Source organism: Anolis carolinensis, chromosome 2 (genome assembly GCF_035594765.1).
Source record: "Anolis carolinensis isolate JA03-04 chromosome 2, rAnoCar3.1.pri, whole genome shotgun sequence".
Classification (NCBI taxonomy): domain Eukaryota; kingdom Metazoa; phylum Chordata; class Lepidosauria; order Squamata; family Dactyloidae; genus Anolis; species Anolis carolinensis.
The window spans coordinates 206,608,804-206,897,161 of NC_085842.1; the positions used below are offsets into that span (position 1 = coordinate 206,608,804).

Here is a 288,358-nt window from a genome sequence, read left to right on the forward strand (position 1 = left end):
TGCGCCAGATGTAAGCTCAGCTAACAGATCTGGCCATAAAAGAAGGAGCATTGTCCCTTTCTGTTGCTCTGGCCGTCCTTGATGAGAAGCCATAGAAGGAAGAGCTGGAAGGGCTTGCAGTGATTGCTAAAAGTCATCTCCTCCAGTGATCTGTCCATGTGGAAATCTTCACATTTACACTTGTGCTTCTCTTTGCGCGTACACCTATCTTTCTGCCACTCTGGGAGAGCCACTTACAGATACTGACTGACCTATCATAAGATCTACCTTGATACTGTTCTATCACAAGATCTAACTAGTTGGCTGTGAATTACAACCAGCTTTATTTATATGTTCAGTTTTTTATTGTAAGATGCCCTCTGAAGCGCAGACCCCCAACATTTCACCAATGAAAACGAAGGCATATATGGCCAAGATGGCCAAAGTGATAAATTAAGAATACAGAAGCCAAGAGAGATGGCAGTAATTTGCTTTTTCCTGAGCCTCTATGGAAGGTCATTTTGGCAAGACATGATCTTTTTAGAAATCATAACCTTTTGGAAAACCAAAATCTCCATAGCCATTTGAAAGCATTTTTGGAGATCAGTTGGCATTCACACTATTTGGAATACAGTAATCATAACCTTTTTGTAAAGTACGATCTTCCCGAGAAGAGTTAAAAACTCGCTTGAGTCAATCTTCTCCTTAGTGGTAAATATTCATGCAAAGCAATTTAGGTTTCTCAGTTGTTAGACTGATATCCCTGATGCATTCTTTTTCAGTCTCTTCTTTGTTGCATACTAACACTTTCTTCAGATGCATACTGTACTCAATTAACTTCTAATGCATACTGACTGACTTCTGCAGCATATATACTGTACTGACTGACTGATGCATACTGACTAATATACGATACTCAACTAACTTCTAAAGCATACTGTCATGCCACGAGAAGGCAGAACACATACTGACTACTATACTATGCTCAACGGTACTGTACTGTACTGACTGATGCATACTGACTACTATACTCAACTGTACTAACTTATAAAATAGAGTCTCAGTCTGAATAGTCTCAGATCTGGTCACATGGTCTATGGTCCCTCCCACAATCTCAAGCAACATAGAATTAAACGGAAAACTGCATACCAAAATCTACATACAATATAGTAAGCAATCTCAATTGTATACATAACAAATAGCTAGTATAGGAGGCTTGTAGAAAGTTATTATTCTTCCCACTCTCCTTTTCTCCTCTCTTCCCTGCACTTTGAGCCCAGTTTGCAGCAATTAAAGCAAACCAAGGACAAAGGGAAAAATTGGAGAGTGGGCAGAGAAACTGGAATATTTTTAAAAAGCAGCTAAGAAAAATGAGACTAATGAATTTGGACTCTCAAATGCAACAGTTGGAGGGTGCAGGAGTGCCATGCCAGCCTACAATTCATTCTCCTTGCCTCCTTTATACTCTCACACATTCAAACCACCAAACTATACAGATGTAACCTGATCCCCCTCCCCAAAAGGCTTAAGCTGCTAGTCTAGGAAAATCTCAGGGCAGCAATCTATAATATTTGATTGATAGGTGAGAAAACGGGGAGGGGATTAAACTTCCCATCAAGTCCAAAACTGTCTCCTCTCCCCTGCTGACTTAAGCACTGCAAGTCGAATATGACATGTCCAATTAACCTCAGACTTTCCCCCAAATATTTCCTCTGGCCTAATGGGCAGGCATGAGAAATGTCTGACAGAAAGGATCCTTGTCAGAGAAAGCAAACGTTTGAAAGTAAAGCGTCTCCGGGTCTCAAAGGACCAGGCCACTCCCACCGCTCTGCAAATAAACCACTCTGAGCCACTTGATTCTCCAAGAAATCCTGTTCCAATACAGCTTTGGCTGCAGGATGGAATGTGCTCATGGAGCAACACTATGCCCTCACTTTTGAGCAAGGACCATGAAATGAGGAAATCAAAAGGAGAAATAACACATCTCCTTCTCCGGTACTTGTTGGTGGAACCAAAGTTTCCACTTTCTCCTACTTTATTGCTCCATGAATCTAGCTAAGAACTGATGTGTTTGTTCAAATCAGGTAATCAGTCAAAAATATAGTCCATAGACGGCATCTTGTATACATTAAGCTTTGGCTTTTTTAGTTGCCACATGACACTGTTGGCTCATGAATAACTTGTTGTCCATGAGGACTCCAAGATCTTTTTCACACGTACTGTTGTCGAGCCAGGCGTCCCCCATTCTGTATTTTTGTATTCTCTGTAGCCATGTTGCTTTGCAGAGAACAAGCTAATGGGCCTGATTTGTTGCAGTTTTATAGCCAAATGCATAGGGCAATGAAGAATACAGTACTGTATTTCATAAGCAAAATAATTAATTTTCAGACGCATAAGATGAAGAACAACTACTCCTGCATCACCATTCCATGTACACAGGGTCTCATACAGAAATAAAACCAACTTAATCTTCCTTGCAAAAAATATATTTCTTTAGTAAAAACATGTAAAGTAAATTTACTTACAAATACTAAAGACTGCAAACATCTTCTATATGTCCTGTAATATGTGCTCTTCAGATACAGAGGAAAGAGACAATTCCAAGAGGAGGCATGGAACTCAGACTAACTGCAGACTAACTGATGCAGGAAGAGAGAGGATGCAGTTTTTTGTGTGTCAGGAGCGACTTGAGAAACTGCAAGTTGCTTCTGGTGTGAGAGAATTGGCTGTCTGCAAGGACATTGCTGAGGGTCACCCAGATGTTTAATGTTTTATCATCCTGTGGGAGGCTTCTCTCATGTCCCCGTATGGGGAGCTAGAGTTGACAGATGGGAGTTCACCCCGCTCTGCGCTCCCCAGATTCGAACAGCTGACCTTTCGATCAGCAGTCCTGCCAGCACAAGAGTTTAACCCATTGCACTACCGGGGGCTCCTAGAGAATCCAGTCAATCCTCCCAATTTCTGGTTTACACTTTGCATGTTCGATTATTCACTGATTTAATTAAAATGTTTTCTCTCGAAATCTTTAGGTCTTGCAGGGTGACGCTATGATCAGATTCTGGTAGTTCTCTCAGGTACCATTTTCCCCTGCAATTTTCCCACTTTCAGAGGAGTGGGTCCTACACTCCTAACTCCAACAAAAGTGGAACATCTATTTTAATAGTCTTTGGTAGTCATACCCCTCCATAAATGTATTTAATTCTGTTTCAAAAGTTACCTAAGTTGTTGGCCATCACAAATTGTTGTGGCTTAGAGACTCTTCTATCTTTTAACTATGTGTCAGAGCCTTCAGTGGCACAGTGGGTTAAACCCTTGTGCCAGCAGGACTGATGACTTGAAGGTTGGGTTGCTGACCTGAAGATTGCCGGTTCGAATCCAACCCGGGGAGAGCGTGGATGAACTCCCTCTGTCAGCTCCAGCTCCCCATGTGGGGATATGAGAGAAGCCTCCCACAAGGATAGTAAAACATCAAAACATCCCCTGGGTAATGTCCTTGCAGACAGCCAATTCTCTCACACCAGAAGCAACTTGCAGTTTCTCAAGTCACTCCTGACATAAACAAAAAAACCCCCCATGTGTCCATTTATATACATAGCTGTGCAGGAGGGAATTTTGCTGTGAGTCACATTTTGAAGCTCTCCTTGTGAAAATCTATGTGGACGTCTCAATTTTCCATGAGCATCAGGTATTCCCCTTTTTCCCAACACTCTTCTTGCTGCCTTCTTCTGTCCTGCAGTTTTCATGTCAGGAGCGACTTGAGAAACTGCAAGTTGCTTTTGGAGTGAGAGAATTGGCCGTCTGCAAGGATGTTGCCCAGGGGACACCTGGATGTTTTGATGTTTTTACTGTTCTTGTGGGAGGCTTCTCTCATGTCCCCTCATGGAGCTGGAGCTGATAGAAGGAGCTCATCTGCACTCTCCCCGAGTTGGATTCGAACCGGCAACCTTCAGGTCAGCTATCCAACCTTCATGTCATCAGTCCTGCCGGCACATGGGTTTAACCTACTGCGCCATGGGGGCTCCTGCAGTAAAGCTTCATACTGTACCAAAATATATTTCATCCTTTGTCAGTTGCATTGGTGGATGCCTAGTGGCAAGAAGCAGTAAAGGTCACATAATTATGATGTGATGGAGCAGTTTTGCATTAATCTATAAACTCCAGCTTGGAGCAGAAATCATCAGGGGAAATTGGTGTTTGCTCTCTTTCTCTTTTCTTTCAGATTTATCAGGGGGCAGCAGGGTTTGGGATTGTCTTGCCTGGATTTGTCTATGCCAGAGTTTCTCAAACTGTGCTCCTCCAGATGTTTTGGACTTCAGCTTCCACAATTCCTAACACCTGGTAAGATGGCTGGGATTTCTGGGAGCTGAAGTCCAAAACACCTAGATGAGCACAGTTTGAGAAACACTGGTCTATGCCATGCAAGTCAAGCTTTCCCTTGCAAGTGAAGACCTTAGTGTATTGGGATGTCCTGCTTTGGAGGTAGCTATGAGAGCTTTTAGTTGCAGTAGTTGCCATCTGCTTATGTATTTGAACAAGGACCCTCTGGAGGTTAAGGCACAAGACTTTGTATTACAAACTGGGCAGCAGAAATAGCCACATTGTCATTCAGTTCCCCAACACCAGCAACAGGATTATTTGCAGGACAAATAAGACTTTGCCAGTTTTAGGACATAATCCACAAAATACGGCATGCATTGGCACCCTTTCCGCACACAAAAAAACCTGAACCAAAATGACCTCTGAATGTTATGTCAGGAAAATAAAACAATTCCATAAATTCTGAAGACATTTCCATTATTCATCTGATCTTCCCTCATTGTTCTCTTCTCTGGTCTTTAACTCTGATGCATAATATATTTATTTATCCTCGAAAAATCCTGATAAATCCCCTGTCCACTATTTTGGCTGCTTTTAAAATATCCCAGTTTCTCTTCCCCCTGACACTTTGTCCCTTTGTCCTTAGCTTACTGCAGTTGCTGCAGCTGAATTCAAAGTGCAAAAGTAGTTTGTACTCATTAAAATCCTCATTTCTTCTTCTGCAGAGCATATGCTCTTACATTAAGCACTACATATATGATTTTAAGCCTATCTGCGCTCCATGCAGTCATGCCGGCTACATGACCTTGGAAACGTCTACAGACAACGCCGGCTCCTTGGCTTAGAAATGGAGATGAGCACCAACCCCCAGAGTCGGACATGACTAGACTTCATGTCAGGGGAAAACCTTTACCTTTGCTTTACCTTTACAACAATAAGATCTGTTTCTTACTTAATCCCCACTGTCTCCACTGCAAAAGCTAATGTTCTCAGCAGATGGGGTTTATATTCAGTGCATTTGGTCCTCCATGTCCGTGGATTCTGCATCCATGAATTTAATCACCCACATCTGGAAAATATTTTTTTCTAATCCAAAAGACAAACCTTGATTTTGCCATTTTATATAAGGGACACAATTTCATGCATAATTGTATATACGGAGAGTTGAGTATCCAAAGATTTTGATTTCTATGAGGGTTCTGGAACCAAACCCCATCGGATACCCACTACACTATATTTTTACTTCTCTTGCAATTGCACAAGATTGTAAAATGTTTGTGGGTCCAAGCTTAGTGAGAGTTGTTATTTAAGGCCTCCTTGATAAGTACAGATCAAAGGCAGCCTTTTGCATATCAACTCACAGAAATGCTTCTGGGGACCTATGAGACAGCAGAATGTCATTTTATGCCAAGGCAGTGATGCGGTGTTTTGTTCACTGAAGAAAGGTCGGTCTTGTTCAATGCTCGCAGTGTATTTTTTCCCCCATGCTGCTTTGGATGTACTTTCCATATATGTCTCACATTTGGAAGAGGGCCATAGTTTTCAAAAATGGCTCTTTATTCTCAAATCTTTCCTGAGTCTGAAAGGCCCTTCAGAGAAAGGTTGCATCGCTGTCAGAGCAAAAGGATGAACTATTCAAGCTCTTGACGGGGACAGGGAGACACACACTCTCTCTTTCTTTCTTTTTTCTTTTTCTCTCACTTTCTCTCTGAATGCTTATATAGATGGATTCCCCCTCCCCCTTCCCAGTTTTTGCATGAACATACAAATATTAACTTCAAGAGCCTTTCAGCAATATAGATTCAGAGGATGCTCAAGCCAAGTTTATGCAAGTGCAGAGAAGCAAATTTACTTGAGTTTACTCCTTTCTTCAGTTTCCATCCATTGTTGCCTACATTCCTAACCATCACACAGATAATTATTTTCTCTGCTGTGGTGCCGCAATGAGTTAAACCCTTGTGCTGCTGAATTGCTGACAATGTTGGCAGTTTGAGTCTATGGGACAGGGTGAGCTCCCGCTGCTAGCCCTAACTCCTGCCAACCTAACAGTTCAAAAACATGCAAATGTGAGTAGATCAATAAGTTCCGCTTCAGCGGGGAAAGGCAAAAAGATGCTCCAAGCGGTCATGCCAACCACACGACCAGGGGATGTCTACGGGCAACGCATGCTTCTCGGCTTGGAAATGAAGAGGACCTCCCCAGCCCGGGAGATAAGCACCGCCTCCAGAGCCAGAAATGAAAGGAGAAACCTTTACCCTTGCCGGTGTATTTTTGTCTCATTGTATTTCATTGTAATAAAGCATTGAATGTTTGTCTGTGTCTGTTTATATGTTGTAATCCACTCTGAGTCCCCTCGGGGAGAAGGGCAGAATATAAATAAAGTGTTGTTGGTATTATTATTATTATTATTATTATTATTATTACTATCTCCGTATTATTATTTTTAATCAGGGAAAACAATATCGAAAGCCAAGATTACTATGGACTTCATTCCATTTGGGAGAGAAAGCATTATGCCAGTGTAATTAATAAACCACTTTGCCATGATCCCCTCTTGCAAGGCTTTGCTTCCCTCCATTAGACCAGTGTTACGTTAAAAGCTAGCAAGAGCACAATTTCTGAAACAATTCAAAATGGTTGAATCTGTTAGATTCCATCCCATGTGTTTTTCGGAATTAGCACTGGTTCTGCTGCGCGCCAGGGGCTCAGAACATGAATTTTCCCTTGTGTTCCTTTCAGCATGCTTCTGCTCCATTTAAGGATGAAAGGCAATGGATGATGCCTGGAAGTAGGCAAACATCATCTGATGGACTCTATGCAACTTCGTCCTTGAAATGGATTAAAAGTGTCTTTGGATGGCGAGACATGATGAGGTCCTTACTCTCAATCAAACACTGTGGTAGTTCGTGGCTTCCTTATAACTGAGATTGGTGAATCTCTTCCAGATTTTAGTCTGATATAGCCTAAGAAGCTATCTATCATCATTTATCTATCATTTATAATCCTTCTCTCTACATATATTAAGCCTTTCTAGTTATCTGGTTTATTTTCCATCTTTCTCCCAAATGAGACTCAAAGTGGCTTACAATATATGTTAAAATAAAATAGTACAAAATGTGTAGTATAAACATTTGAAAAGCATTAAGCGATCAGTCCAATTAAAACGTATTACTGGACAACATTTGTTGTTATATGCATTTGAATAATTTCCAACTAATGGAGCCTCTAAGATGAACCTATCCAGGGGTGTTCTTGGCAAAATTTGTCCAAAGAGGGTTTTTACTGCCTTTCTGTGAGGCTTAGAAAGTGTGACTTATCCATGGATATCCACTGGGTTTCCAAGATCCAGCAGGAATTTGATACGTTGCTAGCATCCTACAAACCACTATACCATGCTTGCTATTAAAACACGACCTTACTTTTAAAAAACCTACTTAAAATGTATACTGTATTACATATTAAAAACAGCACATTTAATTACATATTATTCTACCCTGATTGGTAAAGACAGAAGTTCTGCTTAAACAAGAAAGTATTTTTTCTGCATGACAAAACAGCAGAGATGGGGCAACGAGGGTTGAGGAAAGAGAGAAAAAGCCATCTCTTTAGGATGGTAAGACCTGGGCAGACCCAGATGGGGCGATACAGGCTTCATATCTAGTTTTCACTCCACCTTTCTATACTGCAGGGCAATCCAGGTCACTAAGAAAAATTAGCATATCAGTACATTATAAAACAAACACCCAGAAAGCCAGCCTTGGCTTGGCCACTTGAAAAACTAGGTCTGGATGGACCTTTTGTCCAATCCAGCAGGGTACTTGTTGTTTGCCATGTTGCTTCAACATTTTTGGTGTGCTTCACTGAATCTTGGCCCTCTATAACATTGGCATCCTACAGTTGTTCCTTGTACAAATGAGACTGGGGTTGGAGGGGCTGGTTCAGGAAAGGACATTTTTATGTTTAATGTGTACTTTAACGCAATGCTTCCTTTAGCATAATTTCAGCATATTTTCTCCTTCAGTCAATTTCACTTCCTATAGGTTGGGGGGCTGGTGTTTATGTGTATAGGTGGGATATGAAAAGTCAACTTTGTGGGAAAGGTAGCTGCGAACAAAGAGGACCATTGAATTTACAGGATGGAGTTCAGAAAGACAGGCCTAAACAGCTGGCATTTCCCTCCCCTCCGCTCCACACACACACATATATACACCAACCATACATTTTTCCCAAACCAACCCCAACCAGAGGCAATGTTGTTCAGTCCGAAAATAACCTGGACATTTCACAGAGCTTGAATGAATCAACAGTGTTGAATGCCTGGTCTCTTTCCATCACACCACCAGCACCTTTTCACTGTCTCAGTTTCCTTTCTCTTACCTGATTGGCTCTTGCCACAATTAATTTGTGTTTTATTACATTTTAGTAACCTAGTATAGGTTGAGCACTCCTTATCTGGAATTCCAAAATCCAAAACACTCTAAAATCCTACACAGTCTGCATGGGTGGCCGAGATAGTGACAATATTAAAATATTTATATAAAATTATTTTGGGTTATGAATATAAGGGTCCCATCTCCCAGATATCTCATTTCTTACATATATGCAAATGCAAGTATTGCAACATCTGGAAAAATCCAAAATCCAAAGCATAAGGGATAGTCAACCTGTAAATTAAAAAATTTGGCTTCATTGTCCTTTTCCTAACAAGCAGACGTAAGATCTAAGCTAATAACAAAATGCAAAAATTGGAAGTACCAGTCTAAAGGTTTTTTAAAAATGATGCTAGAGATACTCAGTGTGTTCTCTGGCTTTTAATGAAGCTGCTGTTCTATTACACTAGAGATTAAGAATACTTGCAAAAATACAGGGCACTCTTTGGCATGCTACAATATTTGAGATACGGAATTCTTCAGGACATCAATTCTGCAAAGATAAAGTACTTCACTGGAGCCACCATGGCACAAAGGATTAAACACTTGTGCCGGCTGAACTGCTGACCTGAAGGCTGGGTTTCTGACATGAAGGTTGCAGGTTTAAATCCATGAGACGGGGTGAGTTTCCGTCTGTTAGCTTTAGCATGCAGAGACATGAGAGAAGCTTCCCCGCAGGATGATAACACATCTGGGCGTTTCCTGGGCAACATCTCTGCAGACTCAATTCGCTTCTGACATGATTAAAAAAAAATCACTGGTCTTAAAATTATAGAGAAGGCAGAAAGTCCAGATGGTGTATTTTAAACACTCTGTGTTCTCTACTATGTGTTGTAAAGGCAAACTCAGAGTATCGACATTTCAGTATTAGTGTCAAGGCTAAATCATTAATGAAAATTAATTTGCGAATGTTAAAATGTTTATGAGAAAATTGAGTGTGGCTAATTCATTTGTTCATTTGTTAAACAGTAAAATTAATGAAAACCGTGTAAATAAGTCAAAACCAAATCAAACCAACAAGGAAAGATAAGCCATCACTCAGAAATTACTTCTTTGGCAAGCGATAACAGAAGCAATTAACTGAAGAAAAAAAAGAAGCAATTAACTGAAAAACTGTTTTTGAGCTTTTAAAAAAAATAAAGAAAAATGAATTCGAGAGTAAATTTGTCAGGCTCTTTTCTGATTTAGTTTCCGACCTGGGCAGACCATAGCTGCTCATTCAGTTAACTGGCTTGTTTATATTATTGTTGTGTTCTGGCCTCCATGGTGAATAGCCAATTCTTTTTTGTTTTCTCAAAAAACATCTGCCCTTGCGCATTGCTACTCTGCTGCTGAATATGCATGTCCAGTGTGGACTACATTTCACCAAGTTAAAACAGTGGATGTGGCTCTTAATGAGACATACCACGTTATTACAGGATGCCTACGCCCTACACCACTGCAGAACTTATAATGTTTAGCTGGCATTGCACCACCGGACATCCATCAGGAAGTAGCAGCCTGTAATGAAAGGATCAGCCAGCAAGCCAATGCCTTAAATCAAGAAATAGCTTTCTAAGATTTACAGAGACACTCACAGGAACATCTTAGCGAGCGAGAGTCCAAAAGTGGCAGGCTAAAGCCCGGAATGTCAATCAGTGGCTGATACCAGATGAGAAACTCCCCCCTGGGCACACAGAAAACTGAGCGACTTGGAAGGCACTGAAAAGACTGCACTCAGGGACCACGAGATACAGAGCCAAACTTAAAAATGGGGCTACAAAGTGGAGTCCACGACATGCAAGTGTGGAGAAAAGCAAACCACAGACCACTTGTTACAATGCAGCCTGAGCCCTGCCACATGCACAATGGAGGACCTTCTGACAGCGACACCAGAGGCACTCCAAGTGGCCAGCTTCTGGTCAAAGGAAATTTAGTAAAATGCCAAGTTTTTAACTTTGTGATTTTTCTATAAATTATAATTGTATTCTCAATTTGTTTCTGACATGATCAAAAAATCTTAACATAGATTAGTTCACAATCAAAGTAATATATATTCAAAAAGGAGAGAGAAAAGAGAAAAGAGAAACAAAAAAACATATAATAAAAACTAATACAGAATATTAATCCATTGGGTAATCTTGGGGATGTCACATGCCTTCAGCCTCAATGGAAGGCTGTAATAAATGCGCTCTGAACAGGACCATAGCCAGAAAAAAAATTGGAGGCTGTTTGAAACTTTTTTTAGCGAATCATGAAAAATCCATAATGCAAAATAATTTAGAAATCAGGCTCCATTGAAAAACTTCAGTGGACAGTCAAGACCAGGGGTCCCCAAACTAAGGCCCGTGGGCCGGATGCGGCCCTCCAAGGTCATTTACCTGGCCCCCGCCCTCAGTTTTATAATAGCATATTTTTATATCAGTTTTAATAATATAATATTGTATATACATATAATATTGATGGTAATATTATAATGTAATACAATATAATACTAATAATAATGCCATATAATAATATTAATTATATATTATATATTACATGTAATATTACTAATAATATTACAATATAGTGGTATAGTTCAATATAGTAATATATAATGCTAATATTGTTCTATGCTGATAATATAATATATTGCATGTACATATAAATTGTAAGCCGCTCTGAGTCCCCTTTGGGGTGAGAAGGGCAGGATATAAATGTAGTAAATAAATAAATAATAAATAAATTTTTGACTTAGACTCGCCGAAAATCTGAAATGACTTGAAGGCACACAACAACAACAATGCTAATTAACTTGACTATCTCGTTGGCCAGAAGCAGGTCCACACTTCCCATTGAAATCCTGATCGGTTTTTGTTGGTTAAAATTATTTTCATTTTTAAATATTGTATTTTTCTTTCGTTGTTGTTGTTATTGTTGTTTTTGCACTACAAATTAGACATATGCAGTATGTATAGGAATTCGTTTGTATTTTTTTTCAAATGATAATCCGGCCCCTCAACAGTATGAACGATTGTTGACCGGCCCTCTGCTTTAAAAGTTTGAGGACCCCTGCTCAAGACAGATAAACTGAAATTGACACTCATGGGGATTTGGTTAATCAGTTAAAATTAATGAGTAAACCAAATTTTTTAAAAACCTGAAAAATTTGGGAGGGTGAGTTGAACCCCTAACCCTACTCCCTTGGCTACAGCCGTGACTCCGAAGAAATCTTGGTAAGAGAATATCATTATAGAATCCCTATAAGTCAGAAATATCTTGAAGGTGAACAACAAAGCTAAAACTAACTAAAACACAATAGAGCTCTAACCTATCTTAACTGCAGAAAAGCAAAAAGAAAAGAAAAAATTTATATTATTCTACCATTACAGATCCAACTAAATTATCATATATATGTGTGAGTGTGTGTGTCAAATTATTGTTTTTATTGGTATGTATGTTTGTACCACAAAAGATCCTACATGCCTTGATGGCTCTGGACCAGACTTGTCACACATATCTGTCATTATCGAACTTCAAATAATTATGGGGTTTCAAATACAAAATCCACCCCATTTTGGGTTAAAACATTAAAAACTGGCAGTACACAGATAGAAAGGATTAGCTACTGGCCTATAGGTATACATGTATGCAGTACTCACATGTAACCACAGGAGGGCAATATGTAGATCACAAGGTGTATGAGGGAAACAGGGAAGGAAATAAAGAGCCACAAGGGAAATGCAATCCCAGACATTTTATATGCTAGTTAGTTACTAATGGCCATAACCACAGAGCATTGCAGATTTCGTATTTCTCAAATAGTCCACAAACAGTTTCAGAAAATCTTCAGTTGGTTTACCATTTAAAAACCATGTTAATTTGCCAATTTGGATGTAGTGGATAATCTATCCTAACGTGGTTAGTTATTTTGAACAAAATAAAATATATTCACGTGTAACATTATTGCAGAACAAGGAGGGGAAAAAGAGGAGACGCGGCACCCATCATGCATCAGTGTCAACATTTCAAATTCCTCTGTGGATCTGTTCTTTGATTCTGTCACTCACCAAAAATCCTGCTGAAGTCAATTGCAGTTTTGTTTGAAATTGCAGAATCGGGATCATATCCTTTAAAAATGTTTATGCCAGCAGAGTAATATAAACACCTCCTAAACAGACTGTCCTTCATGAATAGTTTTTCATGCATCTCCAACGGCAACAGAAGCAGAAGCCAGGTGCCTGGCTCCTCTACCTGGACAGGAAAAAATGAACAAGACGGACTCAGACAAGCCAAAATCTTCATACCTGGACATTTAAGGTGAAATTGGGGAAGCTTAGTTTGCCATAAAATTGAAGCTGTAGCTGAAAATGCTGCTTCTTTCTGAAGTAACACGTGTAAGAATAGTACAAATGTGTAGGACTCTGAAGCACAAGAAACATAGAAAGTCAACAATTTTGATTTCTTGTCTGTTTAGAAATCTGGCCTATGAAAATCAATTTAGTGCATCAAATTGTGAAAAGAGTCCACCAAAAATGAACACTGAACAAAATGCAGGTATCAATTTTATTCCACAAAATCCATTAATAGCACATTTGGTGATAACAATGCAATCAAAACACAACCAACAGCACAGATCCCAAAGGAACATTATCGTATCATCACAAAAAGAGGAGTCCCCAGTGGCACAGTGGATTAAACCCATGTGCCAGCAGGACTGATGACTTGAAGGTTGGGTTGCTGACCTGAAGGTTGCCGGTTCGAATCCAACCTGGGGAGAGCGAGGATGAGCTCCTTCATCAGCTCCAGCTCCATGCAGGGACATGAGAGAAGCCTCCCACAAGGATGATAAAAACATCCGGGCGTCCCCTGGGCAACGTCCCTGCAGGCAGTCAATTCTCTCACACCAGAAGTTACTTGCAGTTTCTCAAGTCCCTCCTGACACGAAAAAAAATTGCAAAAAAGAAATGGCCTTGCCATTTTTCGACAGGCCTCCAGAATGATCCTAGCCTGCCGTTCTTTTATATCTCAGTAAATATTCTTCATTTAATATGGAGACAACAGGCCCTGTTTCAATGCTGGTTTATCTACTACTACATTTTTCAAGCTCAGAACCCACCTTAAATTCCACTGTAAGTATAAATCTGTACTACATGGAATCTATGTTAAATTTTGTTTTTAAATGCACACAACCATTTTCTTTTCCATGGGCCATCAGCATCTAGTGGCTTCCATGTTCTATGCCTGAACTTTTAAAAAGCTATCCAAGGTACTGAATGTATTTTACAAATACAGTTAATCACCACAGATAGCACTTTTGATCTTGTCTTAGGAGTTTCTTATTCATAGAGTCAACACAAATAAAAAATGACTTGGTGGCACATAACTATAAAGAACAAAACCTTGGAGATATTCTTCAAGGTTACAATTAAAAGCCAGTATGAATTCAATGCCCTGTTGTCACTTTTATAGATTACTACAAAGGGACCACTTTGACCAGGGATCACTTTCCAACATTAGTACCAAACGGATTATGAATGAGTTTTTGGTCAACTTTAGATTCGGTTTGGTAATTTGGGGTGCTGATTCAGAAAATTGCATTGGATAAACCACATCAGCTCTAGTTTCTGATACAGAACACATGCCATCCAGTAGTCGCCATCTGCTCACCCACAGAAAACCATATTTAATCATCTAGAGCTGATATGGTCTATCCAATGAAATGTTTTGAATCAGCACCCCAAATAACCCCAGGAACAGGCTTTAAAAAGAAGACACCAAGGCACCCCCACTTTCAGGCGCCACATGCAACGGCTCCCCCAAGGGAGGGAGGAGGAGGAGAAGCAGCAGTCAGGAGGCTTGTTGTTGCACCTTTTGTGGGTAGTCAGCCTCTCTCCTCCCAACATCCCTATTGTCTTGGCACTATAAGAGAGTTTCACGAGACCAATCGCTCTTGTTGCAATGGTATAGCAATGGTGAGGGGGCAGACCATATTTTACATAGGTTGGGAATCACTGCTGTAGTCCAAACCCTCGCTATTCAGGAATCTATTATTAAGAAATTCTTGCAAGATGGCCATCCAATTTCTGTTCAAATACCTTTCTGTTCAAAGATGATGAATCTATCACCTTCCCAGGAAGTCCATTCCATTGTCAAACAGCTCTTGCAGGAAATAAGGTCTTTCTAATATTTATGTGAAATCTCTTTTCTTGTGATTTGAAACCATTCATTCATGTTGTAGCCTCTGGAGCAGTTGAAGAAAAGTTTGCTCCAGCTTCTGCATAACATCCCTCCAGATAATTAAAGATGGCTCTAATGCCACCTCTCAGTCTTCTCTGTTTCAAGATAAACATATCCAACTCCCTAAGTTGTTTCTCATAAGGTTTGGTTACCATGGAATATATCAAGTCAAACTCAATAAAGCTTATTTCTGAATAGACAAAGGCAGATATATGGCAGAACATGGACTTTACATGACCTGTATGAAGACTTATTGAGGATTCTGGACATGCTTAAAATTTTATATAATGTGATTTTATTTTGTAATGGTATCTGTTTTATATGAATTGTTGTTTTGTAGATGGTTTTATATGAATTGTTGTTTTTACATTGTTTTTAGGCATTGAATTTTTGCCTATTTATTGTAAGCCGCTTTGAGTCCCCTTGGGGAGAAAGGCGGGTAAAAGTGATGTAAAATAAATAAATAAATATAGGATAACATTGTTGGCAAAATAATGAATGGAAAATGGTTTAAATAATAATAATAATAATAATAATAATAATAATAATAATAATAATAATAATAATAATAAATTTATTCTTATATCCCGCCCCATCTCCCCGAGGGGACTCGGGGCGGCTCACAACAATAATAAAAACAGTGACAAATTACACATTGTAAAATCAAACTTGAAAAGCAGTCATACAATCAATACATACATCACATGTTAAAAACAAGGAGATAAAACAGTTCTAGGCCAAAATAGAGGGCTTCTGTAGCTTCGTGGCAGAAGTATTCAGCAAGGTATCAATAATCATGGCAGAACACTCTCTAATTAAATTAAATGGGCAGACAAATCAACCCCCAAAAATTAGTCGTCGAAGGCCCTCTGGAAAAGCCAGGTTTTAAGGCTTTTTCGAAAGGCAAGGAGGGTGGGGGCCTGTCTAATCTCCCTTGGGAGTGAGTTCCAGAGGCGGGGGGCCACAGCAGAGAAGGCCCTCTCTCTCGTCCCCACCAGCCGCAACTGCGAAGATGGTGGGAGCGAGAGGAGGGCCTCCCTCGAAGAGCGAAGAGATCGTGCAGGTTCATAGGGGGAGATGCGGTCTCTAAGGTAGGTGGGTCCCAAACTGTTTAGGGCTTTGTGTGGAGGTAACAGGTAGAAATAAGCAAGTGGTACTCATTGTTTTGTAAGAACAAAACCTGTTTCCAACTCCCAGTAAGTGCAAACTACATATACAATGGAGAAGCATTGAACATGTATTTTTAAATGTCAGAGAACTGAACAATATAGTATTAATATCATGCCAGGACTTTAGATACAGTAGCTGTTCCACAATGTAGTCTTTTCCACATACACTCATTACTTAGGATTGGTTGGCCAATTTATCAAAATGGGCTGAATTTTAGTAGTACAGGGGGAAAAATTGCATCAGTTGCCACAATAAAAATGTGACAACTGATAGCAATTACCAGGAAATACACTAAGACAAAATAAAACTGGTATGGAACTTCAAAATAAACATGGGGAGTGCAACAATGAAAAGTGGCACATTCTGACATAATTTGCCAGTTGGGCTAAGCCCACAGTTGATGTCAAGCAAATTAGAATTGGGGGAGTGGATTCCATAAGGAAGGTGCCACAATCAAAAGGCCAGTCTCTGGTCACCACCACAGGTATAAATTAGGTTTTTCTGATTGATTGCCTGTCTCTTATGCTCCCAGACTGCTAGCTCTGCAAGTACATTCCTGTAACATCATCATAAATCTCTGTAATTACTGAAAAACTGCCTTTGGCCTCAAAGCAATGCCAAAGTGTCATGTGAGTGTAGCTCTGTCTGCAGCTGAACAGACGGAGCTGCTTGCAAATTTTTCACTTTAGGCCAAGTAGAAAAGGACGATAGGGTCTTAAGACAGTTCAGGTTCATTAGTCATAGCCTAAGCTGTCTGCAAGACAAGACACCACACCATCCAGACACACAAAGGAAAAAGGATATAGAATTGTTACGAATTTGCAAACCAAACTATACATCTACAAAGGAAAAGGGATGTGGAATTATTATGAATTTGGAAACCAAACTATGAAAAAAGAATTGCTGTGTTTTCAAATCAACAATCCCATTAATACTGAAAAGAGAAGTGTGAAATGAAGATTCCTTTTGTGGGTACCTACTCTGGTTAACTTAATAGTAGCAGCCCATGCCTACTAAGTGTTGGGGAAGAGCTAAATTGTCTTCAAGACCTAGTCAAGCAGGTGTAGTTTTCTGTTTAGCCATCCTCCAAAGAGCCAACATAGTACATGGTTTGAGTGTTGAACTAAGGCTCTAAGAGACTAGGGTTTCCCTTCCAGCTGACTTCGGCAAAAGCCAACTATTGTCGCCTTTTTTGCTTGTGTTCTACCTTATTAACATCTGACAACATGTGATGTTGCTTGGTCACACAGGTCCTGGCTTTTGTCTGTAAAATGCTGGAGTAAATTTGTTATTACACTACTTTCAAAGGACCCTCTAGAATAGTTTGGAGTGTGACAGGAGTTGGAAACATCTCAACAGAAATCCACTCGTGCAATATTGGATCTCACCCATGGAGTCCTATAAATTATGGCAAATGGAGGAGAGGAAAGGAAAGGATGAGAAGACCCAGGAAGGAATGTATGGAGTGACCAGTCTTCTGGGTTGCTGTCTCACAACCCTAGACATTGAAAAAGTTGAAGACCAATCAGGTAAAATAATGTTTGTGGTTCCCAGACATCAAGGGAGAAGAAACAAGTGACAGTTTTCATTTCTTCACTCAACTGTTCCTCTGAAACCCAACTGAATGGAAAGACAGATGGACGGGTCCAAAGGTTTGGTCTTCACAGTGCCTCAGCTCCTTTGGGTTGGCCATAGTCCGTATTCTGGATCAGGTTTTCATTTTACATGTCTAATTGCTTTTCCATCCAGTTGCTTTTGGTACTGGAAGGGATTTTGTTTAATAGATCAGTTTGTGTTTGTGGAGCCATTTGTAGATGAAAATATAGGAAACCTTGTCCTTATTATTTTATTTAACTGAGGAAGCAAAAATAAACATCAAATAGTTCTGCGTTCTAGTCAATATGTGAACAGTAATTAAACTGTCAACAGACAATGTGGTGCCATTGATGACTGTGGCTCCTGAATTGTCATAACTTGGCTTGGTTGAGTTCCTCTATACTCAAAGATTTGGCCACATTGGTCTGCATGCCCTTTATACACTTCTTCTGATTGTAACTTTATGTTTCGATCCTTTTGCATTCCCCTCTCCTTTCCTTTCCCACTATCTGGGACACTTATTAAAGCTGTCCTAGTCAGTTCCCCAAATGTCTTTAGTTGGATTTTTACAGGCTTCTTTCCCATGCCTGTTGCTTGATATATCCCTATATGAAGATATCTGGGACATTGTGGAGCACCCATGTATCAGTATAACGTTGTATATGGATGTTTCACAGTGGCCTAAGTCCAATTGTTAGCTCCAAATGGAACAGACCTCTTCGGTCAATGAAGCATACATAAACGTGCATTGAGTTAATATGATGCCATTGATTCAATGGATCTGCTTCATTTGGGACCAACAATTTTGAGGCCTGAATGTTTATATATTATGGGATCTCCATGCTGACAAACTATTCCATTTTAATATATTACTTATTGAATTTATATCCCACCTCTTTCCCAAGATGGACAGAGAGAGTTTCAACCTGAGGCAAAAGATAGTCATTGGGTCTGTGATGTCACAGTCTTTCTGTCTGCAATTGGTTAAGTAGATATATGCTGTCATAATTGGGCTCAATGACCATGGTTTAGATAGCTGGATACCAAGAGGTGCATTAACAAGTAGTGCCTTTGTAATCTGACTATTTTTTTCTCATGTAGAAGTTCATCTCAGAGGTAAGCTACATATGGCAATTAAAAAGCAATAGTTTCATATCTAAGGACTTCATCACACACGATGAATTATAATCCCAGATATGACAGTATAGTGCCATTTCATTTTAAATTGTAATTTTTATTTCAGTGAGTTCAGGGCACATTATAAGTTTTTCTATTGTTTACTGACAGGACAACCTTATGAGATGGCTTAGAGGAAGGTCATCCAATGAGTTTCACAGATGAGTGGGATTTGAATCTGGACTACTGTGATCCTAGTGTAGCCACTACACCTTAGGGATAACTAGTTGGGCTGAATCAGACCTGATCCAGCTGTCCACATGGCAAAAGAATCCAAGATCACCACAATTTCTAGGAAACATCAGAGTTTTGCCTGGTTTTGCTTAGCTCAGAGCAAAGTCAGTTGAAGACCAAAAGAAAAAAGAAAAGAAGCAGAAACTACATCATCTGGACTGCCAGCTTTGGGTGAATCCATTTTTTTCTTGCTGATATGGACATGGCCTGAGTTCAAGTGGAAAAGTAATTTCTACTTTGTTAATTCAGCAGAGAGAAGAAGGAAGGAGGAGTGGTGTCTTACCCTTCTCAGAAGGCTTAGACAAAAGCAATCTGCTGCACTCTTTCCGAGTTTATGTATTTTTCTTCAATAATATCTTTTGCCATCTTGATTATATTCTGATGTTACTTGGCCATATATATCTTGGTTTTCATTGGAGGAGACTATGGTGTTCATGCTATGAATGGTTACATGACTATGGATGGGTACATCAGCCCATGTGGCTCTCCTACCACAAAATGATGGTAAGCTGAAAGGGACTCATTCAAAGAACAGCCAAAAACTCCTGTTTCCTCCACTGATGAATCTGGAAGATCACACCATGGAGAGCATGAACATACAGTTTATTTTCAAATCTCAAGTATATTTTTCTTCGAATGCCTTAATTATCTTGACTGAAAATAACAGAAGGTGTGAAAGGTCCTCTTTCGGAACATGGCAGTCTCACCTGGCTTCTTTCACTGGAACAGGCAGAAGTCTGGAGACAATTGTCCAAGGTTCCATTATCAATGGGATGGTGGGCAATTTGTCTATTTCATCCTCTGTGCCAGTAATGTTAACAACTCACAACTCACTTGGCCTCCTAAGCTATAATTCACAAGTGGCCTGTGCTTTGCCCCTCTAGAGAATGCTGTCTTTGTGTCCTTGGAGGACAGGTGGGGTTGTGTGGGTTTGTTAACTTAGCTATAGATTCCAAAATAGACAGTTTAGAAAAGCAAACTCCTGTAGAAAGTGTGGGGTGAGAGGGCAAAGTAAAGATTTTTAGCTGCAGAAAAAATAAGCCAAAGCCTGACATTCTTGTTTATTTGTTTGTTTACTTTATGATGGTTCTATGGGTCATTTATGGCTCATAGCCGTTTGGTGCTTAAAAACCCAGCAATACCTATGAGCTCATTCCTGCATCTTCACCTCAGTCTCCTCCAATTCCAAGCATTTTGGTTTGAGATGTTGTGTATGCAGGCAACTCCTTACATAGTTTCCACAGAAGTTTTACAGTATAAATCCTTCAGATCAGAGTAGTTAATACATTGCTGTTCATTAAAAACCCAGCACTTTGCCTGGATAACGCTTAGAATCATAGAATCATAGAATCATAGAATAGTAGAGTTGGAAGAGACCTCGTGGGCCATCCAGTCCAACCCCCCGCTAAGAAGCAGGAAATCACATTCAAAGCACTCCCGACAGATGGCCATCCAGCCTCTGCTTAAAAGCCTGCAAAGGAGCCTCCACCACAGCCCGGGGGAGAGAGTTCCACTGTCGAACAGCTCAGTGAGGAAGTTCTTCCTGATGTTCAGGTGGAATCTCCTTTCCTGTAGTTTGAAGCCATTGTTCTGTGTCCTAGTTTGTAGGGCAGCAGAAAACAAGGTTGCTCCCTCCTCCCTATGACTTCCCCTCACATATTTGTACATGGCTATCATGTCTCCTCTCAGCCTTCTCTTTTGCAGGCTAAACATGCCCAGCTCTTTAAGCCACTCCTCATAGGGCTTGTTCTCCAGACCCTTAATCATTTTAGTCGCCCTCCTCTGGACGCTTTCCAGCTTGTCAACATCTCCCTTCAACTGTGGTGCCCAAAATTGGACACAGTATTCCAGGTGTGGTCTGACCAAGGCAGAATAGAGGGGGAGCATGACTTCCCTGGATCTAGACGCTATACCCCTATTGATGCAGGCCAGAATCCCGTTGGCTTTTTTAGCTGCCGCATCACATTGTTGGCTCATGTTTAACTTTTTGTCCACGACGACTTCAAAGTCTTTTTCGCACACACTGCTGTCAAGCCAGGCATCCCCCATTCTGTATCTTTGCATTCCATTTTTTCTGCTGAAGTGAAGTATCTTGCATTTGTCACTGTTGAACTTCATTTTGTTAGTTTCAGCCCATCTCTCTAGTCTGTCAAGATCGTTTTGAATTCTGCTCCTGTCTTCTGGAGTGTTAGCTATCCCTCCCAGTTTGGTGTCGTCTGCAAACTTGATGATCGTGCCTTCTAACCCTTCGTCTAAGTCGTTAATAAAGATGTTGAACAGAACCGGGCCCAGGACGGAGCCCTGCTTAAATGATTTCCTGCATGAATCCCACTTTCATTCTCTTCACTCGGTTAATGCACTGAGCATGATAAGAAGGAAATTCTATCATCCAATGAAGGTCTTTTCCATTTATATATTTATTTCATTGGGGACATATAGTATTTACAGAGCCGGTCCAACAATGAGGCGAATTAAGCAGTCGCTTCGGGCGCAAAACATACAGGGGCGCAGCCGAGACTGCTTTTTCTGTTGATTTGTTGTAAAACATGATGTTTTGGTGCTTAATTTGTAAAATCTTAATGTAATTTGATGTTTAATAGGCTTTCCCTTAATCCCTGCTTATTATCCAACATTTTCGCTTATCCAACGCTTTTATTTTTCAGTGATTGGTTGGGGGGGGGGGGGGGACAAAATTCTGTTCACCTACACTTGAAAAATACCTAGGGCCGGCTCTGGGTATTTATGATGTGATACATACAACTTAACGTAATACAGGAAAGAGCAACGTATGGACCATCAGATGTTGTTCAACTGCAGTTCCTATCAGCCACTGCCAACACAAACAATCTTCAAGTCTGATAGTCTAACAACAACTAGAGGTTCACAACTTGCCTACTTCTTATGTGAAGTACAGATGTGACAAAATATTAAAAACGTCAAATAACATGTTTGCCAAATGTTTGTTCCTCTTTTCTATATGCCAGAGAAGTGGGGAGTAAGATGGGCAATTGGTGTTCTGGGAAAGGAAAGAGACCAGAGTGGTGGTTAAAGGACCAGAAGGCAGTACCTGAGCTGTGTAGACTCAGAGCTGAAGAGGAAGCTTAGTCAACTAACTCAGGTCATCTAAACAACAATAATCTCTGAATAACATAAAGCAGGAGATAAATGAGATGTTTTGAGGAGAGGTACAGGAGTTTTGAGGAGAGAGACACCAGATTATCAAGGAGAGAGAAGCAGCTTCTGTTATCTGCAGAACCTGTTTGATGTTTGTCTGTTTGCTGGAAGATGTGGCAAACTACATCTGAAGCAAGTGCAAACAGGTTTCTTTGTTGGAAGAGAAGATCGAGCAACTGGAGGCCCAAATTGCTACACTTAAGGGCATTAGGGAGCTTGGGTTGTACTTGGACACAGATCAACAGACCATCCTAGCTATGCAATGCACATCTAAAGAACCCAAAGGGAATGGCTATGAGGAGGTCACTTCAAATGTGGAGGAAGTCAATGCTTGGCAGAATGTGGCACATAGAAAGAGGGCGACTAGGCATCGTTCTGTGAATCTGGAGTTACACAGTTGAATTGAAGTTATCTCCCCAGTCAGAGATGGTGAGGAACTAAAACATATTAAGGAGGATGAGAGATTCTTGGGTACAATTGAATGGACTGTCAATGATGGATGCACACAGAATGTCTCTGAGGATGAGGTCAGTTCACAAACACAGAATCTGGAGTCACAGAATCAACTAGAAGCTAACTCCCCAATCATAGAGGATGTAGAACAAGAACATGCTGGGGATGATAAGGGGTTCTTTGACACAGCTGAGTAGATTGCCCAAGATGAATCCATGGGGGGTGTCTGAGGAGGGGGCCAGTTTAGAGCTATAGAATTCAATCAGAAAAAAATGAAATGTACAGATACAGTATAGGTGACGCCTGGCTCAACAAGAGTCCATGTGAAAAAGATCTTGGAGTCTCAGTGGACATGGACAACAAGTTGAACATGACCCTACAATGTGATGCTGCTGCTGCTCAATCACACAGTCGTTTCCAACTCTTTGTGACCTCCTGGACCAGTCCACGCCAGAGCTCCCTGTCAGCTGTCGCTGTGCCCAGTTCCTTCAAGTTCATGCCAGTCACTTCAAGGATACCATCCCTCCACCTTGCCCTTGGTCGGCCTCTCTTCCTTTTTCCTTCCACTTTTCCCAGCATCATGATCTTTTCCAAGCTTTCCCGTCTTCTCATGATGTGGCCAAAATACTTCATCTTTGCCTCCAGTATCCTTCCCTCCAGTGAGCAGTTGGGCATTATTTCCTGGAGGATGGACTGGTTGGATCTTCTTGCGGTCCAAGGCACTCTCAGGATTTTCCTCCAGTACCAAAGTTCAAAAGCATCTATCTTCCTTCGCTCAGCCTTCCTTATGGTCCAGCTCTCACATCCATAGATTACTATGGGGAATACCATTGCTTTGATTATGCAGACCTTCGTTGCTGGTATGATGTCTCTGCTCTTCACTATTTTTTAAATTTATTTATTTATTTATTTATTTCTCACATTTATATCCCGCCCTTCTCACCCGAAGGGACTCAGGGCGGCTTACAACAGTGGCAACAATTAGATGCCCATAAAAACCAATATAAAACAGCACATAAAACAGTCAAAACTATTAAAAGGTAAAGGTTTCCCCTGACGTTAAGTCCAGTCATGTCTGACTCTGGGGGTTGGTGCTCATCTCCATTTCTAAGCTGAAGAGCTGGCATTGTCTGTAGACACCTCCAAGGTCATGTGGCCGGCATGACTGCATGGAGCGCTGTTACCTTCCTGCCGGAGCGGTACCTATTGATCTACTCACATTGGCATGTTTTCGAACTGCTAGGTTGGCAGGAGCTGGAGCTAACAGCGGCCGCTCACGCCGCTCCCGAGGTTTGAACCTGAGACCTTTCAGTCTCCAGCTCAGTGCTTTAATGCACTTTGCCACCGGGGCTCCTTAAAACTATTAAAATACATTATGAATTAAAAATATACATTTCAAACATTTTATCAAGGTTGGCCATTGCTCTCCTCCCAGTAGATGTCTTCTGATTTCCTGGCTGCAGTCTGCATCTGCAGCTGATCTTTGCACCTAGAAATATAAATTCTGTCACTGCCTCCACGTTTTCTCCTTCTATTTGCTAATGTGATGCAGCAGCTAAAAAAGCCAATGGGATTTTGGCCTGCATCAAAAGGAGTTCAGATCAAGGGAAGTCATCGTGCCGCTCTATTCTGCTTTGGTCAAATCTCACCTGGAATACTGTGTTTTCTGTTATCCTGGAGACTAGGACTCACCTGAACATTAGGAAGAACTTCCTGACCATCCGAGCTGTCCAGCTCTAGAACTCACTGCTTCAGAGTGTGGTGGAAGCTTCTGGGGGATACTTTGGATGTACTTTTCCTGCAAGACACGTGTGGTCTCCACCACCTCAATAATTCTATGATATATGAGACTGTGCATCTTAGTTTGATTTAATCACAAAATAATTTAAAGGGGGAAGTATACAAGAAATACGGGAGATTTCTGAATGCGGAATCTATTCTTCACTTGAAACTTCCTCATTCACAATTTTTCCAGGGTGTCTAGACATCGTAATCTTCTACATGTGATCACCAAGAGAAAAGTCAAAGGCCCAGACAATATTTTGGATTGGATGGTCAATGGTAGCATTAGGAGATGTCTGTCTGGAAATACCTTGAATTTCCCCCTACCTCACCACAACAAGCAGAGGATTAAAAAGTCATCTCCATTCCCTTAACACCAAAGGCTGGACAAATCATGTTCCTCAGGGTCTTGATTTTAACCATCCAATTCTGTCCTTATGGTAACTAAATATAGAACCATAGAGCTAGAAAAGGAGGTCAAGCAGGTCAACCACAAATCATCTTACATTTCCCTTCTTATTTCATCGTATTTTCCTGGTGAAGCCTCACTCAATTTCTTTATCAGGCCCCAAAATTGTTCCTCTTCCAACATCACTATATTAATGTGTACCAAGTCCTGCACATTGTTAGAGTTATGCCTTCAAGGATAAGTTAGGTTAGGTTGGATAGGTTATTTCTGTCATTTAACTGTCTGAGGACTAGAAATACTGTTAGGTTCTTGTTGATAAATGTTCTAGGCTTCAGCAATCACAAATACCCAGCATGAGCCAAAGGTCTTACCATTTCACACAGGAGGTGAAAATTAATGCTCTTGTCATGAGACATGTAGGCGCAAAGTCTTTGTATATAACACTGCCACTTTTTCCTTCCAAATTATCAACCCTTCTGAAGAATTCTTTGGGGCCGTGTGATGGGATATCTTATATATATAAAAACCAAGGTATCAGTGGTCACCTCGATCCTCCCAGGAAAATCTCCTATACGTATCAGGCCCTAGGGAGGTACACCTGGAAGCTACAAGGCGTAGAGCCTTTTCGATCTATGCTCCAATTCTGTGGAACTCATTGCCTCCATATGTTAGAGCAATATCGGAGTTGCGACCTTTTGGAAAAGCGCTCAAGACTTGGCTGTTTGGTTGTGCATTTAAGTAAATCAGATCTAATTTGCCAAATAGTCACTGTTGAATGTTTTTATGTTGAATGTTTTTATGTTGAATGTTTTTATGTTGAATGTTTTTATGTTGAATGTTTTTATATTGTGGAATGATATTTTAAATTGTAAGTCGCTCGGAGCACTCTGGTGGAGAGCAACTAATTAAGAAATAAAGTGAAGTGAAGTGAAGTGAAGTGAAGTATTATGTATTGCATATGTATACTGGTTGGTTGGTTCCACCAAGACTCATACATGGCTTGATGGAGCTGGACCCAAACTTGGCACACATTCCCTTCAGTAACCTTTGTCTTTGGCTAACTTCAATTGCTGCAAACTGAGTTCAAGTTGTAAAAAATACTTTGCATCAATTAGCTCAGTAGGGGGAGAGGAGAAGGAGTGGAAATGTTCCCTTCCCTGTAGGCTCAGTTAAGAGCTGAAGGTTCTTCCTCATTCATAACTTTTGCAATCTTGATCCCATACTGATATTGCTTACACTCCCACATTTGCCCCAGTTTTTATCTGTGAAATGTGAGAGTATATGGGGCTACAAGTCATCCAGAGAGGGCTAGAGCAGTCTTCCCATGCCACAAAGTCTCCTATCTCTCCAGGAGCTGAGGGTAGACATTTACAGTCTTAAAATTCAAGCAGCATTGGTATGGTAATGGGGATTTTGCACGTGCAGAACATTTCTGGGATAGAGGCCCAGGACGATGAAATTTCCACCCCAACACAGAGATCAAGGGAGGCGAGCTGGTTACCTATGTGCGGTTTCTCTCATTCATGCCTTTGGCTTTATTTAGCATCATGGGATGTATCTGGGTCTCACTCGTGCCAACGCTACACTGCTGTAACTCCATTTCTCTCTGTTTGCTCTGGTGTTCACATTGGGGATTGCAGAATCATGCAGCATATATTGGTATCAAAGGCAATGCTAGCAGACAAGGGATGCCTGTGTCTGCAAGGAAATATAAATAGAAAACATTTAGTGCTGCGTTCTGCTGGGGGATGAAGCAAAGCCACCTCTGAGGTTAAATAAATGATTCGTAACTGGTAACAGAGCATCTATTCATGTCTCTGTTTTAACGCCTGTGTCTATAGAGGTGTAATGTCATAAATGGAGAGCTTGGAAAGTAGGCATTTGGCTTAAGGAAAAGGCTACCATTTAGCTATCGATCATAAACCCAACAATTCACATGTGCACAGTTCTGACCTATGGCACCTCAATTTCCACCATTCAAAAAGCCCCATAGCAGAAGAGAAGTTGCTTTTGCTGGTGATGTATTTTTAAGCATGCCCAGTTGTGTTTCATTGATGTCTTTAAGAACAGAAGTGTGGGCATTCAACAACTCTGGATATATGCTTGTCAACTAAGGAAGAAGTACCAGTCTTGAAAGATGAGAGAAATTTATTTCACAAGCTCCAAAGATCCCTACTTTCATATGTCTCTTCTTGGAAGCTGATATTTATCCCTGGCAAGTTACTGAAACTGTTTTGTACTTCTTTTTGCCTTTCACAAACCTTAGTTTCTAAGGAAATCTGACCCATAGTCTTCCACAATATGAATGACGAGAAAATTGACATTTAGGACACTACAGTGCTAAAAAGATATGCTGGAGGTATCTGCTGTCTATTCTGAATTCACTTCAAATGTCACTTCTATGACTGCTGGCACATTAAACTGACAGTCGTGCTTGATCTGCCCTCATGCAAAACTGAGTTGATTTCCCAGCATTGCACACCCCAACAGTTTACATGCCGGATTAGAAGTAGCAGTGCCAACCATACTGACATTCCCCCTTCATTAATGGGGTGGGACTGCCTCTTTCAATATTATTTTGTTTGAGCTTCCTACCACTCTGTGGTACAACCCATAGCTTTCTCTCTTCACTTGCTATTTACGGTCCCTATAATATTAACAGTAATTCACTGGCCTCTGTTTGTGCTGTGTGTTCTTTTCTGTGCAGCAGGGGAAGGAATTAGCTGACTCTTTTCATAGCCTTCCAGCTACAGATCCTGTGTGTTTACCTTCATCTCTAGGGACTCATATGTTTTGTTCTTGAGATCAAGGGGCAGCCAACGACTTCTAACAGGCAGGCAGGCAGGCGTCGGGGACTATGATGCCATCAACATTTTGATACAGTCAAGATAGGAAGCCAGTCTTAGAGCAGGTGCCTCAGTACTTCATTGCTTCAGGTGGAAACCACTATTGATATAACATTTTCAGAGGAAGACCTTGTAATTATTACAGAAATATGAACAGAATGTTTCTAGTTTAGTGGAGAACAGTATATGTGTGGATAGTGTCCTTATGTGATTTGATGCATAATTGTATCAAAGTAAGCCTATTAAACTTTCTTAAACTTTTCCTCACGGGACCCTTTTTGGCCTGATAAATTTGTACACGATCCTGGGTATATAGGTATGTGAAATAGATATAAAAACCAAATCTTTGCTGATAACAAATCAGCATTTGCAAGGCTTGACAAAACAGGCTGGTTTTTCTTTTTCAAAGTACAGCTGAAGCATCTTCTGCAGAGTTCACTACAAACACAGCACAACAGATTTGTGTAAATATCTAAAATAGACACTAGGTGACATTCAGAAAACTTTTACTGTGGCCAATTTTTTGTGATCCCAACTTTGAACTAAGGGGACCCTATCTGGGGCCTGGACCCACAGTTTAGGAAGCGGTGTATTATCCTTTGCAAAAACCCCAGGTTTAATAATAATAATAATAATAATAATAATAATACAGTAGAGTCTCACTTATCCAACGTAAACGGGCCGGCAAAACGTTGGATAAGTGAATATGTTGGATAATAAGGAGAGATTAAGGAAAAGCCTATTAAACATTAAATTAGGTTATGATTTTACAAATTAAGCACCAAAACATCATGTTATACAACAAATTTGACAGAAAAAGTAGTTCAATACACAGTAATGCTATGTAGTAATTACTGTATTTACGAATTTAGCACCAAAATATCATGATGTATTGAAAACACTGACTACAAAAATGTGTTGGATAATCCAGAACGTTCGATAAGCGAGTGTTGGATAAGTGAGACTCTACTGTAATAATAGTGCGGTTTTCTGGCATTGTATATTTCTGCCGCTTCTGTGACTGTTCATTTGTATTTTGATTCCGTAGCCCACTTGTCAATGGATGTTGAGACTCAGCAGCATCCACCGCGGTCCTTTTTATCCTGGGCAACGACCGAGCCAGTATAGACTTTGTTTTGGTTTGATTTTCCATAATGCTAATGGGTTAGGTGCTCTTAGTTCTACTCCTCAGCTGAGACCTCTCTGGCTTGGTTGGACCTGCCGGTAGTTACATTACCGCCGGCACAGCTCTCAGCATCATTAGAGCAGTCAAGCCACCCCACAACGACAAAGTGGCATTTGTTCTTGCAGCCGAGGAGCAAGCCACAAATGCAATTAAGGCCAAGACCGAAAAATCAGCTGATGACCCAAAATGCAGACTGTGCAAGGAAGCTGACGAAACCATTGATCATATCCTCAGCTGCTGTAAGAAAATTGCACAGACAGACTACAAACAGAAGCACAACTATGTTGCCCAAATGATTCATTGGAACTTATGCCTCAAGTACCACCTCCCAGCAGTAAAGAACTGGTGGGATCACAAACCTGCAAAAGTATTGGAAAATGAACACGCAAAGATACTGCGGGACTTCCGAATCCAGACTGACAAAGTTCTGGAACACAACACACCAGACATCACAGTTGTGGAAAAGAAAAAGGTTTGGATCATTGATGTTGCCATCCCAGGTGACAGTCGCATTGACGAAAAACAACAGGAAAAACCCAGCCGCTATCAGGACCTCAAGATTCAACTTCAAAGACTCTGGCAGAAACCAGTCCAGTTGGTCCAGGTGGTGATCGTGCCAAAAGATCTCAGCCGGCATTTGGAAACAATAGACATTGACAAAATTACAATCTGCCAACTGCAAAAGGCCACCCTATTGGGATCTGCGCCCAAGGGATTATGCAAACAGGGTCACAGGGAGGTGGCTGCCTTCATTTATAGTTTGATAATATAGGAAATATTTTATAAACTACATATAAGAAATGGATACAGTACACAATGAGAAAGATACAAGTCATGCAAAAATCATAAATTGATACAATTTATTAAATGGTTAGATATGATAGAGTTTAAAGGGTACAGCTGTTGCTAGGTCCATTCCCAATCTTCTAAATCTTTAGAACTTCACAATTCTGGACCTCTGGTGTTTTTAATAAAAGGAAAAATCACATATATTTATTTGTAGTCTCTTATTGAACCATAACTCTTTTTGGGGGGGGGGGGCATGGCTTGACAACAAGCTTAAGCCTTTGCAGTTGCAATAAATCTACATGCCACAGGCTAATGGTTAAAGGAGTAAAATAACCAAGTACTAGCAAAATCAAGACTAGTAAAATCTATGAAAAAACCATAATTATTGCTTGATGTAGTGCTCAACTGTCTTCTTTGTAAGATCTTATAAATGTCAATATATTCAAACTTCTTCTTTGGGGAAATTTGATAAGGTGTGTTACTTCTCTCTCAAGTTAGCCTTTGCCTTAAGGTTAGATTCCAGACCCCTCTGAAAGAGTGACTTTCCCAAAAGAAATGGGTGTGCCATGTAAAAATCCAGAAAGCTGTCAGTTGGAAATGTCCCAACCCCACTGGCCAGGGTGCCCCAATATGACTTCCTTGCAGGCTAAGGGAGTGACCTCACACAAAGCCGCCTTCTATCTTTGCCCAGCAGGATGAAAGAATGCTGAAAAATGCAAGCTAGAGGGTCCCGTGGCTTCAACGGTGACTGGGCTGACTGGAAGAAAAGGAGCAAAGAGGTTGGATGACACAACCGGATTCCAGCCTGAGCAAAAGTATGGCTAGAGGCAAAGGGAGGGAGGGCGGGAATGAGGGTGGAAGAGAGAAGGGGGGCAGGATGTGTTCTTTGGCATCAGGCAAATCTGGAATGCATTCCTCTGTCTCAGGTGGCCTAAGGTCTTCTGGCGAAGACGGGACAGAGTGAGTTCAGTTGCTCTCTGTGTGTCCAAGGGGGGCTAAACACTGGGTGGACAGCCAAGTTGATTTTCTATGGGGTTTTCCAGGACTTGTCTTTTCAGAGGTTTGGTTATTGGTCGTGCAAAATGTCTCAGAGGATCCAGAGTGAGAGACAGAAACAAAGTTGGACTGGCTTTTGTCCCAAGGCAACTCATCACCTCCGTTTGGCTTGCCTGCTGCTGTCAGGTAGAAAGAATGAATGGAAGGCTTTCACTCCACGTATGACACACATACATGCACACACATACTCACCATCCTGTTACCAAGCTGGATCTGACATTTTGTTTAGGACCTCTTCTTAAATATAAAAAAGAAGATAACTAGTGGGGGAATGGTAGTACAACAGAAGAGAGATGATGAGAAGGAAGACAATAATAGCCAGTCCTCCACATTTTCTGGGGCTAGGGGTATGGAAGCCCTCTCAAAATGAAACATTTCAGATAAAGGAATTCCTTTTTTTAAAACAGAAAATTCCTGTCTAGGAATTTCTAAGTCTTCCACCACAACTCTGTGGTCAATTTTTGCTGGAAGCTGACCATAGAATCACATTGGAGCACCTAAGGATTTTTAGAAATACAGTAGAGTCTCACTTATCCAAGCTAAACAGGCCGGCAGAACCTTGGATAAGTGAACATCTTGGAAAATAAGGAGGCATTAAGGAAAAGCCTAGGTTATGATTTTACAAATGAAGCACCAAAACATCATGTTAGACAACAAATTTGGCAGAAAAAGTAGTTCAATATGAAATAATGCTATGTAGTAATTACTGTATTTATGAATTTAGCACCAAAATATCACTATATATTGAAAACATTGACTACAAAAATGCGTTGGATAATCCAGAATGTTGGATAAGCGAGTGTTGGATAAGTGAGACTCTACTGTAACATTTTTAGGACCTCATCACATTAAGAATGGGATTCGTCACTCTTTGTGGCGAATCCAGCAGGCCCCGGTGTGGGATGTGGGGAACCCATCTCCCCACATCCCACATCTCCCACCTTGCCACTCATCCCATCCCATGGGAGGTAGCTTCTGCCACCTGGTTTTCCTCCATTATTGCCTATGCAACACAGGAAATCTCCCATGTTGCGCCGTGGCGGCTTACCATGCTTTCACTTCACTTGTGTCATGAAGCCTCACTGGAAGTTGATTGACATTGTGGGTTGGAAGGGATGACTGTACAGTACAAATGTGTAGGGATGATTGTACAGTACAATCACCATATCCACAAGGGATACATTCCAAGAACCCCCATGGATGCCTGACACCACAGATAGTGAACACTGTACTTTGGCTATACTTCAGGCAGAAGCATAACAGAATTGTACTGGAGGACCTAAGGATGCCCACAAAGACCTGTGTCTTGGGAGTGTGGGTAAGTGAAACCATATCAAATCTACAGATAAAGGAAGGGGTCATACTATATATAGTTTTGTTTTGTTTTTACTCCCCCGCCCTTTTATTACTTAACAGTAGATATCAGGAGCAGTTTAGAGTTAACAGTAAGTCCCAAGTTAAAGATTAAGGACCTTGGAACATGTGCCACTGAAATCAGGCAGTATTGCCATGTTCCCGCAGCGTGCATCCAAGGGGCATGGGGACCTGTCATCCCATGTGCTGCACTGTCCCAGCTTCCCCTTTGCCTCATCACATGAGGGAAAGCCTCCTTGACCCGGCTTGACCCATCTTTCCTTATGGAAGGACAGGGAGCCTCCTGTTGTTTGCTACTAGCAATTTTTCTGCAGCAGCAGCAGGGTTTTTTTTCTAGTTCGGCAATAATAATAATAATAATAATAATAATAATAATAATAATAATAATAATAATAGGTTTGGATCATTGATGTCGCCATCCGAGATGACATTCGCATTGACGAAAAACAACAGGAAAAACTCAGCCGCTATCAGGACCTCAAGATTGAACTTCAAAGACTCTGGCAAAAACCAGTGCAGGCGGTCCCGATGGTGATCGGCACATTGGGTGCCGTGCCAAAAGATCTCAGCCAGCATTTGGAAACAATAGACATTTACAAAATTACGATCTGCCAACTGCAAAAGGCCACCCTACTGGGATCTGCGTGCATCATCCGAAAATACATCACACAGTCCTAGACACTTGGGAAGTGTTCGACTTGTGATTTTGTGATACGAAATCCAGCATATCTATCTAGTTTGCTGTGTCATACAATGTTGTTGTGTCAATAATAATAATAATAATAATAACAACAACAACAACAACAACAACTTTATTTTTATACCCCGCCACCATCTCCCCGAAGGGACTCAGGGCGGCTTACATGGGGTCATGACCAGGTAAAAACAATAACGAAGTAAAACACATCAAATGAAAAAAGGTGCAGTTATAAAATTTTAAACATTAACATATAAAGATAAAATAGTAAAATAGTAACTTAATAAAACATGATTGAAACACAATTTTTTTAAAGTGCACCATATAAATTTGTAGACATGAGGTAGCTGATAAAGTGCTGTAGATTCGTGAGAGAGCAACTTGGGATGGGAATAAGCCCTATGGATATCAAATTGACAAGGCCAGAAAAGTGCAATTGATAGGGAAATGGTCACAGATGCAAGATTTATCATGGAGATGGGCAATCCTTAGCCAAAGGCCTGTGTGAAGAGCCAGGTTTTCAAGCTCTTCCTGAATGCTGCCAAGGTAGGGGCCTGGACCCACTCTGGAAATACTTTTCCGGAGTGCAATAGGAGCCATTGGGCTACATGGCTGAACTGAAAAGAAACCATTGCCACCCCCAAAATCAAGCTCGTGTGAAGAGGTCAAAGGGCTAAGTTTGGGAAATTTACTTTTGGGGCTCCCAGAATCCCCCACCCACATGCCCCAGTCAGCATGTCCCCTTTCCTGCATGCTGACGGGAAAAATTAAAGCTATTGGACACCCAAAAAGAACATTTACAGGGTCTGGAATAAAGATGCTTCAGAAAGTTACCAGTCAAAAGGCTTTGTGTAAGTAGCCAGCAACTGATTGCTCTATGTTGTTGTTGCTTTTAATACAAATACATACATTATGTATGGAAAATAGCGGCACCTGGATTGTGGATTGTGTCTTAGCCAGAGTGAATGCAGGATAGTCACAGTCTAGTTTTGCACCTGAACAAACAAATAAAACACACTCTTGCAGCAGATGTGTCAGACTGTCAGGAGATGCTAAGGAATATCAGAAATTTCCCCACTCAGGTGAGCCAGGGAACTACAGCTTCCTCTTCAACTGGTGAGACTTCTTGATTGGGGAATATTGGGTTATAGCTTTTTTGTCTCGCCAGGCACTGATCCACAGGCATTCGGAGGCCAGTATCGGTTACTTGCTTAATGGGTCTTGGTATCCGCGGTGTGGGTTTCTGTTATCCACAGTCTGGATCTCACTATCCGCGACTGCCTTAAATTGCTCGATTTCATTATGAAAATATTTGCTGCAGTTTTTACATGGATTCTCTTAGTTTCTTCTCTGCTTTCAGAGCTCAGCACAGTCCAAGGAGCATTTGACTCTAATGATTCTTAATTGGTTTCCTCTTGGCTTTCTTCTTATATTTCATAACCTTCTAATCTCAGCTGCAGTCTTCTTCTCAAGCAGCTGGGCATTGAAGATCTCACCTCTGCCAAAGGCCCAGAGCTCCTCAAAATCTGTAGGATATTTTCCAAAAGCCCACTTCACAAATGCAATGTGAGTTTGGACTAATTAGCTCACCCTGTTAACTATGGGAACTCCTTATTATCTGAACATTTCAAACCGTCTTCCCTCCCCCTAAACAAACCAGTGAAGCAGGAAAATATCCTTTCTTCTATCAGAGAGAAGAACCAAGCTTGAAATTGAAATAATGAAGTTTTAAAAGCAGTGCACATTCCAGGAAAGAAGCTGTTTTAGGCCAATTGCTACAGTAGGCAACCTGGGTTCTAGCTTGTGTAGATTTGCTCAGCAAAAATAACACTGCACTTTGTACAGTGTTCAGATGAGCATTAAGAGTGTTTAGGGTCTCTTTAGGTGTTTTTAGGAGCCCCTGGTGGTGCAGCGGATTAAACTGCTGAGCTGATGAATTTGCTGACTGAAGGGTCGGCAATTCAAATCCGGGGAGCGGGGTGAGCTCCTGCTGTTAGCCCCAGCTTCTGCCAACCTAGCAGTTTGAAAGCATGCAAATGTGAGTAGATCAGTAGGTACTGCTCTGGTGGGAAAGTAACAGCGCTCCATGCAGGCATGCCGGCCACATGACCTTGGAGGCATCTACAGACAACGCCGGCTCTTTGGCTTAGAAATGGAGATGAGCACCAACCCCCCGGAGTCGGACATGACTAGACTTAATGTCAAAGGGAAACCTGTTTTTGGGTGTTGGGCACCAGTTTAGGGGGGTTTCGTGCCTTTTTGATGATTTAAGCACCTCTTTATAGGTGTTTAAGGCCTGTTACGGCTATTTAGCTTCTGTATCAAAATGGGGTTGATTTGAAATTTGGAGTGTGGACAGCAATACAATTTCCGTGCAATGTGTCACAGGTAGCTATGGTACTTATAGGGGTAAATTCTGGGAAGTTCTGTGACGAAATAATCTGAATTACAACTGAGTTATTTTTGTAGTGTAATGCCCCCAGCAGACGGGCAGGGGGGAAAGTGGGGGAAAGCAGTCGTTCCCTATCGTCTTTCCCCATTTTCTGGGATAGCCTGCCATCCCATGTCCTTTCTCCTTCTTCTGCCCATCTTTCCCTGTTTTACCACTTCATCACATAACTTAAATTCCACTGAGTTCTACACTTAAAATCTGGTATTCCACTGGGTTCACTACATTTGTTTTGGTTAAAGTGCAGTTTTTGAGTCTTTTAAACATGGAGGGCAGCATTTTTTCCCAACGTATCAGAAAGAGGTGAGGAAATGGATTTTTCTCAAAACTCCGGATGTTTTGCCAAATTTCAAATGAAGTAGCACTCATTGCTCTCAGGTTAGTATCATCCAATTTGTGGGAGGGGAAATTGGGGGAGAAGTCAAAATAAACTTTTTGGGGCAATTTCCGCCATTTCCTTTTGCTCCCCAAGCAGGAAGGTTTGATTGTAAGCTACCACATAATGCTTCTACTTCGCAAAAAAATAAAATAACCTTTTAGGGTACCTTTTTCCTTCCTTCCATGATTTGTCTGTGACCTGTGTTGGGAGGGACAGTGCTGTTGCCATTCCAAATGGGTTTTCCATTCCTTTTCTCTCTCTCCCTCTCTGCTGTTGGGAATTGTGGGAGTTGAAGTACCAAAAAGCACCGAGAGGAATGGTGGGCAGGGCGAAATGTCTGCAGTGTGGAATTCTCTTCAATGAAAAATACGCAAGACAACTTAGTGCTCTAAACTGTGTGATTGTAAGGTAGGAAAAAAACTCATTTTTATTACAGAATGGAGTTAGACTGAACTCTCTTCTCCTGAACACTTCCCAGTGTAATCTGATGAAGTCCTTAAACCATTTGGAGTCAAATATTACCCAACTCCTGAAGACGGCTTTAGAGCTCCATTTCTATGCACTGCAGAAACGGAGCCCCACAGAGTCCCTCCAGAAGTGACCTTATGTCATGTGATGGCCTCCATGGGACTTCTGTGGGGCTCTGTTTCAACAGTGCATGGAAACAGAGCTCTAAAGCCCTCTGCTGAGGTTATAAGCAAGTTGCTACTCATGATCTAAGAGGAAATTGTAATGAAATACCTACACAGCTATTATCAGTCAATCAATTGGGGCCACTCTTCAGAGAAAGCAATTTGCCAAGAACCAAAGTACTGGCTGAATTACCTATGGAAAGAAGACAACGGGCAGGTGGGGATGAATTTCCAAAGATCAAGGAAGAATCCTGATCCTATAGGAGACCATTTTAAAACTTCATACTTCAACCTATGCTGTTTTCTTAAGTGTATTCTCAACTGGCTGACTTGGTGCTACTTGGAGGGCAAGACCACTCAAGCCACTTTGGAGGAAACGTATCAAACTTTGTGTCCCAAATGCAAAGGGAATTGTATGATACTGTACTAATCAAATGGGCTCATGAGTGAAGGACATGGTAAGTTCTCAAGACCAAATGGATTTCCATTCTTCCTCAATGTGAGAGAGCTTAGGAAAGCTGGGGGGGGGGGGGGGGGGAGGTCCTTCACAATTTACCGTATATACTCGAGTATAAGCCGACCCGAATATAAGCCGAGTCACCTAATTTTACCACAAAAAAACTGGGAAAATATTGAGTCCAGTATAAGTCGAGGGTGGTAAATTTCAGAAATAAAAATAGATACCAATAAAATTACATTAATTGAGGGTAGGTTAAATGTTTCTGAATATTTACATAAAGCTCAAATTTAAGATAAGACTGTCCAACTCTGATCAAATCATTATTCTCATCTTCTTCAATGTAAATGTGCTTATGTATCCTTTTAATAACACAGTAGAGTCTCACTTATCCAACATAAATGGGCTGGCAGAATGTTGGATAAGCGAATATGTTGGATAATAGGGAGAGATTAAAGAAAAGCCTATTAAACATCAAATTAGGTTATGCTTTTACAAATTAAGAACCAAAACATCATGTTATACCACAAATTTGACAGAAAAAGTAGTTCAATACACAGTAATGCTATGTAGAAATTACTGTATTTACGAACTTGGCACCAAAATATCACGATGTATTGAAAACATTGACTACAAAAAAGCGTTGGATAATCCAGAACATTGGATAAGTGAGTGTTGGATAAGTGAGACTCTACTGTAATAGAGTAAAATAATACATGTAATAATAATAATAATAATAAATACAGGAAAATAATACATGTAATAATAGAGTAAAATAATAAATGCAATAATAATAATAAGATCAGAGTGAAATAATAAATGTATTATTAATAATAAAAATAGAGTAAAATAAATGTAATAGTAGCAACAATAATAGAGAAAAATAATAAATGTAATAATACCAATAATAATAGAGAAAAATAATAAATGTACCATATATTCTCGAGTATATGCTGACCCAAATATAAGCCAACCAGGACCCTCACCCGAGTATAAGCCAAGGTTTTTTTTTTTCATTCTTAAAAAAAGGGCTGAAAAATTAGGCTTATACTCGAGTATATACTAGGCTTGATCGATCCATGAAAAATTTGATTCTAAACTCGTTTCAAAACTAGAGGGGGCAGTTTTTCGTTTTTGTTGCTAATAACGAATTTGGCCCCCAAAATTTTTCGAAATTAATGAAAATTCGTTATTTTCGAAATTAATTCGTTAATGGCGGACGCGCATGCGCGGTGGCCCAAAAACAGCCCGAAGGGGGGGGGACTTAGGGGGCTCTCCCGCCCTCATTTTTTGAGTGATCTTCTTCAAACTTGGTACAGTGGTAGAACACATTTAACACTGATAGCTCACCAAAATGTGGAACGTTTCCCTTATCCTCTGATTTTTGGCAAATTTTCATAGCTTTTATAATGAACCATTTTTTAATAATTGCAGAAATCTGTTCCTGGTTTGAAAGTCTTATTTCCTGTTAAATTGGGTTGTCTTTACTGTGAAAGTCATTGCTCTACTTTAGAAACTTTGTTTTTGTGGCTGAAACTTTGTTAAATTGGTGTAGTCCCTGCATGTGTGTGTGTGTAAAGGTATCCCTTGACGTTAAGTTCAGTCATGTCTGACTCTGGGGGTTGTGCTCACCTCCATTTCTAACCCCAAGAGCCAGTGTTGTCCATAGACACCTCCAAGGTCATGTGGTCGGCATGACTACATGGAGTGCCATTACCTTCCCGCCACAGCGGTACCTATTCATCTACTCACATTGGCATGTTTTCAAGCTGCTAGGTTGGCAGAAGCTGGAGCTAACAGCGGGCGCTCACTCTGCTCCCGGGATTTGAACCTGGGACCTTTCAGTCTGCAAGTTCAGCAGCTCAATGGTCTTTGCCTTGGCTGCCTTCCAGATCAGGCTTATAACCAGCCTATTATGGGCCACAAATTAAAGAAAATTCAATCCCATTTAAGCACAACATGAACAGTTTTGATGCCAAAACCATAAACTCTGTTTATTAAACTCTACGATCCAAACTTTAGAACAACTTGCAAACAATTGAAGGTTAGACCACAGTAATAATAACCAATTCTATTCCTTTCCAAAATTTAAACATAAAATAGTATCTTTCTTTCCAATAGCATATAAACTTTTCCTTTCTTTACAAAACAAAATTCTAGACAGTAGCCATTTAGAAGATATTTCTATATTTTCCCTGCAAAGGATAGGGCTGCATCCCTCTGGAGACACACATGATAACCCGGACATGATATAAGGCACTTATATACGTTAAATAAACATGATGTCATTGCATATATAAAAGAAGCATGATATTAGGCAATTATAGTTGCAAATAATATAATTAAACATGTAAAAATTATACATCCATACATAAAAGAAACATGTAAAGTAACTGCATATATAAAACACAATATAAAATATGATATAAGGCAATTACAGATGTCAAAGGAACGTGATATTACATATGTAAAAAACATGATTATATGTATAAAAAAGCATGATACAAGGTGTCAGGATCTAGGCTGCTGGGCACCAATAACCATACACTGAGGCCAGATTCTATCTAATATCTTTATTAAAGGAATATATAAAGTCAATAAAAACAAGTGTAGAATAAAGTTCAGAAGCAGACCTTTCAAATGAGGCCAAATATAGTCCAGCAGATTATTGTCCAATATGAAATATTAGAGTCCAAAGATTATAATCCAATAACCGCAACACACGCTTTGCCAAGCAAAGCGTTGGGAAAACAGAAAAAGTCTTGAATCCAATGAAGCTTGACACAAGGCTGAAAGTTACTTGGAACGTGGCTGGAGCTGTGGCTAAAGGCAAAGCAACTTGAAGCATGGAACAAGATCTGTGGTAAATCCGTGAGACGAGGACAAGGCTTGGAACTAGATTCAGGAGGCAAGGAACAGGATTCGAAGTCCACACACACATGACCTCTCTCCAGGAGCTGACGAATTGACTCCGCAAGGAATCCTTCGCGCAATTTCCCTATATTGGGTCTCGTTTCCCCAAACAACAATCACTTTCCCTAGAGAACAGGGAGCGAAGGAAACCAGCTTGCAGGTGCAAGACTCCCCGTATTTTCTCAGGGGAAATACTTCTAATCAGTGGCATATTTGGCAGCAAGGCGAGCAGTACTTCTAAATTTTTCTCTCGATCCTCTATCAGTCGTGTAAGCCTGTTTTCTCCCATAAGGGGGAGAGTTCCCACCAAGGTCAGGTTTAATTGGTTCTTGGACTAGAACTTCAGGCAGCTGCCAAGGCTCTGACTCCGACCGGAAATCTGGGGAAAACTCCATATTTTCCTCCTCATCTGCCACAATACTGTCAGGAATAGGACTGCAGGGCCCATGAATCATCACACTAGGCAACTGACACATCTAAAAGAAACACAATATAATTAACCTAGGTACAACAAATGTGAAAGAAGGCAACAATATACATAAAAAAACATTTCTGGACTCACAAATGTAGTCTAAGAGAATTGGGCTTCCATTCTCCAAACCTGAAACAAAGTGGGAGGAAATGTAAAGAGTGTTAATGATGCTCGAAATCAAATGTTGTTCTTTTACAAAGTCAAACTAAAACTAAGAATAAATGCTTCGGTCTTCTCCTGATCTTCTTATCTCCTCACCTTGCGTCCAGCCGAGTTACGTCCGCACTTGCGATACAGCGACCTCTTCCCTTGGCTCAGTGGGCAGTATTTTAAAGTATGGGCCTTTTCGCCCGTGGCACCGCAGAGCGGACAGGTGTATTTGCGCAAGATGGGGCACTCCACGGTGCCGTCCATCCCCTTCAGCCGGTGGGACGAATAGACCTGCTTGGATTCCCCGTTGTGTTTGCAGAAATTGCAAATCTCCTTGTTTTGGGAAGCCTGGCCATTGGCACTACCTTTGGAGCTCTTGCTGCTGGAACTGCTTCCATTAACCCATTGTGATGCTGTTTCAAAGTTGTCCTCGTTGAGGACTAGCTGCATGTCGTACTCCATTGTGTCCAAACTCTGAGATGGAAATGGGACCTTCTTGCGTTCCGCGATGATCTCCGTAACCACTTTCGCAAGGCTCAGATAGCCCTTCCATCTGTCAAAAGGGTTCTGTGCAAGATTGCACCAAGGGGTAAAGAACGACAGCCGCGAGAGAAGACAGAGGCGGTGCATCGTGGGAAACACGTCGACCACATAGGCCGACAAGGCCCACACGTTGAAATACTAGGCGTGCCACCGTTGGCCGGCACGCTTCCCTGTGAGGAAGAAAGAGGGGCCGCCGCCCCAAAGGAGGCTTCTGTGCAAAATCGCATAAAGGGGTAAAGAACGACAGCCGGCGAGAGAAGAGAGAGGCGGTGCATCGTGGGAAACCCGACCACGTAGGCCGAGAGGCAGCAAAAAGAAAAGAAAAGAAAAGAAAAGTAAGAAAAAAGCCACAGGCGACAAGGCCCATACATTAAGCCGGGCCGGCCACTGTTTGCCGGCACGCATCCCTGAGAGAGAGAGAGAGAGAGAAAAAAAACCAGAGGACACCGCCCCAAAGGAGGCTTCTGTGCAAAATAGCATAAAGGGCTAAAGAACGACAGCCGGCGAGAGAAGAGAGAGGCGGTACATCGGGGAAACTCGGCCACGTAGGCCCGGCCGAGAGGCAGCAAAGACCAAAGAAAAGACAGAAAAAGCCACCGCCAAAAAGGCCCACACTATAAAATACTAGGCCGGCCACCGTTGGCCCGCACGATTCCCAGACAGGAAGAAAGAGGGGCCGTCGCCCCAAAGGAGGCTTCGGTGCAAACTCGCATAAAGGGCTAAAGAACGACAGCCGAGAGAGAAGAGAGAGGCGGTGCATCGGGGGAAACTCGGCCACGTAGGCCGAGAGGCAGCAAAAAGAAAAGAAAAGAAAAGAAAAGAAAGAAAAAAGCCACAGGCGACAAGGCCCATACATTAAGCCGGGCCGGCCAATGTTTGCCGGCACGCATCCCTGAGAGAGAGAGAGAGAGAGAAAAAAAACCAGAGGACACCGCCCCAAAGGAGGCTTCTGTGCAAAATAGCATAAAGGGCTAAAGAACGACAGCCGGCGAGAGAAGAGAGAGGCGGTACATCGGGGAAACTCGGCCACGTAGGCCGAGAGGCAGCAAAGACCAAAGAAAAGACAGAAAAAGCCACCGCCAAAAAGGCCCACACTATAAAATACTAGGCCGGCCACCGTTGGCCCGCACGATTCCCAGACAGGAAGAAAGAGGGGCCGTCGCCCCAAAGGAGGCTTCGGTGCAAACTCGCATAAAGGGCTAAAGAACGACAGCCGAGAGAGAAGAGAGAGGCGGTGCATCGGGGGAAACTCGGCCACGTAGGCCGAGAGGCAGCAAAAAGAAAAGAAAAGAAAAGAAAAGAAAGAAAAAAGCCACAGGCGACAAGGCCCATACATTAAGCCGGGCCGGCCAATGTTTGCCGGCACGCATCCCTGAGAGAGAGAGAGAGAAAGAAAAAAAACCAGAGGACACCGCCCCAAAGGAGGCTTCTGTGCAAAATAGCATAAAGGGCTAAAGAACGACAGCCGGCGAGAGAAGAGAGAGGCGGTACATCGGGGAAACTCGGCCACGTAGGCCCGGCCGAGAGGCAGCAAAGACCAAAGAAAAGACAGAAAAAGCCACCGCCAAAAAGGCCCACACTATAAAATACTAGGCCGGCCACCGTTGGCCCGCACGATTCCCAGACAGGAAGAAAGAGGGGCCGTCGCCCCAAAGGAGGCTTCGGTGCAAACTCGCATAAAGGGCTAAAGAACGACAGCCGAGAGAGAAGAGAGAGGCGGTGCATCGGGGGAAACTCGGCCACGTAGGCCGAGAGGCAGCAAAGACCAAAGAAAAGACAGAAAAAGCCACCGCCAAAAAGGCCCACACTATAAAATACTAGGCCGGCCACCGTTGGCCCGCACGATTCCCAGACAGGAAGAAAGAGGGGCCGTCGCCCCAAAGGAGGCTTCGGTGCAAACTCGCATAAAGGGCTAAAGAACGACAGCCGAGAGAGAAGAGAGAGGCGGTGCATCGGGGAAACTCGGCCACGTAGGCCGAGAGGCAGCAAAGACCAAAGAAAAGACAGAAAAAGCCACCGCCAAAAAGGCCCACACTTTAAAATACTAGGCCGGCCACCGTTGGCCGGCACCCTTCCCAGAGAAAGAGAGAGAAGACCAAAAAAAAGGAAATGTGGGCCCAAGCCCCTCAGACCCGGGGGGCCGGCCACCGTTGGCCGGCCCCACGCCCACACGCCGCAACCCACGGGGAAGGGCAGGCTTTCTTCACGTCTGCTTGCAAAATGTGGGCCCAAGCCCCTCAGACCCGGGGGGCCGGCCACCGTTGGCCGGCCCCACGCCCACACGCCGCAACCCACGGGGAAGGGCAGGCTTTCTTCACGTCTGCTTGCAAAATGTGGGCCCAAGCCCCTCAGACCCGGGGGGCCGGCCACCGTTGGCCGGCCCCACGCCCACACGCCGCAACCCACGGGGAAGGGCAGGCTTTCTTCACGTCTGCTTGCAAAATGTGGGCCCAAGCCCCTCAGACCCGGGGGGCCGGCCACCGTTGGCCGGCCCCACGCCCACACGCCGCAACCCACGGGGAAGGGCAGGCTTTCTTCACGTCTGCTTGCAAAATGTGGGCCCAAGCCCATCAGACCCGGGGGGCCGGCCACCGTTGGCCGGCCCCACGCCCACACGCCGCAACCCACGGGGAAGGGCAGGCTTTCTTCACGTCTGATTGCAAAATGTGGCCCCAAGCCCCTCAGACCCGGGGGGCCGGCCACCGTTGGCCGGCCCCACGCCCACACCGCTGGACCCACAGGGGGAAGGGCATGCTTTCTTCACGTCTGCTTGCAAAATGTGGGCCCAAGCCCCTCAGACCCGGGGGGCCGGCCACCGTTGGCCGGCCCCACGCCCACACGCCGCAACCCACGGGGAAGGGCAGGCTTTCTTCACGTCTGATTGCAAAATGTGGGCCCAAGCCCCTCAGACCCGGGGGGCCGGACACCGTTGGCCGGCCCCACGCCCACACCGCTGAACCCAGAGGGGGAAGGGCATGCTTTCTTCACGTCTGCTTTCAAAACGTGGGCCCAAGCCCATCAGACCCGGGGGGCCGGCCACCGTTGGCCGGCCCCACGCCCACACCGCTGAACCCAGAGGGGGAAGGGCATGCTTTCTTCACGTCTGCTTTCAAAATGTGGGCCCAAGCCCATCAGACCCGGGGGGCCGGCCACCGTTGGCCGGCACCACGCCCACACACCACAACCCATGACACAAAGATACACTCCATAACAGCAAACCGTCTAGCCTCTGGAAAAATCTAGCCATTTCTGTAGTCAATGATTCCATTATATTGTGATATTTTGAAGCTAAATTCATAAAGTAAGCAATAGCAACATATCATTTCAGCATATAGAACGACTTCTTATGTCTCCTTGGTTGTATAACATGCATTTATGGTGCTTTATTTGGATAATAATAACCTGATATGATGTGTTATATGCTTTTCTTCAACAAGTCCAATCCAAGAAATCTGCTTATTTCAGCAGTGGTAGGCCCGTTTGGCTTTGATCAGTGAGACTCTTCTGTGTTCATGTTGGGTCAATAAGACATAAGATATAACTGAAGTCACAGTCAGCATACAGCATTACCAGCTTAAAAAACAGTGGTGTAAAAACACGGCTCGAGTCCGAGGACTGAAGAGGAGGTAGTTTGACAGTTAAAAAACTATACAGTGCGAAATACTATTGGCCTGTCAAGCTATTCTTAAATAGGCTACAAACGACCACACAGACCTATAATGCTTTTTGGAGGGGGAAGGTTTTAAGGCTCTGATGTTAGACACATGTTTCCATGCAGTTCCACTGCAGGTAAGACTAGTGTGTTCTTCAGGGGTTATTAAAGTTCTCCTGCAGATGACCTGGATAGAGGGAAATGACTTCAGTTGGTTGGTATACATACAGTTTAAGTAAACTTGAGGAAGTACAATTATGAAAGATATAGTGTGTAATGTAGTAGAAAGTAATTCAAAGTAGAAACAAAGCAGAAATGTGGATTCCAAAGGAAACATGAAGGCATTATTAAGTAATTGTTTTTAATAGCATAAGAGATTCTGAGTGGATTGATTCTCTACTTCCTACTCTGCGTAAGATTATCATCACATGCTCTCGACTACACCCGCACAAGGCAATGGTACAGTAAAAGAAGACAATTTTGAGAAGTGGTAAAGGCCAAGGTGTCCCACTTCTTTCAGTGATTCCGCGTGCGCGGCCAGAGGGCGAGGGGAACAGCAAGAAACAGTTTCCACGAGACGGAACTTGCGCCCACTCCTTGAAAGCAGCCGCAAAGGCACACGCCCTGACGGGCAATCGGCAACGTCCGTGTGCGCGGACAGTGGGCAAGGGGAACCAAAGGCGGCCGTTCTGCCGCCACATCGTTGAGTACACTTCCTTTTAAGGTGAATGGGACACTGTCCCACAGTCTGTGATCACTCCACCCTCGTTATTACCAACAGACCAGCAAGAAACAGTTTCCACGAGACGGAACTTGCGCCCACTCCTTGAAAGCAGCCGCAAAGGCACACGCCCTGACGGGCAATCGGCAACGTCCGTGTGCGCGGACAGTGGGCAAGGGGAACCAAAGGCGGCCTTTCCGCAGCAACAGCGTCAATCACAACCTCTCAGGGTGATGGGAGACTGTAACACTGTCTTTGATCATTCCACCCTCTTCTATTGTTTTACCCACAGGCCAGCAAAAAACATTTACCACTCGGCGAAACGTTCTGCCAACACCTTGAAAGCAGCCGCAAAGGCACACGCCCTGACGGGCAATCGGCAACGTCCGTGTGCGCGGACAGTGGGCAAGGGGAACCAAAGGCGGCCGTTCCGCAGCAATAGCGTCAATCACAGCCTCTCAGGGTGATGGGAGACTGTAACACTGTCTTTGATCATTCCACCCTCTTCTATCGTTTTACCCAAAGGCCAGCAAAAGGCAGTTCCCACTCTGGGTAACCTGCGCCCACACATTGCAAGCAGCCGCAAAGGAACACGCCCTGAAGGGGGAAGGGCATATACCTCTAGAGTCTGGCGTCACGTAGTCCGAGAGGCAGCAAAAAGAAAAGAAAAGTAAGGGAAAAAAACAAAGGGCAGCAAAGACCCCACCCTGTGCCAGCCGGCCACAGTTGGCCGGCATGCATCCCGGAGAATTCGGCACGGCCCTCCCACAAAGTTTTTTTTTTTTCCGACTTAAGCCTCTACCCACAGCAACACTCCACCACCCCAGGGGAAGGCCGTGTACCTCTTCTATCGTCCTGCCAACAAGCCAGCAAAAGGCAGTTCCCACTCTGGGTAACCTGCGCCCACACATTGCAAGCAGCCGCAAAGGAACACGCCCTGAAGGGGGAAGGGCATATACCTCTAGAGTCTGGCGTCACGTAGTCCGAGAGGCAGCAAAAAGAAAAGAAAAGTAAGGGAAAAAAACAAAGGGCAGCAAAGACCCCACCCTGATCCAGCCGGCCACAGTTGACCGGCATGCATCCCGGAGAATTCGGCACGGCCCTCCCACAAAGTTTTTTTTTTTTGTGACTTAAACCTCTACCCACAGCAACACTCCACCACCCCAGGGGAAGGCCGTGTACCTCTTCTATCGTCCTGCCAACAAGCCAGCAAAAGGCAGTTCCCACTCTGGGTAACCTGCGCCCACACATTGCAAGCAGCCGCAAAGGAACACGCCCTGAAGGGGGAAGGGCATATACCTCTAGAGTCTGGCGTCACGTAGTCCGAGAGGCAGCAAAAAGAAAAGAAAAGTAAGGGAAAAAAACAAAGGGCAGCAAAGACCCCACCCTGATCCAGCCGGCCACAGTTGACCGGCATGCATCCCGGAGAATTCGGCACGGCCCTCCCACAAAGTTTTTTTTTTTTGTGACTTAAACCTCTACCCACAGCAACACTCCACCACCCCAGGGGAAGGCCGTGTACCTCTTCTATCGTCCTGCCAACAAGCCAGCAAAAGGCTGTTCCCACTCTGGGTAACCTGCGCCCACACATTGCAAGCAGCCGCAAAGGAACACGCCCTGAAGGGGGAAGGGCATATACCTCTAGAGTCTGGCGTCACGTAGTCCGAGAGGCAGCAAAAAGAAAAGAAAAGTAAGGGAAAAAAACAAAGGGCAGCAAAGACCCCACCCTGTGCCAGCCGGCCACAGTTGGCCGGCATGCATCCCGGAGAATTCGGCACGGCCCTCCCACAAAGTTTTTTTTTTTTCCGACTTAAGCCTCTACCCACAGCAACACTCCACCACCCCAGGGGAAGGCCGTGTACCTCTTCTATCGTCCTGCCAACAAGCCAGCAAAAGGCAGTTCCCACTCTGGGTAACCTGCGCCCACACATTGCAAGCAGCCGCAAAGGAACACGCCCTGAAGGGGGAAGGGCATATACCTCTAGAGTCTGGCGTCACGTAGTCCGAGAGGCAGCAAAAAGAAAAGAAAAGTAAGGGAAAAAAACAAAGGGCAGCAAAGACCCCACCCTGATCCAGCCGGCCACAGTTGACCGGCATGCATCCCGGAGAATTCGGCACGGCCCTCCCACAAAGTTTTTTTTTTTGTGACTTAAACCTCTACCCACAGCAACACTCCACCACCCCAGGGGAAGGCCGTGTACCTCTTCTATCGTCCTGCCAACAAGCCAGCAAAAGGCAGTTCCCACTCTGGGTAACCTGCGCCCACACATTGCAAGCAGCCGCAAAGGAACACGCCCTGAAGGGGGAAGGGCATATACCTCTAGAGTCTGGCGTCACGTAGTCTGAGAGGCAGCAAAAAGAAAAGAAAAGTAAGGGGAAAAAACAAAGGGCAGCAAAGACCCCACCCTGAGCCAGCCGGCCACAGTTGGCCGGCATGCATCCCGGAGAATTCGGCACGGCCCTCCCACAAAGTTTTTTGTTTTTGCGATTTAAGCCTCTACCCACAGCAACACTCCACCACCCCAGGGGAAGGCCGTGTACCTCTTCTATCGTCCTGCCAACAAGCCAGCAAAAGGCTGTTCCCACTCTGGGTAACCTGCGCCCACACATTGCAAGCAGCCGCAAAGGAACACGCCCTGAAGGGGGAAGGGCATATACCTCTAGAGTCTGGCGTCACGTAGTCCGAGAGGCAGCAAAAAGAAAAGAAAAGTAAGGGAAAAAAACAAAGGGCAGCAAAGACCCCACCCTGAGCCAGCCGGCCACAGTTGGCCGGCATGCATCCCGGAGAATTCGGCACGGCCCTCCCACAAAGTTTTTTGTTTTTGCGATTTAAGCCTCTACCCACAGCAACACCCCACCACCCAAGGGGAAGGCCGTGTACCTCTTCTATCGTTTTCCCAACAAGCCAGCAAAAGGCAATTTCCACTCGGCGTAACCTGCGCCCAAACTTCTAAAGCAGCCGCAAGGCACACGTCCTGAAGGGGGAACGGCACCCTCTGCGTGCCAGGTCAAAGGGGGAGGGGACCCAAAAGCGGCCGTTTAACGACCACAGCGTAGACCACGGCATATAAAGGAGAAGGGACACTAGACAACCATTTGGAGAAATGCTGGCAAAGGCGGAGGAGTACCACTGTCTTTGATGATTCCCCCCTCCGAGTTATAAAGGCACCCTCCGCGTAAGCGGGCAGAGGGCTAGGGGACCCAAAGGCGGCCGTCCCATGACCACTGCGGCAACCACACCCGCTCTAGACAATGGGACACTGAAAGATGACAATTTAGAGAAGTTCTGTCCCAAGTCGAGGTGTATTAATTCCAGTGGATAAAGACATCCTCAAAGGTTCAGATGGACAGATAGTATACCTCTGTAAAGTGAGAGTCTGGCGTATTCCTACACCTGAAATGATTATCTGAAGTATCCACATCAAATATAACAGTGCTCTTTCTGTACAGGAGCTGCGAGGATCTGTAGAAGACCAAACAGTCATGGCTCGTGATGGTAATATTTCCCCCCCCCCCCAAATAAAAAGGGAATTGAATGAAATCCGAACAGAACACAAAGAGGAAGCATTATCTACCTTGGCTTTTATGGTCTAATTTTCCACAGAATATCCTTCAACCTCTACAGAGCCAGTATTACATGAGAGAAAACGTTTTGTAACTTCCGAATACAGAGATGGGCCAAAAGTATATTAAGTTCAACAGGGACAAATGAAAGATAGTACTTCTCTCCGCGATGGTTGTTCGGGAGTGGAACTGTCTCCCCCGGACTGTGTTGTAGGCCCCTTCTTTTGAAGCTTTTAAGCATAGGCTCGATGGCCATCTGTCGGGGATGCTTTGAATGATACTTCCTGCGTCTTTCTTGGGGGAGAACTTGATGGCCCATGAGTTCTATTCCAACTCTACTTTTCTATGATTCCATGATTACATGATTCGTGAAACGGCCCCTTGAGATGGATGAACCCAAAAACGTCAGTGGGGCAACGTCGAGTGATGAAAAAGAGGAGAAAGGAAGGGAAAAGAGAGAGGAAAGCATTGTAGGATAGAGGAGAGAGTTGTTGGACAGAGTCCAAAGGGGCCACCCCCCCGCCCGGACGCCCAAAAAAATTGGCCAAAGTTACTCTGAAGCAGAGTTGGTTAAAGGAGGAGAACTGTTGCTCTAGGAGCAGTCGGTCTCAAAATCCAAATCTGGGAAATTCAACACAGGAAGGTTGGCCTTCAGGAAAACAAGTTTCTCCACTGTTTGAGGGTCCAGCAAGCTGCGGTGGGGCGTGACTACATCTCCCGCTATGCTGAAGACCCTTTCGCTCTGGACGCTGGTGGGAGGACAGCTGAGGAACTGGCGGGCTACGTGCGACAGATCCGGCCACATGTGTTCGCGTGAAGCCCAGTAGGACAATGGATCACAAGAAATTATCTCCGGAGGCTCCTCAAAGTACCTGTTGACCGAGCATTCGGCCGAGTCTACCTTTTGAGCAGAAGCCAGCAAAGAGGATTCTTCAGAGCAGGCAAGTATGGCCACCGTCTCTGCAAAGAAAACGTTTCCTGTTCGCGGCTGGAGATCCGTATCCCTACGGCAACCCCCTACCGGCTCCGCGGGACTTTCCGTCTCGCCACTAGCGCTAGTGCTTGGGGTGACAGGCAGTTCTGGAAGAGGGGCCGCTGTGCCCGTCTCCTCCACCCTGGCAGCAAAGACCTCCCTCACAAGGTCAACAAGTTGGGCCTTCCACATGGTAAAGTCTTTTGGGCAGACGTTGTACTTTAGCCGTGGATCACACAAGGCCGCCAGCATATGGACCTTGCTGGAAAGAAGTGGCTCTAGCCGTTTCCGTACAGCAAAGGACAACCTCCTCACCACCTCCTGGACCGGTGGTGTCAGCGGTCCAGCCAGGGAGTCAATTGTTCGACCGGCCCCAAGCCTTTCTAGGTGCCTCCTTAGCCTCAAGACCATGGGCACTGCCTGGCTCAGAAGAGCTTTTGATTCCGAAAGTGTCTCAGTGGCATGTTTGAATGGCTTTAGTACGTCTACTAGCTGGGAGATGGTGTCCCACTCTTGCTTAGTTGGAACAAGCTTGCTAACAGGCGCAACCAAAGTGAGGGAGATGCCGTGTACCGCCTTCTGCTGCTCGACCATGCGTTCGAGCATTTTTAAGGTTGAATTCCACCGAGTCGAGACGTCCTGGAGCAGCTTGTGCTGCGGGAGGCCTTCAAGGCTCTGCCTGTCTCTCAGCTGCCGGGCTGCCTTGATGCTCCGGTGGAAGTAGCCCGCGATCTTTCTACAGCGCTCGATCAGCAGGGAGATGTTTGTGTTGCTGCCCGACTGCTCTTCCTGGCTCTTTAAACCTTCCTTGACGGTATTGTGAAGCAAGTGGGCCATGCAGGACACATTCTGAAACCCGGCACTTTCAACCGCTTTGATCATATTTTTCCCTGCGTCCGTCACCATAAAGCCCCTCCTCATTTCTTCCGGCCTACACTGCATCCATTCCCCCATCATGTTTTCCAGATAGTTGCAGATGGTCTCTGCCTTGTGATCACGATCAACTACCTCCAATGCGAGGAGTGCCCAACGATGGGATGTATCCATAGTGCCTTCCTTCTCCCACCAATGTGCCGTGAGAGAGAGGTAGGAGTGGCCTCCTCCCAAGCTTGACCAAATATCAGAGGTAAAATGGATGTGTCCTCCCATGGCGCTACGCAACATCTGGATAATGCGTTCCTTACAGCCCTCGTACAAGCCGGGGATTACTTTTCTGGAAAAGGTGTGACGGGAGGGGATTTTGTAGCGGGGTCACAGTCGTTTCATAAGGCGTACAAAGCCTTCTTGTTCTACCAGGCGGAAGGGATGGTGATCTAGGGCAATCATCTCTCCCACAGTTTGGGTTATCTGCTGGGGTGTGAGCAATGTTTCCCCCGTTTTCTTTCTGGGTAATGGAATGGCCCAATCCTCCATGGTGGACTGTGTCCGCCTTCCACTATCTTCACCTGGTGAACTTTGCGTGCTAAGGCTGCCACTGGAAGGGCTTGCAGTTCCCCCTCCCAGCGAAATGGAGGGATGGTGTCGCTTCATGTGAGAGCTCAACCCCGAGGTCGCAAGATGTCTCGTGTCTCTGCCTCTGCTGATATTTGCCCCACAGTGTCTACAAACTGCCAAAGTAGAACTCTGAGAGTGGACATGGAAATGGTCCCAAATAAATGACCTTGGCCTCCCCACAGCCACTGTGGCGACGCCCTCAGAGATGGGAGTCGTGGGCACCCTTTCAGCAGCATGAGGAAGTCTACGTTTTGATGGTAGTACCTCCTCTACCTCCTCCTCACTGTCAGTAGCGGGTGGAGGGGTGGGGTTATCTATATCCTCACTATCCACCACCTGTAGTTCCAGGACGGCAACACCTGTATGTTCCAATGATCGTCCAGTTGTCTCAGCTCCATGCGACAGCCGGCTCCGGGTGGATGCCTGTGAACTGTCTGCATTAGAACAGCCTGGTTCTTCATCAAGTCCACCCACTCCCATAGTTCGGCGTTCCAGACGTATGGGACCCACCTTAACTTTTTTGGCCCCCCACAGTGTCCTGGCCGTGGCTTGACCACTACTAGGACTTGCTCCCCCAGACCCGCGTACAGCTGAGCGCTTCATGTCAAGGGGAGTGTTTTCAGGTAACAGAAGGGATGATGGTTAGGTGTTGTGTTACTGGTGGGAAATATTTGTTGAATCTTGATTGGCAACGTGTTATATTCTGGCCAATTTACTGTTGCAAAAGCGTAGTCTATAACATTTAGTTAGTTTTATTTATTTACAAGGGGATACCTGTACTTTCCAGTTCTACAGGAAAGTATGGGATATGCAACTCTTTCCCAAAGTTGTCTTGGGAAAATCAGGAAGCGTCCCTGGCAGACACACACACAAGGCAAGGCAGAAAGGCAAGCTTTTCTTTCCCCAAAAGGAGTTGTATTTTGAAGTGGATGGGATATGCAACTCTTTTTCAAAGCGTCCCTGCAGACACACACACACAAGGCAAGCCACAAAGGCAGGCTTTCCTTTCCCCAAAAGGAGTTGTATTTTGAAGTGGATGGGATATGCAACTCTTTTTCAAAGCGTCCCTGCAGACACACACACCAGGCAAGGCAGAAAGGCAGGCTTTCCTTTCCCCAAAAGGAGTTGTATTTTGAAGTGGATGGGATATGCAACTCTTTTTCAAAGCGTCCCTGCAGACACACACACACAAGGCAAGGCAGAAAGGCAGGCTTTCCTTTCCCCAAAAGGAGTTGTATTTTGAAGTGGATGGGATATGCAACTCTTTTTCAAAGCGTCCCTGCAGACACACACACAAGGCAAGGCAGAAAGGCAGGCTTTCCTTTCCCCAAAAGGAGTTGTATTTTGAAGTGGATGGGATATGCAACTCTTTTTCAAAGCGTCCCTGCAGACACACACACAAGGCAAGGCAGAAAGGCAGGCTTTCCTTTCCCCAAAAGGAGTTGTATTTTGAAGTGGATGGGATATGCAACTCTTTTTCAAAGCGTCCCTGCAGACACACACACACAAGGCAAGGCAGAAAGGCAGGCTTTCCTTTCCCCAAAAGGAGTTGTATTTTGAAGTGGATGGGATATGCAACTCTTTTTCAAAGCGTCCCTGCAGACACACACACAAGGCAAGCCACAAAGGCAGGCTTTCCTTTCCCCAAAAGGAGTTGTATTTTGAAGTGGATGGGATATGCAACTCTTTTTCAAAGCGTCCCTGCAGACACACACACAAGGCAAGGCAGAAAGGCAGGCTTTCCTTTCCCCAAAAGGAGTTGTATTTTGAAGTGGATGGGATATGCAACTCTTTTTCAAAGCGTCCCTGCAGACACACACACAAGGCAAGGCAGAAAGGCAGGCTTTCCTTTCCCCAAAAGGAGTTGTATTTTGAAGTGGATGGGATATGCAACTCTTTTTCAAAGCGTCCCTGCAGACACACACACACAAGGCAAGGCAGAAAGGCAGGCTTTCCTTTCCCCAAAAGGAGTTGTATTTTGAAGTGGATGGGATATGCAACTCTTTTTCAAAGCGTCCCTGCAGACACACACACAAGGCAAGGCAGAAAGGCAGGCTTTCCTTTCCCCAAAAGGAGTTGTATTTTGAAGTGGATGGGATATGCAACTCTTTTTCAAAGCGTCCCTGCAGACACACACACACAAGGCAAGGCAGAAAGGCAGGCTTTCCTTTCCCCAAAAGGAGTTGTATTTTGAAGTGAATGGGATATGCAACTCTTTTTCAAAGCGTCCCTGCAGACACACACACAAGGCAAGGCAGAAAGGCAGGCTTTCCTTTCCCCAAAAGGAGTTGTATTTTGAAGTGGATGGGATATGCAACTCTTTTTCAAAGCGTCCCTGCAGACACACACACAAGGCAAGGCAGAAAGGCAGGCTTTCCTTTCCCCAAAAGGAGTTGTATTTTGAAGTGGATGGGATATGCAACTCTTTTTCAAAGCGTCCCTGCAGACACACACACAAGGCAAGCCACAAAGGCAGGCTTTCCTTTCCCCAAAAGGAGTTGTATTTTGAAGTGGATGGGATATGCAACTCTTTTTCAAAGCGTCCCTGCAGACACACACACACAAGGCAAGCCACAAAGGCAGGCTTTCCTTTCCCCAAAAGGAGTTGTATTTTGAAGTGGATGGGATATGCAACTCTTTTTCAAAGCGTCCCTGCAGACACACACACAAGGCAAGCCACAAAGGCAGGCTTTCCTTTCCCCAAAAGGAGTTGTATTTTGAAGTGGATGGGATATGCAACTCTTTTTCAAAGCGTCCCTGCAGACACACACACAAGGCAAGCCACAAAGGCAGGCTTTCCTTTCCCCAAAAGGAGTTGTATTTTGAAGTGGATGGGATATGCAACTCTTTTTCAAAGCGTCCCTGCAGACACACACACAAGGCAAGCCACAAAGGCAGGCTTTCCTTTCCCCAAAAGGAGTTGTATTTTGAAGTGGATGGGATATGCAACTCTTTTTCAAAGCGTCCCTGCAGACACACACACAAGGCAAGGCAGAAAGGCAGGCTTTCCTTTCCCCAAAAGGAGTTGTATTTTGAAGTGGATGGGATATGCAACTCTTTTTCAAAGCGTCCCTGCAGACACACACACAAGGCAAGCCACAAAGGCAGGCTTTCCTTTCCCCAAAAGGAGTTGTATTTTGAAGTGGATGGGATATGCAACTCTTTTTCAAAGCGTCCCTGCAGACACACACACAAGGCAAGGCAGAAAGGCAGGCTTTCCTTTCCCCAAAAGGAGTTGTATTTTGAAGTGGATGGGATATGCAACTCTTTTTCAAAGCGTCCCTGCAGACACACACACAAGGCAAGGCAGAAAGGCAGGCTTTCCTTTCCCCAAAAGGAGTTGTATTTTGAAGTGGATGGGATATGCAACTCTTTTTCAAAGCGTCCCTGCAGACACACACACAAGGCAAGCCACAAAGGCAGGCTTTCCTTTCCCCAAAAGGAGTTGTATTTTGAAGTGGATGGGATATGCAACTCTTTTTCAAAGCGTCCCTGCAGACACACACACACAAGGCAAGGCAGAAAGGCAGGCTTTCCTTTCCCCAAAAGGAGTTGTATTTTGAAGTGGATGGGATATGCAACTCTTTTTCAAAGCGTCCCTGCAGACACACACACAAGGCAAGCCACAAAGGCAGGCTTTCCTTTCCCCAAAAGGAGTTGTATTTTGAAGTGGATGGGATATGCAACTCTTTTTCAAAGCGTCCCTGCAGACACACACACAAGGCAAGCCACAAAGGCAGGCTTTCCTTTCCCCAAAAGGAGTTGTATTTTGAAGTGGATGGGATATGCAACTCTTTTTCAAAGCGTCCCTGCAGACACACACACAAGGCAAGCCACAAAGGCAGGCTTTCCTTTCCCCAAAAGGAGTTGTATTTTGAAGTGGATGGGATATGCAACTCTTTTTCAAAGCGTCCCTGCAGACACACACACAAGGCAAGGCAGAAAGGCAGGCTTTCCTTTCCCCAAAAGGAGTTGTATTTTGAAGTGGATGGGATATGCAACTCTTTTTCAAAGCGTCCCTGCAGACACACACACAAGGCAAGCCACAAAGGCAGGCTTTCCTTTCCCCAAAAGGAGTTGTATTTTGAAGTGGATGGGATATGCAACTCTTTTTCAAAGCGTCCCTGCAGACACACACACAAGGCAAGCCACAAAGGCAGGCTTTCCTTTCCCCAAAAGGAGTTGTATTTTGAAGTGGATGGGATATGCAACTCTTTTTCAAAGCGTCCCTGCAGACACACACACAAGGCAAGCCACAAAGGCAGGCTTTTCTTTCCCCAAAAGGAGTTGTATTTTGAAGTGGATGGGATATGCAACTCTTTTTCAAAGCGTCCCTGCAGACACACACACAAGGCAAGCCACAAAGGCAGGCTTTCCTTTCCCCAAAAGGAGTTGTATTTTGAAGTGGATGGGATATGCAACTCTTTTTCAAAGCGTCCCTGCAGACACACACACAAGGCAAGGCAGAAAGGCAGGCTTTCCTTTCCCCAAAAGGAGTTGTATTTTGAAGTGGATGGGATATGCAACTCTTTTTCAAAGCGTCCCTGCAGACACACACACAAGGCAAGCCACAAAGGCAGGCTTTCCTTTCCCCAAAAGGAGTTGTATTTTGAAGTGGATGGGATATGCAACTCTTTTTCAAAGCGTCCCTGCAGACACACACACAAGGCAAGCCACAAAGGCAGGCTTTCCTTTCCCCAAAAGGAGTTGTATTTTGAAGTGGATGGGATATGCAACTCTTTTTCAAAGCGTCCCTGCAGACACACACACAAGGCAAGCCACAAAGGCAGGCTTTTCTTTCCCCAAAAGGAGTTGTATTTTGAAGTGGATGGGATATGCAACTCTTTTTCAAAGCGTCCCTGCAGACACACACACACAAGGCAAGCCACAAAGGCAGGCTTTCCTTTCCCCAAAAGGAGTTGTATTTTGAAGTGGATGGGATATGCAACTCTTTTTCAAAGCGTCCCTGCAGACACACACACCAGGCAAGGCAGAAAGGCAGGCTTTCCTTTCCCCAAAAGGAGTTGTATTTTGAAGTGGATGGGATATGCAACTCTTTTTCAAAGCGTCCCTGCAGACACACACACACAAGGCAAGGCAGAAAGGCAGGCTTTCCTTTCCCCAAAAGGAGTTGTATTTTGAAGTGGATGGGATATGCAACTCTTTTTCAAAGCGTCCCTGCAGACACACACACACAAGGCAAGGCAGAAAGGCAGGCTTTCCTTTCCCCAAAAGGAGTTGTATTTTGAAGTGGATGGGATATGCAACTCTTTTTCAAAGCGTCCCTGCAGACACACACACAAGGCAAGGCAGAAAGGCAGGCTTTCCTTTCCCCAAAAGGAGTTGTATTTTGAAGTGGATGGGATATGCAACTCTTTTTCAAAGCGTCCCTGCAGACACACACACACAAGGCAAGGCAGAAAGGCAGGCTTTCCTTTCCCCAAAAGGAGTTGTATTTTGAAGTGGATGGGATATGCAACTCTTTTTCAAAGCGTCCCTGCAGACACACACACAAGGCAAGCCACAAAGGCAGGCTTTCCTTTCCCCAAAAGGAGTTGTATTTTGAAGTGGATGGGATATGCAACTCTTTTTCAAAGCGTCCCTGCAGACACACACACAAGGCAAGGCAGAAAGGCAGGCTTTCCTTTCCCCAAAAGGAGTTGTATTTTGAAGTGGATGGGATATGCAACTCTTTTTCAAAGCGTCCCTGCAGACACACACACAAGGCAAGGCAGAAAGGCAGGCTTTCCTTTCCCCAAAAGGAGTTGTATTTTGAAGTGGATGGGATATGCAACTCTTTTTCAAAGCGTCCCTGCAGACACACACACACAAGGCAAGGCAGAAAGGCAGGCTTTCCTTTCCCCAAAAGGAGTTGTATTTTGAAGTGGATGGGATATGCAACTCTTTTTCAAAGCGTCCCTGCAGACACACACACAAGGCAAGCCACAAAGGCAGGCTTTCCTTTCCCCAAAAGGAGTTGTATTTTGAAGTGGATGGGATATGCAACTCTTTTTCAAAGCGTCCCTGCAGACACACACACACAAGGCAAGGCAGAAAGGCAGGCTTTCCTTTCCCCAAAAGGAGTTGTATTTTGAAGTGAATGGGATATGCAACTCTTTTTCAAAGCGTCCCTGCAGACACACACACAAGGCAAGGCAGAAAGGCAGGCTTTCCTTTCCCCAAAAGGAGTTGTATTTTGAAGTGGATGGGATATGCAACTCTTTTTCAAAGCGTCCCTGCAGACACACACACAAGGCAAGGCAGAAAGGCAGGCTTTCCTTTCCCCAAAAGGAGTTGTATTTTGAAGTGGATGGGATATGCAACTCTTTTTCAAAGCGTCCCTGCAGACACACACACAAGGCAAGCCACAAAGGCAGGCTTTCCTTTCCCCAAAAGGAGTTGTATTTTGAAGTGGATGGGATATGCAACTCTTTTTCAAAGCGTCCCTGCAGACACACACACACAAGGCAAGCCACAAAGGCAGGCTTTCCTTTCCCCAAAAGGAGTTGTATTTTGAAGTGGATGGGATATGCAACTCTTTTTCAAAGCGTCCCTGCAGACACACACACAAGGCAAGCCACAAAGGCAGGCTTTCCTTTCCCCAAAAGGAGTTGTATTTTGAAGTGGATGGGATATGCAACTCTTTTTCAAAGCGTCCCTGCAGACACACACACAAGGCAAGCCACAAAGGCAGGCTTTCCTTTCCCCAAAAGGAGTTGTATTTTGAAGTGGATGGGATATGCAACTCTTTTTCAAAGCGTCCCTGCAGACACACACACAAGGCAAGCCACAAAGGCAGGCTTTCCTTTCCCCAAAAGGAGTTGTATTTTGAAGTGGATGGGATATGCAACTCTTTTTCAAAGCGTCCCTGCAGACACACACACAAGGCAAGGCAGAAAGGCAGGCTTTCCTTTCCCCAAAAGGAGTTGTATTTTGAAGTGGATGGGATATGCAACTCTTTTTCAAAGCGTCCCTGCAGACACACACACAAGGCAAGCCACAAAGGCAGGCTTTCCTTTCCCCAAAAGGAGTTGTATTTTGAAGTGGATGGGATATGCAACTCTTTTTCAAAGCGTCCCTGCAGACACACACACACAAGGCAAGCCACAAAGGCAGGCTTTCCTTTCCCCAAAAGGAGTTGTATTTTGAAGTGGATGGGATATGCAACTCTTTTTCAAAGCGTCCCTGCAGACACACACACAAGGCAAGCCACAAAGGCAGGCTTTCCTTTCCCCAAAAGTAGTTGTATTTTGAAGTGGATGGGATATGCAACTCTTTTTCAAAGCGTCCCTGCAGACACACACACACAAGGCAAGGCAGAAAGGCAGGCTTTCCTTTCCCCAAAAGGAGTTGTATTTTGAAGTGGATGGGATATGCAACTCTTTTTCAAAGCGTCCCTGCAGACACACACACAAGGCAAGGCAGAAAGGCAGGCTTTCCTTTCCCCAAAAGGAGTTGTATTTTGAACTGGATGGGATATGCAACTCTTTTTCAAAGCGTCCCTGCAGACACACACACACAAGGCAAGGCAGAAAGGCAGGCTTTCCTTTCCCCAAAAGGAGTTGTATTTTGAAGTGGATGGGATATGCAACTCTTTTTCAAAGCGTCCCTGCAGACACACACACAAGGCAAGCCACAAAGGCAGGCTTTCCTTTCCCCAAAAGGAGTTGTATTTTGAAGTGGATGGGATATGCAACTCTTTTTCAAAGCGTCCCTGCAGACACACACACACAAGGCAAGGCAGAAAGGCAGGCTTTCCTTTCCCCAAAAGGAGTTGTATTTTGAAGTGAATGGGATATGCAACTCTTTTTCAAAGCGTCCCTGCAGACACACACACAAGGCAAGGCAGAAAGGCAGGCTTTCCTTTCCCCAAAAGGAGTTGTATTTTGAAGTGGATGGGATATGCAACTCTTTTTCAAAGCGTCCCTGCAGACACACACACAAGGCAAGGCAGAAAGGCAGGCTTTCCTTTCCCCAAAAGGAGTTGTATTTTGAAGTGGATGGGATATGCAACTCTTTTTCAAAGCGTCCCTGCAGACACACACACAAGGCAAGCCACAAAGGCAGGCTTTCCTTTCCCCAAAAGGAGTTGTATTTTGAAGTGGATGGGATATGCAACTCTTTTTCAAAGCGTCCCTGCAGACACACACACACAAGGCAAGGCAGAAAGGCAGGCTTTCCTTTCCCCAAAAGGAGTTGTATTTTGAAGTGGATGGGATATGCAACTCTTTTTCAAAGCGTCCCTGCAGACACACACACAAGGCAAGCCACAAAGGCAGGCTTTCCTTTCCCCAAAAGGAGTTGTATTTTGAAGTGGATGGGATATGCAACTCTTTTTCAAAGCGTCCCTGCAGACACACACACAAGGCAAGCCACAAAGGCAGGCTTTCCTTTCCCCAAAAGGAGTTGTATTTTGAAGTGGATGGGATATGCAACTCTTTTTCAAAGCGTCCCTGCAGACACACACACAAGGCAAGCCACAAAGGCAGGCTTTCCTTTCCCCAAAAGGAGTTGTATTTTGAAGTGGATGGGATATGCAACTCTTTTTCAAAGCGTCCCTGCAGACACACACACAAGGCAAGGCAGAAAGGCAGGCTTTCCTTTCCCCAAAAGGAGTTGTATTTTGAAGTGGATGGGATATGCAACTCTTTTTCAAAGCGTCCCTGCAGACACACACACAAGGCAAGCCACAAAGGCAGGCTTTCCTTTCCCCAAAAGGAGTTGTATTTTGAAGTGGATGGGATATGCAACTCTTTTTCAAAGCGTCCCTGCAGACACACACACAAGGCAAGCCACAAAGGCAGGCTTTTCTTTCCCCAAAAGGAGTTGTATTTTGAAGTGGATGGGATATGCAACTCTTTTTCAAAGCGTCCCTGCAGACACACACACAAGGCAAGCCACAAAGGCAGGCTTTCCTTTCCCCAAAAGGAGTTGTATTTTGAAGTGGATGGGATATGCAACTCTTTTTCAAAGCGTCCCTGCAGACACACACACAAGGCAAGGCAGAAAGGCAGGCTTTCCTTTCCCCAAAAGGAGTTGTATTTTGAAGTGGATGGGATATGCAACTCTTTTTCAAAGCGTCCCTGCAGACACACACACAAGGCAAGCCACAAAGGCAGGCTTTCCTTTCCCCAAAAGGAGTTGTATTTTGAAGTGGATGGGATATGCAACTCTTTTTCAAAGCGTCCCTGCAGACACACACACAAGGCAAGCCACAAAGGCAGGCTTTCCTTTCCCCAAAAGGAGTTGTATTTTGAAGTGGATGGGATATGCAACTCTTTTTCAAAGCGTCCCTGCAGACACACACACAAGGCAAGCCACAAAGGCAGGCTTTCCTTTCCCCAAAAGGAGTTGTATTTTGAAGTGGATGGGATATGCAACTCTTTTTCAAAGCGTCCCTGCAGACACACACACAAGGCAAGGCAGAAAGGCAGGCTTTCCTTTCCCCAAAAGGAGTTGTATTTTGAAGTGGATGGGATATGCAACTCTTTTTCAAAGCGTCCCTGCAGACACACACACACAAGGCAAGCCACAAAGGCAGGCTTTCCTTTCCCCAAAAGGAGTTGTATTTTGAAGTGGATGGGATATGCAACTCTTTTTCAAAGCGTCCCTGCAGACACACACACACAAGGCAAGCCACAAAGGCAGGCTTTCCTTTCCCCAAAAGGAGTTGTATTTTGAAGTGGATGGGATATGCAACTCTTTTTCAAAGCGTCCCTGCAGACACACACACACAAGGCAAGCCACAAAGGCAGGCTTTCCTTTCCCCAAAAGGAGTTGTATTTTGAAGTGGATGGGATATGCAACTCTTTTTCAAAGCGTCCCTGCAGACACACACACACAAGGCAAGCCACAAAGGCAGGCTTTCCTTTCCCCAAAAGGAGTTGTATTTTGAAGTGGATGGGATATGCAACTCTTTTTCAAAGCGTCCCTGCAGACACACACACAAGGCAAGGCAGAAAGGCAGGCTTTCCTTTCCCCAAAAGGAGTTGTATTTTGAAGTGGATGGGATATGCAACTCTTTTTCAAAGCGTCCCTGCAGACACACACACAAGGCAAGGCAGAAAGGCAGGCTTTCCTTTCCCCAAAAGGAGTTGTATTTTGAAGTGGATGGGATATGCAACTCTTTTTCAAAGCGTCCCTGCAGACACACACACAAGGCAAGCCACAAAGGCAGGCTTTCCTTTCCCCAAAAGGAGTTGTATTTTGAAGTGGATGGGATATGCAACTCTTTTTCAAAGCGTCCCTGCAGACACACACACACAAGGCAAGCCACAAAGGCAGGCTTTCCTTTCCCCAAAAGGAGTTGTATTTTGAAGTGGATGGGATATGCAACTCTTTTTCAAAGCGTCCCTGCAGACACACACACAAGGCAAGCCACAAAGGCAGGCTTTCCTTTCCCCAAAAGGAGTTGTATTTTGAAGTGGATGGGATATGCAACTCTTTTTCAAAGCGTCCCTGCAGACACACACACAAGGCAAGCCACAAAGGCAGGCTTTCCTTTCCCCAAAAGGAGTTGTATTTTGAAGTGGATGGGATATGCAACTCTTTTTCAAAGCGTCCCTGCAGACACACACACAAGGCAAGCCACAAAGGCAGGCTTTCCTTTCCCCAAAAGGAGTTGTATTTTGAAGTGGATGGGATATGCAACTCTTTTTCAAAGCGTCCCTGCAGACACACACACAAGGCAAGGCAGAAAGGCAGGCTTTCCTTTCCCCAAAAGGAGTTGTATTTTGAAGTGGATGGGATATGCAACTCTTTTTCAAAGCGTCCCTGCAGACACACACACAAGGCAAGCCACAAAGGCAGGCTTTCCTTTCCCCAAAAGGAGTTGTATTTTGAAGTGGATGGGATATGCAACTCTTTTTCAAAGCGTCCCTGCAGACACACACACACAAGGCAAGCCACAAAGGCAGGCTTTCCTTTCCCCAAAAGGAGTTGTATTTTGAAGTGGATGGGATATGCAACTCTTTTTCAAAGCGTCCCTGCAGACACACACACAAGGCAAGCCACAAAGGCAGGCTTTCCTTTCCCCAAAAGGAGTTGTATTTTGAAGTGGATGGGATATGCAACTCTTTTTCAAAGCGTCCCTGCAGACACACACACACAAGGCAAGGCAGAAAGGCAGGCTTTCCTTTCCCCAAAAGGAGTTGTATTTTGAAGTGGATGGGATATGCAACTCTTTTTCAAAGCGTCCCTGCAGACACACACACAAGGCAAGGCAGAAAGGCAGGCTTTCCTTTCCCCAAAAGGAGTTGTATTTTGAACTGGATGGGATATGCAACTCTTTTTCAAAGCGTCCCTGCAGACACACACACACAAGGCAAGGCAGAAAGGCAGGCTTTCCTTTCCCCAAAAGGAGTTGTATTTTGAAGTGGATGGGATATGCAACTCTTTTTCAAAGCGTCCCTGCAGACACACACACACAAGGCAAGGCAGAAAGGCAGGCTTTCCTTTCCCCAAAAGGAGTTGTATTTTGAAGTGGATGGGATATGCAACTCTTTTTCAAAGCGTCCCTGCAGACACACACACAAGGCAAGGCAGAAAGGCAGGCTTTCCTTTCCCCAAAAGGAGTTGTATTTTGAAGTGGATGGGATATGCAACTCTTTTTCAAAGCGTCCCTGCAGACACACACACACAAGGCAAGGCAGAAAGGCAGGCTTTCCTTTCCCCAAAAGGAGTTGTATTTTGAAGTGAATGGGATATGCAACTCTTTTTCAAAGCGTCCCTGCAGACACACACACAAGGCAAGGCAGAAAGGCAGGCTTTCCTTTCCCCAAAAGGAGTTGTATTTTGAAGTGGATGGGATATGCAACTCTTTTTCAAAGCGTCCCTGCAGACACACACACAAGGCAAGGCAGAAAGGCAGGCTTTCCTTTCCCCAAAAGGAGTTGTATTTTGAAGTGGATGGGATATGCAACTCTTTTTCAAAGCGTCCCTGCAGACACACACACAAGGCAAGGCAGAAAGGCAGGCTTTCCTTTCCCCAAAAGGAGTTGTATTTTGAAGTGAATGGGATATGCAACTCTTTTTCAAAGCGTCCCTGCAGACACACACACAAGGCAAGCCACAAAGGCAGGCTTTCCTTTCCCCAAAAGGAGTTGTATTTTGAAGTGGATGGGATATGCAACTCTTTTTCAAAGCGTCCCTGCAGACACACACACAAGGCAAGCCACAAAGGCAGGCTTTCCTTTCCCCAAAAGGAGTTGTATTTTGAAGTGGATGGGATATGCAACTCTTTTTCAAAGCGTCCCTGCAGACACACACACAAGGCAAGCCACAAAGGCAGGCTTTCCTTTCCCCAAAAGGAGTTGTATTTTGAAGTGGATGGGATATGCAACTCTTTTTCAAAGCGTCCCTGCAGACACACACACAAGGCAAGCCACAAAGGCAGGCTTTCCTTTCCCCAAAAGGAGTTGTATTTTGAAGTGGATGGGATATGCAACTCTTTTTCAAAGCGTCCCTGCAGACACACACACACAAGGCAAGGCAGAAAGGCAGGCTTTCCTTTCCCCAAAAGGAGTTGTATTTTGAAGTGGATGGGATATGCAACTCTTTTTCAAAGCGTCCCTGCAGACACACACACACAAGGCAAGCCACAAAGGCAGGCTTTCCTTTCCCCAAAAGGAGTTGTATTTTGAAGTGGATGGGATATGCAACTCTTTTTCAAAGCGTCCCTGCAGACACACACACAAGGCAAGGCAGAAAGGCAGGCTTTCCTTTCCCCAAAAGGAGTTGTATTTTGAAGTGGATGGGATATGCAACTCTTTTTCAAAGCGTCCCTGCAGACACACACACAAGGCAAGGCAGAAAGGCAGGCTTTCCTTTCCCCAAAAGGAGTTGTATTTTGAAGTGGATGGGATATGCAACTCTTTTTCAAAGCGTCCCTGCAGACACACACACAAGGCAAGCCACAAAGGCAGGCTTTCCTTTCCCCAAAAGGAGTTGTATTTTGAAGTGGATGGGATATGCAACTCTTTTTCAAAGCGTCCCTGCAGACACACACACACAAGGCAAGCCACAAAGGCAGGCTTTCCTTTCCCCAAAAGGAGTTGTATTTTGAAGTGGATGGGATATGCAACTCTTTTTCAAAGCGTCCCTGCAGACACACACACAAGGCAAGCCACAAAGGCAGGCTTTCCTTTCCCCAAAAGGAGTTGTATTTTGAAGTGGATGGGATATGCAACTCTTTTTCAAAGCGTCCCTGCAGACACACACACAAGGCAAGCCACAAAGGCAGGCTTTCCTTTCCCCAAAAGGAGTTGTATTTTGAAGTGGATGGGATATGCAACTCTTTTTCAAAGCGTCCCTGCAGACACACACACAAGGCAAGCCACAAAGGCAGGCTTTCCTTTCCCCAAAAGGAGTTGTATTTTGAAGTGGATGGGATATGCAACTCTTTTTCAAAGCGTCCCTGCAGACACACACACAAGGCAAGGCAGAAAGGCAGGCTTTCCTTTCCCCAAAAGGAGTTGTATTTTGAAGTGGATGGGATATGCAACTCTTTTTCAAAGCGTCCCTGCAGACACACACACAAGGCAAGCCACAAAGGCAGGCTTTCCTTTCCCCAAAAGGAGTTGTATTTTGAAGTGGATGGGATATGCAACTCTTTTTCAAAGCGTCCCTGCAGACACACACACACAAGGCAAGCCACAAAGGCAGGCTTTCCTTTCCCCAAAAGGAGTTGTATTTTGAAGTGGATGGGATATGCAACTCTTTTTCAAAGCGTCCCTGCAGACACACACACAAGGCAAGCCACAAAGGCAGGCTTTCCTTTCCCCAAAAGGAGTTGTATTTTGAAGTGGATGGGATATGCAACTCTTTTTCAAAGCGTCCCTGCAGACACACACACACAAGGCAAGGCAGAAAGGCAGGCTTTCCTTTCCCCAAAAGGAGTTGTATTTTGAAGTGGATGGGATATGCAACTCTTTTTCAAAGCGTCCCTGCAGACACACACACAAGGCAAGGCAGAAAGGCAGGCTTTCCTTTCCCCAAAAGGAGTTGTATTTTGAACTGGATGGGATATGCAACTCTTTTTCAAAGCGTCCCTGCAGACACACACACACAAGGCAAGGCAGAAAGGCAGGCTTTCCTTTCCCCAAAAGGAGTTGTATTTTGAAGTGGATGGGATATGCAACTCTTTTTCAAAGCGTCCCTGCAGACACACACACACAAGGCAAGGCAGAAAGGCAGGCTTTCCTTTCCCCAAAAGGAGTTGTATTTTGAAGTGGATGGGATATGCAACTCTTTTTCAAAGCGTCCCTGCAGACACACACACAAGGCAAGGCAGAAAGGCAGGCTTTCCTTTCCCCAAAAGGAGTTGTATTTTGAAGTGGATGGGATATGCAACTCTTTTTCAAAGCGTCCCTGCAGACACACACACACAAGGCAAGGCAGAAAGGCAGGCTTTCCTTTCCCCAAAAGGAGTTGTATTTTGAAGTGAATGGGATATGCAACTCTTTTTCAAAGCGTCCCTGCAGACACACACACAAGGCAAGGCAGAAAGGCAGGCTTTCCTTTCCCCAAAAGGAGTTGTATTTTGAAGTGGATGGGATATGCAACTCTTTTTCAAAGCGTCCCTGCAGACACACACACAAGGCAAGGCAGAAAGGCAGGCTTTCCTTTCCCCAAAAGGAGTTGTATTTTGAAGTGGATGGGATATGCAACTCTTTTTCAAAGCGTCCCTGCAGACACACACACAAGGCAAGCCACAAAGGCAGGCTTTCCTTTCCCCAAAAGGAGTTGTATTTTGAAGTGGATGGGATATGCAACTCTTTTTCAAAGCGTCCCTGCAGACACACACACACAAGGCAAGGCAGAAAGGCAGGCTTTCCTTTCCCCAAAAGGAGTTGTATTTTGAAGTGGATGGGATATGCAACTCTTTTTCAAAGCGTCCCTGCAGACACACACACAAGGCAAGCCACAAAGGCAGGCTTTCCTTTCCCCAAAAGGAGTTGTATTTTGAAGTGGATGGGATATGCAACTCTTTTTCAAAGCGTCCCTGCAGACACACACACAAGGCAAGCCACAAAGGCAGGCTTTCCTTTCCCCAAAAGGAGTTGTATTTTGAAGTGGATGGGATATGCAACTCTTTTTCAAAGCGTCCCTGCAGACACACACACAAGGCAAGCCACAAAGGCAGGCTTTCCTTTCCCCAAAAGGAGTTGTATTTTGAAGTGGATGGGATATGCAACTCTTTTTCAAAGCGTCCCTGCAGACACACACACAAGGCAAGGCAGAAAGGCAGGCTTTCCTTTCCCCAAAAGGAGTTGTATTTTGAAGTGGATGGGATATGCAACTCTTTTTCAAAGCGTCCCTGCAGACACACACACAAGGCAAGCCACAAAGGCAGGCTTTCCTTTCCCCAAAAGGAGTTGTATTTTGAAGTGGATGGGATATGCAACTCTTTTTCAAAGCGTCCCTGCAGACACACACACAAGGCAAGCCACAAAGGCAGGCTTTCCTTTCCCCAAAAGGAGTTGTATTTTGAAGTGGATGGGATATGCAACTCTTTTTCAAAGCGTCCCTGCAGACACACACACAAGGCAAGCCACAAAGGCAGGCTTTCCTTTCCCCAAAAGGAGTTGTATTTTGAAGTGGATGGGATATGCAACTCTTTTTCAAAGCGTCCCTGCAGACACACACACAAGGCAAGCCACAAAGGCAGGCTTTTCTTTCCCCAAAAGGAGTTGTATTTTGAAGTGGATGGGATATGCAACTCTTTTTCAAAGCGTCCCTGCAGACACACACACAAGGCAAGCCACAAAGGCAGGCTTTCCTTTCCCCAAAAGGAGTTGTATTTTGAAGTGGATGGGATATGCAACTCTTTTTCAAAGCGTCCCTGCAGACACACACACAAGGCAAGGCAGAAAGGCAGGCTTTCCTTTCCCCAAAAGGAGTTGTATTTTGAAGTGGATGGGATATGCAACTCTTTTTCAAAGCGTCCCTGCAGACACACACACACAAGGCAAGCCACAAAGGCAGGCTTTCCTTTCCCCAAAAGGAGTTGTATTTTGAAGTGGATGGGATATGCAACTCTTTTTCAAAGCGTCCCTGCAGACACACACACAAGGCAAGGCAGAAAGGCAGGCTTTCCTTTCCCCAAAAGGAGTTGTATTTTGAACTGGATGGGATATGCAACTCTTTTTCAAAGCGTCCCTGCAGACACACACACACAAGGCAAGGCAGAAAGGCAGGCTTTCCTTTCCCCAAAAGGAGTTGTATTTTGAACTGGATGGGATATGCAACTCTTTTTCAAAGCAGACACACACACAAGGAAGGCAAGGCACAAAGGCAAGCTTTTCTTTACCCAAAAGGAGTTGTATTTTGAACAGGAAAAACACCCACAGGACAGCCCTTTGCAAGTTTGCAACAACAAAACAAATAGAAAGACCTAAGACCCACACCACCAAACTCAGCCACAGACCACCCCACCTTTTCTCCTGTCCTGGTCTTCACACAGCCATGCTGTGACGCAGCAATGTTTCCTGCCTGCCTACACCAATGAATCTCTACCCTTCCACCCTCTCCCAAAGTCCCAGTGCGACTGAGCCACGAGGCGTGTGCACGCTGTTTTCATTAAGCACGTCCTACCAGCCCCTCCCCCTGGTTAAACGTGCTCTCTGATTGGCTACAAGGGGCAAACAACACTCTAGATTGCCCCAGTGGACTTAAAAAAGTTTGGATGATTTGACAAAGCATTTTTTAAAAACGAAAAAAAAGGCGCCATTACGGAAAACGGCCAATCGCGGTTCGAAACCGCGATATCCAGGCGTGTGGACAGCCAAGATTCAATATTGATTCAAAAAATCCGAAAAAAACGAATCAATAACGGTAAACGGGGAAAACGAATTATTTGAGCAAGCCTAGTATATACAGTATCAATGCAGCATTTTGGTGGCCCGTAGGATACATTATAAAACTGCAGGAGAAGCTGAGATGCAGGGAAGTCAGATGGTGCGTGTATGTGTGTGTGTGTGTGTGTGTATCTCTCTGTGTATGTGTGTGTGCTTTTAGGTCACCGTGAATTGAAACACAGGGACATTTCTTTGGGGGAAAATGAGGCATTCTATCCCGGGAGCTGAATGACCTCTTGAGCATTACAAGAGCATGACTTAGTAAGGACAACTATTTTTGGACAAACCTGAATTCCTGGCATTCCCACCACTGGACAGGCAAATTCCTGCCCAAAAGGCGGGCAGAAGCAGGCAGGCTGATGTGTTTCTGCCTCAATATCACTCAACCAAGTAAGTTGGTGGCAGGGCCGTTGCTAAGGAACAGGCCTCCCCTTTGCACAAAGATCCCAGTGTCTTTGGTCTCCTGTAAGCAGACACACCGCAAATGAAAACCCCAAAAAGTCAGCGAAAGAGGGAGGGAGAACAAAATGAGGCTCATTCTAAAACCTATTTAGTATCATCTCAGGCTGGGGTGAGGTGAGCAGAGATACCCACTTGGGGGGGGGGGGGTCAGATCCAAGGAACAGTGCCATTAAGAATCATTTAATTGAAAGTTTAATTGTTGTCTTATAAACAGTGGCTCTACTATGGTTTCAAAAGATCCTGAATAGCGTTAGGCTGGAAGATTCTTAAACGTTTCTGACACAAGGCACCATGGAATTTATTTTGGCAGGCATTTCAAAACTTGATTTTTGTTAACATGATTTAGATGGCTACCTTATCATGACCACTCAGGACATGACCATAGGCAAAAATTATGATTCCACCCAAATATTACTAAGTCCAGTGCCACTTAATAATAATAATAATAATAATAATAATAATAATAATAATAATAATATACTTTATTTATATTCCGCTCTATCTCCCCAAGGGGACTCAGAGCAGATTACAGGTACAGTAGAGTCTCACTTATCCAAGCCTTGCTTATCCAAGCCTCTGGATTATCCAAGCCATTTTTGTAGTCAATGTTTTCAATATATCATGATATTTTAGTGCTAAATTCGTAAATACATAATTACAACATAACATTACTGCATATTGAACTACTTTTTCTGTCAAATTTGTTGTATAACATGATGTTTTGGTGCTTAATTTGTAAAATCATAACCTAATTTGATGTTTAATAGGCTTTTCCTTAATCCCTCCTTATTATCCAAGATATTCGCTTATCCAAGCTTCTGCCAGCCTGTTTAGCTTGGATAAGTGAGACTCTACTGTACATATATGGCGAACAGTACATAAACAGAGCCAAGGCTTCCCTCTTTTTCCATCTCCAGCATCTGGAGTCTGTGCTCGACTCTGCCATGGGGAGGTGCTGTTGTTTCATTTTTCTACGCCAAGGAGCCTGTTGTCCAGGGACACCTTCTTGATCAATTGCCAGCATGATTTCAGGGGTGCCTTTTACCTCCCCGACAAAGCGATACCTATTTACTTACATTACTGTTTTCGAACTGCTAGGTTAGCAGAAGCTGAGGCTGATGGCAGGAGCTCATCCTGACCTGTGGCTTGAACCTTCCGGTCGACAAGATCTTCTGTAGCTGGTGGTTTAATCCGCTGTGCTAGGTGCAGCCCCAGTAATGGCAGGAGTATATAACAACACAGCCATATGTATCTTTTACATTTGTATTCTGTGGATTCTAAGATGCATTTTTTCCTATATACACACCTCTAAAATGTGGTGTGTCTTAGAATCACAGGTATATCATATATTTTTTTGTCAATGTAAGGTTTGTGTAAGGTGAATGTTTAAATGTAATTTGTGCTGTGCCTGGGATTGCAAAGTGATTGCGTCATCTGAAGTGTATGGAAGTTGAAAGAGTTAATCAGTAATGAACTGTGATGACCCTGTGAGTGTCTGGAAGGAGGGAGGATCCAGATATAAGAGTGAGTTCCTTCCTCTTGCACCAGCTACCAGCCACCAGCCACCAGTTATCAGTCATCAGTCATCGCTGTTAGTTGTCTGTCTGCCTAGTCTGTATGTGCTGTATTTGATGTCTCCCAGTGTCCGTTCTTCTACGCTCCAGAGCTTCCAAGCTCCAAAAGCTTCTTCACAATGCTGACATTTTTGTTGTTGTTGGTGGTGGTGGTCCTGAAATTAGGGTGTGTCTTACAATCAATGGCATCTTACAATCGAAGAAATACGATATACAGTAGAGTCTCACTTATCCAACATAAACGGGCCGGCAGAACGTTGGATAAGCGAATATGTTGGATAATAAGGAGAGATTAAGAAAAAGACTATTAAACATCAAAATAGGTTATGATTTTACAGATTAAGCATCAAAACATCATGTTATACAACAAATTTGACAGAAAAAGTAGTTAATTACACATTAATGCTAAGTAGTAATTACTGTATTTACGAATTTGGCACCAAAATATCACGATATATTGAAAACATTGACTACAAAAATGCGTTGGATAATCCAGAATGTTGGATAAGTGAGACTCTACTGTATTACCTGTGCAAGGCAACAGATCATTTCGTTATAAATCCAGGGTCAGACCATGTTATTATGATGTTTGAGATAGTCCAAATGGCACCCACTAGAATATTAAATATAATAGAGATCATAGTGCCGCTGGTGGGGACGAGAGATAGGGCCTCTTCAGTGGTGGCCCCCCATCTGTGGAACACCCTCCCAAATGAGATCAGATAGGCTCCCTCTCTCCTATTCTGCAAAAAAGTTAAAACTTGACTGTGGGACCAGGCATTTGAACGATAGAAGTAGCAGCAATTACAATTACAATGAACTATGATATAGTGACAGACTTGGATTGGACTCGAAATGCACCTTGTATGTATATTCATATGAATGTTTTAGTCTAATTAATTTTAAATTGTAATTGATTATAACTATAATTGTTTTATACATGTGCTTATATTTGTAAGCCACCCCGAGTCCCCCCCTTCTACACTGCCATATGATCCAGATTATCAAATCAGATAATTCACATTATCTGCTTTGAACTGGATGAGTCTATGCTATATAATCCAGTTCAAAACGGATAATCTGGATTTGATATGGCAGTGTAGAATGGGCCCCAGTCATCTTGAAATAGTACCCTCCACTTTCCCTGATTGCAGCAAGCTAGATCCTGTTTGATTTGGAAGCTTAGCGGGATCAGCCCTAGTTAGTATCTGGATGGTAGGTTGCCAATGAATACCAGGTTCTGTTGGCTATATTACATAGTAAGACAACTGGAAAAAACACATTTGAGTAGTACTTGCTTAGGAAAATTATAAAATTCATGGGACCAACTTGAATGCATAGTAAAAAAAGGTAAAGGTTTTCCCCTGACGTTAAATCCAGTCATGTCTGACTCTGGGGATTGGTGCTCATCTCCATTTCTAAGCCGAAGACACCTCCAAGGTCATGTGGCTGGCATGACTGCATGGAGCGCCGTTACCTTCCCACTGGAGCGGTACCTATTGATCTACTCACATTGCCATGTTTTCGAACTGCTAGGTTGGCAGGAGCTGGAGCTAACAGCGGCCGCTCACACTGCTCCTGGGGTTTGAACCTGGGACCTTTTGGTCTCCAGCTCAGTGTTTTAATGCACTTCGCCACCGGGGCTCCTTAACCCTAACCTTTACCTATGTCCATGGGGTGCACATAACTCAGTCCTGCAAGAGTGAGCAATGGCCAGGATGCACAAAAAGAATTGAGAGGGGAGGGGTTATGACTACTGCTCCCTCCACACTCTGCCATTTCCACTACCTTGGCAGCCACCTCCTCTACAAAAGTCAACATTGACACTGAAATACAACACTGCCTGAGCTCTGCGAGTGCAGCATTTTTCCGAATGAAGCAGAGAGTGCTCAAGGACTGGGATATCTGTAGGGAAGCCAAGGTGCTTTATAAAACTATTTTCCTCCCTACCCTGTTATACGCCTGCAAAACGTGGACTGTCTACAGATGTCACATGCAACTCCTGGAATAATTCTATCAGCGTTGCTTCTGAAAAATCCTGCAAATCTCTTGGGAAGACAGGTAGACAAATGTCAGTGTTCTGGAAGAAGCAAAGACCACCAGCATTGAAGTGATGATCCTCCGCCATTAACTCCGCTGGACTAGCCACGTTGTCCGAATGCCCAATCACTGTCTCCCAAAGCAATTACTGTACTCCCAACTCAGGAACAGAAAACGGAACGTTGGTGGGTAGGAAAAGAGATTTAAAGATGGGCTTAAAGCTAACCTTGAAAACTATGGCATAAGACACAAAGAGAGAACTGGAAAGTCCTGACCCTTGAGTGCTCTAACTGGAGGTCAGCTGTGACCAGCAGTGCTGTGGAATTTGAAGAAGCACGAATGGAGAGCGAAAAGGAGAAATGTGTCAAAAGGAAGGCATGTCAAGCCAGCCCTGACCAGAACCGCCTTCCACCTGGAAACTGATGCCCTCCATAGTCACCTATGTACCCACCGCCAATACACTACACTTGGAGAGCCATAATACTCGAACAACGAGGTATCACCTAAGTAAAGTATGGTCACTGTTCCCTTTACACTCTGCCATTTGAGTTCTCTTCTACTGTTCAATGATGGTGTACAATACTTAAGTAACATCTTGTTGTGTGCCTTCCAAGGCCCTAAAGCAAATTTATCACAGGGTTTTCTGGGGCTGAGAGTGTGTGAATCACCCAAGGTCACCCGGTGGTTTTCTGCGGCCAGATGGGGAATTGAATTGAACCCTGGTCTCCAGAACCATAGTCTAATGCTCAAACCACTACACCATGGTGGCTTTATAAGGAATATAGCATGCCAGAATAACTGAGAGAACAAATACCTTCTTCACTTGCTGCCCTGTTTCTGTTTACAATGCACAATTATGGAACAGAAAGTGGGCGGGTGTATACACAGCGTATGTCTCTCCTTTGATGCTATGAATCTACAATTTGAGCTTTATAAAGACGTTCACGAATTATTGAGTTAGAGCAAATAACAAAAATTGTGGGCACGAAGCTTATTTGAAAATGTTGCCTAACAACTCAAATGCCAATAATAACCCACAATTCCCACGTTGCACCACAGAGAGGCACATATTTGGAAATGGACTTTGTTTTTTAAACTTGTCACTTACCAGAGAGGGCCAGATTTACATTGCTAAAGCTGAAGCATGGAACCTATGCTTAATAGCAGGGACAAAGAGAAGAATATATTTAGGTATCTCACCCAGAGGTGGGCAAAGCTACCTTTTTTTTGGGTGACAACTCCCATAATTCACTGATGGGCAGAGGATTCGGGGAGTTGTGGCTCTGTTAGATGTTAAATTAGACACATTACTCTCCCAAAAAAACGGGATGCATAAACTTTTGTCTTTAGGAGACTTTGTTTCTACTAAAAATAAAACAAGAAGCAGTGTATAGCTTTTTAAAAAATGTACCACACATGATTGTAACAAAAATAGTGCAAATCAGCAGCAACAAGTCAGTCAGAAGAGATTTTTTTAAAAGGTTGTGAATTAGAGTCAGCTCTGAATCCCCCCTCTGTGAGTATTTATGAAAAAAATATTCTCCAAACATTCTCTAGCTATCTGGTATCAGGATTTAAAGGAATTCCATGTATAAGGAAGCATTATCTCTCTCCATAGGAGCTCATTTTTTGCAGCAGGTCAAAAAGGACAGGATTGGGAGCTCAGGAATCTAAGGCCAAGGTCCAATAGCAGCATGCAATCTCCATCTTTACACTTCTGCTTGGACGTCATCCATTTGTCCTCATGAACTTGATGGCATCAAAGATAGAGCCATCATCTCCAATCTTTCCAGAGCAAAGATGAGATCTGTTTCTCCATTCTGAGGTGTTCAGTGCTGGGAGACTGGGGATTCCAGCCTCCGTGGCAAATCCACAGGGCAGCAGGGCAATCCTGGCACCCCGCTCTTCACCTCATCCCACAAGGGGAAGCGTTGCTGCTCGGCTTCCCCCGTTGTTTTCTGTTACATGGGAAGCCACTGCTTTCTGCAACACTTCGACTCTTATGGTATGGAGTAGATCAACATCATGTGATGGGATCCAGTGGGCTCTGTGCCCGAAAAGTCCAAGTACAGTGTTCAGTTGTCCATCTGATGAAGTTGTCAGACAGTATATCGGCACAGTCCTGAAACTCATCATTGGTTGCAGGCAGAAGTTACTGCTAGGACCTTCCTGCTATCCTCACACATCTGTTGCACAGGTATTGTGTCAGGTGGTACAGGATCACTTCTTCTGCAGTGTCTTTAGAAAGTGTCTGGCATAATAACACTTTATACCAACACGAGAGAGGCACCATGGCATGGTGTAGTGGTTTAAGCATTGGACTATCACTCTGGAGGATCCCCACTCAAGTATAAATGTTAATGTAAGATTAATGTAATGTGAATGTTTAAATGTAATTTTGTGCAATGCTTGTGAATGTAATCTGATCGCATCAGCAGAGTGTATTGACACTGAAAGGGTTAATCAGTCAAGCCTTTAATGAACTGTGACGATGTGACTCTGAGTGTGCCTGGAACGCATAGGGAGGATTCAGAGACAAGATTTCGTTTGTTCCTCTTACTTCAGTGTCTTTTGTCTTGTTTCTGTCTGTTAGATTGGATGTCAATGCTTGTGTGTGCTGTATATTTTCTCTACTCAGTAAAGTTATATGTTTGCTTTTACTGGTCTCAAAGTGTCCATTCTTCTGTGCTCCAAAGCTTCAAAGCTTCTGTCACACTCTGACAATAAAAACCCACTGGGTGACCTTGGGCAAGTCCCACTCTTCCAGCCTTAGAGGAAGGCAGAGTCAAATCCCCTCTTAACAAATCTTGCCAATAAAATTCAATAATGAGCTCACTTTAGGGTCATCATGGATCGGAACAACTTGAAGGCAAATAATGACCGCATAACCCACCTGCAAGGCTCTGGCCATTGAGTAAATGTCCAAAACCGGTCAGAACACATAACAGCATGCATTTACATTGACACAGAGAGCTCATCAAAGGAGCATCAAAGGAGGAAGCAGCTATTGGATTCCAAAGATCAAGACATCCCGAGACTGACACCTACAGGAGCAGATGAGATTTCTTTATATTTCACCTTGGTGTGTCTAGCTTCATGCCAATTGCATGGCAATGGCTTTCCAGGGAATTCAGAGAGTATTCTTTCCTTGAAGTGGTGTGGATTCAGGACCTTTCTGCCTAAACTCTGGAGAAGTTACTTTGTAGGCCGTTGTTGTATGACTTTAAATCATATACAATTTACGATGACCTTAGGTACTGTTGTCGACCGCGTTTTAGGGGGATCGGGCCCCTTAAGGAGAGAGCCGATCCGGTCCTGAGAGAACGGACCTTGGCGGAGCCAATAGGAGAATATGAGCCGCAATACAACCTGAAGCCGAAATGAAGAAGGTCCGCCAAAGTTGAAGGAAAATCCGCCAAGGAGTCTTTATTGAGCGATTCAGCTGAAAAGGACACTAGTAGCGATCATTCAGTCTACTAGCGTATCATATATTCTAAATAAAGCCATATTTATACAATGCTTCGGTCTGACAGCCCCTTGAATTTCCCGCCCCGCTCCCCCGCCCATCTGATCGCGGATAGGCTAGAAGGTTGAACGAGGCGGGCTTTCGTTTCCCGCCTTGCTCTGCTGGCCCAATGGAGAGCCGCTTTTTTGTCCCCACTCGGGCCAATCAGAGAGGAGAAGGCGGGAGTTATTGAAACAATGAAATGACTGAGCAGGAAGGATCGGATTAGTTCTTGTCCGGCCGAATTCTAAAGGGATTAATGACAGTCATCAGGGGTTCCTGTCATGTACACTGATTTCAGATATGCCTTGAGGTGTCAAGGGGGGGAGTAAGGATGGGTGGCAATGGGCTCAGCAGGGCGTCTTCCTGAGACGTCCTGGTTTTCCCTTTGGAGGAGATATGACAATGTTTGCCTTGAGGGCGAATCACCTTTTATTCGGCGACTCAAGTCCTATATTGTCCATGCAATCTGATTCTGATTAGGTTATGTGGCAGCGGATTAACCTTTTGTTTTGGGGAAGGTAAACCTGGGTCATAGAAGCTGGGGTTCATGTTGGGGTCAAAATATTTCCCATTTGATTTCATGAATTGACAGTTATATGAAATAAAATGAAAAATAAAATAAAGTTGGAGCGTAAACCCAGCTGGGAAAAACACATATTTTCCGGGGATCCCAAAGAGTACAAATACATATAGGCAGATGGATAGATTTCAAGGAAGTAAGGGAGAATCCATAGAGGTGGGTTACATTGCATAAAGGGGAATCATGGATGATATAAACAATTGAAAACATTTGATAAGAACGAGGTTTACAACATCTGGGGAACCCAATATGGAAAGTCATAGAAGTGGAGTTCTAGCAGCATGATTTCACAATTCATGAAGTTAGCCCAACGATTAGAAATTCATACAACAGTGGGTCATGAGGGTGTCCAGGTACATACATGAGGAAAAGAGTTCATCTGTTGGTGGAAGGAATTCGTAGAGATGGCATGGGGAAGAGGCACATGTGGGTTGCAGTCTTTGGAAGTATAAGATTTCATAAGTTCAGGGGTAGGTCTGGGGAAGAGTGTTCTTCTCCTTCATAAAATTATGAAGGTATGAATGAAACGTGGAGGGGCACCCGTCCAGGCACCCTCCTGGCAGCTGTAGAGAGGGTGAGGGTCCTTGGAGAACTATGTTTCCCCAGTGGGAGAGCGATCCCCCATCCCCAGTTCACAGAAAGGGGGCCAGGGATCTCCTAAAACCATTCCGCGGGTCGCGGGGAGAGGAAAGTCCGGGATAAGGCAGCAGTCTGGCTTGAAAGGAGCAGTCGGTCCCGTTTGACAGTCAGCTGTTGAGGTGCCGAGAACTGGACCGATTTCGGTTCCGCTGGTGGTCTTTGAGTCAGGGGCCTTAGAAAGGGTTAGGACTAAAAGATGAGTGTGCTAGGGGTAATTTTGATAAAGATATGAGCCAATTTGTACCGTCCGCCGTATTAATCTATGGCGGAGAAGCCTCCGCCAGGGTTTTAAAGATCAGACGGTTTAGTGAGAGGGAGAGAGAGAGAGAAATTGCATGCAAAGGAAGGAGTCAGAGAATGACACAAAATAACCAGATAGAGAGTGTTACTGTTAAAATAAATGCTACTTTTATTGGGGGATTTGTTACATAGTTCAGGGAAGGGGAAAGTGAAGAAAAAAAGATCTTTTAATAATAGTCTGCTGCGGTCCCGCTCCGTTCCTTTGGTGATGGATCTGCGGAACCCTCCGCTGCGGGTTCAAATTAATTTGAAAGCCGGGGTTTCGGTCATCAGTACCTCATTACACTAGAGTTTGGATCCACTTTAAATCCATTTTAGGGAGGGGCCTTTACACAGGTCAGCCAGACAGGTCTTGGGTCTCACCAAACTACAAACCCCAGAATTCTGCAGGAGGCAGAAACCAGATTTAAAGTTGATCCATGCTCTAGTGTGATGAGGCATAAGGGCAACCTTATAACGGGATTTTCTTAGCAAGCTTTGTTCAGAGGGGATTTGGCTTTGTATTCTTCTTAGAGTGAGGGACTGAGACTTGCACAAGGTCATCCAGTGGGTTTACCTGGCCAAGCAAACTCAATTCTCCATGAATCCCTTTTTGCTCATCTGCACAAGTTTCATCAAAAGGGAAGACACAAGGTGGAGACAAATAGGACTTTGAAAATGGAATAGCTGCAGGCCCTGCTCTGCAGGAGACAGCCCTTTGTTTGGAGGATGGAGTCAGTTCTCTTTGTCTAAGGTATCCTACATGTAAAGAGTAGACAAGTCAAGTCAAAATCAAATATTAAAAACCCCAAGAAAAGAAAGGGGATTAGGATGATCATACTTATACCACTAGGAATGAAAACTGAAAAATGAAAACTGAGAAAGCAGGCACACAGGTCACCAACTAGCCTTCCTCACTTCAGTCAGAAGTGTTGCATCTCCCATTACAATAATAGTTTCTAAATTTGCATCTTTCTGCCTGTCCATCCATCTGTCCATCTATCTGCCTATCTGGCTGCTCATTTCTCTCTCTATTGAATAAATATATTAGCAAAAAGATTTTTCTGCAAATCTGTAACTTCAATTTTATGAGTAAAAATGGCTACCCTAGTTGAAACATCTGTGCCCAGTAGTAGAGCACACACTTGACATGCATAGGGTCCCATAGTATTTATTGTTACTGTTGTTATTTACCGCCACCACTTAACTTAGTCTTTCTAGACAACTAAATGAGGAAGAATAGTACCTCTGCAAGGCATCATGAGTGAATTATATTAGATGATACCACTCTAGGAAGATCAATGGCCTAATTTAATGTTATGTCCTTTAGTCCTGCCAGAACTTTGTGCAGAGCAAGGACCGTGTTTATCTAATAAATTGTAAATAAAACTAGAGGTTTCAGGCTGTGTCCCTTCAGTTGGGCATACATTTAGGAGCTTTTCATACAGGCACTATATTCATAGAGTTGCCAGGAAAGAGACCTTGGCGGTGGCATCTGGCTACTTCTGTATTTAAGCACACCTTGTCAAGGTCAATATTGGATCCATTTGGAGACAGGTGGCAAAGCTGGATTCTGCTTTGGGGAAAATGGAGGCACGAGAAGACAGTCACGAAGTCCCTTGCCTTCTGAAACCGCTTTATTCAAGAAGAGGAAATACAGTCAGAGTTGTTTAAATTCTGCCCCCCCCCCCCAAAAAAAAAATAACTTTCCTCCCAGAGCTGAAGCATGTGATTCGAACCAAATTGTGCAGGGCTGGACCTGCTTTGACTGCCTTATTTTGAATCTGATTCTTTGACAGATTGATTTGGTTGAATTGCAGTTAATGTTAGCATGTAGAAATCCAGCATCAATGAAAGCAGAATTAGCCATTTTCACTGCTTTTGAAAACATTTCTCTAGGCAGTATCCTGCTCGGGAAAGTAGTTATACTATATATCTTCTACTGTAAATCAGACTTCTTTTTTCTTTACTACAAGGAAAACTATGACAAACTGCAACTGGGTTTTCCAGTTTCCCCATTGCTAATCATGGGTCTAAGCTATTCTGTTAAGGACACTCAGACTCAACATTAAACTATCTCCTTGTTAACATCAACATTAAATTATTATAGTTTAGTGGTTGGATTGACAACTATGTATGATAGATATATCTTGTACGTGATGCACATGCTCCGGTGGGAAGGTAACGGTGCTCCATGCAGTCATGCCGGCCACATGACCTTGGAGGTGTCTACGGACAACGCCGGCTCTTCGGCTTAGAAATGGAGATGAGCACTAACCCCCAGAGTCAGACATGACTGGACTTACCGTCAGGGGAAACCTTTACCTTTTTTTTAGTGGTTGGATTGACAACTATGTATGATAGATATATCTTGTATGTGATGCACATGCCTTATTATGTGTTGCACTTTCATCTTGCTCTGCCATCCCAGGAGGTCAAGACAGAATAAACATATTCATTCACTTCCCAATATTACTGTTGAGGCAGGACAAGCTAAAAGCTGGTTACTGTCTCCAAGTCATCTAGGTTTTATGGCCCATTGATTTTGAGTTTGAGACTCCCAAGTCACAGTCAGATATTCCTGTGTAAACACTGCATTGCATTTGCCATGACTGCAAAATATTTGTGGCTTGGGGAGACAGTTCTTTCATAGCCAAGATCCTGAACCTGGCCATATTAATGTAAATGGAGCTGTTTGGTTTGCTTAGAAAGCTCGAGTTTTGGATACTCCTTTCAATACAGAATGTACAATTCAAGGTAGCTGAACCAAACATATAAAGAACAGTTTCTGTCCCATGGCCGAGGTGCACGTAGTCATAATCAGGACGTTTCTGAACCCAAATAAAAATAAGAATGTGGGTTATTATTTTTAGGTTTTTGGCTGCTGAAATTAGAAATGCCTGCTCTGAATTCCTTTCTCACAAATCAGTAAAAACACTGAGGCTGTTGTGTGTTTAGATGAGATCGTCTTTAGCTCAAATGAGGAGAAAGGTTTGTTTTGAATTGCATTCTGCCTCACTGACTGTTATCTAGGGCTGATAGGATAGTATTTAAACATCTGGAGGGCCAGACATTCCTGACTTACCATATCTTACAGGTTCATGATGCTTATAACTTGAGTATTGGACTAGGACTTCCTGGGGGTTGAATCGCTGATCAGCCACAGAACTCCACTGTGTGATCTTGGGCAAACCACATTCTCTCAACTTCAGAGGAAAATAAAGGCAAAACCCTCTGAACCAGTCTTGCCAAGAAAAAAACCCATTATTGGATCATCTTAGGGTCATTGTAAGTCAGAAATGACCTGAAGGCACAAAGCAGTAGGACCCTGATCAACATCAGACCTAGATTCAAATCTCAAGGGCAGAGCTACATGGCAGGCAAAAAACATTCAATTAAGTTATGTCCGGACCACTGTAGAGAGTCTAAAGGGCCCATCTGTTTAAACAGGGGATAAATAGCTCCCATCGTCTTTGAGAAAAAAGTGGGGAGAAGCAGTAGCAAGGAATAAACGGATCACTGTCTGTTCAACTGAAGGTACACTTACAGAAGTTGCTTGTTCATGTGTGTATGTAGAGAGAGATTAAAGATGCTAATGACTGGTTGCTTTGAAATGTTGGGTAAAGCCTTGCTCCTGTCTGCACAGAGTAGGCTGCAAGGAGGAGACAGTCAACATGACCTGAAAATCCCTAGTCAGGGAGAGACTGGATAATACTCACTTAAATGAACAAGGATAAAGTAAAGGTTGCACGTATAAGTATCCAGGGTACTTCATCATGGTTTTAAATCTCTTGAATACCCATTATTGTATTTTGTATTTTAATGATGTTCTGGTTTGTTCTATCTCTGCATTCCATAATAGGCTCTCAGGAGAACCTAGCACCTATCTACCAAATTCACATTCCAAAACTTTTGTGGCCACAATCCTAATCCCTTTCATGTCCATATCATAAGCATCTCAGTGTACCTCTCAATACCAGTTGACAGACCACAAATGCAGGACGGTTCCTTTGCATTCTGGTTCTGTTTGTGGGCTCTAGGTTAGCCACTATGGAAGCAGAATGCTGGACTATTAGAAAGGCCTTGAGTCTGAGAATGGCTCCTCTTATGTTCCTATGGGCTCCTTCAAGCATTTTCTTGAGAAATATCAAGTATCTGGAAAAAAACTCAATGTGCTACTGCCCCCTACCAGCTGCAGTAGATATTATCTGTGAACCTGGAGCAAGCTGTGTCCAAGTGGAATTTATTTTGCAAACTGAAAAGAAATTTTTGAGCAAATGTTCTTTTAAAGTTTTCAATGTTTGAATGGATACATGGCTACAGCATGAGGTTGCCACTAAGAAGCAGAGGTTTCCTCCTCCATAGTTCATTTAGACCTTGATCCAATAGTTTCTTTCCCCAACCCCACCAGCCAGAGCAGCATTTCCATGGACTGCAGCCAGAAATGTCCATCTGAATGAGTATAAGGGAACTGTACTACATGTCACAAAGCAAGAAACAATAAAGGTAATATGTGAAATGGGCCCGTTTCAGCACTGTGGTTCTGAATATGTATAGTTGTACCCTTGGATTTTAGTAAACAAAAAGGATGTGTGAGAAGATAATGTAGTATACCAGAATGAATCTTTTAACATTTTTAATAGCTGAGTTTATTTAATAACACATTACAAAAAATAATACAGATTTTAGGATTTTTTCAAATCATTACTTGCAGAAAAACATAGAAAAAGGTGAACAAAGAGACTGGTATAAAAACACAATAGATCAAAAAAGGTACAAACTTGTCTAGGAAGAGCATGTTTTAGGAAGGGTATGCAATGGGAGATTTGTACAAAACTATTGTTTACAATTACAGAATATATATATAAACTGTTCCCTATTTGATGGCAAAAATACAAGAACTCTTTAATTATTAAGCATTAAAAGAAAGGTACCTTGGGAAGTATGTTTATCATGGGAACTTGGTAACAGTCCAAAGTCTTTCAGGCCTAAATTTTGATTGCATCCCACTATTCTTGACTGATAGCCTAGGGATAACCAAAGTAGCTGCTGAGAAATGTCCATCCATATAGGCGGTTGTGGCGGGCTCCCACTAAACAAATTGTAGGGTTGTGGACGAATTGTACAGTTCGACATAGGCTATATTTCATCTTAGCCCAAAGGCCTAGAAGTCACTCGTGCCCTAGTTTACAGCTCAATGCTCCAGTTTGAGAGATAGCTCTTAATTAAAAGTGGATGTTACAATAGGAGACATTCCACTGGGGAACCTAATTCTTCAGAGTCATCACAATATCAATTAAATATTATTTTAATGAGTGATGAGTCTCTAAGGAGCTTTTTACTCCATAAGCCTTTTAGCTTTCAGTAAATATAAAGATGTAGTTGGCATTTTCTCTTCAATTTGTTTCATGTATCAGTTGAATAGCCTCTATAGTAAGGTTCCCCAATCCATAGTGAACTAGATCTGATCATATTGGTTGAGGCTGATAAGAGCTGAAGTCTAAACTCTTTGGGGGCATCAAATTACAGAAGGCTATGCTATGCTGTTTTCTTCTTGCATCAATATACACATCTGGTAAAAAAACAACAACAGAATTTGGGGAAAAATTGCCATCTGGGACATCCTTTATCCCAACATTAATGGCTATTAATCGTAGAAACAGAGGGGCTGCATTGTGAGAGAAAGAAAATGAGGTCAGGCTTTCAATTCTGCAGTAAGAGTCAAAGTGGAACACACAAAAGAGCTGCAAAACCTAACATGTTTGTTCACTGTTGCATCGTTTAGAAAGGCTTATAAATATATATATGTGTGTGTGTAATATAAAAACAGTTTACCAACAATGCAAAGAAAGCTTTAAATGCCATATTGTACCTAAAATCTACAAAGAGCTAAATGAGCAAAAATTGCTCCATCCTGTCAGATGAGCTTCCATTTAAATATATAGCTGCCCTATTTGCTTACAAATCCTGTTTTGTATCACGTATGCAGCAGAAAATTATTTTCTATTTTCTCCTTAAATGTAAGGATTACTTACATTCTGGCAAAAGGACAAGAATATAGGAAGGGGGGGCTGCTGGTTTTTATAGAGTGCCCCCAGTTCTTTGGACAAAAGGAACTGGGCCTCAAAGTACCCTGCATCCTATTGCTCCATTTTATTTCTGTTATCAGAATCCATACACAGAATTCACACAGAGAAGAGGAAATTACAGAAGAGGAACCCAAAAGAACTTGACACAGAAGGACTGTGTGGTTGAATGCCTTATCTTTCCAGTGCAGGGCTGGAGGACATCTAGCCCTTCATAGGCAGTTGAATTATTAGCTACTGGAAGTTTTCCAAACATCTGAAGAGATATACATTCTCCATCCCTGCTCCACTGGATAAGCACCTGCTCCTGAATGTATAGTTAAGAGAAAGTTAATGACAGATTCACTGCAGGAAATTCATGCTTAATGTTCAAAAGACCCTTTCCTTTGAACATGAGTGAACCAATATTGTTCAACTTTATTCGCCACCTCCTGCTAAAAGACTGAAAAGTTGCAACCATGGAGTAAAATTCACAAGCTGCTTCTTGCACACTAGTAACTCTTCCATTTAGCAAGATATTAATGGAGAGGGGTAAGTATTATGACTGCTGGGTTGTCTGCATCAGGTGTTTAAATAAACATGTATACATAGACATCCATATGGAAAATGAGGTCCAACTGGATTTCCCCAAATAGGTATACATGTTTTACTTTTATACTTGAAACATTAGTTGTGGAAGACCTACAGCAATTGCGTTGCAATGCATCTGAGTTTTGATGTTACTATTTTTTTTAAAAAAACAATTGTCCAGGGAATGACATACATGGCATATTATGCATTTATCCCTCCATCTACAGTTGAATCCTGGAAGATCTCAAGTTGTTGCTCATGTCAGCATTTAGAAAAGGGGGGTTTTTTTTTTAAAAAAGTGGAACTTCTCAAAGATAAAAAATGTACTACTTAGTGCTTTACAAGTCACAGTAAAAAAAGGGGAGTGTTCAAAATACCCCCCCCCCCCAAAAAAAAAGAAAAGAAAAGAAAAGAAAGAGTGCTTTGGAAAGGCTGCACATCACAATACTCCATAAAATAATTAACTTTGAAAAGGGTCATTCCATGCAAAGTGGTCTAAACCTTCCCACCATCATGTTCTCCAATTTTGTTCAAATTTTAGCTGTAGCACGAGTCAGGTGTTAAAATAAGTTTCCCAAAATTTGAGGATTCTAACTGCAATAGTTGCTGTTCTAGACCCCATTTATCTGAAGGGTAGTCAGTCAGCCAGCACACAACATTTAACAAAATGCCTTTTTTTGGGTTCTAATATATATAATAATATATAAAATATATAAGAATGGCTAGTAAATTGAAATCCTGTACAGTTTTTTCTGCTGATTCCAATGAAATTAATTTTAACATTACGGATGCAAACTCCAGTCAAACAAGTTTCAATTTTATTAGATTCCAAAAATGGTATTTTGTTAAATGCCCTGCGCAGGCTGACTGACTATCCTTCAAATAAGAGGGTCTAGAACAGCAACTATTGCAGTTAGACACCTCAAATTTGGGGAAACTTAATTTAACACCTGTCTTGTGCTACAACTAAAATTTGAACAAAACTGGAGAACATGATGGTGGGAACTTTTTTAAATTTTAGTCCTCTCGGCATGGGATGTCCCAAAAGTCATGCAACACAATGTACAGATTCTTGTAGCTTCAATGGGAAACCCATGCAGTCCACAATGGAGATGGTGGAGAATGGCCAAGGCCTGACTCGCAGTCTCTGAAGGGTCTGACGCTCAGCAGGACATCACAGCAGCTTCCGATGGAGGATCTCCCAGACCATTCGTTTTCGGAAATAAGGCATGTGTTGCTTTAAAGACAACAGAAAGAAACAGATATCAATGCTCCTACAAATATATAAAGCAGTAGTTAAATTCCAAGCCTTTGTGCTCTATCACATAGTCAAGATCATCTGTTTTATGTAAGGAGAGAGGACTACTAGATGAATATATAATCTATAGTAATGAGTAAGCTTCACAACCTTCCTTTTTAAAAACTTAGAACAAAAGATTTTGGAGACCGTACAAACCCCTTTACAGATGAAATACTTCCGATGTGGAAGAAATGGCAGGTAAAACGTATTTCTATATTCCCCTCATCATCTTGTTCTACCCCTGGTTTTAGGATAATGTCAATGTTTCACATTTTAATGCATAAAAGCAAACAGGTTTTCTTTATGATGAAAGATTTACAGAAGTTACACAAAAAAACTGGAACACATTTACAGCTATCGAAAACAGTGAAAGTAATCCAGATCCTCCTTTTTGCTCAATGCATGAACAATCCGTTTGCTAAATAATTAAAATCCTGAAAACATAATACTCCAAAAAATCTGAAAACTTTTAACAGTTTTGAAAGCAATTACTGGAATGATTCCTATTCCAATAAGTGCTAGTTCTACAGCACAAATAAAAGACAAACTACTTTCTGGTTTTATAGATGGCCTTTACCCTGATTACGTCTTTAGTGATATACAAAATTCTGCACCACCAGATGGCTAGAGTATGCAAAACAGTGTTTACTTGTTTGTGTGGTGTGAATGTGGCTGAATCTATATGTTACAGAAAGGGGGGGGGGTTGAAAATGAAGTGATATAACAGAAAACAGAAATAATAGATGGCTCTACATTTGCCTATAACTATTTACAATGGCCATAGTGAACAAACCCCATCAACAAATCCAGGTTTCAACAATTTCCTGGAAATAAAGGGGCCATTACTGACCATGAGGGCAGGCATACGTGTAAAAGAAAAACTGAACAGGCAGATAAGAGCTGAAAGAGTCAGACAGGTTATTTGAAAACAGTTTTTGACACTGTGTATAAACAGAGAATCCCATATGGAGGGTAAGATTAAAAAGAAAAACTTTAGATAGATATTGGGCTTCAACTGCCTACTCACAGCCTTTGATCTTGCAACTCATATCCAAAATTCTCAACTTTGTTTCCCTCCAATGGAGGCAATGCTTACAAACAATTTATAAAGACACACACAGAGGTAAATGGAATCAACCAGTTCAGCAAAGCACTAAGTTGTGGATGGCAAAATAAGAAATACATCTTAAATTGATAATCAAAAACTCTGAGATAACAAATGAAGGCAGTTTCAATATATTGTGACAGACATGTATGCAAGAGGCTATTGGCAAAATATACAGAAGTCAACAAAGAAATTTAAAGTAGCCTTTCTGCTATAAAATTAGTTACTGGACTTCAGAATATCATGTACTTAGAAATATATTATTTGTAGAATAATAATAAACCAGTAAACTTTATTTATATCCCGCCACCATCTCTTGGAAGGGATTTGGGACAGCTTACAAAAGAACTCTGGAGTGCAGCATATAACATAAAACAGTACATAAGTATAAAAACAATAAAATTATAGCAACAACCACTGCTAACACATATAACATTGCATAAAATAAAATTGATCAATTTAAAAATGCAGAACACCTGTAGGTAAAAACTGACTGCCATCAATTAACAAAAGAAAGTGGCAGAGTAAACAGTCAAACCTCATATGGACCCATTTCAGCCTACTCAAGGTCAAAGACCCGTTTAAAAAGCTATGTTTTTAGACAGGATCCGAAAGGACTGAAAGGTGGGGACTAACCTAATCTCTCTTGGGAGAGTATTCCAGAGCCAGGGAGCCACCACCTAGAAGGCCCTCTCTCTCATCTTCACCAACCGTGTTAGAGATAGTGGTGGGACTGAGAGAAGGGCCTCCCTGGCAGATCTCATAGAAAGAGATCTGGTTCATAGAAAGAGATGCGGTCCTGAGGATAGGTGGGACCCAAAGCGTATAGGGCTTCATATGTGATAACCTGCACCTTGAATTGGGCACGGAAACTTGTCAGAAGCCAGTGCAGCAGCTTTAGTAGGGGTGTGGTATGCTCCTTATAGCTAGCACCATTTAGTAATCTGGCAGACAACCTTTGCACTAGCTGCAATTTCCAAACTGTCTTTAAAGGCAGCCCCACGTAGAATGCATTACACATAGTCCATTTTGGATGTAACTAAGGCGTGGACTACCGTGGCCAAGTCAAGCTTTTTGCCTGACACAAAGTTTGCTCATCAGTACCATGGCTCTACCCAAGTATCCAAACTTAAAGATTCTGTACTTTAAGGCAGTTGTAACCCCCTTCTATTATAACACAATATAATAGAAGGATCTTACTCAGATCTTACTTCTTTGCTCAGACTTCCCTTTTAAAACTCCAAATCTTGGAATTTACTACCTAAGTAATTATGCACATTTATCAGGAATCTATTCCTCCAGCAAATACTAGTTTAGCTTGCTTTTCACACAATCCTAATTAAGACTAGAAAACACTATTGTGCTCATACAGCCCGATAGTGACATTATAGCGCACTCTCATCTGAAGGATGAACTTACCTGAGTAAAATTAATTGGTTTGTCTTTGGAAATACAGTCAGCATATTTACAGGCAAACATCCCACAGTCACTGCCATTCATCTGCTGAGGAATCTCCTTTAAAAGATAAACTCATCCCTTTTTATTTGCATAACCAGAAACCTTTATAAAACTTTAGGCTAGCAAAAACTTCAAAAATTTTAAGAAATACTTTTTTTTAGGAGGAACAGACGTAATGGGAACAAACAAACAGGCACCATTTCAGTAGTGATGGAGAAAAATATATCAAGATCAGGAACATTCCTCTTTCACTAACCAAGAAAAAATGGAGACATTGCTACAACATTTTCTATAAGTTTCTGAAATTAGAAGATGCCCCTTTCTGCTACCTTCTCTCCATCTTGGAAAAGACATAATTGATGCACTTGTCCTTCATTTTTAAATTTGGTAAAAGGGAAGGTTGTCTTCAGTACCATATTTACTCGAGTCTAACACTCACTTTTTTGGGTTATATTACATTGCTAAAATTGAGGTACGCATTATATTCAATAGTGCATTAGAATCATGCAACTAAACCTGTCTGCACTGTTGGGCAGGAGATCCCAGTTGGAGACAGAAGAGGGAGAGGCAGTGAAAAGGCTGGTGGGAAGGCCAGACGGAAGGCTTCCCATCGACCTTCTCGTGGCCACCATGATAGCAAATCCTCTTTTTGTAATGCACACCTTCTAGCTATGGTAGGAACTACATTTGATGACACATTGGACTCAAGAAAATATGTATATTATATTTTTCAATAATGGAATACTATTACTGACTGTAAAGATTCCTTTCTAAAGAAATGGAAAAGGAATCCTTCAAGCTGGGTCTGGCTTCTCATGTGCGCTTCACAGATAGGGCATGTCATCTGTCAATTACCAAGCCAACTCTACCTACCCAGGGAAGGAATGACAAGTCTTTGGACAAACAATGCAAAACACCACCATAAAGCATACAAACTCATCAACTAGGATGGATCCCCAGAAACTGCTGAAAAGGAACCTTCTCAGTAATTCCTAATATTCTGTTTTCCAGCAGTGTGCGGAAGCAGTCCTTTAAGCTGGGACCTACACAAGTGATGACAACACTCCTAGGCTTGGCATCAACCCATTAACTAAGAAGACATTGTGCTGCAGAAGATGCCTACCAAAATACATATCTGCTGGGGTAAACTTGTCAACCCAGTGTCTACAAAAAGTGGTGGGAGAACTATGGTATGCAAATCTCTAACAATCAAGCCCAAATGACTGATGTGGCGCCACTTCAACTGGAATGTGTCTGAATCCCATCCGGAACCAGCTTGTAAACCTGTAAATAAAGCTAATTCAAATACACTGTTGCAATTAATGAGACAATGTATATGAAGATATTTGTTGACCCTTACTGAGGCCAAAAAACACTCTTGCCCATTAATAATGAGGGAAGAAGGGAAACAGGAGTGTCGTAAATTGCCCTTTCAGCATAAGCTGTTCAGCAAGGCTACAGGCCACATCATCCTCAGCAGCCGCACTCTAAGTGCACAGACACAACTGGATGGTTCATATCGTCTGTATGCCAAGAAGGTGCCCGCTCCACAAATCTTTGTACCAACTCCTTGTGAAAGGAAAGGTCAGAACTGTGTGTATTAGCCATTTCCCTCCATGGATTCTTCCTCATTGGGGTGGTAAGCAATTAAAGGCAAAGGATCCTATCTACCAGGATCCTGGACAGACCTAGAGCATTACTGCTGCATAACTGCATTTCTAGATCCACTGAACAAGTCAGTAAAACTTGTGGTTCTCAACCCTTGGTTCTCCAGATGTTTCGGACTTCAACTCCCACAATTCTGGAAAGTTGAAGTCCAAAACACCTGGGGAATAAAAGGTTGAGAGCAAATGCAGTAAATTAAGATGATTTAGCCAGAGCACTAAAGACTTGTTCTGAATTAAGCAAAGTCAGACCAGAATTATGTAGGTGGGACTGGCTCTCCCCAGTGATAATTCACAAAACATATGCCCTGCCTGTGAAGCATACGGGAGAAGCAACCTGAAGGATTGCGCCTTACACTGCTGGAAAACTTTTCCTCTGGTTCTTCTAATGCAGCTTAGTGCTATAAGGAGAAGATGACAGTCAGGAGACTTGCATTCGTATCTCACTAGAGAAATATTGTTGGGCACATAGGAAACAGTGATGGCTTTTTGCATAGCATACGACAAGAAGAGCAGGCCAGGAATTCTCCATCACATGGTGCCTGTAGCAGCTGTGGGAAAGACAGCTGCTACAGACCTTTGTACGCACAGAAGCCCCCCAAAGCACCTGTGCAAATCACATTTAGGCTTTTCTAATTATACATACAGATATCCTTATGTTCTCCCACTGGCCTGAGAGAAAGCAAACTTTCTCCATGTAAAACCACTCCTTAGACTACAGTAGAGCATCTAGGGCATGATTCACTATATGAATGTTTGAAACACTTGTATGGCCAGTCATCTACAGGTAACGTACCTGACTCCTTTTACTCAGTAGCATCCAGCCATTTGTATCAAAATCTTTCCGCTTTTTATCCAAACTTTCTTGCTTCAAATACTGCCTGCAGAGGTTAGGAAACAAGGACAGGGAAACATTTAGAAAGCAAGCAAAACAAAACAACTGTGAGAATTAAGCGGAATTTTAGAAAGCAACATTAAAACTGGCTGATTTCAAGCAAACCATTAATTTGACATTAAAGTAGCTAACTTGTTGGCATTCTGCTACATTTCCAACACACTCTCAGGGGTTATTCATTCACAGTAGTATATTTTAATTTTACCCCACACATTACTTACTGTAGTTGCAAATAGGTGAAGCCTATATCTCAAGCAAAAGAATCTACTGTGGATAACTTCAATCCTGTAACATGGGGTCAAACATAATCAATGACCACAAGATAACAAGCCACACAAGCATGCATGTTTTAAATATTACATTTCAGGAATTCTGTTTTCCATTTGCTACTATCCACTTGCTACTATCTTGTCTGTCTTGGAGTAACTCTTTCCTGCCACTTCAAGGCCCAACTTGAATGGTAATTACATTAGGATGCACTAATAATGTCTTCAGCCTGTACCTCTTTCAGGTACCAATAGACAAGTTAATTGATTTCTTGACAGCCTGTTCTATACACTATTCAGTTTGTACATTATATATATTGTAAGTAGGTTGAATATATACAATATTTTGCAGGATTTTGCTTTCCTTGCGCTTTCTCTTGTTGAAATATGTGGACAAAACCCCCCACCCCTTCTTATTCCACATGGATGTAGCCAAACTATTTTGATATGTTTTTTTGGACAACAAAAAAACGGATCTGAGATAACAATACATTATATAGCTTTCCCAGTCATGCCTGTAACCTAGTCTCTGCAAACCCTGCATATGGAATAGTGTTCCCTCACTTATTGCGGGAGTTAGGTTCCAGGACCACCCACAATAAGTGAAAATTCGCGAAGTAGGAACGCTATATATTTATACATTATTTTAGTAGTTATACCCTATTTTAAGTTTTTATCAACCAATCGTGTGTTGATAAATTGCCTCCTTCTCCTCCCGTTGCCACTTGGGCTCCATTCTTCTCCCCTTCTGTTTCTCCTTTCTCCCTTCCTTTGGCTGTAAATTATATTTTTATGATTTATAATATTCTTTTAGAGTTTATTGGAAACCCGCAAAACAGCGAATCCGCAAAAAGCGAACCACGTAGTGTGGGAGCACTATATTTCTAATCAAAACTGTCACAAGTGAAATGCCTATTTTCTTTTCTTCTGTTGTTCTTTGTCTTAAAACAATATACTAGCACACTCAGTTATGGTATCATATTATAAGTATGTATTTAATTGCTCACTAGAACCATTTGACAAAGCCTTTGTATGCCAAGGGCTCTACCTCTTGAGTAAACATACCATGTTATATAGGAAACCACTTCTGAATCAGAGAGAAGTATCAAAAGAAGCCGGTGATGTGGCAGAGGAGCCTTCCGTTCAAAAGAAAACATTCCACTAAATCTGAACAAGCCACTTGGTACCTCTTTGCGACCTAGTCAATGTTTCTACTCAGTAAAAGCAAGAATCTTGCTGAATGAATATAAAAGAGTGCTGGAGGAAAATAAATTTTATTTGATATTGACTTGATAATCTTTAAGATGTCAGAGACTCAGTTCTCAGATTGAATCCCCAAGTTCTCTAGAGTAGCTCATTGTCTTAGAAAGAAAAAAATGGGAAATTATTATAATCTGTAAACTTCTATGGAAACCCTAGTCAAAGCAAAATATTATAACATCATGCGCCTGCTTGCAAATACCTAGAACTCCTATGTAAGACAGTTTTTGATGAACACAGATAACATGGTAGCCAACATAGATTTAAAAAGATGGCAAAGATGTTAAATTGCCTGCTAAAGCAACTAAGAAGCTTTCTGAAAAGCAGGTTCTGCATCACAACTATACACTATCTTCCTTAGTATGTTAGGAAGAACATGAAAACATAGGCTTGCTTATAGTTAATCACTTATTGGTTTCAGAAAAAAGCTGTGATCCTCCTAAATTTGAACTTCCTGGAACAAGAGCACAATATTTCTACAAGTTAATGCATATTCATATGGGACATGGCAATACTATGGTTATCACCAGGAAATTCTTCCATAAGAGGTGGAAGATATGCAAGCACATACATTCAATTTGCAAAAAACTGCTTTCTGAGTTACAACATCCCATCAACATCTGCGTCACACAATCATTAATATCATGCATTGAAGCATATCCAGCATTTTGTCTGGAAAAAAATCCTGAACAAACATTCGCCAGACTTGTCTTGTTTGTGATTCTTATATCCAGACAGACTGATCCTGCTATCTATTCGAACAATGTCTACCTAAAACTCAGTATCTACCTAAAGCGCTTTTGAACAATGGCCACCTATAACTCTTTAAATGACTACAATTACAGTATTTCCATTCTGACTCTTTAGATGGATTTTCACTGTTTTTTAAAGTTGAATATAAAGATAATAATAATAATAATAAAACTTTAATTTTAACCTGACCCCTTTCCCCAAGGACAAGATAAAATGAAACAAACAACAAGATAAAATGAAACAAACAAGCAATTAAAATAAACAGTTAAAATACACAAAGAAAACAACCTTGGCTCAAATAAGTAATCAATCACGCCTCATAAAAACACATTAAGCAGTTAAAATCTGTATAAAAATATAAAAATGTGGCTCTCCAATAAGTTAAGGCAATCATTGACAGCATCGTCAAACTAAGTAGAATCAATAATGAACTAATCATCTTCCTCTCCATAAGTTAATGTGCAAAAATAGGTTTTTATTGTTTCCTAAAGATGAGTGAAGAAGCTGTTCTAATTTCTGTGGGGAGGGAGTTCCAGAGGGAAAGGGTGACCACAGAGAAGCCCCCCTCTCTCTTTCCCACCAACCGCACTTGAGACGGGGATGGGACCGAGAGGAGGGTTCTTTCCAATGATCGTTATGTCTGAGCAGGTTTGTAAGCAGGGTTGTGGTGTGTCAAATTGTCTGGGCCCAAACAATTTAGGGCTTTATAGGTAATAACCAGCACTTTGTATTTAGCTCAGAAATGGATCGGCAGCCAATGGAGCTGCCTTAACATGGGAGTTGTAAGTTCCATGAACGTTGCTCCAGTTGAAGCTTCTGAACTATCTTCAAAGGCAGTCCCATATATACTGAACAGGATTAAATAAGTAAGTCAGAGTCATAGGAGATTTATGACTTTTCATAAATCTCTCCCTTTTGTTAAAAAAGGGGGATAGGGGCAAAAATCATAACAAAAACTCACCAAAACCCAGGAAGCTCTAAAGATTGAAAGCATGAAAGGGTCACTAACCATGAATAGGACCTCCGTCCTCTCTTCCCAGTGTGATCCTCCCACTGCATTCAACCAATTAAAGCCTCCTGAAAGGAAATAGAAAGGGAAAAGCGATTACAGGAAGGGCAGCAATCAGCAGTAAGCTGAGTCCCTATCCCATGATCCTACCTGTGCCACGAGTCACCTGGCACAAACTTCTGGGATTCTGCTCTATTCTGCCTCTCAGAGACAGGAAATGATAGCATGAGATGGGGTCTGAGTCTATTTCTGTCTTCCCATATAATCCCAGAATACAGATAATCTATATTTGGTTCACAGATTAATTTAGGAAGCTGCTGAAAGAATATCCTCCAGTTTTTAGTCACTAGCTATTTGTTAAGCTCCTTACTATTTGTTTAATAGGAAAAAGAACCTCTACTAGAGTGAGTTTAAGGATTGCTCCAGACAAAACTTGTTTCTGAATAACTTACAGTACAAAGCCCCAACCTCAGGGATAAGATCTAGGACTTTGTATTGATATCCCAAACTGTGGATAATAGCAACTCTAGATTTTCATGCTCAACATCAAAATTGCTCCCTTCTTTGCTCACCTGCTGACCCACAGAGGGGAGAACAGCCAAAGGGAATACTCACATGTAGGGTGCAGCCTGTTCCCCTCAAGCACCAGTGCCAAGTAGAGGTCAAAGAACCATACAGTGAATGCCCAGGGCTCTAATGGCATGGCTACCTCCACCAGCTGAGATACTTCTTCCAGGCTGCTGGCTCCCACAGAGTCACTGTGACAAAGTCAAGGGCAACAGGGGACAGGCTACCCAGGCTTGCTTTGTCCGGCAAAGGGCCACCATTCCTTTATTTCGCTGAGACAGATGTGGGCAGCTTGCCTTTTCAGCAGGAAGAAAGGGATAGAGGCTTTTTGCTCAGCTAAGACAAATATGGGCAGCCTGACTACCTCTCTCCTGACAGAGTGAAGGGACGAAAAAGGAAAGGAAAAACCTTGGCCATGGAGCAGACATAGCTAAATGAACTTCAGATAGCAATATGGGGTTCATATTCTAAGTCTTTTGGTTTCATATCTAAAGTAAATGTGGTGGACTTCCAGCAGAATAAAAGACCACAGCACCACTTCTGGGCACACAAATGCTCTGTTCAAAATCTGTTTAAATTCCCTTTCCACGGCTAAAGAACACACTCTCCAGTAGAACCTATTTGATGCCACTATCAGAAGCATGCACTTCTCTAGGCAAACCTATAAACTGTGAATTTACATTTAAAAATATGCTTGCTTACTGTGAAATTTCAGTTCTGGTGTAATGCTGTGCAATTCTAAATATGCTCATTTGAAAGTAAATCCATGCAATTATATGCAAAGTACTGCTTTCCAGCAATGCAATTCTGGGGGCAAGATAAGGTGGAAAGAGGAACCATCACTCCCCTGAGGGTAGAGAAAGGAACTTTACTTGTCTTTCTTCTCTAAATATAATTCTTTCCTCATTAAGAGAGAAACAAGAGCAAAGAAATTAACTAATCTGCATAGCTACAATCATTCCTGGCCCTTGTATGAGCATAAATGGAGGACTTAACAGCTATAGGGCCCTGTGACTCCATGAGCTCATCCAATGTCCTGGTCTCATCCTAGTCCTATTGCTGAAGTAAGCAATAAAGCTTTCCACTATTGCACAGGGGAGAGCTGCACCACACATCTTAATGGTGAATGCAAATCAGTAGCTTTCTTAGTCTGCAGTTCCAGCCATTTGAACTCAAAGGCTAGGTCTCTAATATTTTCAATATATCAATATTATTTGTACAGAACATAATCATCTTATTGTACAAGCCTAATTTCTCTATTGCATTGCTATGTTCTGTAAAAAAATATCCTTACAAAATTAATCTTCTAGTATGACTAAACTGGGATGACAGAAGGGCAGCCCTGTGCCTCCCAAATCCTTCCCCATTCCAAAACACCCCTAAAATATTTCTGCCAATATTTTTCAGGCACAACACATACACATTACAATGTTTATTTGCTCATATAACCTCCCAAGACGCCAAAACACTGAGAATTGTCCCACTCCACCCCAAGATTAGCTGAAACCAAAACTGGAAGTTATGTGACATTTCTAATTGCAGCAGGCATGCCAGTGAAGCCACCTAAGGGAGTCTCTCCATTTCCTGGCCTAATTGCCCATCCAGTCTAAACCTTATGTCAACATATCATGTCATATAGTTCATGTTTAAGGCACGAAGACCTCTTTTCTAAGTGGTGGCATACTTGAGACTTACAGCACTTTTATCAGTCACTAGTAAAAATATATAAATGCATTTATGTGTCCATATCATGAACCCATAAGAAAACATGATTTCAAATATTTCGTATTTGAATTGTCCATGCATATCTGATTGATTCTTCTGAATGGGCAAAAAAGGGCATAGTGTGACACACAACTGATATTCCAAAGGAGTTGAAGTACTTGGTGAAAGCAGAGGAGGCAAGATGAGATGTCATACCAGATAAATTTCTCCTAATATATATATCTCCTGCAGAAAATAATATCTTAAATATCCAGTGTTGCAGATAAGAAATTTTAAAGTGACTGAATATGGAGCTAAGGAAGCGCCAGAGAGACATGAAGGAAAATACTCCCCTAACAGCCACTTCTCAGCTTTAGTTCAAAATGACAATGAAAGTGAGGAAGATAAGGTGGCCAAACGACCTCCTGGAAATATAAATAATATACAAGAGTCAAACACTAGAAAAAACAAGGAAATGGTGGGAAGGCCACCAAGCTGTCAGATCAGCTAGACTCCTCCAACACACTAGAACTAATTGCTATAACAGCTAAGCATATTTACAAGGAGCTAAGGATACTCAACTGCAAAATGGATTCCATCATCAAGGAACAGTAAGAGAAAAGGCTATTGAAACAGACTATCTGCAAAACAGTCTTGGGTAAAGCTCCCTTTAAGAAGCCTACCCTGTTATTCCATGAAATGGGAAATTCCTAAAAATAGGTGCTTAATCCTAATAAAGTCAGTATGCAACTATAAAGGAACACCATATAACTTGCTAAGAAGCACCTGCAAATCTTGCTAAAGGTTTAAACAATTAGATCTTGATACAGTAAAATGCTGACTTCTGGAAGTTGGCAAACAAGAGTTATATTAAGTTTCTATTCAGACTGTATACTTTTAATGTTTCTGAGCATGAGAGCCAAACTAGCAACAACATGCATCTTTCCAAACTGTGTGTTCTATAATGATGTTACAATTCCTTTAGTCTCAAGAGTAAAACATCCTCAGCTGAGCTTAAGAAGTTTAAAGGAGTATACTACAGAAACACAAAACCTGATTTTGGAACATAATCTCAAAGGCTCTTTTCCAGCTCTCACTAAACTAAACAATTGGAAATTATTAAAGGACTGGAACTGCTACTGAACCGTAATTTGATTCTGAGTAAAAGAAGTCAGTTTGCGATCCCAGAGCCTACACAGGGCTTAAGTGATTCACTGGATACAAAAAATCTATCCAACCCACACCCACTGACACCCAAAAGACCCAAGGACATGGAAGGGGCCTCTCAGACATCATGCCAAGTGCAAAACAACAAGTTACCCTGTGAAAGAGAGCTGGACCTGCATTCTACCAGAGTCTTACCTTATGAATTACACAGTGAAGGGGTTAGGAAATCATGGACCGAGGAGCTGGCCAAGTTAGTCCAAAGCACAGACCCAACTCCTGCAAAGGTACTGAATAGCTGTGCCCCATATCGGGTAGAACGGAGTGCAACTGATATTCCTACCTAACTCTATGGAGAAAGGGCTTTAATTAATGAGCTGTACTGTTCTTCTTTCAATGCTTTTGGATGGATATGTTTTAATTGTTTTTAATTTTATCTGTAATTTAATTATATCTTAACTTTTGCATGTTTTTTCCAGATAAACTTTCGCCTGTATTTGTTTTAATTTTTGGAAACCACTCAGATTGCCAGGACTTTTAAAAAGGCTGAATACAATTAGCAGTAGCACTCAACTATGTGTCTGGATATTTTGTGGATGATAATATATTTTTGTTGAAATATCCAGGATTTGAATAAAGAATTAGGCCAAGCAATTTCTGGTTGCAATTTTAAACATTATGGGGGAGTAAATATCATCTGATCACAACAGATCTTATTTTCATATCAAATGTTTATACATTTATTTGAGACATATATATGTGACCTTATGTAATATGACCATGGGGCAGCTTACAAAGCAAATTCAAAACAAAATGAATAAGGATGGTTGTTCTATGTGTCTTTGCAGCTTTGTACTTTTCACATCATATATAATGCATTCTTAGTATTGATATAAATTTCTCCCCTGTCTCTGTTCAAAGAAAGCTTTACATTTTGCCATCAGTTGGAAGTTTTCAGGTGTTTGATTAACATGACCTTTAAATCTCTGTCATAACAATCTTGTCAACATCAGAAAACTCAGCAGTGTTCATTCCAACTGGAAAAAAGCCATGAAATATTGGACTGTCTTGTTTTTATTGATCTGGAAACTGCTCTTTCCAAGCCCTTCCAGGTGAATAGTAGGATAAAAAAGTTTTTAACAACATCTAACTTCCATCCATCACTCAGAGAAGTGGAGCCAAATTTGTGGCCCTCCAGGTGTTTTGGACTTCAGCTCACACAATTCCTGGTCATTGGACAAGCTGGCTAGGGTTTCTGGGAATTGGAGTCTGAAACACCTGGTGGGCGTTTGACACTTCTGATTTAGAGAATGCTATGCTCCAAATTTCAATTTGTAATTTCCTGTTAAGACACTGGAGACTGGGTGCACATTTACTTGAAATATAGTCTCACGTTATTTACGTTCAAGTAATTTTTCTAGTTTATTACGTGAAGTCCTTGTTTTTGAGGCTAATTGTATTTTTATCTTCTTGATGTTGGTTTGCTCTTACTCATATCTGCCCTCTTACATACTGTTTTAGTGGAAAAGCTGGATATATATGTACATATACATATGTGCAATCTAAGTCCTAGTGGAACAGTAGGATGTACCATACTATACCACAATCTTTCTTGTAAAGGTCAAGTGGTTGTACTTCAACAATTCTGTCAATTCTTAGATGAAGCCAAAACAATTTACAAATCACTTAAGTTAATCTAACCTCAGAAAATGGATGTTGCAACTATAAAAATCAAGAGAAGCCTGAAAGGAAGCATGCTCCAAAAGATGGAGAAATTGAGATAACATATGTCTTTTGGATGTTAGAGCATGCTTCCTTTCAGTTTTCCTTTGAAAAAAGCCTTTCAAATTCAGCTATTTCTACATGTTGTAAAATTAGTACCTAACCGACATCTCTTTTTGTTGGCTCTGAATTCTCAGTTCCTCTTTACCCTTGAATTGGAAATATGTGACTATATTGAGATACTTACAACAGTATCCGGCAAGCTTCACTGTTGCTTCCACCCATTGAGTCAAAGTAGGTGATGTTTTTTTTCCTGAAGTCAATAACCTAAATAAGACAGAAGTTGTAATTAAATGACTGAGAGCCATCAACTTTTTAGGAAACAGACAGTATCCTGTCATTTATATTGGGAATCTGTTATCAGAGAAAGAAGACTTCACTCTAAAATAGAAATGAATGGCACATTGGGGACTTAGCATGAAGGTCCACTCTTACCCTCCAGAAATGGTTTAACTGCTTCCGTAACTCAAGTAAGATGAGGGATTGTATCATTTAAATTAAGGTGGGTTTTTTTTTCAAAGCACCCTATGAAAGCCAGAGACAAAACCAAAAAAGGGAAAGAAAGATATTGCAATCTTTGACTCTTTATACATATACTAGCTGTGCCCGGCCACGCGTTGCTGTGGCGAAGTATGGTGGTACGGGAAATAAAGTATTGAGGAATTGGTGGTAGTTAAGGTCAAGGGTAAAGGTTTTCCCCAGACATTAAGTCCAGTCGTGTCTTACTCTGGAGGTTGGTGCTCATCTCCATTTCTAAGCCGAAGAGCCGGCGTTGTCCGTAGACTCCTCCAAGGTCATGTGGGATGACTACATGGAGCGGCGTTACCTTCCCGCCGGAGCAGTACCTATTGATGCACTCACATTTGCATGTTTTCGAACATCTGGGTTGGCAGAAGCTGGAGCTAACAGTTGGGGCTCTCTCCGCTCCCCAATTCAAACCTGTGGCCTTTCAGTCCAGAAGTTCAGCAGCTCAGCGCTTTAACACGCTGCGCCATCAGGGGATATTATTTCCTAAAGGTTGTGAATATACAATATTTCTGATTGGTTTTTTTGTTTGTTGGAGGCAAGTATGAATGCTGCAATTAGGAAAAATGATTAGGATGTAATGGCCTTGCAGCTTTAAAGCCTGGTTGTTTCCTCCCTGAGTGAATTTTTTGTTGAGAGGTGTTAGCTGGCCCTGATTGTTTCCTATCTGGAATTCCCTTGTTTTCAGAGTGGTGTTGTTTGCGATATTTTATGTGCTTCTACTGTCTGTGGCCCTGAGAAAACAGAGGATTTTCCAGACTTTGATGATGGGAATACTTTGTTGGGAGGTGTTAGCTGGCCCTGATTGTTTCCTGTGTGGAATTCCCCTGTTTATGTACTATCCTGGTTTTAGAGATTATATTGTTCTGCATTATTCTATCCCAGTAATTATTTCATATTAAAGAAGAATCTCACTTATCCAACATTCGCTTATACAATGTTCTGGATTATCCAACGCAGTCTGCCTTTTCATAATCAATGTTTTTGTAGTCAGTGTTTTAAATTCATTGTGATATTTTAGTGGTAAATTTGTAAATACAGTACAGTAGAGTCTCACTTATCCAACATAAACGGGCCGGCAGAACGTTGGATAAGCAAATATGTTGGATAATGAGGAATTAAGGATAACCCTATTAAACATCAAATTAAGTTATGATTTTACAAATTAAGCACCAAAACATCATGTTAGACAACAAATTTGTCAGAAAAAGTAGTTCAGTGCACAGTAATGCCATATAGTAATTACTGTATTTATGAATTTAGCACCAAAATATCACGATATATTGAAAGCATTGACTACAAAAATGCGTTGGATAATCCAGAGTGTTGGATAAGTGAGACTCTACGGTAAATACTACATAGCATTACTGCGCATGGAACTACTTTTTCTGTCAAATTTGTTGTATAATATGATGTTTTGGTGCTTAATTTGTATAACAATTACCTAATTTGATGTTTAATTGGCTTTTCCTGAATCCCTTCTTATTATCCAACATATTCACTTATCCTGCCGGCCTGTTTACGTTGGATAAGTGAGACTCTACTGTATATTTCCAATCTTATATTATCTGCTCAGAACTGGATTATCTGAGGCCCCTTCTTCACAGCTGTATAAAATGCACACTGAAGTGGATTATATGGTAGTGTGGAGTCAAGATAATCCAGTGCAAAGCAGATAATATAAGATTATAAATGGGTTATATAGCTGTGTGGAAGGGCCTTGAGTCTACACTGCCATATAATCCAGTGCAAATTCGATAATCTGTGGAAGAAGTCTAAGTGAGGCCTAAATCTGCCTGTCCCCTAACTGAAACCTGGCTGTCCCTTGGTTGCTAGGCAACCAAGTGGGCAGAGATTAGCCCTCTAAACTGGCAGCAATTGGATAAAAAAAATTATTGCTCTCCCTCTAATTAGGACTTTATTTTTCTTTTCTTTTTGTTGTATCAACCTTGAGGCGTGGATGATGGGTTGTGTTGTCAAATTTTGAGGTTGGGGGGCCTGTACTTTTGTTGTTTTGTGAATTGCCGTGATGCCATCACTCTTTTATATATATAGATACAGACACAGAGATATGCAAAAAAACAAAAAAAACAGTAATAAATAGGGGAGGTGCGTATATTACAAAACCCATTATATACATATTAAACTTTTGAAAGAAATCCAGGCTGTTTTTATAAATACGTGTGAGTTGGATATCTCCTTCTTGGCAAGAATGGACCTAAATGTTAGATTTCTCAATGTACCATTTTCTGCCACCAGTGAAGGCACCATCCAGAAATTGGACCTAGTGAAATCTGTTCCTGTGTTGGAAGGGAGAAAGGTGGCAAGGAAAATGACATAAGAGTATACCCTGTATACTAATGTATAAGTCTAGAAATTTTAGTGAATCAGCTCAAAACCTCCTGGCCAACCTATCTATGGATCAAATGTGGTACAATACTCTTCTTTTAAAAGTATCAGCCCCTTCACTGAGTAGAGCAGCAAAAGCTTAGACCATTCTGGGAGAAGCTAAATAAAGTGCAGAACTCCTTGACTCCCTCTGTTGTAATGCCATTTCTGGCCTTTCTAAATGCCTGGGTGAGGAAATGGACTGGGGTTCTTTCTCCTCTTTGTGGAATGACCCTCAACATATCCAAAGGCCATATCAAAATCCATAACTTGGGCTCCAAAAACTGCCCTTGACTTATACATGAGTTGACTTATGCACAAGTATATACAGCAATTAAACTGGGTCCTAACGGCAGCCATGGAAGAGGGGCAAATTAAGGAACGAACCTCATTACATTTCCTGGGAGAGGAAGGAAAAAGAGTTAGGACTACAGAAAATGTGAGGCATCTCCAAAGACCAAAGACCTGGAAACCTTCTGCATCTCAAATAATGCACAAAGGAGGATGTGAAAGAAAAAATATCCTGCAGTTTAAAATGGGAATTGCAGAAAAATGGGGAGAAGACTGGGAAAAAAATCCAAAGAAAGGACACTGTGGCTCAAGAACAGAGAGGAAGAGAGAGTGATCAAGAAAAATAAAGGTGAGCAATCAAAGAAAAGCAGAGGAGCTATGACACAACCTGTTCTGAGTGAAGGTAAGACTAAAGAACTGAAAGGAGCTAGGAATGCTGTGGAAATTTAGATATCATCATTTCCTACATAATCTGGGCAAAAGAAGAATTCTCTGCTGTCAGATAATTGCCTGTTTTAGTCACACTGGGGCATGGCTATATTTGTGTAGCTGGCTGCAGTCCAAACCATGGTCAACCTGTTCAAACTTTTAAATCATAGGTCAGGAAATCTCTTTTCCCATTAACTATGAAAACGTTTATTTATGAAAGCACATGACAGAAGAGGGCCTGTTTTCAAAACCGTATTTCATTGCATAAGAAAGGTAAAAGTTTCCCCTTGACATTAAGTCTTGTTGAGTCCGACTCTGGGAGTTGGTGCTCATCTCCATTTCTAAGCTGAATAACCGGAGTTGTCCGTAGACAGAAGAGGGCCTGTTTTCAAAACCGTATTTCATTGCATAAGAAAGGTAAAAGTTTCCCCTTGACATTAAGTCTTGTTGAGTCCGACTCTGGGAGTTGGTGCTCATCTCCATTTCTAAGCTGAATAACTGGAGTTGTCCGTAGACACCTCCTAGGTCATCTGGACAGCATGACTATATGGAGCATCGTTAGCATCCCACTGAAGCAATACCTATTGATCTACTCACATTTGCATCTTTTTGAATGGCTAGGTTGGCAGAAGGTGGGGCTTGCAATAGGAGCTCACTCCATCCTGCAGATTCGAACAGCCAACCTTCCAGTCAGCAAGTTCTGCAGCTTAGCAGTTTAACCCACTGCGCCACTGCACTGCATAATAGTTACACTGATTATCCCTTTTGTTTGATCAATGAAAAAAATCTGCCTTGGATTCTGTGGTTTCTGGGTTGTTTTTTAAATAAATAAATTGTCTTACTTTGGAAAGAGGAGGGGGGATTATTCCCTCTTCCTTCCTTTTTTCTCCAAAGGCAAGGCAGTTTACAAAATCTGAAATCGAGCTCTTTGGAGAAAGGAGGGAAAATCCAAGTTCCACAGACCTCCCTTTCATAGTTTTTAAACTGTCTTGCTTTCAGAGAACAGTTGCAGAGCCATTTGGGGCTGATTCCCCCGATCAGCCCCAAACAGCTCTGTGACTGTTATGTGAGGAAACACAAAAATACCAGTTTTGCCACCCAAAAATGGGGGTGCAACTATTACACAGTGGTGACTATTAGGTGATGAAATACAGTAATTTTTCAGACTGATGAGGGAGAATTTGAGAACAGTGAACTGTTTGATCAAAATTTGTCTCTCTGTCAAATGCACACAGACTCAAATTAAAGAATATACTCACTGCTAGGCACCAGTGGACACCAAGATGAATAGGCACCAAAAGAATGTCCACAGAAAATATATCCACTTTCTTAGTCCAACGCTTCACGGCTGTGTACCCAGCAGTTTTTAACTTCGTGAAGAAGAAAGTATTAAATGCATGAACAGTTGGAAACCCCTTCTGTTTACTTCTTTCCATCAGCATATTCATGTAGAAGTTGATTATCTGAAAGGAAGATAGATGTAAGAAATGTATTAATATAGTGCTTTTATACAGTAAAGAGATAGAGAGCATTTTGTGAGTTCTTTTTCTATTCACAACAGAACATTCATTAAAAATGGTGGTATTCAACCTTGATCACACTGAGCCACTGCTATAAAAAAGACTGGAATGCTCAACACATTCAGTACAAACTTTTCAGTCCTATAAATATGATGCTAGACCTTTCTCAACTTATATAAACTAGTTATTACAGCTTCATTAAGTGGTTTAATATAATAACCAAAAATGCATGCTAAGAATGAAGAGTACATTACCTCATCATTTAGCCAATTGAGATTGTTGAGGGTCTGAATGTCTTTCCTAGTTATAGTTAACCGGAAGGCTTCACTCAACACCTCGTCTTGGTTGCCACTTCTTAAGACACTCTTTATTTCCCTATCCATCTCCTAAAAGAAATAAAGGGTGAGTGATCAAAACAAACACTGACTTTTGCAATGCAACAGTTTCCCCTCAATTTAACTATTAAGTAACTTTGATTCACAGAAGTTATGGGTGGAAAAGGTTATTTCCACATTGGAGACAAATTACAATTGTGAATCTGGAATCAAAGCCATAATAATTTTAAGTTTGTTTGGCAAACAAGAAGTAGGTTCTACTAAAGGACCCTGGAGGGCAACTGGCAAGAGGCTGTACAAACAAATACCAATACATTTTTAGCAAAAGTTGCACAAGCTGCTATTTCCATTTCACCGAGATAAGTGGTTGCTATGAAGTCCCAGCACAAGGAGGGGGGACCTGCAGGAAAAAAGAGAGTGCCACATACTGAAAATGCAGGTCAGTTTAAGAGAGGCTGAAAAAACAGAAAAAATATACTTGAAATTGGGGTTTATAAAACCTGACTTCCCTCTCCTTGAAATGGGAAACAGAAAAAGCAATAGGACAAGCACTCAGTCAACAACATACCATAAGGCTTCTAAACAACTGAAAATGGACGAACTCTTAGGGGAGGGAACTGTGAGTATATCTGACTTAAACACACTGTTTGAAATTACTACTGACAACAACACTACTCTCTTAATTCTTCATGAGGAAGCTAATGAGCCTCTATCAGTAGAGTTTGACAACAACTTGGCTGTATATCATGAAAGAATGTCCTTGGAGTCAAATGAAGCAGACTTGTAGAAGATAATTCCCTCATTACCGAGATAAAACAACATACAGGGCAAACAATTATCCTGGACCTTGTGATAAATCACTGTCTTCTTACACTCCACACTGTTGTTTATATCTTTGAATGGCTAGAAATAATTGTCAGATAGTTGGAGCTTCTTAAATTTGCTGTTGACCATTTCACTCAGAAAAATATACCTTTAAAAGAAAGCTCAGCTAAAGATAAGCGCACATGGGCCAGAAAAGAGGAGAATATGGTGTCCAAAAATGATTCTAGGGACTTCTCAATAATACCTACTGAGGAGTTACAAAAATGTAACGGCAATAGGAATTTACAAGCAAATCAAACAATGTTGCAAAATGCCCAGATTGGAATAAATAAGGGCAAATGAAATTTAGAGCTATCAAAACTTCTTTGAGCCAACAAGCCTGAACAGAGTTCAGGTAAGTAACTGTTCCATATTTACAATTCCTACAGGAGTAACTCCCAAGTATGCAATAAAAAGGTCATGATAATCAAATGTTGTAAGAAACAACAATAATTTAACACAGAGAAATATTGAAGAAATAATTGACTAGAATGTTCTCCATGAAATCTCATTCAGTTCAAGGATGGCTTTATCACATGATCTTCTATTTCTGTAAACTTGCTCAAAGTGTTCTGCATTTGCAAAGCTTTTCAGCAGCAATATAAAAAAGCTTGCCTCTGTGATTTCAGGAAAGTTTTCTTCAACACCTGTGGTCCTATTATCTTCCGGTACGACTGTAACCGGAATCTCCTTCTCGAGAGGCACACGCAGATGTAGGTCTACTGAGTCAGGTAGGAAAAACCCCTGCTTCTGCAATCTCTAGAAGACAAATCCTTCAGATAGCAGTGTCTCATTTTACAGCTTCTCAATTTTCAGATAATACACAAAATGTTTACATTTGATACATTTTTATTTTTTAAAAATGAGAAATGAAATCTTGTAATTTGCTTTACTTAGGTTTCAATCCGATATTGGCTTCCAGCTTGATCATCAGCTTTTAGACTAACTGGTTTTTATGTTTACATGAGCTACTGTGCATATATTACCCTTAGTTGCATCAGACATTACTAATCTATCATGGGATGACCAAAAAATTAAAAAAATGAGAGAAATGGAAATAAGGCATAAAAAGTAAAAAGAAATAGATATAATAAGAAAACAAAAAAATGAACAAATTGATAAATACACAAAAATAAAATAGCTAATAAAAAAATATAACATTCTTCCTCAGACTACCTAGGCCAGGCCTTCACAATCTGCAGCAGGGGTTTGGGCCACCAGCTCCCAGAAGCTTTAGTCCTAGTTTGTCCAAAGTAAGTCTGGGAGTTGAAGTCCAAAATACCTGGAGAGGATACTGTGGGATTTGGTATTTTTTTTTATTAAAAAATGGGGTAGAAGAGCTTGTGGTGTGTGATTTTCTCTCCAACATCCCCTGAAGTTAGCAATGCAGCCTCCTAATCCCTGAAAATTGGCCCTTTCTCTTTTAGGAAGAGCAAGCTATCAGGAGAAATCAGGGAGGCTTCCCATGTCATATTAAATCCCAATATTCAGTTTTAAAAAGCATTTTCATTTTTACCTGGTTCTGCAACTGCAATGCTAAAGCTTTTTGTTCCTCTATATGTCGCAATCTCTCACGGGCTCGAGAGTCGTATACACTGGTCCTGGAAAGATTTTTGCATTCAGCAGACAGATTATTTAGTGTATGCAGCAATGAAAGTACACATCTTCATTGTTTTAAACTATATGAAGTCTTATTTGTTTAGGCTCATGATTACTGTTTATAGCTAACCCACCTGAGACAGAGGAAGGAAATCGCGGCCAAATGCAAAAAAGGAGATCACCAACAAGTTCTATTACTACCTTATGTCTCTAAATCAACTGAGGATTGGGGAATTGGTGAGAAATAATGTATTTGGAATCCATCAAAATACAAGTCATATGAATTGTCATTCCCCAGTCTAAATGTTTTACTACATATACCTTACATATACCTTCACTTTTATTTAATTCCTTGCCTGTAGGTAGTTTATTAGTGGATATTTCAGAAAATAAAAAAGGGTCTGCCCACTCATACATGTGAGACGAAGTCAGAAAACATGATCTAGGACTTACTGAAGGATTTTGTTCTCTTTCTTTCAAGACAGCTATGGCAAGGTATTGATTACTGATATGAGAAACGGGTTGAACACACAGAAGATGAAAACTCTTCAAGTCACTAACTGAAAACCAGATTATGCATGCATCATAAGTCAAGAGCTTTTGTCTCTGTCACCCCATGCATCTTAACAACCTCTGTGAAAACAGGCTGCAGGCAAAAAAATTTGGGAGAGCTCCAGCTTCTCTTCTAGGAATGGCTGATAATGTTTAGAGGTTTCAAGTCATTGCAGAAAAAGAATTACAAGTTTTTGCTCTAATAGCAGGAGGAAGAAAGTTGTAATTTACTTTGACAGCTGTTTCTTAAAAGAATACTGGTTTCCCAATGTCCTTCAGCTGTATTTACCCCTAAGAAGGAAAATTCATTCTTGTAGGAGTTGCAAGAAAATTATCTCTCCACTGAAACTGTTCTGACTTACATACAAATTCAACTGAAGAACAAAGCTACAGAATCTGTCTTGTCTGTAACTTGGAGACTGCCTGTATTCACTTCACTACCAGGGATATTTTTTGATGTACAATTGTTTTATCATCAGCATTAGTCTGCTCTTACACTGGTGATGTGTTGACCTACACTGTACTTGTTAAAGCTGCAGTGGCTATTGCAATACTGATGCAAATAAAATTTGATTTGATTTTTATTTGAACCATACTTATTTAACCCAATTTGGAAAAGTATTGGTAACAGCCTGGATGCAGTGTGTATAAGAAGGCTAACTCTTGAGTAATAGGTGCACATTGAATCTATAAACTATCAGCATAACATATGATGTATAAAAACACTTACAATTCTTTTATCCACAATTCAGCCTCAAAGAAAGGTGTGCTGAAAGAAGAAACAAGATGAAAAGATATGAATGTTTCTTCTATGAGGAAAACAAATTATTATAAGCCTAAACGCCAAAAAAGCAATGACAGCTATGAAAGAAAACGAAACAAAAATAAAAGGTAACAAGGTAGCCCAACTGCATAGTATGTAGCCAATCTGAAGTAAAATGTAGGTTAAAAACTGTGTGGCAGTTAAACGATGGGCAAAAGCCATGGTGCTTGAATGAATGTTACACAGAGATGCAGTGCTAACAATCTCTCACTAGAAGGCACTGCAAACTCACTTCAGAAAGTTAAGTGGCAGAAATGAAAACCAAGGAAGTGGCAAGCAGAAACCAGAGGAAAATATCTGGTTGACATGCAAACACAGACACATGATCTCCACCCCCAAGTTCAGTGGCCTGGAAGGAAAAACAATAAGCACCTGTTGATGTGAAGTTACAGTCTGAAAAGAAAAGTTTTATGAAAAAAAATCCACATACAACAATAACCCTTGCCCTGTCCCTTTCTTTGTAGGCAGGAATGAATATGCCTTTTAGGCAGGGCATGTGACAACTTTGTGTTGTGGTCTATTTCTTCATTTAAAATAGGTATTACTGTCTTTCTTTCTCTCTTTTCTTTCTTTCAGTTTCTTCTTTTCTTTTTTTAAAAACAGATTAAAGAAGGTTGGTGGCATAAAAACGGCCTGCCTACCAGAGGGAATAACAATGAAAATAAAGCAGAGGATGGTAACAGGTAATCCTGACAGGTAAATAACAGTTTACACCCCAAGTAACCTCTGTCATCACTAAAACCATTTTGTGGGGAGACTTGGAAGTCCCCCCAAAAGGCTTCTTCGATCCTACCTATGGAGAAGGGCAGAACAATCTATATTTGGGATATGCCTCCCTTAAAGGTAGGGAATTTTAACGCTGCAGAACACAAAAAAAATATCTGTCAGGATTTTTTGGCTAAATGAGGTCATGGATTTCTACTCTAAAAGGAGCAGGAGCTGATTGAGATAGGATCAGAACAGCCAGACACCTGATCCCATGTGACCTTGGAAGCTAAGCAGCCAGACATATTAAGTATTTGGATGAGGGAAGACCAAGGAATACCAGCAATGAGCAAACCATCCCTCATTATTCCTTGCCTAACAGAACACAATGGAATCCATGGGGTCACTCTTAAGTCAACAGGTGACTTAATAGTACAGATACACATAGAGGCACAACTGATGTTCAATTATACATGGGAATCTGAGCTAAACATCTAAATCAGAGCTTTCCAAACTGTCATGACACGTTACTGTGTTGGCTGGCTGCAGCGTGTAGGTGTGTTACACAAATGTAATGAAAAACCTCTGACTCTATTTTAAACAAGCAATAAATCACACACACACACACACACACACACACACACACACACACACACATATATACTAACTGTAACTAGCCGCACGTTGCTGTGGCCTATCGTAATATTTTTTCCCTTTTTTCACCTTTCTTCTCTTAGTAATAATGATGATGATGTGTTTTCCTTTCCTTTCCTCTCCCTTTCTTTCCTTCATTTCTCTCTATCTTTTCCCCCTTCTTTCCCATTCTCCTTTCCTTCATTTCTTTCTTTCCTTTCCCTTCAGTTGTTCCTTCCTTCCTTTCTTCCTTCCCTCTCTCCCCCTTCCCATCGTAATCTTCCCTTTCTCCTTCCCTTCACTCCTTTCCCTTTCTAGTTAAAGCACTGGCTGCTGGCTCCATGCTGGGAAAAGCACCTTGTGTTCTCTTCCCCCTGTCTCCCCCCCCCCCCCCACCTCCCATTCTTCTGCCTTTTCTTTCCTCCCTCGGAGGAAAGGGCAAAGGAAACCAGGTCCCCGGGGCCTAGACCTGCTTTGCTCGCATTTTGTGCCTCGTGGATTCCCCTGGCTCCCTCATTGGCTACCTTTGGGGGCAGCCTCGGGTGAAGAGATCCTGTGGGTGAGGATCCACAGGGCTGGGCTGAGATACTGGGAAATACCTATCCGCAGCCTGGAGACAGCACTATGCTCCCAGCTCCCCTATTCCTCCTGTGTGCACGCGCACTGGTAGCTGAATGCATGTACGCTCATTCCCTCCCTTCCTTCCAGAGATGGACGGTCATATGCCTTTCTGAGGGGGGATGTGTGCAGCTCTTCTGAATTCCCTCACACTGCAGCCTCACTTTGAGAGGGATAAACGTGCCATCTTATCTAGGCTGTTTTATTTATTTTTTCTCTTGTGCAAGAGGGGGTGGGACCAGGGGAGTCATTTTAGTGTATGTGCTGTAATATCTTATAGGTTTTTTTGGGCTTTTACGTCCTTGCCGCCATTTTTTGTGTTTTTAGGAGTGATGGTCACTCATTGGTATGTTAGGTGTATTGTGTCTAAATTTCATGTCAATCCGTCCAGTGGTTTTTGAGTTACGTTGGTCCCACAAACATTACATTTTTATTTATATAGATAGATATGGCAGAAAGGTTTTCATAAGATATGCTGTACCCCCATACATTACATTAATACAATTTATCCATGTGTAATCCCTCAGAAAGGGCTAGTTTACTCTGATTTGCTAGTAAAACCAAATTACTGTGTTGCAAAATGATCTATGTCCAAAAGTATGCCACCAACATGAAATGTTTGGAAAGCTCTGATTGAAACCAATACAAACTGAAATATTCAAAGACATATATGTACTACAAAACAGACAGAAGGAAAGAAAACCAAGCAATCAGAAAAAAATACTTGCCTTGGAGCTGAGGATTGTATGTCTTTGCCATTGAGCATTATGACAGAGTCAGAACCTGTATGAAGTAGATACATAGCAAGATTAAAATTCATCCTTGAAAACAAACTTTTCCAGAAATGTCAGGTCAGATTCTTCATGATCTTCCTGCTAAGAGTTACTCCACAGATATCATAATAGCTACATATCCAGGATACTGTTGCATATCCAGACTGTTAAAAATCAGATTAGAATTCCAGTTCCTTTTCAGATGTTAATTTAGAAGCTGATTGCAACTATCAGCCATAGAGTACAAATGGAAAACATCCCTAAGTAAACAAATCAGGATTTGACTGCAAGTTTCATATTTCAAGTATCAGAATGGCCATCGGCCAATTTCTATTTACGAGTGTTGTAGGTTAGGCATGGAGCTCATGCAAGTTCGACTACAAGTTCCAACATTCCTCACTACTGGCTACACTGCCAGGAACTGCTGGGATATGTAGTCCAACAGCACCTGGAGAAGGGGTCATATGATTCCCACCCTTAATTTAGAGAAAGCACTAACTAAAGAATAATGGAAGAAAAATCTACCAATCAGCTTATATCTAGCATTTACCTTCGGCCTGCGTGTTCAATGCTATTTGGCTGTTTTGCTGTCTCGGTGTACTGGCATCCTTGGGTTCAAAGCTAACATGTGAGGAGAAACTAGGGGTCAAGTGTGGTTGTGGTTTGTGAGGATGCTGCTCCTGAATCCTGAGATTGGCAGGTGACTGGTTGCTTGCAGGGGTGCCACAGACTTCTAAAGGGCTTCGATTCGTATTTTCAGCTTCTTTTATAAGGTTCCCATTGGAACCTGTGCATCTGGCCCTGAAAGCAAAAACAAATTACAAGAACTTGCAAAAAAAAACAAACAAACCCAAGCCTAACTCAGTTTTTACATTTCAGAGACTCACAAGTGGAGGGAGAAAAGTGAAGCAGTCTTGGAGGCTGAATTTTTCTTCCCTGTAACCATTTGGATCAACTGCCGGTAGATTTCTTTCTCTTCCTCTCGAACAGTCTATGGAGAAATTATCACATACACTGAAAGGAGATATAAGTAATTCTGCTTTGGCTCTCTGTAAACATTTTACAGTGTAATAGGAATCTACAAGTTTATCTGTTTCAAGAGAGAAAAATGTTTTAACAATGGGAAATAATAATTTCAGTTTCTGTAAAAACAGCAAGCAAATTAGGAAAGGCAACTTTGATCCATAAGTCTCAGCACTGAGGATAGAATACAAAGAGTTGACCTGAATAAGATTGGGAGTGTTCGTATATGCTTTAAATGCCCAGAGAAAGGAGCCCCAATGAGTAACAATGTCTCTATACAGCAGTTTTTTTGTTTTGTTTTGTTTTTTGTGTGTCAGGAGCGACATGAAAAACTGCAAGTCACTTCTGGTGTGAGAGAATTGGCCGTCTGCAAAGACGTTGCCCAGGGAATGCCCGGGTGTTTTTGATGTTTTTATCATCCTTGTGGGAGGCTTCTCTCATGTCCCTGCATGGAGCTGAAGATGAAGCTCATCCACTCTCTCCCCAGGTTGGATTAGAACCAGCAAACCCAACCTTCAAGTCATGAGTCCTGCCAGCACTCACTGCGCCACCGGTGGCTCACTTAGCCAGCAGTGAAAGGTCTAACCCATGAAATGAGCTGACTGACCAAAATCTACCTAAGGGGAACAAAATTAAAAGCATAAGATTTGTTTTATTTAGTTCTATTCAATACTCTACTTTTTCCTTTCACCTACCTCTTCTGCAGTACTGACGAATCTCCTCTGGGATTTCTTGGGGCTTAGCAAGCTTCGACGGCATGGAGCATTCCATGATGTACTGGTAACTGACTTAACTGGAAAGGATTTTTCATAGGCAGAAACATGGCTAAGGTGGTTTGATTTCCCCGCATAGGAATTAGATGTCCCACTGCAGAAAAAGGTCCATATTTGCATAATTAGCCAGTGTAAAACAGATTTATAAGGCTTTAAGTTTTTATACTACATAAACTCAACCTGAAAACAACACACTTCCTTCTCATTTCTGCATAGCCCAAAAGAAACAAGTGTTACCTCCATCCTCTAAAATAGTATTACTGTTTCAAATTTACTAAGTAGCACTTTAAAATATTTTTTCTGTTGTAGCTACATATTGTTTTTGCTGATGTTCACTTAGGCCTTGTGGATGTGAAAAAGAAAACAAAGTATCTTGATGAGTACAGCCGAGTCTAGAAGAGGTGGGATGACAAGGAATTAAGTTGAAAGCTGTCCAATCTTCCTTGGATTCTTTTTCTTGCATCATAACAAAAAAAGAAAACAGAACAGTGGTATGCTGTTATGTACAGCCGTTTGGCGAGTGCCACAGGTTCTTAAGCAGCAAGCATTTTACTCTTTTGCACAACAATGCCCTATACCTATTTTTAGAATGGGAAATGATACAAATTATTTATGATACAACTACCTTAATGTTTTGCTACTAGCATTATAAAGAGAGACAATTCAATCAATACACACTAATCTTATCGAAGTATGCTATTAGATACAACTTGTAACATTTTGAAGATTAGTCAAGGAGTAAAATCAAGAAAGCACAGCCTGCGTATCTAGAATTTTCACTATACTATAGAATCATAAGAAATCTCTACTTGTGCCTTATTCAACACATGCTTCTCTGAATCAGCCATGTGATTCCCAAAGTTTTTTTGGCCAAATTACTGCAGCTTGAGAGTAACAGGCTGGACTTGCTTTGTAAAACATCTATAGAGACTTTAGCCTACTTGCCTAGAGTAGCCTTAGGGGCTTTTAATTCCATGGAAGCAAAATGAAAGGAAAACAGTTTGTCTAAACTGGAAGACTTTGTAAGCTAAAAAAGACAGAGATACTCCAAGAAACAGCTTCAATCTGTGGAAAAGTAAGGATGAATTTGGGGGGGGGGGGGGGGGGGGGTTGAGCCAATGACCACACCGTATGTGATCCTTCTCTTCCTGGGCAGTAAGGGGAGTTATAAGAAGATATGTGATTCACGATGGACATCAAGATGGCTCCCAATAGAAGACTCCAAGGGGGTAAGATAAGGCGCAAAATGAACAATGAAGCCCTTCAAGAGCCCTCAAAACAATTCCTTTCTCCAAACAACACTTAAGGATCATCTACTCACTGAACACCCTGAAAATGTTGAGGAAAATTGGAATAAACTGAAGACCTCTATAATTACAGCCTGTGAAAAAACTATTGAATACCAAACTAAGAAAAATCAAGACTGGTTTGATGAGAATGATACTGAGATCCAACATATAATCACTAAGAAAAGGAAAGCCTTCCAAATTTGGCAAAGTGATATCAACTGTGCTGCTAAGAAAAAGAACTACACTGGTGCAAAGCTGAGGTCCAAAGAAGGACCAGAGAACTCAAAAACATCTGGTGGGCAAAAAAGACACAAGAAATCCAATACTTTGCAGATATCCATGATGCACAGGGATTCTTTAAAGCCACAAAGGTAATTTATAGCCCAACAAATCATGGCAAAAAAAACAAACCATCTGCATTCATCGGATGAAACCAAACATCTAAAGGACAAAAATCCATTATACAGTAGAGTCTCACTTATCCAAGCTAAACAGGCCGGCAGAACCTTGGATAAGCGAACATCTTGGAAAATAAGGAGGGGTTAAGGAAAAGCCTATTAAACATCAAATTAGGTTATGATTTTACAAATTAAGCACCAAAACATCATGTTATACAACAAATTTGACAGAAAAAGTAATTCAATACGCAGTAATGTTATGTTGTAATTACTGTATTTACAAATTTAGCACCAAAATATCATGATATATTGAAAACATTGACTACAAAAATGCCTTGGATAATCCAGAACCTTGGATAAGCGAGTCTTGGATAAGTGAGACTCTACTGTACTATGTTGGAAAGATCATTAACAGAACCCCCTTAACTGCAGTTCCAACATAGCCAAAGAGGGTTTCTCATAAATCCCGCAATAACAAACCAGAGATGAACTTAGTTTGGAAGAAATCCGCAAAGCCATCTATCAACTTTAAAAAAATAACAAAGACAGCTAGCCTGATGGAATCCCTGCTGAAATGTTTAAAGAGGGCAAGTCTGAGCTGACAAAACTCCATGAGCTTACTGAAAAAGTGTGTGTGATCGAGGTGCCAGAGGACTTCAAGGATGTCATTATCATCACTCTTTTTCATCATTCCAATCTTAGTATATGTGCTGCCAAAGCAAGCACTATCATTGCTCTTTTCAAAAAGGGAAAAAGAACAGACTGTGGAAAAATCCTCACAAGAATCCTCACAAAACTGCCTATTTTAGAAGACATCCTCCCTGAATCCCAGAATGTATTCCACCCCTCCAGAGGATCAGTGGATATGATCTTCACTACATGACAGCTCCAAGAAAAATGCAGGGAACAAAATCAACCTTTGTTCATGTCATCAACCTTTCAAAAGCCTTAGACACTGTGATCTGTAATGTTCTCTGGACCAATGTCCTGAAAATCAGATGCCCTAATGAATTTGTGAACATCCTGTGGCTTTTCCATGACATGGTGGCAACAGTATTGAACAGCAATGGCTCCCAAAGTGACTCATTTAAGGTGGGATCTGGTGTTACACACCTTGTTAAAGGAAAGCTTCCTATTAGTGTGAAAATCGCATATTGAACAGATGGCAAGCTCTTTAACCTCTCAGGTTGAAAGCCAAAAGTAAGATCACAATAATTTCTGTTATTGAACTCCAATATGGTGACAATAATGTAGTGTGTGCTCTTTCAGAGGAAGACCTACAAACCACTTTAAATATTTTCGCAGAAGCATATGGAAAGTGTGACCTCTCAGTGAACATTGAGAAAACTAAAGTGCTTTACCAGCAGGCACCAGCCAATCCTTCTGCAATATCAGCAATAAAGTTTAAATGTTGACCACCTCTCCACAAATGTCAACATCAACAGTGCAATGCAACACCATCTGAGCTCTGCAAGTGAAGCATTTTTTCAAATGAAGAAGCGAGTGTTTGAGGATCAGGACATTCGTAGGGATACCAAGATGCTTGTTTATAAAGCTATTGTCCTTCCAACTCTATTGTACACCTGTGAAATTTGGATCATCTACAAATGTCACTCTCTACTTAGAACAATCAGCATTGCCATTGAAAAATCCTGTAGACCTCTTGGAAAGACAAGAGGACAAATGTCAGAGTTCTGGAAGAAGCAAAACACCAGCATTGAAGAGAGGAGATCAATTTCCGACATCAACTTCGCTGGACTGGCTATATTGTCCAAATGCCTGATCACAGTCTCCCAAAGCAGTTAGTTTATTCCTAACTTAAGAACAGAAAACGGAATGTTGGTGGACAATAAAAGAGATTTAAATATGGGCTTAAAGCTAACCTTAAAATGTGATGTAAACACTAAAAACTGGGAAGCTCTGGGCCTCGAGCATTGTAGCTGGAAGCCAGCTGTTACCAACAGTGCAATGGATTTTGAATAGGATGAAATAGAGGGCAAAAGGGAGAAATGTGCCAAGAGGAAGGTGCACCTAGAAAATCCTTGTCGTGACCGTTTTCCATCTAGAGATCTATGTCCTCAATGTGATCCAGAACAGGTCTCTACAGTCATGTACAGTCCCACCATCAAGATTCTACCCTTGAAAGACAATCATACTCAGCCATGAGTGATTGCTTACATACATAAAATCTGATAATATACAACATTAGTCGTGCTTCAATTAAACCAATGAGTGTCACATCTAGTTTAAGTCCCATTGATTTCAATGGGCCTACCTTTGAATTGTTGTATTTATTGCTATATATTTTCAAATGCTTTTGGCACAATCGGTATATAAACAAATACTTTATACCCTGATATTGACATACTTCAGAAGAATCTTGGTAAATGTCACTGCTATTGTTTTTAGTACACTGTTACTATATATGCTCTTTACTTTTTTAAACCCTCTTCCAAACTAAAACTGGTAGATCAAAATGACAATCCAACAGAAACAAACAAACCTCAGGTTTTTGCGTGTCTCAAAGAATACGCTGCGATTTGGTCTAAGTTTCTGCGAAATAGGACCAAGTGTAGTACCACAACTTCTCCACTGTCCATTGGCGCTTGCTCCAAGTGTTCTTAGCCCACCAGAGGTTTGATAGGTCCCAGAGGATGGAGGTTCTGCCAGGATAGAAGCACTGAATAGTAAATGAAAAGCCAGCAATCTCACATCAGACTTATTACCAAACAATTTCATTGCATCAAATATCATTTGCCTTGAACGTGGTTTGAAGCATCTACCATCTTCCTTAGCCAGTATCACTGAAAGGAAAGAAACTACAGGAGATTAAAATAAAATTCCAAAATGTAGTTTTGCAGGTGTTGTCATAACTTGCTTCAAATTTAAGCAATTTATGTGTTCTATGTATTAACTGTGATCTGTATTTTACAATCTGATGAATTTCAATTAGTACATCTACTGCAGTTAAAACAGCCTGTCTTACCTGGCAAATAACTGAAGTTACAGGAGGAATTTACAGTAGGACAAGTGAAAGGTCTCTCCAAACCATCAAACTTGTTTGCTAAAAACTGAATAAGATGGAAATAAAAACCAAATGATATTAAAAAAGAGAAAGATCACATTCAGAAGGAAAATAAACATACTTTTCTATACAGATAATGAGCTACAGCAGTACACAGGAAGAAAGAGCTGCATTTTGCAGCATGAAATCGTGCTCAAAACTGATTGCAAAATGCAAGGAAGTGACACATTTAGATGATAAGCAACACTTTACACATGAAAAGTAATATTACTTTAAGATATCCTTTACAACTGAATAAAACAGGCCCTCTAAGAGGTAGGGACAGAATCCCAAGTAGAGAAAAGTTGTCAGGAGGACTTAGGAAGTGAAAAAATGATTTGTAAGTTGCCCATACTGCTTGTCACAGAAAGCATTACTATACTAAACATCAAAATGGTATGCAGGAACATAGGCCTTATAATTTGCAGACAATTACCGGTAGTATTCTGTTATTTTTACATCAATGTTCTGCTATCACATAACCTCAGGAACCCCAAATATAATTTTATCTTGAAGGAGACAAACTTTTCAACAGCTGGAAAAGCAACATATGCTTCCAGTTCCAATGAATTTATACTGTGTAAGTCAAGCAAATCAAGTAAAAGTTGTAATGCAAAGAGCATAAATAAACAATTACAGTCATATTGGAATGTTAGACAATTTGGAAGAAAGCTATATCACAAAATTACCATACACATAAGAATGCAAAATATAGCTAGTTTTCTAACCTTGTTGTCAGACACAGGAAGCTGATCTCCCGAGAGAGCATCCTGCTGTAGAGGAAGAGTCTTGAACACAGATGTGTGATTAGATAACACAGAGTCTCCAGCATCCATCTTCATACTATCAGCAGTTTCATCTGTAAATATGAAAGCTGCTAACAGTTAGATTCTCAGCAAGAATCTAAGAGAAATATTCATGGTAAAAGTCTTCTTAAGAATTGTAGACTTTTCTTTTGTTGACTGAAGAGTAAAAATAGGAAATACTAAAATAGCATTTGATTGGAAAGCCGAAGAAAAACCATTAGAAACATTTTTAAAAGGCAATGTCCAATTCTCACACACATCTACAATTTTTTTGGGGAGAGTGAGAATTTTGTGAAACATTTAATTTTAGAAATACTACATGCAATCATACAAATTACAGCTTGTAAAAGGGTACCAGCGTGGTTTCAGTGACATTTGGTTTAAAAAAGTACACTCTGCATTATCAAAAAAAGCTTCAATTGAATATATTTCTCTTCAACTAAAATAAACTGCAAAAGAGCAGTGAGCATAAAAGCAAGGCACACTGCTCACTAATACCAATTCTAATGATTGACTTAGTAGACATAGCAGCCCAAGCAAAAATTGTGTCACTAAAGATAAAATCCACCCATGCATCTGTCAAGCAATGGAGAAGCAAATGGCCATCTCCTACATGCCAAAAGTTTCCATCTGCTCATTTCCTATAGAAAGCAGATCTTGGATGTAAAGCAAGTTTGCTTTTAACTCCTCTTTACTTATCCCAGAGCAATGTGATATTCTTTTTCTTTCTGATTACTTCAGGAATAGCTCCTCATGGCTGTTGAAGTCACTGACTGCAGGATAAAAGTCAATTCCAAACTCTGGAACAGAAGGCACTAAACTCTAAACTTAGATACTCACAAGGGCGTTTGGGACTCTGCTATTAGATAGGTTGACCATGTCAACGTGTACATGAAGTTACAATACTCTATTAAAAATGCCTTTAAGCTTTTATAAAAATAAAAAACCCTGTAAATAAAGTGGTTAGATATAATTCACACTCACCCATTTCTACACCATTCACATAACTGATTCAGAGGAAGAAAACTTCAAGTACCTGATAAGAAAGAAAAAGGTATAATGGAGAACAATTCTGTATTACATTTAAAAAAGAAGAATTCAGGTGAGCCTTTGTGCTTAGTAGAAAATCATTATTTTCTCAGTAAAAGATTGAAATAAACATATAGTTATCTAAAGACTTTTCTACTTCTAGAAAAACTGATAATGAGAGAAGCAAGCCTTTGGTAGTGGCATAAGAAGTACTAGGGTGGGGTAGAGATAGCCCTCCATCTGAGAGAGGGCTATCTCACATTGTAAGGGTCCAATTATGCTCTGTTATAAAGCCTGCTCATTTGCCAAGGAAACTTGAGGATTGTTTCTTCCTTCCATGCCAACTTGGAACTGGCATAAGTAATTCTATGAAACTAGTAGAGGAAATTCAAAGAAACAAGGATGTGTGTGATGGTAAAAAAAGTAATTCACCTACTCACAATGCCTGCCAGGATAAGTGTAAACCAGCAGATATTAAAGGAAATCATACAAATCACAGCTGATTTGCACTATTTCAATATATTTTAGAATTGTAATGAAAGCACTGTATGAAAAATGAGAGGTGAATTACTTTTGCAATGTAAGAGAAAGAACATAGTGCCCTTCATAAATTCAAAATCAAATGCAGTGTTTCAGTCACTAATTCTAACAAGGATACATCTATAATAGAAAATGAATAACCCCACCTAGTATACGCCACATTGTACTGTAGATTTAGATCATGGAAGATATAGAATGGTAGAAGACTGTATCAGTGATTAGGTATGTAAAAGGAATGCAAACTATATGATGTAAAAAATGTACGCTTCATCTATTACAAAGTTTTATATTCTTGATTCTAACAATACTAAAGGACAGTGAGGAAAGTGATAATACACCTGAAATTGTTGATGAAAGTTGTGAAAGAATGATATCACACTTTCACTGTTTTTTTTTAAATTCCGCTCCCCAAAATACAGTAAAATCAGATAAAAAATGAAAAACATATTTTCATTTCAATAGCCTGTGATAATAGAACGCCATCCTGAAGTTTCTCCTTTATGGAGGCCACAGTGATGCTCTGAATAATCTTCTCCCTAAGAGGCAGCAGCCTGTTTCCCTCCAAAAAAGAAAATCTTCCCCAGAAGCTTCCACAAACAGAATGCTACACACCTACCGTACATTGTTTTATGGCAGGCTTTCTAAAACTACCTTCAAACAGATATAGGACTTTTTCTCCTTGTCTCTTACCCTTCATCCTCCATTAATACTGATGTACTGAATAATAAGATTATGTGTAGCAACAACATGCAAGTATTCCCGAAGGAATGTGATACAGAACAGAGCTTTCTTCCACCACAAGCTAAAATAAACAAGTGGTCTGTTACTACCACTTTGCAAACTAAAACAAAAACAAAAACATTATATTGGCCTATACCACAAGCCTTCTGACTTTATAAAAGTCTAACCAAGTGACCAAGGATACATACAGTTTTGTGAGGGGCAATGCCTCTGAAATACAATCTGATTATTCTCACATCATCTTTACAAAATTAGATGAATACACATTCTGCACTCTTCTCCTCCATGATCTCTGATGTAACTAAGAGCTAAACCTTAGAACTAGTTTTTCAGGATGTAATCACTCAATCTAATTGTTCTGCATTAATAAGATCTTGCAAAAAAAATAGATTGTTTTTTGCTTTGAGAGACACAAGTTGTTTGTCAGGATAAAAAAAATGCTTCTGGAGTGAGAGAATTGGCCGTCTGCAAGGACGTTGACCAGGGGACGCCCGGATGTTTTGATGTTTTACCATCCTTATGGGAGGCTTCTCTCATGTCCCCACATGGAGCTGGAGCTGATAGAGGGAGCTCATCCACACTCTCCCCGGGTGGGATTCGAACCTGGCAGCTTTCAGGTCAGCAACCCAACCTTCAAGTCATGAGGCTTTTATCCCCTAGGCCACCGGCGGCTCCAGAAGCAACTTTGGTTGCTCCTGACACGGGAAAAAAAAAAGATTAAAAAAATTAGTGAAGATCAGTTGGGCATATTACGTTCATCTTCCAACCTAATTTTCCTATTTTTATTATTACTAGAATATACAGTACCTAGCATTCCCCAAGTATCTCCCATATTCTCTTTCTTTCCTTCCTTCCCCTCACACCTATTCCCCTTTCCTTTCTCTTCCCTCCTTTTTCTTTCTTTTCTTCTCCCCTGCTTTTCGTTTTCTTTCCCTTTCCCCCTCTCACCTCTCTCTTTCTTCCCCTTTCTCCCTTCTCCAGCTCTGAGAGGGCTTACCTCCCAATGTTTTCATGGCAACACAACTCTTTGTGTCTTCTTCCTCCTTCCCCTCATACACATTTCACCCCACCCACCCAGTGCCATCACAGAGAGCCACTTCATATAGCAACAGCCTTTGTGGTAAAGACAGATTTTTGACTTTTATAAAAGCTGGATCTACACTGCCATATAAACAAAATGTGGATCAACTACATTGGACTGGATTTTATCTGTCTACACTGCCATATAATCCAATTCAGTGCAGTTAATCCACATTCTGAAATTGCATTATATGGCAGTGTAGATCCAGCCATAGATAGATAAACAGACAGATACAGATAATGGCGTAATATTAGTAAAATAACAGATTTTGGGCATTTTCACAAAGAAATATTAGAATAGTTTTCAAGCCTATGCTAATTTCATTCTAAATACCGCAGTCTCTATATATCCATGTTCACCATGCGCTGGAAGTGTGTGGGGGAAACCTAAGTATGCACATAATGACAAGGCAGATGATAGACAGACACAAGCCATGTTTTGTCTGTTATAGTAGACTAAATGGGAGCAGCGGGTGTTATTGAGAGGGATGGGTATAATCACGGTGTGTGAAAGCAACCAGTGAAACAGGCAAGAGAGGGAACTATAAAGTGGAAATTCCAGTTAGAAAGTTGAAGAGATGCCAGGAGGAAGTGACACAGCCCATTAGCATCAGAGCAAATAGCAATGAAACCCCAGTCTGCTAGAATAGTATAAGAAAAGATATAATAAACAAAACAGAGATGTTGTTGTTGACCAGCACTGATCAATGACTTAAAAAAGTAAAAGAACAAAGTGCCATTAGAACAGTTTTACAGCCATGTCTTCCAAATAACTAGGCTTTAGTATGAACATAAAACAAAATATATCAAGAAACACCCTTTTGGTGTTAAAGAATGGAAATATAGTGGGATCACGCACTTACTTTATATTAAATGGATGGCAAACTTAGCCCCTTTAACCTCTGCCCCTGGAAAGACACCCCTAGAGAGAACAGACAAGACCTTTGAAGTCAATATTTGGTGGGAATTGTATATATAGACTGAAGATAACAGAGCAGGATATAAATATGAAAGAGGAGAAAAAGTAGAATGCAAAACATGCTGACATGGTTAGGTGATTAAAAATATAATTTTAATGGTCCTTATAAAAGTGTAGTTAAGAGAACAAAGAAGATTTTATTTATTTATTTATTTACAGTATTTATATTCCGCCCTTCTCACCCCGAAGGGGACTCAGGGCGGATCACATTATAACACACATAGGGCAAACATTCAATGCCCATAAACACATCAAACAGAGACTGAGAGACACACGCAGAGGCAAGTTAACGTTCTTCTGAGGGGATGTTCGATTCTGGCCACAGGGGGGAGCAGCTGCTTCATCATCCACACTGACGGCACTTCCTCATTCCAGGTCGTAAATTAGTTAATCTTGCCTCCCCACTTTATAAGTGGTACCTTATCTCCTACTTGATAGATGCAACTATCTTTCGGGTTGCTAGGTCAGCAACGAGCAGGGGCTATTTTTTATTTTTAATTGACGGGTGCTCACCCCGCCACGGGCTGGCCTCGAACTCATGACCTCATGGTCAGAGTGATTTAAGGCAGCTGCTCAACAGCTGCGCCACAGCCCGGCCCAAGATGAAACATTTTACATCGTCTCCAAAAGCCTGCTTACAGAGCAAACTTTCTAAAAGTCAACAAGGACGGAGCCAATCTAATTTCCTTGGGAGGAGCATTCCAGAACCGGGGAGCTACCTATCTATTTATCTAGATGGCCCATGTGGTCTAGTCCAACTCTATTATTCTACAGTTTGACACTATTTTTACTGCCATGATATCTTGAGCCTTCTCTGCCAAAAAAGCTGCTGGTGCCCCGCCACGCAACAACTCCCATGATTCCATGGCTTTGAACAATGGACGTTCAAGTGGTGTCACGGCGCATTCATTCTACACAGAATACTTGTGTCTAGCTCAGTGGTTCTCAAACTGTGGGTCCCCAGGTGTTTTAGACTACAACTCTCAGAAATCCCAGCCAGTTTACCAATCAAGGAACATGAAAGACACTGCAAACTAGCTCAACCAGAGAAGTCAGATATAGCAGAGCACTTGATGAACCAACCCGGACACAGCATATTATTTGAGAACACAGAAATGCTGGACCACTCCAACAATCACCATGCCAGACTATACAGATACACCACTGAAATCCACCAGCATGGAAACAATTTCAACAGAAAGGAGGAAACCATGAAATTGTACAAAATCTGGCTTCCAGAATTTTTTAAAAAACCCCTCTAAAATCAGTAAATAAAGAACAACACCCAGAAAACAAGGAATTCCAGACAAGAAAGAATCAGGGTCAGTTAACACCTCTCAACAAAGGATTTCCCCCAGGCAGGAAACAGCCAGGATTTGAAGCTGCTGGGCCATTCAAGCTGGCCAACTGAAACATTCACATTTGCCTCAGATATGAGTTCTTTCTCCCACCCTGAACATTCCACAGATATATAAACCCCACTTGCCTGCTTTCCAATATACCTTACAACCTTTGAGGCCTCTTCCACACAGCCCTATATCTTAGAATATCAAGGCAGAAAATCTCACAATATCTGCTTTAAACTGGGTTATCTGAGTCCCCACTCAGATAATGTGGGGTTTTCTGCCTTGTTATTCTGGGATACAGGACTGTGTGGAAGGGCCCTGAGAGTGGGGCAAAACGTCAGAAGAGAATGATTCTGAACCATGGCCATACCAGTTTACCTGCTGTTAGGATTTCTGTGAGTTGAAGGCCAAAACACCTGGGGACCCACAGGTTGAGAACCACTGGTCTAACTAAAGCAGGCATGAGCAAACTTCGGCCCTCCAGCTGTTTTTGGACTTCAACTCCCAAAATTCCTACCTGGAGTGCGGGAGTTTGCTCATGCCTGCTTTAGTTAGACCAGTGGTTCTCAACCACTGAATGCCTGAAGAAAAGTGACAACTTCTTTTCCTCAACAAATTCTCAGGGCCCTGCCATACAACCCCTATATCCCAGAATATCATGGCAAAAAATCTGACAACTTCTGCATTGAACTGGGTTATCTGAGTCCACGCTGCCATATACTCCAGTTCAAAGCAGATGTGGGATTTTATTCAGCTCTATGGAAGGGGCCTCAAAGGTGCCACACAAACTTGCTTTCCCAACGAGAAAGGCTTTCTGTGTTCTTACAATATGCCTAAAGTATGCACTGAGTTAGCTTCTAGTTTCGAACTGTGTTAGTTCCACGCTTTTCTTGTCAGTCAGACTTTCCTCGTGAGGCACTCTTTCTTCTGAAGTTCGACTCCTTCCATGGAGACAACACTGAAAAAGCCATATACGCCGAAGACCCAAACCCTATCAGAGTTCACTCCTCAGGGGAACTTTTTCTCGCTCATGGTCATTCAGCCGGTCTGTCACCATGTTGCCCTCGCAAAGGCGGAAAGAGGAGAAAAGAGGCAGGTGTAGCTTAGTGGAGGGGCATATAAGGTAAAGGGTGGGAGGAGCTGTTTCCATGACGACCCATTCCCAAAACCTACCGGAAGAGTAGGCCGCGAACCAAAAAGGAAAGGAACTACCTCAAAGGCTTGGTTCTCGCGACACGCTCACGCTCTCTCTCTCTCTCTGCCGCCAAACTCCTCCTGCGGCGGCTTAGGGGCTTGAATTCCTCCGTCCTCTCTTACTCCTCTCCTTTCTTTCTTTCTTTTCCCCTCACCGGATTCGAAGAGGCGGGAATGTCAGGGGAACCGGAAGTAACTTCCCGGCGCTCTCGCTGATTTTTATCCCGCCCCTTTCCTATTCCGTCATTTCCGGTTTCCTAAGAAAGGGGGGGGGGGTCAACAGAACGCCAAAACAAAAAGAGATGGCAGTGGTGGGAATATATTAGCCAGAGCTCGGAGAACTTAGGCAGCGCATGCGTACTCGTGGAAGGGCAGTCGCGTGCGTTCTTTGTTTTGCCCTGCCGGCCACGTGCTTCTGACTGTGCTAGAGATTGAGGGAGTGAGCGTCCCTGATCCGAAATGCTTGGGCCCAGGAGCGGCGTGGATTGCGGCATATTTATTTGCGCCTGCCTCATGAGATAGCTTGGAGATCGGACCCAAGTCTAAACACGACATTCATTTATGTTTCATATGCATCTTATACACATACCCTGAAGGTAATTTTATACACGATCTTTTGAATGATTATGTGCATGGAACGGAGTCGGTGCATAATGTGCTGTCCAAGGCTTTCATGGCCGGAATCACTGGGTTGCTGGGAACTTTCCGGGTTGTATGGGCCGTCTTCCAGTAGCATTCTCTCCTGACGTTTCGCCTGCATCTGTGGCAGGCATCCTCAGAGGTTTGGTCTGAGATCTGTTGGAAATGAGGCAAGTGGGATGTCCAGGGTGGGAGAAAGAACCTTTTGTCTATTTGAAGCATGTGAATGTTGCAATTAAACAGCTTGATTAGTATTAAATAGCCTTGCAGCTGCAAAGCCTGGCGGTGGTTGCAGGGAGGACATCCTTCTGAGGGGGGAACTCCACTACAGACATCAGAAGAGCCGCAAGACCAAATATGTTGCAACATCAGGATTTTAAAGCAGGCAGCCTCACATTTCTACCATCTACAGAATTCTGGGAAATGTAGTTTGGGAAGGCAGGGACCTCTGGTTGAGAGTTCAAAATGCCCTGCCTTAAACTATATTTCCCAGAATTCTGCAGTTGGCAGAAATGTGGGGCTGCCCCATTTAAAGCCCTGGTGTGATAACTTCACAAGAACAAGCCGTGAGAGCAAAGACAAAGATCCACCTAGAGCAGGGGTCCCCAAACTAAGGCCCGGGGGCCGGATACGGCCCTCCAAGGTCATTTACCTGGCCCCTGTCCTAAAACTTCAGACTTAGGGTTGACTTAAGTCTACCTGGTCTTTGGAGGTCTCTTTGCTTACTTATGGCCTTATGAGATCGTCTAGATGGTCTTTGAAGGTCTCTTTGCTTAGCTACGGCCTTATGAGACCATCTAGATGGCTTTTGGAGGTCATTTTCCTTACCTATGGTCTTATGAGACCATCTGGATGGCTTTTGAGGGTCCCTTTCCTTATCTATAGTTTTATGAGATTGTCTAGATGGTCTTTGAGGGTCCCTTTCCTTACCGATGGTCTTTGAGGGTCCCTTTCCTTATCTATGGTCTTCTGATGGCTTTATGAGATCATCTAGATGGCGTTTGAAGGTCCCTTTCCTTACCGATGGTCTTTGGTGGTCTCTTTGCTTACCAATGGTCTTATGAGATCATCTAGATCAGGGGTCCCCAAACTAAGGCCCATGGGCCAGATGCAGCCCTCCAAGGTCACTCTGTCCTAAACTTTAGACTTAGGGTTGACCTAAGTCTGAAATGACTTGAAGGCACACAACAACAACAATCCTAATTTTGGACTATTTCATCATAGTCTGGCCCCCCAGTAGTCTGAGGGGCTGTGAATCGGCCCTCCACTTAAAAAGTTTGAGGACCCCTGACCTAGAGAAAAAGGGTTCTTACCATACATCAAAAGAACCACTAATTGCATAGGGCAGTGCTTCTCAACTTGTGGATCCCCAGATGTTTTGGCCTTCAACTCCCAGAAATCCTAACAGTTGGTAACCTGGCTGGGATTTCTGGGAGTTATAGGCCAAAACACTAAGGACCCACAGGTTGAGAACCACTGGCATAGGAAACGGATGGAGAAACACAACCTCCAAACAATATACTAACCCACCAAGAAAATTCAACAAATGCTACATTCAGCAAAGGACAAGAGGGTTCCTCTCACTCTGCAGGAGTCTACCATATACCATGCAGCTGTGGACAAGTCTACATAGGGACCACCCTATACAGCGCCCCAATGCAACGTGCAGACATGAATCAAAGAACATGAAAGGCACTTCGGACTAATCCAACCAGAGAAGTCAGCCATAGCAGAGTACTTGATGAACCAACCTGGACACAGAATATTATTTGAGAACACAGAAATGCTGGTCCACTCCAGTAACCACCATGTCAGACTATGCAGAGAAGCCATTGAAATCCACAAGCATGTGGACAATTTCAACAGAAAGGAGGAAACTATGAAAATGAGCAACATCTGGTTACCAGTATTAAAAAACACCAGAATCAAGACAGCAAATAAGGAACACCACTCAGAAAACAGAGGAATTCCAGACATGGATTAATCAGGACCAGCTAACACCTCCCAACAAAGGATCCCTCCAGGCAGTAAGCACCTAGACCTTGAAGCTGAAAGGCTATTAAATGCTAATCAAGGTGGCCAATTGCAACATTCACACTTGCCTTAAACAGACAAGAGTTCTTTCTCCCATACTGAACATTCCACAGATAGACAAACCCCACTTGACTCATTCCAACAGACCTCTGAACAAACCTCTAATGCAGGCAACACGTCAAGAGAAAATGCTACTGGAACATGGCTATACAGCCTGAAAAGCTCACAACCACCTGGCGTCTGTAGGTATTGAACCGTCAGAAAGCAAAGGTGCCACTTTTTCAGGCCCCTCTACACTGCCATATGAAATCCAGATTATCTGCTTTGAGCTGTATTATATGGCAGTGTAGAAGGAGCCTCAGCCACCCTTTTTGGTCTGTTTTAGCAAAATTCTGTTGAAGGAGTACTCAACCTGTACTAATTTGTGGTTTAGTTATACGGAAATACTGTCTGCCCCAAGATTGTGCTTCTGGATTAATTTCTAATTAATTAAGGTCTGATTTCTGATGCAAAGTGATGTTGCTTCCATCATGCATACAAATTTCTGCACTCGGGATGGATCTATACTGCCATATAACTCAGTTCAAGGCAGATAATCTTGATTCAGAAACTAGATTACATGGCAGTGTAGATGGGGCCCCAGAAACCCTAATTAAGGGTAAGTACTCAAGAAGGCTAGCCTAACTGGTTCCCTCCGGAGGCCCCATCTACACTGTCAATATAGTCCAGTTTCTGAGTCCAGATTGGCATGAATGAGGGTAGCAGCATCACTTTGTGGGAGAAATTAGACCTTTTTCCTGACTAGCAAAAAGTGTCCAATCGACACAGTAACAACAGGATATCCTCATAAAAAATCAACATATGAAAATGGGGAAACCAGAAAACTGCATTTTCTTATATGTGACTCAAAACCTGTATCATTTTGTATAGGATTGAGTGTGTTCTTGGTTATGCTTAGTAATGCTTGCTCTTCCAGATAATCTTTCCATTAGCTTTATGTGTCACCCAGAAAGGAACCAGACATTAAGGTGTTTCCAGTTGTATTCAGTCTATCCTATGGCTGGATCTAATCATGATGGATTTAAGCACTTTACATGTTTTAAGCTTTGTATACTGTTTTTATTGAGTAATGTCCAATTGCTTTAAATGTGCTATGTTCTATTTTATTGCATTGTAAATGCTGTAAATAAATAAATCTACAGTGCTCTATATCCCAGGATCTGATACCAGATTATCTGATTATCCCAGATTGTCTGGCAGTGTAGACTCATATAATCCAGTTCAAATAAGATAATATGGGATCAGATCCTGGTATATAGGACAGTATAAATCCAGCCTTAATTAATTAGCATTCCTGATCACTAATTCTGCGAAGACATGGCTCTTTAAGCTGCCAAGATTAGATCTATACCACATTGATTTTATTTCCACAGACCACTTGTTTCTGTTTATAAGGGAGAGTTACGTTTCTGTGATTTCACTTCCTACCAGAGTCATGTAATATCTTACACCAATGGTGCAAAAGGAATTCGTCTCAATATAATAAGAGAAGTAATAATAAATGGGCATCTTCAGCATAACTTGCCATTCCAGGCCAAGATTCTTTGGACATTTCAGTGGAAGGTCATGACTTTTATATCCACCAATAAGAGAGAGGTACAGTGGAGGCAGCTGTTTGAGGCCCAGCGTAACATCTATAAATATCGCCCAGGAAGGCACATGTTTTCTGGTTATGTGGGCTCCGCTGGACCTCTCTGTGGTAGGGTCCAGTCTTTTCATTTCAGTGTCCCTTACGTTTGCAGCTGTTATCTTCTTCTTGACCTTTTACTCATTCTCTGAAGAAAAAGAGGAACAATCAGGTTAGTGCAGAGTCATGTTTAAGACTTTTTTAATTTATTGAATTAAGAATCTTGGTGCCCTCAGGTGCTAAGTCCAGGGGTTAATCTCTCAACAGAAGAGCCAGAAATACATTCAAGTGTCAGTTCAATCAAAGGCTCATACCCAATTAACTGCTCTGCTCTCATTTGGTAAGATAGTTTCCATTATGAGGATGGGAGACAGTAACTTCCCCTTTAGCCATTCTGCTGCCTTCAGAGTTCATTCCGTGTGTTTTGTGTCCATTTAGACTTGAGAGCAGCTGACAGTAGGATGGAAAATGGAGAAAGTCCTGTTGTATGCATGGATTTTTTTTTTTTTTTGCAATGTTGGATTTCACCCAGAGAGAACGCTATCTGGCTTCAGGCCAATAGTTGTCTTTAATTATAGCCTAATTTGTACTTCACAAGTGAACAGGAGGCTAGTGGGGAAGAAAAACATGGGAATATAGCTCACGCTAGTAGTAATGTTGTTATGTGCCTTCAAGCGGTGTCTGACTTTGAGCAACCTTAAGGCAGACCTGTCAAAGGGTTTTCTTGGCAAAGTTCATTCAGAAATGAACTTTATTGAAGTTTCCCATGTTGAAGTTTTCTGCACTCTGGCCCAGATCCATGTTTTTAGCCTTCCCGTTTTTAATCATTTTATGCTGTATGCCGACTTTTATGACTGTTTACTGATGTTGATGTTTTATTGATGCAACATTTGTTTTATTGTCGATATTTGTTTTATTGTTTTATTCTGCTGTTGTATTGTTGTCGGGCATGGCCCCATTTAAGCCGCTCCGAGTCCCTCCAGGGAGATGGGGCGGGGTATAATAATAATAATAATTATTATTATTATTATTATTATTATTATTATTATTATTATTATTATTATTATTCCTCTGCAGCTGAGAGAGTGTGTCTTGTCCTCCTACACTGCTATATAATTTAATGTCTTTCCAATATGCGGGCTTTTTATTGCTTGAGGGGAGAGAGTATGCAATATGATGCGATTGCAATACTACATTTTAGAATACTGTATCATAAGTCTTTAGCACATGTGAGATGATTGCTGAAGGTTAGATCTTGCAATGATACACATGAAATTCCTTTGTAGATACTTCATTCTCTATCTTTTTAAGAATCAAATATCGAATCACATATGGAGAAAACAGGGCTGCAGCTCAGTTTATGTGAGTAGTGCTTCGTGGATCATTGGGGCAGGCAGGGAATGCCCAAAGGGTTTGTGACTCACAATTTAGTTTCAAGGGTTTTGATCCCCAGAAAATCTAGAGCAGGCATGGGCAAACTTCGGCCCTCCATGTGTTTTGGAATTCGACTCCTACAATTCCTAACACCTGGAGGGCTGAAGTTTGCCCATGCATGATCTAGAGCGTTATCGTAGACTCTGCTCCATTCCCTGCATTCTCATTGACCTGTTCTTTTTTTCTGATGTACTGGAAAGTATCATCAGATCCCTGGGTGGCAGTGGGTTAAATCATTTAGCTGCTAAACTTGCTGACCGAAAGAGTGGCGGTTTCAAATCCAAGGAACGGGGTGAGCTCCTGCTGTTAGCCCCAGCTATTGTCAACCTAGCAGTTCAAAAACATTCAAATGTGAGTAGATTAATAAGTACCACTGCAGTGGGAAGGTAACAGCGCTCCATGCAGTCATGTCAGCCACATGACCTTGGAGGCGTCTACGGACAACACCGGCTCTTTGACAGAAAGGAAGATGAACACCACCCCGCAGAGTCAGGCTCAACTAGACTTAACGCCAAGGAGAAACCTTTACCTTTTATCATCAGATCCTTCTTCACACCCATTCTAACCTACTAACTGGAGCAAATTACAGGGAGTGGTCAACCCCCCTGTATAAGAAGCTCCATTGGCTTCTGTTCATCTTCCAGGCCCAATTCAAGGTTCAGGTGATCACCTACAAAGCCCTGAACGGTTCGGTCCCCACCAACCTTCGTGACCGCATTTTCCCCTGCGAACTTGCACAATCTCTTTGTTCATTGGGGTAGGCCCTTCTCTTGCTTCCACCTCCGTCACAAGTGCGGTTGGTGGGGACAAGAGAGAGGGCCTTCTCTGTGGTGGCTCCCCAGCTCTGGAACCCACTCCCCAGGGAGATTAGGCAAGCCACCACCCTGCTAGCATTCAGGAAGAGCTTAAAAACATGGGTCTTCCAACAAGCTTTTGGAGAATGAATTCCCCATCCCCATGATAGATCCCGTACCTACGACCATTTCCATATCTGCAGCACTTTATATTGCTCCATCAGTCTGATATAGCCGTAGGATTCACCCCATCCCAAGCTACTCTCTCATTGATTGTAGCACCTTAGCCATCTACCTCATGTTTACAAAACTCACTCGGTGCACTTTATCCAGTTCATTTTTATGACCTCTATTCAGGTGTCTAACTCATGTTTTATGGTAATTACTTTAATTTTATTATATCAATGTGTAAAATTTTATCTTTGTGTCTGTATTTCTTTTGATGTGTTTTATCTTGTTTGCTGTTTTTATTTGGGCTTAGCCTCATGTAAACTGCCCCGAGTCTCTTCAGGGGGATGGAGGTGGGGTATAAAAATAAAGTTACAGTAGAGTTCCGGTTATCGGACTTAAACGGACAGGCCTAATGTCGGATATCCGGATCTGTCGAATAACCGGATCTGTTGGCAAGCGCCCTGGTTTAGGGATGCGCGGGGCATGTTGCTGCTTAGCAACACACTCCGGGCTTCTCGAAAGGTCTGCTCCCTTACCGGAGGCAAGAGTTTCCTCTTCCATGGCTGTCTCTACCGCTGTGTCTGTCTCCCCCTCTTCCGCTGCCTCCTTCTTCACATCCTCCTGGGGCAGCCCGAGGGAGAGGGAGAGAAAAGGCCTCCTCCCTCTCCCTCTCTTGAGCTCCCGCCGGCTCCCTTCCTTGGGCTGCCCCAGGAGGATGTGAAGGAGGAGGAGGTGGCGGCGGAGGAGGGGGAGGCAGACTCAGTGTCAGTCATGAGCAGTGGCAGCAGCAGCTTCCTCCAGCGCCTCTTTGCAGCTCCGCACCCTTTTCCGTATGGAGCCCGCCCCGATGTCCGCCGGCTCGGTGCAGCTGGTAGTAGCCTCTGAGCTCCCAAAGGTGAGTAAGCAAGGCGCAGGGAAAATACGACAGGCCGCCAAGTCCCTGGCGGCACATCGGATAATACGGAGTGTCAGATAAGCGGAAGTCGGATAACCGGAACTCTACTGCATTATTATTATTATTATTATTCTCCACATCATCCAAATGTGTTTGGGCTAAAGCTTGTGTCACTCCCAACCAAGTAAGCTGTTAGCTGAGGATGATGGGAATCCCAGCATAAAGGAAAGCATCACTCCTATTGCTTCCTGAACTGCTTAGAATTTAAGAAAACAAGGAGACATCCTTGTAGTTTGTCAGATCACTGTCCCATCTAGCTCAGCACCCTGAATTCTGGTTCAAAATGTTAATGTTAGAGAATGTTCCAAAGTTATAACTTTGGGCACTATAGTGGGCCCTTAATATCTTCTGGGATTTAACCTCAGGAAACACACAGCACCACTCCATGGGCACCTAAACCATTGGATACTTAAATTCTGTTACAGTAGAGTCTCACTTATCCAACATAAACGGGCCGGCAGAATGTTGGATAAGCGAATATGTTGGATAATAAGGAGGCATTAAGGAAAAGCCTATTAAATATCAAATTAGGTTATGATTTTACAAATGAAGCACCAAAACATCATGTTAGACAACAAATTTGGCAGAAAAAGTAGTTCAATACACAGTAATGCTATGTAGTAATTACTGTATTTATGAATTTAGCACCAAAATATCACGATATATTGAAAACATTGACTACAAAAATGCGTTGGATAATCCAGAACGTTGGATAAGCGAGTGTTGGATAAGTGAGACTCTACTGTATATACAAAAGTGTAGTAAAATGGTATCCTTTTTATAAAATGGCAAGCAAGTCGAATGAGAGTTGGAGAGAGCTTGAGGATATCTGAAATGTTAGGAGGCTGTAGCAAGGCATGGCTACACATCAGTGTAATGTTCAGTGCTTGGCAAATCAAAGTGCTTTTTGTGAGGTATTTTCCAATATTTTTGAGCCATGATAGATTGAATCCATGGATGCAGACTCTGTAGATATGTGGTGATGAATGAATAAGTGATTAGTGCCACCACTAAACTAAATCTTCCATTCAGTGTTGAAGAATTCTTATACCTGGTAGTTCTATAGCAGAAGTGGATTTTTTAAATTCCAAATATTTTTAGCATACAATTCTCATTAGCCCTGGGCAATAGGGTCAGTAGTACATTATTGTGTGAGTTGTAGACCAAACATATTTGGCAGCCAAAGCTTCCACAGCGTTGCTGTACAGAAAAGACCAAAGTTTCCAAGAAATGTGCCATTTCAATCACCATCCTAGATCTCCTAATTTTTTTAAAAAAATAATCTTTATTGAGTTTTTTCTATACAGTTTAAGGTTTAAAATTTGAAGAGATATATAAAATGATAGATAAGTGGGGGGAAAGAAAAAGAAAAGAGGGGGAAGAAAGAAAGTAAAGAAGAAGAAGAAAAGAAAAAAGTATACTAAAATACATAATAAAGATTTAGAAAATTTTAAAAACAAATTTTCTTTGTTTGATTTTGACTTCCAAACAACATCATCAAAGATTCTACCTTTTCCTTCTTCCTTATTATCTCTTGATTTTCTTCTCCCCTTCTTCTTTTCCAGTTTCTGCTCTGGTAAATAGATCTCCTAAAAATTGAATATATACAAAGATGAGGTGTGTTTGTAATTGGACAGGCATCAGGATTGCGTTGAATACCTCCCATCCTATCACTAAAAGTTTCAAGTAGCAGCTGAAACATGCCCAGCCCACAATTTTGGGCAAGTTGTGGAACAAGCTTAATGAAGAGTTTATACAGCTCTAGGTGAAATACATGCCAACAGTGTGTCATTGTGAAGTGTTCACAAGAACCCGTGCTATTGAATAGAAATGTCAGGTTATATTTGGTAGGAAGTATGAAGGCTGATTCAGCAGTTGCACTGTGCCTGCTGCCGAACTGTACATCAACAACATCCAGAATAGCCTGCTGCAATCTAGTGTCTTCCCAATGTTTTAGATTGCAACTTCCATTTTCCCAAATGGCTTTTCCCCCCTGTGAATAGTGAGAGTTGTAGTCCAGTACATTGGGAGGGCATCACATTGGGGAAGTTTGAGTGCAGAAGGATGAGCTAGAAGGTCATTGATTTGTGCCAGGTATGCATATAATTCTTGGATAAAACTGATAAGAGAGTGATGCTGAATAAGGATTAAAGGAGAAGAAAGTCACTAGCTATTATGGCAAGGTAACCCTTGTTTCCTCTTTAGCTGTGAAAACAACCAAAGTTTTTTAAATTGACTAACACATACGCAAAACACCACAGGTATCTTGGGGGTTTCACCTTGGGGGTTGCCAGAAGCAAGAAATGATTTGAAGGCACACACAACAACAATAGCTAAAAGGAAGCTGTAAACAGTTTGATGGTTCTTGACAGGTCATCAATAAGCTTTTCTGCATTTTTGCTTGTGACAACACACACAAACTACTATGTGCTGTATTAGTGGACTGACTATGCATACTCAACTGAGAAAAGCCAAACTATTCCTGGGTTCCCCCTCCACCTGCCTCAACCCCAAATTTCCTTTCCAGGCTCTTCTGTGCGGCACAAAAATAAAAAAAAGAAATCATTCTCCTTTTGAGAAATGAGGAAGGCAGCGGCAAATCACCTGAGTATTATTTACCTAGGAAAATCTATGAAATCCATGGGGTCCCCATAAGTCAACAGGCAACTCAAAGATGCATGTGAACAAAGAAAACTCCACTGTTATACCATTTATCTTTACAGCTGACATGTTGGCATGTAGTGCTCACAGGTGAGTCTCTTGGGCATGCAGCCTGTGAAACCATCTATAGCAGGGGCCCTCAAACTGCAGCTTGCAGCCCGCACTTGGCCCACTAAGGTCTTTTACACAACCCCACCCTAAACTTTAGACTTGCCACTACCACCGTTCATGCTCCGCCACTACCAGCACTGTTTTCTTTCTTCTTAACTCTCCTTTCCTCTTTCTATTTCTATTGAGACCTGTGAAGCTTCTGAGGATGAGCTCAAGGATTTTCTGCTTGAGCCTGGTGTTTCTGTGAGGGAAAGCGAAAGTGTTTTTCGAGACGAGTGGAATGTTTTGGTTAGAGCTTTTGTTGGAGAAACAGACAATGATTCTTATGAGGATCGGCCAGAGATTGACTCTGAAAGGAATGTGGAGGAGACAAGAGGCTTATAGATAACCCAGTGAGTATAGATAACCCAGTGTTTACAGATCCGGTGGGATAGTGCGAAACAGAGACAAATTCGGTGTTCCCAGATACTGAAAGATAAACAAAGGGAACACAGGTGTGAGAAACAGTGATGTCATGGGCAAGAGGGAGTATTTTTAAGGAACTGAAATTGTGATGGCACACCCGAGCCTTTGGGAAAACGATGGTGTCTGGCTTTACTCAGGGGTTATCTGTATACCTTCTATTAAGATCAAGACCCTTATCATATAGAGGCACTTTAGGCAAGATGAAAGTTAACCAAAACAAATTTACTGAAAACAGGGAGAACAAATGACTGACTCCACCTGGGACTACTGTAAAATAGCTTAAAACAATACATTAGAAAAGGAGATTTTGCTGCTCACAGTCATCTCTCTGGAATCCTTGAAAGTCTTTTGCCTCTGATGTAAAGCGATGGACTTGATCTTCTACTTTGTGAAACTTGGGCTGACCACAAGCTTCTGTTGTCACTGGGACTGATGGTATATGAAGAGTTTATTAGTGCTAAGGATGCCTGTTTTGGATTGCTAAGGCCTAGAATTTCCAGACAATATCCAGGCCTCTAAACTCTGTAGCTCTTTTGCAGAAAGAAAGGAGGGCCCAGCAAGAAAGCTCTGTGCAGGCAAAAGGACTAAACCAACTAAGGCTGGCCTATAGGGGTTTTTTAAAGCTACACGCAAAAACTAATATAAATGGAGCATCTCCACTATTGGGAAACCTAAACAGAGGAAACGGAAGCAAAGGAGAAGAAAGGCAGAGCAAAGGCTTCACAAAAAGTCAATGAGATCAACATTGGATTTTCATGTGAAAAGTTACCTGTCTGGGGGGCTTCGAGTTGGGAGTTCTGTTTTAGATCTGTATGTTGTTGTTTAAATTCCATGTCTCCTATTTGGATTATAAATCTTGTTTCAAGTTTCAAACCTTTGGGATTATGATCATGATTTTAAGCCTTTGGATATAATTCTAGTTTAAGCGCAATAACCCTTGGGTTACAGTGTCTTACTTTTGCCTTAAGTGATTTTGGGATTCCTATTCAGAGTTGGTCCTTGCTTTTGGTTACGCTTCTGGAAATCTAGCTTATGGGTGTATTTTGAAACTATTTTTAGATTAGATACTCTTTTCTTAATAAATTTATTATTCTTGTGCATCTGTGTGGTGTTTGGGTGAAAAAGAGATCAAGTAGGCGATTGGGATGCAACAATCTTCCTCCAAAATTGAGGAATCCTCCATAATTCTCCTTTCCTTTCCTCTGTTTCTCCTCAAAATTGAGGAAATCCTCTTCACCCGATTCTTGCCCCCCCTCCCCAAAAAAAAAAACAGAGGGAGGAAGGAGGGGAGAAAGAAAGAAAGAAAGAAAGAAAGAAAGAAAGAAAGAAAGAAAGAAAGAAAGAAAGAAAGAAAAGAAGGTAAGAAAAAGAGATGGAAGGAGAAATGGAAGAAAGAAATATAGGTAGGAAACAGAGAGGGAAAGAATTCAGAAAACATGGTGTAGTGGTTTGAACCTTGGACTGTTTTTTTTTAAAATACAGATTTTTGATTTTTTAAAACACAAAAAATACATACCGTAGACATACAAAACATTTACAATTCCCACCACCAACACGAGGATTGTATTCTTTTTACATATTCATTTCTATGTGAGACAATCTTTCTATCTTTATCTTTATCCATTTCCATCCTATATACTAAATAACATTTGTATCTTATTTCTTATGGCTTGATCTCCAGATTGATTCATGATATAGTTCTTTACCCTTGTCCATCTTTCTTCCATTTCTCTTGTTCTATTTTCATTAGTTTTTACAACATTTAGTTTCACATTCATAATTTCAAATTCCATTTGATCCACCATATATTGGTACCATTTACTTACTGACCATTTGGATTTATCTTTCCACCCTATTGAACCTTGGACTGTGACTCTGAATCCACTGGGCGACTTTAGGCAAGTCACACTCTCTTAGCCTCAGATTTTTTTTTTGATTTTTTTTTTCATGTCAGGAGCAACCGGAGTTGCTTCTGGAGTGAGAGAATTGGCTGTCTGCAAGGACGTTGCCCAGGGGACGGCCGGATGTTTTGATGTTTTACCATCCTTGTGGGAGGCTTCTCTCATGTCCCCGCATGGAGCTGGAGCTGATAGAGGGAGCTCATCCGCACTCTCCCCGGGTGGGATTCGAACCTGGCAGCCTTCAGGTCAGCAACCCAACTCTCAAGTCACAAGGCTTTTATCCCCTAGGCCACCTCAGATGAAAACAAAGACAAATCCCCTTTGAACAAATCTTGACAAGAAAACTCTGTAATAGAGTTGCCTTGGGTCACCCTGAGCCTGAAATGACTTGAAGGCACACAACAAGAACAACAAACTATAGTCTGCATCCACTCAACAGCCTGAGGGACCCTTTGTTTAAAAAGTTGGAGGATCCCTGAGCTATTGGGATCCATCCTCATCAGTCTTGTGGTTGTGACCTGAAAAGTAACAATTAGGTCACTTGGTTTCCTAGCAATGTCACGGTGAACATTCCATGCCAAGTGTGCCTCCCCTCCACTCCCATCCCATAAGTTAGACAGATAAAAAAGTAGTAGTTGCAGTCATGAAGTCTGCCTCCGACACTGACATACTTTATTTGAGAGAGGCTACATCAGGGATATGGGAAGCACGATGGAATGTGCTAGGTAATAGAATGAGCAGAGATGGGGATGCAGAAGAAAGTTTTAGTATGGGCAACAGAAGCCCTATGGTACTGAGAATGTTTGGTCCTATTGAAGCCCCATCAGCCCTGGCAGTATCGCCAATGGTAGGGGATGATGGGAAAATTTTCTTCCACCACCAACCCTCCAACTCACTTGTCTACATCTTTCCTTTAAGACTTCAGCTAGTCTCCAGAAAGGTTTGTACACACTGACTGCATGCATTTTTATTTGTGGGAATAAATACATATAAAGGACTTTCCTCAGAGTTGCAACCAGACAGAATCCCAACCATGCACGGTTGTGAAAAAGGATGACCAGCAAAGATTAAAACTGCAATTTTTTGACACAAGCAGATTCACTGCTGTAAACAGGTTTCTAATTTGTTAGAGATCTTCACATATGGAGAGAAAATTCAAACCAACTACGAAGTGAACTGCGTCCTCAGTAGTCATTGTTTCCTGTCATTGAATATGCAGAAGAAAACATTCCTAAAAGAATTTAAGTATCTCCAAAATATTTAAGCTTTTATATTGTAAAGAAATAATGAATAGTTAGACTTCCTGATCTCAGGATAATTATGTTAAAACGGGAAAGGGAGACTGCACACATACTTTTCATGCTTATTTTCCTTAAGCAAGTCTAGTTTTCAAAAAGATCAAGCCAAGTGTTTACATTGGCTACATAAACAGTCTTATTATTTTGACTTGGTTTCTAAGAAAAGGAGACAAGTTATAATATTAGATTGTAATTTTATGCCTAATAATTATGTAATGTTACATACATTTAGCAGAGCATTCCTCTGAAATCAGCAGGGCCTATCTCTAAGTGTACAAATAGAGGACTATTCTGTTAAATTTACAATATTACATAAATACTCAGGCTATTGCTCTTTGTGGCAGTTAAAGCGAAGTACGTAAGCCACACCTATACATTTGTGCCATATATATAGTATAGTGGATGCTTGGTATCTGCTGGGATTTGGTTCTTGGACCAACCCTGGATACCAAAATCTGTGGAAATTCAAGTCCCATTATATACAATGATATAGTCAAATGGTATCGCTTTTATGAAACTGAAAAAAATCAAGTTTTCCTGTTTGGAATTGTATTTTAAATATTTTTAGGCTATGGATGGTGGAATCAATGGATGCAGGATCTGCAGATACAGATTCCTCTGTTGAAGAAGATGGGATTATTCCTCATCTGAAATTTTGGTCCCTAGACGTAGCAACAGGTTTCTTGGGTCTATTGAACTTGTGGATGCAGAGGACCAACTTATTTAAACACTTTTACAGACCCAAAGTACAAATTTTACAAACAGACGACATACAGGATAAAAGACCCTGAACAATTTAGGATCCAAATATCTGAAGAAGCATTCCTTACTACTGTGTTTCTCCGAAAATAAGACAGTGTCTTATATTAATTTTTGCTCCCAAAGATGTGCTAGGTCTTATTTTCAGGTGATGTCTTATTTTTCCATGAAGAAGAATTCACATTTATTGTTGAACAAAAAAAATGAACATTTATTATATACTGTACAGTAGTTGTCATCACAAACCAGCATAACCAAACAAACTGTGAATCTTATCAAGAATTTCTTGTTACTACCATTATTTACATGTACAACAATCTATGGTACATACATTTACCGATCGTGCATGCTCTGGTGTTCTGTTTGGCGGGCATGCTTCCAAACAAAAACTTTGCTAGGTGTTACTTTTGGGGGAGGTCTTATATTTAGCAATTCAGCAAAACTCTACTAGGTCATATTTTCTGGGGCTGTCTTATTTTCGGGGAAACAGGGTATATTAGCATGTCTGGGTTTCAAGCTCTCTAGGAAAAGGCATCATTCATCAGTCAAGGAGACAACTTTCTCCAATGAGGTGCCTACTTTCTAGGGCCCCTCCTCATCATAGAGATGTACCTCCTGCTATCATTTTCTTCCTGAAATGTCCATTATGAAGGAGGTAACAGATCAATGGGAACTATACATTTAATAAAGAGTTGTCCAGAAAAGTAACTGACCAGGTTCTGATCTCAGGACTTCTCCTAAGATGTTTTTTAACAAGAACTGAGTGAATTGAGTCCCTGCTTTAAGATAGCAAATGAAAATCTATTTATTTTGACAGTGCCATGGCAGTTTAAATTATCGATGTGCTCTATTCATTTTATGTATGATGTATTTTGTTGCTGCTGTTGGCGTTTTATTCTTTTAATCGTTTGTTGTGCTGTAATCTTTTGATACCATAACCATGCAAAAATATGTTAGATACTCGTACATAGACAATCTTCTCATTGTGATTTAAGAATTGGAAAGCATTATATGGCATCAGTCCTTTCTCACTGCCAATGCTGCAGTGATTATTTGTATAGTATTTGCAAAACCAAAGTTGTTGAACTGTGGCACTTTGGTCGCTTGTATTGTTCTTGAAAAACCATTAGGGTTATATCTAAGTGTGTTGATACACCTGGAACAGAGTCTCCATCCCTCCCAGAGTCATCTCTGTTCGGCAAAAGAAACCCACTGGGTGACCACTGGGGAAGTCACACATTCTCAGCCTCAGGGAGAGGCAAAGGGAACCCTCTGAATAAACCAAGAAGGCCCAGAAAGGTCAGCAGTTCGAATCCGGGGAGAGCGGGGTGAACTCCCCTCTGTCAGCTCTATCTCCCCATGTGGAGACATGAAAGAGGCCTGCCACAGGATGGTAAAACATCAAACATCTGGGCATCCCCTGGGCAACGTCCTTGCAGACGGCCAATTCTCACACATCAGAAGCGACTTGCGGTTTCTCAAGTCATTCACGAAAAAAAAACCCTGAAGGCACATAAAACTACAGCAGTTGCTGTGACTCTGGCCCCTTTCACATTGCCCCTATATCCCAGGATCTGATTCCATATTATCTTTTTTATCCCAGGTTATTTGGCAGTGGAGGCTCATATAATCCAGTTTAAAGCAGATAATCTGGAATCAGATCCTGGAATATAGGGCAGTGTAGAAGGGGCTTCAGTCGGGAAAATGAAAGGAAGTACTCCCTTCTGGCAACAAATTCTAACTTTTGTTTAAAGACTCTTTTGCTTCTTTCTCAGAAGAAGCACCAATTTCAATCATTGAGTAACTGAACTGAGATGTTGGTGAATTAAAATGAGATGGCCATTGGTTTATTAAATTTATTTGCAGTCCTGGTTGAATGAAGTCATGATTATTGTACGACTAATTAATACATGATAAATTACTATTGATAAAGTGCTAATCTTTCTTTGGTTTTTAAATGGATGGATATACTATAGCAGAAGTCAGTGTCTTATGGCTGTCAAAGTGTTTTGAACTGCAACTCCCTCCATGTTGGGGCTGGTGGAAATTGTAAGCCAAACTCTTCTCCCTGCCCTGTAGAAACAGATGTGGTTCCCTAACATAGAAGCATCAGGAAACATCATAGGAGATGAACAGCAACATGGAACATATTGTCATGCACACTTTTGGACTACAGTACCCATAATCCCTTAACATTCTGGGAGTTGGGAATCCAAAACATCTAGTAAGTCCAAGTTGTTTGTCTATGAAATGGTCTTTTAACACGACGTGTTGCATTGACTGTTAAGCAGGAATCCAGCCTCCTAAATTCAGATGCTGAGATTTACCATTCATCAATATATCAATCTGTGCTGGTCTGAACCAGATATGGGCACTAATGAGTTAAAATTTTGCGATTTTAAACATAAGCTATTTATGTATACATATGTTATCTATCTATCTATCTATCTATATATATATATATATATAATGGTAATGGAATCCCGGCACCGAGCAAAACAACAAAACTAAACACCCCCCTAACCTAGCAATTTAACCACACAATACAACATCCATGCCTTAAGGTTGAAACAATGAAAGATCATGTCATGCACCTCCATACTGACAGAAAATCACACAAACCCACAACGCACCATCTGCGCATGCGCAAAAATGACCAATTCGCGCTTCCCACCATTCCCGCCACTCACCCAACCCCTTTGACTATGGACTGCCATCTCCGCAACCGCAAAAAAGACCTCGCTCTCCACCCAGATCACCCAGAAATAAAATTCTTCTCTCCAGAATACTCCTCTTTCACCTCCTTTCTCCAGCCCCCCAAACCTCAAAGGAAAAAAAATCTCTTCAGAACACAATGCCTTTCAAAAACAAGGTATGGGGGACCCAGGGAACCAATCTAAAATAACAACATCAAAAAAACAAACAAGGAATACAAACACCCAACGACCCTCACCTCAACTTTACTATAACAGACTTCAACAACTACTACTAATTGTGAGTATAAAAGAGGTAGGGGGTCACAGCAAAAATAAAACCTAATGTAGATTGACCAACACCACTAAAAAAAGCCACAGCAATGCATGGCCGGGCACAGCTAGTATGTTATGTATTTGTAAACTGTTATGATTGGTTGTCATTGGAATTTCAGTATTAACAAAATTCCAAAATTAAGTTATTAAAGAATGAATGGACAGTGCTGGAAAACTTTACATTTTCCACTTATATCTATACCCAAATAAATCCTGGCTCTGTTCAATTTGTGCAAAATTATTGTTAGGCCTTTAAAGTTGAGAGCTTTTAATGTTAGGTTACAAGGACCAAATCATTAATTTAGCTTCTGGTTATATACCGTAGAACCTCTGTACACACAGAATTTGTATTCTCGGATTCAATGACACATCACTTGAAAATATTCAAAGAAAAATTCCAGAATGCAAACTCGTATTTGGGACACAAGTTTGTTAGCCATTGTGTATAATGGGACTTGAACATCCACAAATCTTGCTATCCACAGAGAGGTATTGGAACCAAACCTCTGAGGATACCAAGGCCACTGTGGATTTTAAATATAAGGTCAAAAGATTTTAAACTAAAAAATAGCAAGAGCATCTTGGAAGGAAGTGACCTTCTCTACATCCAGAAGATTGTCCTATACTCTGTGCCAGAGACTGCATTAGAACATATCTCTCCTAGGAAACTGAATTTTGAATTTATTTTAATCCTGAGACTTTTGCTAGGATCTTTTTGGAAGTCTGTAAGCTAAAGAACATTGGGGTGTAAAATGAGATTATAAGGGGAAAAGAGAAAGAAAGTGAGAGATGTATTTTGGATGGCGCAAATGAGATTTGGGATTTTTAAAACTGCCTCTGTTTCATTCTCCAGCACAATGATGAATCATGGGTGGCATTTTTCATCTTCAGTCATATAACTTAAATTTTAATGACAGTTTAATGTAATCATTTTTCCTTTTGGGAGTAAATGCAATTGACTGAAATGTAATTGGATCAATAAAACACATTAACCTTTCTCTATTAATTTTTATTTCTATAGTTGGGACTAGGCTGTCTTTAGGCTGCTGTCTTGAGCATTGCAGTTGTGTTTATTCAGGCACAAGTCCCATTGGGTTCAGTGGGACTGACAGAGTGTCGGGTTGCAACCTTAGCTTCTTTTTAAAATGTTACCTAGATTTTCTCCAATCCTACCATGTGGTCATAAGCCTTTAGTGGTTCTTCTGAATGGCATAAGGGCTTGATTTTGCAACAACTGACCTGAAATCTCAAACTACTCGTGATAGCTGGCTTTGTGCCCCTTGTAGGATTAGGTGTGTGGCTGACGCTGCATCCAAGATCACTTACAGGTGACATTTCCATGCTTGTCATTTATGGAGGAGGAGCTGGGGTGCTAACTTTGAAAGGCAACAGCAGAAGGCTACAAGGAACACTCCGGGTCTCGCAGGCGGAGCAGCCTGTGTGGAGGGCAACCAGGAGGCAACAAAGAACAAAACACCAGCTTCTCCACCAGCTTCACTTAAGACATTTTGTTTGTCTCTTGATTTTTCCAGCTCAAAGGATGGCGCACGTTCCGGGAAAACATGAACATGCTGACACTATGGGGATCGGCAAGGCTATTGCCGTGTTGACATCTGGAGGAGATGCCCAGGGTAAGTTGAGATGGTTGCCTTCCTAAAGATTTCCATTGCTTTGGGACGTTTGTCTGTTGGTCTGAAATTCTGGTGGAGAAAGCCATAGAGACCTATTGAATGAGAACACCATCAAAAAGATTTTGATTTTCCGATACCAACATTTCCCTAGAAGCATTAATGTGGCTTAAGATAACTTTCACTTACAATCTATGCTGAAATTATATTATGCAATTAGGATGCCCAGTGTTCCTATGTAAAGACATACATATATAGGCACACAAACAAGACCTTCTGTTCTCTTTAGGGCTTTCCAACACTAAAATCTTAACCCTTCTGTTTTCAAACTTCCTGTCTTTTATTAATAAAAAGGGTGGGAATTAAATGTCAGATTTACACCAGGCGGATATTTTTAAAATACTCACAAATCAGAAGGGATTCAACACTTTTTACTATATTGGAGTTGTAGGAGGAAGTTGGGTTGTGTAGACTAATTGTAGGTTCTTTCCTCCAACTGCTTTCACTTATTTTGCATTTCTCTCCTGCCTACTCTCTGTTGTCATCTTCATTTTCTCTACCGCTGTTCTCTGTTCTCATATTGGCTTTTTTCCTTTTCTTATTTTCCTTGCTTATCAACATGGTTACAGCTCCAATGACCTAGGTCCCTTCTACACTGCCATATAATCCAGTTCAAAGCAGATAATCTAGATTTTATATGGCAGTGGAGAAGGGGCCTTAGTCTTTGAGGTGCCAATAAATGCAGTGAAACACTTTGGTGGTGGGTTGCTCAGTCTTTTGTTGTCTGATTTCATCACAGTTTTCTTTCACTTACACAAAAAGTTTCTTTTACTCATCTGTGCAATGTTCTGAAACCATATTTTTGTTGTTGGTACCCACATAGAATAATGAATACAGGCCTTTGCAGAACATTACAGAAAAAATCGGAAAGGCTTTTGTCTTATAATCTCAATTGCTTGTTCAAATGGGGGGAGGGGGTTTGGCAGCTGAGACCATTACCAAGAATATGTGTCTAGGTTATGAATTAGTAATATGCACTTCTCCCAGTTTGTTTGGCAATTCCAATAATCCTTCACCATTGGCAATACTGGTTGTAGATGATGGAAGTTGCAGTCCAGCCACACCTGGAAAACCACACATTGTCTTTTGATGAGAAGTTTCTGTGTAAGATCTTCTGTGATTCTGAACAGTGAACAGGGCTGCTCCAGGAGCTACATAGCAAAAGGAGGGGAGGCAAAATGGAGTCATTGTCTCCCCAGTAAGGATCCTGCCACCCCCAATGAAATTATACTGCATGCCCCAAATTTCTAACATTGCAAAGAGAGTGGTAATGAAAATTATTCATACCAAGAACTCTTCTACGTGACTTCCTTTGAACATTTTGCTCCCTTTTTATTGGATCCCTAAACTGATTTTCCTAAATGTTCATCTGGAGTTTTAGGTGACTATGGTGCTTGGAGGTGGTGAGCTACAGTTATTTGTTTAAAGGCTAAATAGCCATCCAGTATGGATGCCATTATTTCAGGACTCTTGTATTGATCAGAAGCAGGGTTGATGAGATGATTGTCAAGAACGGTGACATTGTATATATTTCATATATAATTTCTGCACATGAAAAAATACAGCATTACCAGGGATGATGAGAGCTGCAGATCAACAACACTGAGAGAACCACAGGGTTCTGCTCCCTCCCAACATGCATGCTAGACCCCTTTCTCACCATCAACCATAACCAATCAGTTCCATTCCTACCACAGAAACCCAGCCAAATTTTAACCCCTTTCTCTCCTTTCCATTTCTTCCCCTCAATCCTTCTGTAGCTAGATTTTAAATCCTCTCCAACCAATCCATCTCCTCACCTTACTCCTCCTTCTGACTGTCCATTAGCACTATCCCCTCACTACACTGACTACCTTCCCACCACAAAGATTCAACCCAAAAATGCAAAAGTGGGAAGCTGATGGTACCTTCAAGAGAATACAGTCCCTAGAGAAATTGAATTCTCCATTCTTGTCCAATTTCATCTATGTATGGATTGCCTTTCTATTCTTTCTTTTCTCCAGTGAGTTCAGAGTGGTATTTATGAATTTTCACCTTTCACTTTATCCTCACAACAATCCTATGAGGTCTGTTAGACTCACAGTGCAAGGGAGAGGAACTATAGGTCCTTTGTCCCTTAGTAGCTAAAAGAGACCCTTAGTAGCTAAAAAAGACTCTTCTTTTTCCTGAGACACTGGAGAGCTGCTGTCAGTCAGAATAGCCGGTACTAGCATAAGTGTCTTGTTTGATATTTGTTTGTTAGCAACTAATTTCGTTCGGATTCTCCCTTTCCTCTGATGATCTCAGGGTATCATGAATGGATCCTCTTCCTGCTTCAGGTTGAGAGAGTGACTGTGATGCTGGAAATTTGAGGTTTCCCTAGGATTTTCAGATACTGAAGGATACTGGCGAGCTTTGCTAACCACCAATGTTTCGAGTCAGGAATCAGGAATCCCACCAGTTTGAAGGCAAACAACAGAAGTTTTATTCAATCTGCAGAGGGACACTTGTACAACAGCAGGTGCTCGAAGGGTACAAGTGTAAAACACAAGGAAAAAACAGGCATCTTTATACATAAGAGCTTTCATTACCTTTGCTATAGTTCAAAATTCCCTCCCATCTCCCTGATTGGCCAGTGCCAGAAAGCAGGCTGGCATTTCCCAGGCCTCTGATTTCGGGAGGCGAGTCTTAGCTGGTGTGAGCCCTGAGTGGTAGGGGCGGCGATGACGCTTAGGGGGTGCCCTCCCTGCTGGGCAGGGAAGCCCTGGGACCTCCAGTGGACCAATGGAGATGGCTCCTGTGGCGGAGAGATCTCCAGGGGGTTGTGTCCATCCCTGGGTGTGTCGCAATGGACTGCTAAAGACAATGAGAGTCTGGAAAAATGAATGATGGGGTTGTGTAGGTGCTGGGTCCTAGCTGCGAGGACATGGTATCTACACAACACCAGACATCTTCTCATGCTAAGACAAAGAAAAGGTCCCAGAAATGTCTACTGGAGATGAGAATGCCATCAGAGTTTCTTCCTGAGTCTATATCCAGCAGATAGCTGAAATCCCCAAAAGGGAAGTTCAGGGTGGCAAGTGGATGACCTCCTCTGGCTGGCAGTCAGGAAGACGCTTTGTCCAACAGATTATGTCTTGCCCCTGTTTCCCACACAGGGTGTGGAAGGAGTTTCTAGAATGTCTGAGATTGCTCAAGAAGTTATTATGCTGATCTGCCTTCTAATTGATATAATTCAATAAAATTAAGTATTAAAATATGAAAAATAGAGTTCATGTAATGCTTCAATACAAGTTCTTAGGTGGAAAGAAGGGTGAAGGGAGAGGGGTCTCATCTTGGCTGCATGCAAGGCAGGAAAGGTAATTTGCTTTATTTATTTTAATTCATTCCTCTGCGCTCATGCGCACATTTGCGTAAGGGGGGAAAAAAGAGAAAAATAGAGAAAGATACTTTGTATACCCGAAAAGCGAGGAGGAGCTGAGGAGCCTTATCACCAAGGTGAAAGAAGAAAGTGCAAAAGCTGGGTTGCAGTTAAACATCAAGAAAACCAAGATCATGGCAACTACACCTATTGATAACTGGCAAATAGAAGGAGAAAACGTGGAGGCAGTGACAGACTTTATATTTCTAGGCGCGAAGATCACTGCAGATGCAGACTGCAGCCAGGAAATCAGAAGACGTTTACTTCTTGGGAAGAGAGCAATGGCCAACCTTGACAAAATAGTGAAGAGCAGAGACATCACACTGGCAACGAAGGTCCACATAGTCAAAACAATGGTATTCCCCATAGTAACCTATGGATGCAAGAGCTGGACCATAAGGAAGGCTGAGCGAAGGAAGATAGACGCTTTTGAACTCGGTGCTGGAGGAAAATCCTGAGAGTGCCTTGAACCACAAGAATATCCAGCCAGTCCATCCTTCAGGAAATAATGCCCGGCTGCTCACAGGAGGGAAGGATACTAGAGGCAAAGATGAAGTATTTTGGCCACATCGTGAGGAGATAGGAAAGCTTGGAAAAGATCATGATGCTGGGGAAAATGGAAGGAAAAAGGCCGACCAAGGGCAAGATGGATGGACGGTATCCTTGAAGTGACTGGGTTGACCTTGAAGGAACTGGGGGCGGTGACAGCCGACAGGGAGCTCTGGCGTGGACTGGTTCATGAGGTCACGAAGAGTCGGAGATGATTAAACGACTGAGCAGCAGCACTTTGTATATGAGAGATTGTAGCAATGGAGGTGTAGGATACACTGTATTATTATTATTTATTTATTTCCAGCATTTATAACCCGCCCTTCTCACCCGGGGGGACTCAGGGCGGCTTACAACAGTTGGCAACATTTAATGCCAAAAACATAATAATAAAACAAAAACAGTACATATAATCAATTAAAACTATAAAAATATATCATTAAAATACATTATAACAATTAAAACATATGTAAATTAGATCCATTTGTCTAAAAATCTCATGCCCATGAGGTCTCTTCCAACTCTATGATTCTATGATTCTTGGTTACTCTTTTCACTTTCCCATTCAAATGTTTTCCTGACATTACAAAAATTGAAAGGTGGCACTCTTGGTTTCATTTGTCAGCATCTGTAGCTATCTGTCCTGTAACTTTGTTACAGTAAGAGTGAATGGGGTCATGAGACAATTTCCAGTGGAGTTCTGGATGATCGCTGATGCGGACCAGCTCAAGCTGAACAGCTGAGCCGGGGTGTGTGTGACTGTGGGGAGCTGGGGTTTATGGTGTTGGGAGGTTTGCTCCTACTAGTTTGGAGGGTGGTTGAGGGACGGAGGTCAACATGGTCCCTTCTGACCTTGCATCCTTGGGAAAACTATCATTTCCCCTAGCGATAAAACTACAGTTCTCTTTTTATTAGGGGTGGTAGATTCTCAAGTTGCTCCTGACACACAAAAAAAGGGAGTGGGGGTGGCCGTGTTCGATAACAACTGGGCATCAGTTGTATAGCTGAGTGGGGAATTGAACCTGAATCTCCAAAGTGCTAATCTGGCTCCCTAATCACTACACCACTTTGGATCTCTGCACCAAAAGAAAAAGTCCAGTGGTTTTTTTATTGCAAGTGGATTTTGGGTTGGACTTCCAGCTTCTCTGCTAGAGACACTTAAAAGGGATTAGTGATAATGTCTTTCTCTGTCCATTTAGATGTTAAAGAGTAAGGGGATGTAATTCTCTTGGCTCTGTGATATTTAAATGTGATACTGCAAAGGCATTTTAAAAACACAGGGAAAATTGCTGTTTTGGAAAATGGCTCCCAGAATTGTGGCTGTTCTGGACAAAAACTTCTGCGAGGTCTTTTTTTGTAATCCAAAAGGTACATTGTCCCCTTCTCAGCTTTCCCATAGCCCTTGTTTTCCAATAGAACAGAAAAATCCACCACCATCATGTTATCTCCTTGTAGGCAGGAACACGATGGGGGGATTTTTCTGGGCAGAGAGAGGTGTTTGATTACACCCCTCTCTTCCAGTGCAGAGTATTTTGGAGTCAGTGAGTCCAGCCGCCCATCCTAGGATACCCCTGGCACTGACATTAAATGTCAGCCTTTCAAAAATAAAATGTGCAAATCATCTGAGGGTGAGATCGGACATTGGAGTCTTGTGTGTGCCTGGGTGCGTTCCAACTTGGAGCAGGGAAACATTACTGCCTCTTGAAAGAGCCTGTTAAGAAAACAGGGGCTGAGGAAAACCAAGGAAAGAGGAATCTAAGATGAGCCTACTGCCTTTGTAGATGCCGCATGCTGCATGTCACAAGTCCCCAGTAAGGTTGGATTTAGGGCTTTAACAAAAATCAGCATTTCTATTTATTTTTCAGGTTGTTTTTCGTATTTCAATCAAGTTAGCACAGCCTAATAGTGGGAGAGCAAACCAGAAGTGGTAGGGCCAATGCCAATTTCAAGTGGCCTGCTGTGTATCATATTCTTCCTAGGTTGCATCTACACAGTACTATTAATAAGATTTGATACCACTTTAATTGCCATGCCTCAGTTCTGTGGAATTCTGGGAGTTGTAGTTCGATGAGGCACCAGTCCTCTTTGACAGAGAAGATTAAAAACCTTGTAAAACTACAACTCAATTAAAGTGGTGTCCAACTGCAATACTGCTACAGTGTAGGTGCGTTCTGAGCTAGCCTAGGGCTGTCCAATGGCCAAAGGTGACGTAAATTTGGAACATCCAAAACTTAAGATGCAGCTCGTTAGATACATCTGCAGCATTTCTTCATAACTGCTGTCATGTTCATTTTCGATATCATTGCTTTAAGGTGAAGGTAAAGGTTTTTCCCTGACATTAAGTCTAGTCATGTCCGACTCTGGGAGTTGGTGCTCATCTCCATTTCTAAGCCAAATTGCCGGCATTCTCCGTAGACATCTCCAAGATCATGTGGCTGGCATGACTGTATGAAGCACCATTACCTTCCACCGGAGGTACCTGTTGATCCACTCACATTTGCATGTTTTCAAACTACTAGGTTGACAGAAGCTGGGCCTAACAGCGGGAGCTCACCCCACTCCCCAAATTCAAACTCCCGACCTTTCAGTCAGCAAGTTCAGCAGCCCAGTGGTTTAATTCAGTGTTACAAGACACAGGTGTTTATGTTGGAGTTATCTTGCCTCACAAAGAGACTTTTAAGAGGAGTAGAATGACGTCATCTTTCATTTATAGCTGCCTGTATTTCCCTCGTGTTTATTCTATACCTTTCTTATTCCTGTCGAGGAGAGGAAAATAAAACAAATTATAAAGACATAAGATTTCTGGAAAATCTGAAACTATGGGAGGAAACTACTTCCCCATTTTTTCCAAAAAATAGCCAAGAAAATTAAAAAAATACAGTACTGAAAATAGTCAATTCAGAATGTAATCACAAATGGAACCTACTTTTTGTTCCAAATTAAGCTACATGGCCATGTACTATAAGGGAGGTCACTTTGTACGGCATGCAACTTCCACACACAAAAAAGGTGGGCGTGGGGAGGAGAGAATCAATTTAAGTTTATTTCCACTATCAGTCCATATATTAAACAGAAAAGAAACACTCATATCCACCAGAAGAACTGAAATAAGGAAACCAAAGCCAGAAATTGCAATGTTCAGATATTATACATTGTGCTACATCAAAGTCTTTCTCTTACAAATTTTTAGAACAAATTCTGTTCTAATTTTTGTTCTGGCTTTGGAGCAGTAAATATGTAAATGGCTTGTCAAGCATTTCAAATAGAATGTTTTTATTTAAAATAACATTTGTTTGTTTCTCTGTTTGCTTAATATTTCCACTGCCGTTGGAACTAAGCCCTACTACTTCCTTGTATACAAATATTCTTTCAAGTCACTTGTTGACCTATTGCTGCCCTATGAATGCCCATATGCTTTTTTAAAACAAAGACTAAACCAGTGGTTCCCAAGTTGTGGGCTATGGCCCAGCAGTGGGCTACAAGAATGAAATAACAGTCCACAAACCTCCTTCCTCTTTATTTATTTATTTTATTTTATTAATTTATTTTATTAATTTTATTTTTGCTCCTTTCCGCAGAGCCACCCAGTAGTCACCACCTGCTCACCCAAACAAAACCATATTCAATAATCTAGAGCCGATGTGGTCTATCCAATGCAACAATTGCATTGGATAGACCACATCAGCTCTAAATTATTAAATATGGTTTTCTGTGGGCAAGCAGGTGGCGACTACTGGATGGCATATATTCTATATCACAAACTAGATCTGATGTATATCCAATGCAGTTTTCTGAATCAGCACTCCAGATAACCAAACTGAATCTAAAGTTGACCAAAAATGATTAGTAACCCTTTTAGCACTAATGTTGGAGAATGGCCCCTGGTCAAAGTGGTCCCTGGTCAAAAAAAGGATGGAAACCACAGAGGTGGTTTTGCCAGTTCATTCCCATGGAATATTGTCCACAGCACATTATATTTCTTGGTAATTTCCCATCCAAAAACTAACTAGGGCTGAGCTTACTTAGCCTCCAAGATCAGATAGCATCTGGTGCCTTTAGGATATTTAAATCCCTCTCACAAGATGACTAGGAAGTTAAACAGGAGAAGAGCTTAAAACTGCACCATACTTACTCAAGTGTATGGTGTGATTTAACTATGATATGTCTGCTTTTTTTTAAGACTGCATTTGGGGGGTGGGTGTAATTTTGTGGGTAATCTGGAAAGGCTCCCATTCTTGGTTTCCTCTTCTTCAAGAAGACTAGACTCAAACTGTTGTACCTTGGCCATATCATGAGAAGACATGGCTCACTAGAAAAGGCAATAATGTTTGAAAGGTAGAAGACAGCAGGGAAAGAGGAAGACTATGTTATAAAAGGGTAGACGCAATCAGGGAAACCATGAATACTCTGAATCTGCATGACATCTGCAGGGCTGTTGAGGATAGGGGTACTTAAAGGTCTCTCATTCGTGGGGTCACCTCAAATCAACATAAGTTTGATGGCAGTTCACAACAACAAGTGAGTGTTTGGACTGAGGAGGAGCAAATCTCTCATCCCCTCCCCAGTCCTTCATTTCTGTTCTGTGTTAGCTACTGAAGATAATAGGAAGGTAATTGGCGTGGTCTGAAACAAAAATATCATTTTGGTAACACATTCATCTTCATTGCTACAATTCATCCTAGTAGTTTGGGCCATATCTGTCATTGATGGGGCTCCGAGTGCTGTGGATGCAGGATGAACTACAACTCTCATGTAGGTGGGTCAGTTCCCCAAACCCCTTTAGTATGGTCTGTTGTTCATGGGGGTTTTGTGTTCCAAGTTTGGTCCAGGCCCATCATTCATGGGGGTAGTCGTGGTCTGTGGAAATGGGTGAAGGTACTGCAAATCCCATTGTCTCTGGTCCATCCTTACCAAACCCTCACCAGGACATAAAGTGTGTCATAGGAGGTCTGTGTACCAGATTTGGTCCAGGCCTAGCATTCATGGGGGTCACAGTGGTTGGTGGAAGTGAGTGAAGATACTGCAATTCTCATTGTCCCTGGTCCATCCTTCTCCAACCTTCAGCAGGATGTAGTGGGTCATAAGGGGTCTTTGTGCCAAGTTTGGTCCAGGTCTGTCATTGGTGGGGGCCGCAGTGGTCTCTGGAAGTGAGTGAAGGTACTTCAAGTCCCATAATCTGTGGCAAGTTTGGTCCAGATCCATCGTTGGTTGGGTTCACAGTACTCTCGTTATGTAGGCAAACTACAACTTCTATAAATCATGGTGAATTCTCCCCAAACTTCTTGTTCAGTTGTTGATCAATTCCTCTGTTTGCTGTGTGCCATAGGAAAGGATAGGAAATGGTTAAGGGAGATGCGGTGAGTGGGGTTGTGCAAATTCCACAGCAAAGATAGAGCAAAGAACCCCTGGGATGTCCATTCTGGAGGAAAACAGGAAATCCAGGATGAAATAGTCCCCATATGAAAGCCTTCACTTGGGTGAGGTATGGTGTTTGTGGAGGACATTGGCAGGGCTCTTGGACAGGTTCATAGCACTTGCTATAACCTGCAATGTCAGTGTGCTTTGGTGCCTCCCCAGCACTGTGGGTTAAAGCTTTTTGTGTAGGCCGGAGGCTATCTGTGTTACGTTGAGGAGTATTGAAAAATACAGATCCCGTACAGATGTCTCAGTGTGAAGGTGTTTTGTTTCATCCATTGGTGACTCTATCACACATAGAGAAGCATGAAGCCCAACTATCAGGAATGTGTGATCTTCCCAGGTATTTCCGTTCCCTTGGATCCATTAGGTTTCATGCAGATCTCTCCCTGGGCAACATTTCTAAAAGGCATGTGCATATTCCCTGTTTTGCATTAGTATTCCCTGTGTGTTAACTAATCCAAGGAACTTTTGAGGCTCTCCTGATTAATTGCCCCTTCCTAGCCTTTATATGCTTAGTTGTCACTTAAGTGATGGATTAGGGAAGGACCAATATTAATTGTACAATAGAGACAGCACATGCAGAAAAAAAATTGCTCGTCTGAATTACAAACCAGGTGTTGTTGTTCATGACATACCATTTCCAAGTGAACGAGGTGCAGTATTGTAAACGAGGTGTCTACTAGTATTGAGGTAGACTGGCCCCCAATCTGTCCTTATGTCACCTTGTGCTCTGCAAATGACAGCCTTCAATTGGGAAGCCAGAGTTTGAGACTGTATGTCACTGTCACGAGCTATTCTGTTTCTGTATGAGTTTGGTCTGTTTACATTGCAGTTGACCTAGAATGGATGATATGTAGTCATGGTAGTCTAATACATAGATAATCAATATGAGCCCCATCCAGGTGAGGTTTAGACTAGATGCCTGCATTTTTGGATTAAATAACAAAGAGACTCTTTCAGCAATATGAGTCTATGAAGTAACCCCTTAGAAGTCTTGTTAATCAACCTATGTGTTTTTTGTGATTTAATACAAGCTAGATCTGACTGTGCTTCCAGACAGAGGGCTTCAAGTGCTAAGAATCAAAATACATTGTGCGGCTAGCTAGTCCGTCCTTTCCTTCTAAATATGTTTTCTCTGGTAAGAAAAAAAAAAAGAGATGGAGTCCCAAGAAATCAGAAATACGGGAAGAAGACAAGGAGAAGGAAAAGCTAAGAGATTGATACGGAAGATGGAAAAGGAACAAAATCTCACAGATGATGTCATGGGAAGTCAACACAAAATAAAATCAGACCTTTTCACTACTTTTACTTCTTAAATTTAACTACCCTATCTTCTATCTTTACTATATCTGTGCACATTTTAATTTCTTTCCCCCTTTTTTCCGATTTCAAGCTTTCATATACAACTTTCAAGCTTTGGCTTTCTCTCTTTTCTTCTCGTTTCAACTCTTTTGATTTTAAATCTATCTGATTTTAGCTATTGTAATAAAAAAAACTTCAGTAAAGATTATTATTTAAAAAAGAAAAAAGAAAAAAGAGAGAGATGGAAGAAGCCTCCGAAAAACACGGGAGGGTTGTGAATGAAATGAAATGCTATTTAGAGATCTTGTAAATGGTTCCATGTTTGAGGTAAGAAGGTTGGAAAATGAAAGCCTTGTCTAGAATCATCTCGTGTCTCCATTGAAGTACAGCAAAGAAAAGCTTCCTAGAGATTCATTCATTCCTCAGATCACTCCTCAAAGAGGTGGCTCATTGATTGGGGGCATCAGTGTAATTTCTCTTCTCCTCCAATTCTAAACAGGCATGAATGCTGCTGTCCGGGCTGTAGTCCGAGTGGGTATATACACTGGTGCCAAAGTGTTCTTCGTTCATGAGGTAAGTGTGTGTGATTGTTCCCTTTGCTGAGGTTGGGAATGGCATCTCAGGCCGGAGAACGATTGGCCCTCCAAATGTTTTAGAGTAGAACTCCTAAATCCCTTCCATTGACAAAGCATACTGAGGATACTGGAAGAGGGCTTTGAAATTGAAAACAGCTGAAGTATGAAAGGTTCTCCTATAGAAGTCTTCCTTTTCACATCCCCCAAATGAGGTGATTGTATCCTGAAGTGGGAGAGTTAAACTGTTCCACTTCAAGTTATGAATTTAGAAAGGTGGCTATGATGTACCAGTCTCAGTTGCTCTTTAAACAAAGGCAGATTCTTTAACTGTAGATGTCTACTAAGAAAATGTGGCGTCCTGCTTTCAATTTGGAATAGTGTGCCTGGTTAATGACTTAATTTCTACCTTCGCCTACTGTACATATGAACACAGCCTTATAATTGGAAGTTATAATCTAGAATCCTGTGCTAAAATAGTGCTGTTTTCCTCCTATATCTGTTTCAGTACCAGAGAAGAGCTACTTGCATTATATAGAATAAGTTATGTCTATCTTTTGTTTTTGTTGTGTGCCTTCAAATCTTTACTGACCTATGATCACCCTAAGATAACCCTATCAAAAGAGTTTTTCTGACAGATTTTTTTCCTAGACATGGTTTGTCATTGCCTTCCTCTGGGTCTGAAAAGAATGTGACTTGCCTAAGGTCACCCAGTGGGTTTCACGATTCACGCCCTAGTCCCCATAGTTGTCCAACACTCAAACCACTTCACTATGTGGGCTCCCTCTCCCTGTATATTTCTGTTGCACCATCTGGGTTCTTTGAATGTTCTGAAATTGGCTAGATAGATTTGGGGGAAAGAGCATCAAAGTATAGATTAGAAAACATGGGTTTAGCAGGCTGCAACCCAGTGCATTGTACTATTGGTCTGTTGTAGAAAATGCCTGGTTCAATCCTTGCTATCTCTAGGGCAGTTTGCATTTTCCTTAGGTGCAGTCCTTTCTGCATTTGGCTTAGCAATAGGGCCCTAGAAAACACTGTGGTCGCAGAACAACTTGTAAAGTTGTTTGTCCCTCAGCATCATGTTGCTCCTAGAAAAAAATAGATAGAACCAAGTTGCAATGAGTTGCATAGTGATGGTAGTATCAAGACAGCTGCTATTGCACCAATACTCCATACTAAGGGTTCTTTTTGTTAAAGTACTTCCTGTTCCATGTCCTGGGATGTGAAGAGGGCTGGAAGTTTCCAGAGAATTCTCTATCCAAGCCAAATGTATCCCCAACATGGAACTGTCCTCTGCTGTATTTTGGCAGCATCTTATTTTGAGCATTGTTCTGCAGGTACAATAAGCAATTGAGTGACAGATAAAACTCTATACAGTCATTTCTCTACATTTGCTGGGATTAGGACCCTTGTGAAAGTAAAAAAAACTGCAGATAAAGAAATTGTTATTTTTTTTACATGAGATAATACTTCTCTAGGAAAGTCTAGGTCTTCCAGTGCAACTCTATGGTGAACCTATGGAAGCTGACTATAGGATCACATTGGAAGATCCAGAGAATCCCAGAGAGAACATATTAAACTCAATTTGTGAATAATCCAATTCACAAAATAAAAATGTTGAGAGAAGATTGTGTATTCTCTGTTTAATTGCTTTTGGGCATAGAAGACTTTAAAGCTCATCTATATCTCCTTTGTAGGGCTACCAAGGTCTTGTGGATGGTGGTGACAATATTAGGGAAGCAACATGGGAGAGTGTTTCTATGATGCTGCAACTGGTAAGTCACTTGTTTATATTTAATCGGTTAAAGGAATTTCTCCAGTCCTGTGCAATCCATAACTGAGATTGCATAGCTTCATTTCATAAGCAACAGATATGACAAACAAAGTTGAAGTTAAGTGTAATAATGATTTACCTAACTAGAGCGAAAAACATAGGATTACTCCAAGTACTTTAAAGGGAGACAAACCAATTTAATGTCAAAAGAAAACCCCAGGAAAGAGGTCTTCAGAACTCATTTTCATTCCCTTTTTTCCTTTGAGGTTTTCAGGAAAAAAATAGACAAGCTCTATTGGAGTATTTTATGTTTGTCTTCCCCAACTTGCCACTCTCCAATGCAGTGGTTCTCAATCCTCTGAAAGATATCATAAACTTTGAATATGTTTTAATGGTTTATAACTGAGAATTTTAAAAAAGTGTTTATATTTAATCCTGTTTTATTGTTTGCATATTTATATATATTAAATTGTAAGCTGATGCTTTTTAGGTTTGAGCCTCCTTCAGGATAGATAAAGCAGGATATTATAATAATAATAATAATAATAATAATAATAATAATAATAATAATAATAATAACAACAACAACAACAACAGCAACAATAACAACAACAGCAACAACAACAACAGAAAACAAAATAACACTTACTTACTTATTAAAGCTTACTTATTATTTACTTAATAAAAACGCCACAGATGTCATATTCAGTTTTTAATTTTTTCCCCCTTGAAAGTTGTTTTTCTTTGTAAAGTTCATATAGTCCATTGGCTGTCTGAAGGAGGAATTCCTATCAGGGGAAACATTATTGTATCATCTTGACCTTTTCATCATTTGGAATCACTGGGTCATGTGTCTTAAGTGTAATGATATGGCTGTTGCTTGGGGTCACAGTGAATGTCTTGAAACCCAAAATAATTTGAAATAGGAGCTGACCTTTCCCTGCAGCCATGTCTGCATTGAGGCTTTGAATAGGAGCTGCTTGAATTTCATAACAAGAATTGCAAAGGATTCTGGTGCAGTCAAACAGCTCACCAGTCCATAATTCTTTGATACAAGTACTATCATTTATATGCAGCCTTTCCCGTAAGACAGAGTTTCTCAAACTGTGCTCCTCAAGACATTTTGGACTTCAGCTCCCACAATTTCTAACAGCTGGTACACTGGTTGGGATTTCTGAGAGCTGAAGTCCAAAATACCCGGAAGAGCATAGTTTGAGAAACACTGCTGTATAGAACTCAAGTCAACAATGAATAGGGCTTTCCTCCTTTCCATTTTGATTGATCTAAGGTTACTAAGTGATTTAATGGCCCAGTGGAAACTAGAATCTGGATATTCAAAATGCTAGTCCCACACTGTGACTACTACATGACAGTGAAACTTGTGCTGCATAAGCATATAATCTGTTCATGTAGAAACAACCTAAGCTGGTTCTGGTAAGACCAACAGTGGTTCTATTAGAACCTGTTGGAATGGAATAAGTACATAAATACTAACCAACGAATCAAGCCTGAAGGTACTAGGCATTAAGTGGGCAAGAGGTAAGAAAAACTTATACAGTCAGTCCCTGGGTTACGGACAACATAGATTGTGTAGATTTGTTCTTAAGTTGAATTTGCATGTACATTGGAACAGGTACATTTTAAAGTGTAACTCCCACGATTTTTTTTTTAGTTTTGCATAGCACAAGAAAGGATTAAGACCCCTGTAACATTTGTTTTGCAATCTGTGCCCTTGTTTGGAAGATTTCACTTCACTTTCTGTCCCTTTTAAAAAAAATGGCTTGTTGTGGAAACAAGGACTAGTGAAAAATGCTTCAGTGGAGACCCCTTTCCCCCATGATAACTTTTTTAGTTCTTAAGTAGGCATCAGATGGAAGTTGGGTGTCTGTGCCTGTCATGTTGGGTACCTGCTGACTGGCATAATTTACTGGTACTTTGATCAGAAGCCTCCAGGTTTAGTTCCCAGTACAGTATATCCAAGAAAGGCTGGCAAACATTCTTGCCTAATAATCTGGAGAGAGGTGCCAGCAGTTCTTGTAAACAACATTGAGCTAGATGGACCAGTGATATGATTTGGTATAAGGCGCTTTCCCAGTCAGACTAAAGAATAGTCTCATTCTTCCTCCATGCCAACAAATTCATTGATTTTTATTGATTTGGCATCTCTGTATTCCATCTAGGATTTGTGTGATCCATAAGATGTTATATAGTTTATTTGCTTTGCAAAATAGCATGCATGGCTATTTAATATAAGGCAGAGCCCTATATCTGCATATCACAAATGGGTACCTGGTTGCAAAAATATGTTGTCTTAATTCCAGGGATTTTGCTTTCCTTTGGGACATTTATTGGGTTGTAATTATAAGATATACTTGCCACTTTCAATATACAATGGAGCAAAACCAAAACCTCCTGTCCCTTGTGTTAGAAACCCTGCTTGCTCTTCTGGAAAAATGTCCTCAATGCTCCATGTGGATAGGTTTTCCAGTGATGGGTTAGCAATATGAGTACAGTGGAATTTTCTTCCTCTTTCTCTGTTGCTGAAAGGAGCAACTGGGCTAGGTAACAATAACACTGACTTTGTATTTCTGCTCCCCGCTTATTCTTCTGGTGTGTCCCTAACCAGGGTGGCACAGTGATCGGGAGTGCCAGGTGCAAGGATTTCCGCGATCGTGAAGGACGATTGAAAGCTGCACGCAATCTAGTAAAAAGAGGAATCACAAACCTGTGTGTGATTGGAGGCGATGGCAGTTTGACCGGAGCAGACACCTTCCGAGCAGAATGGAGTGGTTTGCTGCAGGATCTGGTTAAGACAGGTATTATGTTTGTGTCCATCAAAGTCTAGGAAGTTGAGCTAAAAGCAAAATTAGGAAATCTTTTGAAATCTGGTGGTAGTTCCTCCCATCACCATGAAGTAGTTGGCTTGTGTGATTGTAAGGCTAGGGACCATTTGGTCATTGTCTGAGTAATTTACAGGCCTTCTTGAAACATGGTGAGGCTCTAACGTTGACTGCAAAGGCCAAAGAGCTGTCTTGGCTTCATGCTGTAATACTGGTAACTGCTTAGAGTCCAAAGATCCTTTTATAAAGGAAATTTAAATAAGCTTCCATCATTAAGCTCCTGCCCTATGTATTGTTTCCCTATTATGTCTTGACTCTGAGTTCTAGTGCTGAGAGAGTTATCCAAAATGCAGCTGCTGCTCTAAGGCAAAAAAGGGAAATTGGGAGCTCTTGATAAATCTTATTTGTTAGAGGCTGAGAAGAATTTGACTCCCATTTCACTTTCCGCCACATATGGCCCTCAAACCCCACAGACAGTGCCCTTAAACCTCATTATTGCTTTCTGCAGTGATAATTGCCTGAAAACAGTATCAAAAGACCACAAAAGTGTGTCAAAAACAAAAGCCTCTTCCTATCTCCTGCACAAAATAATCACTTTTCAATCTTCTATCACTTCCAGACATTTTGACTGATACATAGATGAAGTAAGAGAAATTTGGGGGATGTAGATGGGTGGACACCAGTATGTATTACAGTTTGAGCATTGGACTGGGACTTTAAGAAACCAGGGCTCAAATGCCCCTCAAATCAAAGAACCCCAAACAGATCACCTTCAGCAAGTCACACTCCTTCAGCAGCATCAGAAAGCAATGACAAATCTCTGCTGAATAATTTTTGCCCCGATTTTTTAAAATTGTGTCAGAAGTAAACTGAGAATATACTGCAAGTGAGAGAATCAGCTGTTTACCAGGACATTGCCCAGGGGACGCCCGGATGTGATACCATCCTGTGGGATACCTATCTTTAAAAAGAAGAGAATCTTTTTCCTATGAAATGTTTTGGATTTCAAATCTCAGATGCTGCAATGGAAGGGGTTCAATTAGATGGCCCATGTGGTCTCTTCCACTTCTACTACTCTATTATTCTTTTATTCAATGTAATTCAAGTACACAACAAAACCAGCAACCCTCTCGCATCCTATTCCTCAAAAGCCTAAACTACAAAATAAAATAAAAATGTTTTCTGCCCCTCCCTCATTACCAATTTCAGTTGTAAATGCAACCTTGCAACAGTGTTGTCACCTGCTGGTTTTCCAATGCGTTTTTTGCCTGATTTTCTTTCAGGTGGTATCACAGCAGAAGAAGCAAAGAACTCCAGTCACCTGAACATTGTTGGAATGGTTGGCTCTATTGATAATGACTTTTGTGGTACTGACATGACCATTGGCACAGACTCAGCCCTCCATAGGATAATGGAGATAGTAGATGCTATCACCACCACTGCTCAAAGGTAAACCTTCTGCAAAGCTGAGAGTGGTTTCTCTTTTGGGGCTATGGCTTCCGAAATTCACACATTGCTTAGGGAGTGTAGTGGAGGCTCCTCCTTTGGAGGCTTTTAAATACAGGCTAGATGACCATCTGTCAGAGGTACTTTGAATATGCTTTTCCTGCATGGCAGAATGGGGTTGGACTGGTCTCTTCCAACTCTGTAATTCTTTGAACCTTGAGAGTTGTAGTTGTCAGAAATATTAAAAATTAACTAGGTATTTTTAATTACAAAAATGTGAGTCAAGCACTGAAAGGGTTAAATAAGCTAGCATCATCCTGCAGAGAGAGAGTAGGCTGAAGCCCGCTAGAGTTAATGGGCCAAAGCTAGCGTTGTCCTGAGGAGTGTGAGACTGCCTCGGTATGAAGGCCTAGTGTGAGGAAGCCTCAGTGTGAGAAAGACCTCATGTGTGGGAAGGCCTGGTGTAAAGCTTCATTTGTGAAGCCCCAGTGTGAAGGTTGCTGTGCACAAAGCTACTGTGCGAAGCTTCTGTGTAAGTTTGGTGTGAGAGGAAGCTCTGTGAGAGTGAAGCTGTTTATCTGCATGAGAAAGAAGCCCAGCGTGGTAGCAAAGAAGGAATTATAAAGAACTTTATTTATGTTATGGAAACCTTGCTTTTGTAAATAGTGCAACCGTATTATTTTGCTGTAAAGAAAAGCCTCCTAAAGAAGAGATAATATTGGTCTCTTTGTTTTGTTGATTGATCAAATTTAGCTACTGGTGCTGGGTCACGCTACTGCTAATAAGTTATTCTGCTATACATTTATAGAGAGGGTCTTTTGTTAATAAGCCCACTTGCCCACAAAGGTTGTGGGCTCAGTATGACCCAGTATAGCCCAGTACTGACCAGTACAGACCATATTGAGGCTGAAGAAATATGGCAATGGCATTTCAAGCAAGTGGATTGTTTTTTGAAAGGTTGAATGCCAGCAATTATGCCACATCGTCATTTGAAAGGAATTTTTTTTGTTAAGAGACAATTTGTGGGAAGTAGTGAAGAATCTCCCAGATAAAGGAGAAGAAGACAATGACAAATTGAAAGCAGATCAGCGTACAACTGCTTCTATCATACTGGCATATGTAAAAAGTGCCTAAACAGCTGCTGAGTGTTGGCAAAGCCTAAAGGAGCCAGTCAGCACTATGGCTCCCGAAATTCACATGTTGCTTAGGGAGTGTAGTAGAGGCTCCTTCTTTGGAAGCTTTTAAACAGAGGCTGGGTGGTTATCTGTCAGGGGTACTTCGAATATGCTTTTCCTGCATGGCAGAATGGGGTTGGACTGGATGGCCCATGCAGTCTCTTCCAACTCTGTAATTCTGTGAATACTGAGAGTTGTAGTCTCTGATAAAAAACTCCAACTTTCAAGTATCATTACAGGAATATAATTATTGTTCCTAGTATTCTTCGAGATCCTTCGCCTTAATTTTTTAAAATTAATTTTAAAAAAAACTCCTCTAAACTCTTACGATGAGATCTGAAAATGTATGCTCAATAGCTGACAAAGTCTTGGGAACTCTTTTGCCCTTCCTCATGTAAGAACAAACTAAATGAACCAAATACATGCCAACAGTGGCTTATTTGGTTTTATTTATGGACCTAACACAATTTGGACTTGCTTATTTTCCAAGACCTAGGACTACAGAATTTATTGAGCTTATAATTGGACTGTTTCATTTGTAGACTTTTTATCATTAGTTCTGGAAAAGGTGAATCCTGATCCTTAGTCTTTTCTTTCTCCCTCAGTTGCTTCTAAAATGAAATCTCCCTGAAAAAAGGTGGAGCTTTTGGATATTTACGTATCATGAATGTGAACTGAAATCCTATTTCTTTTACCAGCCTATCCATCCTCCCATTTATAACAAGCTTGTTGAAAAGAGCACATGCTTTATTACAGATAATATGTTAAGGGAAATTAATGGGGCTGTGATTATGCATGTATAAAGATACTTTAATCGGTAGTTGTGCCTGGATTAAATCTAAAGTTTGGTTTGCCAATTGGGACATATCAGAGTGAGTGAGAAGAAATGTGAAGAATTGAAACTAATAATATGTATTAAAAATGGAACAAACAAACAAAAAACTCACTAAGAATTGAGCAGTATTACAGGCTGAGCACTAATTTGGAAGCTATTTGGCAAACTTTTAAGCCTTTGAGACCTGAAGAGTGAAGGAATGTGTGCCTTTGTAAAATATTAGTCATATCTCTGCTTTTTTGGAGTATACTGTTGGTCTTAAAAAGGGAAAACAGCTGATTAGATGGTGATGAGGGGGACCTCCAAATAGATACATTTATCTGAAAAATGGCAAAGAATCTTTAGTCTAAAGAAAGAAGAGTATCAGCAGAGTTTAAGCCAAGGCCATGGGATAATGTATGTTTATGCAAACAAGAGTCAATCAGTTGGTACTAATTTCCCTGCTCTGAAGAAAGTTATCTAAGGGCAGGATACCAGAGTGTTATACATAAATAACCTCATTTGTTTTCTTTTTCACTGTCGATGTTTACTTTACAGCCATCAGAGGACCTTTGTGCTGGAGGTGATGGGTCGTCACTGTGGGTAGGAAACAATGCTATTTTCTTAATTAGAATATTAGCTGCATTTGGATATAACATGAAATCATGGCTTAGCATTATGTATGTAGTCTCTTCAAGTGCTTATTTCTCCCCAATACTTCTGCTTTCATTCTAGATGAATCACCTTTTACTGTGTTGTCCAAACCCAAATGTCTCATATTTTAATTATATAGTTATTTGAAAGAAATCAACTTCATAAACCTTTGGAAAATGGCACTCACAACCATTTGGAGAAGTTTGATCTTTCAGAGAAGAGCCAAAAAAACAATTTGAATAGAATCTTCTCATATGGTATACAACAGAATGTAATATGCAAGGCAATGTCTTCAGCTGTTAGACTGAACCTATTGTCTCTGATCTGTTAGGAAAACAGAGAATATGCCACTGCATAAAAACAGCAGAGTTTCTGAAGTGTTTTTCAGTACCCAAAAATATATTTACTCTTCCATATATCATGCACTCAATAGACAAAAATGAAGTAGGCTTTGGTAAAATAACATACTTGATTTACTCACAACGTTCATGTGTTCTGCATAACACAGGTACATAGCTTGTCAGTCCAGTTTCAGATATGTTTGAGATAATCTCCATGCAGATGGCACAGGGCATCCCTCCAGCAATCAACAGCAAGTATTTGCTCTTAGCAGTCCAAAGTCAAAGATGAATCTGAAATAGAATCTGAGATCTGAACATCCTCAGATCAGATCATGTGGTTTCCAGCCCCTCCCACAGCTTCTCAGGAAACATAGAGCAAAAAAAGCTGCATAGTAGAACATATATACAAAACTGTAAGCAAACAGAATTATAGATAAACAAATCACTAGAGGAGGCTTGAACAAGGTTGTAATTTCTAACATAAACAAATGATGTTGTTAACTTGCTTTCACTAAGTATGGATATGGCATTGCCCTGCTATTATTGTAATCCATTTTATGAGTTTTTACTCCATGCTTTAGTCAGCTGTTGAGATGAAGAAAGCACCTCTCAGTCCTTAAAAAGTCTGAATGCAGACTACTGTCAGTTTCCCCCACAAGGAATGAATGATGTGAAGTACTGTTCTTATACTGTTGGAACTTGCAAAGCCACATTCCTTACAGTTTAGTCAAACTTAACCATAAATAACCATTGATACGGATTTTGAATTTTCAGTACAGATTTTTAAGATCTAAGTTTTGGACTGGATCAGTAATCTCCTCCACCTGATCTCTCTTCCTGTAGTTATCTAGCCCTTGTAACAGCTTTGGCAAGTGGAGCAGACTGGGTTTTCATTCCAGAATCTCCACCAGAGGATGATTGGGAGGAACACTTATGCAGGAGGTTAACAGAGGTAAGCAAACTCATAGGCCATATTTGAGGGTTTACTACCTAGTACCTAGTCCTTAAGCCATTGATGGGGCACAACCCATTGTCCAGCTGCTGGAGGACTGCAGTGTTCATTATTTCTAGCCAGCTATGGCCAGTGGCCAGCTGGCCACAGATTTTGAGCCCAACGACATGGGTAAGGGCTCTGGTTAATTGTTTTCTCCTAGTTCGTTACCATTGTTAACATACCTACTACTTTTCCTGAGTTTGTTTTTAAATAAAGAAAATAAAGTTGTGCATATTGGTAGCATCTGTCACTCAGAATTCCCAGATGCCGCAACACTACTTTTCATATAGATGTTAAATAGCCTTTAGAAAAGTAGAGAGACTTGCAAGATGCCAGTCCTGTGTTCCAAAACATCAAGCAGTGATCCTTCAGCAGCACCTTCTGAAATTGGCCATCCAGGGAGGAGAACTCGGCCATTGAAAAGAGAGACTCTAGCAGCTAACTCGAGCCCCTTCTGATCCCAGGTTATTTGCTTTGAACTGGATTATATGAGTCTCCACTGCCAGAGGAGATTAGCATGGCCCCTGTGCAAGGATGACACACAAATTTGTGAAGCGTTCCATATTTTTTTCTGTCTGTCTTTGTCAATTGCATAACGGCATTGAATGTTTGCCATATATATGCCTATAATCCTCTCTGAGTCCCCTCGGGGAGATAGAGCAGAATATAAATAAAGTATTTATTATTATTATTATTATTATTATTATTATTATTATTATTATTATTAAATAATCTGGTATCTTGGAGATTCAATAAGGAGCCCTAGTGAGTTGGTAGTACTTCACTAGGCAACGCACGACATAATTTTGTAATTGCAGCCTTGCAGGCTAGAAACAGACCTTTTCATAATGGAAGTGGAAGCATCCACTTCAATTCAAGTGGACTGCACAATGCAGTTATGGCACTCTTGAGGCATAGAAAAGCTTTTTTTCTAGCATTCTTTGTCCTCTAAGGTGATGAATGCAATTTCTCTTCCAAAACTAGTTGTGGATTTTTCCTTCTCTTTTCTAACAGACAAGAAATCGAGGTTCACGACTGAACATCATCATTGTAGCTGAAGGAGCCATCGACAAGCATGGCAAGCCCATCACTTCAGAGGACATTAAGAGTGTGAGTGGCAGCAGTCCTGTTTCTGTTTAGATCCTTGGTCCAGGACTGTGATGAAATGGAGCTCATGGTTGGGAGGCTGAAATTCCCCATTGACATTTCTGGGCAGTTATTTTTCTTAGTGTTTATACAGTACAGCATTTATTTATACCCTGCTTTGTCTGTCTACAAAAGAGACTCAAATCGGCGTACAGTAAAACCAAATGCAGTGCAATTTGAAACCTAAAAATATACAGACATTAACATTGAATTTAATATTAACAGTATTAAAAATAAACAGTTAAAATCCTAAAAAAACGAATTTGAAACATATTCAAAGCTATATTCAAAGTTAAAGGTGGCTGAGTTGTGTATAGCTGGAAGAAATGAGGAATAATAGAAAATTAACTTTTGAACAACTCACAGAAATGTGTAGTCTGAGAAGTAATGTACTGTGCATTCTAGTTTATATTAAATATAGGCTATTTTGGAGGGTTGTGAGGCACAAGGGATTGAATGATTCCCCCCACACACACACACATACACACATACACACAAGTTCGCCCCTTTGAACGGGATTACTACTGTACCAGGGGATATTCTAACCCACCTGTCTCTGATAGACATAGAGAGAGCAGGCATTGGCTAGACTACAATCATAGATTTAGAAGGAACCACAAGGATCATACAGTCCAACACCCTTTCACATAGGAACACAGAATCAAAGCACCCCCTACAGATAGCCATCCAACCTCTGGCTACCAGTATTAAAAAAAACTCTAAAATCAGGACAGTAAACAAAGAACAACACTCAAAAACAGAGGGATTCCAGACAAGAAACAATCAGGGCCAGCTAATCACCTCCCCACAAAGGATTCCCCCAGGTAGGAAGCAACCAAGCTTTGAAACTGCAGGGCTAGTCTGCAAAGCGTGGCTACTTCCTGCCTGGGGAAATCCTTTGTTGGGAGGTGTTAGCTGGCCCTGATAGTAGTCCATCTCTGTTGGAACATCTTTGCCGGCTGGATATTCTGAATGACTAAAGAAAAGAAATTCCATTAAATATTAGGAAGAAAATCTTTATTGTAAGAACAATGGCACAGTGGAATAGACTGCCTTGGAAAAGACCTCCTTCTTTGGAGGTCTTTAAACAGAAGATGGATTGGCATCGTTAGGGGTTATTTAGTCATGCAGTCATTTTTAATTAATTTTTATTCAGAAATAAATACCTTAATGTTTAATGCTTTAATGCTTTATGGTATGTTTGATGATTTATATAGCCCTAATGAGCTAATTTATGGTTATATGTATTGCTTTTAGACTTGTAATGTTTCTTTTATATGGTTGTGAGGCATTGAATCTTTGCCATTTACTATATTGTGAACCGCTTTGAGTCCCCCTAGGGGTGAGAAAAGTCGTATATAAATGAAGCAAATAAATAAATAAATCAGAAATAACAAGAACAATGTAAAAAAGCAAATTTTCAAAATATATAAGACCAAAATTACTCCATCTAACTCAACTAAAAATCACCCTAACCTAAAACATAACTATACTAATAGACACTCAATTACAGGAAATATTCTACAAATCCTGCACTCATTGTTGACTTTTACTCCCTTTATATTTTTAGTTATGTATTCCTGCGTGATGGGAGTTGGGCAAGAGATTCTTTGCTGCCTCTTTCAACTCTACGATTCTATCATTTTAAAATTGGAAGGGATCATTCATTGTTAGGATTTTCTGTATGAGTTAGGAAAAACTACCCAAAAACAGCAGAGCATCCAAAATATGCAAAAACCAGTATACTTATAGTTGAGCATTCAGCTCACAGCAAGCAGAGCGTGAAGTGCCATGTGGCTGTAAAGAATTTAGAGCTTAGGAGGCAAAGATCCAGAGTTCAATCTTTAAATGACAAAATGTTTATTTACAAAAACAATATCTACATTTCTAGATAGCAAAGAACTGTGTCCTAGCTATTCTATCTAACCCCATCTCTTCTAGGGTTCAAAGAAAGGAAAAAAATCACCAAACACACATCTCTCCTGACACCCACAAGCAGAGAGAGATCTCAACACACACATCACATACCAAGATGTAAAAGTAGAAGTCAATGACAAAAGGCATGCATATGCAAAGTATCCATTACACACAAACAGAATGAGAGCAGAAACAGAGAGGAGAGAAGAAATAGATACATTGCAATTGTCATTCGGGAGTCAGGGAAGCAGGGATTTCCCTCAGCCTATTCTAATCTAACTACTCCTCATTGATGACTGCAGACTTGGGCAGTGTAGGGTTGAATTCCAACAATCGTATCATTTTGTTGTCTTCTTTCCTCTACAGCTGGTTGTGAAACGCCTGGGCTATGACACAAGAGTCACCATCCTTGGACATGTGCAGCGCGGTGGGACCCCCTCTGCCTTTGATCGTATCCTGGTAAAAACAACGCAATACAATTCTGCTCCAAATATTTTGTATGTGTGCCTAAATATTGGGTTGGGAGGCAGGAGAGCAAACTTCTCAGTATGGAGCTCCACAGTCTGAAGCAGTGTTAGTTGTTGGAAAACCATTGGAAAGTGTTCCTTTTACATAAGGTTGTCATTAATGGGTTGTTTGTGTTAGTAAAAAAAAATACTTTCTAGGCTGTTTCCAATCTGAAATTAATCAGATCTCAGAACAGTTACTCTTTTTGTGTGTAATTGTGTATTGGATAGCAGTTCCCTAGAATTTCCACACTGCATAGCCATTGGCTATCTTGTCATGGAGATTTTACAGCCTAAATGAATTGATATCAGATTGGGGTTTTAATGTATTGTTGTTTAATTATGTTGTGCTAGTTCCTAATTATGTCACATTAGGTTTTCATAATTGTTTATTTTATTAGACATGTTTCTTTATGATGGTGGTGTTCATTTTATTGTATGTCATGTCTTACCCCTCTTGCACGCCATTCGTGTTGCTATGCATGTTTTTCACGCGCGCAGGAAGAGGAGTAGGAAGATAGGCGAGTATGTTGTTCGCTTTGAGTCCCGACTCGGGAGAAAAGTGGGATGGAAATAAATAAATAAAATTAGCTATGGAATTAATTGTCTGGGAGGGAAAAATACATTTTTCAGTATTATCTACGAGTCTTGTGGCACCATGAAGACTAACATACTAGCCACGGTGATCATTCATTTATCAGAGAGATAGAATCATGTGTGCCACAAGATTACTTTTTGTACTACAAATCCCAGGATTCCTCACCTTGGGCATATGGTGGTTAGGTCTGCTAGAATTGTAGTCCAACCACATCTTGGAGGCTCCAGGATTATTATTAAGAAGAACAAACAGATCAGTACACCCCATTCTGTCATTGTGGGTACATAGTCATAGTGTCTCCAATCGGATTAAAAACAATGGCAGTATATGTACAAATATAATTTTTAAAAAATACAACAGAAACCATGAGAAAAAAGATCATTACCTTAGAAAACCCTCACTCGAGCAGGTGATTTGCTGCTTGAAGAACCAGACAGCTATCTGCACTGCCAGTTAATGCAGTTTGGAACTGCATTGTATGGTCAGTGTAGAATTGTATAATGCAATTCAATGCAGTTAAACCCCATTAAACAAATCTACACTGACCATATTATACAGTTGCAAAGTGCATTATGTAGCAGTGTAGATGGGGCCTAGTTCATGGAAAGGGAGAAGAGTAGGAAGAGGATGTGCTTGTGAAGCAGATCTCACCTGGAATTAAATTCTGCATAGGCTCCACAATTCCCCAAGATTCAACCAACATTAGGAGTAGTATCCGACCTTTCTGTTCTGAATCTTGTAGGGAAGCAGGATGGGCGTGGAAGCCGTCATGGCCTTACTAGAAGGAACCCCAGATACCCCAGCATGTGTTGTCAGCCTTTCGGGTAACCAAGCCATTCGCCTTCCTCTCATGGAGTGTGTCCAAGTGGTGAGTATTTCTTGGCTCTGCCTTTCCTGCTGTGTTGATTCAGGGCTGGACGAAGACATTTTGATGCTTCTGACAAACCAATAGACGTTATTTTCCCAAAACACACATGCACACAAAGCATATGGTCAATTTGTTTTGCCAAGGCAAAAACATCACACAGGTGTCTTTCTTCTTTTGGGGGGTTCTTTCACACTGCACCATTATAGTGCTGTGATTTTACTTCAACTACAATGGCTGCATGCTATGGATTTCTAAACTTTGTAGTTTGGTCAGCCGAAGCTGCCATCAAGTCTACCCTCTAAGAGGTTGTAATTTTTTTCTTTCAACAGACAAAGGATGTCACAACAGCAATGAATGAAGGACGGTTTGATGAATCTCTTAAACTTAGAGGAAGGTGAGGGAAGATACAATGTAAATGCCACCTTGTTGAGCCATTGTGTGTTGTGGGCTCCCCCCCTCCCCCCGAGTTTAGTAAAGCTATGTTTTTGAATTATACTTCCCATAATTTTACAAACAGCATGGCCAGAAGCCCTTAGTCTATCTTCATGGCAATCAAAATACACTAATACATTTTGTTATCATCATAATCAACAACAACATACCATGGTTGAGAGACAGTTGGTTTGAGTGCTGGATCCCAATGAGAGACCTGGGTTTGAATACCTACGCAGCTGTGAAAACCCATTGGGTCACCCTCGGCAAGTGACATTCTCTGAGTTTCAGAGGAAGGCAAAAGCAAACCTCTTCTAAATGAATCTTGCCAAGGAAACACCATGATAGATTTGCTATAAATCAGAAAGTACTTGAAGGCACACAGCAACAGTAATACATCCCCAACTTACAAGTCTCAACATCTAAAAACTTCTTTAATGACTCTGCCTCAAGCTAAGAATGACCCTGGAAGAAGTATACACTGTGTGTGAAGAGGGATTTTCTCAAAGCTTAATTCCTGGCACAGTCTTTTGCTCCAGAAAATCCCCTGGACTTTAGGAACAGCTCTGGAAACAAGCAGAAATGCTTGTTTGGGATGTTGGTGCCTGAAGAGAATAACAGATAGGCAATAGTTCATTGTAATTCACATATACATAACACTTGCCAGTGCTTCACTTACTTCTCTTATTACAATAACTCTGTCATGTAGGTTAGTGGAAATAGGAGAGAGAGTGCCTAATTTCTGAACTGGGTTAAGATTTAAATGAGGGAATTTTGGATTCATGGCCGAGTCTCTTAGATGCTGCTCATCATCAAGAGATTTGAGGGAACAGAGTGTGGCTTCCTTTTGGATGAGGTTAATCCATGACCATTTTATTCTCACAGGAGTTTCCAGAATAACTGGAATGTTTACAAGATCTTGGCTCATGTGCACCCACCCACTGCAAAGGTAGGAATTGGTGAAGGGATGATTTGTAAACTAAGGGAAAATCATAGCTCAGTGCACAGTTTGGGAAAGTTACCTTTCTGGACTATATATTGGCAGGGGAAACTCTGGACATTATAATCCAAAATTTAACTGTTCCAAGTTCTATTGTAATAATATGGTCCCTGTTTTGTCAAGAGAAGAATCTCTGGCACTTAATTAGAAAAAGCATTTAGTGACATTTTGAAATGATTGAAAACCCCTAATTGTCTTTTGGCAAATAAACATGGAAATCACTAAATAGCTGTTGGTTTTGAGAATTAGTGGGAATTGGTAATATGAAGAAAAGTGTGATGTAGTTTTAGAGAGAGATGTATGATTTCATTATATGTGTCTATAAGAAGTGGGAAAAAGTAAGAAACCACTTTCCATTTCTCTGTATTTCTCTGAACGTTGATCTCTTAGAGTCCTATTCCAGCACTCGAAGCACAACACCACACCAAGTCTGTGGCCAGAGGCAGCTGCCTCACACTGCACAAAGTCTGGGCCAGCTTGGCTCTGTGATTGTGTGTCTATCCATGAGAATGACTCTTTATAGTGATCCAGGGCTCCTAAAACAAGGGTATTGTAGAAGTGGAGCACTGTATGTCTGAGACCCTCTCTCTCCTCAGTTTGTCCCAATCCTTTTCTACGTTGCAGAGTGGCTACAATTTGGCGGTGATGAATGTGGGGGCACCAGCAGCTGGCATGAATGCAGCCGTGAGGTCTACTGTTAGAATCGGATTGATCCATGGCCACAGGATGCTGGCTGTGCATGATGGGTTTGAAGGCCTTGCTGAAGGAAAGGTAATTCCATCCATTCATTGATTTATTCATTTTACAAAGAAAGTTTCTTTCTTTCACAATAGTTGTGCTGTTGTTTGGCAGAGTCATGTTTTCTGCATTGCCATTCTCAAACAGCTGCTTGGTTATGTTTCACAGAAATGCACCGTGATGCTGCAGTTATTTGTACTGAATATGAATCTGGGAAGGCAGGTAGCTAAGCTAGTCTATTGCAATGAAGACAGACAACAGAGAGTATTTTGACTAACACGTTTTACTTAGCATCAGCTTTCACAAATGCCAGTCCACTTATTCAGATGCCTGGAATGTTGCCTTTCTTGGAAGAAATTGTGTCTGTAGACACACCTGGAACTCCGAAGAACACCCCAGTTGTCAAAAGTGGGCCATCGTGAATGAAAAGTTATGCCCGTGAAGAGATTGTCTCCAGTCCACAGGCCAAATTCAGTCTACTAGGTTCCCTCATTTGTGTTTTCCAAATTGCCCCTCTCCCATCCTGAAGCGCCATGTCTTCTCAAAAGAGGAGATGAGGCTTCCAGAACTGATTTAGCTTTCCCTTTCCCTTTCTCTGGCTGAGAAAGTAAAGGGAAAATCCATTGCATGAAGGTTACAGTTTGAGAGCTGGCTGACTCCTAGATGAAGTCTGAGCAGTTATTTAGCATTTAACAGCTGCTTTCGAGAAAGAAATGTGAAGTATAAATAAATATAATAGTAACAACAACTAGGCAGAAGTTCAGACAGTCTGGCTTTTAAACTCCATGCTGTTGCAATAGATATTTCCAATTTTGAGGCAGCAGCGGAGCTATGTCCACAAGCTGTAGTGCTATGGGGAAATGGGGAGTTGCTTGCCAAAAGGGCTATTAGATACTTCCTTGTGCTTTAGTGCAGCCAGGACATATACTGGTGTGATGCCCCAAAGGGATTGCAGTCCAGGACTCAGCTGGTTCCCAAAGAATAGACAGAATATTCCTGGGAAGTTAAGCAGTGGGAGCCAATCCTATTCAGTCAACTCCTAAAGTGCTAGCTTTCCCACATGGAAAAAGCAAAGGGAAGACAAATATGTTGTTGAAGGCTTTCATGGCCAGAATGAATGGGTAGCTGTGATAAGTGCAGATCTGAGGAAGTGGTTGCCAATTTTTTTTTTCCGGTTTTTGTTTTTCCATACCATAGGAAACATTCCCTCTTGATGTTTCACCCACATCTATGACAGGCATCCTCAGAGATTGTGAGGTCTGTTGGAAACTAGGCAAGTGGGGTTTATACATATACTGTGGAAGGTCCAGTGTGGGAGAAAGAACTATTTTCTGCTTGAGGCAAGTTTGAATGGTGCAGTAGGCCACCTTAATTGGCATTGAATGGCCTTGCAGCTTCAAAGGCATTCCACAGAAGGACCTTCCACAGATATATAAACCCCACTTGCCTAGTTTCCAACAGACCCCACAACCTCTGAGGATGCCTGCCATAGATGTAGGTGAAACATCAGGAGAGAATGCTTCTGGAACATGGTCATACAGCCTGGAAAACTCACAGCAATCTGGAAAACAAATACATCAGGAGTCATTGCATCCTCTTGGTATTGGAAATATGGTTAAGGCCTCTACATCTTCTTGCCAAGATAGGAACTGGGAAAGAACCAGCCTGCCAATGCAATCTGGTTCTACATCCTTGTGTCATGCCATTGCAAATGTGTTCATTTTGAGGGTATCACAGGGGTTTTTGTTGTTTTTGCTGTGACAGATTTGCCTTTAGGAAACTGAGCCTTTCCCCTAATCAGCCTGCCCCTATCATCCAATCACTCTTTTTCTAGGTTGAAGAAATTGGATGGAGTGGAGTTGGTGGCTGGACTGGAAGGGGTGGATCAAGCCTTGGAACGAAAAGGTATTGAGACGGAGGACAGAGAAATGATTAAGGACATAGAAATGTTGGAAGTCACATGTAACTCTGTGTTAGGGCTATTTTTTAAAGCAAATACTTTATAAACTTATGTATAAGCCTAGAAATTTTAGTCACAAAAGGTGCCAAAAAAAAACAAAAACGGGTCAACTCATCCAAGATTCAATGTGAGTACAGTAGCTTAAATCTGAATTTTTTAAAAAAGACCACCACCACCCCTTCTGCAGTCTATGCAGGGATGGAGATGCTCCTTTTTAAAATGGAAGATCATACTGTACCATAACATTTGAAAAGGTGGCAGCAGTGTAGCTGGCCCCTTGAAGTAGCACTGACATGATCCACTCTTTGTGGAGTGACCATAGACTTATCCATGGGTCTATAGTTTTGGCCCCAAAACCTGCCATCAACTTATACATAAGGTTGACTTTTACAGCAACCCCAAAGTAGCTGAAACTCCAAGTTAGCATGATTTTCTAACTTTGAAGGCTTGTGTATAATCATAATCTGTTCTGATTCACAGCGGAATTAGCCCCAGTGGAGCCTTATTTGAAAGAATTAATCTAGATGAGTGTCATTGAAGAAAAGCATCAGAGAGAGAACAAGCCCTATTAGGAGTGGCTTAAAGAGCTGGGCATGTTTAGCCTACAGAAGAGAAAATGGAGAAGAGACATGATGAGGGCCATGTATAAATATGTGAGGGGAAGTCATAGGGAGGAGGGAACAAGCTTGTTTTCTGATGCCCTGGAGACTAGGACGCAGAACAATGGCTTCAAACTACAGGAAAGGAGATTCCATGTGAACATTAGGAAGAACTTTGGAGTGTGGTGGAGGCTCCTTCTTTGGAGGCTTTTAATCAGAGTCTGGATGGCCATCTGTCGGGGGTGCTTCGAATGCGATTTTCCTGCCTCTTGTCAGGAGGTTGGGACTGGATGGCCCGTGAGGTCTCTTCCAACTCTATGATTCTATGGTCTCCTTAAAAGCACAGGCTATATCAGGAATGAACTGTGTCTTTCAGATCATGAACTGAAGCAGCTGAAAACACCCAAATTTCCAAGAGAACATTGACTGGAAGCAGATTAGAAATCGTAGGATCATGTTGTGGATGCGCCAATATTAGGGTTTTCTGTAAGACGTCAAACAAAGAAAGGGGTGCCATTGATTTTCTCTGGTGATTTTTATTCACTCACAGGACACTGCCCAAGAAATACTTTGAGGAAATCAGCAACACAATTGCCAATTTTAATATTCATGGCCTGATCGTCATTGGTGGCTTTGAGGTATGTCTCAAGCAATTATGGACAAAACGTAAAGGAATAAATAAAGAAGTCAGTCATTCTTCACTTATAGTATTAACAACATGATGCATGAATGTGCAAGTTTTCAAGCTCCACAAAACTTCTTTCCCAGGCAGCGTGTGCTAATTTTTGGCTGTGGATCAGAAGAAGCAGGGGTGGGAATTGTGCAACCCATTTGCTTTATGAGACTTTTTATGGTGGTATGTGAAAATTACAGCATTCTCTCCCGCTCCCCACTTAATAAATTATCCCCAAACACACATTAAAAAGACCACAAACATTAAAAAACAAAACCAGGAAATGATCAGAACATGTTTTTGGTTGTAGGAAATGGTGAAGTGTACTCTGTGGGATGAATAAAAGCCACCTAGTCTACACTAATACACTAAAAAGAAGTCAGTGGCCCCAATTCAAACCAAGCCCGGTTTCAGTATTGATATTGTGATGCCACAGGTCACCAAAAAAGATTCTGATCTTTCTTTCAAAAAGTTGATGTGAAGGTGCCCTCCAAACAATCCCTTGGTCTCTTTTCATTTCTTTAGGCTTTCACTGGCAGCCTGGAATTGATTGAAGGCCGAGCCAAGTTTGAAGAGCTCTGCATCCCAATCTGTGTGATCCCTGCCACCGTCTCTAACAACATTCCTGGCTCTGACTTCAGCATTGGGGCAGACACAGCCCTCAACACCATCACGTCGGTAAGAGCTTCACTGAAAGAGCCTCATTTTCCAGAGGACCATCTGCGGAGACTGCTTGAGTGTTCTGCACGACAGAAAGGGGTTGGGCTGGATGGTTCTGGTGGTCTTTTGCAATTCTAGGATTCTATGAGTCTTGAATGACACCCTGATACAAATGTCAACATTAGAAGAAGTGATAATACCAGGAGAAAGCTAAAATTAAGGACAGTGTTTCAGTTCCTTACACAATCTCTTATATTTCTGACAACTAGCAGGAGTTGGAGACCCATAACCTCACCAATACTGGCTTGTTGTATGTTTTCCAAGCTTTATGACCATGTTCCAGAAGTATTCTCTACTGACGTTTTGCCCACATCTGTGGCAGGCATCCTCAGAGGTGGTGAGGTACCTCACCACCTCTGAGGATGCCTGCCATAGATGTGGGCAAAACGTCAGGAGAGAATGCTTCTGGAACACGGCCATACAGCCCAGAAAACATACAACAACCCTGTGATCCTGGCCATGAAAGTCTTCAACAAGTCATCAATACTGTCATCCCACTACTAGTGCAAATTTAATTCAGTACTGATGTTGTGTTCAGAGTTGTTGTAACCCAAGCAGCCAGTCTTCTGCATCACTCCATGCATAGGCTGGTCCTTCAGCTGTGGACATGCTATTTGCAAACCATGGGCATGCTTTACATTTATCTCCTCTTGAAGGGATCCTAGAGGAATGCTCCCCATACAGTCTTCTTTGTGTTGTTGTTCTTTAGTCTTCATTCAGAGAGGTGGCCGTCTTTCTGTGACATGTTGTTTATTTATTTAATTCCCAGACTTGTGACCGTATCAAGCAGTCTGCAGCTGGCACCAAGAGGCGGGTGTTCATCATTGAGACCATGGGTGGCTACTGTGGCTATCTGGCTACCATGGCAGGTTTGGCTGCTGGAGCTGATGCAGCCTACATTTATGAAGATCCTTTCACTATCCGTGACCTGGAGGTGAAAACCCTTTGCAGATGCTCAAGAAGCTATGAATATTTTGTCTATTAAAAAGGATTATCTGATCCACAGAGTGTAGGGGGATGCAACCTCCCAGACCCAGAGAAAACCTGTGGCTCAATGGTGGAGAAGAGATGAGGCATAGAATAGAGCAGTGGTTCTCAACCTGTGGGTCCCCAGATGTTTTGGTCTTCAACTTCCAGAAATCCTAATAGCTGATAAACTGGCTTGGGATTTCTGGGAGTTGTAGAGTAAAACACTTGGGGGGCCACAGGTTGAGAACCACTGGCATCTTTAAGTACGCCTTGAAAAGCCCTTGTTGAGAACCCCAGAAAGCTGCTATCCACAGACTAAGCAAGGGAACAATGTGGTAAACTGCAACTCCTATTAGCCTTAGCTGATGAGACCATGGGAGCTGCAATCCAACACCTGAAAGGATCCTTCATCCCCCACCTGCAGATAATACAAAACTAAGTGAACAATAAAGTATTACACAACTGGGTTGCTGGTGAGTTTTCCGGGCTGTATGGCCATGTTCCAGAAGCATCCTCTCCTGACGTTTCGCCTGTATCTATAGCAGGCATCCTCAGAGGTTGTGAGATCTGTTGAAAACTAAACAAGTGGGGTTTATATATCTGTGGAAGGTTCAGGGTAGGAGAAAGAACTCTTGTCTGTTTGTAGCAATTGGCCACCTTGATTAGCATTGAATGGCCTTGCAGCTTCAAAGACTGCCTGCTTCCTGCTTGGGGGAATCCTTTGTTTGGAGGTGTTAGCTGGCCCTGATTGTTTCATGTCTGGAATTTCTCTGTTTTCTGAGTGTTGTTCTTCATTTACTGTCGTGATTTAACAGTTTTTTAATACTGGTAGCCAGATTTTGTGCATTTTCATGGTTTCCTCCTTTCTGTTAAAATTGTCCACATGCTTGTGGATTTCAGTGGCTTCTCTGTGTAGTCTGACATGGTAGTTGTTAGAATCCTCCTAACAAAGGATTCCCCCAGGCAGTAATCACTCTTTGAAGCTGCAAGGCCATTCAATGCTAATCAAGGTGGTCAATTGCTACATTAACATTTGCCTCAATCAGACAAGAGGTCTTTCTCCCATCCTGGACTTTCCACAGATATATAAACCCCTTTCCTGGTTTTCAACAGACCTCACAGTCTTAATGTTAACATCATAGGCTTCAGTGCAATGTTCCAGCCTTCCTTCTTGCCCAAACTACTAATAATCTTGGTACTAACTAACATGTCTTTCCATGCAGAAGACATAACGTAACCACCCGGAAAACGTCAGGGGCTTTAAATGTTATGGCAGAATCTATATCAGAGATTATTTTTATAGTTGTGCATAGACACATTCTCCCTGCTTCCTTGCATATGAATTCGCAGAAACGATGTTATTTTTCTTTGGACTTTTAACAGTTAAATGTGTCACATCTGACTGAAAAAATGAAGACCACAGTGAAGAGAGGTCTGATATTGAGGTACCTGGTACTATTTATCAGCTATTAATAGAAAGGGATTTGAGGCTTATGAAGTATTTCCTTTTTCTTACAAGGATGAAGAAAGACTGAATGTTTTCTGTCCCTCTATATGACTCCACAGACTTCAAGGACACTTCACAGCTCTATATAATAATAGCATTTCAGAATGAAAAGTAAATGGAGAGTTACTAACCTCGAGATCCTTTCCTTGCAATGGAATTGTTCATTTCTGGGTTGGGGTTTTTTTTTCATCACATGGAGGCTGTCTCCTCCATTTCTACAAAAGCATTTGTGTAGGCTAAATAGGAGTCATTTAAGGTTAACTTCACAACAGCCCTTTCAGGTTGTAAAATGATGTTTGTCAAAGCTTATTAATGATCAAAATCAAAATATAGCCAGATCAGGAGCAGGTATTGGGAGCAATGAGATATTTTTTTTGTAAATAGTAAGATATAAAAACAAGTTAAACTCTAGGGCCAAGAAACTATGTGAAATTCCTTTCCAGTTCCAAATATGGCAGCCACCTAGAAAAACAGCAAGAATTGTCTTAGTGCTATGTCACATCAAATCCACATTATTCTTTCTTATTTGACCTAATTTGCCACAGTACATTAAGGCCATTTCTTTGTCAGCCTCTGTTTTGGAATTCAAGTCATGTTATTGCTTTTTCTTTCCAGGAATGAGAAATGTAATGAAAACTATACCACTGAGTTCATATTCAACTTGTATTCTGAGGAGGGAAAAGGCATCTTTGACACCAGGAAGAATGTTTTGGGACACATGCAACAGGTATATATACTGCCAGACAGTCAGAGTGTAGGGCTGAAGCAAATAATAATAATAATAATAATAATAATAATAATAATAATAATAGCACCGATATCGGCATGGAGTTTGGTTTGGACAAATGTTTGACAGTGGCATTGAAGAAGGGAAAAATCATTGAAAGTGAGGGCATAAATATACCTAATATGCCTGGTGACAGAGGCCTATAAATATCTGGGCATATTACAGCTGGACAACATCAAGCATGAACATGTGAAAACTGGTCAGCAAAGAATACACACAAAGGATCAGAAAAATTCTCAAAAGCAAGCTCAATGGAGGCAACACCATCAAGGCCATAAACACCTGGGCCATACCTGTCATAAGATATACTGCTGGCATCATGAACTGGACACAGGTGGAACTGGACAATTTGGACAAAAAAACAAGAAAACTCATGACCATTCATCATTCACTACACCATCGCAGTGATGTTGACCAGCTCTATCTGCCTAGACGATCTGGTGGCAGAGGGCTCTTACAAGTAAAACAAGCAGTCAAAGAAGAAGAACATGCCCTGGCAGAATATGTAAAGCAAAGTGAAGAACCTGCTTTGATTGAAGTCAAAAATCAGAAACTCCTCAAAGCACAACAGACAAAGAATCAGTACAAGAAAACTGCACTACAAACTAGAGCTGACAGCTGGCACAACAAAGCATGGCATGGAAGGTTCCTTGATAAAATTGAAGGAAAAGCTGACAAGGAGAAGACCTGGCTCTGGTTCACGAATGGGACCCTGCAGAAGGAGACAGAAGGCCTGATCCTTGCAGCCCAGGAGCAAGCCATCAGAACAAATGCAATTAAGGCCAAGATCGAAAAATCAGCTGATGACCCAAAATGCAGACTGTGCAAGGAAGCTGATGAAACCATTGATCATATCCTCAGCTGCTGTAAGAAAATCGCACAGACAGACTACAAACAGAGGCACAACTATGTGGCCCAAATGATTCATTGGAACTTATGGCACAAGTACCACCTCCCAACAGTAAAGAACTTGTGGGATCACAAACCTGCATAGGTCGTGGAAAATGAACACGCAAAGATACTGTGGGACTTTCAAATCCAGACTGACAAAGTTCTGGGACACAACACACCAGACCCCACAGTCATGGAAAAGAAAAAGGTTTGGATCATTGATGTCGCCATACCAGGTGACAGTTGGATTGATGAAAAACAACAGGAAAAACTCAGCCGCTATCAAGACCTCAAGATCGAACTGCAAAGACTCTGGCAGAAACCAGTGCAGGTGGTCCCGGTGGTAATTGGCACACTGGGTGCTGTGCCAAAAGATCTCAGCTGGCATTTGGAAACAATAAACATTGACCAAATTACAATCTGTCAACTGCAAAAGGCCACCTTACTGGGATCTGCGCACATCATCCGAAAATACATCATACAGTCCTAAACGCTTGGGAAGTGTTCGACTTGTGATTTTGTGATACAAAATCCAGCATATCTATCGTGTTTGCTGTGTCATACTATGTTGTTGTGTCAATAATAATAATAGTAGTAGTAGTAGTTTTATAAATGAGGGGAAAGAGTTGAATTGCAATACAAGACAAGTTAACCAAGAGAAAAATCCCGGAGGGAGTGGCTCTCTAACTAGACACACAAGCCTTCGTTGTTTAGGGCAGTGGTTCTCAACCTGTGAGTCCCCAGGTGTGTTGGCCTACAACTCCCAGAAATCCCAGCCAGATTACCAGCTGTTAGGATTTTTGGGAGTTGAAGGCCAAAACATCTGGGGACCCACAGGTTGAGAACCACTGGTTTAGGGTGTTTTAGTGTAGCAAAAAGCTGATTCACTGCTATGTGAACATTGTCTGGGTTTGTCTGTTTTCTACTAGAGAAGAAGGCTGAAAGCTTCTGCTTCCTCATAATGTCCAAATTGTGGCGTATTTAAACCATTGTCTATGACAGGGGTCCCCAAACTTTTTAAACAGGGGGCCGGTTCACGATCCTTCGGACCGTTGGAGGGCCGGACTATAGTTGGCCACCAAGCAATAATAATAATAATAATAATTAATATTAATAATAACAACAACAACAACAATAATAAAAAAGAGGGTTGGAAAAGACCCTTTGGGCCATTGAGTCCAATGCCCTTCTGCCTTTGTGCATTGAAAGCACAAGCAAAGCACCCCTGACAGATGGCCAACCAGACTCAATGTTAATAATAATAATAATAATAATAATAATAATAATAATAATAATACAGGGTTTTGGAACACAATACTCCTGACCTCACAATCGTGTTAAAAAACAAAGTAATGATTGCTGATGTTGCAATACCAGGTGACAGCAAGATTGAGGAGAAACAACTGGAAAAGCTGACACGATATGAGGATTTAAAGATCGAATTACAAAGACTCTGGCACAAGCCAGTCAAGGTGGTCCCAGTGGTGATCGGCACACTGGGTGCAGTGCCTAAAGACCTTGGCCTGCACTTAAACACAATCGGCGCTGACAAAATCCCCACCTGCCAGCTGCAGAAGGCCACCTTACTGGGACCTGCATGTATTATTCGCTGATACATCACACAGTCCTAGACACTTGGGAAGTGTCCGGAATATGATCCAGTACAACAGCCAGCAGAGTGTCTGCTGTGGACTCATCTTGTTGTGTTTCTAATAATAATAATAATAATAATAATAATAATAATAATAATGCCATTGGGTCATTTAGCCCAACCCCTTCTGCCCTTGTGCCATGGGGGCCGGATAAATGGCTTCGATGGGCCGCATTCGGCCCCCGGGCCTTAGTTTGGGGACCCCTGGTCTATGAGAACAATACAGGCCCAAACGATGGTTCTGGATTGTGGCTTGTTAGGCAAGCCATCATTTTGCAACTTCAGCCCAACCTAATGATTTCCCATTCTCTCTGTATCTTCCAGCAGCATCTTGCACATGTTTCTGGGGCAGATTGGGATTGAGCCTGAAGAAAAAGAAGGAAATCAGAAATATAAATCTGCCTCCTCTATTTCTTTCCACAGGAGTATAACATTCATAGACATCATTTCCCCACAGTGTGGAACCTAACCTGATTTATTTAACTGAGCAGTTGCCTTATGGGATGAAATAGTATCTATTAATTCTCAGCAGAATCTGGAAACTTTTTTTAAAATTCAAGGAAAATGAACTCCATGCATTTGTTGGCCTTGATCTCAGTGGGCCGTTGCAGAGTCCTATGTGTTGGTTTCCATGTTTATCAACTCCACCAGTTTAACAGCATCTTTGTGAGCTTGTCCACATTCCTCTGGCTACAATTCTAGGAGTAAACTTACCTCCCTCTGCTTTTCACAGGGTGGATCGCCAACTCCATTTGACAGGAACTTTGGGACGAAAATGGGTGCCAAAGCCGTGGCATGGATGTCTGGCAAGATCAAAGAATGCTCCAGACATGGTAAGGAGCAGCTTGCCATGGGAGGGTCTGCTCTGTAGTAGGTTAGCACCAGCTGCTGCTAGCAGTGAAGTATGGATCTCTTAAGAAAAGGGGGGCCAACTGAATCTGTCACCTTCATAGGGTATTCATTGTGTCAAAGTTGGCAAAGCAAAGCATGGATGCTGCATTTGCAGAATGATGAAAACTTTCGGACCTGCTTCCAGCCCTCATCACTACTGTCTCAAAATAGCTCACATTAATCAGTTTTCAGGCAATAAAACCCAAAGCAGTTTCCCCATTCCACTAACATTGTGCTGCCAGCTTTTCACAGCAGTCCTGCAACTCCCAAGTCGTTTTCATCATAGAAGTTAATGTGGTATAAGGGGCTGCAGCCAGTAAGGAGCAGCATTGCCCATGCTGGTATATTTTGCGGCTCTTTAAAGCCTAACCTTAATAAATATATCAGTTCTCTTTTAGCCTGAGCCAGACATTTGTAAAACATACTGCATAGTCATGTATAAGTTTAGAAATTTTAAATAAAAAAATTGACCCCCCAAAATATGGGTCAGTTTATCCATAGATCAATGTAACCTTAACTCATGTATAAAAGAAGGAACCATCCCCTTCTCTGAGTAAAATGGGAAAAGGAAAAAGCTTTATTTGTCCCAAAAATGGTTGATTCCATGGAAACAAAGGGCTGGCTGTATTTCAGTTATAGAACTCTAACATTGTTGTGCTTGCTTTTAGGCCGTATTTTTGCCAACACTGCCGATTCAGCTTGCCTCTTGGGCATGCGCAGACGGGCACTTGTTTTCCAGCCTCTCATTGAACTTAAACAAGAGACAGATTTTGAGTAAGTACCTCTCCTTTCTTCTCTGTGGGTGCAGTCATTGAGTAAGCAAGCCCTTCAAACTTGGGATATAATAACTTTCTTCCAACCGATCTGTTAGAAGCCAAAAGAATCCCACTTTAAAGAAGTCCCCTTAAAAAGTTACTGGTGTTCTGGGAAATGTGAATCAAAAACTTTCTTCTGCTTTGATACATCCCTAGAATAAGGAAAGAACTATGGAAAGCTTGAAGGTGCTGCAGTTTTTTTTTTACTTCCACTATTCTACATCTTATTTCTACAAGAAGCCAGTGAGATTTGACATATAAAGAAATCTTTTCCAGGCCTTGGAGCACTAATAATATAGCTAATGAATAAAACTTGTTGCAGATTTAACCAATAACATCCCAGTTAAAGTAACTATGGCAAGCTAGTTATTTATCTTCAGAACTTCCCATGGCCTTGAGGAATAACCTGGAAAAGGTTGAGCAGCTGCAACAGCCAGAATGCAAGGCCAAGGAAAGGATAACTCCTTTGTGAAGGGCTTTATCTTCTTTTTTTCTCCAACAGGCACCGCATCCCCAAGACTCAGTGGTGGCTGAAGCTTCGTCCCATCTTGAAGATTCTTGCCAAATACAAGATCGACTTGGATACCTCAGAGACAGCCCACCTAGAGCATATCACCCGCAAGAGAGTATCAGGTGAAGGCGCTCTGTGAACAGCTCGTGAGGCTGCTGCAGCTCTCTTGAAATTATGATGCTTTAAAATATCTATTAAAATAAATTCTATATTGGTATTTCCTTCCCCAGTTTAGCATGCAGCTGTCCATCTAGTGTCTTTGTGTCCATTGTTGGGGCTGCATGCATGCATGCTATAACTGAAGGAAGAAAGTACATCATAATGGAGTACCACATTTAAGCATATGGGCAGAAGATAAACATTTACTCTTTATTATATCCTGCCCTTCTTTTATAAAACTCTGGGAAGCTTATAATGGGTTCCTAGTGATCTTCCATCCAGGCACTGGCTGGTCTATTTGTTTTGCTTCAAAATTAGTTGCTCCGAGTCTATTCACCAAATTCTGCAGAGCTGTAAGCCATGAATTTCAAAAGGATGTAAATGCACGAGTTGACATTTGAACTGGACTGACCTTACTATTAGGATACATCCACTATTTGAACAAAAAAATGTCAACAAGCCCAAAATGCCTTCTTGGGTTCAATTTACAGTTGTGCTTTAGAATGCAAAGTCTTGTAAGTGCTCAAAATAAAGCAAACTGTTTGACTAGAGCAGGGGTCCTCAAACTTTTAAAGCTGGGGGACGGTTCACCGTCCCTCAGGCTGTTGGGGGACCAGACTAGAGTTTGAAAAAAAATGAACAAATTCCTGTGCACACCTTATTTGTAGTGCAAAAAAATGAAGGAATATCATATTGAAAATGAAGAATAATTTTAACCAACACAAACTTATCAGTATTTCAATGGGAAGTCTGGGCCTGCTTTTGGCTGATGAGATAGTCTTAATTGGGGTTGGTTTTGTGTGCCTTCAAGTTAGTTGAGACTATCACAAAGTTTTCTTGTCAAGATGTATTCAAAGGGAGCCTACCTTTGTCTTCATTTGAGGCTGAGAGACTGAATTAATGAAAGTCAACCTTTCTTTCTCTCTCTCTTTCTTCTCTCTCTTTGGGAGAGCCAGATAAAAGACCTTGGCAGGCCTATCTGGCCTGTGGGTCATAGCTTGAGGACCCCTGGACTAGAGTTTACAATATGGATTTCCTGTCATAGCAGCCCCATCTGGTGGTTGCTTGCAGGTTGAGTGCACTGGAAAAACTAAGCAATCAATCAGTGCTTATTTTAAACTGGATTGCATGTAGACTCTCCCTTTCATTACATGGAACCTCATCCCTGCTGTGCTTGAAGCACTGTCACAAACTATTCTGAAGGAGGGGGGCAACTGACATGCCAAGAGCTTAATCTGTCCTTCCTAGAATGCTTCTTCTTTGCTAAGATTTTCCATCCCACATTTGTAAGTTCAATTACTTTCTTCAAAACTGTCAAACAATAAAGCTTTCTAAGCCCTCAACTGGGAAGTGTAGGAGAGAAGTCTGCTTTGATCTGCCTTGTGTTTCAGTAGGCAAGGCCAATTCAACTCAACAGTTTGGTTCCTAGCAAGTCAAGGTGCTTGTGAGGTTACCAAAAGAAAGCTATGAATGTGAGGGCTCACACATCAAATGTACACAAAAGCCTGAGGGGAACTATCTGCCTGGAAGACACTAATAGGCTCACCTATTTGGAGGGGCGAACAGCTATCAACAGTCCACCTGATACAGGGGGATCATTGCATACCCTTTGATCTGAGCTGCTTTTCCTCACTGGCAACATTTCACATTTGATGCTCTTTCTGCAGCAAGAGGCATATCATCCACACACTTTGTGTATGTGTGTGTACTTATAGTGTCTGCCAGAGAATTTCAAGAGGAAATAAGAGATTAGTATGAACTATAAGAAGCTATTGTTACAGAGTCTAAAAACAATAAAAACACGTAATGCCATATAAAAGCTGTTCAGTACACAACACATTTAATCAACAAACTGTTAATATCTCACACAAGTAATTCGCTCAATAACCTTCCTCAGAGTAACAATATTCTTGGAAAGGGATACTCGAAGCTTACATCATGATTTGTTCCTTGCAAAAGATCTGCTAGGACAGATTCAAGCCCATGGGACAGAAGACTGCAGGCAAAGAGGATAAATTCTCTAAGGAAGACAACTGCAGCAGTGGTTCGACCTTTCCGTCCTGCATTTAAATGTATTGGACTACAACTCCTGTCAAACCAGACAGCAAAGCCAAAAGCCAAGCTGGCTGAGGATGGTAGGTGCTGTTCCATCACATCTGGAGAACACTGGACTTGAGAAGGATCAGTTGACAACAAAGATTGTCTTGATTGAAGGCGATCATTATGCCCCTGTTGCCATAATTAGTGGGTGCATCTGCTCAGTCTCCTTCCGACAGAATTGCATCCAACCCATCCCACTCAGTTGCCAGCATCACTCTGCAAATGTCCAACCAATATGCCATCTTGAGGGAGGGGAGACACCCAAGAACTCTCCAAACAGCTATGCTTTAAGAGTTGAAGACTCTCAGAAGCATACTCTGTTCTTAGAAATCAAAATCCTAATTAAACCCCTGGGTTTCTAGATAGCAGCCCTTGTTCTGGTCCAAGAAAAGGCTGATTTGTCCAATTATTCAGGTCTAAGACTTGTTTAGGCAGAGACCTAAGGCAGCAGGTAGAAATTGTGAAGACAGCAATATCAGAAGCATGCAGTAGTTGCTTGGCACTAAGGGACCTGTACCCAATGGAGATGGGAGAGGGAGCAAATGCACGTTGTAGCTTTCAGGGTTTTTTTTTTCTCCAATTCATAATGTCCAATATATAAGTTTAAAAATACAACCACCTCTATACGTATATACATAGCTGCTGAAAGAAAAGTTGTACAAGTGTCAAGGCATGAGTGAAAGCAAACCAGTAAACACCTGAACAGATTATAAAACTACTGCTGCAAAACTTGATGAAAAGAGCCCAGAAATGCTGTGGCCCTACAAAAGTTAAAAATGTGCTTCTTCAGCTTTAAAGCCATCAAACACACAGTGTGGACAGGAATTAACTTCCATATCACTACACAATGCATGGAGTCTATTGATGTACTGAGAGCTGTCTCACTAGTGATTTTTACAAGGAAATTAAGGGAGGGGGGAAGACTTTGACTAGCTTTGAAACAATTTTACCTGACTTCTTTTGAAGGAATCCTCTGAGACAACTTCAATAAGGCTTAGTCTAAACATAGAATGAGGTGGGAATATAATCTATTACTTTACACTTCCAATTCTCATATTCATATATATTTCTGAATACTTGTTTACTGCACAAACAAAAACCAGAGCAGCTTAAGAACCTATTTCCTGTGAGCTATTAGCTTTCTATTTGCAGCAAGCTTGTGCTTCTCCCTCACTCACAAACCAACCTCCAACTAGACTGAAGTAACATAAAACCATCACATCAGGACTCTACCTTTTTATTCTGTAGAATAACAACAAAACCTGGTCCAGGAATTGTGAGATAATTCTTCTTGTCGAGATCAATTTGGCACCTCTCACTGGACAAGAAGATGGTGTACTAGAAAAGGATCCCCTGATCTGGACAGGTGTAGATTAGCTTTTCAGATTGTTTAAATCCATCAAGCCCGCATAACCCTTAGAAAACCTTGTTCCTGGTAGCAAACCAGTTGGCAAGACAGGCCTGTCATCCCTTAACAGCTTGAATCAGGGTTATTAAATCACTGAACTGCTTTGCTATAACAAAATTCATTGGTACTTTTTTGTCCCACCCCAACTCATTAAACAGCTCTGAGAGAAGATGCCTCTATTTTCTGTCCATTAAATATTAGAGAACAGAAATCTGCAGAACTCTGCTGCAGTAGCTGAACAGTACTCTTTTGAGGCCACAAAGTTGCAAAGAGTGAGGAAAAATATCTTCCACCCTCCTTCATTTGGGAAAAATAATCCTACACTAATTGTAGCACAAGGAAAAGCTGAGGGAAATTGACTGAGAGCAGAGGGAGGAGGATTCACATTTGCCTGTGAGATTACAGACAGTGCTGTAAAATCTATCCATGTCACTGCAACGATCAGTGCAAAGTGCCCAGAAAGCAGCTGCACAGAAATCAACCAATCTGCACGATTAACAGACTCCAACAAAGCTTTCAGCTGTCACTTAAGCAGCACATATTCTTTCAGCGATTCAGGCAAAGGCAGTTCCTTCACGGCATCTGGCAGGAATTGCACTCCCAGGCTGTGGCGCACTGCATACCGTGACAGCGTCTTTAAGGTGCCTGGGGCAGAGCAGAGCGTGGTCAGTTTCTCACACAGCTGCTGATCCCGCAGGACTTCCCGGGGCATGGCCCCGTTCTTACGCAATTCAAAGTGTCCAACCGCTTGGTGGAGGAGGTCAAAGCAGGAGTCTTCCCTCTCAGTGCCAAGTCCTCTGACCAGGAGGGCAACCACCCTCGATATTGGGGTCTGCCCTTTCAGGTTGACCACCCGGACCTCAGCCCCATATTCCAGAAGGATGCTCACGCTTTCTAGGTTCCCCTTCATTGCTGCCCAGCTCAGGGGGGTGTCATTGTTGTAATCCAGAGCATTGACAAAGGCACCACTTTCTAAGAGTGTTCGGACGCATTCAGCATTGTTCTTAAAGGCGGCCCAGTGGAGGGGTGTGTCCTTGTTGCCATCCAAGGCATTTGGATTTGCCCCGTATTCTAAGAGGATTTCCACACAGGTCTCATCCTTCTCTGCCGCATAATGGAGAGCTGTTCGGTTGTACCCATCAAGGGCATTGACCTGCAAAAACAGAAAGGAGATGTTTCAGCATTCGAATGTAAGGCCGTTTGAGCATCTGCAGGGGGTGGGTGGGGGTAAATGTTCAACCCAACCTGTCAATTGTACCAACATGCCTAACACACGCAGAGGTGTCATGGTGCTGCATATAGTTTGGAATTTTAGCTGATTGTTTATCTTTTTTTTAAAAAGGAGTTGGCTGCTATTATTACATGGGGTACTTGAGAGAGCCATTTGGTGAAAAATCCTGTGGAAAAAAATTACATATTGGCAGATTCTACATTATGGGCCACATGCACCCAGAGGGCCACATTTTGTCTATGCCTGATTTCAATGCCTTTGCAGGGGGGGATGTTTTTGGATACCCACTCTTCCAATACACAAGGTCTGAATACAGTACTGAAAATTTCTGCTGAAAACTGACACTGAAAGTACAACCTTCATCTTCCCAATGCCGATGCTGCTGAAAATTTTCAGCTGGACTAAGGACAAGGAGGGAATGGGGGACATTAAAAGCCTCTGCAAAAATGGGGCTTGTTTATCAGAATCTTTGTTAAATGAGGTACGTCTGTCCAGTAAAGAGAAATAATGAGTGCGGAAGTACTTTAGTTCAGTTGTAATACAAAAGTATGACTACACATGAAAAATGTCAATTAATCTATCATATGGTAAAAAAGATTTTAAGAATATGAATGTGATAGAAACCAAAGCTGAAAAAGCATCTATCAACATCAGTGTTAATACAGTAGAGTCTCACTTAGAATCATAGAATCATAGAATAGTAGAGTTGGAAGAGACCTCATGGGCCATCCAGTCCAATCCCCTGCCAAGAAGCAGGAAATCGCATTCAAAGCACCCCCGACAGATGGCCATCCAGCCTCTGCTTAAAAGCCTCCAAAGAAGGAGCCTCCACCATAGTCCGGGGCAGAGAGTTCCACTGCTGAACAGCTCTCACAGTCAGGAAGTTCTTCCTGATGTTCAGGTGGAATCTCCTTTCCTGTAGTTTGAAGCCATTGTTCCGCGTACTAGTCTCCAGGGCAGCAGAAAACAAGTTTGCTCCCTCCTCCCTATGACTTCCCCTCACATATTTGTACATGGCTATCATGTCTCCTCTTAGCCTTCTCTTCTGCTGGCTAAACATGCCCAGTTCTTTAAGCCTCTCCTCATAGGGCTTGTTCTCCAGACCTTTGATCATTTTAGTTGCCCTCCTCTGGACGCATTCCAGCTTGTCAACATCTCCCTTCAACTGTGGTGCCCAGAATTGGACACAGTATTCCAGGTGTGGTCTGACCAAGGCAGAATAGAGGGGGAGGACTTCCCTGGATCTAGACGCTATACCCCTATTGATGCAGGCCAAAATCCCATTGGCTTTCTTAGCAGCCGCATCACATTGCTGGCTCATGTTTAACTTGTTGTCCACGAGGACTCCAAGATCTTTTTCACATGTACTGCTGTCTAGCCAGGCGTCCCCCATTCTGTATCTTTGCATTCCATTTTTTCTGCCGAAGTGAAGTATCTTGCATTTGTCCCTGTTGAACTTCATTTATCCAAGACTCGCTTATCCAAGGTTCTGGATTATCCAAGGCATTTTTGTAGTCAATGTTTTCAATATATCATGATATTTTGGTGCTAAATTCGTAAACACAGTAATTACAACATAACATTACTGCTTATTGAACTAATTTTTCTGTCAAATTGTTGTATAATATGATGTTTTGGTGCTTAATGTGCAAAAACATAACCTAATTTGATGTTTAATAGGCTTTTCCTTAATCCCTCCTTATTATCCAAGATATTCACTTATCCAAGGTTCTGCCGGCCCATTTAGCTTGGATAAGTGGGACTCTACTGTATACGCGCCTTGATTTGATGTGATTTCACAGTTCCTCTAAGAAGCTGAAGTTTATGGGAGGGAGTAGATCATCCCATGTTAACGCTTTAAAACCTATTTCACCACCTTTTGATGGGGTGACAAATTCTGATACACATTTTGTTAGTTTTTCCTTTCACTGCTATGAGGATCTTTTTTCACAATGAAAGAATTTAATAAAATATACATTATCTTGCTTTGTATTACGGAGACAACCAAACCTAACATATTAGCTGTAATTCAGTAGATAATGTGGCAAGCTCATGGTTAAACTGCATTCTCAAAGACAAAGAGGAACACTTCAATCATAAGCCAATTGATTGGAGCCAAAAACCAAAGAACTTCAAGTAGTTTATCATGCCCCAAAGGGCCTGGGATCCTTGAAAGTGGCAATTTTTACTCTGCCATACTGGTTGGCACTTTTGAAACTTGGGGAACTTCCAGAATCAAACTATAAAAAATAGAAATACAATTTCCCCTTCTATAAAATTCTATCTGTGAGGATATACTGCCAGATAAATAATGTGATTTCTGAAAAAAGTGACATGTAAAAGTGACATTTTGCTGGAAATGTTATATGTGTTACTTAATAAAATGATAGTTTTACTCTAAATATATTTTCCAAGGCATTTTGAAATTTATAAACCAAAAATGTATAGAGTGATAGGCTGCTGTCCCCAAAAGTGAAATTTAATATTTCTTCCCTATTAACCTTTGGCTCTACCTACTGGGTGTCCAGGTGTTGCTACCTGGAACATTTCTCCTTTCCTGGAAATGATAATCAGTACTATGAGTTCCCTAGAGGAGATAGGGCAGATTATTATTATTATTATTATTATTATTATTATTATTATTATTATTGAACAAGGACAGAGAAATAAAGTCATGCCATCTGGGCACAAGATATGTTGTGCTAAGTGACCTGGAAAAGGGGAAGGAAGCTTGAAAAGAGGCTGCTCTCTGTCGCTGTTTTAATAAGCAGGGCCTCTTTCCGGTAAGAAAAAATATCAGTAACTTCAGTGCAGACACAAAAATCTATGAGCATAACTAAAGGATTTCAGTTGTATACCTAAATATAAAAATTATGTCTCAATAATTTTTATATCTCAATAAGTACTTTAACACAATTGGACAAAACCGTTCTTCAGTTGTGAAATAAACAGTAGCTTTCCTAAAATCTGTATTTAATTTGTTTTATAAATGATTTTTATATCCAACTTTTTCTTTATTCAATTCAATTTTCAATGTATGCTCTACTCCTCCCCATTTTTTCTCATAAAAACTCTATTAAACAGGTTCAGCTGAAAAAACATGACTGGATCGAACATCACCCAATAAGTTTCATGGCTCAGGGAGACCACCACCTGAATTTTTCAAATCCAAATTCAACATTCTCATCACTCCATCAAAGTATGTGCCATACTTTTGGCTAATTATGATTTCCAGTTTGCCCAGATATATAGTGATGAAGGGAAGTACACACCAGCAGATTGTCCAGTGCATTTCATACTTATTATGCTGGACTTTGGATGCACTAATAGAGCTCAGTTGGATAACAATGATGCATGTTTTACAAGAAAAGGAAAACCCATACTCCAAAAAAAAGTTACTTTCTCTCAGCCTCATCCTAGCTGCAATATTAAGGTGAAAATATTTTAAAATCTATTACAAATCCCATCATAATTGCATACATCAGCCTAAAACAGGTTCCCTGGATTAGTTCTTAAGCTGTAATTAAGTTCTTACCTCAGCTCCTTTTTCCAACAACAGCTCAATGCAGTCGGCATCGGCAACCATGCAAGCACAGTGTAGTGGTTTCAATGTACCATGCATACAGTTAACATCCGCACCCTAATAGAACAAAGTAGAGAAAATGAGGGAAGTTTAGCAATTACATCTATAGTGGACTACATTCGAAGTCAAATATTGACAACTTACTCTTCCCACTGAAAAGCAACTGATGCCAATCAGAATGCTTCCTATCTATCTAGGATAAGATAGGGGGCATAAAACAATCAAAAAGTCTAGTTCATTAGAACCTCATCATACATGTTGCTATTTGTTTACTGCAAAAAAAACCAGCCAAAATTGGACAGAATCCAAAGGTATCTACAAAGGAAAATGAGATTTATGTTGCAGGGTGCTAAAAAGATGGCCTTTATTTACTGAAAAGACCCAGGTTATCCCCAGACTAGTTACATTTAGGGAGAGCCAACTCATTATTGAAACTATTGTACAAAAACTGGGATAAAATTAATGCACCCTATGGCCATCCCAGCCAATGGATTGACTTACCACCTTTCTAATAGTTGCTGGGAATTAATAAAATGAAGCACCTGGCAACATCAATCAAGCCTAACATGGAACCTCCATCTGTAACATCTGAGTAATTGAAAGCTGAAGTAATCTTAGCACTGACCTTTGGAGCTAAGTGTTACATTTCCTTTGAAGATGAGAAATGTCACATTTAAATAAGCTTGAGGAAAAGTGGTCACAGAATTCGGAGCACTTTGTTCTGCTAATGAACTAAACCAACTTCATTTTGTTTATTTTTATGGAGTCAAAAAAACTCTTAAAGACTACTTCTTCCTTCTAAATCTACCAGTGATAAAGTGTAGTTTTCTGGTCACAAATAATTGCTTCAAAACTCTGCCCCTTCCAGTATTTTTTAAAAACTATTTTCTTCCCTATAAATTGTTTTTCATGTAGTCTAGAACTAGTTGTAAAAAGAACTGCTGCCTAACATCTGCAGGGTCACCTAACTGGATTCAGATCCAGAGCTTTTTAGAGATTCTAAAAATAACAAGCTTTCAAAATAAAGCAAAATGCTTCCACAGGTTTGTCACATACCCTCCTGATAAGGTCTTCAACATTGTCATGTGGGAAGGATCTGATAGCTGCTATAGTTCGGATCAAACGCTCTGACAAAGAATATTTACTCTGAATGCTCTGCATTATATACCACATACTGGAACTCAGTTCCTCAGCTTGCTTCACATGCTCCAAGTGAGCTGGGGAAAAGAAATCAGACATAAAATAAAAATTTAAGTTTACATCTTCCTTTCTACAAATGTCTGGCCAAGCCACCCCATAATAACGTAATTACAGGGTGGCTAGAAACCATTTGTCAACAATAACATAAAGCATAAGAGCTGTCTGATTCTCTCATGTTCATTACTTGGTTACTGCAGCTTCAAGTAGTGACTTCATAAAATAATAATAATGATAATAATAATAATAATAATAATAATAATAATAATAATAATAATAATACTTTATTTTTCTATCCCGCCACCATCTCCCCCAAGGGACTTGGGGTGACTAACATGGGGGTGCAGCCCAAAACAGAACAAAGTATAACTGTTTAAAACACATGTCAAAAATTAAAAACAAAGATACAACAATCAAATAAAATGATTGATTAAAACATTACATACAATAAAACATATAATAACCAGGCAAGTGAATTAATAATACAAACATCAACCACTATGGGTAAAAGGGAGTCGGGCCTAAGAAGATACTTGATTTCAAGGCCTTTTAATAAAGTGCATGGACAGTGTCAAAGAGTCAGCTGAAATAATGTGGAATAGGGTAAATAGGAAGGGAAACAATGAGTTAGGAGGCAAAGTGTCAGTGATAAGGTCTATCATGTTGATGGCTGTTCAAATGCACACTGAAAGAGCCATGTCTTCAGCTGCTTGATGAAGGCAGACAGGGTTGGGACCAATCTAATCTCCCTAGGCAGGGAAATCCAGAGCCAAGTGGCCACTACAGAGAAGGCCCTCTCCCTCGTTCCAGCAAGCCGAGTGTGCGATAGAGAAGGGAATGAGAGGAAGGCCTCCCCTGAGGATCTAAGAGATCGTGTAGGCTCATAGGGGGAAAGGTGGTTGCAAAGGTAGGCGGGTCCCAAGTCATTCAGGGCTTTGTAGGTGAGTACCTGCAGCTTGAATTGGGATGGGAAAATGACCGGCAGCCAATGGAGCTCCTTGAACAGGGGGTTGACCGCTCCTTGTAAGTTGTTCCGGTTAACAGTCTGGCTGCCGATCGTTGGACTAATTGAAGTTTCCAGGCCGTCTTCAAGGGGAGCCCCACGTAGAGTGCATTGCAATAATCCAACCTGGAGGTAACTAAGGCATGGACCACCATGGCTAGTCAGACTTCACGAGGTATGGTTGCAGCTGGTTTTAGTTGTGCAAAGGCCCTCCCAGCCACTGCCGACACCTGAGCATCAGCGATGAGTCCAGGAGGACCCCCAAATGGCGGACCTGCGCCTTCAGGGGGAGTGTGACCCCATCGAGCACAGGTTACCATCCTATGCCCTGATAGGTCAAGCAACTGACCTGGAGGACCTCTGTCTTGTCAGGATTAAGCTTCAGCTTGTTTGTCCTCATCCAGCCCAGCACAGCGGCCAGGCACTGGTCCAGAATCCGAGGGGCTTCCTTGGAATTCGGTGGAAAGGAGTAGTAGAGTTGGGTGTCATCTGTGTAAAGATGGCATCCAACTCCAAAACCCCGGATGACCCCTCCCAGCGGTTTCATGTAGATATTAAAAAGCATGGGGAACAGAACAGAACCTTGCGGGACCCCACAGGTCAATGGCCAGGGGTCCGAGCAGGAGTCCCCCAGCTTCACCAACTGGGAATGGCCCTCCAGGAAGGACTAGAGCCAGTACCCCCAAGGCCCATCCTGGAGAGCCGTCCCAGAAGGATACCATGGTCGATGGTATCGAAAGCCGCTGAGATCAATTTATAGAGAAATGTGAACCAGCAGGGTCACACTCCCCCTGTCCAGTTTCTTATGGAGGTCATCCACCAAGGCGACCAAAGCCTCTGTGACTGGTCAAGGAAGTCGGTGTCCTCTAGGAATCCCTGGAGCTGGGAGGCAACCACCCGTTCAAGCACTTTGCCCAAAAATGGGAGGTTAGAAATTAAGGAATCTTGGGCAAACCATGTTATCTCAGCCTCAGAGAAAGGCAAACCCACTCCAAACAAACCTTGCCAAGAAAACCCTGTGATAGGTTGTTGTTTTTAAATTGTAAATTATACAATGTAAAAAGTTACAAAACATAAATAGTAAATTGGAATTAAATATTACAATTTTAAAATACTGATCAAGACAAGTGAAAACTGTTAAAAACCATTCCTAACTGCATGGGAAAGGCAACCGGGGGGGGGGGGGAGGGTTGTCTTTGAGAGGGTGGTGGGACTTATGAGAAGCTGCACTTTAGGGCAGTGGTTCCCAATCTTTGCGCCTCCAGGTGTTTTGGACTTCAGCTCCCACAATTTTTAACATCTGGCAAGCTGACTGGGATTTCTGGGAGTTGAAGTCCAAAACACCCGGAGGATCAAAAGTAGGGAACCACTGCTTTAGGGTGCTTTATCACACTAGAGCTGAAAAAGTAGGCAAAGAGTATGAATCCCATCTGAAATTCTGTGGCTGCGTCCTGCAGAATTCTGGGGCTTGTAGTTTAGTGAGACCCAGGATCTCTCTGGCTGAGCATTTAAAGGCCCTTTCCCTAAACTAAAAGCCCCAGAATTCTGCAGGAGGCAGCCACAGGGTTTCAGATGGAATGCGTATTCTTTGAGCTCTGATGTGATACAGTGTTGGTTTCCATGAGTCAAAAAGTGCTTGAAAGTATACCACAACTATGTTTTATTAAAGGTCAACCTGACTGTGTAATGAGTATGCACTGAATTTCTTCAGAACTCATGTTATTAATATCCAATCTGTTCTGTGGACTTTGAAAGCAGGCTCACATCACCTGCATAACATTTCAATATCAGTTTTTTATTTCAGTATGCTGGGCAATTAGCTTATTTGTTGCATATATAAAAATGTTTATTATCAACACTGTTTTCTGAATAGCCACTATGCTTTAAAAACACACACAGTCCCATATTTAAGCATTAGCTCAATTACCAGAGTCAACAAGGAATTCCACACAAGTGAAAAAGCTGGCAAAGGAAAGAGAAGTCCTCCTACGCTGAGCACAGAAATACAGCAGGAATTGATGTTACAGGAGAGAGGGATCTCTTTGTTTTTCCTCAGCCAGATTCCATTAGGCTGGTGATTCAGGGGGAGGGCAGAGTTGCAGCACTTACTTTCAAGGTACAATTTAGTTTTAACCAAAGTGGTATTCCTTGCCTGAGAAAATCCCATGAAGCACCAATATAATCATACTCATAGAATAAAAGAGTTGGAAAAGATAATGTGGGCAATCTAGTCCCAACTGCACTTGGGACTGAGAGGAGATCTTAGTGCCCCTGCTGGTTCATAGAGATGTGGTCTCGAAGATAGGCTGGACCCAAAGCATATAGGGCTTTATAGGTAATAACCTGCACTGTGAATTGGGTCTGGAAACTCATTGGCAGCCAGTGGAGCTGCTTTAGTAGGGGCATGGTACGCTCCCTATAACCAGCTCCAGTTAGTAATCTGGCTGCCAACCTTTGCACTAAGTGCAGTTTCCAAGCCGTCTTCAAAGGCAGCCCTATGTAGAGTGCATTGCAGTAGTCCATTCTAGATGCAAATAAGGTGTGGACCACCGAGGCCAAATCAGGCTTTTCAAGGTACAGTCACAGCTAGCGCACATAGCCAGAAAAAAAATTCGGCGGGCTTTTTGAAAAATTGGGGGGGGGGGGGTTGAACCCCTAACCCCCCCCCCCCCCCCCCCCCAGCTACAGACCTGTCAATATCTGCTTGAGATAGTGCCTGGATTTGGTTAACCAGTTAAAATTCATGAGTAAACCAGGTTTTTTTAAAACCTGAAAAATTTCGGGGGTGGTTTGAACCCCTAACCCCCCCCCCCCCCCCACACACACACACACACACACTACAGGCCTGCCTCCCAGCCACCATCAATTACAATCAAAATACTTAACAGTTCATAATTCTGTATATTTTTGCATTTCCCTCCCCCCAAAAATATAGACATCTTTAACAGGATGAGTAACATTCCAAGAGGAGAGAAGTATTGTGAGAAACTACAAGTGAGACTCCAAGGAAGAAACTGCAATTGCTGCGCAGGGAGGACGATTTGAATGCCTTCCATAAAATCGAAATTTAGGATGGATTCTGTCCATCATTCTTATAACATTTCTAATCACCGGTGTATTCACGTAGCCTGAAAACCATCACCATAACAATGTTTACTTTGGGAGTGGGGGCATTTCAAATTAGGGCCCTTCTATATTGCCATATAAAATCCACATTATCCGCTTTGAACTGGATTATAGGGCAGCGTAGACTCAGACAATCCAGTTCAAAGCAGATAATGTGGATTATATGGCAGTGTAGAAGGGGCCTCATTGATGCAGAATCCATGGAAAAGAGAGGCCTCTTTTGAGGTGTGTCTGGTGCTCTCTGCTTGGAAAGGAATACCACTCTATCCTGTTGCTTCTGAAAGTCAATACACACCCTACGCTTTTCTGTTTGCTTCGGAACCCCAAAAACAAGAACGACACGGCCATAAGTAAATTGAACCGGCAATATCCCTCACCCTGCCCCCCCCCCCCCATCGCCATTTTATTCACCTCAGTTTCAACTCACCAACCCAAGGACCCTCTGCTTGCTGCCTGCCTTATCCGGAAGTTCCCGCCCACCGGAAGCGAATGAGCTGTCATCGCGAAGGCTAGACAGGTCCGTTATTGCCACTCAGACCGTTCTCTTTTAGCCCCGCCCCTCAGGCCGTGCACTTGTCACGCGTCTTCTCCAATCACGTCCGCGTATGGCCCATAAGGACCGCCTCCAGTACAAAGAAGGCTACCTGGCTCCCCCTCCCAATCTCCTGAAGAGTGGATAGACATATATTGGGTATATCAACGCTGCAAAATGAATGCAATGGCTCAATGCTATGGGATTTGTAGTTTGGGAAGGCACCAGCTCTCTTTGGCAGAGGAAGGTATTAGAGAACATAACCTTTTAGAGAAGAGCCAAAAATCTCTTTGGAGCAGAATCTCTGTTTTAGTATACAACCAAATATAATTATGCTAGGCAGTGGTTTCAGTTGTTAGACTGAATAACCAGTTATCTTTGAATCTGTTAGGAATTTGCCTGTGCATAAAATCAGCAGAGCTTTTGAAGTGTTTTTCAGTGCCCAAAATATATAAGAGGTAAAAAGGTAAAGGTTTTCCCCTGACGTTAAGTCCAGTCATGTATGACTCTGGGGGTTAGTGCTCATCTCTATTTCTAAGCCGAAGAGCCGGCGTTGTCCGTAGACACCTCCAAGGTCATGTGGCCAGCATGACTGCATGGAGCACCGTTACCTTCCCGCCGGAGCGGTACCTATTGATTTACTCACATTGGCATGTTTTCGAACTGCTAGGTTGGCAGAAGCTGGAGCTAACAGTGGGCGCTCACTCCACTCCCGGGGTTTGAACCTGGGACCTTTCGGTCTCCAGCTCAGTGCTTTAATGCACTTCACCACCGGGGTACTTTCCCATAAAACAACTTGTTTCATATCATGCATTCAAGAGACAAAAATGAAGCAGACTTTGATGGAAATATTAGGTTTACTCACAACTTTCATGTGTTCAGCATACAGAGTTACAAAAACTTATTAGCCCAGTTTCAAATATCTTTGAGATGGTTCCCTGTACCAGCCGGCCGGGGCATCTGTCTTGTAACAAAACAGCTATTGACAGGTCACATAGTTAAAAGGAAGAGAGAGGAGAAAGAGGAGAGCATGTGGTCTGCAGCCCCTTTTATAACTTCTCAGAAACCATAGAGTAAAGGAAACTGCACACCAGAACAAACATACAGGAAACAGTAAGCAAAATGATCATAGACAAACAGATTGCTAGAGAAGGCTTGATGAAGGTTATCATTTTCAACAGAATGGAGTTAATTTCCTTAGAATCATAGAACCATAGAGTTGGAAGAGACCTCATGAGCCATCCAGTCCAATCGCCTGCCAAGAAGCAGGAAAATCGCATTCAAAGCAGCCCCAACAGATCTTCCTGATTTTGTACTGCAATTTCTGTCATGGCAAAAGGCTACTTACATTACTCCTTTCCCAGTAACATAGAGAAAGAGTCCTTTGCACCTGACAGAGTCTAGAAACCTCTTATCAAGAAAAAACCCCCCACAGAATTATTTGATGGTGCATGCTTCTGGATTGGCAATGCACCATGTCTTTAAGAGGCAGATATGATCTTCCAAGTATGTCTACTGTCACACATGATCCCATATAGGGCAATTATGATATAAGTAATTATATTTATCTGAGAAAGGGCCTAAATACCCTCAGTGCATAAGATCCTGTAGGCTATGTTTCAAAGAAACTGGCAATACCAAATTTTGAGTATTCCTTTCCTAAGAAAACCCCATGATATTTATGGGGTCTGCCCAAAATGTAAATTGATGTTCAATGTGTTGTCAAAGGCTTTCATGCCTGGTTTTTCATGGCCGGAATCACTGGGTTGCTGTGCGTTGTTCAAGTTGTATGGCCCTGTTCCAGCAGCATTCCCTCCTGACGTTTCGCCTGCATCTGTGAGGATTGTTGGAAATAAGGCTAGTGGAGTGTATACATATTTGGAATGTCCAAGATGGGAGAAAGAACCCTTGTCTGTTTGAAGCCAGTGTGAATGTTGCAGTTAGCAAGATTGATTAGCATTTAGTAACCTTGCAGCTGCAAATGCAATCAGTGGGGGGCTGTTATTTACTTAATACTTTGTTCAACTTGATTGTTTGCTGTCTGGAATTCCCTTCTTTCTGTGTGGCGTTCTTTATTTACTATCTCGATTCTTGCATTTACATTCATTAACATGAATAACGTAAATATATAAAACATAAATAAAGGTAACAGGTATTTTCCATCCTTTGGTATGCTAGAAAGTGAGAAACTACCTTGCCTAAGTAGACATCAAAAGCGAAGTATGCACCATTCATGAAGAATAAAGGAAACCTGGCCAGTAATCAGAAGTATTAGTGACCTTGCAATATATTTCACATTTATAATTTATTGTCTTGCCTCCAATTTTTGAAAACGCCTATTGCGCCCGGCTATTGGTTGTTGTTGAGCGTATGCTTTTATGATTTTTCTATGTTTTTCTGTATTAATTCACTGTAATTGAATATATCTTATATTGTTGTATTTTATTGTTGTATTACTCGGCTTGGTCTCCATGTAAGCCACCCCAAGACCCTTCGGGGAGATGGAGGTGGGATATAAGAATAAAGTTATTATTGTTGTTATTATTATTATTGTTATTATTATTATTATTATTATTAATGTTTTATTCATAGAATAATAGCAGAGCACCCCTGTGAGATCAGAAGAAAGAACCAGAAAGTCCATCACCTTGCTTCTCTTAGAGGCCCTTCCACACAGCCCTATATCCCAGAATATCAAAGCAGAAAATCCCACAATATCTGTTTTGAACTGGTTTATCTGAGTCCACACTGCCATATATCCCAGTTCAAAGCAGATAATATGAGATTTTATTCAGCTGTGTGGAAGGGGCCTCAGTGACACCTAGGGCAAGTCACACTTTCTCAGCCTCAGAGGAAGACAAAGGTAAAGGCAAACAAATCCTCCTCTGAACAAATCTTGCCAAGGAAATCCTGTGGTTGTAAATCACCTGAAGGCACAAAACAACCACAAATGCATATAGTGGTGGGCAAGACCACAGCCAGAACAATTTTTTGGGGGAGGGGGGTTGAAACTTTTTTTAGCGAATAATGAAGAGTAGTTGCATAATGCAAAATAATTTAGAAATCGGACTCCATCAATAAACTTCAGTGGACACTTAAGACAGATAAACTTCAGTGAACGCTCATAATAATTTGGTTAATCAGTTAAAATTCATGAGTAAACCAAATTTTTAAGGAAAAAACTGAAAAATTGGGGGGGGGGTGAACCCCTACCCCCCCCCCCCCCCTTCCCAGCTACAGCCCTGGTTGTGAGACAAGAGTTCATTCCACATTAGCGGATGGTTACTGTTCTGGCTATTGCAGAGTATCTCCACCAGCTTTTTCTCCTCCAATAGCTTGCTTTTTGTCAAAGAGGACAAAATCCTCCAAACAACCTTATAGCATAGGCTAGGCAGAGGCCCCTTCTACACTGCCATATAAAATCCAGATGATCTGTTTTGAACTGGATTATATGGCAGTGTAGGTTCATATATTCCAATTCAAAGCAGATAATCTGCATTTTATATGGCAGTGTAGAAGAGGACTAGGAGCCCCGGTGGCACAGTGTGTTAAAGCACTGAGCTGCTGAACTTGCAGACCGAAAGGTCGCAGGTTCAAATCCCGGGAGCAGAGTGAGTGCCCGGTGTTAGCTCCAGCTTCTGACAACCAGCCGTTCAAAAACATGCCAATGTGAGTAGATCAATAGGTACCGCTCCGGCAGGAAGGTAATGGTGCTCCATGCAGTCATGCTGACCACATGACTTTGGAGGTGTCCACGGACAACGCCGGCTCTTCGGCTTAGAAATGGAGATGAGCATCAGCCCCCAGAGTCAGACATGACTGGACTTAACATCAGGGGAAACCTTTACCTTTATAGAAGAGGCCTGGGGCCCCTTTTACAAGGCTGAATAAAATACCTGGAAAATCACTGGAATATATGTCAGTGTGGACTCAGATAACCCAGTTCAAAGCAGATATTGTGTGATTTTCTGCCTTGATATTCTGAGTTATATGGCTGTGTGGAAGGGCCCTGAGATGGTTGAATGGATGGATTTGAAACCAAACCTTCCCAGACTTTAAAAAAATCCCAACCACTATTCTACACTTTGCAGCAAATATCCACAGACTCTGAAAGACAACATAGCACGATGCTTACCGTCTCCCTATGATCTTGAAGAAACTCCTCCTGGGGACCTTTTGGCAGAAGAAAATGCATGCAGTTTTGGTACCCAATTGCATCTTTCTCTAGGTGTATCTACACTGTAGAATGGATGCGGTTTGATCCCACTTTGATTTCCCTGGCTCAAGGCTCTGGCATCCAGGGAGCTGTAGTTTGGTGAGGCACCAACAGGGAAGGTTAAAGAACTTGCAAAACTACAGACCCAAGGATCTCATAGCGTTGAGCCCTGGCAGTTCCAAGTGGGATCAAACTGCGTCCATTCATCAGTGCAGATGCACCCTGCCTATGTATGTGCGCTTCTAGACACTTCCAGGAAAGCGTGCTAAAGATAGCTCGCCTGAACCATAGAGCGAGCAGTTCCTCTGCTTTCCTAGCGATCAGCAGGAAATGCAACAGAGGCAGGAGGAGGAGGAGGGATAGGGGATTAAATTAAACTGGGACCTTCCTGTTCCCAGCAGCCCCTTGAGCCAAGAGTTGTGAGAATCGTCGCCTGTTATCCTTTCGTTTCCGCCCGGCCTCCATCCCAAAGGCAAGTGAGTTTTAATGCATTGCCTGCAGAAAGGGATTTTTTTTTTGGAGGTGGGGGGATCTGGACTGCAAGAGCAGAAGGTTTGTTTATCTTTGGATATTGCCCAGCTTTGGAAAATAATGGGCAACATGGCTTTGCTTCCCTTTGATCCTTTGGAAAATATTATGCATGGCTTTGAGAGGATCAGATCTTGCTACTGTCACCTTTGTGGAGACAAGGACTCCCCCTCGCTCCTCCTCTTTCCATCACTGCCTCTCTCTCTCTCTCTCTCTGATCTTGCAATTGTTGCAGAATTTTGGGAATTGCTAAAATTTGGAAGCGATCTGGGTCTCTGCTTCTCCCTCCCCCCACCTGCTTGCCCCAAATGACATTGCTGGGTCCCAAGATGGCCACCCCGAGATAGAGAGCAAGCTGTCATTTAAAAGTTGCTTCTTCTAGGAGAGAGAAGATGATGTGGTCCCTTATCCCTAAAGTCAGGGGTTGAACAGTGTTCAGACTCAGGAGGGCTGGTTTGGAAAAGTTCAAAAATGAAATGTCTATATAGACTTTAAAATGAGTCCTGTGCATGCCTATTCAAAGGTAGTCCCTATTGAATACAAGCTTTGTGGATAGCGTTGCAACATATTTGTGGCTTACGGTGCATCTGCACTGCAGAATTAATGCAGTTTGACAGCACGAACTGCTGTGGCTCAGTGTTGTGGGATCCTGGGAGTTATAGTTTGGTGAGGCATTAGGACTATTAAAAACTTTATAAAGCTACAACTCTGATAGTTCCATAATCTTGAACCATGGCAGTTAAAGTGGTGTCAAACTGCATTAATTCCACAGTGTTAATGCACCTATGGAGCCCCCGGTGGCACAGTGGGTTAAACCTCTGAGCTGCTGGACTTGCTGACCGAAAGGTTGGCAGTTCGAATTTGTGGAGCAGGGTGAGCTCCTGCTGTTAGCCCCAGCTTCTGCCATCCTAGCAGTTGGAAATCATGCAAATGTGAGTAGATCAATAGGTACCACTTAGGCAGGAAGGTAACCGCTCCATACAGTCATGTCGGCCACATGACCTTGGAGGTGTCTACAATACAACACTGGCTCTTCGGCTTAGAAATGGAAATGAGCCCCACTACCCAGAGCCGGACACGACTAGACTTAATGTCAGGGGAAAACCTTTAGCTTTTACCTGCTGCACCTATAATCTACTGGTGTGTATATACATACATACACATACATGAACATAAAAGGGGTTGTGATGACTGTTTAACCTTGGAGATTCCTGATGGAATCCCATCTGAAAGGCATGTTTACAGTAATTTCACCATAGTTTTTTTGGCCAAAGAGCCCAATATATTCAGCGGAGTTTCCTCATTAGTGCAACTGTTACCCAAAGAGGATTGTGTGCACATATGCCTTCAAAATCACCTGTTGACGTACTGTGTTCCCATATATTTCATAGCTTTTTCTTAAGGCAAGGAAGATGCAGAGGGGTTTTTTCGAATTGCTTCTTCTGAAATGCAGTCCACATCATATTCATGTTTGTTGCTGGTCTCCCACCCAAGTACTAACCTTGTCTGACCTTGCTTAGCTTCAAAGATGAGGTGAAATCCGGAGCCTTTAAGATTAACACTTGTATATTAGCTGTACATATGTATGTTGGGTGGAGCCCCTGGTGGCGCAGCGGATTAAATTGCTGAGCTGCTGAACTTGCTGACCAAAAGGTCGCCAGTTTGAATCAGGGGAGCAGGATGATCTACTGCCGTTAGCCCCAGCTTCTGCCAACCTAGCAGTTTGAAAACATGCAAATATGAGTAGATCAATAGGTACCTGTCCGGTGGGAAGGTAACGGCGCTCTGTGCAGTCATGCCAGCCAATGACCTTGAAGGTGTCTACAGACAACGCCGGCTCTTCATCTTAGAAATGGAGATGAGCACCATCCCTCAGAGTCAGACATGACTAGACTTAATGTCAAGGGAAAACCTTTACCTTTATATATGTTGGGTGCCTTCAAGTCATTTCTGATTTACAGCAACCCTATCGCAGGGATTTCTTGGTCGAATTTGTTCAGAGCAGGTTTACTTCTTTCTAGGCTGAGAGTATGACTTGCCCAAAGTCACCCAATGTGGTTTCCTTGGCCAAGCATGAATATGAACCCTTGTTTTCCAGTATTCTAGTCCAACACCCAAACCACTACATCACAGAGTGTCTTTAATCCAGTGTTTTTCAACCTGTGGGTCCCAAAAGTTTTGGCCTTCAACTCTCAGAAATCCTAACAGCTGGTAAACTGACTGGGATTTCTGGGAGTTGTAGGCCAAAACACCTGGGGACCCACAGGTTGGCAATCACTGCTTTAAGCAATTGGTTGATCAATTTCCACATGAGAAAGGCGATCCTTTGAAGGTGGAGGAAGTATAGTATTTTTATAGGAATTATGTATGTAGGAAGGATTCAGATAGCATAGTGGCAACACCGCCAATGGAAATAGAGCCATGTAGCAGGTGATGGAAAAGAGCCTTCTGCTTATGAGAAGTTACTAGCAGTCAGAACAGGTTTTATTATCCTATGTTTTTACTCATCTGAGGCTCAATGGATTGAGTTCCTTTGTGTCTTCCAAGTTGTTTCCTATCACAGATTTTCTTGGGAAGATATGTTCAGGAGAGACGGAACCTTGTCCAAGGTCACCCAATGGGTGTCCATGTCTGAATGTGATGTCACAGTAGACTCTGTAATTGTAGTCCAACGTTCAAACCATTGCACCACGCTGGCTCGAAATACAAATGGCACCCAGGGATCTGAGAGTCCTGCTAGAAAAGGAATGAGTGTCTGACCACAATGTCAACTTCATCTGTTTCCTTCATGTTCCATGTTCCTTCCCATAGCACATTCTCAGAGGTAGCTGTGTTGAGTATGCAGCAAAATACAACAGAATTCAAAATTCATAAACTCAAATGCCTTTACTGGGCTACCTCAAGAATTGGCAATTGGTAGTGGTTTCTTTTTGGATGTAAAAGTGGAGTGTGAAAGCTTTGTATAGAAAGACACTTGTCATCTGCATTTTATATTTGCTGGCTAAGGCTGTTGTGTATTGCAGTCCAATAATCTTGAAATTATATTCAATCTTGTGTGCTTTCAAGTTGTTTAGATTTACGGCAACCCTATTACAGGTCTTTCTGAAGCCGAGTGTGTGTGACTCGCTCAAGGTCACGCAGTGGGTTTCCATGGCCTGTGGAATCAAAGTGTTGATCTAAAGTGTTGTAGTCGAACACTCAAACCACTACACTGTACTGGCTCTCTGGAAACTACATGCCTCCCTCCAATCCCTGCTGTAAACCTTATTTCATGTATATAATCTGTGCCTACAGCAATGTGGCAGCCAATTTGGATAAAGAAATATTTTATCCCTTAGGATTTGGTTGTATAAAATGGGTATATTGCTGGGGCTGGAATCTTGGGATAAGTAGACACCCCCTCCAGGGGCATGCAAACCACCTTTCGTTCTAACCAGGGTAATCTCAGCCAAAACCGGTTTATCTGGGACACAGCAGGAGGTCCGCAAGCAGGGAAGGACTTCTAAGTAAGCTTTAGACTGAGCTCTTCTGAACAGTCTTTCCATTAAATCCACAAGATTACTAACCCATAATGATGTATGGTAGAAGCACAACACACTACCAAAATACCCAGTGTCATTTTCACTGATCAAGTACTTCAACATCATCTATTATTAACTTCAGGACTTTGGACAGGAGTTTTGCCCAGCCATATCCGGAGAGACCAGGAGACACACTGGCTAAATACCTGTAACTTTGATTCAGCTTATTCTAAAGGGAAAAAAATCAGCCCTACATCCAACAGTCATACACAAATATGTTTAAGTTGCTGTAAAAGGTACATTTGCAAAAATGGATTGCAAAATCCACCTTTTTGCTGTAGATGTAAGGAGTTCAATCACATAAGATAAGCTTGCATAATTATTATTCAATGACATTTTGGGGATTCTCTGCTTTGTCAGATTCCGGATTCTGGCTGAGGAGCATACATTCATGCCAGCAAGTCAATATGGTCCATTTGATTTATATTTTCTATCAATACTTCTCCTCTGAGTTTGGTATGTTATGAAAGCTGCTGTGATTTTTTTTTTAATTCTGGCACTTTTGTTATGTCTCTGATGACTGCCAGCATGGCAATCAAATGAGTGTGTGTTGAACCTCGATTTTAGTTGGGTATGCTCATGTTGTCCTTTAACACAGTATTGCTTTGTTTATAGGGTATTACTAGCTCTATAAACACCTGCAATTTCTCTAACTTCAGTTCTTTCCTTCTCCCCAAAACAGCAACATCTCTGCTTTGAGATGGAGTGTGGAGATCCAAGCCTTGTGGAGATTCATGACGCAGATGATGGTGGAATGGCAAAGAGAGTCTATGTAGGTGAGCAGCTCAATGCTATTACAAAGCCATTGAACCTTTAGTTTATCCCACCCTCCCTAAACGTCCAGTATGGCAGGCAAGCTTCCCATTTCATACTTTATCTTCAAAGCAATCCTATGAGGTAGGTTAGACTAAGCGGAAAATCACTTGCACAAATGTGGATATGTAAATTTGGGGCTCACAGATCATATTCTAACACTTTAGCTGATTTGCCATGCTGGCTGTTAAAGGTATAGTTTGATATGTGATCAGACTTAAAAAGATTTCCTTTTTTGCATGGCCCTTCAGTAGAAGATTTAGAAGCTCACTAAAGTTTACTTATTAACAGGAGTGAATATGTACCAGGTTTGTGCGACCTACTTTGAATTTACTTGAAAATTTCCAACAAGAGCTAGGGCCAAAATTCCAGGGAGGAACATGGTTGGAAGTAAGGAACAGGGATATTTCTGAACATATGCTCAACCTAAGCATATGCTAAAGTCTAACTCCCAGCACCCCTTGTTACACACTACATTGGCTAGGAATTGCAACCTAAAGCATATGACTCACATATTCCCCCAACTGTGCTGTTCATGCTAAATATCATCTTGGGGTTCAAACACTCTTATTAATAACTGATTTTATTTGGGGGGGGGGCAGCAGGAAACTAGGAATCCTGGAGAGAAAACGTTCATTCTGGGGTCTCTATGTCCAAAAAATGGCTGTATTCAAAATTGACATAGCCCAGTCAAAACCAATCTTCTGTTGCTTGGCCAATCACAGAAATGATTGTGTAAACAGTGCAAAAATGAGAAATTTACAAAGCTCAGTGCTAACTGGGGAATTGGTTCTTGTACAATACTGGGTTTGCCTGAATACAGGATACTTCTGTTATTTTTTACTCCAGCACCACCCAGAGAGACAGGGATCCTTTGTCCTTCCATAGGATGTTGGCAGTTTATCAGTGATGATGAGAGTTGTACTCCAACAATATGGAGAGCCATAGGTTCCCCATCACTGTGATATACTCTTATACTCATACATTTCTGGCTGCTGAAGATAAGCTGCCAGGTCCTGATCTCTGGTTCTGGCAACAACTGAATTATTTGGCTATTTCTCAGCAGCTGATCAAAGTGGAGTGAGCGAGGGTGAGGAAGATGACCACATGGAGCACAAGACCATCCAACCTGGTATCCACCATGGACGATCCCCTTGGAAGGCCAGTTCACAGCAAGAAGGTTCAGCGATAGAACGGCAAGGGGGCCTGCTAGCTCCTGGCAGCTACATTGAGGGTGAGGTGACGGTTGCAGCCAACATGGTTTCACGATCCAGCAAGCAGCGTCCTTTCATATGTAATGAGTGTGGTAAGAGCTTCAGTCACTGGTCTAAACTGCTCCGGCACCAGCGTACACACACAGGTGAGCGGCCCAGCACCTGCACTGACTGTGGCAAGAGTTTCTCGCAGAACTCACACTTGGTGCAGCATCGCCGCACACATACTGGTGAGAAGCCCTATGTCTGCCGCGACTGCGGCAAAAGCTTCAGCTGGAGCTCCAACCTGATCCAACACCAGCGCATCCATACAGGGGAGCGGCCTTACACCTGTGGGGACTGTGGCCGCAGCTTTACCCAAAGCAAAAACCTGGCCAAGCACCGGCGGACACACACGGGAGCCCGACCATTCCGTTGTCCTGAGTGTGGGAGAGGCTTTGCACACACGGCTGGCCTGGTCAAACACCAGCGCCTTCGTCATGACACAGATTCTCCCATAGGTCACCCCTGTCCAGAATGTGGCCAACGCTTCCGCGCCCCGTCTGAAGTAGAACGTCACCGGGTTGCTCACCATGGTGTCCCTCCATCTGAGCCCTTTATCTGTGTGGAATGTGGAGAGTGTTTCACTAAAAGCACCACATTGGTCCGACACAAGCGAGTACACAAGCCCATCTTCGTGCGTTAAAACATTTAATCCCTCCAGGGGATAAGCATTCTTAACAGCATCTGGTAAGGTTTACAGCCTGAAGTGTACGGGTTGAGGGGCCAAGGTGAGTCTCTAACTGCAACCTGTGTCTTGCTTGGGCAGACCAAAGGCTCTGTTAGACCCACCATACGAAACCATTAAGCAGTGGCAAGGGAAGGAGGGAGGAAGTTGGGTCCCAAAGTTGGACTTCAGCCACATGTTAGAGGTTGTTTTGGAGGCAAGATTTTGATTGCATTTGGTCAGGACCAAATGCAATCTCCCTTTTGATGATATACAGGTACTACTGCTGTACATTACATTGAGATGGGAGTATTCTTTAGTTAGAAGCCAAATAGAAAGCCACAAGGAGGAAGAAAGAACTTCAGACAAAAATAAGGCTTCTTGGTACTTTGGTGCACAAATAGACTCTCAGTGGAGAGAGTACTATGCAGAAGAACTGAGTTCCCTCAAGGAAGGAGCAAGGATGGGAAAGAAAGAAAGGCAGACAGACAGAAGGAAGGAGAGGACAGATGATATGGGTGGGGAAGAGAGGTTGGAATCAACCTAGAACAATAAACTATTGTGTATCCCCTATCTCTTAAGTGCCAGTCTCTCTCTTTCTCTCACTAACCACTTCTCACTTCATACATTTCTGACTAAGAGGGGCTGTTCAAAAGACAACAGAAAATCAGTGGACCAAGTTCTGAAGAGATAGCAGTACACAGCTAAAAAAGCCAGAAATACAGAAGAGACAAAAGCCCATAACTTGAAAATAATAAATGAAAAAGAATGGGTTATTGTAATTCTTTCTCTTTTTTGTTGTTGCATAACTACATTGCATTACAATCGTAACTTAATGAAGAATACCTTTGCTGGGTTTTGCAATATAATTGTAACTGTTTTAGTTGCTCTTATAGCAATCAAGTATGTGGTCTCACTAGATGTGTTTTGTACAACAATTCAGGATGGCTTGAGACTCATAGACAAATTGAACTACGTTTTAAAAAATAGCATTCCCAGCTCTGGGAAGGATTAAACCTCTATGTCCATTTATCAATTTATATAAGCAAGTACAACTTGCTTGCTGTAGTTGTGTTCACTTCCAGTTTCTTAAAAAATATTTTTGCTCAAAGAAAGATGGGAGGGAGTGAAATTAAAAACACATGTCATATTCCTTGATGGTAAATAGGGAGGGGGTGTGGGCCAGGGGATGTATAAAAGCCTAGGTGGCACACTGTGCTCTTATCTGGCTTAATATTACAAAGTGGGAGTCTCTGGCTGACATCCTCTACATCACTGCTTTCCTTTCCTTCTCTGGCATAGCTGCACGAAACTATGCAATTCAGAATCAGAAAACTAACTTGCTGAATTTGTCCTAAGGATTCTGCAAGCCCCAGGCTAAGCTGCAGCTTGTTCTTATTAATGCTAAATTACAATTTACTGTTCAACAAAAACATGCCAATCCTTCTCCAGTACTGCAGCTAAATTCAGCCACTGGCCATCTTGCTGGAGACAATGGGAGTTATAGTTTAGAGTCCAGGTCAGTGAAGCCTATGTGAAAGTTTATATGGTTAAGAATATCACGCACAGAAATGATATTCAGCTTAGTCCTAATGCCAAAAATACAACTTAATGGTGTAACATTAGAAAAAGTTGACCATTTCTGCTACCTTGGCAGTCACCTCTCCACAAAAGTCAACACTGTCACTGAAACACAACACCATCTGAGCTCTGCAAGTGCAACATTTCTTTTTGAATAAAGCAAAGTGTTTGAGGGTCAGGACATTTGTAGGGGTACCAAAAAGCTTGTTTATAAAGCTATTGTCCTTCCAACCCTGTTATATGCCTCTGAAACATGGACTGCCTACAGACGTCACTCAACTTCTGAAACAATTCCATTAACGTTGCCTCTGAAAAATCCTGCAAATCTCTTGGGAAGACAGGCAGACAAATGACAGCATTCTGGAAGAAGCAGACTACTAGCACTGAAACGATGATCCTTCACCATCCACTTTGCTGGACTGGCCATGTTGTCCAAATGCCTGATCACCGTCTCCCAAAGCAGTTATTATACTCTCAGCTCGAGAACAGAAAACAGAATGTTGGTGGACAGGAAAAGAGATGAAAAGATGGGCTTAAAGCTAACTTTAAAAACTGTGGCATAACTGAGAACTGGGAAGTTCTGGCCCTCCAGTGTTGTAACTGGAGGTCAGCTGTGACCAAGAGTGCTGTGGAATTCGAAGAGGCATGAATGGAGGGCAAAAGGAGAAAAGTGTCAAGAGGAAGGCGTGTCAAGCCAAATCTTGTTGGGATCACTTTCCATCTGGAAACAAATGTCCTTACTGCAAAAGAACATGCGGATCAAGAATAGGTCTCTACAGTCACGTATGGACCCACCGCCAAGACTCTACACTTGGAAGGCAATCATACTCAGCCACAAGAGGTAGCCTATGATGATGATGGCATTCATTCCACACACATCTAGTTCAAACGTAACCTGCAATCCATCCCGGGAAGTTCACTGCTCCCCGCCATCCTATCCCAGTTCTCTGCAGTGATCTCACATGTTTCTGAAGACCAGCCATAATGTTACATGCTCTGTAAACCTGTCTGTTTATTTTTATACAATTCCATTTACAAGTAACAAAGTTTTCACTGGAGTTGGGAATTAGATCACCAGAAACACAATGCCTTTCTAGCCACAGAGCCACTGAAAGGTTGCAAACAAATGGATCTGCAAATGTCATCATTTCCAGATGAGGGCCAAACCAGAATTCCACACACATTCAAGGAAATAGAGACCTTCCCCCCCCCCCCCAAAAAAAAACCCAGTTGGCTGGATTGCTGCACCTTGGGGTGCAATGTTGGACTGTATCACAAAGAGACGAAATAGATACATGAATGACCTGTGTTTGCTAGGCCTTTGTTGCTGCTGCTTGTGAAGCCCCTGCTGCTGTTAGCTGCTGAATCTTCTGGCTCATCATCTCCATTACGGCTGTAAACGAAGAGATAAAAAGAGGGTCAAGAATTGAGCTAGTTGGAACTGCTAAAGTCAGCTGGGAAACTGTCAGCTCCATGTCCTACCTTGCTTCATTCCATGTTTCTCCTGTAGTGCTGGCTGGATCTTTTCGATCTGTTTGGTTAGGAAATCGATCTTCCTCTTGAAGAAGTCTCTGGCATCATCCACTGACTGCAATAACAAAGTCACCATAACACCTCTGCATGTCAACAATCTGTCTTTCATTCTAATTCAAAAAATGCCAAGTTGGAAACTTGCATTACAAAGGTTCGTTCAATCAGACCTCCCTAACTGGATTCTCCCAATATTTTGAACCACAGCGCTCTCACAATCTCTGACCACTTGTGTGCTTGATAACAAAGTATCTGTGGAGATTGACCATTCTGGCATGCCTCCTGTGCAGGGCAGCTATAACCCCAAGTTTTTTATATTCATAGTAGCATATATACCCAGTGTTGGATGAGTGTTGTAAGGGGCTAGTGCCTCTCCTTTCATCCCTCTCATCATGCCTTTTCCCCATTCCTTTCTCTTCCTTCCTTCCCCCCTTTTTCTCCCCACTCCCTCCCTTTCCTTCTGCTCCCCGTTATCCCTTCTCCAGTTCTGAGAAGGCCTACTGCACAACATCTTCATTGCAAAATGGCTCTCTTTGTGGCTCTTTCCTCCCTTCCTCCCTTCCCCTCATACACACTAGCAAGAGCTACTTCACTGCCTTCTTTCACTTGCCTAGAAACATCCAATCTAGTGACATCACAGAAGGCCAATCCTTCACCTAGCAACAGCTTTTGTGGTACAGACGGGTGGATGAACAAACTGACAGAGACCTGCATATGTGTGTGTATACTCTCTCTCACTGTGAATATATGGTTACTTTGCAGATTTTTTCCCTAGGGCAGTGGGTCTCAACCTGTTGGTCCCCAGATATTTTGGCCTTCAACTCCCAGTAATCCCAACAGCTGGTAAACTGGCTGGGATTTCTGGGAGTTGTAGGCCAAAACACCTGGGGACCCACAGGTTGAGAACCACTGCCCTAGAGATATGTGAAATATAGCTACCTTGGTGAGACGTTTTTAAAATTAGCTAGACATTTTACTGGAAGTGGCACATCTAATTTTAAGATGCATTCCACCAAAGCCTTACTTTAAAATTTATTCTCTATGAAGCCCACTTCATCTTGAATGCAAGTAGTATGGGTGCTAACAAAAAAATGGATGCACAGGAGGGACTAGTAGGATAAATCTGATGCAGCAAATGGGAAACAAGAGGGGCTGTCTGAATAATAGTATCTTTACCAGAAGTCATTTCCCCAAATCTGATGTTTCTGCTGTTAGCTAAAGCACTGTACAGTCTCAAGAACTATCTTCCTTCACAAACCAGATTATACCAGAGTCCATTATTGTCCTCTTATTCAAGGGCAAGTCCACACTTTGGACCATTTGCATCATGCTGAAGAATTCTAGAGATGCCTTGTTTACTTCAAGTACCTCTGAGTACAAACTTAAAGTGTTGATGTTTAGATCAGTTTTAACACAGAGTACATAGTATTACATAAGAAAAGACAGACTTGGCTCAGGGGAAGTCTCAATCTATTGTTTACCAATGGATCAAAGTATCTGAAAAATTAATGCATTTTGACCAGTATAGAATGGGAGGGGAAATGATGACTCCCCAGATTTTGCTGGATGGGACTGATATAAAACATCTGGAGGGGCCCAGATTTCTTACCTCTGCTCTTCACTTAAGACAATTTTGGCAGACTACATAAAGTCACAAACCATGAACTGCCAGGATACAAAACAGTGATCTTCAAGCTGAGCTCACTGAACATTGTGAGGCTGAAAATGGTGGAGGCTCAAACCTCAGCAGAACCCGCCCCCAAGGTTTCACATGAAGATCAAGTATGTGTTACTACTTATTTAGATTACGGCTATCATCAAACCAATTTACATAAATCAGAAACATAAGTACCTTACCTTTTCTACATAGTAACCCGTTCCTACATCGATTAAGACATTGCCAACATCTGAAAGTTTCCCGGGAACATACATCTACAAGAAAAGTTAAGGAAGTGCACACAAGCCCGGGGGGAAAAACCAAAATGATAAAAGATGAATTCAATTTGCATTCCAGGACTAAAGGAGAAATATTGAGAAGAAGGGCATCGTGGAGAACCTCAGAATCATTTCACTTGGATAATCGAGCCCCCGGTGGCACAGTGGATTAAACCCTTGTGTTGGCAGAACTGATGACTTGAAGATTGGGTTGCTGACCTGAAGGTTACCAGTTCAAATCCAACCCAGGGAAAGTGCAGATGAGCTCCCTCTATCAGCTCCAGCTCCATTTGGGGACACATGAGAGAATCCTCCCACAAGGATGGTAAAAACATCCGGGCATCCCCTTGGCAGCGTCCTTGCAGACAGCCAATTCTGTTACACCAGAAGTGACTTGCAGTTTCTCAAGTTGCTCCTGACATGGAAAAAACCTTGGATAATGTATAGAAATATGAAATAATGAATTATTATGATAGATGGAATCATTTTGTTAACTTCTATGGTATGTTTTGGGTAGCCTTCAGCTGTTTTAGCACTCCCATAATTCCCTCCCCAAATGCCAAATGATAATGGATTAGGGGAGCTAAATTTAAAAACCTCTGGAGATCAAAAGATTTCTTACTATAGGATAACTTGACAAAAATGTCTTAAATAATAACAATACATCCTAAAACACCTGAGCGATTCTATATAATAATGTAACAGATTTATGTCTGGCTGGATTATATTATGGGTTTTCAGAAGCCATCAATAGGTAGGTATACTCAATAAGGCAGTGGTTCTCAACCTGTGGGTCCCCAGATGTTTTGGCCTTCAACTCCCAGAAATCTTAACAGCTGGTAAACTGGCTGAGATTTCTGGGAGCTGTAGACCAAAACACCTGGGAACCACTGCAATAGAGGCTTTGAGAAATATAGTTATCCTAATATGAACAGTATCGCGGAAAAAACAATTAGAACTTATATCTCCAAATCATGGCTAAGATTTTGAAAGCAGGCAAGTGCAGAAAAAGAGGCAATTGAGTGCAATGTAGATCTCTGTTAATTGGCAAAATGTCTTTTTCCCACACCAATTCTCTTTCCCCCTTGATCCTAACAGGCCCGATACACATTTCAAAATTTTATTTTGGGATTTCCTGGGTCCGTTTCAAATAAATAAAGAAGTGACTGTAAGGCTATGTTTGGTTTCCTTTAAAAGGCTGAAATAGGATCGCCAACTGCATCTGTTGACTTTAAATGAACACGGCAGCCACCACTCCAGCTTCCTATGCATGCTTTGTTCTGTATATGCTCATGTGAAAAGTGTCTTTTTGGTCTCTGGGGAGCAGAAATAGTCCAAGATGCCCCACTAGTGGTTGTCTTTACCCTGCCCTGAAGCAAAGTGTTGCATTTCGCTGCTGCTAGGTTACAGACCAGAAGACATAGTTCTCAATGCTAGTTAGCAATTTTGACTCCCAGCTACTTTGATTAGATCTTGCCTGTTTCCTGCTGGATTACTTGTAAACTCTTTGTTATGGAATTGATAATACTGCTCATTTTTTCTTAAAGCAGCTCTCAAATTATGTAATTCTAGTCCAACAGGAAGGTAAATAATGATGATGATGATGATATTTATTTATACCCTGCTTTATCCCTTCCGAAGGGGACTCAAAGCAGCTTAACATAAAAGCATCAGCATAACAATGTAAAAATATACAAAGATACAAACATTAAAACAGGATTAAATATAAACAGTATTTTAAAATTCCCAGTTAAAAATCATTAAAACACATTCAAAGTTAGATTGTGAGAATTGAAAATGAAGTACTTTTTACAGAGGCAGACATGAGAAGGCTCTCTCTGATAGAGTTGTACTCAACTATTACAAGAAAAGAAGCCCAAGTGCAGTAAAATGGTTAGGATAACCCATGCAAACACAAATTACTTAATGTTTCCTCAGCAGTAGTACAGAGTACTTTACCTTGCTCAGACATTGGCAACCCTGGGGAGATGCTGATTTAGTCTGCACAGTGATGTCACTGTGAAGAGGTGTGACATCATTGTATGCAAAGGTCTGTGAACTCAAATAATCATTATGATATCTTGCAGTCCTTATGAGAGGCAAGTAGTTTCTAGGCGAAGAACAACTTCAGATACAGCTGGAGTTATATTTCTGGGGATCCTGGGGAAAATGCAGGTTTTATTTTCCTTTGGCTATGTTCTCAGACAACTGACTGCTTATATGAAATTACTGGCATTAAAAAAAACTGGGTACTGTTTTATTCCAGAACTGAGGAACTGCTGCAAATAAATGACATGGGACATAAAATTCCAGATTAACTGGGCGGGGGGTCTAATTCTGGACATTAGGCAACCAGTTACCTAAAGCAATATTTATCTTTACTGGAGGCTGAAAGACTCCCAGTGACCACTTAGGAACCTGAAAAGAAAACTCCAGAGAGAAATGAGGGCTTTTGCTGATCTGATAGCCTTTCATTGGAGCACATGTACAGATGTCCACAGCTCAGGCTAGCTATCCAAAAAGACTGTTCCGAAATACAAACAAACATAAAAGAAAGCGGGGAAGGGGGCACAGTGGTTGCCATGGGATTTGGGAAATCCATATTTAGTTATGAAACTCCCTGGCTCACCTTGGCCCAAGACAATCTCTTTCAACCTGAGAGAAAATTAGATAAAGTGTACTTTAAGAGAAACCTCATTCACCACCTTGCAGTCATTATTGAAAAGGAAGAATATAAATGTAACTCATATATTACTGAATAAATAAACAGTAATATTCCCTGCAGATGAGCCCTGCTGTCAAGTTACTGGGTGGAAATGCTGTTTTTTGAAGTGGAAGTTTTAATAGATTGCAGCATTTTCAGAAAAAGGATACAGAGCTGGAGAGTGGAACCAGGAGCTCTTTACCTACAAAAGAAAAAACACAGTTATTTTGCACAAGAGGAACTTTCTAAAACTAGCCTAACTCCTGACTGAAATCTTTTTAAAAAGGTTTCAAGTGATGCTAAAGCTTAGTTCAGCATAATACACCAAGTACTTCTTATAACAAAATTTAAATGATGGGTCATGTGGACTATTTCTGAGTTCCTTCTAAACAACTTTGATGAGAGTGTGTATTCTATTCCTCTTTTGTGGAACAAAACTAAGGAGAGGAGAAAGAAGAACATAAGTATATGACTCCAACATCTTCCAATCACAGCTTCCTGAATCTAGAGTTTATCATAACCCAAAACCAGGTGAACAGAAGTTCTTCCTCAGCCCCCATCATACAACTGAATTGTTTCAGTAGACCGCTGAAAGTCACAAGTAAGCCCAGAAATGTTTATGCATTTTTCATATATGCAATCACTGAACAGATGGAGTAGTTTCACTCAAAGATAGAGAAGCAAAATAATCAAGATAACAAGTGGAGTAGAGGACAAGCTCAAGCTTCACCTTTGTCTCAAAATTAGAGACTTCAGGCTGAAACCTATTAACCCCTCATGTGGGGGCAAGATCAATTAAATTAAATAGCATTTACTTCTGTGCAGACATGTGCAGTATAAATATTATTTTGCATCTCTCGAAATCACATTAGCTTGTACTGGTATTCGCATATTTAGTACTATGCGCAGTCATCCAAGTGACATTATTCTGTATAAGGAAAGAAATGCACAGATTAGTAGAAGATGTTGGCCAGACCACAAAATTCATTACTCAAAAGAAAAATCTAGGGAAAATCAAGTGCTGTTCTATCATCTATGCTTTAACCAGAACAATTCTGGATAACTGAATAATCTGAAACATAAAGTCCACCACTTTCAGAATTTTAAATCGTAGGATCTTGACATATTACTGCTTGTTAAATGACATGTTTTATATTGGATTGCTGTGAGTTTTTCAGGCTGTAGGGCCATGTTCTAGTAGCATTCTCTCTAGCTGATTAGAAAGATGGTTAGAATTTACATCTGTCCTCACTCACTTTTTAAAAGGCACATCAATTGTTCCTATTACATCTACTTACTAAAAAGTGTGTCCATTGAATTCATTGATTCTTGCTGGCTTTACTTTCATAGCTCATTCTGAGGAGAATAGCATATATATTTGAACAACACACAGTACTTGCCTTCGTTGCTTTTATTCAAAACAGTCAAGCAGTCCTTTGCTTCCACATATTTTGTCTGTACCACTTTAAGTTGTGCAATGGATGAAGAAAGGAATTCCACTTCCTAGAAAAAGGCATACAAAATTCAGACCCATCACCTCCAGAAGTCAACTTTATGTGAAGATGGTGTTCTGAAATACATTAACTTTGTTGCCACCAGTAGCACTACACCATGAATATCTATACCACAGATGGGGAAATTGTGGTCCTTCCAAATGTTGCTGAACAGTATTTCTAAACAACAGGCATTGTGGAAAGCCACATTCATGACCCCAGTCTAGAAGTACAGGACTGAAACAACGACTTCATTACAATAATTCCAAACAATCTGGCTAATGGTGATGGATGATGGGGGCTAGCAGTTTAATATCTGATCAAATTCCTAGAGTGGGAAGGATGTGGCCCTCTTACATGTTTTTGACCGCAATTTTCACCATCCTTGGTCCACCAATATCTGAAAACTACAGATTCTCCAACCCTATTTGACATTGTGTTATGGAAGGGAAACGATTTTGTCATTTGTTTAACACTGGCGTATCTATCTAGTGTCTAGGTGTCAGAGGGGCCACTGCACCTTTCTTTCATCTCATCTTTCTCTTTTCCTTCTCTTCATACACATGTCAACTTTCTTTCCCAGTGACATGACAGAGGGACACTGCCTAGCAACAGCTTACCCTGTGGTATCAATAAGTCCGCTGGATTGTCATCTAGCAACAGCCTGGTACAGACTGGCAGTCATACTATGACTTTTAAAATATTTTTTATTGTATCATGTCATAAGCAAATTAAGGCAAGTCGCTTCTGGTGTGAGACAATCGGCCATCTTCAAAGATGTTGCCCTGGGGACAGTCGGATGTGTTACCATCCTGCAGGGGGCTTCTCTCATGTCCCTGCATGAAGCTAGGGCTGACAGATAGAAGCTCACCCCATCTCGCGGAGTCAAACTACCAACCTTTGGGTCAGCAGTTCAGCCGGCACAAGAGCTTAACCTACTGCGCCACCGCAGCTCCTATAACTTTAATATAAATAGATAAACTAGCAGGTATACCCACAGCTGCCTGGATGTCAGAGGGGCTACTGCCCACCTACTTTCTTCCATCACCAGCTCGGACGGGCTACAGCACAATATCTCAATGGCAACACCCTTGTAATAGTGGGAAGTCTCTCTTTGTGACTCTATCTTTCCTTCTCCTATTTCCCTAACACACCTTCTCTCTTCCTTTTCCCCTTACTTTCCCTCATACATTTTTCTTCCATTCTTTTTCTTCCCTTCTTTCTCTCTTCCCTTCCTTTATCCTTCCTTCATCCTTCCTCCCCCTTTTTCTTTCTTTTACCATTCCCTCCCTCCCTTCTCCTTTCCTTCCTTTCCCTTTTTCTATTTCTTTCCTTCCTTCATTTCCTTTATACACATGTCATCTTTCTTACCTAATGACATCACAGAGGGCCACTTCATCAAGTAACAGCTATTGTGGTATAGACAAATATAGAATCATAGAATCACAGAATAATCACGTGGGCCATCTTGTCCAACGCCCTGCTATGCAGGAAAAGCATAAAGTACCCTCACAATGGCTATCCAGTCTCTGTTTAAAAGCTTCCAAGGAACTTCTGAGGCAGAGAGTTCCACTGATGAATAGCTCTTACAGTCAGAAAGTTCTTCCTAATGTTCATGTGGAATCTTCTTTCCTGTCATTTAAACTCACTGCTCAGAGTCCTAGTTTCCTTATGGCATCCTTTCACATATTTACACATGGCTATCATGTCTCTTCTCAACCTTCTCTCCTGCAGACTAAACATGCCCAGCTCTTTAATACACTATTCATAGGAATTCATGGTCTTCAGACCTTTAATCTTTTTAGTTCTCCTCTAGACACCTTCCAGCTTATCAATAGCTCTTTTGAACTGTGGTGCCCAAAGTTGGACACAGCATTCCAGGTGAGGTCTAACTAAAGCAAAATAGAGAGACACCATGGCTTCCCCCAATCTATACACTATACTCCTTTGATGCAGCCCAAAATCCCATTGGCTTTTTAAACTGCTGTATCACACTGTTGGCTCATGTTCAACTTGTTGTCCACAAAGACTCCAAGGTCTTTCTCACATGTATTGTTGTCGAGCTAGGCATCACCCACCCATCTTTGCTTTTTATTTTTTTCTGCTTAAGTGCAGTATCTTACATTTGTCTTTGTTGAAATTAATTTTGTTAGTTTTTGCTCAGCTCTCATATCTGTTGAGGTCTTTTGGAATTCTGATCCTGTCCTCTTGAGTATTAGCTATCCTAATTTGGTGGCATCTCTAAACTTGATAAGCACTCCCTCTAAACCTTCATCCAAGTCATTAATAAAGACATTGAACAGAACTGGGCCCAGAACCGAACCCTGCAGCACTCCACTAGTCACTTCTTTCCAGGATGATGAGGAACCATTGGTGAGCACCCTTTGGGTTCGGTCGCTTAACCAATTACAGATCCACCTAATAGTAGTATTGCCTAACCCAAATTTGAATAGTTTGATTGCAAGAAGGTCATGGGGAACCTTGTCAAAGTCGTGGCTGAAATCAAAATATGCTATATCCACAGCATTCCCTGCATCTACCAAGCTTATAACTCTATTGTAAAAAAGAGATAAGATTAGTCTGGCATGACTTGTTTTTGAGAAATCTATGCTGACTTTTAGTAATCACAGCATTCCAACACTCAAACCAAGACACAATATTGGCGCCATTAAAACAAATAGCCTATACAGTAGAGTCTCACTTATCCAATCTTCTGGATTATCCAAGCCATTTTTGTAGTCAATGTTTTCAATATATTGTTGTATTTTGGTGCTAAATTCATAAACACAGTAATTACAATATAACATTACTGCGTATTGAACTACTTTTTCTGTCAAATTTGTTGTATAACATGATGTTTTGGTGCTTAATTTGTAAAATCATAACCTAATTTGATGTTTAATATGCTTTTCCTTAATCCCTCCTTATTATCCAAGATATTCGCTTTTATTTCGATATTATCCAAGCTTCTGCCGGCCCATTTAGCTTGGTTAAGTGAGACTCTACTGTATATATGGTCTGAAAGATATCCATCCTTGAGACTATAACCTTCCCCTGGAGATCCTAACTGGCGAGGAGGCCTCATTGTGTCCTGGTAAGGTGACACAGTGGGCCTGCCCTTAATCCCGCATCCTGATCCTGGGGGGGGGGGGGTATCTACACTGCAAAATTAATGCACTTTTGACACCACTTTAGCTGCTTCATGGCTCAGTGGCTATGAAATCCTAACAACTGCGGTTCAGTGAAGCACCACCCTCTTTGGCAGGCCGGGTAAAACGACAACTCCCATTATTCCATAGCACAGAGACCTGGAAGTTAATGAACCACTTTCATTCCACAATGCAGATACACTCTAGGGAGACCTGTCCAGAAGGAGACCAGGGCCTCGGTGGGCAGTCCCCTGTTTCCCCCGCTTTCCGCTTCCTCACCTGGTCCAGCTGGTTCTTCAGCACTTCCAGCTGCGGCAGGGACAGCTCCGAAATGTTCACCTGCTGCGCCATCTTAGAAAGAAGGAAGGAAGGAGTCGTTCCTCCTCGGGACGCGCTAGCAACGGAGTCTATGGTCACTGCGTCTATGACGTTGGCCCAATCCCCGCCCTGTCGCCATCAAGCGGCAAAGATTGGTTATGAGGGCAAGAAGGTTTGCCACAATGACCTCACTTCCGGCCGCGAACGGGACGCCGCCTAGAGGGTTGGGAAGGAAGATGAATCAATGGAAACGCTGGGATACTCCATTGTAGAATTATTCATGCACTTTGGCACCTATTCAATTGCCGTGGAACACTGCGAGTTGTAGTTTTACAAGGTCTTTAGCCTCCTTGATCAAAGAGTGCTGGCACCTCACCAAACTACAAATCCCAGGAAGAACTTTGGAGTGTGGTGGAGGCTCCTTCTTTGGAGGCTTTTAAACAGAGGCTGGATGGCCATCTTTCGGGGTGCTTTGAATGTGTTTTTCCTGTTTCTTGGCAGGGGGTTGGACTGGATGACCCGTGAGGTTTCTTCCAACTTTATGATTCTATGCCTTATAGTCCTTGTATGGGCAAACTTGGACCCTCCGGGTGTTTTGGACTTCAACTCCCACAATTCCTAACAGCCTAGGAATTCCTAACAACTCATGTTTGCCCATGCCTGATCTAAGTCATTAGTAAAGATGCTGAACAGGCCCAGCTCTGGAATTCCTTTATCTTCTAAGTGTTGTTCTTTATTTACTGTCCTGATTTTAGAGGTTTTAATACTGGAAGCCAGATTTTGTAGATTTGCATGGTTTCCTCCTTTCTGTTGAAATTGTCCACATGCTTGTGGATTTCAATGGCTTTTTCGTATAGCCTGACGTGGTTGTGAGAGTGGTCCAGCATTTCTGTGTTCTCAAATAATATGCTGTGTCCAGGTTGGTTCATCAAGTGCTCTGCTATGGCTGATTTCTCTGACCTGGACACAGCATATTATTTGAGAACACTTTTTTGTTGTCTTTGCCCTCTTGGTTGCTTCTGACGTCATAGGGGTCCCTGACACTCCGCGGGGCGTGGCTTTCGCCTCCCTCGCTATGCGCATGCTCAGAGCCCTGGTCGAAGCTCCACGCCGTCTCTGCCGACTCTTCCTCTCCATGCCGGGCCCGAAGCGCCCGCACCCGGCCCGCATCGGGACCCACAGCGGCACCTTCCACTGCGACGACGCCCTCGCCTGCTTCCTCCTGCGGCTCCTGCCCGCTTACCAGGTACGCAGCCTCCTCCCCGCGTTGCAGTTAGCCGGCCTCTGTCGCCGTAGAGCGGTGGGACTACAGCCCCCATGATTCCTCGCGGCCAGCTGGCTGCGCTTCCAAAGGAAGAAATACGCGCAAGGGGTGATGGGAATCGTAGGCCAGAATTACTCTCTTCATCCTGGTATCTAGAGAGGGAACGAGATTGAAATATGGGCAGCTTTTAAGTCTGGAAACAAATAATAAGATACAGTTTAAAAAATACTTTTTAAAACACTTTCTCGTGGCTTCCAAATCTTTTAATTTGACTATTTCTACTGAATTTTAGCAGTTTTAAAAAATCTTATTTCAGTGCAGTTCTTCAATTATGGTTAATTTTTACTACATTACGGTAACAATTTAACTGAATTTTAGCATTTTTAAAGGTTTTCAAATACTAATATTTGCATATATATATATATATATATATATATATCATTTTCTATATATAATCCAGGGAGCAGGGGAGCTCCCGCTGTTAGCCCCAGCTTCTGCCAACCTAGCAGTTCAAAAACATTCAAATGTAAGTAGAGCAATAGGTACCGCTCCGGCAGGAAGGTAAGGGCGCTCCATGCAGTCATGCCAGCTACGTGACCTTGGAGATGTCTACAGACAACGTTGGCTCTTCAGCTTAGAAATGGAGATGAGCACCAACCCCCAGAGTTGGACATGACTAGACTTAATGTCAAGGTGAAACCTTTACACATAATGGAGGTGAGACCTAATCCATTGATGGTTCACGTCAACCCTATAATTTGAATGTACAGTAGAGTCTCACTTATCCAAGCCTCGCTTATCCAAGCCTCTGGATTATCCAAGCCATTTTTGTAGTCAATTTTTGCAATATATCATGATATTTTAGTGCTAAATTTGTAAATACGGTAATTACAACATAACATTACTGCGTATTGAACTACTTTTTCTGTCAAATTTGTTGTATAACATGATGTTTTGGTGCTTAATTTGTAAAATCATAACCTAATTTGATGTTTAATAGGCTTTTCCTTAATCCCTCCTTATTCAAGATATTCGCTTATCCAAGCTTCTGCCAGCCCGTTTAGCTTGGATAAGTGAGAATATTAAAGCCATAGAGAAGCCACTGAAATCAACAAGCATGTGGACCATTTCAACAGAAAGGAGGAAACCATGAAAATGAACAAAATCTGGCTACCACTATTTAAAAACTCTAAAATCAGGACAGTAAATAAAGAACAACACTCAGAAAACAGGGGAATTCCAGACAGAAAATAATCGGGGCCAGGTAACACCTCCCAACACCTTCCCCCAGGAAGGAAGCAGCCAGGCTATGAAACTGAAATGCCATTCAGTGCTAATCAAGGTGATTAATTGCAACCTTCACACTTGCCAATGGACAAGAGTTCTTTCTTCCACCTTCCTGGACCTTTCACAGATATATAAACCCCACTTGCCTAGTTTCCAACAGACCTCACAACCTCTGAGGATGCCTGCCATAGAGGTGGGCAAAACATCAGGAGAGAATGCTTCTAGAACATGGCCATACAGCCCAGAAAACTCACAGCAACCCAATATCATTAATAGATTTGTGCATGAACCAAAGCTTGTGTACATTGAATTGTCAGAAAGGAAAGTAAACGAAAGCCTCTGTTCTATGACACTAATATGATCTTGTCGATTGTTGGCTTCTGGGGCTTGAATAGAGTTACATCTACTAAAAATACATGCTCCCCCTTTGGGATCAAAGAACTTGGCCATAATTCCCTTATGCTGTCTGAAAGTTACTATGAAAAGCATTTGCTGCATTGATGGTGGTCCAGAAATCTCTATGTCCACCATATACAGAACAAGGCTGATGGTATACCAAATAGGTATAAACTTGCAGATAAGACAGAATGGTTCATTATACAGACTCATGATGCACATCTGATAATTTTCAAACATGCCTTTTTTTCATGTCAGGAGCTACTTGAGAAACTGCAAGTCGCTTCTGGTGTGAGAGAATTGGCCATCTGCAAGGATGTTGCCCAGAGGATGCCTGGATGTTTGATGTTTTACCATTCTGTGGGAGGCTTTTCTCATGTCCCCACATGGACCTGGAGCTGACAGACGGGAGCTCACCCTGCTCCCCGGATTTGAATTGCTGACCTTTCGATCAGCAGTCCTGCCAGCACAAGGGTTTAATCAATTGCACCATTGGGGGCTCCTCAAACGTGCATGAAAGACAATTCTAGTGATACCTGGTTGTGGGAGGGAAGACAGTATGACCAGATGAATGGTCAAGGTGGCAACAACAACAATAATAATAATACAAAAAATATTTATTGCCTGCTGCTCTTCGCACCATAAGGCCGTGACACTGTTAGAATATATTATAATAGAATGCATTCAATAAAATGCATATATTAAAATATAGTTCTATAAAATACGCATATTAAAATGCATACGTCAAAGACTGACACCAGTACCAATGACATGCAAGTTAAAATTCCTCATTTAAAATTGACTAATTAGGCCTGCCAGAAGAGATGATTTAGCTGTCGGATCTCTTCTGGCAGGTTGTCCCACAGTCTTCATGACGTGACCTATGAAAAGGTCCTCTAGGTGACAGTTGCCGCTTAATAATAAGAATAAGAATAACTTTATTTTTATACCCCACCTCCATCTCCCCAAAGGGATTCAGGGCGGCTTACATGGGGCCAAGCCCGGGTAATTACAAGGGTTGAATGAAAAGTAATGCCTCCACCTTCGTAACTCCTCAACAGATGGCAGTACTGGTATGCGGCAGGGACTGCCTTGTTCAGTAGACTCTCCTCTAGTTCCATTTGGCGGGAAGCCTTAGAATTGAACGGTTGTGTTGTTAAAGTGCGAAGTATGGAACCCTGCGCAGATGGTCGGTCAATGTGACTTAAGCAACGTCCAGTCATTGAATTCTTGAAAAGCAGAAAATGTCACCCCAAAGGAGAGTCATCAGAAAATGCAAGCTGTTTATGGTGATTGTGTTGATGTGAGTACTGTGCGTCATTGGGCGAGTAAGTTTAAAAATGTTGAGGTGGGAACATCTGACTTGCGTGACAAACGAAGAGTTGGACGCCCTTTGACAGCAACCACTGAGTTTCACAAGTAAAAGGTTGACAGATTGATTCAGGACGATCGTCGTATCACTCAGAGAGATACATATAATCGGCATTTCACAAGAATGTGTGGGTCACATTATTGCTTTGCTTGGCTATCGGAAGATCTGTGCATGATGGGTACTGTGAGACGCTGGTTCCAGAAACAGAGTGTAGACTTCTTCCGTGACGGCTTCAGAAAACTTGTTCATCGTTGGCAGAAATGTATCCAATTGTCTGGTGATTATGTGGAAAAGTGAATAATTATAGTTAAAGAGCACATTCTAAGGATTATTTCTGCATTTGATTTATTAAAATATTCCCATCCAAATCCAAGTAACGAAGGTGGAGGCATTACTTTTCATTCAACGCTCGTACACTAATCAGCAGATAAAAACACAACAAGTAAAACACAGGTATACAATAATAATCTCAAAATATAATTCAACACAATTAAAAAACCCAAGCAGAGTTCATAAAAATGAACTGGGCAGAGGTGCATGGAGTATATCTTGTAAACTTAGAGAATTAATTAGATGACTGAAGTACTGCAATTAATAGGAGACTTGGATGGGTAGACACTAGAAACATTTCCAACTGATGGAATAGAATAAACTGCATCAAATATCATAGTAGTCACTGGAACAGGACCTGTCATGGGGTGAATATTCATTCTCTAAAAGCCTGCTGGAAAAGACAAGTTTTTAAGCTTTTCCTAAAGACTAATAGGGTGGGTGGTTGCCTAATCTCCCTGGGGAGAGAGTTCCAAAGCCGGGAGGCCTTTTCTCATCCCCACAAGCCGGGGGGGGGGGGGGGGGGGGGGCTTCTTCCATCCCATTACTTCTCCATGTTGTTACTCCTCTGTTCCTCCAGGATGCGGAGATTATCCGGACACGGGATCCCCAGTTGCTGTCGGATTGCGATGTGGTGGTGGATGTTGGAGGGGAGTATGACCCCCAGAGGCATCGCTATGACCATCACCAGAGGTACTATTAGAGGTCCCAACAGTTGCATGTTTTGTGGGAGGGCCTCTTATTGGAGGGTTTGGTTGGCCCCATGGGGACAGATCAAAAGATCAGATAGGGGGATCCTGCGGCCCTCTAGATATCAGTGACTTGGCTAGTTGGAGCTAATGGGAGCTGGAATCTAAAGACTTCTGAAAGGCTTCCATTGTGGTAGGCGAACAGGCATCAACCACATTTCCACCTGCATCTTGGCTCCCCTGTTACTTTTTATTCTATCCAAAGTGCTGGTTATGCCTATACAGCTTGAGTTCAGACTGTCTGAAACATGGTTGTCGCCCAATATTGCCTGAGTTTTCAAATCCTCAGGAGAAAATATTGAATCTTTTTACACTATGTAACACAATTTTTGTTCCTGATCTATAAATGTCATTTCCTAATTGGTTCTATCATAAAAACATAGGAAAAGTTTATTAAACTAAAAAACTTTGGTTTTGCAGGTCATCCTGCAGCACATTTTGCTCTAGTTTTTCAATGAATACCTCATAGAGTCTTAACTGATTCAACATGGCGAGAGTCACATCCACTGTTTCAACGTCCACGTTAAAATAGTGGATGTGGCTCTTAATGAGAAATACCACATTATCACAGGAGGTCTACGCCCCACACCAGTGGAGAAATTATACTGTTTAGCCGGCATTGCACCACCTGACATTCGCCGGAAAGTAGCAGCCAGTAATGAAAGGACTAAGGCATTGACATCTCCAGCCCATCTCCTGTTTGGATATCAGCCAGCACACCAACACCTTAAATCAAGAACTAGTTTTCTAAGATATACAGAGATACTCACAGGAACACCTCAGCAAGCAAGAGTCCAAAAGTGGCAGGTACCTCAACCCATGGCTGATACCAGATGAGAAACTCCCTCCTGGGCAGACAGAAAACAGACTGCGCTCTGGCACCACAAGATGCAGAGCCAACCTTCAAAAATGGGGCCACGAAGTGCAAGTGTGGAGAAGAGCAAACCACAGACCACCTATTACACCGCAGCCTGAGCCCTGCCACGTGCACAATGGAGGACCTTCTTATAGCAACACCAGAGGCACTCCAAGTGGCCAGCTACTGGTCAAAGAACATTTAGTATAATGCCAAGTTTTTAACTTTGTGTTTTCAAATATATTATAACTGCACTCTCTGTTTGCTTTTGACATGATAAATAAATAACCAATTCAACATAATTTGTGGCAGACACAAAAACGAAGTTTCTGAAGTATAACAACTACTTTTGAAATAAGTACTGCACAGTTAAAAAGGAAATAACACTTTCAAACCAGGAAGATAATCTTTTTCAAATTTTGTTACACAATGTTATCATTGCAGACACATTGTTAAGGGCATGGGAAAGAGCCTTCTTGGTGTTTTTTTTCCAGACGAGAGCTTTTCAAACTGTGTATCACAGTATGTTAGCGTTGCAGTGTGCTGTGTAAATGTAAGAAGAAATAACACAAATTTTGGAAATTAATATAATTGTCTTACAAGTCATATATTTTTTAAAATATAAATAAAAGGTTTTCATGAAGTATGTTGTACCCACATACATTTTGTTATTACAAATGTATGAGTGTGTCCATATCCCTTATAAGGAATTGGTTTAACCTCCAGTTTGCTATCAAAAGTGAATTTCTGTGTCACGATAATGAGACATGTCTAAAAATGTGTCACCAGCATGAAATGTTTGGAAAGCTCTGCCCCAGACTGTGGAATTCTTTTCCATGGTAAGCTAAGGCCCCATCTACAATGCCATATAAAATCCAGATTTTTTTTTAACTGGATTATATGGCAGTGTAGACTCATATAATCCAGTTCAAAGTAGATAATCTGGATTATATGGCAGTGTAGAAATTCCCACTTGCTTCTATGGCTTTTAACAAGTTTTTGAAAAATGATTCCACTGGTCCACAAGCAGAAGAGATACGTTCAGATTTCCTTTTGTCAAGACACTGGGAAATGTTTGCTTCTGTGCAGTGGGAGTTGTCATCTGTAGTTGAGGGGAAGTGGGTTTCTTTCTATGTAATTGATCTCCTCTGATCTTTCCTTGTCCCCTCAGGTCGTTTGGAGAGTCAATGCATAGCTTGAAACCAGATAAACCATGGCAGACTAAGCTGAGTAGTGCAGGGCTGGTCTACTGCCATTTTGGCTCCCAGATCCTGGCCAACCGGCTGGGTCTCAAAGAGCAGGATCCCGTCTTGCACGTGTTGTATGACAAGGTATGTATGGGAGATGAGGGAAGAGGAGCCAGAAGGGCCACTCCTCTGAGAATGGAACAAACTCACCTTGGGCCATTGCTTTCAGTCTTAGGGCCAAACCTATTATAAGTTGAGTTTCCCTTAGCCAAAATGCTTGGGACCAGAAGTGTTTCAGATTTTAGATTATTTCAGATCTTGGAATATTTTCATATACATACACAACTAGACATATTGGAGATGAAACCCATGTCTGAACGCCAAAGTATGAAGGTGCTGTTTTTCTTCCATTCTAAGATACACTTTCCCCCCTATATAAACAGATCTAAAAATGGTGAGCATCTTAGAATCACAGGTGTATCTTATTTATTTTTAGTGGTGGTGGTTCCAGTGGCACTGGAATTAGGGTATGTCTTGCAATCTAAGAAATATGATCATTGTGTACACCACATTTTTAACCATTTTGTGCATGAAAGAAAATGTGTGTACCCTGAATCATCAGAAAGCAAAGGCATTGCAACCTCAGCCACCCATGTTGATGTTTTTGGTTTTGGAATTCCAGATAAGGAATGTGAAACCACTATCAGGTTGAATGAAGCAACAAATCTGGGGTGTCATGAAAAAGCATCAAAGTTACACAATGTACCAAAATTTGAAAAAAAAAATCTGTTCCTGGTTTTAAAATGTTGTTTCCTGTTTAATTGTGCAGTGCTTCCTTTGAGGAGCCCATGGTGGCGCAGTGGATTAAACTGCTTGTTAACTTGGGAGCGGGGTGAATCTGTTTGAATCTGGGCAATTTGAATCTGGGCGGCGGGTTGAGCTCCTGCTGCTACCCCAGCTCCTGCCAACCAAGCAGTTCAAAACATGCAGATGTGAGTAGATCAGTAGGAATGGCTCCAGCAAGAAGGTAACAGCGCTCCATGCAGTCATGCTGGCCACATGACCTTGGAGTTGTCTATGGACAACACTGGCTCTTCAGCTTAGAAATGGAGATGAGCACCAATCCCCAGAGTTGGACACAACTAGACTTAACATCAGAGGAAAACCTTTACCTTTACTAGTTACTTTGAAAGTAGTTGTTATACTCCAGAAACTTCATTTTTGGGTCTGCCACAAACTATTTTGTATTGGTTGAGACTCTATGAGATATTCGTTGAAGAACTATAGCAAAATGTGCTGCAGGCTATCTCGCAAAACCAAAGTTTTTGCAGTTGAAGAAACTTTTTCCATGTTTTTATGATAGAACCAATTGGGAAATGATATTTAAAACCTAGGGACAAAAATTGTGTTATTTGCATTTTCATTTATTACAAGTTTAATGTTAGGACAGGAGACAGGTGCTTGTAGAATTTGGCTAGAGCTGGGTTGTTTGCACCTTGACTTTGAAATGGTTTTTGCTGCTTCACCTGAACTGGTCTTGACAAATAATTACATACTATCGTATAGCTGGAAGAAATGCCAAGGGTCATCCAGTCCAACCCCCTTGCCATGCCCGAATACACATTCCCAAAAAACGGCCATCTAGCATCTATCTAAAAACCTCCAGGGAAGGAGACTGCACCACACTCTGGGGCAGCAGCATATTCCACTCTCAAACAGCTCTTGTTGCCAGGAGGTTCTTCCTAATGTTCAAGTGGAGTGTCTTTTCAAGCAGTTTGAATTCATTGCTCCATGTGCTAATCTCCGAAGCAGCAGAGAACAAGTTTGCCCCACCCTCAATGTGAGATGCTTTCAAAGATTTAAACATGGCTTTTGCCCCCTCTGCACCTTCTCTCCTCCGAGCTGTTCCTCATAGGGCTTGGCTTCCAAACCTTTGATCATTTGCCCAGCTTGCAGAATAAAAGGAAGGCTGAGTAGGAGAAAGCTCCCATTGACCTTGTGTCCTGGTAGTGGTGGTTCTCAGGTGGTTCTACCTGACTTTTTCCTCTTTCCTCCCAGATATATGAGAACTTTGTGGAGGAGATTGATGCAATCGACAATGGCATCTCCCAGTGGGATGGAGAGCCTCGCTATGCCATGACCACGAACGTGAGTGCCAGAGTGGGATACTTGAACCCCCGCTGGAATGACAAAGATCAAGACACAGAGGTAAGGATATGGAAGCTTGGGAGCTGTTTATATGGTATTTCTGTGTTTTAAAATACATGTGGTGACTTTCATCCCCATGTCCAGAATTTCTTACACAATACAGAGAAGATGAGGTACAGAATTAATCAAATGGCAATTTTTAAAAATAAAAGTACAGTTGTGCCTCTGCTAGACTACGCACTATGTACTCCTGTTAAACCTTCATTTAGTTAGAGATTAGTATTTTTTGTATAGTTTGTGGGGCTAATCTAGATAGCCTCTTTCTTCATATATTTGAAACCTCCCTCACCATGTCCTTTTAAGACTTCTCTCAGGCCTTAGCCAAGACCTTTCTGGCTCCTTGTGGAGTCAGGCAGTGTGGTATTGGAAGATGAAGAGTAAGGAAGGTGGAAGAACCACAAAATAGAAGGTCATGTCGAAGCACCACAAGTTACATCAAAGCCACACAAGTCAAACCACACAACTCATATAAGTTACATCAAAGCTGTATAAAAGTTAAGACACAAAGTAAAGCCACGTGGGAGATATGACAGATTGAGATCCAAATGAAGCTGTATCATCAAGTCAGAATTGTGATTGTGCTTCAAAGACTGGCAGTAAAACTCTGAAGAAGAGGAAGTTTGAGATCTGTTATTTAATAAATTATTGTTTTTACGTCACATGTTTAGCATTCGATCTGTTACCTGCATCACAGACACCTTTCAGATAAATAGCTAAGGTAGTGCAGGGCTAGAACAACAGTAGATCCGCATATTATGCGAGGGATCATTCTTTGTGTAACACGATTTATGCATATAACACTTTGTAACACATTTTTGTTTTTGGGTTATAAATGTCATTTCTTAATTGGATCTATCATAAAGACATGTAAAAGGTTTATTGAACTGCAAAAAAAAAAGACATCCTGCAGCACATTTTGGTATAGTTTTTCAGTGAATATCTCATCGTGTCTCAACCAATTCAATATCATTTGTGACAGCCAAAAAACCCAAAGTTTCTGGAGTAGAGCAACTGCTTTGAAAGTAAGCACAGCACAATTAAACAGGAAATAACACTTTCAAAGCATAGCATACATTGTGCAGAAGGACCTAGTGAAGTGTTTGTTCTGGACCTCTAGCACAGTTCTTTGGTCAACTTTCACTGGAAGTTTGACCATAGAATCGTTCTCTAGGCATTGCCAGGTCCTCCTGTGCAATTCTATGGTATGTATAAATGAAACTGTATGGAGAGAATTCATGTCATAAGTGGTTCTTTTGTAGTAGAAGTAGCCTTTAAAACTTTTTTAAAAAACTTTTAAGATCTGGGAGAAAAAGCAGACCTGCCTGGTATCAAAAAGGCTAGCAGAGAAGACACCAAGAATTCTCTTTCAGGAGAGTGTACTGTAACTGGGTTTTGATGGAGAAGATCTTTTCTTCAGTCACTGCACACTTCAGATGATGAGGGGAATCAGGAGCAGACACTTTGCAGGAGGGGAAGTTGGAGCAAATAAAGTGAGGCGTGTTGGCATCTGTCCTTGTTCATTCTATCTTATTCTTGTTTTTAAGGAAGACAGTCTAATGGATAATCAAACCCCTTTCCCCCATAAACAGGCCCAGCTCCTCTGTGTTCTCACTTGGTGGAAGGCTGTGTGAACAGCAAACAATAGCAGTCCCCCAGTAGGCAGCAAGAATCTGCCATTTTTAATTTCCCTGAACCCCTGCTGGAATAACAGCTCCGTGTCTTCATTAGTTTTTAAGAGAATCAGACCCCTTGAGAAAACTGTTGAATGGATATTTGTCTGCATGGCATCCATTGGGTATGAGATGGCTTGTCCCTATCCTTTCCACCCACCTGCAGCTAACCTTAGCTGATAAAAGATCAAAAAAAGGCAGCATGGTTGTTTTAAATCAGTGGTTCTCAAGCTGTGGGTCCTCAGGTGTTTTGGCCTTCAATTCCCTAAAACCCTAACAGCTGGTAAACTGGCTGGGATTTCAGGGAGGTGTGGAACAAAACACCTGGGGACCCACAGGTGGAGAACCACTGTTTTAAATGCAATAATTTAAAGGACCCTTGGTTTGTTTAGCTTGGTACTGTGAGAGGTTGGCCAACATAATCATCTTGCCCCATTTGAATCCCCCGAAAGATCAGATACTTAGAGGGAAGGACCTACTGTATTACCCAATGGAGCGAATGAGCCTGGCTGAAGGGTTTGAGCTCCAATTCTCTGCTGTCTTCCTCAGGCAGGTTTCCAGAAGGCCATGGAGCTGGTTGGCAAGGAGTTCATGGACCGCTTGGATTACTATTACCACGCCTGGATTCCTGCACGCAGCCTTGTAGAGAAGGCCATCCAGCAGCGCTTTGAGGTACCCATGACTTCCTCCGGCATCTTTCTCATATGATTTCAAAAGATTGGGCAAGGTGTAAGGCAGGCCTGCAACAACCCGGTGGCCCTCCAGGTGTTTTGGACTTCAGCTCCCAGAATCCCTGGCCATTAGACAAGCTGGCCAGGGCTTCTGGGAATGGAGTCCCAAACATCTGGAGGGCCACAGGTCTGGTGTACAGTATAAGTAGTCTATGTTGTTACAACTTGCATCAGCCCTGGATGGTGACAAGAGAGAACTATTCCCAACAAATCTGAAAGCCATGAATGCCCTGGGGTACATCCATATTACACTATCAAAGTGCTTTGATCCCACTTTGTAGGCACAAGAACTCTCTGGCAGAGAATTCTGTCTATCATTGTATTTCTTGTACCATCAAAACATGAGAATTCATCATATAATACACAACACAAAAAGTATAAAATAGAAAACGGAGCAAGTAGCTATTCAGTTTTTTGTAATCTTGAAATGTAATAAATGTACTGGTATCATGACAATTTAAAGTGTTCTCAAAGCACTATAATAGCCAGGTATAGATGTTATCAGGTTCATCAATACACTTTTCCACATCCTTTAAAACACTCTGTTGTAAGTCCACACTGACCTCTTATAAAGAAGCAACTCCCACAAAGGTAATTGTATAAATTTTGATGTAATGCATGATGTGAACTAATTTGCTGTCTGTGCATAGCTAAGACAATAGAAATGAAATGACACACAGAGCAGCCCAAAAGCCGTTATTTTTGTTATCACTCTAATGGAGGTCTACTTTTAACTTCTCAGTTATTAAGATTATTAGCAGAAAGTTACATATTTCCATGTCTCCCTCCAATATAATCATGAATACTGTATTTGGAAGCTAAAAGAAAGAGGCAAAGGCCTCTCTCAGCGGACAGTGTCATTAGACTTTCCAGAGTGTAAACTCATAGAAAATGCCATTTGCCCTGATGTCAAGTGTGAGTAGAAAGTTATTCTACTCATAGCGTATCCTGGCATATGAGCCCCTGACATGGTGTGGCCCTGAATGACATTGACAGGTCTTTTTCATTGACAGGTCGACCCCAGTGGTGAAATTCTGGTCTTGGCCCAAGGTGGTTGCCCATGGAAGGAGCACCTTTTCACCCTGGAGCAAGAGATGGACTTGAAGAAGCCTCTGAAATTCATCTTGTACACAGACCAGGGTGGCCAGTGGCGAGTGCAGTGTGTTCCCGCTGGCTTGCACACTTTCCAAAACCGGTAAGCAGGGATCCCAAGTGCCCTCGCCATTGTTTCATGTCTGAGGGTGGCAATGGTGGGAGAATGCTCTGGTAATGACCCAGATCTTCATCTTATGATAAAGGAAAAACCAGGGAAGATTTTGGTTTCACCTTAAAGCAATGGTTCTCAGCCTGTGGGTCCCCAGATGTTTTGGCCTTCAACTCCCAGAAATCCTAACAGCTGGTAAATTGGCTGGGATTTCTGGGGGTTGTAGGCCAAAACATCTGAGGACCCACAGGTTGAGAACCACTGTCTTAAAGGGTTGTGAGTATATCATTTGAAGTGCAGAGAAGTTGGAGGAAACTGGACAAGGGAAGATGGAAGATACGACAAAGCACATCCACAAAGGCTAAGATCCTCCTTGTTTTGAAGGAGACCCCTTGTTCTGGGGGGCATCTTTGTCCACAAAGTTTTACGCCACAGTAAACTCCACCTTCAACTTCTCTGACCTTAGTCCAACATACTTTCAGCATAGTGTAAATATTAGGCATGTGTGATTTCCTCTGAATTATCGTAACTCGGAATTAAAGCGGACCTTTTTTGGGTTCCGAACGGGGTTCCGACGCGATTTGGCGCCTCGGAATTAACTTTCAAATTCGAAGCATTAGAGCCCATCGATTTAATGGGCTCGGAAGTACCTCGGATATATGAGAAAGCATTTTTAATGCAACCAAACTTTGTTTGCAGGGAGGAGCAGCCTAGCCTGGGCTTGCCTCCCTGCCCAGTCAATGCTGACATTTGTGTAAAGGGAGGGGTTTTGGATGTCCTGCTTAAAGCCACTCCCGCATGCCTTTGGGCCTCATTCCGGCCGGGGAAGGGATGAGGGTGGTTGGTTGGTTTTTTGCTGCTGCTGCTGCATGCATGAGTTAATGAGGAGGGAGTCTTTGCAAAAAGAAAGAAGAAAGGAGTGAAAGAAAGAGAAGGCTTTTATTTTGAGAGATAAAAGTGAGGGGTGGGATTTTTTGGGGAAAGGGGTTGTTTGGTTTTTAAAATCTGACAGTTTCTTTGCAATGCCTGTGCACTGGCCAGGCCACATAAAAGCCGCGTGTTGCTTGCCTGGCAAAGTAGTACTGCATCTCCCATCTTCTGTATAAAGAGAAGGCTGTATTCCTTTTTGGGGAATACAGCAACGTTTGGCCACAAGCCCTGCCTGTGCCTGCCTGGCAAAGTACTGCATCTCGTTCTCTGGGTTCAAGCCCTCAGCCTGTTGTGTGTGTTTGGCCACCTGTGCCAAAGCAGTGTGTCTCCCATCATTCCTGTGTAAATAAAGAGACCGCTGTTCTCACTTCGTCTGGGGACAGGGACAGGAAGTGTCTGGCTATGTCCCCCTGGGCCAGTGGTTCCCAACTTTTTGTCCTTCAGGTGTTTTGGACGTCAGCTCCCACAACTCCTCTAACAGCCAGTAAAATGGCTGGGATTTCTGGGAGTTGGTCCAAAACAACTGCAGGACCAAAGGTTGGAAACCACTGTTCTAGGTGGACACAAGATGATGACATCAGTGCTCCGTTACCAACAGAACGGCCTCTGATGTCAGTGTTTGATGTCATCATTATCCACTAAGCTATTGGGATATAGCCAGACACTTCTCTGTTCCTTCCTTTTTTCCATACTGTGTCAAGCACTTCAAGGGCTCTGCAGTAAGTTGGCAGTGGGACTTTAAGCAGTGTGAAATGACCCGCAGCACCCAAACATGACATAGGCGCATAGAAAGGACAATTAAGTGCATATAGTACAAGTCCCATATCAGCATGGGATGTGTTATTATCCCCCTGGATAATAGCAAAACCTATATTGTGACTTGATTTGGCCAGAAGCATTGGAGACCCACAAACACTTTCAGGGGAAAATATTTTTTTGACATGTGGGTAAATGAAACTGGATTTAAAATCCATGGGTAAGGGAGATGATATTGTACTGCCCTTACAGAATTCCACTCTTTATTATTTTCACTACTACAGATCTGATGGCATCTGAGGGATCAAGCTGGGTTTCAATACTGTTTGTTATATATTTTTATAAGGCTTCCTGTATGGGTTAAACTCTTGTGCCAGCTGAACTGCTGAACGAAAGGTCAGCAGTTCAAATCCAGGGAGTGGGATGAGCTCCCGTCTGTCAACTCTAACTCCCCATGTGGAGGCATGAGAGAAGTCTCCCACAGGATGGTAAAACATCAAACATTTGGGTGTGCCCAATTCTCTAACACCAGAAGCAACTTGCAGTTTCTCAAGTCGCTCCTGACACGGGGAAAAAGGCATCTTGAGCAAGGACCACAGCTCTGTGGTCAAGCATCAGCTTTTCATTCAGAAGCCCCAGAGTCAATCCCTGACATCTCTTGGTAGAAATAGGATGTGCCCATATCTAAGACCCAGGAGAACCATATCTGTTCAGCGTAGACGCTACTTGGCTAGACAGTTGAACAGATTGAGATGGAATACAGCTGCTCTGTTACCCTTCAGTGTCTGCAGTGTTTGTAAACTGCCCTGACTGCTTTTTAAGAGCTGCAGAGCAGAACATAAATCCTTAAATGTAAAACAAAACAAAAGTATTTATACTCAATAATGGCTTATACATGTAGATACCCACAGTTGTACAATCCCAGTTGTGTAAGAGCAATTTAGTGCCCTAGCAATAACTCAGGCTATATCTAGGTAAAGGTAAAGGTTTTCCCCTGACGTTAACTCCAGTCGTGACCGACTCTGGGGGTTGGTGCTCATCTCCATTTCTAAGACGAAGAGCCAGCATTGTCCATAGACACCTCCAAGGTCATGTGGCCAGCATGACTGCATGGAGCGCCGTTACATAGGGCTATATCTACACTGCCCTTTATCCCAGGATCTGATCCCAGATTATCTGCTTTGAACTGGATTATATGAGTCTACACTGCCAGATAATCTGGAATAATCAGATAATCTGGAATCAGATCCAGGGATATAAGACAGTGTAGATCCAGCCACAGCTTTTCTCAAGGAAAAAGGAAAAAGGCTGAATCAGTCTCACAGACCACACTACAGCTTTATTCACACACCCATTCAATGTATACCCCACCTTTCTTCAAAGTGACCCAGAATTGAAAATAGCAGTAGAATGTACACTACAAAGGTTGGAAGGCAATCAACAATAGTATTAAAAACAGCTTGGAGTGCCAGCGTGGTTTAGTGGTTTGAGTACTGAACTATGACTCTGGAGACAAAGCTTCTCATCTCTGCTTGGCCATTAAAACCCATTGGGTGACCTTGGGCAAGTGACACCCTGTCAGCCTCAGAGGAAGGTAAAGATAAACCACCTCTGAATAAATCTTGCCAAGAAAACCCCATGCTAGATTTGCTTTCGAGCTGTCATAGATCAGATCTTGCAAGCCATGCAAGAAAAATAATGAAATGTAAATCTGGTTTCTCCTGGTTCTCTTCTTCCACTGCTACACAGGTTGTCACTTTTGGAGGAATGGCGGGGCTTACGTGATGATCAACTCTCTGAGGTCAGTGGGATCCCTGGCTGTATTTTTGTGCACTCCAGTGGCTTCATCGGAGGGAACCACACGAAGGAGGGCGCACTGGAAATGGCACGGAAGACCCTGGCTCAGCAGACAGAAACTAACTGAAGAGCAGTGCATCACCCAGTTGGACTTGTGATTTGTTTTGTAGCTTGTTATAAAATTTTGGTTGTTTTTTTCTAAAAAAAACAAAAAAACAACAAATATTGTTTGTGTGTGATTTGTGTGACATAACAACAAGGGTACTTATACTCGAGGAGTTAATGGCAAATCCTCAAAGCCACAATTACACAGTGAGATAATGATAAGGGCACCTTTGGGCTTCTATAGGCCATAAATTACTTAGAGGCATGCAACTACAAAAATCACCATAAGAGGAGATGCCTCACTAATAACCACAGACAACAGGATCAAGATTCAAAATGACCTTAACAGAATAGTGAGCTGGGTCAACACTAACACAATGACTAGAAATTGAAGGTACTATGCAATTGAATGAAATGCACAGATATAGGATGGACAATGTGTGGCTTTAAAAGAGTCTTAATAGTCTAGAAGTCTTAGTCGACTACAAGCTGAACATGAGTCAAAGTGTGGTGCAACACCTTAAAAAGTCAATGAGAATATAGGCTGCACCAATTGCAGTATAGTATCAAGATCAAGAAAAGTCATAATCCCATTCTATTCTGGTTTGGACAGGCCTAACCTGAAATTCTTTGTCCAGTTCCGGGCATAACAACTTAAGAAGGATATTGAGAATTTAAACATGTTCAGAGAAAGGTGACCAAAATGATCAACAGCCTGGAAGACAAGCTCATTGAAGCAGACTTGCATGGGAAAGGGAGGGACTCTTGTGTAAGGGGGTGTTGAGGATCTACTGGCACTATGAACTTCCAAAGACATTTCCACAATCCTATTTTCCACACAAGCACATCACCAACAAGATTCTAGCCAATGCCTGAGCTAAATGGTGTGTTCTTGAACCTAAAACAGAGGCGGAGGTAACAGCCATGGGGAGATAGCCTCATCCAACATGTTTTGGTCACGATCCAACATCTTAGGGTAGCATAAGTGCAGGTTGAGCATCCCTTATCTGGAATTCCAAAATACTCCAGATATTCTGAAATCTTCCACATAGTTGCTTTGCTTTCTGATACTTCAGTGTGCAGAAAATTTGTTCCATGCCCCAAATTAGGTATGTGTATAAGGTATACACATACCTAGCAGTTTGAAAACATGCCAATGTGAGTAGATCAATAGGTACCGCTCCGGCGGGAAGGTAAAGGTGCTCCATGCAGTCATGCCAGCCACATGACCTTGGAGGTGTCTACGGACAACGCCGGCTCTTCGGCTTAGAAATGGAGATGAGCACCAACCCCCAGAGTCGGACCCGATTGGACTTAATGTCAGGGGAAACTTTTACCTATAAGTTATATATGAAACATGAATGAATTCCATGTTTATCCTTGGGTGCCATCTCCCAAGATATTTCATTATGTTCATATATGCAAATATAGGTACAGTGAAACCTCGACTTACGAGTGACCCAACTTGCAAGTTTTTCAGATACGAGTCATCTCTCGGCTTGTTTTTTGCTTCAAGTTACAAGCTATCTCCAAGTTACAAGCTAACGGGAGTGCATGCCAGCTGCAAAGGTCTCCCCTTGCTCCTGCCACCTTTCCTCATCATTCAGACGTGCAGCCCCCTTCCTGCCTTGGCCAAGCCAAAGATCCTCCGGAGCCCCATGCGCCACCACTCATCACTCTCCTAGGGGCAGCGCTCCCTTGCATTTGTGGACTTTTCCTTGGAGAGGGAGGACATGGGAAGCCCAGAACAGCCACACTGCTATATTCTTTGTCCGCAAAACAACATGGCAACTGAGTCAGGAATTCCATGCAGGGAACGCAGGGCTGGGCCTTTCTGGTGGTGCTTTCAAGTGGGCCTAGTGTTTGCCAGTTCCTTCCTCTGAAATATTGCTGCCTCCTGCACTTGGGACCCTTGTGCTGTCTCCTATCCAAATCCAAACCAAGGCTGACCCAGCTTAGTGTTCAAGATCAGGATGAAGAAGAGAGCTAAGGTGATGGAAAAAGCAGAGACTCTGCAAACAGGGAGGCATTGATTGGTGAGAAAAGAGGCAAAGCCGACTTCCCATCATTTTCTGTTTATCTGGTTTGGAAGGGTGGTGATTTTTGTTTTCTTAAAAGTACATTTTATACATTATTTGTTATTTATAAAGTACATTTTTCTTATTTAAAAACATAACAAAATTGATATGGTATTTGGTGGGGCAGAACAGATTAACAACACTGCAATGGGAAAATTTGCTTTGAGATCAGAGCAATTTGAGTTAAGAGCTTGGTCACAGAACGAATTAAACTCTTAAGGAAAATGCATCACTTTATTACAAAATCTGGGTGGGAAAATCCCAAACACTTAATTGGTTCCAAGCATTTGGGATAAGAGACATTCAACCTTGATTTATATGGAGATCATTTTGGAACCTTTACACACAACAGCACCATCACATAGCACATCAATATGTGTGTGTATGTGTCAGGAGCAACTTGAGAAATTGCATGTCGCTTCTAGTGTGAGAGAATTAGCTGTCTGCAAGGACGTTGCCCAGGGGACGACCAGATGTTTTATCATCCTGTGGGAGGCTTCTCTCATGTCCCCACATGGGAAGCTGGAGCTGACAGACTCCCCGGATTCGAATTGCTGACCTTTTGGTCAGCAGTCCTGCTGGCACAAGGGTCCAACCCATTGTGCCACTAGGGGCTCCTAAGGCTGTTTGCTGCATTGTTTGGCTCAACTGGGTGCCATTAACACAATGAAATCATGAAGCCAGTGAGATATGATATGTTGGATGGCGAAATCAGACTTCTCATGGTTACTTCTCCACATCCTGACAAGGTATGAGGAAGGAACCTGTTGAAGATGCTGGAAGAAAAGATGCTGGATCCCCCCTTGCCAAAAAGGGGAGATGATATCCCACAAATGGGAGACCTCCCATCCCAAAGGAGAGAGATTGCATCCAATGCAATTGAATTAAAGCTAATGAGCAAAGAAAAGCATCAAGAGTACAGTGCCAACATCAGCCATATCTCTCTCTTTAGGAGTGGTCAAGTCCAGGTGTTACGACAGAGAAGGTCTTGTTTGAAGGTGGGTAACATACGCCTCCTGTTATTGGAGTTTGGAGACAGGCTTCCTCTTGGAAAAAAAAGAGAAGTCCAGGCTTTACATGCTGAAGTCTCCAGGTGATGCACACACAGAAATACATTAACAACAGCTCTTCAACCTGAACAATACAATTTTCTGAGTTGTTTGCTGCTTTGTTTAGCTCGAAGTCCCCTTTGAAGTTTCGCAATCTATGATGCACACTGCTGTCCTCTCGTTTTTTCCTTCTGCCACTCCTCCAGCTGCCGAGTGCGGCAGTCCCTCCCTCCCTCCTCCAGCCAGCTCTGTGTGTGTGTGTGTGTTTGTGTGTGTCCTGCTCATTCCCTGATGAATAGCAGAAAGAGAGACACTAGATGGAAGGATAGAAACTGAGGCTGACACTCTATGAAGGAAACCAGATAGAAGCTGCAGCAATGGTCCTTTGAGCTGCTTTACTTTCTGCAACTAGGAAGACTGACCCAGAAGATCACTATTCATACAGGTGTGTTTGGAGTAAAACAGAGGCTTGGGTTTTTGGGAATTGACTGTAGCTGGATAGTTCTTTGTTTGTTGGCTGAATACTTTCCTGAGCATGTTTTTTTATCTAGCAAGAGATTTGATAGCATAACAATTCAGTGGAGGGGAAGAGGAAGGTGAGACCATGTGGTCCTCTAGATGTTGTTTGACTTTGTTTTCCATCCCAATAGGCATCATCTATGGATAAGGGTTATTATTATTGTCATCATAATCATCATCATCTCACATTCTCCCACAGATTGGGAACATTGGAGCAGGGATCCCCACACTAAGGCACGTGGGCTGGATGCAGCACTCCAAGGTCATTTACCTGGCCCCTGTCCTAAACTTTAGACTTAGGGTTGACCTAAGTCTGAAACGACTTGAAGGCACACAACAACAATAATCCTAAGTTTGGACTATTTCATTATCGTCCAGCCCCCCTACAATCATAGAATCATAGAATAGTAGAGTTGGAAGAGACCTCATGGGCCATCCAATCCACCCCCCTGCCAAGAAGCAGGAAATCTGAGGGATCTGAGGGATCGTGAACCGGCCTCTACTTAAGAAGTTTGCGGACCCCTGATGTGGGGGGTCCTTCATCCTACCAACCCCATCTAGCAGAAACTCCTGTTTGGAGTTCACAAGCTCATGTTAACAAAAGGATCAGGGCAAAGGAAGGGGAGAGAGATGGAATGAGAAGAGACGGAGACTTGTACAGGTTCTTGTGGCTTTAATGGGAAAAATCCAGTCTGATTGTTGTGCATTTTATAACCAGAACTCCAGCTGAAAACTCAGGAACCCTAATTGGAACTTCAAGCAGGTAAGTTGTCTGCTCATGAAACTGACTGCAAACTAATACTCTGCTCTGAATGTTTTGGCAGTATTCCTGGTCAACCCTGTTCTGGAAGGATGCAACCAAGCAATACTAAATACCAGATAGACTTAGAGGAAATCTAGATTAATTTAGGCTTGCTGAATCTACATTCTGTTTCTTGCTTGAGTCCCAAGATCCAACAGCTGGAACCAGATGTTTCACAGTTGAAGTGTTCTGAGCCAAATAACTTGTTTTGAGTATTAGACCTACCAAAGTGACTCATTGTTCTTTCACACAGTAAATCATCCTAACTGGCCTTTATTTTAGGTTGTGTGCATTACTGTTGCCATTACTAAATGCATAACAATCAGAAGGAGATTTTATTTTTCCCACAGTGTGAAATGACAAATGGGATGAGGATGCCCATCACTTTAGTGTGAAAGTCACAAGAATCATCTGGAAGCCCATCAATTGCTCTCAGTCTACCCATGCACAATTTGGACTAGCCAGAAGCCACTTGACTAGTTTCTAACAGACCTCACAACCTCTGAAGATGCCTGCTATAGATTTGGGCAAAATGCCAGGACACAATACTTCTGGAACATGGCCATACAGCCCAGAAAACACACAACAACCCAATAATTGGGTTCCTGCATCTCGTAAAGAATTGTGCAGAAGAGCTGTCTGAGCAAGCGATAGTATCATGCAACCTATCCCTGTTATCATTTCACTTATCTTTTTGTTGTTATTAATTGCCATTAAATTGATCTTTACTATGGTGACTCTGAATGGGAGACCACCAACACACCTTGTTACCAACAGCCTTTCTATCCCCTTGTAATGCAGTCCTCCTCTTTTCCTACACCATTCCACTTTACTGAGAAATATTGTATTTCCTAGTGAGTCAGATACTCTGTACGACCATATTTTATACCACCTGTTAAATTTGCAATCGCACTCATGTAGTCAAACTACTGTATATACTCGTGTATAAGCCTAGTTTTTCAGCCCTCTTTTTAAGACTGAAAAAGCCCCCCTCGGCTTATACTCGGGTGAGGGTCCTGGTTGGCTTATATTTGAGTCAGCTTATACTCGAGAATATATGGTACATTTATTATTTTCCTCTATTATTATTGGTATTATCACACTTATTATTTTTCTCTATTATAGTTGCAACTATTACATTTATTTTACTCTATTTTTATTATTATTAATAATGCATTTATTAATTCACTCTGATCTTATTATTATTATTATAGCATTTATTATTTCACTCTATTTATTATTACTTGTATTATTTTCCAGTATTTATCATTATTATTATTGCATATATTATTTTACTCTATTTATTATTACTTGTATTATTTTCCTGTATTTATTGTTGTTGTTGTTGTTGTTACATGTATTATTTTACTCTATTATTATTAAAAGGATACGTAAGCACATTTACATCGAAGAAGATGAGGATAATGATTTGATCAGAGTTGGACAGTCTTATCTTAAATTTGAGCTTTATGTAAATATTCAAAAACATTTAACCAACTGATGCCTCAATTCATGTAATTTTATTGGTATCTATTTTTATTTCTGAAATTTACCACCCTCGGCTTATACTGGAGTCAATGTTTTCCCAGGTTTTTTGTGGTAAAATTAGGTGCCTCGGCTTATATTCGTGTCGGCTTATACTCGAGTATATACGGTATTTGCTTTCTGCAGAGTCTCACTTAGAACAGTGACTGACGCAGAAACACAAGTGGGGAATGGCTTCAAGAATGACTATTTCTTACCCATCTACACTAAGAGTACAGTTTTGGGGTGTGAGATTGGAGTGTGCCTCCAGTTTTAATTCTGAAACTAAAACAATGTCTCAGCAGAGGTCTGGGGGATATTGTTGGTCTAACAGACTAGGGTGATGGGTAGATGGAAATGGCCTAGACATTTTGGTGTGTCTTTAATAGCAACTTGATCTGTAGAAAACAACGTGACACTTGGCCATAAAAAGGATGAGAAGCAGGCATAAATATTAAGTTGCTGTGGAAGTCATAAGAGCAGGGACTGGGTATGGGAATATTAGTGCCAGAATAAAGTGACTAAGTTGGATGCTAGCACTTGTTCTCTTTGCAAAGGTTTGTAACTGCATTTTTCTGTACCCTGGGAATGTCTGGGAAGGTAAAAAGCAAAAAAAGAAGAAAAAAACCCAACTTTTTAAATTTAAAAAGCAGATAATCTTCCATTCATAAACATTATGTTTCTTAATGAGACTGTGTGTGCAAGATAGGGACCACAAATTGCAATATGATTCTTGTACAGTGCAGATCTCCGAGTCACACTGACTTCATCATTGTGTTCTGCTTTGTAAGGCTTGTGTATGATATCCCTCATTAGACTTCTCCCTCAGTTTTTTCCCTCCTGGTCAGTTTTTACAGGGTTCTTGTTTGAGTTGGAGGTCCTGGTTTTATGGTGTGTTTTTTTTGAAGAACAATACGTTTCCAGAGTCAAATATACTCTCATCCCTTTTGTACACTGCTAAATCCAAAGGGTATAAATAAACCTGACAAAATGAAAATGGGTAAGCTAGCAGGGGATAACTCTGCTAAAACAATGCTGTTAAACCATATAGGATGGTAGATGCAAATAAGAAAAAGACATTTCTTTTGCAATTCTCTTCTCCTTACCCAGAAATAAACCTTAGTTGAATTAAGAAAGTGTCTTTGTAAAAGACATGTATAGGACTGTACCATCAATTAAAATAAGTAAACTTGGGGGAGGGGCAGAGAAAAAGAGAGATGATATTTCAGATTTTGCAACATCTGGAAGGTTGCATGATTTGCACATTCCTATAAACACATGGACATGTGTCTCTGATCATGACATAAAGCAGGATCTAAAAAATAGGAGACTAAAAAAACCCCCACAGATGATTATAAAAGCTACATCCTGATGTTCAACGCGTAAGTAAGATAGAGGAAAGGGTTAGGACAGAAGCAAGAGTAAAACAACTGTACATGTGACCACTGTTATAATGGCTAGATTATCAAGGCTGATATTATAATGACTAGATTATCATTTTTGAAGTACCATTTCTCATTTTTACGATCCAGAAGCAGTCTGTAAACTGAACTGAGATGCCTTATTAGCACTACCTAATAGAACGTTCCTATAACATAGGGTTAGATGAAGCCATACTGATTTTTAAAAAAAATCAGTATAGAAATATTATTGAATAAATCCCCGCAAAATATGCTCCAAGTGCTAAGATAGAAATAGGAAAGCATTGGCTTTCCGAACAGTATGAACTTCATATCCCACCTTGGGCCAATGGTGAAGCATGATGGGAGTTGTAGGGCAAAACAGCAAGAATTCCCTTGACCCTGTGCTCAAAGGATTTTCTTCCATTCATTTGCCTCCCCAGTTTGCACTTATTTTTTGCTCTTGGATGACTCTCTCACCCTCTCTTCTGACCTTCCCAACAGAAGAGAAGAGCTATGCAGAGATGCCAGCTTTGTCCACCCTTCTGCTCCTGATCCTTGCTTTTCAAGGCACTCTTCCATGCCCCGAAAGCTGCGACTGTCCACCAGAGAGTGGCATGGTGTGGTGCAACCGAAGGGACCTGGTGATGATCCCCTTTGACATCCCTAGTGACACCCGTGTCCTTTATCTTAACTCAAACTGGATCACCCATATACCAAATGGAGCCTTCCATGGCCTAAAACAGCTCCGCGAACTTCACCTCGCAGACAATCTCATCCAGAGCATTGCTCCAGCAGCCTTTCGGGGTCTAAGTGGGGGACTCAGGCTGCTGGACCTTTCAGGCAACCAGTTGCAGAGGATGGAGGTGACTCCCTTCATCATGCTGTCGTGGGTTCGGCTGGAGCTCTATGACAACCCCTGGCACTGTGACTGCCCCTTGCAGGAACTGATGAGGTCTCTTCCCTTGGACCCTGAAACAGTGGAGGACATTGTGTGTGCCACTGCCACTTGGGAGGAGTACGCAGGCCAGACCTTGGCCCATCTGCTCAACTCGGGTGTCAACTTCTGTCTGAGCCAGCAGAGAAACACCGACTTGGCTATGCTGCTGACTATGTTCTGTTGGTTCACTGTAGTGATCTCTTATGTCATCTATTATGTCCGACGCAACCAAGCCGAGACACGGCGTCACTTGGAATATCTAAAGTCCCTGCCCCTGCCTAGCAAGCAGTCAAGCCCTGAGGAGGAGGAGGAGGAAGAGGAAGACGACACTCTCAGTACCATCCTCTGAGGACTGGACTTATGTAAGGTGGAGCTACACAACAAATATACATTTGAGGTGGGAATTGCATGATAAATATAAACTATTTCAAACTTTATAAACACCTTTTAAATTGTTTTGGAAACAAAAGGTTTAGGGCAGACAGTTCCACTGCCAAACAGTTCTCACAGTGAGAGCTGTTTGGCAGTGGAACTCTCTTTCCCGGACAGTGGTGGAGGATCCTTCTTTGGAGGCTTTTAAGCAGAGGCTGGATGGCCACCTGTGGGGAGTGCTCTGAATGAGATTTTCCTGCTTCTTGCAGGGGGTTCGACTGGATGGCCTGTGAGGTCTCTTCCAACTCTACGATTCTATGATTCTGCCCTCCGTGTCAAAGATCATCCACAGATGATCTCAGCAACAGTCTCAAGACCCATTTAAACTCAAGAACTTTGTCTAGCTTGGAGTGGGATCATGTGGCCCTTCAGAGTAGGAATCATGCAACTCTCCATAATGCTCCTCACTATTGGTCATTGCTGGCTATGGATGTTGGGAGTTGCTAGAGAGCTGCATGATGCCTACTCCTGGTCTCCATTTTGTAAAATATGGGGGCGACCTTGGTGGTGATAACAATCCCTGCCTATTATTGCTTGAATATACTGTGGGGATAATAAATACAACACAGAACAACAATTCCCAGCATTCCTAGTCCAGAACCAACTCTTAATGTATTCACCCCAAGCTCTAATGCTGCCTAATGATGCCCTGTCCATGGGGCAATGAATCTACTCAAGTCTGAAGTTCAAATGAGCTCTTCAAAGTGCTGAATGTATTCTAGGAATGGGTCTCAGCACTTTAGATTGCTACTTTAAAGTTCATGCTAAACCCCTGGACAGATTCATTGTTCTACTGACTAGGAATCCATCAGTCTCCACAGACCAAGTCCTTCATGGTTTAGCCCAATATAACCCTGTGGCAGAACACCCTTATTATATGTTCAACTACGGTTCTTATCATCACAGCCAACTACTGGCTAGGCTGATTGCAGATGACGAGAGTCATTGTCCAATGCATTGAGAGCGGCACCAGATTAAGGAATGCTGCCAAATGCCAGTCCTCCACTATAGACACTCCATCTTTTCATCACACCATTTTTTTCAGTTAATTCGATTTTTCCTACAGCTGTATTGAGAAGGTTCAACACATATTACATAGAAAGATATAATCAGTTTAATATAAATTAAAGCAAGAAAAAAAGTAAAACAACAAACAATAACAAGAGTAGTTTATCTAACAAAAGTAAGTTTGACTAACTTTTCTCTCTACTGAAATTCCAAGGTATTTTATAAACAACATGTTGAGTTAGCCTGGGCTGGGACCAGTGATCAAACACTTGATTTGTCGATTTTCTACTTTTGCCTCTTGTTTATTGTCTGGAATTTTGCAAAATAAACCAAGTATTTTGTTGCCTTCCACCCTGATCTGCTTGCATCACTTGCTGAGGGACTCAATATAAATCTTCCCCGGTTCCTTCCACGAAGAAGTCATCTTAAAATATCATGCTGGTAAACATGAAATCTGGGAATTTGGACTCCATGCCAAAGATCATCTGTACATGATCACAGTGATTCATTCAAGCCTCATGATCTTTATGTACCTCCAAGTGGGAATTATTTGGCTTTCCAGATATTCTTGGACTGCAATGAGCAATGCTACCCACTACTGGCAATTGCTGGCTAAGGATGATGGAAGTTGCAGTCCTATAATATTTGGAGCCCTGCATACTGCCTAGTAGTCATGGGCCCAAAATGTGTCTCATTTGTTTCATCTGTGTTTTTGTTTTGTGCCGTTCATTCATTTGGCACAATATAGGAGACCCCTCGCCAAACCGAAAAAGCAATGATACTAAAGGAAAGTGCGAACGGTAACTATTTGGTCTCCTGATTTTTGTCCCATTGGCGGCAATGTGCAGGCTTCCCATGCTCCTCTTTCCCTCAGTTTTAGGGCTAGAAGGTCTCATCGTTTCACTGGTCCTCAGGTTCTCTCCAGCATTCATTTGAGTTGTTAGGTTTGGTGGGATAAACCCATCTCTGAATCCAGATAGGCAAAATGCAATCTGGCTCATTGATGCTGTTTTTTCAGCCTTTGGCTCTTCTTTGTGGCCTCTTTGGGCCTGCAGGCCACACACACACTCAAAGAGCCCGTGACTGCCAGGACTTGCAGGCAAGCGCTGGGTGCCAAGTGCCTAAGAGGCGCTCTGTGCTTCGCTTGGCGCTCAGCTGCAAGCCCTAGAAGTCATAGGTGCTTTGGGCCTGTAGGCCACACACACACTCCTTTAAAGAGAGTCTCTTTCCCTGTGTGTTGAAAAGATAATGGAGCCTGAAAAAGCACCAAGGCCTGCAAAAACAGCATTAATGAGCCACAGACTGCATTTTGCCAATCCAGATTCAGAGACGGGTTTATCCCACCATCCCTAACAACTCAAATGAATGCTGGAGAAAGCCTGAGCATAGTGAAATGGTGAGACTTTCTAGTGCTAAAACTGAGGGGAAGGGGAGAATGGGAAGCCCTCCCATGTTGGCCAATGGGACAAAATGTTCATTCATTTGGACAAAAGAACGAAGCAGCTCATTCAGAAAGGCCCCGCTTCCGAAAGCAGCACTTGAAAATGAAAACAGGGCCATGCGAATAACAGATAGTGATTCTATACAAAAGCACAAGACTACTGCCTAGTCTATTTTCTAAGATATGAGGGTGATTTTGGTGATGACAGCAATCACCACCTACTACTGCTTGGATTTACAATGGAGATAAACCCACAGTAAGTGTCTAATCATCCTCCTTGGTTAAGGCTTCCTTTTGCCTTCCTCAAGGGCTGCAGAATAGCCTCCTCACAGCCACTGTTTCACATTCCAAGAAGATATGGCTTAGATATAGGGATTCTTGTTATGGGCCTTCAAGTTGTTTCCAATCTATGGCAACCCTGAGCTGAAACTCTCATAAAGTTTTCTTAGCAAATTTCTTCAGAAGAGGTTTGCTATGGCCTTCCTCTGAATACAGTAGAGTCTCACTTATCGAAGACTCGCTTATCCAAGGTTCTGGATTATCCAAGGCATTTTTGTAGTCAATGTTTTCAATATATCGTGATATTTTGGTGCTAAATTCATAAATACAGTAATTACAACATAACATTACTGCGTATTGAACTACTTTTTCTGTCAAATTTGTTGTATAACATGATGTTTTGGTGCTTAATTTGTAAAATCATAATCTAATTTGATGTTTAATAAGCTTTTCCTTAATCCCTCATTATCCAACATATTCGCTTATCCAACGTTCTGCTGGCCCGTTTAGCTTGGATAAGTGAGACTCTACTGTACCATCTTAGATAGTGCGTCATGCTGCTTTAGTTGTGCCAAGAGAAGCACAAATAGAACAGCAACTACAGTACAGATATTCCAATAACAGCTCTTTTAGTTCTATCTGTATCCCTTGATTGGGTGACTCTGGCCTCAATCCTATTGCTACTCCTGACTATAAAAGACCCATTGAGTCAATGAGATTGACCCACCATTTAACAATTGATTTCATAGTTTACTGTAACTGGGACTAACCAATAGAATTCCAGTCACTCTCTGGGGCCATTCACACTACAGAATTATACTGCTATGATTCCATTTAACCTGCCATGACTGTGTTCCGAAGAATCATGGGATGGGGTGGAGATGCAATTTAGTTAGGGGTACTAGAGATCTTCCTTGGTTGAGGGTTGTACAGGAGGCACTCCACTTTTTCAAGAGTTTGGGACATAGGACCCCTGTGGAAGTATAAAAACCGTGAATAATAAAAATCACTCTTACTTTTACCTGAGATAATACCTCTCTAGGAATGTCTAGGTCCTCTAGTTTGACTCTATGTCAAACTCTGACAGAAAATGATTGTAGTATCTCACTGGAGGACCTAAACCAGGCATTGGCAAAACTTGAGCCTTCCAGGTGTTTTGGACTTTAACTCCCACAATTTCTAACAGCCGGTATACTGGCTGGGATTTCTGGGAGTTGTAGTCCAAAACACCTGGAGGGCCAAAGTTTGCCCATGCCTGACCTAGACATTTTTAGAGAGAATATATTAATAAAATCTATGAATAATTAAATCCACAAAAATAAAATCCACAAATGTGGAGGGCCGATTGAAAATGCCCTTGAGTGCCCATCCAATAATTCCATTGGATAGAACATAGAAGTTAAACTGGAATCATAGTGCTATAATTGGGAAGGCTTGCCCCAACTCCTGCATACCTATCCACTAACTCACTGAAAGAGGAGTCAACTTTAGTCAGTCATCATGAAGCCCCAAACAATCACTTAAAAACTAATTCTCCTTTCTAATAAGTGCACATATACCTCCCAATTGTCATCACCACCACTAACATCTGTTTTTCATAATGACAGGCTGCATAGTTTTAGACCCACTGTGACTGGGAGTCCTCCAGTTTATCCCTTCCCATTTGCCAGGGATTTAGACAGAGATGTTATAGCTTAATGCTAAGGGATTAGCAGTGAAAACAATCATAAATCCCTCTCTCTTAATCCTTTCTTTTCCTGCAGGGATGCTCCCACCCCATCTGCACAACTACAGCCACTTTCCTTTGACTGCCTCCATCTCTTCCCTTTACGCCACTCCTTGAAATTGATGAGCCTCAATCTAATTTTGGATGTCCACTGCAAGCCCTCCATTCAGATGGTTGGCAAACTCATATATTCATAGAACTGAAAGAAACCATTAAGACCATCAAATCTAAATCCTGTTACGCAGGAATAAAAAAGCTCTCCCTCCCCAAGCAGTCTAGTAGGCAGAGAGAAAGAGAAAAGGGGAGGAAGAATAGGGTGCACCCAATCAATTTAGTTCTGGTCCTGCCCAGCACTGGGTGGGACCCCAAACTTGCATCATATAGTGGCAAAAACCTAGTGCCCTTTCAGTTTACAGTGCTACAGATCCACTTTAGTTGTTTCAGCCACAGTATTAAAAATCTGTAGTTACAGTAAGAGCCTTGAGACTCAACTAGGAAGCTCTGGCGACCTGTCAAACGGCAAATCCCAAGATTCCATAGGATATGACTATTCAAGTTAAATCATAGCATTATAACTGGCATGAAAGAGCCCTAGCTTCCAGCGCTAACAAATATTGCCTGCCCCCTTTTTCTTATTACTGTATCCCTTTCTCAGCCACCCATGTGGACAATTTTGAATTTTAAACATTTCCAAATTATAGATCTGAAATGCTCATCTTGTATTTCAGAAGAAGAAACTGGCAAAAACGCCTGAGTATTCCTTAGTTAACAAACTCCTATGAAATTCAAGGGGTCATCATAAGTCTATATGTGACTTGAAGGCAAACACACACACATACATAATGTAGTTCCAAACAAGTTTCTCTTACTTACACATTATTTCAGTTCTAATATCTTAGACTACATCAAGGATGGGTAGCCCATGGGGCTCCGCATTCTGTTGGACTACAACTCTAATAGTTTCTGACCCTCAGATGGAGTGATGGAAGACGTAGTCCAACATTGCAGGAAGGGAACCAGGTTAACAGAGACAAGAGTTGGATCTCTTTAAGTAGAACAAGTAATCAAAAATATGATTGATCTTACACCTAATGGACATGCAAAAGATAAATATGGTTGGAAATGTATTGTATGGATGACACCAATAGCTATGCTATGCGGAAGTAGTGGTTGGGAGGATGCCTATGCTTAGCGTTTAGGCTTTCCAGGGGCATTTATTTGACAACTCTCAAAGCAAACAGATCAAATGAATTTGCAGGCTAATGTACCAGGGCCCTTCAGGCATCATTGTCATACATACCATAACACCATTGCCTTTAACTTGCAGTCCATGAGGTGGCATCTATGGTGTGACCACACTTTCGATAGTAGCCAATTGTGGAAGGTGAATTATTTGAACATAATTAAGACATATTTATTCATATATATGCATTAATATGGCGATTCATTCAAGTTGTTTCATCTGTTTATAGATGCATTTCACAGAGCATAATCCATGAAAGTTGAGAATTGAACAAATCAGTTAACAGGTATAGCTGCAGCTGCCAATTTAAAAACAATCTGGCCTGGTTTGCCAGATTATCATCTCTGGTTAATGCCTACAGATTGCATTCCTGCTGAAGCAGGAAGCACTGGAGCAGGGTCTGGTAAAACAAAACATGGCCAGCCATACAATTGTAAACCAGTTCTTCTCCATGCAACTCGCTCCCTTCAGATCAAGCCAAATGACTCTCAATGGTCAATGTCCTGCTCAACAAAGATAGATCTAATTTATTTTCTGAAAGCAATGCAAGGTGCTGTGCTGGAAGGAGGGGTTATTTTCATCACTGGATATTTTAGATGTTGCTTTTTTATAGAAATTGTTCCTAAAATATAATTAGGTCCTTCATGTGTCTTTGGAAAGACAGAAAGCAAATATCCTAAAATAAAATGTATTAAATCCAGTAATGGAATGTGCCCTTTCCTTCCAAATACGCTTTTAACGATCTTTCACAAAAGACTGTTCAATTTAGGGCCTCAGATTTCATCATTTCTGCTTACTTCCAAGCAGAAATTCTACTGCTCAAGTCTTTCAAGTCATTTAACAGGGTATTTATGAGATTAGAATTCAAAGTCTTTGCTTCTTGTCTGCAAAGCAGAGGCTATCTGCTGCCTTTTCCTCTTAAAACTCACTCTCTCTCTCTCTCTCTCTCTCTCTCTCTCTCTCTCTCTCTGTAGGCACTATGTCTGTGCCGGAGAGGACACATTTCTGTAATTACATTCTAATAATGTATAAGGCAACAGAAGGCATAAGGAATACTAAGGAGCTGCGGTGGAGCAATGGGTCAACCCTTGTGCCAACTGAACTGCTGACCTGAAGGTTTGGTTGCTGATCTGAAGGTTGCTGGTTCAAATCTGAGAAATGGGGTGAGCTTCCATCTGTCAACTCTAGCTTACGGGGACATGAGAGAAGCCTCCCAGCTATCACACCCGGGTGTCTCCTGGGCAGAGTCTATGTAGACGGCCAATTCTTTCACACCAGAAGCAACTTGCAGTATGTTCTCAAGCTGATTCTGACACGATTAAAAAAAGAATGAGTACTACATGAGCCCTTAGCAAAGACTGCTGTAAGAGTTATAGCACAGGGAGGGAAAATCTGAAACCTCCAAGCCATGTTTCACCTCCTACGCCATTGTTTGTGCTGCTTAGGGTTACTTGCCATGTGGAAGCCATGGCATGATCTTGTCAGATGGAGACTGTTCTGTTGTATATGCTGCTGCTATGACTTCAGGTTGGACCTATGGTGATCTTTCCTCAAGAATTTCTTGGCAAAATTTGTTCAGAGATTTGCCTTCCACTTTCTTTGAACTTGAGAGAATATGACCCAGGGGGTTTCCCTGGCTGATGGGGATCCAAACTGTGGTCTCCCATGTGCAAAGCATTGCACCATGTTGGCTCCTCCTGTTGTCTATAGACAGATCCACTTATCAATTTAGAGATCCTTTATAGACAAATACAATAGTGTATGGTGGGGGCCTTCAACTGCAGTGTGGCAAGTAGGTGAGGGCTGGCCTAAAATACCTTATTCACCTAGCCTCAGGTGCAGATTATCTCAAGCTAGTACTTGAGAACAAGAGGCAAAGAATCTCACCAGCACCCACATCATTAATGAAAACAGAAAAGTATAATACGCCAGAACAAAAAAAAAAATCTAATTTGCTGACTTTTTATAGCATCCAAGATCCTTTGGCTGATGCAATCTTCTCATTCCCAATTGTAGAGCTGGTTTTGGCAACAGGGCTCAACTCAACATGAGGCAGGGCCTCTTGCAACCCTCTATGTATTCACTTCGACTCTCACTGAAAACAGCAGGGTGCACAGGATGTGACGGTATAAAGGAGGGCATTCAACAGGTTAGTAGAGACTTCACCTGGTGACATTACTAAATTTGGTGTCACTCAGCATAGTAACCATAGGGCACCCTTCTTTTCATATCAGACCAAATCACGGTATTCAAGCTAAAGTACCAGAAAAATTGATTAAATTATTGCTATAAAAATCAGCAGCAACAAAAACAACAGTGGATACTTGTGTGTGGAGACAACAATGTGATTATCATTATCATTAAGTATCATTGTAATAATGACAGTTCTAACTAGAAGGCATGTGCATTTGATAGTTCAAAAGGTAAACTGACATAGAGTTTTTAGCCTTGTAGGTATATTGATACAGTATATGCAAACTGGGCTTACAAAAATGTTTTCATAGTTTTATCTAATTACAGGGTTTAAAAAAATAGTTGACGGAAAGACTGCACAAAAATGTTACAGTTGGTGTAACCCTCAGCAGTACCTCCCCCCCCCCCCCCCCCACACACACCTTTAGTGAAACTACTAACCACCATAGTTAGAAAAGACCAAAAGGACCATCCAGTCCATTTTGGCTTCTATTGCCCAGTTGCAAATCTTTGCCATTTGCAATCTCTACTCAGGATTGGGTAGGGACACAAGGTTCTTGGGAGAGCTGAGACAGTGCAGCTATGGGTATCTGAGATGATACTAACAATATAAATCCATTTCAGTCTGGGTATCACGTGTAATATACTGTAGTAGTTCTGTATTCATGACTCCCAGGGGAGCCTCTGGAATCTTTTTGTCTCCAAGAGTGCCTTTTCCAGCTAATGTGAGCTACTTTAGGTACCATATTGGGAGGAAGGCTGGATATAAATTAAGCAAATAAATAAATAAATAGCTGAAGCTGTTCTTTGATTACATAGATAGCTTTGCCACAACAACCAAAGATACTTGGTTTATTCAAATATGCTTAAATGTATGGATGCCACTCCCCAAAAAAACAAAAACCTGTGTTGTTGTTGATGCATTTGTAAAGACCATTCTGCAAGACATTTAGTGTGGTGGCACCCACTATTTAGATTACTCTCCAACACGAGATGTGCTCCAATTATTCATGTTCTGGACCACATATGAAAGGTATGGCTATTTATGCAAGTGTCACCTAACCATACTTTAGATTTATAAATACTGTAGATACTGTGTATTGCTTTTGTGTATTATTTTAAATTGGAACCTTTGTTTGCAACATCCCACTTTGAAATATCTTGTAATATGATACAAATTCCAATTTATGAATCCCTGTAAATAAATAAATAAGAGTTCTACAAGTTCCCTATCTTTGCTCTAGAAGTTAGAATCCTGCCTCCACTCCCTACCCTCGTATATACAAATGATCAAGCAACAATATGGTCCCAGAAAGGGAGAAGACCTAGGTTGTGGATTTAGGACACATCCCGCAAAAGGTATTTATAGGACAAGAGGGACCCCAACAGAGGGAGAAAGAGTTGAGATGCCAATTCCTCTCCCCCAGACTTTCCTCCGGTGCTTCTACAGGCTGTGTAGCAGCTGTATTTTGGGATAAGAGTGTTTGGACTTTACTTCAAAATATGGGAAGACGCCTTAACAATGCAGAGGATTGGGCCACAGAAGTCTATTCTCTAAGGGCCCTCCCAGACAGGCTCTATATCCCAGGATCTGATCCCAGGCTTTCTGTTTATCCCAAATTATCTGACAGTGCGAATTCATATAATCCAGTTTAAAGCAGACAATCTGGGACCAAATCCTGGGATATAGGGCCTGTCTGGAAGGGCCCTATGTCATGGGTTACTTGTACTGCCAAACAAGGATTAGTGGCAACAAGTAAGGGGCCATTTTAGAGTGCAAAAAAGAGTGTTTAAAATAAGATCTGTTTTTACTGCATGGTAAGATGTTATTCCTCAGTAAAAATGTGCAGGCTTGATCTCTAGCTCTGTAAACTGGATAAATAGCCAAATTGATAAAAATTATTTCTGGTTCTACTTGCATCACTTTGGGCCTGTCCCATCTCTTAGCCCTGGCGAAGTATCCCCACCTACAGTAAAAAAAACCCAAACCCCCCCCCCCCCCAAAAACAAACAAAAAACCCCACAAACTCTCCTGAATTGAAATTATCTCCCCAAGATTAAAAAAAGATTTCTGATCCCAAGTTCACACTTACTGGCAATGGCTATTCAGAGTTTGGAGAACAATCCCTCTCTTAGCCCTATGTTGAGAGGGTGGTGATGAAAGCCGGTACCTTCTACCTGAGCTCTACCCTTTCAACATCTCACTCACCTTCCTCCTCTCTTTCACATCAGCACACATATGCCAATGATGGCAAGTCTCTTCTCCCGGGAGAATGAAATTCAAAGAGAAACAAAATAACCCATGAAAAAACTACAGAGGTTAGCATCAGAAATTTACTTGGGAATAATTTCTTAAAAAACGATACATCCAAATCCCAAAAACATAAGAGCACTCAAAGTGTCCACAAGTGAAAAAAACCAGTCTACAGGGACAAGACTAAGATTATTCATCTTTTGGGTTTCACTTTCTGCTTCAAACATATTCACAAAGTTGTCCCTCTCAGACAGGTAGGGCAGGCATTCTTCAGGTGCAAGAAAATAACTATCAATAGGTGGCAGTAGGCACCTAGCAGGCAATGCGTTTCTAGTTATACTGCTCTGAAGAAAGGTCCAACCCAAGAAGTCATCACTCTTCAAATATCTCCCTCTTTCTTGAGCAAAAAAAGAGACAACCAGAGGCTGGACCTTCACAGTTCTGAAAACAACGGCTGCTCCCGGGCGCTGCTTCTATTGCCCAAGGGAACGAGAGGACTTTGCTCAGATGTAAATGATGGAAACTGGGCAGTCACAAAGAAGAAGGGAATATGGCTGATCTTTCCAGTTGACCAGCACTGAGAGAGAGAGAGAGAAAACAGCATGAGAAGAAGGTATTTGCATACCCTACCCTGTTTAAGCTCTCATTGGCAATCACAGAAGGAGATCCTAGAAGAAAGGTCATTCAGTAGTTAAATGCCCAACATTTGCAATAGGTACCGAAATATGGTGTAAACTCTGCACCAAGAGTTCCTGTAGTCAAAAAACTCTGCTTGATCCAAAACGTGCATACATTTGCTCCTTTATGTCATTTAATCTGATTCTGATGGTTGCAAGGAGCTCTCAAGTATCAATGACACCCATTTTTCCTATAGCATTACTTCACAGACTGTATGCTAGGCATGTCAGCATGCCATGAAATAAAAGGCCTAGTATGTCATATAATGGGTCCCCAGACATCCCAGAAAAAGTTGTTCTTTTGGGAAGTTCTGCTCTGTGATAGTCACCTTTTAACCAACTATCTCAAGAAAAGCATTCAAATCTGGCCTTGCATTCAGAGCACTTAACTTTTATTTAGCACTTTAAGGGGATGTGGCCCATTCCCAAAAGAGGCACAATTTGTTTCATCTCTGTATGAGTTGCTTCTAATAATACATCAAGCTTTAATGATGCATCCCAATGTTTAAATGTTGCTTATGTTTTTTGTTTAATAGTTTTAATGATTTAACTTATAGTTATATGTTACTGTTTGATATTATGATTTGGTTTTTACATGTATGTTTGGCATTGAATTTTGCCATTAATATGTTGTAAACCACTTTGAGCCCACCCACTCCCAGCCCCTGGGTGAGAAAAGCAGAATATAAATACATTAAATAAATAAATTCTGTGATCCATGTAGAAACACAGGGATTGGTCTACACTTGTGGTGTGAGCTACTTATACCATTAAATATACTGTACTGTCCTTATACCTATGGGGATGCATTCCTGAACCTTCAATGAAAATAGGAAACTTTGGATACTAGCAAAATAGTTAAACTGAACTTCTTCCACACTTAGAAAATTGCTAGATCACCCAGGTTGATTCTATGGTAATTCCCAGTAGGATTTGAAAATTCCTACACATGACTTATTTTGTCAGATACAGGCAGGTAAAACACAGATACTGGGGTCGTATGGTAAACCTTTCCAGCCAGGAGAGTGAAATATGTTTTCTCTTTCACTTCAGGAGAAAAAAAAACTGTATGCCTCAGTTACCAATGGTCTTGAAACAGTGGCTTACAGACTGGAAGCATGATTTTAAGAAATAACTCTGAGATTGTGTTGTCGAAGGCTTTCATGGCCAGAATCGCTGGGTTGCTGTGAGTTTTTTTTTGGCTGTATGACCACGTTCCAGAAGTATTCTCTCCTGACATTTTACCCACATCTATGGCAGGCATCCTCAGAGCTTGTAAGGTACCTCAAAACCTCTGATGATGTCTGCCATAGATGTGGGCAACAAGTCAGGAGAGAATACTTCTGAAACATGGCCATACAGCCAAAAAAAACTCACAGCAACCCAACTCAGATTGCTGACTTGCTGAATTCTGTGCCTTGTCCAAGAATACCAATAACTCAGTCTAGCAAACAGACAAGACACCTGACGCTATCACAGCAATAAGCAATAGCTAGCATTCCTATAAACTACGTCTTAGCCAGGAGCTTGAACTCACCACTGTCAGTAGAGCTCCTTTCTTAAAACATGGATGGAAAACCACTAGCTGTGGCTGTGCCCCATCTTCACCCCGCAAGAAGCCACTGGGGAGAAAAAAGGCACACTGAGACTGTAAAAGACATTCAGAGGTTTCAATGATGCTGGCGGTCTTATTGTATCACAAGCTGTTTTTAAAACCATTCCTCCACTTACCTATATGTCCCAAATTCAGTAACTGTCCTAAGCATTTTGTGTGTGTGTTTTTTTCTATAGTCTGCCCAAATATTTTCCAACACTTCACGAACAGCCAAGGACACCATGTTCCTTCAAAAGGTATAAAGTCTTGACTTCTACCATTTTCATGATAACAGGAATTGATGCTGGTATTCTTTTACAGCATATGCTTTAGTTGCTGCTGCAAATAATTTTAGACACTATAATGTACCTCAAGAGGCCAGATATAAATATCTTTGGAAGATAAAATAGATTTTGTTCCCTGATTACAGACATTTCAATCAATAAACTGTACAAATCTAATAAACAAAAATAAGACAAAAATAAGTAGTTCACTTTTCTTTTGTATGTAGCAGACTCATATCACAGTATCTTGACATCTTGATAGAGAGATTGGGAGAAAGAAGAATCTATGCTTTAAGATGTCTTATTGCATTGTATTTTCAAAGCAATATTTTCTACAAAACAGGATAACAATAAGATGTCTAAAGAATAATATACAACCATCAATAAGCAGAGTATGACCCATTTCTGTTTTTGTCATTATAACAAAGGCCATACCGTTAGGGAAAGATTTTAAGCCAAATCATTTCACAATGCAATCCTATGATCCTAGGTCTATTGGACAGTGTCAACTACCCCTATGTGTATACAGATGGGTAGTAGTGATGATCTCTAATTATGGATAGCAGGAGATCTCCAAAGTCTTGTTTTCCTATTCGTGCAACGCAAAATGCTTTAAACTAGAAATGCCAACATTTTGATCTGGACTATTTAAGGCATACATTCCTCTATGGAACTACATGGCATGAGCTGGATAATTTAGAAACCTGGAAAAAAACTGATTTCCCTTTTTTTAAAAAAAAAATGCTTCTAAGCTTTATGGATTCAAATAAGCTTAACATGAGAGTACCTGCCCCATATCTCCACTCAAAGGTGGGTGGGATCAACAAGATTATCAGTGTTCAAAGCTCCAGGGCCTTACATTGCATTTCTCTCAAATTATGCAAAACATTCTGCTTAACATCCATAAACGGCAAATCTAAGTGAGAATGTTTTCATTTTGCACCTGGCTAAGGCGAAACACTTCAGAAATCCCACCTGCTCCCCCAGGAAATAGGGAATTCCCAAAATGTTAACATCTATAGTATAAGACCCAAAAGAATGTGAAACTTGTAGACTTATTTCAAACCCAAGAGCAAAACAGCAATACAAACCAGGGCAAGAGTTCAAACACAGGACTGTTACGGGTGCGAAATACTGCAATAATGGTCTGGTTTTTGGGGGAATCACAACTCCCTGCCAAAAGAGAAATGAAAGGTAAGAAACTGTGACATTTACAGGAATCCTATAGGTGGGATGACATGCAGGGCATAAAAGAAATGAATGAAACAGTCAGCAGAATAGACTTGCAAATTCTGTTCCTCTAAGTTTGTAGTGTTTAAATCTACTATAACAGGCTTTAAAATGTGCCTTAAAAGTCTGTGCCAATATTGTAAAATTGCTGCGTGAAATGCCGGGCTCTAGTACTTTTGACAGTTTGATGTCTCTGAAGTTCATGGGGCTTCTGCCTGATCTCCTAGCTCTTGAATGGCCAGAATCAAACTTTTACACTTTGAGATAGAAATGGAGAGAATTTTATCTGTATATTAGAAAGAAGCCATGGCTATTTCTTCCCACAGGACAGATGGCCTTGAAAGACAGAAACAGCATGTTTTCAGAAAATAGGAATTCTCGAGGAAAGTACTAATGTAGCTGCAACCAGTAGACTTTTTAAAGATATTCACGTTTTTGATCTATTATCTACATGCAGACCTCATTGGGGAAATGGAAAAACCAAATTTACTGTGAGATGAAGATTTAGAAGGTTTTCAATGATCTGTGTGATTATTATTGCTCTCATCCTTGTGGAGATTACTGGCATGTTTATCTGGATGGCAGGCTCTCATTTTATAATGTAGTTTATTCTGAGTTTTGCCAATACAACAAAGGAGCACGCAAACACATCTGCCTTTTGGTTACAACACGTCACAAGCAAGACCTGGGAGGATGCATGAAGCTGGGTAAACAGTCCTCCCATATATATATATATATATATATATATATATATATATATATATATACACACACACACACACACACACACACACACACACACACACACATATACATACATACACACACACACACACACACACACACACACACACTACCAGCATGAATGAGATCATCTTTTATAGCACAATTCAATGAATGCTTTGTTGGGTGAAAGCTAAGGGGCAACACACTTCCAAGTAAATATGCACTGAGTTACACAGTGAACATCTGAGCAGAAGTATAGTAAGGCCCCCATAGCCACAGAGATATATTCTCAACTGGAAGCAGAAACTGTAGCCTGAATATTGTGTTACTGCAACAAACCACTCTTCAATAAATCTTGTTCCCGTGCTCTTCTAAAGGTTCAGAAAAGGCCTGTCTGATTTGGAATTGCATTTTAGACACATTCAATAAAGACAGACACACAAACACACACACACATCTCCTTGAAGCATCAGCTTTAGGGAGAATTATAAGATGCTTTTAAATGCAGATTACAAAAGAGTTATTTTAAGCCCCCCAAAGTGCACACACTTTCATGCTCTTAAGCTTACAGATGGTGCGCTTGCCATCTCTTGAATAGAACAGGGTAAAACAGAAGGTTCAATCTCATCCCACTTTTATGGAGCAAAACAAAATGGGAATTTGGCAGAGCTTGAAAAATGTATTATTTGGACTGCAACTTTTCGCATTTTTGCTTAGGGGCTTTGCTACCTGTAGTCAAAAAAGTAATGTTTCCAAGTGTTGTGCTCTTTGGTCATAATTTTGCACATACATGAGTGGTGATCTGAATGTTTTTCTACCTGCCACTTATGTGCATTTTACCTTTGATGATAACTGCAAGCCTCTCGCCACTGGGGTCCCAAACCATAGAGTGCACTTCTCCTCCGATCCTGAAATATGAAAAATACAGGGAAGGGGGAAAAACACAGAAATAGTCAGTGTAAGAGATCCATGTTCAGATTCCAGGCAGACTTGAACAGTGTGGCTTGCAATCACTCCCGAGGCACCACATCAGATGATATCAATAGGGGGAGTAGGGGAAGGCAAGAAAACACCCCTATTTTTTTCCAGTATTTTGTGGGGGCAAAATTTAACATCCTGTAAATCCTGTATTTTGGAAAGAGATGTATTCCTTGTCATTAGGCGTCATGCTAGAGTTGATGAAGTTGTGATACAGTTACATTTTGAAGGCTATTTAGTCAGGAGAGTGGGGTTTAAATCTGGTTACAAGGCTTGTGGATATGTCTGATATGTCACTAACCTTTCCTCAGCCTCAGATCCATAAGTGCTGTTGGGCTGCAATTCCCACCAACTCCAGACGACATGGTGGATAATCAAAAGTGTAACAACTGGGGACCCAAACTGGCTGAAAACTAAAGGCCACCAACCGCTAAGTTAAAAAATTATAGTTGGTCCGTATCTGCAATACTTTAAAGCAACCATAAGGCTGATGTGGCCTTGGATGAAAATGAGTTTGACACCTTTAGTCTAGTCTAGAAGCACATAGACAATGCCTGCCAAAACCAAACAAGAGAGGTGGAGTCTGAGAATGGATTTCCAGCTAAGAATAGCAACAAGGTGTTAGTATTACAGTATATACATTTTTGTATCTCCATGTAGCTAGCAGAATTAGTGTTTTGGCAAAATAAACAAACATAGGAACATCTGAAAATAATACCACATTTACTGGTTTAACTTTTGTAGATTTCATTACCCACTGACTTGATTAATATGGCCTAAGAATCTCTAGGTTCTCCAGTGTGGCCTTATGGTCAACGTCTGCTGGATAATTGTGGTAGAGGATCCAGAGATTGCTAGAGGGACCACTTATTTAGGAATCTCTAGATCAACTCTAGTGAAAGTTGACTATAGAATGACACTGGAGAACCTACAAAAAGGCATTCTCTTAGTTTAAAAAATAGTCACTTTTATTAATATTTTCTTTACTTCACCAGGGGTTCAGCAAATATAAACTGTAAGGTCTTTTAATAACGTCTTCAAGGTAAAAGCAAGGGACCACTAATAGTCTTACAGTACTTCTGCCATTAATGGCAGGAGAAAGAAGTCTGAAGTTAATTCAAAGGGCCTCTCAGGAAGACTTGACTTTCACTCCCTTCATGTAATTTCAACAAACCTGTATCAAAGGTTTTAAAAGCCTACCTGTACAGCCCTAAGACCTAGAATCCTGCCCCATTAACATTAAATTCTGTAACACTCACAGTATATGCTTCCCTTATGTTCCCCCTTCTCTCACCTCTCCTCCCCATAGAGAGTCTCGAATGTGGTCTCTGACAGGTCTGCCACAATGGATGCTGTTTTTGACCCACCAACCTTTCCTTTCTGTTCACCTGAAATATACAACAAGGGAAAGACCACTCTAGGGCAACAAAGTGATAAGTGGAGGTAGTACGCAGGAAGTTGGATTATACAAGTCAGACTCCTTGTTCCTACATCCCAATCATGCATCCTCTGACCGGCAGTGGCTCTTGAGGGACTTTGATAGAGAACTGTCTTTCCCTCATCTACTATCCAGCAACCATCCCCTGATATCCACTTATTTTTGGTGAGTATATCAGAAAGAATATAAGTTTTGTAAGAAATAATTTTATATATAATAACTGGATAGACCAGGGATTGAACTTCCACATGCTAAACATGTGTAGCTACAGAAAACTGCTAGTCTAAAAAGCATGAGAACCCATTTTGCATAGCAGGTTTTGGGGGGTTAATTTCTAGACTTTACTTGAGTATATAGAGCATATCTGTTCTCCAATCAGAAGCAACATTTACTGGGAACCCCAACAAGAGTCCTTGTTCCTTTGCCTCATTGGAGGTGTTTTAAAATGTTTGTCCCATTTTTGTTTAATTGTTTATCTATGTAATCTTCTGTATTGTACTTATTGTACTGTATTATTACATTGTAAGCTGCCCCGAGTCCTCTGGGGAGAGGGTGAGATACAAATAAACATTATTATTATTATTATTATTATTATTATTATTATTATTATTATTATTACTATTATTTCACTGGGGCCTGTGCACTATGATAGCATAACAATGCTGGCATAAGCAATTGTAACAAGGGGGAAAGCTGTAAAAGTAATGAGGCTCTGGAGATACAGACTGCTTGAACAGGCATGTTTTGTGTGTTTTCCTTTGCCACCATTGTATCATCCTGGGAAAAGTGCAAGTATAAGTATAGAGCACCCACTAAATTCTGGCCATAACCTTTTCAGAAAGAAAATAAACATCATGCACAATGACCAGAGTTCCTTATTAAACAGATGAGATAAAAAAAAACAAGTCAACAAGAAAGGTCATATAGCAGAGAACTGAAGGCTGCAAGGGAGCAGAGCACACCTGAGTTCAGTACTCTGACTGGGACAAGATCTCAGCCTATTCAGTCTGGAAGGATATTGTCAGGTCCAGGAAAACTGAGCTCTCTGGGCGAGACATGATGAAAAGCCACAAAATGTCACAATTTATCAACCTCTTGAGTTGGTATGGCAGCCTGCAGAATCCTACAAATTTCAGTCAATGAGCTATGTACAAATGGAGCCTCAAACCAGACAGGAATTTCAGAAAACAAATTGTATAGACAAAATGTAACAAGCTCCTTTCCAATCTTATAAGTTGACAGGGAAATTTTTATAGTCCCAACTACTTTCAGACTTAGGATGTGGCTTTCTAGTAATTTTCCTGCAAGATTTTGGCTGCATCCTCTTTCTCCTTATTTCCTGTCAATAATAACCTGTGTGAAACTCTGCTTTACAATTCAATAACCGGTGATTCAAAAGTGAGTGCCAATTTATGTCCGCAAGCTTGTTTTTTGTAATGTTTTCAGCTTGTACAAGTGCACAAGTTTCAATCTATGCAAATCGGAGTAATGAAGTAGGCGCTACACTGGGCACTAAAGTCAATCTACAGACCAGTAGCAAACCTATTGAGCACAGTACCACTCTTATTCAATTGCTGGTATTATCAAATATTTCTCAAAGTTTCAAGAGCACCCCCTGGAGACTGAACAGATAGAATCAGACTTTACCAAATAATAAAAAGGTAGACAGCGAGAACTGTGTTCAAACCCAATTCTGCACTATCAGCCTTGCCACTAACACTGGCCAACACAAATTTTGGTACCTCAAATGTTAGACCCATTTCTGGATATATTTGACCTACTGATTGCAAAAAATAGAAACAGTTTTCCAGTATGAGCTTTAGTTTTTGAGATACAGAATACATACCATCTATCAGTTGCCATTAAGTATCATGATAACCATATCTAAGAAACTAGAGCTGATGCAGTTTATCCAACAATTTTCTGAATCAAAGCCCTAAATAACCCCTTGTAGAAATCAAGATACCAATGAATTTTTTTGTTGGGCTGTGTAATCCATGCCTTGCATACTCACCACTATATTCCAAGAAAGACAAGGTATATATCACCGACTCTCCTTCAACTGTGAAGAGTAAACGACTGCCATCCGGACTCCAGCAGCCAGTCTGGGGAAAAGGGGCATATATACAAAAACGCAGTTTTAACTTAGGCAAAGCCAGTTCTGTCTGTCTTGCGGACCTCACCAGGACAGGTATGTGCATGGAAGAAAGGATCGCAGGCTGACAAATGAGAACCAATGAAGGGACAGAGAATTCATGAAAATAATTGTTAGGATGAGTCAAGGTGTTTAATGTGGGACTTGGAAAAGAGTCCCTAGAATAAAAGATGGGTTCATCTCAGATGCCTATGTGTTTGGCTGTGATTTTTTCCAAAAGCAACATCATGGTCTTCGCTTCAGGAAACCACATACCATACCATCCCCAGTGAGTTGGTCTTTATTGGGCAAACAGTGACCAACTTCTAGACATTTTTCCAAACACAAACATAGAATCACAGAATAATAGAGTTGGAAGAGACCACATGGACGATCTAGTCCAACCCCCTGCCATGCAGTAAAAGCACAATCAAAGTACCCCTGGACAGATGGCCATCCATACTCTGTTTATTTACTCAAAGTAATCCATTGTGAGTGCATCTAACAGGGAGTGCTATAACAGCATTAAAACCTTCTTTAGAAAGCACTAACATACAGTATGACTCTCATGGATTCGTTAGCCATGGTTTCATTTACCCATGCTTCAAACCCTCCCCCCAAAGAGTTTGTGAGCCTATCTAGGCTCTCCAGTGTGATTCCATGATATGGTTTCAGCTCTAGTTTAAAAAAAAATTATGTTTTTTTATAGTCTGCCTACTTCACAAAATCTTTCCTCATCCTGCCCCAACACATACCCGACAGGGGCCTTTGATGGTTGGCCACTTCTCGCAAGTCCACATTTGAACTTCCCACACTCTGCAAAGAAATGTATAAATTGGTAGAAGAAAACAAATGAGCTATGGGAACAATTCATTCTAAGAAAATGCAAGGGAAAGGAAGAGCAGTTATGAATGCTTCTCTGCATGAACCTGCCCTCAAAAAGCTGCGTAACAAGTATCTGGGAGGACTGTATGTGAACTACTAACTTTGATGAGCCCCTTATTCACCTGAAGACAGCCGAAGGTGTTGCTGCTAGAACTTTGCTGCCCTCAGAAGACCAAGCAAGGTAAGTGACCCCACCTCCGCCAAACCACTGCAACTGGATACAGTTTTCTGTGGATACATCCCACACCTGTCACAAACAAAATAAAGGAGGTTGTTTAGGAAGACAAGCACTGTTGTCTTTCCAGAATCTCCTTCAATAGGCAACATAGAATCAGAGCTTTAAAACGTTACTTCTTTGCATTGTAATCCCCAGCATTCCCCAACTGACCATGCTGGGTAGAGAATTATGGAGCTTAGTTTCCAAAAGGGTAGCTTTTCAAGGAAACAGTAATGAGCCACACCACAGTCACTTTTAGAACAGTTTAATAATATTCTCTATCCTATTTGGAAGAAAGTAAAGGATGCTTTGAGTTCTCACTCATTTCACCCTTAAGAGGCAACCCCATGATCACAGCTTTGACAAAAGGCAATGATTATATATCATTGCCTTCCACTGTTTTTATGTTATCCCTCCAGCACCATAACAGCAGCAAATACGCCAGCAGGGATAGGGAATATGTCACCCTCTAAAGCTCACTAAACATCCATCATCCTACTTATATGGCTTCACTAGCTAAGGGTAAATGGAAATGGCAGCCCTATAATGCCAGAAAGGCAGTTCGCATTGTACTCACAAGCATGGCAGTATCAACAGGTGAAGCTGAAAGGAGCAATCCTCCACTGGGTGCCCAAGCCAAACTGGTAATGGGACTATGACCAGGGTGGCTGAGGACCTGAGCACAGCCAGAAGAAGGCCTAGAAGGACAGGAGATAGGAAATATTATCATGCTCCTCCAGAAGCAAGAGAAATGTCAGGTGCACAAACCCTCATAGCAAGGCTTAATCTATTTTGTCCATTCCAGATGGCACATGCTGCCTGGGGCACCTTGAGAATGCCACCTTTCAACACTTGCATTTACCTGATGTTTCAAGATCTTCTGTTCTGGCTGTACCACAACTTTACAGCTATATTTCATGGGAGGACAGGTACAGTGTAGTATTCATGCAGTTTTACGCCACTGTGGCTGCCATAGCTCACTGCTATGGAATAATAGGAGCTGTAATTTTAATAAGGCCTTGAGGCTTTTCTGCCAGAGTGGTGGTGCCTCACCAAACCACAACTTCCAGGATTCCATAGCACTGAACCATGGTGGTGAAAGTGGTGTCAAGCTGTGTAGATCAGTGGTTCCCAACCATTGTGCCTCCAGGTGATTTGGACTTCAGCTCCCACAGTTCCTAATAGCTGGTAAGCTGGCTGGGATTTCTAGGAGTTGAAGTCCAAAACACCTGGAGGCCCAAAGGTTGGGAACCACTGATGTAGATGCACCAAGGACTTCACAGTAGCTTCCTCCAGGTACTTGAACTCCCTTGCCAGAGAAAGGAGGCTGATATCTTTCTTACTCTACTTCCGCAGGTGAAGACCATTCCATTTCAGCAGCCATTGAGAAATCTTTTTTTCAGATAACAGGTCTGGTATGGCTTTTGTTGTACCTGCTTCGAAATGCATAATGATATCATTGTTTTTTAACTTGTGCGTGCTGTTAATATTCAACTGCAGTTCAAACTTCACATTTGCAAATTTGGGTTTTGTGTATTATTCACAAATTTGATTAATATGGTCTCTACAGGAATCTCTATGGATGCATCTACATTGTAGAATTAATGCAATTTGACTCATGGGAATTGTAGTTTTATGAGGTTTTTAACCTTCTCTGACAAATACTGCTGGTGCCTCACCAAATTAAAACTCCATAGCATTGAGAAATGGCAGTTAAAGTGTGAAACTGCATTAGTTCTATAGTGTAGATGCATCCCAGGTCTTCCAGCACTCCTCCATGGTCAAGGAAATGGTGACCACAGAATCACACTGGAGAACCTAAAGATTCTCAGAGAGTTGCAAGTGTGTGTGTGTGGGTGGGTGTTTTCATGGTTTTCCCACCTTTGTGTGACTCCTGCACCCCTAACCTTAACAAATGGGAAGGGCTGACTATATATTTATTTCAGCTGTTAAAAGTCACCTTGAATCCCAAACTTGGAAAAAATATATAACAACAACAATTTTATAGTGTCAGAAGCGACTTGGAAACATATTGCAAGTCGCTTCTGGTGTGAGAGAATTGGCTGTCTACAAAGAAGTTGCCCCGGGGATGCCCAGATGTGCTACCGTCCTGCTAGGAGGCTTCTCTCATGTCCCCGCAAGCTAGAGCTAACAGATGGGAGTGACAACAATGATATGCAACTAGAAAAAATCAGCAACAGATGCCATGCAGGGTTGCAAGACAGTGCAGTGCAACATGTTTTTCTGGTGGGTAGCCGAATTTGAGTGTTAAGACTTCCATAATTTATTCAAATCACAGTGTAGTTTGGAGTTAGGGTAAGGAAAGCACACATAGTACACACAGGCTACAAAAAAAGTGCTCAGGGGAATGGGCAACTGGTAGCAGACATGAGCCAAAATACCTTTCAAAAAAGAATGGAGTGGATGAGAACTGTGAAGGGCAGGAAGGGAGATGAATCCTTCCCCATATCATCATTTGAAATTTGGCATATGTTTCTATAGAGCATAAACTTGAACGCTGAATAGAAACTGTGCTTGTTGGTCAATGAGCAAGCGAAACTACCTCAACTAGCTATTACCTGGTAGAAAGAGAAGTGGGATCAAGATGCCAAACCAGCACACAGCTATGGCATGCCACAGCAAGGATAGATGCACACAGTGGCTTCCACGCCATTGATGCCACGTTCCTTTGTAAGCGATGTTTCAAGATTGGCACTGTGGCGCTGGAGAACAAAAAGCAGGGAAAGATGTAAACACAAGAAATAACAAAAGGCAACCAGCTCCCCACAGAGCACCAGAAAGCTGGCTCACAGCAAGAATTGACCATTTAGGAACCAAAAAAAAAAAGAAGAAAAAAAAGAGAGAAATGGTAACACCCAATAGAAGGGATGTAAAGAGACAAAAATCTCCAGATACTAGACGAAATGATTTTATTCTTGCAATTAACAAGATTTGCAATTCGCAATTTAATAGCGTATCTCATGGGTAGTTAAAAGATAAAGAAGGCCATTAAAAACATCTAGGCTGAAATGTGTTGAACTAATTGTAAGAATAAAACCATCATTTTCAACACCCAAACACCTTGTCTCTTCTCTTTATCTTCCTACTTGTGTGCCAGGTCCTTGATTGGCCCATGTCCACCTTTTTCATGATCAGTGCTTCTGAAGTTTTCTTACTTTCTACAGCAGTGGTTCTCAACCTGTGGGTCCCCAGATGTTTTTGGCCTTAATCTCTAGGAAATCCTAACAACTGGTAAACTGGCTGGGATTTCTGGGAGTTGTAGGCCAAAACACCTGGGGACCCACAGGTTGAAAAACAGTGTTCTACAGGAATAGACTAAGCTTTTGCCTTTTCTGCTCTATCCAGAGAAGGGGATGGTTCCATTTCAAAATATGAGTTAAGGTACAGTAGTAACACTGGTTCATGGATAAGTTGACCAGAATGTTGAGGCTGATTTTTAACTAAAATTTCAAGACTTATGCATAACTATAGAGCAGGGGTCCCCAAACTAAGGTCTGTGGGCCGGATGCAGCCCTCCAAGGACATTTACCCGCTCCCTGCTCTAAACTTTATACTTAGAGTCACCCTAAGTCTGAAATGACTTAAAGACACACAACAACAATCCTAATTAACATGACTCTATCATCAATCAAAAGCAGGCCCACACTTCCCGATGAAATACCATTAAGTTTATGTTGTAAATATTGTATTATTTCATGTATGTTTTTGCACGACAAATAAGATATGTGCAGTGTGCATAGGAATTGGTTATTTCAAACTATAGTCCAGCCCCACAACAGTCTGTGGGACTGTGAACTGGCCCTGTTTAAAAAGTCTGAGGACCCTTACAATAGAGGTTTAATAGAATAAAGAAATGTATATGTAAGTCACACAAGCCTGAAATCAGCTCATGCCTCTTGCAGGATACATCACTCTAAGATTTTCCCCTGTCCTCCTTAACCCCACTGCCTTACACGATTCCATGTTTGAGTTGAGCTCTCCATTCCCATTCATTATTTCTGAGGCTAGGTGGTTATTTCCCTTGGCTTATATGATTAAACTTGGCAAACCCCTATCCCAGTGGTTCCCAACTTTTGGCCCTCCAGGTGTTTTGGACTTTGGCTTCCCCAATTCCTAACAGCTAGTAAACTGACTGGGATTTCTGCAAGTTGAAGTCCCGAATACCTGGAGGACTAGTGGGTGAGAATCACTGCCCTAGAGATGCAGTCATGTCGTACTGCTAGGGGAAACTATCCAATGCCTACAGATATTTTGGATTATAACTCCCATAACCTGTGACATATTGCCATGATAGGTAACCCAAACACCTTCCCACCCCGTCCTCAATGTGCTTTGTTCAGTTTCCTGTTGAAAAAAAATGAACTAAACCTTGATGAACACAGGTGCTTCAGCTTAGAAATAAACCATACCTATTTGCATTGTAGACACGAATAGAGTCATCCAGCAGGGCCACTGCAAACTTGCTGGTGTGAGGATGCCAAGCAAAGGCTCGGATTGGGCAGCTTGCCCTAGATAGTCAAGTCAAGGGAGGACAAAGGATCATTAGACATCTTCCATTGCAAAAAAAAAAAATCAATCAGAAGTTAATATGTAGAAGCTAGAGAGATTCAGGGGACTCATGTAAGAAAATAATTTATGCAAGTTAGTGGACTCTAAAAGCACTATGTTCACCAATAGACCTCCTTCTCCAGTAATAGTTCAATAAATGTTTTGGTTCAATGTAGATTCTAGCTTGCATCGTTCACTGAAGATATGAATTACCAGGTGGAAGCTATGTCAAGATAAATTCATGATCAAATGCTTCTGACTGATAATAATGTGTATCTGTAGGGATTCCTACAGAACAAGGATAAGGAAGTTATTTCAGCTTGAGAAAGAAATTCCATTTCAGAGAAGGTCTCAGGATCAGCATTCTAGGCAGGAGGGAAACTAATACACCACTGTTTAAAGCTCTTCCTGCCACTAGCTAAACATTCAACCTTTCAGAATGAGAAGAAGAGAACAATCTATACAAATTTTTGAACCTTTCCCAACAATGGAATCATGGGGAAGGGACTGATTTAAGGTTCTATGTCTTATATTTGTTGGTCTGAATCTGTTTCATTTCATCTCAGTGACTCCTCCAATCCCAAACTGTGTTTTGAGATGAATCCCAGCAACAATCAATTTGGCATTGGCCACTAACAACCTGCAACAGTTATTGATCTAACCTATGCCTAGACAACAGGTAACAAATGATTACATATAGGCAAAAACATGCATATGCCCTGCCCAACACACAGGACTTACCAATCCACAGCCTGAGAGAATTTTGCTATCATGTCTTCCTTCTGCAGCTTTGGAGGAAAATGCAGATAAGGAAAGGATTAGTAGCTCAAAAGCAGCCAGTTATAATCCAACCCTATTTTTAAAAATTACACCTAAACCAAGCCCTATAACAAACTGAAAGAATAGACAGTTGGTTCAGTATATGATACAAAAATAGTATTTCCTTTTAAAAAAAGTAAGAGTCACTAGTGCTTAATATTGTAACTGCCAATCCCACTCCCCATTTCAAACTATTACCCCTCTCTTATCATCCATTCCGGTTATACCCTGGTTCAGCTTGGGTCTCTTACCGATAAATGAGGAAAAAAGGAGCCATGGAGGGAGGAAACCCAGCAACAGAGTGTTAATGTACAACGGGAGCCAGTTTTCATCCAACGAAGGACTGCAAGGTAAGTATGGAAATACAAAAGTGAGAACGCTGGCAACTACAAAAGAAATAGGTAAACTAAGAAATAGAACTAGACCATGAAGAGTGCCTCTCCCTCTGAAGAGTGCTCAAAAACCTCAGCTGGTCCAAAGAACTGCAGCAAGGTTGCTCACAGGGAGCGGACAAACCCAGGTGCAGCAGCTCCAGTGGCTGCCAGTCTGTTTTGCACAATTCAAAGTGCTGGCTATGACCTTTAAAACCCTAGACAGTTCAGGTCCAGGCTATTTGGCCGATCACATCCCCTTGTACAAACCTGCCTGGGCCCTGAGATCTTCAGGAGAGGCCCTTCTCTCAATTCCACCTCCAGCTCAAGCTCGGTTGGTGGGGAATAATAATAATAATACGTTTATTATTATATGTTTATTATTATTGACATCGTTGTGTCGATAATAATAAACATCTGGAAGGAAACTGCTTTCCACTCCTGATCTGAGGAGTGATTCTTTGGAAAGGGTACAATAAAGATACTGCGATGTTTTTCAATCCGGTTCTTGGATTATGGATAAAGAAAATAGAAACAGGAAACACTGATGCAGTGACTAATGAAAAAAAAAAGGATTTGAGTCACAGTACTTGTTGGAAGACTACCTAGCTCTTTTGCAGAATCCACCCACGACTGCTCATTTGTCTCTTCTTCCAAGTCACTTTCTTCCTCTGCATTTGCAAGCTCTTCAAGTACTCCAGCCACTCCAATGTCACGCCTAAGGGCAAAACACTTTGTGAAACCTCTTGAAAACCAAAGGGAGAGCAATAACATTTCAGACTGCTGCATGCAATGAGTAAAGGCAAGGTTGTCTGATTTTTGTCAGGCAAGCCCAGAATTTTGGATGTGCATGAAGATACTCTCCTCCAATTTTTCTCTTTTATTTCTTTTTTAAAAAAAGCAGAATGTTCTTTTAGCCATTGTGAAGAGGGGACTGAGTCCATGTGAGCAACAGGCTCAGAAAGCAAAATGTGGTGGAAGCCAAATAGGTGGTATCAGTCAAGAGACTGGGGCAGATACAATATATCTATTTGCTTACTTCTATGACTGTACCATCACCACATATCTGGCCTATATGTTCCTGTTGAATTTGTATGGAAAAGGATTGGATGACTGCTCTTACTAGTTTCATTTACAATGTTTTCATCTTGACAACTTTGCTATCCAGTCAAAATATTTTAACATCATGTAATGGTGGTGTAAACACAATTTACTTCCCACTACCCTCTGCCACTTGTGTTTGCACCCAGAGAGGGTTTTTTTTCATCAACCAGTTTTGTATAATAGGTACAGAGCAAAAAAAAAAATTAGGAACAGGAGCTTATCTCCTGTTGGGAAGTAAGCAAAACAACAGGGAAGCCAACATTCTCCATCTGCTGTTGTTGTAATTATTGTTAACTTCATAAGCTTTATTTTTATCTCACCTTTCTCCTCTTAGGCACTCAAGGTAGTTAACAGTGACATGAAACAATATAACTGAATTTAAAATCAAGGCAAATCCATACTCATATGAATATAAAATTTTTAAATACAATTAAAAGTTTTTTTTTCATAAGGGTAAAATGTAAATGCACTTAAAATATAATTAAAATTGCATTTAAAAATTAAGACAGCTTCCTAAAACCCACTCACAACATCTCTAGCAGAATGCCCCTCATCGTTTCCTAAATGCCTAATGGTTGAGGTATGTTTTCAACTCCCTGCCAAAGGCAAGTAGGGATAGGGTCATCCTAGTCGCTCTAGGGAGGGTGTTCCAGAGTCTGGAAACTGCCACCCAACTTGCTAATTTTGTTATTTAAAACAGACTCTCCATACATCCATTTTTCTATGCCATTGGGTATGTTCAAACACAGGTCCTACCACTGTCTCATCAAGGCTGGGCCATACTCACCAAGCATTAATGCACCTCTTCCAGAGGGACTCGCGGTGATGAATAAAGGCAGGCTTGGTGCTGTGTTCCAGCCGGCTGTGAGTTTTCAGGGTTTCTTTAGGGATGGTCAGGGCTGGTAGATTCTCCAACTGTAAAGAATATCAGACAAACAAGAGTCAGTAAAAAGCCTTGATTTAAACAAACCAGAAGAACTGGAAGACAGAGAACCAAAGCAGCACACTGTCTACATCAGGTTTCCAATGAGGAAAACCAATATTATTTCCTTAATTTGGAGAAAACATGTATCTTTTCATTACTGGCACTACTGTGGGCATGTGTATGATTAACAGTATGACATGTTCATGACTGATCTGGAATAATGTTTCCATACATCCTATAACAAAACCCCCTTTCCTCTACTTGAGATAAACTGACATCATTTATATTAGCTGGATTCATAGAGAAGAGGGGCTCTGATTAAATTATATCAATAATGTCAGCTTCAATCTAGATGAGACATGTAGGAGGTTCACTTTCTGAGCACTAATGCTCTACTACAGTGGTTCTTAACCTGGGGTCCTCAGATGTTTTTGGCTTACAACTACCAGAAATCCCAGCCAGTTTACCAGCTGTTGGGATTTCTGGGAGTTGAATGCCAAAACATCTGGGGAGCCTAGGTTGAGAACCACGGCTCTACTACATTAATACCCATAGGGAGAGGGAGGTAAAAAATAATAATTCCATTATGAGCACCAAAATACCTGAAACCTGCCTGTTACACAAGCTTACATGCTTCCAACTTCTACCATGACACAACTGGCTGGTCATAATACTGCCATCAAATATGGCAGAGGAACTTTTTAGTTCTGATATCTACAGACATACTTTGTCTAAATATCCTAAAGGCACCAGATCTCGTCTGATCTGCAAAGCTAAGCATGATCATGATTGGTTAGTACTTGGATGGGAGACCACCAAGAAATACTAGGTGTTGTATGTTATATTTTAGAGGAAGGAACAGGGGAACCATCTCTGAATACATTTTGCCTAAGAAACCCCTATAAAACCCATGGGCTTTCATAGGCCTACAGGTATCTTGAAGGCACATATACACATTGCAACTGCAGCTGCACAATCATACCTAGAATTTTAGGGGTGGTTTCTTTTTTATCTCTTTCAGTTCTATTGGAAAGATTTAATTCAGTCTAGCATAAAGGTAAAGTGTTGATCTGCCAGAGATGAAAAAAAAATACTTTCTTCTACTACTACCCCTGGTGTGCTGAATGGTGGTGTTGGAATTGGCACACCCTTCATCTAGCACCAAACAAAATACTTCAGTGAGAAATGTCACCCAGTAAAAGACAGAAGGACTATTCTTCTGAAGCCTGCCTACTGTCTAAAAGAAGATTGCTATCTTCTTCATATGATCCAAAGCATTAGTTGCTGCTTACCTGTCCCTGAAAAGTAAGAGGAAGATTCTCATAGCCGAGTTCAGAAACTAAGGCATTGTTATATTCATAAAGGGTGATATCTCCTGGAGCTGGTGGGGGTGGAAAGAGCGCTAGGGAACACATCCTTCTGATCATCCACACCGAAGTAGAAGAGAAAAGAAGAAAGAGCCTGTAACAGTACTACACAAACTTCATGTAAACATTTGACACCCACAGAGAACAAAATACTTTCTATAGGTTGTTTGGTCCACAGTATGAAACTGGAATGCCAAGAGTTAGCTTTCGAGTATGTCACTTTTTCAATTTTCAGCTTTATGTCATTTATGCAGGTTGACCATCCTTTATCCAAAATTTCAAAATCTGAAGCACTTCAAAATCTGAGATCATAACACCTTTGTCTTCTGATGGGTCAACATACACAAACTTTGTTTCACACGCAAAATTATTAAGAATAATATGTATGAAATTTCACTGAAGTTATGTGGTATCTCTGAAACATAAATGATTTTAGTGTTTAGACTTTGATCCCATCTCCAAGATCATCTCATCATGTACATACAGACAGTCCACAACGTTACAAAAAAGATAGGTTCTGTAGGTTTGTTCTCAAGTTGAATTTGTTTGTAACTTGGAACAGGTATATTTTTAAGTGTAACTCCAGCCATACACACACACACACAAACACACACACACACATATACTTTGGATAGCATAGGGAAGGGTTAACACTCCTGTGGTGTTTGTTTGGCTTTATGTGCCCCTGTTCAGAAGATTTTACCTCACTTTCTGTTCCTGTGAGAATTGGATTTTGAAACATTTGACTTGTTGAAACAAGGATAGAAGATAAAGCTTAAGCGGAGATCGCTTTCCCCCATGATAACTCTTTCAGGAGTGAATTTTCCTTCAGAGGGGTAAATTTCTCTCACTTCCTATTGTCTCACCCCTTTTCTTACCACAAGCCATTTGTAAGTTGGGTGTTTTTAACTCAGGGATTGCCCGTATATGCCAATGCAAGGATTCCAAAATCTGGAAAAAATGCACAAGACTTTTGGTTTTAGAGATACCTAACCTATACTGGACAAAAATTAGCAGAACATTGCTTAATTTGAAACATTCAGAATTTACTTATTGGTTTAGAGTCCATAAACAATAAACTGGGAGTTGCTGGAGGAAGGAGATGCTCCTTGCCTAGGATATTAATTATACTTAGGGTGGCAGTGCATTCAGAAGCAGTTGTGAACACAGCCATAATGAGACATTATAAGGTTTCTCTCAGTAGAGAAAAAGCAGCATAAGAATAACAACAACATGGCAAAGGATATCACACCAACACACCAGAAAATGGGTTGCTGTGAGTTTTTCGGGCTGTACGGCCATGTTCCAGAAGCATTCTCTCCTGAAGTTTCACCCACATCTATGCAATTGATCACCTTGATTAGCACTGAATGGCTTTGAAGCTTCAAAGCTTAGCTGCTTCCTGCTTGGGGGAATCCTTTGTTGGGAGGTGATTGGCTGGCCCTGATTGTTGCTTGTGTGGAATTCCTCTGTTTTTGAATGTTGATCTTTATTTACTGACCTGATTTTACAGTTTTTTTAATGCTGGTAGCCAGATTTTGTTCGTTTTCATGGTTTCCGTCTATCTGCTGAAATTGTCCACACACTTGTGGATTTCAATGGCTTCTCTGTGTAGTCTGACAGGGTGGTTGTTAGAGTGGTCCAGCATTTCTATGTTTTCAAATCATATGCTGTATCCAGGTTGGTTCATCAGGTGCTCTGCTATGGGACTTCTCTGGTTGAGTTAGCCTGTATTGCCTTACATGTTCCTTGATTCATGTTTGGTCATTGCTGCATTTGGTGGTCCCTGTGTAGACTTCTCCACAGCAGTGTGGTATAGGGTAGACACCTGCAGAAATGCAGGGATCCCTCTTGTCCTTTGCTGAACGTAGCATTTGTTGGATTTTCTTAGTGGTTCTGTAAATAGTTTGTAGGTTGTGTTTCTTCATCAGCTTCCCTATGTGGTCAATGGTTCCCTTGATGTATGGTAAGAACATATTTCCTTTGGGTGGATCTTTGTCTTTGCTCTCATGGCTTGTTCTTGGTCATGCAGCTCATCTGATGTCTCTGGTGGAGTATCCATTGGTTTGGAGAGCCCTCTTTTGGTGGCTCAGTTTACTTTGGAGGACTGAAGCTGCAAGGCCATTCAATAATAATCATGCTAGCCAACTGCAACATTTATACTTTCCTCAAACAGTCACAAGTTCTTTCTCCCACCCTGGACCTCCCACAGATATATAAACCTCCCTTGCCAAGTTTCCAACAGATTTCAGAAGATGCCTGCCATAGATGTGGGCGAAACGTCAGGAGAAAATGCTTCTGGAACATGGCCATACAGCCTGGAAAATTCACAGCTACCCAGTGATTCCGGCTATGAAAGCCTTCGACGACACATCAGAAAATGTTTTTCAGGACTACATCAATTGGAATTTCTCACTTGTCATTCATGTAAGCTTGCCTCAGGAAACCCTTTGATAGGATTCATGGGCCTTCATGGGTCGACAGGGGCCTTGAAGGCACATAAAGAGAAGCCTTAGGTCACCAGTCCATATAATGGCCCAAGCCAACCTCGCTCACCCAGTTAGGAGACTCGGGCCTCTTCGTCTGGCGTCACGGCTGTTGTTCGACAGAAACGGTCAGAGGAGGAGGAGGAGGGGGAGAAGGGAACCAGGCGATTCGCTGTTGCCAACTTTGGCTTTTCCCGGGCACCATTCAGACTTTAAGGACGGGAGCCGAACAGGGTCACAACTGTGCAGGAAAAGAACGCTTCCGCTAGCCTCAGCGTGCGCTGCTGGCAGATCGCCCCCTAGTGGCTACTGAGAGTAACACAGTAACTTCACAAACTGAGGAGGCGTGCCATAGATACAGGTGAAACACCGGGAGAGAATCCTTCTGGAACATGGCGAAGCAGCCCGGAAAACTCTCAGCAACCCAGTAACACAGTAAGTCGTTGGCTTTCTTAAAGGAGCCTAGGCGTCCTTGCAGTGTAGGTTGTTTTTTACACGTGTATTATGTATATTATTTGTGTGTATTTCTCTTTTATGTATGTGTGCATGTAAATACAGTACAGTAGAGTCTCACTTATCCAACATAAATGGGCCGGCAGAATGTTGGATAAGCGAATATGTTGGATAATAAGGAGGCATTAAGGAAAAGCCTATTAAACATCAAATTAAGTTATGATTTCACAAATTAAGGACCAAAACATCATGTTAGACAACAAATTTGGAAGAAAAAGTAGTTCAATACACAGTAATTCTATGTAGAAATTACTGGATTTATGAATTTAGCACCAAAATATCACGATATATTGAAAGCAATGACTACAAAAATGCTTTGGATAATCCAGAACGTTGGATAAGCGAGTGTTGGATAAGTGAGACTCTACTGTAAATACTACATAGCATTACTGCGCATGGAAGTACTTTTTCTGTCAAATTTGTTGTATAATATGATGTTTTGGTGCTTAATTTGTATAATGATTACCTAATTTGATGTTTAATTGGCTTTTCCTGAATCCCTTCTTATTATCCAACATATTCACTTATCCTGCCGGACTGTTTACGTTGGATAAGTGAGACTCTACTGTATATTTCTAATCTTATATTATCTGCTCAGAACTGGATTATCTGAGGCCCCTTCTTCACAGCTGTATAAAATGCACACTGAAGTGGATTATATGGTAGTGCGGAGTCAAGATAATCCAGTGCAAAGCAGATAATATAAGATTATAAATGGGTTATATAGCTGTGTGGAAGGGCCTTGAGTCTACACTGCCATATAATCCAGTGCAAATTAGATAATCTGTGGAAGAAGACTCAGTGAGGCCTAAATCTGCCTGTCCCCTAACTGAAACCTGGCTGTCCCTTGGCTGGTTGCTAGGCAACCAAGTGGGCAGAGATTAGCCCTCTAAACTGGCAGCAATTGGATAAAAAAATTATTGCTCTCCCTCTAATTAGGACTTTATTTTTCTTTTCTTTTTGTTGTATCAACCTTGAGGCGTGGATGATGGGTTGTGTTGTCAAATTTTGAGGTTGGGGGGCCTGTACTTTTGTTGTTTTGTGAATTGCCGTGATGCCATCACTCTTTTATATATATAGAAGATGTAGAAGGAGCCTCATATAATCCAGATCTAAGCAGATTATATAAGATTAAAAAATATACAGTAGAGTCTCACCCAACATAAACACCCTGGCAGAACATTGGATAAGTGAATATGTTGGATAATAAGAAGGGATTAAGGAAAAGTCTATTGAACATCAAATTACGTTGTTATACAACAAATTTGACAGAAAAAGTACTTCAATGTGCGGTAATGCTATGTAGTAATTACTGTATTTACAAATTTAGCACCAAAACATCACAATGTATTGAAAACATTAACTACAAAAACATTGACTACTAAAAGGCCGACTGCGTTGGATAATCCAGAACATTGGATAAGCGAATGTTGGATAAGTGAGACTCTACTATAATATGAAATACTTACTGTGGTATAATAATACAGAACGATATCATCTCTAAAACCAGGACAGTAAATAAAGAGAAACACTCTGAAAGCAGGGGAATTAGGAATTCCAGAAAGGAAACAATCAGGGCCAGCTAACAGTTCCCAACAAAGGATTCCCCCAGGCAGGAAGCAAACAGGCTTTGAAGCTGCAAGGCCACTAAATGCTAATCAAGGTGGCTATTTGCAGCATTCATACCTGCCACACCGAGACTATTAATTGCTATTCAAACTGGCCAACCAAGGATTCCGCAAGGTAGAAAGCGGCCAGGCTTGCAAGCAGCAAGGCTATTCAGTACTATTCAACCTGGCCAACCCAAGATTTCCCCTAGATAGAAAACCCCCAAGCTCTGAAGCCATGAGGCTACTCTGTCCCATACAACCTGGCCTAGAAAGAATGTGGCCAGGCTTTTAAGCTGCAAGACTATTCAGTGCAGTTCAAGCTGGCCAAACAAGGATTCCCCTACTAAGGAAGTAGCCAGGCTTCAAAGCGGCTCTTTGATTGAGGGTGCTACTCCAGCTACTCCAGAAAACGGCCAGGCTTTGGGGCTGGAAGGCTATTCACTGCTATTCCACCTGGCCAACAAATGATTCCCATGAGCCACAGCAATGTGTGGCTGGGCAAAGCTAGTAGATATATAGATAGATACACACCTACCCTTCTGCATCTGTGTTATATATACTGTATATATCATACATCTATATATATAAAAGAGTGATGGAATCAGGGCACCGGACAAAACAACAAAACTACAGCCACACCAACCTCAAAATTTGACAACACAACCCATCATTCACGCCTCTAGGTTGATACAACAAAAAGAAAAGAAAAATAAAGTCCTAATTAGAGGGAGAGCAATAATTGTTTTTATCCAATTGCTGCCAGTTTAGAGGGCTAATCTCTGCCCACTTGGTCTCCTAGCAACCAACTCAGCCAAGGGACAGCCAGGGTTCAGTTAGGGGACAGGCAGATTTAGGCCTCACTTAGGCCTCTTCCACAGATTATCTAATTTGCACTGGATTATATGGCAGTGTAAACTCAAGGCCCTTCCACACAACCCTAACCCATTTATAATCTTACATTATCTGCTTTGCACTGGATTATCTCGACTCCACACTACCATATAATCCACTTCAGTGTGCATTTTATACAGCTGTGAAGAAGGGGCCTCATATAATCCAGTTCTAAGCAGATAATATAAGATTATCAATATACAGTAGACTCTCACTTATCCAACATAAACAGGCCGGCAGGAAAAGTGAATATGTTGGATAATAAGAAGGGATTCAGGAAAAGCCAATTAAACATCAAATTAGGTAATCGTTATACAAATTAAGCACCAAAACATCATATTATACAACAAATTTGACAGAAAAAGTAGTTCCGTGCGCAGTAATGCTATGTAGTAATTACAGTAGAGTCTCACTTATCCAACATTCTGGATTATCCAATGCATTTTTGAAGTCAATGTTTTCAACATATCGTGATATTTTGGTGCTAAATTCATAAATACAGTAATTACTACATAGCATTACTGCATATTGAACTACTTTTTCTGCCAAATTTGTTGTCTAACATGATGTTTTGGTGCTTCATTTGTAAAATCATAACCTAATTTGATATTTAATAGGCTTTTCCTTAATGCCTCCTTATTATCCAACATATTCGCTTATCCAACATTCTGCCGGCCCATTTATGTTGGATAAGTGAGACTCTACTGTACTGTATTTACAAATTTACCGCTAAAATATCACAATGAATTTAAAACACTGACTACAAAAACATTGATTATGAAAGGGCAGACTGCGTTGGATAATCCAGAACATTGTATAAGCGAATGTTGGATAAATGAGATTCTTCTTTAATATGAAATAATTACTGCGATAGAATAATGCAGAACAATATAATCTCTAAAACCAGGACAGTAAATAAACAGGGGAATTCCACACAGGAAACAATCAGGGCCAGCTAACACCTCCCAACAAAGTATTCCCATCCTCAAAGTCTGGCAAATCCTCTGTTTTCTCAGGGCCACAGACAGTAGAAGCACATAAAATATCGCAAACAACACCACTCTGAAAACAAGGGAATTCCAGACAGGAAACAATCAGGGCCAGCTAACACCTCCCAACAAAAAATTCACTCAGGGAGGAAACAGCCAGGCTTTAAAGCTACAAGGCCATTACATCCTAATCATTTTTCCTAATTGCAGCATTCATACTTGCCTCCAACAAACAAAAAAAACCAATCAGAAATATTGTATATTCACAGCCTTTAGGAAATAATATCCCCTGATGGCGCAGCGTGTTAAAGCGCTGAGCTACTGAACTTCTGGACTGAAAGGCCGCAGGTTTGAATTGGGGGAGCAGAGAGAGCCCCCACTGTTAGCTCCAGCTTCTGCCAACCCAGAAGTTCGAAAACATGCAAATGTGAGTGCATCAATAGGTACTGCTCCGGCGGGAAGGTAACGCCGCTCCATGTAGTCATCCCACATGACCTTGGAGGAGTCTACGGACAACGCCGGCTCTTCGGCTTAGAAATGGAGATGAGCCCCAACCCCCAGAGTCAGACATGACTGGACTTAATGTCTGGGGAAAATCTTTACCCTTGACCTTAACTACCACCAATTCCTCAATACTTTATTTCCCATACCACCATACTTCGCCACAGCAACGCGTGGCCGGGCACAGCTAGTAGCTGTATAAAATGCACACTGAAGTGGATTATATGGCAGTGTGGACTAAAGATAATCCAGTTCAAAGCAGATAATATAAGATTATAAATGGGTAATATAGCTGTGTGGAAGGGCCTTGAGTCTACACTGCCATATAATCCAGTTCAAATCAGATAGTCTGTATTTTATAGGCAGTGTGGAAGAGGCCTGATTGAAGTGGCCCTGGGTGCCATTAAATGGCTGAGTAGGTTGCTAGGAGACAAAGTGGGCGGAGCTTAGCCTTCTAACTGGCAGCAATGGGGAAAAAACAATTATTTATCTCCCTCTAATTAGGACTTTATTTTTCTTGGTTTTTTTATGTCTAAACACAGCGGGGATGACCATGTCTTTTGTGGCCACGTTTCTTGGGTTTTGGGTGTTTAGTTTCACTGTTTACTTTAAGTTAGAAATGGTCCAAACATTTTTTTATATATAGTTATATCACATATAGATGCAGAAGGGAATATCTGTGTTTGAGTGCCTTCAAGTGGCCTGCTAACTTATACTGATCCCATGAATTTCATATTTTTTTTAAAGGAAGGAACCCTTAGAGATCCAGGCCCTGTATTGGCATGATGAGGCAAACAAACACACCTCTGTTTTGTTGGAGAATGTTTAGATCTGCCCTGAGGATTCCTCCTCTGTCTTCTGCCAATAGTTGTGATAAGATTGGTACATTCTGGAGTGCCAGAGTTGGAGACATGCTCACAGTTTTGTTGATGCTCATGCGTGCAAAGGCTGCCCTTTCTGAATAACCGAGATAATTCAATCACAGGGGAAACCTGAGCGACGGTAAGGACCAGTGTTTCCTTCAAATATTTAAAAGACATCCTGGTGAGATGAGCCTGGCAACTCAGCCAGTGAAAGACCCTGGCACACTGTTGGCATGGCCTCATGGATGGAGGGCACAGCAGAATCCCATGCTTAAACTGCATTCATTCTAAAGCAGGCCTTCTCATCCTGGGGGTCAGGACCCCTGGGGGGGTGCAAGAGGGGTTTCAGAGGGGTCACCAAAGACCATCAAACACATATTTCTTATGGTCTTAGGAACCCAAATCCCTCCAGTATTTTCTGTTGGTCATGGGGGTTCTGTGTGGGAAGTTTCACCCAGTTCTATCATTGGTGGGGTTCAAGGGACTCTTTGATTGTAGGTGAACTATAAATCCCAGCAACGACAACTCCCAAATGTCAAGGTCTATTTTCCCCAAACTCCACCAGTGTTCAAATTTGGGCATATTGAGTATTTGTGCCAAGTTTGGTCCGGATCCATCATTGTTTGAGTTCACAGTGCTCTCTGAATGTAGGTGAACGACAACTCCAAAACTCAAGGTCAATGCCCACCAAACCCTTCCAGTATTTTTTGTTGGTCATGGGAGTTCTGTGTGCCAAGTTTGGTTTAGTTTCATTTTTGGTGGATGTTACACCCCAAGGTAGCGAGAGCACTCTGGAAACCAGTAAATAGCATAAAAAGTCAGTAGAGGAATTAGTCCATAGTATAAAATCTGTGTTCAACACATGTCCAGTAAAGTCTTTCAATACTTTAATCCACAAAGGGAACTCGATAGTTCCGCCAAGAAGTTGGAGTAGTCCGTAACACTGTCCAAACTGGGTCAGCCAGAAGTTACAATGAACAAGGACAAGACACTGTAATCCACAAGAGAAGCAAGGAGTTGCAGATTCGAGGTTAACAAGGCGAGGTATACTCGAGAGTCACGAAGCACGACCACAGCCTGGAAATCCTGAAATCAGGCATGGGAGCAAGGCAAGGAGCAAGAGGCAGGAACACAGATTCTTCTTCCAAGAATAGCAAAGTTGACACCGCAACCAGAGCAGGGAGAGAAGCACCTTTAAAGAGTTTTCAAGGTTACAAGTCAATGAGACGCACAGAATTTCATATCAGAAAGTTAGTCATTAGTGCGTCTCAGAGCCAAACGTCAACTCCATCTTACACTCTCCCTTTGACTCCTTTCCTTCGCAAGAGATTCTCTCCGATTAAAAGCAGCATCCTCCCCTGTATCAACAACATCTAGCAAAACCAACCTTGGCTGAGGATCGGAATGTTCGCCAATTAGTGAAGTCTCTGGCTCCACTACTTCAGGCACCTGCAGAGGCACTGGGCTTTGCTCCGAGTTCTGGATGGGCCCAAAATCTGAATCAGACTCTGAATCAGACTCCAACTCCTGCTGTAATACAGGCTGCCATGGCTGAGTTACAACAGTGGAGTTCAGAATGCTCTTATTGTAGATAAAGGTAAAGGTTTTCCCCTGACATTAAGTCCAGTCGTGTCCAACTCTGGGGGATTGTAGGTGAACTATAAATCCCAGCAACTATAACTCCCAAATAACAAATCCCAAATCAATCCCCCCCAATCCCACCAGTATTCAAATTTCAGCGTATTGGGTATTTGTACCGAATTTGGTCCAGTAAATGAAAATACATCCTGCATATCAGATGTTTACAAAATGATTCATAACAGTAACAATATTACAGCTATGAAGTAGCAACAAAATCAATGTTTTGGTTGGGTTTGAGGTCACCACAACATGAGGAAGTGTATTAAGGAGTCGTGGCATTAGGAAGGCTGAGAACCACTGTTCTACAGTATAGCTGCACCTTATTTCGGTAACACTGAAATAGTCACTAAGGTGTGAGCCTGTGTTTCTTAAGTGTCAGGTTAAGGGTGTCCATACAGAAGAATTTTTGTGCATTTATGCTTAGAAGTTTGTGGTGTTGTCCACAGCTTTGGTATGTAGTCCTGCAAGACCACATCTTGCATGTCCACCCCTGTGTGTCATGCTCCCTTTTTTCCA

At 41.7% G+C, this 288,358-nt stretch overlaps 9 protein-coding genes, 1 long non-coding RNA gene and 1 other non-coding gene across 36 annotated transcripts; 6 read left to right on the top strand and 5 right to left on the bottom strand.

Moving 5' to 3' along the window:
• The first annotated feature begins 18,431 nt into the window (after positions 1–18,431).
• LOC134296501 (uncharacterized) lies at positions 18,432–89,033 on the top strand. Of its 2 annotated transcripts, none has more exons than XR_010003277.1 (3): positions 18,432–18,809; positions 30,437–30,557; positions 88,737–89,033. It is a non-coding gene; the product is annotated as an uncharacterized LOC134296501 (long non-coding RNA). The 2 variants fall into 2 exon arrangements; XR_010003278.1 differs by having other exon boundaries at positions 18,733–18,809; positions 30,434–30,557.
• LOC134296500 (nanos homolog 2-like) lies at positions 37,849–40,953 on the bottom strand. 3 transcript variants are annotated; one of them, XM_062971586.1, is made up of 3 exons: positions 40,430–40,953; positions 40,262–40,300; positions 37,850–40,175 (listed from the first exon to the last, which is right to left on the bottom strand). In XM_062971586.1, the coding sequence occupies exons 1-2, from the start codon at positions 40,949–40,951 to the stop codon at positions 40,271–40,273; spliced, it is 552 nt and encodes a 183-aa protein (XP_062827656.1). In that variant the 5' UTR covers positions 40,952–40,953; the 3' UTR covers positions 37,850–40,175; positions 40,262–40,270. The 3 variants fall into 3 exon arrangements, 2 of the variants coding, with proteins under 2 accessions (XP_062827656.1, XP_062827655.1); XR_010003276.1 differs by having other exon boundaries at positions 37,849–40,175; positions 40,262–40,953; XM_062971585.1 differs by having other exon boundaries at positions 37,944–40,300.
• Positions 81,826–125,324, bottom strand: senp1 (SUMO specific peptidase 1). 9 transcript variants are annotated; one of them, XM_008121200.3, is made up of 19 exons: positions 125,125–125,324; positions 122,451–122,509; positions 119,182–119,233; positions 118,120–118,265; positions 117,314–117,398; positions 116,831–116,990; positions 112,563–112,734; positions 111,732–111,835; positions 111,395–111,645; positions 110,800–110,854; positions 108,023–108,061; positions 106,658–106,742; positions 105,757–105,900; positions 104,197–104,328; positions 103,682–103,885; positions 98,977–99,056; positions 90,186–90,270; positions 87,687–87,782; positions 81,826–85,099 (listed from the first exon to the last, which is right to left on the bottom strand). In XM_008121200.3, exons 3-19 carry the CDS (start codon positions 119,183–119,185, stop codon positions 85,037–85,039), a joined length of 1,905 nt encoding a protein of 634 aa, XP_008119407.1. In that variant the 5' UTR covers positions 119,186–119,233; positions 122,451–122,509; positions 125,125–125,324; the 3' UTR covers positions 81,826–85,036. The 9 variants fall into 9 exon arrangements, 8 of the variants coding, with proteins under 8 accessions (XP_008119407.1, XP_008119408.1, XP_008119411.1 ...); XM_008121201.3 differs by having other exon boundaries at positions 125,086–125,324; XM_008121204.3 differs by having other exon boundaries at positions 118,120–118,250; positions 125,125–125,323.
• Positions 125,325–125,380: 56 nt separating this feature from the next.
• On the top strand, positions 125,381–186,695 carry pfkm (phosphofructokinase, muscle). 3 transcript variants are annotated; one of them, XM_003227828.4, is made up of 23 exons: positions 125,381–125,702; positions 144,577–144,675; positions 155,901–155,974; positions 157,674–157,751; positions 160,377–160,566; positions 161,874–162,039; positions 164,584–164,628; positions 165,864–165,972; positions 167,029–167,124; positions 169,444–169,536; positions 170,924–171,049; positions 171,379–171,443; positions 172,367–172,430; positions 173,106–173,252; positions 175,054–175,124; positions 176,329–176,416; positions 176,977–177,129; positions 177,941–178,105; positions 179,524–179,585; positions 180,263–180,374; positions 183,710–183,809; positions 184,536–184,641; positions 185,185–186,695. In XM_003227828.4, the coding sequence occupies exons 2-23, from the start codon at positions 144,585–144,587 to the stop codon at positions 185,330–185,332; spliced, it is 2,349 nt and encodes a 782-aa protein (XP_003227876.1). In that variant the 5' UTR covers positions 125,381–125,702; positions 144,577–144,584; the 3' UTR covers positions 185,333–186,695. The 3 variants fall into 3 exon arrangements, with proteins under 3 accessions (XP_003227876.1, XP_008119413.1, XP_062827657.1); XM_008121206.3 differs by lacking the exon at positions 125,381–125,702 and adding an exon at positions 129,492–129,638; XM_062971587.1 differs by lacking the exon at positions 125,381–125,702 and adding an exon at positions 138,560–138,683.
• On the top strand, positions 166,475–166,583 carry LOC134297236 (U6 spliceosomal RNA). The gene has a single exon (XR_010003967.1). It is a non-coding gene; the product is annotated as a U6 spliceosomal RNA (small nuclear RNA).
• Positions 186,696–187,175: 480 nt separating the features above from the next.
• asb8 (ankyrin repeat and SOCS box containing 8) lies at positions 187,176–203,815 on the bottom strand. 4 transcript variants are annotated; one of them, XM_008121197.2, is made up of 4 exons: positions 203,668–203,815; positions 194,731–194,891; positions 193,627–193,731; positions 187,176–190,013 (listed from the first exon to the last, which is right to left on the bottom strand). In XM_008121197.2, the coding sequence occupies exons 2-4, from the start codon at positions 194,845–194,847 to the stop codon at positions 189,384–189,386; spliced, it is 852 nt and encodes a 283-aa protein (XP_008119404.2). In that variant the 5' UTR covers positions 194,848–194,891; positions 203,668–203,815; the 3' UTR covers positions 187,176–189,383. The 4 variants fall into 4 exon arrangements, with proteins under 4 accessions (XP_008119404.2, XP_008119402.2, XP_008119403.2 ...); XM_008121195.3 differs by lacking the exon at positions 203,668–203,815 and adding an exon at positions 199,428–199,585; XM_008121196.3 differs by lacking the exon at positions 203,668–203,815 and adding an exon at positions 199,412–199,554.
• Positions 203,816–204,084: 269 nt separating this feature from the next.
• Positions 204,085–213,384, top strand: LOC103280892 (zinc finger protein 16). 6 transcript variants are annotated; one of them, XM_062971592.1, is made up of 3 exons: positions 204,085–204,220; positions 208,540–208,633; positions 209,734–213,384. In XM_062971592.1, the coding sequence occupies exons 2-3, from the start codon at positions 208,558–208,560 to the stop codon at positions 210,567–210,569; spliced, it is 912 nt and encodes a 303-aa protein (XP_062827662.1). In that variant the 5' UTR covers positions 204,085–204,220; positions 208,540–208,557; the 3' UTR covers positions 210,570–213,384. The 6 variants fall into 6 exon arrangements, with proteins under 6 accessions (XP_062827662.1, XP_062827664.1, XP_062827663.1 ...); XM_062971594.1 differs by having other exon boundaries at positions 204,086–204,220; positions 209,737–213,384; XM_062971593.1 differs by having other exon boundaries at positions 204,101–204,224.
• Positions 213,159–223,485, bottom strand: pfdn5 (prefoldin subunit 5). Its single transcript, XM_003227827.4, has 6 exons — positions 223,262–223,485; positions 219,741–219,843; positions 218,511–218,542; positions 215,559–215,633; positions 213,654–213,759; positions 213,159–213,564 (listed from the first exon to the last, which is right to left on the bottom strand). Exons 1-6 carry the CDS (start codon positions 223,331–223,333, stop codon positions 213,485–213,487), a joined length of 468 nt encoding a protein of 155 aa, XP_003227875.1. The 5' UTR covers positions 223,334–223,485; the 3' UTR covers positions 213,159–213,484.
• An 828-nt stretch (positions 223,486–224,313) lies between these two features.
• On the top strand, positions 224,314–240,260 carry myg1 (MYG1 exonuclease). The gene is made up of 7 exons (XM_003227831.4): positions 224,314–224,546; positions 228,530–228,642; positions 230,726–230,885; positions 232,800–232,949; positions 235,169–235,291; positions 236,364–236,545; positions 239,990–240,260. Exons 1-7 carry the CDS (start codon positions 224,376–224,378, stop codon positions 240,162–240,164), a joined length of 1,074 nt encoding a protein of 357 aa, XP_003227879.2. The 5' UTR covers positions 224,314–224,375; the 3' UTR covers positions 240,165–240,260.
• Positions 240,261–247,973: 7,713 nt separating this feature from the next.
• LOC100553405 (leucine-rich repeat-containing protein 3) lies at positions 247,974–250,245 on the top strand. The gene has a single exon (XM_062971597.1). It carries the CDS (start codon positions 247,982–247,984, stop codon positions 248,801–248,803), a length of 822 nt encoding a protein of 273 aa, XP_062827667.1. The 5' UTR covers positions 247,974–247,981; the 3' UTR covers positions 248,804–250,245.
• Positions 250,246–259,096: 8,851 nt separating this feature from the next.
• aaas (aladin WD repeat nucleoporin) lies at positions 259,097–281,106 on the bottom strand. Of its 5 annotated transcripts, XM_062971599.1 has the most exons (18): positions 280,905–281,106; positions 279,227–279,299; positions 278,274–278,400; positions 276,844–276,971; positions 275,558–275,670; positions 274,833–274,924; positions 274,504–274,550; positions 273,624–273,722; positions 271,773–271,916; positions 269,771–269,891; positions 269,099–269,223; positions 268,847–268,907; positions 267,972–268,062; positions 265,814–265,907; positions 264,382–264,449; positions 262,677–262,758; positions 261,245–261,329; positions 259,097–259,607 (listed from the first exon to the last, which is right to left on the bottom strand). In XM_062971599.1, the coding sequence occupies exons 3-18, from the start codon at positions 278,394–278,396 to the stop codon at positions 259,464–259,466; spliced, it is 1,617 nt and encodes a 538-aa protein (XP_062827669.1). In that variant the 5' UTR covers positions 278,397–278,400; positions 279,227–279,299; positions 280,905–281,106; the 3' UTR covers positions 259,097–259,463. The 5 variants fall into 5 exon arrangements, with proteins under 5 accessions (XP_062827669.1, XP_008119393.2, XP_008119392.2 ...); XM_008121186.3 differs by lacking the exon at positions 279,227–279,299; XM_008121185.3 differs by lacking the exons at positions 279,227–279,299; positions 280,905–281,106 and adding an exon at positions 280,765–280,904.
• Between the last annotated feature and the right edge of the window lie 7,252 nt (positions 281,107–288,358).

What these genes read in the sequence shown, in the direction of transcription:
- pfdn5 (XM_003227827.4), bottom strand. Translation starts at nt 223,333, where the DNA reads ATGGCGCAGCAGGTGAACATTTCGGAGCTGTCCCTGCCGCAGCTGGAA. An exon ending in TGAAGAACCAGCTGGACCAG is followed by an intron (nt 219,844 to 223,261) that starts GTGAGGAAGCGG and finishes GCCTTTTTCTAG; the next exon opens with GAAGTGGAATTCCTTTCTTC. An exon ending in TTTGAATAAAAGCAACGAAG is followed by an intron (nt 218,543 to 219,740) that starts GCAAGTACTGTG and finishes TTTCTTTTGTAG; the next exon opens with GTAAAGAGCTCCTGGTTCCA.
- pfkm (XM_008121206.3), top strand. Translation starts at nt 129,512, where the DNA reads ATGTGGGCTCCGCTGGACCTCTCTGTGGTAGGGTCCAGTCTTTTCATT. An exon ending in AAGAGAGGTCTGATATTGAG is followed by an intron (nt 179,586 to 180,262) that starts GTACCTGGTACT and finishes TTTTCTTTCCAG; the next exon opens with GAATGAGAAATGTAATGAAA. An exon ending in AAACAAGAGACAGATTTTGA is followed by an intron (nt 184,642 to 185,184) that starts GTAAGTACCTCT and finishes TTTCTCCAACAG; the next exon opens with GCACCGCATCCCCAAGACTC.
- aaas (XM_008121185.3), bottom strand. An exon ending in GGATTCTGCAAAAGAGCTAG is followed by an intron (nt 274,925 to 275,557) that starts GTAGTCTTCCAA and finishes CTTACCTTGCAG; the next exon opens with TCCTTCGTTGGATGAAAACT. An exon ending in CCATCAAAGGCCCCTGTCGG is followed by an intron (nt 268,063 to 268,846) that starts GTATGTGTTGGG and finishes CCTTTTCCCCAG; the next exon opens with ACTGGCTGCTGGAGTCCGGA.
- myg1 (XM_003227831.4), top strand. Translation starts at nt 224,376, where the DNA reads ATGCGCATGCTCAGAGCCCTGGTCGAAGCTCCACGCCGTCTCTGCCGA. An exon ending in CCATCCAGCAGCGCTTTGAG is followed by an intron (nt 235,292 to 236,363) that starts GTACCCATGACT and finishes TTTCATTGACAG; the next exon opens with GTCGACCCCAGTGGTGAAAT. An exon ending in TTGCACACTTTCCAAAACCG is followed by an intron (nt 236,546 to 239,989) that starts GTAAGCAGGGAT and finishes ACTGCTACACAG; the next exon opens with GTTGTCACTTTTGGAGGAAT.
- LOC134296500 (XM_062971586.1), bottom strand. Translation starts at nt 40,951, where the DNA reads ATGCACCGCCTCTGTCTTCTCTCGCGGCTGTCGTTCTTTACCCCTTGG. An exon ending in GTAACTCGGCTGGACGCAAG is followed by an intron (nt 40,301 to 40,429) that starts GTGAGGAGATAA and finishes ACTTTGTTTCAG; the next exon opens with GTTTGGAGAATGGAAGCCCA.
- LOC100553405 (XM_062971597.1), top strand. Translation starts at nt 247,982, where the DNA reads ATGACTCTCTCACCCTCTCTTCTGACCTTCCCAACAGAAGAGAAGAGC.
- asb8 (XM_008121197.2), bottom strand. Translation starts at nt 194,847, where the DNA reads ATGTGGTATATAATGCAGAGCATTCAGAGTAAATATTCTTTGTCAGAG. An exon ending in TTGAAGACCTTATCAGGAGG is followed by an intron (nt 193,732 to 194,730) that starts GTATGTGACAAA and finishes TTGTTCTATTAG; the next exon opens with GGTGCGGATGTTAACTGTAT. An exon ending in TGTTGGAAAAAGGAGCTGAG is followed by an intron (nt 190,014 to 193,626) that starts GTAAGAACTTAA and finishes CTGTTTTTGCAG; the next exon opens with GTCAATGCCCTTGATGGGTA.
- LOC103280892 (XM_062971590.1), top strand. Translation starts at nt 207,041, where the DNA reads ATGTCAACTTCATCTGTTTCCTTCATGTTCCATGTTCCTTCCCATAGC. An exon ending in CCCATAGCACATTCTCAGAG is followed by an intron (nt 207,101 to 208,539) that starts GTAGCTGTGTTG and finishes TCCCCAAAACAG; the next exon opens with CAACATCTCTGCTTTGAGAT. An exon ending in GGCAAAGAGAGTCTATGTAG is followed by an intron (nt 208,634 to 209,733) that starts GTGAGCAGCTCA and finishes GCTATTTCTCAG; the next exon opens with CAGCTGATCAAAGTGGAGTG.
- senp1 (XM_008121199.3), bottom strand. An exon ending in GAGACACGCAAAAACCTGAG is followed by an intron (nt 112,735 to 116,830) that starts GTTTGTTTGTTT and finishes CTTTTTCTGCAG; the next exon opens with TGGGACATCTAATTCCTATG. An exon ending in GAAGCTTGCCGGATACTGTT is followed by an intron (nt 90,271 to 98,976) that starts GTAAGTATCTCA and finishes TAACCTCTGCAG; the next exon opens with GCAGTATTTGAAGCAAGAAA.